We start from the raw sequence: 286191 nt of genomic DNA on the forward strand, positions 1-286191 counted from the left end.
TGAAATGTTGACCAAAGTTTTTAGCGATCCCAGGAAAAAATGTTTTCCTTTTTGGTTTTGATGATAACAAAATTCAGATCATCTCCCCAGTACTCACTCATTGCTGTCATCCTGCTTCACGTCTATTCTAACCAAGAACAGAATCAGAACTGCTGATTACCATTGGAAAGACTGTTTTCTAGGTTGACCGGCAGAAGGAAAAAACAGTTAACCCAGAAGAAAACGTGGTACAAGTTCAGAAGCCTGCGAAACCATCCCAAGGCACCCAGGCATTGCCCACACAACGTCCCCTGAGTCTTTCGGGCCAAATTGAGACATTTCAGCTGGTGCTGAATGGCATCTTTCTCAAGTGGCTGCACAAGAAGTGACTGCGAGCCCCTGAGTTAGACTCTGACCCTCACAGGCTTGTTCAAGTTCGCAATTATCCCAAAACGTATTCTTGTCAACAATACACAATTTTCAATACATCACTTGCTTTTCAAGTCAAATTAACACTTCACAGTCAGATTCTGCTTCCTAGACAACTCTATCCTAATTGAGACTTCCGTGATTTTATTTCAAGAGAGAGCAAGAGCTTTCATTTGTGATTTTAGCTGCAGGGACAGATAGATAATGAACTGCATAGGTTTCTCCAAACAAAATATCATGTCCCCTGAATGCAGCTACCTGACAAAAGACATTAGACTACAGGAGCTGGGACTGTGCTTAAGCTCAGACATGTATTGTTAAATGTGACATGCTCAATTTATCATTAGTTATGAAGTGAAAACGGATGAATACACATTCAATTTAGTTCAGCTGCTTTCTTCATTTATCACACTCTTTCATCATCCATCATTCTTCGCCGCCACCCTTTTGATTTGAACAAATAACACACTTTCATAAGTTTAATCTAATTAATCATAATTGTAAGGTAATGTTCCCTTAATGAAGCGTATATTGGGCTTTATAAAGTTTGTTGCAATTTTAATAAAATCTGTTCCAGATAAAATCTACAAATGTTTTCAATGGAGCCAAAACCAGCCCCATCTCTCTCCCACTCATTACTAAGTTTGATGATGATGTATCAGCACCAAGAGTTGCTCAAGCATATTGTTCTTTTATAGAACCACTGTTTCAATAAATTGGAAAGCGTTCATCATTTTATGAGACAAGACATGCAGTTTAAAAAGTTAATTGAAGTAGAAACAAATTAGAAAACCAAGCTAAAAGATTTTTCACACATTATTGCTATGAAATACACACTACTTGCTATCTTCTGTGGGCATCTCGCATGCCAAAGAGTATAAAGAAGTTGTCACTCCTTAGCAGCAGAAGCGGTGTACAGAGCTACTAAGTTTTGTTGCAGTTCTCCAACTGCAGTTAACCCAGAAGAGAGCCACTTTCTAGCAACGTCAGTGAACGTGTATCTTCATGCATCAGACCAAGCCAAGAAATCTCAGTTCTTCTCAGGACAACTCGGCTCTGTTCACTGAAAGTTTTTGAGTCATCACGACCCCAGATTTCATTTCCCCCCCACCACTTCCTATGCTGGACAAAATTGCTTACCTTGCCTTGCTGTGATTTTCAAAGGTTCATAAAACATTTTGGAGCATCTGGGTGGAAAGTGCTGTGGAGATCAATATTACTTACGATGATTATTAATGAGTAATTTTATTTGATCATTATTAACATACATGGACTCTTCATACCAAGATTAACATAATTTCCATTTGCTAACACCATAGCATACTCATTTGTATCTGTTTCCACTCTTATATTGGCAATTATTTCTAAGTCGCAACAGCAGAAACAGCACATTAGAAAATTGACTTATTTTCCCACCGACAGGATTTCACATCTCTGGGCCACTAATGACAGACATCTGTCCTTTTCAAAATCTGGTCGAAAGCTGTAATTCTTTCCTCCAGAGATTTTTGCCCAAGTCAGTACCCTGGTCATAAAGATTACTGCAGAAGTATTGGCAAGTTCATACTCCACCCATCCAACCATTTATACACAATGTAATGCCCATATTTTCATTTTCAAGTGCAGTTTTACTAGCTTTACTTCAGCCTTTGTCCAAACTAGTGAGAAATTTCAGCAAATTTCTACTACTGCCACCTCCGTTGAGATGAAAGTTCACCCGGCAAGATGACAGGTGAACAACCCAGAAAGCACCTATTCCAGCATCTTACTCTGACGCGAGTCATTATAGGATCCTTTCTCCTTTCATCAAGAAGGAGGAAAGACAATGTAGTTCTACAGCTTGTTCCCTGGTTTACGTTGAGGAGTTGCAAAGCTTTTTCCTTCCACTTTGCGAAATGAATGTGTGATGGTTTCTGGCAGACCGTTGGACAAAATGTGACTGTGGCTCTCCCTTGTTGCACACAAGATTAGAGCTGCACAGCTGCTAGTACTCCCTTTAGACCCGGCGAGTTATTTTACATACCATGCAAACAGTGGCAGAAAATAGGGATTTACTGGTTACAAAGGCAACACTAACAGGAACTAACTTCGTGTCTAACATGGACTTACTGTGGCCGATTGCCTCTTTTAACAGCCACTTATTTCTGTAGCTCACCCCTTGAAACACAGGAGTACGGGGCTTAACAATCCACAAAGGAGAGAGGCTGCCTAAGCAGTAACGCCAGGAAGAAGAAGTAACACAACAGCGGTAACAAGCCCTTGTAGCTGGAGCTTGCTGCAATAAATTCATTTGTAAAGGAGCAGATACCCAGGAGAGATACCTGGGTCAGCCTCTTTCTAGATAGAGGCTGGTACAGCGATGTTATGTGAGAGAGAGACTTCAGACATTTAACACAGTTCTGCATTCTTCTGAAAAGAGAAAAATTGAGGTCTTGGCTGGTAAGGGAGAAGGATGCAATGCAAGCTCTTCTCTCCAGACAGGGCGGGTTCCACATCTTCCCAGCTAGGAGCATCCCTGCTGTAGTCCTCTTTCCCAGCTCTTCCCCTTACTCCCATTTTACCCACAACAATCACACGGGCCAGTGAGGTGGCACATTCTGTTCCTTGTCCTAGGCCCTTTCACGTTTTTTATTTTTGACTCAGAATGAGAATATCCTCTAATGCTAAGTTGCAACAGCAGCCAGTGCGGCCAAAGCACTGCTACCAATTAAGTTAAGTACAAAGTATGAGATCAATTAATCATTCATTATCTTTACAGTGCAATAGCTGAGGCTCTGAGGTAGGCAGTCCAATAATCCTTACAACCCCCAAGGTGCTCATCTTCTCCCAAGCTGATCATTCATTATCCAGAGCATATTAGCATAGAAAATTCTTCATTTTTCAAGGCAAGCAGTCTAGTAGAAGTGACAAGTCTTTGAAGCTCCGGTCCACCTTAAGTGCATGAAGTTTAAGAGGCCTGTAAACACATGTTTAATCTTAAACAGGTTTAAGGCCTCATCCTGCTGTCAGTGAAAGCAAAGGGAAAACTCTTACCAAGCACTTGGAATTCAGGTTCATTTCACAATACTGACAAAACCAGGTAACCTTTACAAATGCATTGGTCTGCCCTAAGCGCTACCTCTGTCCCAAGGCAGAAATAGATAAGAACCCAATCCAAGAGATGCATATGCAGTGAAGAAAGCTGCCTTCAGTAAACCGAATGTAGGCAGGAATTGCCTTCAGATTTCTGGCGTATGAAACCTAGAAAGCATATCTGCAAAATATCCCAGCTCCTGCCTTCCTTGCGCCGAAATGACCCGCAACCTCTGACGCAGAACAAATAGCAAGATGGCAGCACAAATCACAGAAATCCCAGGAGGTACACATGTGAGTTAATTCCCTACTAGAAAACATTCGGACACAAAGTGATGTTAATTTTCTTGTGGTATGGTGCAACCATTCACTTTAAGGAAAAGGTACTTTACGATGAACCGTCTCAACTTTACAGAGGAAGATTCTGCAGGAAAAAAGGTAATGCAATGCATCTCTGCTCCTTAAAACAGGTCAGTAAGAAAGAGAAGAGGAAAAAAACTCTATGGAAGTGGCGAAGCCTGTGACCTTAAGTTCTCAAAACAGGACCATCCAGAGTAATACAGAGCATTATTTAGAGAAAAGCCACTGCCAAAAAGAGAATAACTTAAATGAAGTAACGGGAGTGTCCAATTCAAAGGAACATGCTCATCAGCACAGACTTTGATTTATCACCAGAAGATCACACAGCTGTCTCCTCCTACTTGCTTTTGCCCCCAAAACCTCCTTTATTTCAGGCTCAAACCTCCAAGGTCTCCCACATAACCTTGTATCCCAGTCAAAAGCACAGTTCCCAACGTGGAAGCTGCTGCACAGGCTACTAAAGAGCCAGAGGGTCTGGGATGCTTCGTGTCAGGGCAAGCCAGGCATTGGGGTGGGTGGGGGTGTGTGGTGGTGTGTACGTGCAGTCCATAAGCACCACCCGTGCTAAAAGATGATTTAACCAAAAAGTGAAGCAGCAAGCAAGGAAACAAGAGCATTTGCAGTGCTGGGGAGCATAGACAGCTCACAGATCTGCAGGGGCAGTAGGGCTTGGAGAAGGGGTCGTGCACACTGTCCAGAGATGTCTACACACCCCAGCAGTATACAGGAGAGCTTGCACAGCCAACTAAGTGCCCTGGATCCTATGCAGCTGTTACCTAGCTGTGACTTTGCCACAGTTTTGGAACTTTTCAGATATAGGATGGCATTCAAAGTCCACTCAGACATCAGTTTAAAGAACATTGCCTCCAGTCCTTTCCCTCTCTCTGTGGGAGCACCTTCCATACAGTAGGACTAAAGAAGTTTGCTCACATCTGGGAAATGTAAATGAGTAGGAATGATATTACCCAAACTGCTAAAGAAATCTGGTCCAACTTTTCTAAATAAGAGATCTCCCATGCAAAAACACCTTTCTTCTTCCAAAATGAAAAAATACAACAAAACCTCAGGATGTACTTTCTATCTTTTAATTTTTTTTTGAAGGAAACTGATGAGTGGGAAGATTTTTCTGTGTATCAAAGTTTCTCCTGCTTTTCTTTGGAAATGAAAGGGGAAGAAAGGAGAAACCTTAACACGGTTGAGTTCTAATACGGTATTTTTGCTAAGATCCTTCCAAATTCAATTCTTTCTTTCCTGCGAAGAAGAAAAGAAACTTTGCAGTTTTTCCATGGCAGTTTCCATAAGATTTCCACCAGCTCTCATGAAGAGGTAGCATTCCTGGGGCAAACTGCATCCCCCAGAACATATCCACGCTAAGGGTCTAGAGGGACCTTCTCCATCTGAACAACATCGACACTGCCCTTGTGTGCTCGAGACACAATTGTGGCAGCAGCATTGCTTCTCTTCCAGTACAGCAGGCAGGAGTTAGCCTACACGCGTCGACTTCACCTGCCCAGCAGGGACTAGAGCTGCTGGATGGTTCTCCTCAGAGCTAGACTTGGCCCTTTCCTTGGAGCCAGTGGCCAAGACAACCTCAGCCCCTATTATTTTTTTCAGTAATTTTCTCTTCTGGTTTTCCCACCCCTACAACTCACATACCGCAAAGGACTTGAGGCCACTCAGGGGTTGTGTCCTACTTATTATTGGCAATCGTGTCCACTTCAGCACACTCATTGAGTCAGGAGGCTTCACCCGGTGAAGCTGGTGGAAGACCCTTCTATTTAAGAACTAATTTGTTACAAAGAACGATCTCTTGCATTTGGTCGTTGTTTGTCCAGGGAGTTTCTTTGTCATTTACTTGCTTGGTGCAAGGTATTTACTGAGCTCTGCATTCCTGGCAGCAGCACAGAAACTGCTTGGACTCAATTCATTAGCGTTTAACATTATATTCGTAATAAGATCCACGACTTCAAAAGCACTAGCAAACGTTGCCACCATATTATGCTGCAAGCGCAAGATAAGAAGAGAAGAAAACGTACTAAACATCATCTTTGTTACATATCTGCCAATGCTAACTTTGCTGTACGTGGCCATTATAACCTTGCTTTCAACTCTACTGAAACAGCTCATAAAATCTGCCTCTGCCGTACAGCACTGCCTGCTCACACAGTGCTAACGTTTAATTAAATGGATACTTCATAAGAAAAGCACAAGGAAGGACAAGTACCCTTCCAGTTTCAGCAAGACCATAACTCACTCACTCGCACACAAACATATCCACTTTGTTTCAAGTTTATGAGTGTATAACAGCACATAATCAACACACCCCAGCTCCTGAGCTACGCAGGTGTATTTGTCCAACACCCATACTCAACACAAGAAAGCATTTCATTCGGGCAAGAGCTTAACTTTAGAAAAAAAAAAATAATAAAAATCTTAACAGCATGCTACCATTCAGATTTTCTTAAGTATGCAATTATTTTTTGTTTTCCAACTTTTGGTTAGAAAGGTGTTTTCCTGGAATTGTTTAAAAGAAAATTGCCAGGGAACGGAGCCGATCAATTAACACCAGGAAAGAAGAATGGCATGCATATGGATAAGTAGGGAGGAAGCGCAGGGAGAAAAACAAGTGGTCATGAAGGGATAGAGAAGGCAACGAGTTGAGTGTTTCCTGTGAACTGTCTTCCCTAGGCTGGCACTTTATCCCAGCTTTTAAAAGGAGAGAGACAGTCTAGAGAGAAAATTCAGCAGCGTCTACTTGAAAGGTAAGAGCAAACTTAGACCCTGACAATTACTAAATAAGAACATAATTAATTATTTCTTCAACTGAATAGTCCTGAATCCTACCACAAATCAATCAGCTCTTCTTGCCTAAGAAGCTCTGACTCTATTTTAGCTCAATGAAAACAAAATCAATGAAGGCCAATTATAGCCCATCTCGTTAGAGTATGCAAATAGTGCACCATATAGACGAGCTGCTATCGCCTCGGGCACTGCCGAGGAAGACGCTGGCCAGGCAAACGCAAACGTGAGCTGGTGCTGGCCCCTAGCTGCCTGTGCTGCGAAACGCCAGCTCCTTTCCAATTTATTTGAAGGGAATGCAAAAGCAGCCGAGACCAAATGTGCCCAACAGCAGTTCTTCATCGGCTTCCTACTCGGTAATTTCAGGTGCAGAAAGCCCACCAATGCATCTTAGAAAGCAGATTCAAGGTTAGTTACAAGAAATCGTGCATGTAAATCCACAGAAAATGGAGCGAGCCTACCTTCCTTTCATCATCTTACCTCAAGAAGAAAAGGCACTTCAAGAAGCACATAATTATATTGCAAGTCAAGGATTTCATCCAGCTGCCACCTCCATCAGTTAAACGTCTTGCCCTCTCAAGTGACAACCGAGAGCTCCGAGTCCCTAGAACAGATTTCTGGCTACCAGTATAGACGGCACTATACATTCACCCTGCCGCCACTCTAATCTGAGCCTGCTTTTCCCCTGCCAAACCAAAACCAAAATTGTAGCATTTCGGGAAGCTTTGTCCTCTTCCCTGTGAAAATTCAAAATGCGAAGGAAAAGTCTGCCAAGATTTTCATGCATGCAAGGTATGCTCCATAGCTGCCTGGAGACACAAGGCTACCGCGCCATGAACCGTTCCGAGTTGAACCTTTTGTTCCTGCCAACGCTCCACAGCTCTGCGTACCCCAGGCACACCGGAGCATTGACGTAGCGGACGGTGACTGTACGCCCATCCTTGCAGCACGCATGCAGTGGGCACGTGTCCCCCAGACCGCGAGATCCGATTTCATACGCCTGCAAAAATCTGGCCTTCCTGGGTCCTGTGCATCCTGGCCGATTTTCCCATAGTTTGCTCACAACAGACAGGATGATTCCTTTCAAGGAATCACCTGCGGGGACCGAGTTTCCCAGTTCTCTGGCTACTGTCCAAGTACATTTTTGGCCAAAAGCCTCCTGCACGGTGGCTTTCTGCCCATGTAGTGGGACTCTACCCTTGGCTTTATAGACAACTTAGCTTCATCTTTCCATTGGCTACCTAAAAGTTATGATGTAATACTTACTTTACTGCCACACGTGTCAGTGTTGCCAGGACTTGCAGTAAACTACATAACAGCAGCTACAGGAGGACTTAAAATGAAGTATGTGACTTCTGCAAGACCAGGGTGCCTCCAATTTTATTTGTGGTGTTGAAACTCTGATGTCATAGCATAGTCTAGGCTTTCGGGTTGTGGATGCTTGGGCGTTTGGAGTTTGTGTTTGAGGGGGTTTTTTCTCTTATTATTTTTATGTTAGTCATATTATAGTTAGGGTTGTTTTTTTTTTTAAGCACCTTGAAAAGGAACATAATCACACTGTATTTGAAGCATGGAAGACAAACCATTACTGCGTTTAACACTAAACACATACCTAAGATGCGAGAAGCCAAACCTGGGGGTTCAACGGCTCCAAACACAATTGGCCCTCACTCCCTTTGCATATTTGCAGGTAACTCTGATTTCTAAGCTAAATCTGGACATTAGCATCTTTGCCATTAAAAAAAAAAATCCTATTTAAATACTGTACATCTCTAACTTCAAGAACTGAAAGTGTTAGAACGGAAACCTTTAAAGCAAAAAAAGTGGAGAAAAAAATTGTTCATTACTTCATAAGCAGCTATATGCAATAAAAAGCATCTTCTTCAGACACCTTTGAAAATGAGCAAACCCTTGTGCAAAGTAACATGATGCTCAATAGCATAATAGCCTCCTTGAAACAGTATCCTTAAGAGTTTATTTTACCTTTCTGCTAAGAGAATAGTGCGAAATAACCACTCTCATTTCAGGACGCACACCCAAATGCACAGGATCAGAAGGCTGGCTGAGACGCTGCAGTAAGGGAATTCTGTAAGCTGCAACGAGGTCTGCTGGAATTGTCATCACATGCCCATGAAAAAAAAAATTTCAGGGCTATCAAGGGCATTCTCGAGACAGCACTTCTCCTGTCGCATCCTGGGATGTATTTCTTCTGCTTTCTCTCTGGGTCACAACCAATTCAAATAGCAATTTTCTTAATGGCTGAGAGTTCTACTCCCTACAGAGTCCATCTTCTTAAAGAACCACAGTGACATATACAAGCAACCTTATTCTTTATCTATTTACTGATCTCTCTCTCTCTTTTTTCAAGCCTACAGGAAAAGATGCTACACGAAAAGCCGGAACATAACAGCAGACAAGATGAGGAAGGCTGCCTTGCTGATGGAAAATCCCAAGGACAGCAACAAGCCTGCAACAAGCCCAGGGAACTGGCAGGGGTAACGTAACTTGCTGTGAGGAAGGCAGCCCTACAGAGAGAGGGCTAAAACACAACATCATGCAAGCCTCAACAGCGTGCCCATTCACACAGATTCCATCTTTGCCCCGTTTCATTTCAGTTGGTGATGTAGCAAAGCAAATAAAGCCATCATCTCAAGCAAAGATTAATCCAGTTTAAGGTTCCAAATTGTTAAGCCACTTCAAGTCTGCAAAGCTGGACACTACAGGTTTAAGTAAATAATTTTATCTTTTTGACAATAAGCCTGTACTTGGCTGGCTTCCTTAACTAGATTTCTATAATATGAGTTTACTATGATTTAGCCAGATCAATCTCAAACTCTATATGAGAAGCTGGTGTGTATTGCCGCCAGGAGGAACCAAATGGTCTTATTTACTCCTACAAAGGAAAGCCCAAAGTAGCAGTATCCCCAAAGCAGCACAGTTACCGGTTCCTGGTGCTGCCATCAGCAATGACTGTAAAATTCCCACACCCCATGCAGAGCCCATCAGAGAAGCAAGGTCTGATTTGCTACCCACAGATTTGAATAACCTTAGAGTATGAAAATCCCCATTTTCCTGTGTATCTGATCCTCTACAATACTACTTGCACCTTTGTCATCTTTAAATTATGGGTATTCAGTGGTAGGGTTGGGGTTTGGGGCTTTTTAGAGGGTTGTTTTTTGCTTTCTTTTTTTTTTTAATTACTCTAAAGCCTCAAGAGATTCCAGTGCAAGTTAGGAATCTGAATGTCATTGGCATAAACCTTGAGGCCACACGGGAAGCATGTGGATCTGTTTTTAGCAAATTACATGCAATTGTTTTATTCTTTTTCAAGAAAATTTACAATTAATCATGTCCCCAAAATTTGTTTATCTAAAGAGCTGGAAGAATTGCTAACGAACCCCAATGGTCCCAACGACTTGGGAATTTTCTTTATCTAGGAGTGCTATCAGAACATGAGGTAACACAGATTTCCAGGAGCTTTTTGCCAAGCAACGAGGCAAAATGTGAAAATGGAGCCTGGTCATTTTTACACCACGCACATGACTGTACTTATGTCAAAGGCATATTCATTTTTCATGAAACATGGAGAATTCAAAGCTGTAAAACTTATCTACACAGTTCATGGTCTGAGATTTTGCCAATGGATTCTGGCAGTATTTTGGGTTCATAACCACTCTAGGTTATGTGAAATACATAGAGATCAATAAGTGGAACTTGAAACATACATATATCTACATATATATATTAAAAAAATGCCGGACACTCACTGCCAATGTCCTGCTCGAAGATGCAGTACCTGAAAAAGGACTTAAAATGAGGAGTATATGCAGTTTAAAAGGATGTGAAATTCATTTGACAGAAATGTTGTTATGCCAGAGACTGATTATTCCATAAAAATGGTAACAGTAATTTAAAGAAAGTAACAGCATGCCTTAATCTTGGCAATTGGAGAGGGCACCTGTAGCAGTGATCAAATAAGACAGGGTGGTTAGTACTTGCTAGTGAGCACACACACACACATCTAACCTTAATCTTTTCTCTACACTACATAGTAACACGACAGTGATGCCACTCTGGGTAAAAGTTAACTCTCAGTCTTAGCCCTTAGGGCAAACCTTAGCCCTTTTGCCAAACCACTCCAACACTCAGTGTGCTTTGAAAACCTCTGCAAATACAGCAGTAAACACCCTGTTCAAATAACTTAAGGACCAGAAATCAACACATCTATGGAAACTGGAAATCCGAGCCCTGAGACAGCACTGATTATCAACTCCCCATGAGTTTCCTTAAAGAGATAAATGAGTGCATGTGATTTCAAGGGAGGAGCGGGGTGCAAGACAGACACCGCTGCCATCCTCAAGGTTTATTCTGAGCTCCGTTGAAACACAGTAAATCCTGTACTGACTGAAGTGGGAGCACAGGTGAATCCCAACTAAAACACATTCAAAACTGTGAGAACATCGTCTCAAGCTGGAACACGAGCAAAGGTTTTGCCCCTTTGGTGCATGAAGAGGTGGTCATTAGACTGCCCAGCACAGCTGCAAAAGGCACCGAGATGAGCACAAACTAAGGATGCAGTCTGGCTTGAGCACTACATTTTCTGAGCAGCAAGGTATTTTGAAAGCCATTCGTGCACTCCCTCCCCAGTCATGTTTTCTTTTTAATTCCTGTGTTCTCTGTAGTTTCACAGAACTAGTCCAAGCCCGTGCTACTTCTGAACTTAAGATCGAAGACTTACATTTGGGCATTACCTTTCTCAAGGTGTCAGGGACAATTTCCAAAGATCTTTTGGCACCTGAAGATTAAGATACAAGGCTTTTAGGCATCCCGAGACAGCATCTGATACCCACCAGGTACTTAACAATCCTAGAAGCTTAAGTACCCTCCCTCACTCCCCAACCCCTCCCCAAAACCCCAGACAAAATGTTTAACTTTTACCCTAAGCCAGCCCAGCTAAATAAACAGGTGGGTTTGGGACTTCAGTTGATTACTGGTTTCTTCACATGGCTGACTTGGGAACTGACTACCTCCTAAACAAGATTCTTCCTCCCCAACAGGTATTGTCAGTATTATTGTCGAGCAAGACAAGGAAGAAATTGCTGCTGCTGACAAGAGACCATGCTTCTGAATTCCCATCCCTTCTCCTAAGCACGAACCCAGCATTAGGAGTCGAGTGCACAAGTGGAAGTTTGATTGCAGTTGTTGGAAAGGATTAATCCCTGCCCGGGCGGCCGACTTCTGCAGTACAATAATTAAGTGGAACCGTTGCACGAGATGAAGCACGAGGAAGAAAATTAAGAGTATGCCGTGCAAGGGTTGTTTTGTGCTAGAGCTGTCCCCACATGGGTTTGCGCTGCATCACGCTCACTTCATGCAATGCTGACAAGCATCTGGACTAATCCATTATCCCAGGAGGAAGTAAGGAGAATACAGGGCCAATCTCACAGTTCTTCTGCGTAACTAATTGCAGGAAACAGTAACTTGCTGTTGTATGGGAATGGAAAGTGTTGGCATGTCTAGCCTAACACCAACACAGGGCCCCAAACTGTAGGTGGCAGTGCCCTGGTAAGAATCCCCTCTACTCGAAAACTCCTAGAGTGTCAAGGAAGACTTACTTGTAAAAGGCACAAGTCCCCCGCTCCCATCCTAGCTCAGCACCAGTTCATCCCCAAAGCCCTCTTCACTACCCAAAGCAAGAACGTTTCCACTGTTTTGTAGAAAGATAAGGTTATAAGTTACCCCCTCCAGCCAATTCATTGCACAAGGATGTAACTTGGGCAGGGGGTGGAACCAACCACAAAACCCAACACACCTTCATGCATTTCAGTCGTCAGCTGAAAGATGGGACTGCTTTGCAAGGAAGTCTCTTTCCTGCAGCGTAGTCAGTATGTGGCTGGATTAAGGTGACGGCCTCAAGGTTCCAAAGCAAATTTCCTTTAGGTTTCTGTGCAACTTGCTTTTACATAAGACAACTCTGGAATTATCAGGACTTAAAAGCTTAAGTACTAAGACAGGACGCGTATTCAAGGTATAGCTAAAAAACCTCACTCTTGAAATCCATTCTTGCTTTAAACTGACATGGCTCCAGCAAAATGAACCCAGTTACACTGGTGGAATAGTGTCAAGATATCACTTGGCAGAGCAATTCACAGAGTTAAGGGTTATTAATCTCTTACACTCTCTCTGAAATCAAAATCCCTACAAATTTAGGTCTCCAAGACATGCTGTGCACACAGAACGTCATCTGGTGCGCGAGCAGAAATTGGATACGGTCCAGCCTGTGAGCTGTACAGTACCATGGCGTAAGGACGCAGAGTCCCTGCCGCTGATGGGAGCGCTGGAAACGTCCTGGAACGCGGTGGGGCCGGGGCCGGCCAGGCAGCCCTTCCCACCACAGAGAGGCAGACACGGCAGCCTGGGTACCTCTAGCTGAGTGCCCACCCCGGTGCCACGCCTGGCCTAGGGAGGAGAGGTAGGCAGCTGGCAGGGAGAGGCCTCTGCGCCCCCTCACCGCGCCGCAGGGCAGCTCCGCTGAAGCTCAGATACAGGCAACTCCGTACCCTCCCGCCCCAAAGGTGGTCCCATCACCAGTCTGCAATTTGGAAAACTGAGCCAAGCTCTTGCCCATCCCATGCTATTTAACAGAAGTATTGGTCTTACCCATGGAACTATCCTATCTTGTGTTTGTCTTGTATTTAAAAACAATATCATTTTTCTTATTAGCCAAAGGGTAAGAAGAGGTCAAACAAACTATTATAGAGCCTAAAAGCTAGATATTAATTTTGAAAGACTGTAAGAGCTTTGTGATCTGTGCAAAAAAAAAATAACCATCATTCCAGATGATGTCTTACATGCACTGGCTTCTCTGTAAAATGAATTTACCTTTTCATTATTATTTACTGACTGTGCTTGTATTTCATTTGTATGGATTTTATCCAGCAAATCAGAGGGGAAAACAGCCTCAGAAAATCTAATAAAAAGCTGGAGACAGTGACCAATCATTTTAGTCTGTATCTCAACTCTTGAGGTCACATTTCTACCTTTTTTATTATGTTCATTTCAGGGAAACAAAAAAAAAAATTCTGGATGGGAAAAAAAAAATTAGAGCTGGTAATGGCATGGACACATTCTTCGGGAGCAGCAGTGCCAAAAAGCACAGCTGTGACAAAACCAGGAGTTTACCCTCACTGTTAGGCTTGAACAGCTAGTTTGTCATCCAAATCAATATTAAAAATCCCCAGGACTTTTTAGCAGCTTCATAGTCCAACTGCACATGCTCATGCATGGCTGAGTCAAGATCTGTGTCTTGCAGCACATACTGGCCTGCATCCATGCTCCAAGTGGTGGCCCTCAGGGGTCCGTACTGGGACCAGGACTGTTTATGTCTTCATCAATGACCTAGCAGGATAAAGAAGAATCAATGCTCTGTGTGCCCAGCACTGGGAACTAAGACTTCAAGTTCAACTGCTGCATGGATTTCTTGAGCTGTCTCTATGATCTGACCAATTCAGCTGCAACATTTCCCAGATCTGTCAGGGGAAAAGAAAAAAAATTGTACAAAAAGCTTTCCAAAGGCAGTAGAATGAAGAGAACGGCTTAACCGGCATTGAGCCAAGTGATATCTTCTGTTCACCGTCCTTCTGCTATTAGCCATTGTGGTATGCGTTGCTGCCCTATAAAAATACTTCTCCGAAGTTAATAGACTCATTTCCAAACCACTCAAAGAATGTGGATCTCATGTTTGCAACAAATTCGGGATATGGTCCAGAACCATCTATTAGTACTCACCACTGCTCACACAGCCTCCCTGAACACAACATTTTCAGAGATATATGAGAAGTCTAGGGATACAACACTAAAAACCCATGAAGTCTTGCCAAGAATGGGGTCAAAGAACAAGCAAGACAAGATTTTGCTTAATAAAGATGTATGAGCAACTGTAGGTTCAGGAAACCTCATCAGCTTATTCATTTGCCTACAGCTCCTCCACTCATGCAGCAATTAAGAACTGAGTGATGCCCCTTCGCGTGGCCATACAGATATACTTTACTCATGCAGTCCTTAGTGCCACTCATACAGCTAATCTACGTATTTTCTTGATAAATTCTCTCCAAAATAAGGCAGATTTTGTTTAACAATGAGTTCAGTAGAGACTATTTGTAAATCTGTTGAAGTCACAGATTCTAAAAAAAGTCACAAAACTCCATTTGGCTTGCCAGACAACATTTCATTACAATGTCGTTGTATTATCTTTTGTCATCATCCTTTGACTTAGCAGGGCTTTTTGCCTTAAAATCCAGTTTTGCCCTACACAAGCAGCAAACTGCAGCCTTTGGCCCTTTTCCCAATGCTCACAACCTGTTGCTGTAAACATGTGCACCTAACAGGGCATCCCAGTGAGCACAGGTAAGATTTCAAAAACGACTGCAGTTCAATTACTGACGATCATTTCCAAAAGCAAGAAGAAAGCAGAGGGACATCAGCTTATACACTCACTGTGAAGATTCTCTTAGGAATCATATTTAAGCCTTCACCAAAACAATTCTTGTTCCATCTACAGAGGAATACGTCACAATCTGTACCTTAGAAGAAATATTCTATATATATACACACACCAATATTTACACATAATAGATTTCTAAATGTGTTATCTAAATTGTGTTTTATGCGTGTATGCATGTGCACACATGCAGGCATGTTTTTAAAAAGGCAAGTTGTCCTTACAAAGCCTCCTACCACAAATGTAATCCAGGAAAGCTCAAGCTCACAGCTAATATCCATAAATTATGACAAACACATTCATTAGCCCAAAGCTTGCATGACCAGTTCATCTTAATAATAATATAACACCATTCAAAGTTGAACTAGGTTCACATTAAGCAAAAAAAAAAAACAAAAAAAAAACAAACACCTTTGCTGTGTCTCACTTGTCTTACCACTTTAACCCTTTTAATATAAACAATTTTGTTCTCAAAGGCCTGCCATGCTAAACCTGAAAGCATTTCTCCAAGAGCCCCTTCCCAATGTTTTCTTGCAAGGTCACATACCTCCAATGGGCTTCACAACCAGACTTCCAAGACAAAGTACAATATGCATGCCTATATAATATTCAATGAATGAATATATTTGTCCTTGTGTAAGTGCATGGACTGAGGGATAATGGAAAACAGATCAGGAACCCTTTTTTGGGAGACTGTTCTAACAGATTTTTAAATTTGATTATCAGCTGTGGAACAGTAATTTTTTTTCAGCATTAAATTGAAAAACCTCTTTGCTACAGGAAAAGACTACTTACAAATGAACTCAGTTGTTACAAATTTAGAAGCTTATAGTCATTTTCCAGTTAATTACAGATTCATTAGTTGAGTCTCCCTGATGTAACTTCATGTTGTAATTTCAAGTTCAGTCTGCATGATCAGTCACTCCTACTTTAGAAAGGATGAACTGAACACGAAGCCATGTATGTTCCTTAGAGTCTGGGGGGGTAGGGGTATAAGGAAAAAAAGTCAGGTTAGATATCAGGTAAGAGCTCAACTACAGTTGGTTCCTTATGTCACAGTGACTGAAGTTTCCATGAGCCTAGCTTTAAGTTTTCAGGAAGTATAACTTTTATTTACACACATTTAGAGAAGAATATAAAGGCCACACAAGACCCATTAGAAATATAAAATTTATTTCTCTTTACATTCAGACAGCAATATATTGCAGATTTGAACATGCCACATCTTGTATCACAGGTGACTTATGGATCCTATGTTTATAGTTGTGATAGCTATTGCTAGCCCAGACCAACACAAAACGTGTTTCTGGAGCGGCATTTTTGAGATCTTTAAGCCATTAGCAGCAATTTTTGCAGAAGGGTAGTCCTGAAAATCCACTTCATAAAAATGCATCTGTCCTAGCCTACGTTACCCAGCGGCTTACTGTATCTTACCTTTACAGCTCCAGATCTCAGGAAATCAATTTCAACAGTAGCAATGGACAGGGAGATTGAGGACTTGCCCCTTATCTTCCCTCAGGTAGCAGTTCTCGATAAAGGCAATACCATGTTACAAGGCCACCAAATTCCTCATGGTCAGTGAACTGTGCTTTTGGCAGGACAGCTCCTTTCCCATTCTTTAGGGTCTGCAGCCCTTGATTCCCTTCCCCCCTTGCACATCCAGGTGCAAACTAACCAAGAGAGTCAACCTTACAGTTCCAACAACATCCTAAAACATGTTATTTAAGTCATCCACAACTAAAAGTCTGTGAGTAACAGGAAAAAAGACAAAATTGTTATGATTAAAGCTTCAAAGTACCATGAACAAGAGGTATCTTCACAACCGGTGTCCTGACAGCATCTGTTCAGTGCACTTTCCTTCATCCTTACAAACTCAGGAAAAACTGTGATGCTTTTGTCCTTTGTCTCTTAACTCTCCACACATTCAGCTAGAGAATACCAGGAGCTGCAGTGCATCATCACATGAAGATGGGGAGGGGCAGAGGAGTGAGAAGAATGAAAAGGGAGAGAGAGAGACACTGCCCTTGGCAGGCTCTGCACCAGCCACACAGAGAATATGCATACGCATGATGAGGGATTTTGTTGCTCCAGTTTTTGTGGGTTTTTTTTAAATAAAAAACATTATTCCTGCTAAGGCTGGTTGTGCAAAATTGGTTTTCAAGAACCACCATTCAGTCTGACTCTGTTCCTGTAGACAGACTTCCTATTGATCCATTTTGCACTAGCATCTTGCTGTAGTTTTTCTGCTGTTCTTCTTTGAAAGTATCTTTGACTTTTGCTCGTTTCAGACCTCCATCCCTGCAACAGAGCAAGAGAGAAGAGTCACCCATCATGACTGTTACCACTATTATTATCAAACTGTGTATTAACTTAGTCAACTCTAGAGTCTTAACCTCAAAGATTATTAAGAAGGCTTTTCTTCAGAACTTCTAGAACATCCAAGTTTAAGCATATTTATTAAAACATTTACCTGAATGCTTATGCAGTCCAAATTTTGAGTTTAGCCCATTAAAGCAGCCTACTCCTGTTGGTAACAGGTTGCACCTACCATAGAAATCTTTACCAACCTGGGATGCTATTTCCCGAGACTGTGGAAGCAGTCAATCTTGTGCAACACCATAGCTGGCTCTTGCCTTACATCATTTAGAGGGCCAGTTAGGCCTCATAGTTGAATCTGTTTGCCCATTCTCTTCATCAGAATCTTGCTCTCAAGTTTGTTCTATGCAGTCCTATGAATCTAGGCATTATGCTGCTACTTAACTGAGGTAGGACAGGAGAAAGTCTGAGCAGAAAGTCTCAAGCCCTGTGTTTTATTTTCTGTTGTTCATCAGTTTTGCCAAGTAACTTCACTTCCGCTCCTTAATCTCAGCATGAGTCTCAACATGAGAAACAACTGTGAAGGGGCCCTCTTCAAAAGCATCAAGCCTTTAGGTGAAACTCACTGCATGAGAGCTACATGCTCCAAAGACTTCACGTGTCTTGGTTTTTACTTTCACATACGCATATATCCATGTGAAGTTACTCCCTTGTTTTCTCCGGAGTGGAATAAAGTTATGTTATCTGTCACAAAGCTAAGGGAGGAAGCACCTCTCAATCAACCTAACAACAGATAGTCCATGAAGTCTACCAAGGACGGCCTCACTCACCAGGGAAGTTCAGTCAGTCCTCCTTGGCGAGCAATGGCTGACTTCACTCTGTTGGCAAACTGAACAGCATCTTCGCCTTCCTTCAAGGGTCATAAATTCAACATAATCAAAGCAGAGAGAAGTGAATTGAAACAGACATCCATAACACTTTTCATCTGCTGCCTCATCAAATTAGCTCACTGCCAAACAATCCATCCCTTATCATGGCAACACAATCTGATGTTCCAACGTGATAATAATTTAGCTCATTTTTCCCCCTGAAGTGTTGAAACTAGGGGAAATTTTTGCTCCAATAGGGTGGAACATTAACAGCGTTGCTACTGTGAACAGCAGTATATTTACTGCTATCCTTTGCATATTTGATGCACTGCTGATGGTACCAAGCTGCACCAGGAAAAGCTAAGTCCAATCATACATCAAACACTAACAAAAGTCCAGTATAAAACCCTGAATTGGAGACATGGGGTGGGTAGGGGTGTTTTGGGGGGGGTGAGGGAAGGAGTAAAAAGAGGCACTTGCAGACAGTCAGGTTCTTAAATAGTGATCAGTCAACCAGATGCTAGATTACCTTTCTAACCATTGGTGGCATGTACCACACATTGCAAACAATGGCCCAGCTGGTCATTATTCGCAGCAGATAGCTCACGATGTTATATTTGCTGCTGTTCCAGAATGCGTCTCCAAACTGAGGATCATACTGTAAGGGATGACAAAAAACAAATGATAAAACCCTTTCCCCACAGACCATCATGGCCTGTCTCAGATCTGAGGTGGATGCTTTCAGTCAGATGCCAGAGTAAGACAGAATTCACCACTGACATGTTTGCTTAAAATGAGGCGTTAGAAAAATTAGCCTGTGCTTATTAGTGCTGCTTGTGATTACATGACAGAACCAGCAGCAGATGTAACCCATTTGCCCAAACAGCCAAAAGAGCCAAGTCTGCTGCAAGCTGCATGCTTCTCTTCCCTTCAGCACTGGGAAGGACTAGCTGGATCTCCCTTCCTTCCAGCTTTCTGGAGGAAGACGCTGACCCCACTACATCCTGCCAGCCAGGCTCCATAGGCTGAAGGACTTCACTTTCTCATTTCAGCCACTTACACACTAGGAGTCACCCACAGCATGTAGCTAATTACCAGAGCTACTGTGCTTTCATTAGCAGCTGTACTGAGACAGCTTCCTACCACCCTGCAAAAACAGATCCCAAACTTTGAAATTCAGCAGCCAGCTACTTCCACTTACTTTGATTGCAACAGGATAGATTGTCCCTCCTATTTCAAAGCTCCCCTTCTTGAACATCATCACAGATGTATTGTTTATGCAGGTGCCTGTCCAGAAGAGAAACTAAAGTCATCACTTCACACAGGTAGCGCATTTCAGTAGCAACACTACATCAACATACAGATCTTACACTCACTGAGGAGCAAATGCAGGCCCTTTATGGGTAAGTTAAGCATCTCCCCCCTGCTTGCCTTCATTCTTTGTCTTGTGACTGACTCCCTGAATGAAGCCAGAACACACGAGACAAAAAGCACAGGGCTGAGGTTAGATCTGTAGGACAGTGAATTGATATTCACAGGGCAAAAGAAACAATCTTCCCATTCTTCTGCCTATAGCTTCTGCCAGGAGACCCAACAGCCGTATTGTGTTGTCTTCATGTAATCTCATATTAAAGATGAAAAAATAGGAATGCCCTAATAAAATCTAAGCCAGAGGTAAAGACACATTTGAGCACCAGAAGCCATGAAAAGCAAACAGGGATGACATCTACACTGAACGGAGATAAGGAGCAGTTCAGCTTCTTACCTTCTGGAAAAATTAAGATTGGGAGCTTGCTCTTATCCATCACATGTTCCCTGAGTCTGTGGAAGCAGAAGGAAAGCTTAAAAAATAGCTCCTTTCCACTCTTCTTTCCCCTTTTTCTATAAACTTTTCAAGCCTTCCTTGGTGAACCTGACATTTTGGCCACAGTCTACTATACCAAAGCCCACACAAGCAAGCACATTCAGGTCATTCTGAATGAGCCAGTTTGCTGCATACCACCCCTCCAACTCCCTCCAAGAATTGCTGCTGAGCCACTACTATACTGATTGCTTCCACTCCTACCTACATCTACTGATTTGCCACACCCTGCATTATTCCAGCCTACAGCAATGTGGAATTACAGATAACCCATATCCCTGTGATTAGCATTTATAAGCAGCAGTCACCATTTGGAATAAGACAACTAGATACGGCTCCTGCTAAAAGAAGATGCTTTCGCAAGTCAGCCTTTTACCCTTTCAAGATCCCTAGGTTCCAAGTTCCCTGTTCCCCACTGCAACCTCATCAGCTTCTTAGGCTTCTGTCTTTCCAAAGCTTTAATTCCTCATCGGGGTCTTTGACTGGTCAAGGACTCGTCGGGGATTACACACCCCGGCGTGGCCTCTCAGGCACTAGTAGGTACCGGAGTCACACCAGCACTGCGATCCCCCGCTCCACCCCACGCCTCACCTTTTTGTCACTAGATGGCGGTCTTTGATTTCCGAGCGTTCAAACCAGACGTGAGGACAGGCCTTGACGGTGGCTCTCTGAATAACTCCCATTAGTCCACCGTGAACCTGGCCGACCTGCAAGTCCAATAAGGCACATCAGCATATGAGACACCTGAAAAGCAGAACTTCTGCATCCCTCTCAAAAAAACCCAAATACACTGGAGACTGCAAACCAGGATTGGGTAGTGTCCACAAACACTACTGAAATGCATTCACTTGAAAGGATCTAGACTCATGCATGGAAGCACATCTCAAGTATTTCACCAGATGAAGAACCTAGCATTGACACTGCCAGGACAACTTCAGCACGTAACTCGTAGACCAACTTCAACACAATGTATACTTTTCCCCCCAACTAATGCTCAAGTTAACATCTCTACTGTGAAAGTTAAGTATTGAACACCACAACCAATATCCCACAATCTTTCCCTTTCCTGCCCTCTCTCCCACTGCTATGGTCATCATGGATCTCCTCATACCATTGCGTAGCATCCATCGTTTGTCAAAATGATCGCATCTATCGGTGATGTGTGGTTGGCAACACAAATTCCTCCTTTCTGAGGTTTGTTTTCCCTGCAATTAGATAATTTTTTGTTAGACTACTAGCACGCTAAGCACCACATTACACACACACACCAGTTCCATAAAGCTGTCAGGTGAGTCAGCATCTAGTGTGACATTAACCTGCGGGTCAGGAAAGAGCTGCCCCATTTCAAATGGGATACTCGCGCACACATCGAAGTATACACAGGCTTTTGCTATCATAATATCAGTTCACTCACTTGTTATGGTAACGGATAGTACCAGACAGAGCTCTGACAAGGATGCGGGAGCACGTGAGGTGGACCACTTCACTCAGGTAGTTTTTCACACTGAAAGAAATCACAGGCATCTGGATGATCCTGGAAAGCAGCTAGACACGCACAATATTCTCCAGCCTACTCAACACAACTCTGGGCTGAAATTTTCCTGGTACTCTGGAGCAGAGAGGGATATTCCCAGCTCTACCACTCACTTGCTACAGCAGCTCAGCCAAGACATGTCATACCCTTGGTCTCACTTACCTAGGCAAGGCTGTCATCTCCTCACTGGGTATTTTTTATTCCAGCACATTCATCTTCCCTACAATACTCCCTTTGACTCTCTCATGACAGCAAGAGGAGCCCATCAGAAACCACCAACCTCAGTGCCAAGCCTAGCAAGAATCCAACCTCAGCCCAAGATCAAAATGCCACTAAAAGCAAGGCCATGAGTTTGTGGATGGGGTAGACTATCAGTAGTCTATCACTTGTAAAATCAGTCCAGTCCTAATCTTGAGCTGTTTGCACTGATGCAAATTGGCAAGTTCATCCCTCACACACCACACACAGTACCTACCTGCCGTTTGGCAGCTGTCCTACCATTGTTGTCCCCACAATCATTGAGGTAATCCCAATGGCAGCGAGGGTAAAGCTACAGACAAAATAGATATTAAATCAAAATAAGTAGTTTTCCTCATTTTAGTATCACTTTCCACTTTAAAATGGGAAGGGATTGCAGGAATTCAATTATTCCTCAGATACTTGACATATCCAGTTCTCTCACTAATTCTCTGACACATTGCTCAAAATCACAGTCTACCAAAGGCAGCAGATTCAGATACACCAATGCATATATTATCAGGGAGTTTTAGAGCTCACTCAACTTACACTTACGTTGCCAATACACATGACTTAGGGGAAGCATTCACAGAAAAAGCCACCACTAGCCCTAATCTACACTCCACAGTAAATGGCAAGATTTACTTAAATGTTCTGAATGGCTTCTGAATGTTAAAATGTTCTGAATGGCTTCTTAACCATTCAAAGGAAAGTTTAAGCCAGTTTGTCTTCTGTATCTGTTAATGCTGCTTTTGGGTTAAAAAAGCTGAGATGACATTTCACACCATCACACACATTTAATCCCTCAGCACCCATGAGCTTACCGTAGGGGCAACAGAAAGCAGTACCGCACTATAACCCCAATGACCCACACAACAGTCAGCCTCAGGCTGATGTAGTGGAAGTTGACATTAGTCCTTGTGAGGAGATTCCAGGAGACGAGCTCTTCAGAGGAAAACCTTTGCGTGACTTCATCCTCCACAATGGCCTCAAACCCTTTTCTGCAGAAGTAGAATATGTCAGAGAATTCGAAGTCCACTCGATGCAGACGCGCAATTTCTTTCTCCATAGGTGTTTCATCTCTTTCAATGATACCTTGGGAAGGAAAGGTAACCATATGAGGAAATAATTCTAGACAGTAACAGTCATCCTCCAAATCACTTGCCACTCGCATTACTCAAGGAGACAAACTTACTGTCAGAGTCCCTCCTATGATGGCAAGATCAGATGGGTAGTTGAACACAACATACTCTTCAGTAGGCCAGTTCTAGCTCCCCTTCCTCACAATCACCTTGAGCAGCAAATATATCAAGTTCTGTAGCCTACTGAAGGTAAAGCAAGAAGGCAAACCCTTTCCCACCATCTGACAAGCCCTCAACTCTATCCAAGACCATCCTATGCTTCCAGAAGAAATGAAGTAAGACCTTGGCCCTTCCATTCCCTTCTCCTGGTGCTCTGTGTATTTAAGGGCATTCGGTCTCCTGCTTCCTTGTTCCCTAGGCCCGTCTCTTGTCAGACATTCTGGCATCCCACAGCCACCTTCAGGTGAGCCATGATCTACTGCTACCTGCCAAAGCCCCAGGTCACAACAGCTACCTGACATCTGTGCATGGACCAGCTTTGAACCAAATGCACCTCCCTCCCTTCACAGCACAAGTCTTTTCTATAAGCACAGACAGGACCACACTATTTTTTATTTTAATTTAAATTAAACAAAGAAAAACCCTCCAAAACACAAAAGTCAAAGAAAGCTGTCTCTAGAGGTGCCTTGATATAATTTAGTTCAGCACTAACAGTTGAATTTCAGTTGAACTCTGCCCACATAATGCCTGGCAATAGAAAAGAAACCTGGAGAATTCAGAATTGCAGTACAAACAGCAAGTATTCCCTCTCCTCCCCCCTTTTCATTTTTTGTACTTACGGTCTGATAAACGCTAACTTCTCACTAGAGCTTCCAAAGGCAAGGACAAATTGTGTAAGCTAAATATAAAGATCAAGCAGCTGCTTTCTGGTAAGCAAGTCTGGCTCCAGAAATTGATGAGTGAAGAAATCTAGAACAACATTTAACCAGAACAACCATCCCCTGAGACACTCAACTTGGATTACAGAGGTCCAAGTTCAGGTTGCCACCCTGTCAGACACCCTCTGACAAATTGCATAATCTCTGTGCTTCCATGTTGAGATAAAAAAAATGGGAAAGTAGGAAGCACCCAACTGTTTCAAGCTACTAGGCACTTTCCCACAAATACACATGCCACAATGTGGAAATCTGCATCCCAAAGAAGTCTTGCCAGCAGAAAAACTGTGAATATATTTGCTGTGCAAGTCACACACAACATTTAAATTACAAGTGACATGGATAATCTTTGTATTGCACTGTAGCATACAAATGGAATAACACAAGAAGCTCCAAGATACAAGTCCCACAAATCATTGAGGTAAACACTAAAGAACAACATGCAAGAGATGTCACACTGCAACAAAACCTATTAGCACCTTCAGCTCTGAACTTGGCAGCCACAACTTGCAATTCCACCAGCGGACCATCTCAGTGCATTGTCCTTTCACTAGCTTATAAATATAAATATGGCACAGCCAAAACACCCACATACCCTTTGGGATCTAAATTATACAAACATGCATCACATCAAACATTTAGCAGGATGGACTACACTTGTGTCATATTTTAAACCCAAACCAGAGCTCTAGTTTGTGGTTCAATTTTTCTCTCAGTCAGTCCCTTAAACCTCTAAGCTGTGAAACATCTAGGACTGTAGGCGAGCCAGGCCAACCTGTCTGCTCCACGCTGCTGCTGGGGCGGGAGACAGGTCATAGCCAAGACACTGGCATAGGGAACTCTCCAGCACCCATCACACAAGCACCACCCTTCTCTCTAGGTCCCAGGAGATCCTTATCCAGCCAGTTCAACATCAGCCAAGCAGTTGGCTCCCCTGGCTCCTACTTCTTGGCCAAAACCAGCCAGGGTTCAAGTTTAACACACTGCTGGCACAGCTGAGGTAGCACCGCTGTAATGTCTTGCCTCACCAGCCTGCGCTGTCATTGTCACACGACACTGCCATGCGCAAGCTGCCTTGCAGCCTTGGGACAAGCTACTCTGAGCCAAGATCTCAGCAGGACCTGAAGGTGTTATAAACGGAATTAAACATATGCTGCTCAGGTGATGTACTTAGCCTTCTTGTAATCAGAAGTAACATTTAATGGCCTTTAATCCCTTGGCTGTAGGCAGAGCTGAGTTTACCAAAGACAGCACTATGCAGTAGTACATCACTCTCAACCAAAAAAAGCTGTAGTTGCTGCTTTAATCAGTGCCACAGCACAAGTCCCAAGCCTTCGCGCTCACGTACTCCAGTCAGCTAATTATACCAGGCTCAAATTTGACACTATCTACTTACAGTCACGTTATTTGTACAAGCTTTTCTTTTAGTGGATGCCACTTTCAAAACTCTGACTTAACAGCATTTTTGTGTTTTTTAACCCCACCAACTTGAAGAGGACTGCCTTTTGACAGAGCCAACACCCACACTGACAACTGAGAGGTGGTTATTCAGCTGCAATGAGATAGATATCTAGCCTCCAAGTATCTGCTCGGCCAAGAGCTACCATTGGGCCTGGCCCATAAAAACGCTGCCCTCTAACACAGAGGGACCTTGGGGTGACGGCACCAGGTAATTCCCCACACAGCAACTACACCAGCCAACATTTTTCTTGGGACTATTCCTTATCACACCACCAACGCAGGGGCACTGGCTGCCATTTCTACCAACAGATGTGAAATACACTGGATTTGGCACTGCAGAGAAAGGTGAAGTCTCCTCAGTCATGCTCTCTCATCTTCCATACTGAGGGACACTGATTTTAAGGTCTTTAAGATTCTGGGAACAGGAAAACTTGCCCTTGCACATGCACCTTGTACATGCTCCCTCCCATCCTGACCCACCTCGTAGTGAGGCCTGGATAGTCAGGAAAGATGGAAGAGCTGCTACACATTCCCCTTCAGCACTTAACACGCATATGTGTACACACATATAGACGCACACCTTTACCCTGTTTTAATCAGCTACTCTGTAATTCATTATCACCAGGAATTTCTTCTCCCTCAGTAAATATTGTATAATGCAATTGGGCCTCTCCATCTGCTCATGTTCTGCCACGTCAGGGGATGCCAACTTATACACTGCACTGTTAGACATACACCTGCCCTGGCCCTTGAGTACTTTCATCCGCATACAGGAACCCAGACTCCTAATCACAAGTCAGTTAGTCCTGTGCTTAAAAAGATCCAAAGAGCAATATACAGAGCACAGCCTGGCACTGCAGACTCCATGTCTCCCCTGCTCCCCATACTTTCTCAAGTGAGGAATAGTTAGACTCTAGCTTATTGCAGTAAGAGCCACCTACAGTGGGGAAAGGTTTTAATTTTAATTTCAAATATAAAAGAACATTAAAAAGTATGCTTCAGGCCACCATTGTGATTGTGTATCCCCATCCATAAGACAGCTTGAACACAGCCTGCATGCAATCATCTATATGAATTACCTCAGGCCATTTTTACTAACCATCACTAGTGCTCCAGACAGCGGAGTGCACCCAGATTAGTCCAGGTTCTGAACTATAGCACATATTAGCACTATACACCCCTCAGTCACACATACAGGGGGAATACGTACTTGTAGTTTTATGGAAAGATAGCTCATAGAACATAATCTACTAGCTGGGTCCTCCCTCCCTTTACCTTTCTTTTCTAGCCAAGAAAAATCTACGTGCCAGAATGATCAGATGTCTAGGAAGACAAGAGCTCCTACTGTGTGGCTAAAGGAGCACAGCTGGATCTCTTGCCCTCCCACTGACCCATGAAGTGATGGGACACCATCACACTTACAGGAAGAAAAAGGATATCTTGCTGCATCACTGACAACCTGTGAAACACAGATAGCAGGGCACTGACATTATTTGGAAGGATCACTCACCTTGCTTTCCCCCCACACCAAAAAAAACCCCACAACTTTCAGGACACTGGTGAGCAATATGGGACATACTTTTTCTCAGCCACTTTAAAGTCAGCAATTAAATAAGACAAATTTTAACCTGTTTTAAGAGCTGCTGTGCAGTACCTCCAGTTTATTATTACAGGTGCTGACAGTTGGATCCTGTTACCATCAGAGCCTGTTTCATGCCTGACCTGCAGATAGTACAATACTAGTGTTTACAGTATTGATAAGGATACTCCTTCAGAGATGAAACACACACAACCCGTTCAGTCCCCTTTACTGTCTCATGTTTGCATGAGCTAATTTGTAGAATCAGGTAACAATTGACTTGTTTGTGTACTAACTGGCAATCTGGTCCTGTTTCCAGCTGTGCTGCCTAATGAGGGAGCACACAAAAAAATGCTCACACTGCTGTCAAATGCTGTCAAAAACAAGCAAATCAATAGCAATATCGAGGCAGTCAGGAACCAGGAGAAAACCAAGCACTGGCTGCAATGCCTTGTTCAGCCTTCTCCTGTTTCCTGGGCAAACTCAGACTGCTCTCACTGCACTTACAGCTCCAAAGTCCTACAGCCAACTCTGACCTAGTAGAGCCTACCATCACACAAGCACAGTATGGGTTAAGATATAGTAAAAGAACTAATTTCAAAATTAGGCTAAAGGAAGAAATATGAAGCAACTCTTCAGCTGCCTTTCTACAGACAATGAGTGTTAAGAAGTTCATCTGGCAAACACTGAGGAACTCCAGGGGGCAAAAGGTGAATAGCAGACTGAAAAAAGGGAAGGATAACACACACACTTCCATCCACCAGTCCTACAACAGAAAAAGCACTGAGTTTGGGAAAGAAAAGTGCTGTCCACTAAACATTCAGGTCTCCTCAGAGATTATTAAGTGTACGCTGATGCTGTTAGGACTGAGATAGATGGCCAGCAGCCCTGCAAACAATGACCTAAAGACATATTTCAAGACAAAAATCAAGATCATACTGTAAATCAAAAGTTTCCCTCAGCTGAGGACAGTCTCCATCTTAAGCTCTGCTTTGTTTTCATGCCCTTCATTTCCTCATCCCCTGATTTTTCAACCATTCAGTACAAGCCAGTAAAAGAAGCATTTCATTCCGCAGGAACAGTTCTTGTGCCAGTAGCATTGCAAAACAATTAGATGTAACAGTTAGCTTGTAACCGCCCCACCTCTTCTCCGGTTCTCTCATGCACACATCTAACTTCTCCATTTGAAAAGGACTCAGTTTTACTACTTTAGAACATCAGTCTTATCCATTTGACTTTACCCCAAGCTCTCACCATTAGCAGTGGGAGTCTTTAGCATCTGTGGCTGCGGCTTTTTGACACCTTTTTGTATCCGTATAGTGGCCCACTGTTGAAGAGAAAGAAAACATTAATTTCACAAATGGAGTATTCACTTAAGAAAAAAGTCACCTAAAAAAGCAACAGTTAATCAAAAGGCAGGTTGTGATTTTCAAAGAATATCTTCATCAAGTAATCATCACCCACCTTCCTCAGATGTGTCTACAAACCCATACACAGTTCCTCTGAAGAAACACTGCCCCAGTGTATTTAATAATCAAAAAAAACACTCCGTGCTCGTCAGTACTTCCCATCTCTGCTTGCCAGCCTTCAGAGAGCCAACTCAGTGCTTCACAGATGTTTTCAGTTCCAGTTCAGATAGACAGTCACCAAGAGCCTGATAGGCTTCTGTCAGCCTTGCTCCTTGCACACCAGCCACTGAGTCATGGCCGCATGGGAAGCTCTGGGAGCTGAGCTAGACAACAGCCCCTGAGCACACAACACACGTTCACAGAGCCGACAGACACATCACAACTCAGCTTGTCTTCTTTCAGAGTAGTTGCACCATACTGAAGCAAAAAAAAAAAGTCCTAACTGGGTTAAGTCACACTGAGGCCTGCATACAGCTAACTCCACTAAAAACCAAAACGGCATTTGCAGTCATGGGAAATCTCATTTAAGTTTGGTCTCAGTCCAAAGAGGATCGCACACAAGATTTTTCCAAAGCTGAACAAAACTGGAATTTCCCTTGACCCTGCAACTGCTCATTTCTTGGCATTTTAAAGCTCTGAGCAGCAGAGAAACAGGCCAAATCACCAGCTCTAGTGTACAGCTGCAGAGAGCCCCTTCCTCTCCCCTTGGGAAGGGCTGCCAGCTCACTGGGGTTAACCTGCTCTTTTCTACTGGGTGGGCTGGGAGAATGAGATTGAAATAGGTGATAAGTTCTGCTCCCCAACGAGTGTCAAAGGTTCCAAGCAGCTCTGTTCCCTGCAAACCCCCATAGCAGAACCACAGGGGCGTCAGGAGACTTCCTCTCGTTTCCAGCCCTGATGGGGCTGGAGCCAGTTTAACCTGTTCTCAGGCCAAAAGGCTTTCTTGACCTTCAGCTGACTCAGTTCCACACAGTGCTTTTAAATAGCCCTTCTACGTCAGGCTCCATTTTTACTGGGTTAACAATTACAACCCCTTTACCACCCCAAAGCCTGCCCATGATGACAGAGTAGCCTTCCCTACATGGCAGCTTTGCTAAGGGATGGAAAGCTCAGCTGAACAGGACTGACTTTGTGGCTCCCTGTTATGTACGTTAATGCCTCCCCCCCCCCCCCCCCCCCGATAATCCTATTTCTAGGAATACTGTTATAATAGGCATTTCCAAGACAGACAGGTCACCTGGTAGAAATGAGCTCATATCAAAAGATCAGGATATTACCCTGTTCAAACCTTAACAACTTACTTTCCAATCCCCCTAAGCAGTATCAAAGGCATACTTTGTTTTAACAGCATACAGATGGTGTGCACAGAAAGGACCCAGACCAATGCTAAACAATGCAGTTTCCACCTCTCTCCTCTGACAGAGCTGTGGGGCATCTGGGGGATGCAGTTCCCTTTCAAAGGGTCAGTATCCTGACTCATGCCATTATCTCCACCATATAATTTCCCAGGCACAGCCAGGACTGCGTACTATATCAGATCTTGCTGAATCACAACCTACCCTGCCAACATATTCACTTGTTTTCTCAGTTCTGCTGCTGCTATGGCAATAGCTGTTGCAGGAACTAATTTTACCTGTAGGAGTAACTTGGTACTTTCCAGCTATACATCATCCTCAGCAGTGCTATGGTCATAAAAGTTCTGGGAAATACCAAAAAGAAACATTATCCAAGGAAGAAACTATTCACAATATCTCCATTTCGACATTTCTTCTACTAAATGGATTTGGGGGTACAGGCAGACCAGCAAATACACTGACACAATTATTCTCTGATCAGACTTGAACCACTGTATTCAACAAATTAAAACCTCCGTAAGCAGGTAAGTCACTTATTACATAGAAGAGTAAGAACATACTTGGCTAATTGTCTCAGCCATATACACTAGCTGAGAAAAGTTTTCATCTTCCAAATTCTCTCAAACAGGTAATCGAAACCTAGCACTGCCACCTTTTGCTTTGCAAAACCTGGGAGAAGAGTTTCTTTTTGGTGCTCAGAAAGAGCATGCAACACTCCCTTCACAATGCTCTTGCTACAGAAATCCTGCAGTTACAAGTTCACAATAGACAGTGTCAAAAAGTTTGAGCCTCAGCACAAGCCGTGAGGACACAGGCTATTGAGACATGCCTTTGTAATGCTCAAAAGCTTGTAACATCCTACTGTACTGCAGTATCTTTTGACACTTTGCTATGCAAAGGAGGCAGTGGACTCTTCCCAAAGCAGACAGAAATCGCAGGGTCATGTAACCCAAGTAAGTTTCTACTGCTTAGATGCATTTATCAGTGTAGCTTCTTGTACAAAGGTTGCACAGAGTGTTCCGGAGGACTGCTGACTCATGCTCTACAAGTCAATAGTTGAGGCGGTTTTACTTTTGGTGCCAGTTCTCCCAGGGGATTTAAGCATGCTTCAAAAAACCAGCAAGGAAGAGACCAGGAGCCTTTGGGCATTCATAAGGGCCCATGTCTACCAGGTGCTACAGCAAACCAGTTTTAAGTCCTCTATGTCAGCTCTCTGCTTCCCTCAATCCATATTTCCAAAAACTATGCATGTTCCAGCAACCAAGCAGCAAGATGTTTTTACTTAATTTTACTTAATCTAATCCTTCCGCCTATCCTCAGGCACCTGAAATAAAGGTGCTATCATCAAAGCCAAAATTTGAACTTTGATCAAGTGAAAAATTTGTTTATATCCAGTTTGGAAAACAAAAGAGACGTCACATGCAGCAATGTGAGTAACTTCCCTTCCTTCCTGCTAGCTAGGGATTTGCACCATCCATCGCCATTTCAGCTGGTTCCTATGCTAAAGAACAGCTTTATGCTACAAAAAGCTATCACAATGTAAGCTGATCCATCCCACAGATGGGAAAATGATGTGTTTGTGTATTAGAGATCAAAAAGCATGAAACAAAATTATAAGCCATAGCCTCCATTTTACTCAGGAGATGAGCAAAAAGCAGACTGGCAGGTCTTTTGGATTTATCACTTATGAGTAACAGTGACACAAATCTAAGTGGCTTCTCCCAGCTTGTGAGCTGGTGCTGAGCAGGCAGTCTTGGAATACCTTGGTGCAGACTTAAGTCTTTAGAAGGATTCCTGAAGCTGTTTTGGGGAATGAGTATGAAACGCTAGGCTCCTGAACAGATTAAAAATAGTTCTGCAGCTGGGGCTACCCACTGAACTAACATGTAAAGTTAGAAAGCAGCACGATCACAGAAACTACACAAACACCACCACAGGTCTGATTTTGAAATTTTGGTATTCCAACTGCTCAGGACAAAGTAGCTTTGATGCTTTAATCACACAAGACACAGTCTGAAGATACCACACTTCACTAAGCAAGGAAAACATATCAACTTTTCCCTGAGTAGGCTTCCCTCCTTGTCCTCATAGGAAAGGCTTCTAATTTATCAGCACCTTAAAACAAACTAAAACAATCACACAGCAAGTCAACAGCCTATACAAAGTGGCCAAAAGATCAATTTCACTTACGCACCACTAAGCAATTCCCACATATATAGGACCTATACAGTACTTGAGAAAGATTCAGTTAGACCTCAGAGGCAAAAATCACACATTATTTACAAGAGATGTCAAAAAAACTTATCTCCAGATAAGGTATTTGCCAAATAGGCAACTTGACATGGCAAACTTGACATGCTGTTTCATGAATGCACATCTAGAGATACTTTGTTAGGATCAATCGCAAGTCAAGTTATTAGGAACACTTCAGGGACTTCCCCTGTTTCCCTAACAGACACACCCTTGCCTTTCACACCATTCATCACCTTTACATCACCTCTGGCTTAATAGCGATGCTTGACAACTATTCAGAAGAGGAAAGAATTACTGACCATGACTGAAATGTGCAGTCATATGGAATCAGATCACTGGTGTTCCCCTCTTTAAAGGCACTGCCAGGTGATGTTCAGAGCAAAAGTTCATATGCTAGTTTAGGTGAGTGCTCCTCCTTGAAGGATCTCCAAACCTCAATAACAGAAAGATTTCATAGCACCTCCCACACAACACTACATTGTTTAATACAGCCAAGTCTGCATGCCAATTACTGGGTTATTTCGTGTGAGGAGGAGAGGAAAACACCACCTCTGTGGTCCCCCATGCCATCTTCTCCTCATTCTGATGGGACATCCTTGTCATTGCCTCCAAGCAGCTTTCCAAATTCTTCCGCACACAAGCTGTATAGCAAGTCCTTCCTGGTGGACAGGTATCCAAAGAACAATAAAGAGTCCAGCTTCACAGGAAAACACCAAGGGCATCAGCAACAGAAATGCCAAGCAGCTTCTTTTACACCAGCTTCACAAACTGTTACTTTAAGGTAAGCTCCAAATACAGCTGCTGTTATTCTTTTTTAAACAGCATTTGCTTATCAACAGAATCAGAAATCCCAGGGTTCACATGCTGTGGAATTGACAGCAGTTTCAGATCAGGGTTGCTGACCAGAAAGATGCTGCGTTAATTAGTGATGCAACCCCAGCAGAGGGTAACCCCCAGCTCTGCCAACCTTACTTATGTGCAAGGAGCCTTGATTATTAAATCTGTGGAAAACATACATAATGGCCTTCATAGGACTGGGGTCTAGGTTAATACAGCCCAGGGATTTACTTCCAAGACTATGCAGCAGGTTTGCTAAAATACTATTCCAAAAGCCAGTCCAAGCCATGTAAACAAGGGCACATCATTCGCATCAGGCACATCTCCAAGACATGCGTCTTGTTAACATCTGAGCTGGCAGCCTTCAGAGTTACTGTCTCACTTCAGAGCTCTCCATTTCTCCTCTGCCCAGCAGTCCTTGAAGGATACCAATTACACAGAGGCCTTCATTGACACTGCGCAATGACATTAGTCAGCAAAACTTGCTTCAGAGGCCAGGGAGTTAAAGAGGAAACAGTCAAAACCCCAGTGATTCACCTATTTATTAGCTTACACATTCTCCTTTTCCCTTCCCCACCCTTATACGCAGGACCACATGCAATCCTGATGGTGGTTCATGGGAGGAAACTGCAGCCTGGTATACTTGGGACAGAACATAACAGCCCATCCATCCCACCTACCCTGCACAGCCACGACCTACAGTTTGACCACAGGCACCGAAAGGTCCCTTTTTCCCCCACAGGTATATTATTCTCAAGGTTAGGTCCATTCACATTGCCAGGGTCATCTGCAACACAAGTACCTTTGGCTTCACCTCCTAGCTACTGAATCATGTTACACCCTTGTCTAGCAAAAGCATGTTCCCCACAGGGCAACATAATAAGCCATTAGAAATTGCTTCTATTACCAGGGGCTGCTATTAAACCCAGATGGATCAGTTACAGGACATGAAAAACACGTACAACTTCGAGCGTCTGTTGTGCATTACAGCACAACCGTCAAAACCAACCACCCAAGAAACGCTTTCTCTGCTAACTGCAAGCCCCACAATCAAAGAGCCTCGGGAGATCGGGGCAGGGGGGATGTGCATTCAAAGTACCATTAGCCCAAAATACACAATAAGGTGATGTTAGTCTATAGCCAGGCTGTTTCTTAACACAAGTGTGACCTAATAACTTCACTTCCCTCAGGCTAGCTCATTTCTTAATATTTCACAGAAGTAACATGCGCCACAGTTTAAAAATACAAGACATGTTTTCCCATTAGAAAGAGCAAGCAGGGCAATCTGTACAAGTGCTGCTGACAAGTCAACCCTCCTGTCTCAGGGAGCTAGGCATGCCCCAAAGAAAACAGCAGACCGGGGTGGGGGGGAAAGCAGAGTATTGGAATTAGATTTTAACAAGGTAAGCTGCAATCTGTCAAGCAGAGATCGTTACTCAGGGGGCTCATCGCTACTGCCAAATATATAGGCATGCAGTCTAAACTAGTCCTCCAGATTTTCTACAAACTGATGGAAACAGAGAAACAGATTGCTCTGTGGTACTGGCTGCTCTATGGGCCTTAATGAAAGATAAATCACTTTCTGAAAGGCTGGATTTCCCCCTTGCTTGGCAAGAGAGCTCAAACGGCATGCTTGCAGGTGCCTTATCAACCCCAACTCATAGCAGAGCTTATAAAAGAGGTAACGGACCAAGACAGATGAAAAATGAGACCAAGAGGTAGAGACACACTAAATTTAAAATTGGAAGCTATCTGACTATGTTTAAAAACAAACAGGGAGAAATGCAACATGCTGTGATGATCACAAGAGGCAGTCCTCAGCATTTCAGCAATCGGAAAGATTTCTGTGGCAAGTGATTTCACAAGCATCAGCACGGCAGGTGACTAGCCCAGACTAGCTCCTTGTAGGAGCAAACAGCTGCTGGAGATGCTTTTGTAGCAGTAATCCAACATTTCAAAAAACCATGCTAACATGGTGCCAGAGATCCTTCTATTAACACTGAAAGGGAAGCCACAGGCAGAAGAAAGTCAGCAGCTTCCTAAAAGTTTGCTTGGTTTGGTAAGGCAATTCAGAAGCAAGTTAATGTACTCTTAAGGAATACCTTTGTGATGGGAAAAGCAGGTTTTCTAATAGCAAGTAGTCTGCCTGCTGTAATGCATTCCTCTGGTATTAGCATAGCTGGTCATGCTTTTCTGCTCTTTTTCCCCTTATCACATAGGAAAAAAAAAATAATTACATAGGAAAAAATATACTTATATCGTCTACATAAAGCTGGTCATCCCTAGTGCAGTACTTAAGGGTCAAATGCAACCCACAACGCAACCCAACAGAAGCACATCCTCAGCGCTGCTGTTGTCCTCAACATGCTGCATTTTGCTTAGAAGCATGTGCCTTGCTGAGGCAGCCCAGCATAAAGAAAAAGCTATTGTGCACCAACTGATCTCCATTGTCAGTAATGTCAGATAGTCAAAGTACAAGAACAGTTTGTTCTTGAAAGGAGCTTTTCCCCTCCCTTTTCTTGGGCCATGCTTGCAGCACTGGGAACAAGCTTCCGCCCTCCTGAAACGAGCAGGAACAGATTTATTTTTATTGGCAGGAAAAAATTCAAGCACAAGTCCAGTATCATCCTCAACTTGCTGCATACCACAGCCTAGATGACAACTGAACACAACCGCAGACTCATTTTTATATGCCTTGTTTCATCTGACATGACAGTGGACCAGCAGACATGCCGCAGCAAACTGCAGACTTTCCACCTACTGAGTCCTGGAGTATGGTGCCCATGCGTTGACAGTTGGACCCTCAAAAGAGATTAGCTTTAATAAAGCACATGTTGTTACCTGACAATACATGCTGTGCAGGAAACAAACCACATAGTCACTGCGTCCTCCCACTATGCAAACATGTGGGATACGAACAGGCAAAGCCAGAGAGCAACTTGGTATTCAGGTGGGGTGCACAAACAGCCACCAGTTTGCAGACAGTTCCTGCGATCGGGCCTATCAAAGGGGCAAGAAAGGCATCAGCAGCAGTGCCACCCTGACTGAGCACTCTGCAGGCCCAAGAGCCCACCCTCCAGCAAAGTGACAGGGGAGACCGCCTGGGAGACCCAGGGCTGAAAGACAAAGAGGAAGCTTAAAGAAGCTATTAGGTTAACCACTGTGCTGGAAAAAGTCTCAGCCAGACTGCAGCATCCTATGACTCAACATAGCCACAAAACAGACTGCTGCTTCTCAGTAGAAAGCCTGCATACTCAATTCAACAGCCCAGGAAGTTTCAGACACCTGGGCAACTGCACAAGGCTAGCAGCTATGTATTTAACACTTTCCATCGTTCACAGGATTTTTGGCAGGGAAAAGTCAGGTACAACAACACATGTCTCCAGGGGCTCTTGCAGGCACTGCTTGGAACTGGCTGGCAGACTATCAGCCTGTCTCTGTCAGGCCCTGACCAACACAGACTTCTGAGCCAAGGAACAGGACATTTCACAATAAAACACTTTCTTTCAGGGATACTCCCCATGCAGGTTTCTGAGGGCATAAAGAATTCACAGGCAAAGCAAGGCCAAGTTGAGATAAGCGGATTACCTAGATAGATTGAGCTTCTTCATTCTCCTGCAGCAAGTCCAACTTACCAGACTCTTCTCGGAACACTTCCCAATTTGTCATCGGCTTTTTTTTTAAATATATATATAATATTTATACACAATGTAATTATGTATTAATATCCGATATTTTTACTATAATGAATGACATGTAATTCCAGAAAGTATTTCATGCAAAAGTAATGGCAACTCGCAAGATAAGTCATTATTTCCTCCCTGAGGCATCAGAAGAGCTCTTACCCTTAGCCTAACAAGTCACCATCATCGATAGAGAATCACAGAATCATAGAATCATTAAGGCTGGAAAAGACCCTTAAGATCATCAAGTCCAACCATTAACCCAGCACTGCCAAGTCCACCACTAAACCATGTCCTTAAGCACCACGTCTACCCGTCTTTTAAATACCTCCAGGGATGAGGACTCAACCACTTCCCTGGGCAGCCTGTTCCAGTAATGATATGCCATCAGCTGCTTCTCCATACTTCTGCCCAAGACATTTTGAGTCACCTCTTGTTGCAACATTTGATGACACTAAAAAATGATCTATGAACAAAGACCGTAAATTGTGGTTAATCAGAGGTGAAGGCAAGTCATCCAAACAAGACTATCTTACTGGGCCATCTGGGTTGCTCCCTCAGGCCAATGTGACCTTTACCTCCTCAGCTTCTGCTATCCAAAATTTTTTTTCCAGTAACAACTGCATCTTCTACCCTTAACAGTTATCCTCATACCATTCAGGGCCCCAGAAAGTACTTCAAGCAGCTTCATTCTCAGCAAAAGCCTTAAAACATTTTAACATAAGATACATGTAACAGATGCCATTTTTATTAGCCAAGCACCAAGGATCTTGAAGGCACTGAAGTACATGAGCAAGGTTTGACTGAAAATCTCACAGAACAAGATGAAATTAGACAAGACCTACTTTCCATAGTCATATGCTGATGTGACTATGCCTTGCATCATTTTACTTTTCCTCCTTACAACTGTTTTGTTGGTTTGGGTTCCACTCCTCCTTGGAAAAAGCATAATAAAGATTGAAACCACATCATTTCCACTAGCCATTTTAAAACATTCTTCCTCACTGCCACTATGAGCTTCAGAGCGAGCGTTTTCACACACACTTGAACTATGTCCCACCCAGGAAGCAGTTCCTTTGCGAGAAGCTTGCTTTTCCAGAGAATTTGGGGGAAGATGGCGACCGAGGTGCTGGACTCGCTCGACTCGGATAGGCATCCGCATCTCTGAGCGTCAGCACTCCTGGCACTTGCTGTCACAGGCGCCGGGCACGCTGCCAGACACTGACACCCTCCAAGAGCATGGCCCCGCACCGTCTGTCTCAGGTGGGGAACAGCTGACACCAAGCACAGACAACCGCACCCAGGACATGGTACAGCCTCAGGTAACAAAGTTTACTTCGCCCTCCTGCGGGTTCAAGGAGCACACGCCGGAGTCTGCGCAGCCACCGAATTCATACGGATTTAGGCTTCTGCCTAAGGGCTCCAACTCCGAAACGACAACTGGACACAGATGACGCCAGACAGGACGTAACCCGCCCCCTCTCCTCCACTGCCCTCGCTCCCCAGGGCGGGTCAGGGGGACAGACGCTTCTCCGGGCTCCCCAGCCCCGGGCAGGGCCTCAGGGGCGGGCACAGCCGTCCCCATCCCCTCACACCTGCCCGCGGGGCCTCCCCGCCCGCCCCGGGGCCCGCCGCCGCCCAGGGCGCGGCTGGAGGCGGCGGCGGCGGCGGAGCAGTTACGCTTCCTCCGGCCGGAGGGAGCCGTGCCCGGCCGGCGGGGCCCGCCAGGTCTCCTCGGGGCCAGGCACAAATGCTCCGGCGGCACTGGGCGAAGGGGCGCTGCCGGAGAGGAGCAGCCCGGGCCGGGGGAAGGGGGGACAGGCCCAGCCCCCCCGGGGTGCCCCCCGCGGGCCACACCTCACCGGGGGCGCCATTTTGGAGTCCCCTGGGGCGGCGGGCCGGGCCCCGCGGGCCGCCCCCACCCCCGCGCCGTGCGGTGCGGCCCGGCGTGTGAGGGACGGCGGCCCCCGCCTACCTCCAGCGTCTTCACCAGGACCCACATGTAGGCCTCGGAGATGCCCAGCGAGACGCCCAGCGCCGAAGGCACCACGATGAGGGCGAGCACCAGCGCTAGCCACACCGCGCCCACCCGCGCCACCGCCGACCCCAGGTCCTCCATCGCGGGCAGCGCCAGACACCGCCGCCGCCAGTGAGAGGCCGGGTGCGGGCACCCGCCGCCCTAAAGGCCCGCGGCCGCCCCCGGCCCGCCCCCGGCCCGCCCCGCTCCGCCCGCCCGGGGCGGGCAAGGGCAGCGGCGGGGGTGGTGGCACCGCCCCGCCGCGGCACGGGGTGGAGAGGGGCTGCGGGCGTTTTGTTTAAGTAGATGTTTCTACAGCGAGTGTCTGCTTGTAAAGGGGAAGAGAGGGTGCTCCTTCCCGAACACATCCTTCTGGAAGCACGGGGCTGGGGAGATGGGGCTTGGCCTTGGGGGACGGCAAGCAGCTAAAAACAGGCCACGTTCACACTAAGAACTCCTCGTGTAGGAAAAAACGGCCCCTACGGAGCCGGACGGGAGGGCGGCAGTGGTGCCGCGGCGTGCCGTGGTGCTTCGTGGCAGGCGCCTGGGCGGAAAGCCGTAGGAAGCCCGAAAACAGCAGCTTGGGAAGTAAAGAGAAAAGGAAAATTGGGAAAAGCTCCTGGATCTATGCAGAGTAAACTAGATAAAGACAGCTAAAAACCAAAAAGGGACAAGGTCTGCGCTTCAGCCAGCAGCAGGCCGGGGCCATCGGTGTTGTGTCATGCCTCGTGCCTCGTGCCTTCAGCCGGGAAGAGGGATTCCTGGGGGACCAGCCCCGCAGGTACCCGGCCGGGCACTGGGAACGTGCCGAGAGAAACAAAACTTTGTGGAAAACGGCTAGAGGAGGGTTTATCTGCCCGGGCCTGTGCACGGCAGTCATATAGCACTGGGCATGACACAATCTACACCAAGGAAACAGCGTTAGCAGAAAGAGGCTGGAGTAGAAGAGGGATGTCAGCCTTGCGAAGCATCCTGGGGGAAGGGGAGGACATTTTCGTCCAGGAAAAAGGCCTTCAACCTGATGTCCACATGCATCTTTCATAGGTGTTTCCTTGAAAAGGGACATTTGATTTCCCTCTCCATATTCAAGAGGTCAGAAATGTATCTAAGAGCCAAGTGCTTAGGATCCAAGGAAAAACCTGAATTAGACTCTAAGGCCTTAAGAACTATTTCCAGGAGAGTCATGTGGACAAGGGCGTTGGATTCTGGCTCCTATTTTTGGCTCTGGCACTGCATCATCTTGGACAGGTCTTCTCTGCTCTCAGCGTCTCACCTCTCCTCCCACTCTTTGCGTCATCTAGTTAGATAATTTCTCTGAAGCAGAGACGGGATGATCCCTGATGAAGCCTCTGGGCACAACAACCACAGAAACAATCGTCCAGCTAGATCTGAGATTTTCAACCAGCACTTCAGTGTTTTCATCCCTCAAAGTGTTTGGTTGAGATCATGCCCAAAAGGCCCAGTTAGGATTGAAGGCAGTAGCCTGTTGGTGCCATACACACATTAATGCAAGAGTCCCTACTCCAAAGAGCTGTACTACAAGTGGTTTTCAAACGTCACAGGGGTGTATGGATCCAAGTCAATTAAGAGTGCCCAAAGTCTGGAACAGAAACACTTCAAAAGAACATTACTTTCCAAACTAGGTGATATTCACAACACATACACCCGTAGGTAGCTTATTTTAAATTTGTATTTTGTCCGTTGCTTCCCAAGCAGAAAGCAATGTAGGGCATTTAGTACTTGCTCATGAATTTTCATCTGGGGTGCAAATGGCAGAGGCCAAAGCCTTGGTTTGTTTGGTTGGTTTTACCTGGCATTAAAGGAGCAGAATTCTCCATCCAAAGGACAGATGTAGCCCAGGTAGCAACCGGAGATGCTGTCGAGCTCCTGAGGAATACAATACGGTGTTCACAGTAACATGTCATACAGATTTCATCTCCATTACATTTCAATATCTTCATTTAGATAGTAACATCTAAAATTGCCATCTGAAGCAGGAATTGCAATACGGATAATCCTGTGCAAGGAAAAGCTTTTTGTGCTTGTTGACAAAACCTTGAAAACCAAAAATAAAGAATTTTTTTGACTTAGTCCACGTGCTTGATAACCTCTGTTTTAGTAAAATGCAAAGAAGTCTTGACTCAGCACAGCGTATGTCAAATTTGGTGGCATATGGCAAATTCCTGAGTCTCAGAGGGCTGAAATCCATCGGTGTCCCTGAAGCATCAAAAGAAAATTCTGGAGACTTCTACATGTAACATTCATCACGTGAAATTAAGGCATTGCTTTTCTGCTGCAATAGCCTGGCTATTGGACCTACTGCCACTGTCTGCAGGCTCAATAAACAAATAGTAGGAAAGGAGCAGTCTCTGCCAACGTTTGTGTTTTAGAGCAGGGGAAGGTGACTGGTTTGATCCCTGCTGTCCTTACACACTGGTGGGGAAAAAACGCTGGCAAAAAGGTATTTTGACAGGAGGCAGTTTTAGGCACGGACAGCCATTCTGTATAAGCTGAACAGAAGCAGGACAAAGGCAAGACTCACACGTAAACAGAAACTTTATTTTACTGCATGCAGGTTTCCCCTCCATGCTTGCATGAATAATTCACAAAGCCATTAATGTCAATTTGGAAAAAAAAATCAATTGTGTTCTTGAGTTGCTTGAAGAACCACCTTCTCTGCCTGGGCCAGCAGGGAGGAAACATGCCTGCTAACCTGGCAGCCTCCTCCTAGCGAGAGAGCTGCTGGCAAAGGCCTGTCATGAATGTGCTGAAGTTCATCCTTTGCACATATCTTGCGCTCCCATCAAAGAATAGCTGGCTGTTAACTGCAAAAACTGTTGACGTATTAAAAAAAACCAAACAGCTTGCTCTCTTTGCCAAGTGGCCTTTGTCTTTTAAAAAGATATAGCTGTTATAAACCACTGATCACCTATCCAGTGATAAATTAGTTTCAAATGAATTCCGTCATTACATTTTATTTGCTTTGTAGCCTGTGAGAACATACAATTTCTCTGCCTCACTTTTACCAGTGAGCCTGTTTTTCTAAGAGAGGAGGACTTTTTTCCTGCAAGCACTAGGACCATGCTTTCAGCATGGGTAAGACAGCAGGATTCAACTGAAGACACAGAGAGAGTGCTAGTTTTAACAGTTTTCCATGCTTTCATTTTTTGAAGGCTTATTTTCTGTACAAAGGCTACATGTAGTCTTGCTTTCCAGTGGAGTATTTTCCAGTAAAAAGCGCAAACCATGAGAAAGAAACATCCCATGAGAATACATCAGAGTTGGTAACTTGGAAGAAAATGTTCTTGAAATTGAAATTATATGCTTCAAGTTTATCTAAACCAGGTGCTCCAAATGGATCCAAAAAGTTTTGGTTTGTTTTTTAACTTTGTGAGAAATTATCAAGATTCTTAATTTTTGTTCTATAAACACTAGTAATAATGTATTTGTATGTCTGTAGTAAGAATACACTTACATTTATCGCCTTAATAAGCACGGCTATGTTACGTAATGCATGATTTTAACAGGGGGTTGGACTGTATCAAAGGCTGAGAAAAAGCATGCGTAAAATCCTCATCAATCTTACCACACTGAACGATCTGAACGATTTATTTTTACGTTCCTTTGGCTATACTGATTTTATCCCGCTTAATTATCAGAGCCTATCGAGTTTTGGCAGTGTGGAGCATGGCTGCAAACTTGGTTTCCAGGATGATGGAAATCTTGTTGACTCGGGAAGAGAGCCTGGACTGTGTCACCTCATGTGGCAGTCACGCTCTCCCTTTGCTCAGTTATTGCATGCATTATTGGCTTCTGGTAGGTTCAGATTTCAGATCTAATAAAAAGTAGGTTTTCATTTGTCTCCTGTCACTGGAGCCGGGCAGCTTCAGAATATCAAACAGTTTCATCTCATGTATATATCTGTATTTTATTGGAAATAAATAGGGTCAGGGTAGTTATCCTAGTGCTCCCTTTTATCTTCTGCTGTTGAAGAATGGCAGGTAGCCAGCAAACCACTTGGGGGAATTCTGCACTCTCTCGTCTGTCTTCCGGCTGCAGGCAGGTCATGCTTTCTCTCCACCACTGTATTTGCTATATATATATATCAATAAAAATTGATAGCCTTTATACAAGGAGTCAGATGTTTTCAGCTTCATTTTGTATCCGGGAACCTAAGTGGAATTTTACCTTCTGCTGTCATGGACCTCCAATTCTTATTACACTGAAAATAAATAGACGTAGCCTGGCTTCTACATACCCTTTAAGCCTAGCAGTGTGTATCGATGGGCTGCAGCCTTGTTGTCTCCAGCAAGGATGAGGGCTTATAAGCACTGTGCGCCTCATAAACACAGCGCCCAGGCATGCCCCACCTCCAAAAATTTAACTTCCATAATTTAGAAATTTAGGTTTCTAGGAGTTCAGCAATCCAGCTACAATTGAAACCCCGTTAAAAGCCCCAAGCTTGCTTTCTCCTTACAGCGAGTGGGAAAATGTGAACACGCAAGAAGGCCATTAACAGAAGAAAGCAGAAATGGAGGAGATTCTAGCTATAACAGCTAACGGGAAACACGGTGCAGTGGGGACAACTGCAGGCCACAGAAACTGCACGCATCGCACGCAACCTTGAGTGTCTCAAAGGTCTTAGGCTGAGGTGACGCAGTGAGAAACTGAGTCTTTAACGCTGGAGGGGGATGAGAGGGATCTCCTCTAACGCGATGGTCATCCGAATAAATCCCAGGGGCAAATGTTCCCAGGTGTTCAGCATCCAGCACTTCTCATTTGGATACCCTAAGCACAGGCTTTGTGGTCATTTGGCCTTCCATCTGCAGCAGGATTTTATTACGTGGAGCATAACAGCTGAGACTCCTCCTTAGTCTTGGAAACAGGACCTTGAGACCTTTCTAGCAAGCACATATTTCAGCGAGACGTCTCAGTGCTTGTTCCTGCAAGTTGCTAAATATGCTGGCCTTTATACAAGAAAACGTTTAAGTGCATACTTAAAGCTTGGTTCTGTAGCGGTAGAGGAGCATCAGAAGGCAATTCAGCAATGGTCTTCCCTTCATGACCTTAAAAGCATCTGCGCTCAGCTGACGAAGCCACCTAGAAACCTTCACCACTGTGTTAACGCAGAAGGGGTTTTGTGAGTATCTCAGCGGTTCTGTGCATCAAGCGCAGGAGGAGATGCAGGCACCATCTTCAGAGCCAAAGTGCTACAAACAGACAACCCAGCAGACACGCGAGAATTTGTGGCATCAACACCAGGAGCACGCCACAGGGATGGCACCTCCTTTTACTGTCCACCATGGCCTGAGGCCTGGCGGCCCGGCTTTCTACTGCACTTGGAGAGGAGAAACAGTGAAGAAAAAAATATATCTGTATTACTCCAGAACTTCATGATCTCTTTAATGACTTAAGCTTCCAATATAACAAAATTACCATTTAAAATGATACTGTACTTTTCTGTTCATGCCAATATTTTAAAGAAGGACAAAACATGCTGACGTCCAGTAAATTAACTTGCCGTTTCGTCTTTTTATTTTTCTTAAGTGATATTAAGGCTTGTACTTCCCAAAAGAGCATTACTAAGGTTCTAGTCCTCCTGGCAGCGTTGGGCAGGCGTACAGCGCTCCCATCTCCTGGTCCGGCAGCCAGAGCCACCCGTCCCCGCCTGGCCCACGGAGCGGGCCGGGCAGCGCAGTGCCTGCGCTTCAGGCGCCCGCCGATCCCCGTCTCACGCGGACAACGCAAAGGGCGAGGGTGCAACACGCAAAGAAAAGTTTACTTCAAAGCCCAAATGTCTAAGACAGCATCTGGATGGAAATCAGCCTCAGCTGAAATCTGAGATAAATGTATTTTTTGTATAGATATCTCTCCTTGTAATCCCTTGTAGGTGTATTTTATAAAATGATAGTAATAAACCACAAGACAAATGGAGTGGTTTTTGGAAGTATAACATACAGTTTATTTATTGGCCGTGTGTACCTACTTACATCTTATGTAAAGTTATAAATTATACGAGGAAAGGAGGCTGCCCATAGCCGTATATGATGAGCATTTAAAAAAAAACCCAACCTATTATATAATTGATAAACACAGTATCATAGAATCGTCAAGGTTGGAAAAGACCCTTAAGATCATCGAGTCCAACCGTTAACCTAGCACTGCCAAGTCCATCTATACCATGTCCTATGATGTATGAACAAATGAATGCTTAGGACATAGTTACAAAATAAGTTAATAGATGTGTGTATAAACTTAAAAGGCAGTATTTAATAGCTATCCCATATAAAAAGAAACATACCTTTCTAAATTATCTGATAACCTATTTCTTGAAAGTCCGATGTGCAAGGATATAGTATTTTCCCCAATATTGCTCTATTTAATATCCACCATGTAGATATTAAATGTCTTTCACCACATGCATCTTTTGTATAGTCAAATACAAATACCAAGGGATATCAACCGATGTCAATAATCTGCAATTGCACACAAATCATGACTACTGATTAGTAAAGCAATTATCATATTAAAAGAGTTCAAAAGGGCTCAACATACTGTAAAATTAGAAATCAGTCAATACCACGGCCATTATATGGAACATCATTGATTGGGTGTACTAAACGCTAGCCTTGATGACAATTGATCACGATGAACCCGGCTCACAAAGGACTCTGGTACACTAATTGAGGAGCCATCGTTAAAGAGAATAATAAATAGAGGAGGAGGAGGAGGGGAGAGGAGAAATGGCTACAAAACTAAGGTCCTGCCTGTCTGTACAACAGCAATAAAAAAGCAAAGAGCCAGGAAGGCCTCTGTCTCTACTGTATGACCACTAACTTTTCTACTTTTCCAAAACCAAACAACCCTATGAACCTCTCCCAGGTCATCTCCACAATCTGTGCCACAGCTGGGAAACATGCTCAAAAGAGCCCGAGTGATGGGTATTTCATCTCAGCCCAAACATTTCCAAAATCAAATCCCGCAGAGGGGCTAGAAAACCCAGAGGTCCCATCCATAACGCGTCTGTGACCTATCTCCATTGGCCTACTTGAAATCAGGCCTCGAACTGCACACATAGCCAAAATATGTTCCTTAGAGTGCCTTGAGGCTAAAAACAAGCACGAGGTGAAGAGCTGCCCAGGCTGCTTTCCTCGCTTTCGTTCAGGGCAGGCTGCACAAGGAAGAATTGGAGTAAAATGCTGGATTGTCAAATTCAGCACTACCTGCTCGCTGTTCTCACTACAGCTGAAGGAAACGCGTGCTGTTAGAAGGCCAGTTCAGAACATCTCCCTTATTGTCCTGAAAACATGTTTTCTTCTGAAAGTGTCCCCGGTCCCAGATCAGGAGCAAACAGCATCAAGGTACTGAGGAAACTCACCACAGCCAAGGCAAGTGTCATACTGCCTTCAGGAACAACCCAGGCTTGCCGCCTCTACTGAATTTTAAAACACAAATAAAAGCTCAGGGGTTAGACCCATACCTGATTTTGAAACAACTAAAGGACAGAAGTATTTCTGATTTTGGTTTGACACAGGGAAGAGACAGCCTGGGGAAACCCCACACAACGCAGGCTACTGAAACTTAGAACAAGCACAAGCTTTGCTGGTAGTACACCATGACCGATAATCAAAGATCTGGTGTTTGGGGTATGCAGAGTTATTTCTACAATTTCATGGTTTCCTGGAAATGTAGGAGAAATAAGAGGCTCATTATCGGAATGTGGGACAAGTCTGCGTTAAATGAAACGTTGAGGCGGCCATGCAAGGGAGAGCTTGCTACCAGTGACTAGACATCACTAGATGGCAACCTTTGCACATGTCTTTAAATGCATGGATGTACTGAAACATCTTTAAAAAACAGCGAGTCAGGAAAAAAAGGTGTCTCCCAATAACGTAGAGCATGTCAGCAGAAGTCGGAGAGAGAAGAGCATTTCAGACATTCCCAAAGATACGACATAGCTGTCAAAAATGACATTTGGAATCAAGAGCATAAAGGACTCTGGCGACATCAATCAGTCTTAACATGCAGGTGCGTTACAGTGAAAGATTATTAGATGTTTTAGCAAACTCCGATTCAGTTCTCACAGAGTACAAGAGGTCACTAAGTTGCTTATCACTATGTCTTCTAATAATCCGTAACATTTCTATCGTTATAATTAATTCGTGTTTCTCACGTGTGTGCTGCGCTCCTAATAGGTAGTAGGCATTGAGGCATCCCTTTATGTACGTACACGGTGTGTGTATATATACACACACACAGAAAGAAATATGTATATTTATATATATAAAAAGAGACCTTAAAACTTCTGGTCCCATCTGTATTTGAGTCACACACATTCTTGCAGGCCCAGGAAATTTAGAGAACCTGTCTAAAAAAAACCAGCTCAAGTGCATTAAGGCAATGATGGTCATTTACACAGAAACTCACCTTACACTGCTTTAACGCTGCATAGTTACAACCTGTTTCAGGTTACTTTACCCTTGTAGCAGAGCAGCACAATATACTTTAAACATGAATAGTGGTAATGTCCAAATAACCTTTTCTTAGTCCAGAGATGAAAACCCAGAAATATGAGCCAGATGCTGAAGCTATTTCAGTCGGCACATTAAGTTTAAAGGGGTCAAAGCATAAATTATCTTTACAAGTTCTACTCCCAACCAAGGAAAACCTAGGTAATAGTAACATCAACATCCAAAAAGATGCTTTCAGAGGACTCCCTTCTCAAGCTCCAGTTTTGGAAGCCTGCCTGAAGAAGGAGAGGCACGTTAGACACAGTGACCCAGCCTTTATGGGATTCTGAGAGTTGCCCTTACTTACTGAAGGCTTCAGGACTCTAAATATGGGGTACACAGCTCCAGCCTTCAGCCCAGTGCAGAAGCAGGATAGCACCTAAGAGACTTAAGGTCCCAGGCCACCCCAGGACCCACACTGTCTACAAAGATTTTGCACTGCACCTTGGGCGCGCTGCGTGAGTTTTCTTAAGGACCTAAAGGTGGAGTTTATTAAATATATCTGGTTTTCCATCCACACAGCTGATCAAATAGGGATGTCTTCAAAAGTTAGCATAAGCAGCTATTTTGACTCTCTGTCTCTGACTCACCCGCATAGCGACAGGGCCTGATTTTATTCACTCCTTCCAACAAACCTTTATTTTCAACTCAGCCCGCTGTCTTAGGCATCTCAGAAGTTCGGGATCAATGCACCTGGGACTGCTTTGGTTTGTTTCAGTTTCAGCAACGTGACACATTAGTGCCACAGCAACAGTTAACATCACTTAGATGCTTCATACATAGGTATTAGCCAGCAGCTCCAAATTCCAGAGCAAGGCTGTGTTTTACAATGTAGGTCTTCCCTACGCTGATTAGCTGTATCAGAAGGCCCTCACATTTTACCTGGGTAAGAGGCCACCCAGTCAATTAAAAATGCAAGGCTCATGGGGTAAGGAGCTGAAGGGCAAATACATTAAATGGTAAACAATAGAGAAAGTTTGTGCTCTTGAGGAAGACAGAGCCACAGGCTTCTCCAACATGATGATGCATCTTGTCGATGTAGCTTGTACAGCTAGCAAATAAATTAAAAAACAAAACAAAACATTACTTACACTCACAGATTTTTTTTTTTTTAAGTGCTTATTTGGTTTTGGGTTTGTTTTGGTTTTTTTTGAGTGCCTGATCCAGTGAAATATTCATTCTCTTCCATCTAAGCCTATCACTTGGCATAAATTAGCACAAGACGATGCTATATTGGATCCTGCAAAGGTACAGAGTAAAAAAGGAGCTCAAACAGTTTAGAAGCCTGGTTCCTGCGAGACCAGTGGAAGATAAGCAAAGAGGAAGAGTAATACAAGGGTGAATTCTTTGAGTGTGAAAAATAAGCTGCAGTTTACCAACTTCCCACTCCCATGTTATCATGAGAATGTGTTCTTTTCACTGTTACCAGGCTTCCTGCTGGAGGAGGAAGGCTCACTTATCTGTGGTGTCCTTTTGGAAAACAATCAATTCCTCCACAACCTCAGCACTCTAAGGGCAGTATACAATTTCAGTTAAAAGCAATTGCCAAGGCCACTGCTGATAAATGCAAATGAAATACAGAATATCAAGAGAAAGGAAAGGGGGAGATGGAAGGTAGGTAAAGAAAGCACAACCAAAAAACAGCAACATTTCTTTAAAGCAGGGCAAGACAAAGTAGTCTCTGTTTCAAGTCAGGTTGGCATTTTTACCGGCAGCTAACAAAGCACACCTCGCTCTTCTCATTGACAAGTTCTTGGGTTCATCGTTTGCTTTAAATTTCCCTCTTCTATACGTAAGTACCTACTTCACAAAGTTTTTAGCTTCTTTTGTCAAGACAGCCAAAAAACGGCAGAGAATATACAGACAACCGCACCATTCCTCCCACAGCTCAACCGGTGACACGTAACACTCGTACATTCAGAGGTCTGAGCTATACTTGTACAAGACTTGGAGTCATAACCGTAACAAGGATCACACATTCAAGGGCTCTTCTTTTGGTGAGCTGGGGAGGCATTGCAGGACAGGCACTTCATCTCCTAATGTCTTACAGAAGCAGGGCCCAAATGAGAAAATAGCTGTTCCAACAGTTCTTCTTTATCTCCCCATCTTTTCCTGTCTCTGGCCCCTCTTTCTGCCTGTTCTGTCTCCCCTTTTACCTCTGAACAGGAAGAAGGCACACAGGAGTGCGGGAAGGATGCTCCCAACACTGGTCTTAACCCCTGGCATACAACTGCAGTCTCTGTTAGCGACTCTCGGGCATCAGTCACACACAAGGAAAAACTCCCAATTTTAAACTCTGGCACACTGAAGAGATTTAACAGTTATCACGATAGTTTGTCACATTTCTTCAGATTTTTATACTTAGAAACTAAATCAACAGCTTCAACAGACACGGAAGCACAGCTTACTGCAGTTGGGAGCAAGCAGACCTCTTTCGCAAGAGGAGAGCCTGACACAGTTTTCCTCTGTAGACATACTGCTAGCACTCTCCCTACCCTGGGCGGCTAACAGCTTTTTAAAAGGGCAGTTTCTCCTACTGCTTACCTATGACACCAAAATTTGGACTGACTGACTGATCCACCAAGAGAATTCACACACCTGTAGCAGCTAAACCCAGGGACGATACGCCAGGCCTGGCCACAGAAGAGGAGAGCTCAGTTCTGTGCTGCTTCTGCACCATGCAGCCTCAGGGCTGTTATCACCTCTGTCAGCCCCCCCCTCAAATATTAGTTTTCTAGCCTCTCCAGGGCTGGGCAGCGTTACATCTGTGCAGCCGTCTTTCTGCAGGGTGTATTTGTGCTCACCGCGACAGGTCCTCCGTCTCTGCTGAGACCTCAGTCAACAGGCTGCTGTCATATAAACCTTGTTAACTGTCCTTACCAACTCATCTGCCTTAAAGCAACTTGGGCAAAGTAACACCTATTCGTGTGTGCTTCATTAGTGACGTTCAGATCATTAAAGAAGCCAGATTCCTCCATGCAGGAGCTACTTAACAGGAGAGCAAACATTTTACATAAAGAAATACTATAGGTAACAGAAATATTTCCATCTCAGATTCCTTAATTGCACTTGCTCTATGTATTTCTGGAGGGTGGGCTTGTCAGAGAGCAAATCAGTAGCCTTCGCATCAAGCAGTAACACAAGCTATCCAGAAATAATTACAACAGAGGATAACAGAGATCACGTCATAGGTTTTCTTCAATTTGTGTAATGCATAGAAACAGACCCAGAAAGGGATATAGCAAAATCAGAAGACATAATATAATTTAAAAATATATTTTTCTATGACATCATCGTTGGCTGTGACTAATTTAGCCCAGCATCACACACCCAGGCATCAGGGACACGCTGTCCTGGACACTGTTCTGCTGTTTGTCATTGGAACCCTGGAAAACTTCCTACGGTGCCATCCCCGGTCTCGTGACGTGGAGGGGAAAGTCGGCGCCTGCCTCTTTCCCTCTGACATCCAACACTACCTCTCCAACTTGCAATTCAGAAAATGTATTTTGGCAAACTGCTTAATGTCTTCTGACAGCAGGAGATCTATCTCTACAGCAACACGGCGACTATGGCTCAGAGGAAAACTGCTAGTCCAAGTCATTGATAGAGGCTAAGAGTTCAGAGGTGTTTTATTACAAGTTAAGAAGTTACCATTTAAGTCTTCAGGGTAACACAAAGATTTTAAAAAATGGTGTTTTAATGAACCTAAGTAATTTTATTGCAGATTCTTCTCGCTCAACATCAGAGAGAATTTTACCAGTATATTGTAAATCTTCCTATTTATAAAATGATATCCTTTTTTAATACAAAATATTATCTCTTTATGGTTTCCCTGCTGTGTCTTACAGCAGGGAAATAAATATCTTACAGGGACAGAAGGAAAATATGTCGGGTTTGATATAAAAAATAGCCCGTTTTCTGGTGGAGATAAGTCATGGAAAAATGAGATAAAATAAATGCCATTTAACAAACATTTCCGTTTCCCACAGATCCATTTTCTATTACTATCTGGCAATATTTTTTCTGTTGCTCTTCCTTGAAAGACTCTTTGACCTTTTTCCTTTTCAGTCCTCCATCCCTGAAAGATACAGAAAAGAAACAGCCTTGAGCTCACCTCAGGGTCAAGGCAAAAAACATTACAATATTTAGACTATGTAGTCAAAGCAGTTTTCACTCTAAATGTTGGCTTTTGCAATACAATGATAAATGATCTGTACTGCCAAGACTTACCACACAACACAAACAATGTGTTTCCTTTAATCCAGCATTTAACAGGGAAATAATTTATTTTCAGCTAATACTACCTGCTGGCTAGACCCACCCATCAGCTCCATTTCTCTTTTTGTACTATATTAGTCTATTTATTCTAGTGGAACTGTTCAAGGAATAAAGTAATATTTTCTGACTCAGAGTCAGTAAGGGTGATGGACTACAGCCCAAGCAAAGCAAATCTGGAAGAAGTTTTAAAAAGATTCCAGGCTAATGTTTCAGAACACCTAAATACGCTTTAAACCCAGCCTCAGAGGTGTTGCTTCTTACCAAGGAAGCACAGACATTCCTCCCCGAGCAGCAATGACAGCCTTGACTCTGTTAGCAAAGTGAACAGCATCTTCTTCTTCCTGGGAAGAAAAAAAAAAAAAAAAAAAAAAAAAAAAAAAATATATATATATATATATATATATATATATATGAACGATCTGCTTTGCAACTTAAACATTTTCTCCATGTCTCACTTAGAGATACTTTTTGTCAGGCAGCAGGCACTCGGGTTTATGCCAGGCCCACAAGCCAAATGTGACCTACAGGGCAGTTCCAGCTGGTCCTGGGGAACACTGCCTGGTTTGCCACCATTCGGTGCCAAAAAGAACTAAGTGGGAGGCTCTGTGGTTTCTGGAGCAATCTCAAACACCACCCAGCGTGAGGTCACAGGTCGGCCAGAGCAGGGGATGCATCTGCTCCTACTACTTCAGTGTCAGTCTGAAGCTGGGAGCACACCGACAGGATCACGCTTGGAGGGGATGGGGTGCCCTGAACAGCATTGGGGCCTGGTACATTCAGGATAAGCGAATTATTGCGAGTTCACAGGAGTCTGTCTGCCCAAACCGCAGAGGACTGAAGATACATGCATTACAGCAGCTTCCTTGCCAAGACTAGGGCTGAGCAAAGACCGGGGTAGGCAGTACCAACCCGGGGCACTGCTGGAGCAAAGGCCTTGGCCACTTTGTCAGCGTGAGGTCAGGGGCAGCAGGCTGAGAGGCTGTGCCAAGTTGTGGGGTAAAGCTGCTGGGCAAAGGATTAGCTGGATATTCTGCAGGGCTGAGAAACAAGGAGGTGGGAAGAAGCTGTGCAGATGGAGGTAGAGGGGGGACACAGAAGGCAGAAGCACCCCAGTATGGAGTAAAGATAAGGCCTTAATCTCTGTATCACTTCTGGAGTAAAAAAGGGAGGTCTGTGCCAGGCTGAGGGGCAGGACTCCTGCAGCATAAAACCACACTTTAATATCTCTTCTAGTCTCTGGGAGCAGAGGAATGCAAGGCAGCTGCACCCAAGTAAAGAAGCTGTTTGGGAGCAATAGGGAGCATGATGCGGAAATATCTGCAACAGTAGTTTCTGCTTGAAGAAAGCTAACCCACATAAATCTGTGCTCACTTGATTTTAAGACTACAGTGTTGCTTTCTGGCCTTTGTCCATTAAGTTGTCAATAAAGATTCGCAAACGTAATGCCAACACGCTGTGCGTAGTAACGCAGACTTCCTCCCAGACAACATTTTACAAGCATTTTCAAAACATATGAAAGGGTAAGTACCTCTTTGACCATTGGTGGCAGGTACCACACATTACAGACAATAGCCCAGCTGGTCATCACATTAAAAATATGGGTAATCATGGAATACTTTGTGCTGTTCCAGAACGCATCTCCAAAGCGGGGGTCGTACTGGAAGACAAGAAGAACAAGCGAAAGGGCATGATCTGCTACCTTAGTTTAAATCGCGTAAGCTGCTCTTTTTTGGCCATGAAGCCACAGTTCAACTTGTTAAATCAGGGGCAAATCTAATCACACCTCCTAAAAGCAGCAGTAAATTCAGAGTAAACCTCCACATTTCAACATTTGTTACAAGTTTGTAACAGTTAACCTTTACAAGCAATGCAGGACCCCAAACTGTGACAGACCCATTGAAACACATCTCAACTATAACAAGATAGATCTAGTCAAAACGTAAAGACTTGTCATCTACATATATGCCGACTACAAAGGTTTCCTTGAAAACACTCACACCAGTTTTAACAATTTCCATAAGACTAAGCAAGATTATAGTTCCAGAAAAAGTAACTAACGTATCTAGAGCTAGGGTGACTTGGCTAAAGCTACTCAGAAAGCCTTGGAAGTGCCAAGAAAAGTGCCTTTATCCCCAGAGCACACAAGAGCCAGGAGCTCTAGGGCAGAAAGAGCAGGCAGAACTGAACACGCAACATAGCAATTGCAACTGTGCTTTTCAGGTTGCTCCTAACCAGCTGTAAAGATACTCAGTGTAACTTTTCCCATACTGCACTGAACTGCAAGACATTGCACCCCATGAAAATATTCTGTTTTCTCAGGGCTTATTCAGTACCTTATTCACACAGAACAAACGCCTTTTTAAGGCTTACGCATGAACAGCTTCTCTGACTTGAGAAGCTTCTGCAAATAATCCTTCCACATCTGGAAAACTGCAGATACGTTACCTTGATTGCTACTGGATGGATGGTCCCTCCTACCTCAAAGCTTCCCTTCTTAAACATCATTACTGATGTGTTGTTTATGCAGGTACCTGGCCAGAATTAATACAGATGAAGAGTTTAATCCACTCTAAGAAAAGTATCAGCAAATGAATCCTAAACTGTCTTAAGGAGACTTAAGTTGCTAAAGGAGAAAGTAAGCTTTAGTTCTGAAACATAATCCCAGAGCCTGCTCTCTCTTCCATTATGCTATACACTAAGGCAAATAGACTGTCATAAAACTGTTGTAAAATACTAGAATCTGACTTTTAGTATCTCACAAGAGCTAATTAATTCTACAGACTAAAAACAAACACCTCACTTGTAAAGACTCAGTATAATAAACTGCACTCAGTGGCAAGAAGTGAGAAGAGCAATAAAATCAATATAGTTGTTTCCTACCTTCTGGGAAAATTAAAATGGGTAAGTTGGTCTTATCTGCAATGTGTTCTCTAATTCTGCAGAGAGAAAAATAAAATTTCAGTGTATACTTCATATTTGTATATGTATTTGGCCAAGAATCAAAACATCCATTTCCTCTCACATAGGACAAGAAGAGCCCTTGCCCAGTTCCCCTTGGCCAGTCAGTAGCCTCAGCTGGGATGTGTGCTAGTTTTAGGCTTTTATCTTGGAGGTTATCTCTTGCTAATTGCAAAAGTAGGTTTTCTACAAAACTGTATGCAGTTTTATTTCACCATTTTAACCCAACTAACATAAAGCTAGAGAACAGTGGTACTTGAAGCATGTAAAAATCACTTCCCATTTATCTTTGACAGGTTCCAGCTATGAACAGTCGAACTTTTCTTTTGACTGAAGTATATTCCATATTTCAAGTTTTCATGCCTTCTAGGTTCATAACATCATTTTCATATGTATCTAATGATTCTCCACATCTAGTTAAGAGATAGATAGGCCACTTTTTTACTACATCTGCTGCATCACTTAAAAACAAATGTATTACCGCTAAGCGGATTACTGACACACAAAATCCGTTGTTTTCTGAGACGCCTGTCTTTCTTATGACTCAAGAGCATGCAGTCCCTCTCCAGTCCGCATTAAAGAACAAAACCAAAACATCAGATATTAAAACAAAAAAAAGGAAAGAGAGAGAACGATCCAGCATGGAGGAACCTTCTCCATTTTTCTAAGGACAAATTGTCATAGACACTTATTTAATGTTAGCTGCATTGCACCCTCTTTCATGAAGTTTTATGATGACTAAGAACAGTCTCTGTAAACACCTGAGCATATAAGAACTGCCATACTGAGTCAATCCCGTTCATGTCCTTAAAGTCCAACATGCTATCTCTGCCAGGAATCAATACTGCAGGCCTGAAGAGCAGTATAGGCATTAAGTAAACATATTAAGACGCTTCTCCAGGATGCTCTTCCAGCTTCTAGCAGCTAGGTGGTACCTTGGTCTTCCCCCCCCCCCCCCCTACAATCAGCCTCCCTTTATCCTGTACTCATAGCAGATATAACCAGCTTCGATGCTCAGAGCTGATGAAAAATCTGCCAGGGCAAGGCATGATCGGGGAGGCAGATGTGCTGACAGAACTCCAATTTCTGTCCCGACATCCCAAATCATCAGCCTCTAAACTGAATGAACAGGCTCCTGCCTCTGGCAGGCAGGGCGATTGTGGCAATGTGGAAATGCCCAGAGGTTACAGGGCAAATGATCAAGAGTTCAGTAGATAATTGCTACACCCTGCACCTTCATTGATGGAGCAGTTCCAAACCTTACACGGATGACAATCCAGAGCTGCCCACCAAAGAGAGATGCAGGGTGAAAACAGTCTCAACTCACACTTGGACCTCACAACTACTAGACCTGATGGGAAAATTAAGCAAACACCTCACTACCTTACTTTTTCCTCACCAGATGACAGTCTTTCATTTCTGAGCGTTCAAACAAAACATGCTGAGTGGTTTGCATGCAAGATTTTTGAATAAGTCCCAGAAGCCCTCCGTGTGCCTGGCCAACCTGCAAGCCCAAAAGAAACTGGTTACCATGCAAACACACACACATATAAATGATAAAATTCTGAACACAGATGCATCAGTTTCTAAGCTTGTTCACAAATTATACCAATCCTCTTGGTCAAAAGTGCGCACACACCTGCCTGTGTCTATTATTCTGCAGTCCTAAACACGAGTTTGAATGCTATCAAATCCCACTCTTTCTACCAGTAAGTTTATCCTCTTACCCAACACTACATCTACAGGCATCTCAACATTACCAATATTTACCAACTCTTGTTCATACCAAGGAATAGCATCCATCACTGGCCAGGATTAGAACATCTAATGGAGATGTGTGGTTGGCTACACAGATGCCTCCTTCCTGTGGTCTATTTTCCCTGCAATGACAACCATAAAAGTAATTACTTAATGTTTATTCTCCAGACTACAGGCCCCATCAGGTGACCCATCCAGTGAGCATACACCCACAATCAAGACTCTCAGTGACAAAAGCATTTCAGGCACACAGCTTATGTGCAGGAAGCGGAAGAACACAAAACATATTTTAAAATACTAATATTACTATGATATATGTTAAAACTTCTGGCAGTACATTACCACAGATAAGTCATCTTTCCTATACTTTCAAGAGGCCCTTCACATTTCAGTAGTTTTGGCATTTCACCAAAACCAGTTTCCTTTTAGCTGAGAATACGAGACTTCATTGGAGTAGGCACTTTAGCTGCATGCATTACCATTCATAGAGGCATATATCAAAGAATATTTGGACACTAAAACTCTAAAAGCAAAGACACTAGGGCATGATTCTGCTTTTTTTCTAAAGCACACCAAAAAAAAATATTTCAGAAGCCTCCATTACATAAAGCTCCACAACTACGCAAGCAAGATATTACAAAAACTTACTGAAATACCACTCATAACTTACTTCAGGAGAGAGCATGAAGATATTAGTTACCAAACAAATCAGCTAATAGAATAGCTGAACATTTTATGGCAATGTTCTTGCATGTGATTATAAGGTGTTTATGGCAAACATTGAGAAAAACGTCTAAGTGTATATTTAACCAAGAACACAGTACTATTTCACCTTTGCATACCCTGCTAATACACAACAGAAAACACAGTAGGGCATGCAAGCATCATCACAGTGTCTAGATGGTCCAAACAGCTTCTTGGATCAAATTGCGCCATCATAGTATCTGCACAGTAACGGAATAAGAATCCCGCTCTGTAACCCGAGACATTGAGTACTGTAGGAAATCAGTACCAAACCAATGAGAGCAGGGTGGCACCACTCACCTGTTGTGGAAATGAACAAGACCACCCAGACCTCGGACACCCAATGTGGCACATATCATCTGAACCTGGTTGCTCAGCCAGCATTTAACTCTAAAAGAAATTAAGCCATACATACATTTCCAGTTCTAGGTAGTCACTCATAGAGCACTGTAATGTAAACTCTCCACATTATTCCCAATAGCTGTTATTACAAAGACCATACTAAGAGGATTCATTGCACTAACGATGCCACGCAGGAGGAGCTTATCAGGTATCAGATATTCGTGTTCCATTCTTCTACTGTAATCTGTTCTAAACCCACCAGATTCAAAGCAGAGAAGATAATAGTTAGGGGTTTGTTTTATAGATTTTCTCTGGAAGCAACTCATTCATTGACTCATTCATTAACATTAATTTAACATAAAAATATTTAGCTGGTGAGTCACATTTGAGGTTTTTTGCACTGACAGGACATAACAATCTCACAGTATTAATACGGAATGGCTCAGGACAGATGATTTACTTGCCCTATTCTGACTCAATTAGAGCATACTCCATTTTCCACTCTAAGACAGGACGCCAGCAGTGTCTATCTGGCTGACATTGCATGTCCACTTTCAGATGCCATTGCCATACTCTCTCTCTCTCTCTCTCATAGTGCTCTATGAGTCTACAGTGGAGAAAAAGTCACCCCACGATAGTCCACATTAATCCTCCAGACTCAAGCAGATTTATATTTCAACACACTGATTCAAATCCTTAAAGAAATAAAAAAAGAAATTGAAGGAGCCCTCTGTAAACACCTACCTGCCATTTGGAAACTGTCCTACTACTGTAGTGGCTGAGACCAGCAAGAGGATGCTGAAAACAGCCAAGCAGACGCTGCAAAGTAAAATAATCTTAATTAAATGCTAAGAAGCAAAACTGGAAAAGCAAGCAAGAAAATATTTTATTTAACCCTTTGATCCATTTCACAATGCTTCCCTCCACCATTAATAGCATCTAACTAGCAATACAAACCAGTTAAAGCCAACAGGATAATATAAGCACATGTTTTCACTCAATTTATCCTGCACTGAGTACAAAACCTTGTGCTGCCTGGAGCCTATCTTCCAAAAAGCACCATGCCCTGATCTGAAGCTATCACATGGTAAAGAAGCCATTGTGTCCAAAGACGATGGCGAGTAGTGGGTAGTGTTCTTTAACACAGGTGAGATTTCTCAGTGCCAAAAGGGACTCATCATTTCATATTTAAAAACCTAAGCAGAAATTTCAGTACCTATTTCCACCCCAAGCAGTAAGCTACTATATAATCATGAAAATTAAACATCATTGGCTACTAATGGCTGAGCAAAACCAATATTGAAGCCATTTCTACATAAATGTTGTCTTTTTAAGCTGCATATCTAAGTTTACACACAGGCCTATGTGCTCTGCTATGTGATTGACTGCTATGAAATGCCTCTGTGCACTGCAGCTGTTTTAAATGTACTGTCCTCCCATCAAAGGAATAAGAAATTTTAAAAGTTCCTGCTCTTTACAAGAATGCATAAATATTTGCAACTATTTGGTCAATATGATAAAGACTGGTTTTGCTTAAAAGAAAATTTTAAAAGTCTGAAAATTTAATACATTCCAAATGGATGTCTCTTTCTTCCATCTAGCCCTGTGCTCACTGAACATTGGCTTTGCTTCAAATCCCAAGTGTTCAGCATACAGTCTCCCTGCCTCTTAGACAGGTAGAGCCTGATCCTTTCAGTTGAAACAGCTGTTACTTTACATAACAAAGATCTCCAGATCATTTCTATAAAGTTTCACTTGATTTTAAAAACCAATTAATTACTAATAAAACATACGGAACATGAGAAATGTACATCTTCAACACCTCTTTTTTTTCTTTTTTTCCTGTTAGGGATATTTCAGTTGTGATGGCATCTTGGAAAATAAAGTCATGCCAGGTTCTCCTTTCCGCACTAGTCAACAGCGTATTATTTCACGTCTTTTGTAAAGAGTAACATGAAGAACAGATCCCAGCAAATTACATCTGGCTTACCGAAAAGGCATCAGGAGACAATACCGAAATAGGATCCCAATGACCCACACAACAGTCAGTTGCCAGCTGGCATGGTGCAAGTTGGCATTGGTTCTGCTGAGGAGATTCCAGGACACCAGCTCCTCAGAGGAGAACCGTTGGGTGACTTCGTCTTCTGCAACTACCTCACACCCTTTCTTGGAGAAGTACATAACATCAGCCAGGTGGAAGCGTCCTTGGCACTGGCCAGCGATCTCCTGTTCCATGGAGGTTTCCCCTCTCTGGATGATCCCTGCATGAGGAAATGAGTCTTCTTTCCACACAGGGCAATGGACAATATGGATTCCAAAAAGAGTAAAACACACATGCTTTTTAGAAATAGCTCTCCTACTACTACCAGCACCATAATGGCATTGTTATGCCTCATTTACATACTGGCATTTAGTTCCACAAGTTACTTCTCTAATCCTATGCCATATAGCACCACTAAATTGTTGAAGAAAGGAGAAAAGCATTCAGAGCAAGCTGCAAATAAAACCTTGAGCACAACACCTACTTCATTGTCATTTACCAAACAACGTAGGTACACATACCTACAAACATCAACAGTGCATTGCCAAGATTGCAGACCCCTCCTGGCGCCTTGACGCAAATTCAGGCAGTGTTTGTATAGTTGTTGTTCTTGCTCCTGTTGATTAGTTTTACTTTTTCCCAGCTGTAACACCTTCCTCTGGTATTTTTTTCTCAGAGCCTTCTCTCTTCCCCCATCCCTCCTCCTTTAAGAGTCACTTCACTACCAAGAAACTTCAAAGTGTCTAGATTTTTCCCCAGAGATATACATAGTGTAACACAGAAGCATTGTGCAGGAAGAATGACAAAACATTCATGCTCCATATCAGTAAAATTATGCCTCGTAGGATGGCCACACAGCAAGTCTCAGTGATGTTTGCTGAGGTCACTCTGAGACCAGATTCTTATCTGGCTGATTACAGTGACTAAAATTGTATTGATTCATACCAGCTAACACTTGACTTTTTTGTTTGCCTTTTTATTGGGGGAGGGGGGAAGAGGGTATTGGATGACATTAACTATGCATTATTCAAAATACATTTACTTTATCTTAATCAACATACTACCCCCGATCAGAACCGGAAAACTTTCCTCCAGCTGCACTTCAGTCAAACCTTCAACATCCAGGAAATCATCAGACCTGAAATTCATTAGCTGACTAATCAAGCAGTCTACGTGACTAATGACTAAAAATGGCACTACAAGTGAAAGGATTATTATGAGAACTTAATCCAGTCCCCTTTGGTCAAAGAAGAAAGGAAAGATAGTTGAGAAGAGAAAAAAAAAAAAAAAATTACTCTTTCAGGTTTTATCTCCATGCCTAGAGAAGACTGCAGACTGCAACTGTGATCTGTGGGATGGTGTAGCTCCTTTACTTGAGAGACCCTGGCTTTTTGCATGCTAGGAGTTACAAGAAGCAAGAGAATCCATACAGAGCAATATCAAGGGCAAAGAATACTCATTCATCCTAATCTTGTAAAGAGAGAGCTGATGGAGTCAGAAAGTACAAAATACTCATGAAAACAGGGACAGCTTCCCAAATGCTTATCAGCAATGTCTTTCTATACTCACACTAGTTTTAACACCTTTTGTTCAGAAGACTCAATCATTCACAGATTATCTTGCTTATAACACACTTAAGGTCTCTTTCGTAGGTTTGTAACTTCAGCAGTTATTCGCCCATCAAACTCCATTTTGGCCATTCTAGCTTTCTTACTTAGCATAAGATGTAATTTATGTTTCTGTTTACTCTTTTTCTAGGTAAGATATTAAAATAGTTTCCTTTTTACAAGACAAATAGTGCTGTGTCACCTTCATTCAGACATCTTACCAGTGGAGATTAAATTTTCAAGTGCCAGCAACTTCTGCTTTTTTACTCCCTCCTCAATCTGCAGGGTGGCCCACTGTCCCAAAACAAGAAAAGTAGATGTTGATGGTTTTCATTTCATCATTTCCAGGCATTCTGTAATTACCTTAGGTGAATTGTCTTTTTTATTGAAGCCAGGTCTTAGATTTTCATTTTTCAAATTCAGCCTGAAGGCTGTCCTGCATGCCTCCTGTTTCATTTGTTACATAGATTACCTTTTGCCATTTTCAGGAAAAATTGTTTGGCTCAAACGTCTTTTCAGGACACAGGCAGTTGATTTTTTCCTGGGGCCCCACAAACTACTGAGCTACCTAAGAGACTCTATGAGGTCCATGGGTCCAAAACTCTCTCTTCCCCAGTTAGCTTCAGGCAACAAAATGATGCAAAACACTATCACTGACATTAAAGACATGCTGGAAAAATAGATCTAAAAATGGATTTTAAAGAATAAAAGAGATGATTACCTCAGTTTTAGGGCATTCATGCAGTTTCTGTTAACAGAAAACAGAGGAGGGACCATTTCATATCCGTAGTATTTCTGAAGTAGTAGTTTTGGTAATGAGCTTTCACCCTTCCCCATCTTTACCTTTTTGAGTTAAAGCAAGTTTCTCCTCCCTGTGCAGTGCAGCATAAAACTCCTCCATTAGCAAAATCAAATATACCAATATACCTTATTTTTGAAGTTTTCATAGTTTTGAATGTTTTCATCATACACATATAGACATATAAATAGTAGCTCTTGTGAGTACTAGATCTTCCCGTATTTACATCAAGATACCTGCCCTAACAAAGGACACAGGATGCTTGCATGGAGGCTCTGCTCATTCATAAGTAATCAATGACCTGCTCAACTTACGTCCTCACCAGCTGTTACGACTTCCCACCTAAAACAGATAAGGATACATCCTTCTGCTTCAGGATGAACTCTTGCTGAACAGTTTATTTCCCTCTTACTAACACGCACAGCCATTTAAGTCACCCCAAAGCTTGATCTCAAATAGCATTCACCACGTTACAACGTGTTGCATGTGCCAACAACATTGACTAGCTTTTTGCCATCCTTAAGTTTTGCGTGCTCTCTACCAGCTGCTTCTGTAGCTATTGAAGCTTAAGTCAGTAACAAAAAAGGGACACTTTATCAGGGCATAATTAGGATATTTTAGTTACCCTTAGTTGACTTTTTTTTTTTTACCAGCCATCTTAAAAAAAAAAAAAAAAGAAAAAAGAGAAAGCAGAAGCAGTGATGTGATATTTTAAACTCCATGCAAACCATCTGTTATAACACCATAAAACCAAAACAAAACAAAAAACCACAAACAAACAAAAAAACCAGACCTTCACCTTGTCTATACTTTCCAGTTATTCCATAGGAAAGGTAAACTGATACATCACATGTCTCAATCTTTTGCAACACATAGAGAGTCACTCAGAATTGGGGAGCCAAGGGACGTCATGAAAACAGCAGCCCACAGACTGAGAAATAACAGAATATACGGCACAGGAACAAGAATGTTGCAAAAGAGTAAAAGCAGACATGTGGCAAACTTAACCTCTGTATCATGTACTGCTGGTCCTCACCCCTTCCCCAATATCCTTTAGGATAGTGGTACAGTATGAGGGAGGAAAAAAAATAAAAATCACCTAGCTTGTCAAATAAAGCCCTTTGCCTTACTCGCTACTTTCCTGTCTAACGCCCTTATCTTGCCCATCACGGTCCTCCTACGTGAACGGGCACCTGCCGGTTGGCAAGCACTGCCAGAAATGAGCTTGCTCATACTGTCCTGAAGGATGTGGAATACCTCAAGGAGGCTGGCTTTTGAATCCCTGGTAGAAAAAGGGTGATGATAATCACTGACCAAGCTGACAAAAATATGTTAACTAATTTCAGTGAGCAAGAAAATTCAAAACCAACAAAAATTTATGAAGTTTACTAGTAAAGTATAAAGTCCTGCCTCATAGCTCAGAGAAACAGTGGGACAAAAGTGACAGCCTGTAATTAAATAGTCAGTCAAGGCTACAAAGGCAGAGGACAAGGCAAATGAGGAAGAACTTTCAATAGGTGAACAGTTACACAGGGCTTGTTAGCTTGGAAAAGAGCTGGCGTGTGACAGAGGTTTACAAAGTCTGGACTGGCACAGAGCAGGTGCATAAGGAACAGTTACCTGTTTTCTAACACAAGAACTGGGGAGCATCAGAGGAAAATGTGGGGCAGAGTGTATGAGCAAGAAAAAGGTAATATATTTCCACAAAAACACAGTTGTGTAGTTCATTGTCCAGGACATATTGCCAAAGATCTTCTGAAATGGGAGCAGTTACATAAAAACACGGATGAAAAACATCATGGGACACAAAACTCTCCTAACTCATGAATCGGCGTGGGAGGCTGAAGCAACAAGCAGCTGGGAGGGTACTCCTGGATATATGGCCATACAATCACCCAGCTCTTTGGCTTTTCATCAAGCAATTGAGTTGACGCCTGTCAAAGCCAGGCTATCTCTCTGGGTCAAACTCTGGGCTGACCTAGCAGAGTAGTTTCTATGTTGTTTTGCATTCGGTGGCACCTGTACATTTAATTTGTTTTTAAAATAGGAAATAAGGCTTTGTGATTGCCTTTCTTTTGCACAGTATTGAGACAGAGCTGTCACGCTGGTCTTTGTTGCAACACAGTAATGAAAGGTCATTTTAAACACCTTACAAAAACACAGGTGTTGCAACTAACATAGAATTTAAGTGTTAAATGGAGCAACTTCATTCCTAAGTTTGCTGAGTGAATGAGAACTCCAGTGCTGTTCTTTCCTCCCTCCCATTTCTGAAGTGATGAGGACACAAGGAGTCCAAACATCCAGCGGGTGATCTCAGCTGGAATACTGAAGACTTGACAGCTTAACTCCAACAGCCCATTTGTTTGAGGCTTCCTATAATTACATTCTAAACAAAATAAGGGTGCCTAATACTTCATTACATTAATTACTTTCTTTATAGTACATGACATGAAAAGCTATACAATATGGAACATTCATTTTTTAAAATCTCCCTTCTTGTGGTTTTTCCTCCTTTTTTCCTTTTAGGTGCAGTTTGGTGTGTTGTTCGGTACTCCATTTATCCGTACTGTGCAATAATTCATTTTTGCCTCTCTTCGTCTACATTCCCATATTTTACTACCTCTTCTACCGTGTTCTCACAAAAGCTTTTTCTAATCACTCATTACACTGGCTTTTTTCAATTCTCTTCTTGGCTTTGTTCTAACGTGTGACAAAGGCCTTGGGGCAATTACTCCATGTAAAGTCTTCCAATATAATTACAAAGAGAAGGTCAGTAGGTTTTTAGTGCAAGCTAAAATCACCATCTAAGACCAAGCACGTATGACTTTTCATCCAACAGTCCTTTCTGTCTGGCCTCATTTCCCCTTTCATGTCCCAGACAAGAACACAGATCAAATGATCTGCACGTTATGTAGCAGGTCTGAGAGGACGTGTAAGCAGTGACTGTCCACAATCAGACAGTGAAAAGCACTCACAAATCTCCTGGCTGCTCTAGTGAGGGCAGATGAAATAGGTTGAGAAAGGTCCCAAACAAATGTTTGGGATAAAAGCACAAGTATCATTTCTTTGTTTTCTGATGCAGCGGCTAGCTCAGGATAACCATGTATTTCAAAGCACAGCAGTGAGCTTCCTCCACTAGCTTAAGTGTCTGCAACATCTGCCCATACTCCAGTAGGAGTTTACAACATATCAGCTACCTCAATGTACAAGTGAGCTATCAATTCAAAGAATATCCACAATTATTAGCTGGCTGATGTCTTTCCGACATGCGAGTATTTCTCAAGAAACAATACTCCAATGTCATACAGAAGCTCAGACCTCATAAAATTCCAGAAGATTCTTGGCAAATGGAGCTACAGCTGTTTAACATGTTTATTAGACTCTCCACAGGACTGCGAGAGCATGGTGTAGATTTCATTCTAGCAAACGCATTTTCTTTTGCGGCTGCAACACTAAAGAGCTGGAATAATGTCCCTAGCACAGCTTTGCTAGCACTGTCATTTCCACCAAACCCCATTACAGACAAGCAAATACAAAGCTTAGAGAAAACACGTCATTTCACAAATAAAAGCTTACAAGCATATGGAATAAATAACCCTACTGGAAACCAAACCAAATTAATCTTCATCGTTTCCAGAAATATTTTAAGGATAAATGAATAGTAATAATAGTAATTATGGACTAACAGTTACGCAATTGAGAAGTTGCTGTCTTGGAGATCTTTTACTATTATACTATCCATATGTCCTAAAAAAAGAAAAAAAAAAAAAAAAAAAAAAACAAACAAAAAACCCAAACAAAACAAAAAACACACCACAAACAAAAACAATCACTCCCCCAATTTTCAAATCTTCAATCTTGCTTTTGTAAAAAGGTTTGTTTTGTTTCTAAAAAACAAGTATCTATATTCCTTGATGGAGAAGCAGCAAAGGGTACAAAGTCTTTCCATACATAGATTACACCTTGCTCATTTGTTCCAGCCACTGTTCACGCTGCTAAAACACTTCAGTGAAGTCAGGAAATCAAAATTACTTACCTCATCATATGCCACCATTACTCATTGCTTAGTCTGATCTGCATAGATCTGATCTGCATAGAGCTGCAAACTTGGGCTTTATCCTAAAACACCTAGAGCTGCCAGAAAATTCAGTAAGGGCTACAGATATGCTTTCTTTGAAAACACAACTTCGAAAAAAATATCTTTTGACTTTGAAGTCCTTCATTTCAGTCTCTCCTCTTATTTCTCTCAAATTGACAAAACATGGAGGAAAATAAAACATGCTTTCCCTCTGCCTCCCAATTTGCATAGTCATTTACAGGTGTAAGAAGCAAATATAAAGTGTTCTCAGGTGAGGAGTTTTCTATTAATTTTGCTGGTCTACATAACGAACTAAATCAACTGCAACACAGTGGAGAATCCAGTCACAGTGCTCAAGGTTGGATTTTTGGTGAAACATCAACCAGTTGTTTGGTACTTCCTAGAGCGCTGATATTCCTGCAGTATGGTCAGTAGTGTGCTAATACATGACTAAGCACCTGCTCTTAGTGTTTTCAGCATAGCTATCTGGCAAGGCATCCTATTTCACCATTCAGGCTAACAACAGGAATCAAGGATGGTCTTTGTGCATTACTCCATTAGCAAGATCTCAGGTAGATAATGTCACAACTAGAAACAAGTAGACACTTCACTAGGCTATCAATGTCAAGTCATTCATTTCTTGAACAAAGGGCGCATATAAGCCTGCTTTAAAGTTAACTGTATCCCAACCAGCAATTTCAGCCATATTCTGGTGAATGAGCCCCAGAACTTGAAAAAATAGGTCCAGCAATTGTACGCACAAGCTTTAACCCTGCATTTCCCAGCCCTGCCCTTACTTCTGAAGGGCCAAGTGGGCCACAGCACAAGCAAAGGGGGCCTAACATTCCCTCCATCCTCTCTCCCTCCCATTTCCCACCAAGATATCTCTTAGTTGCTCTTTTGGCACGATGAGAAGCATTTGAACAATACTTCAAAGAAAACAGCTGAAATTACTCACAAGATGAAAACAGAGGAAACTCCTGGTTTTGCCCACAGGACAGTTAGGGGCCCACTTTCAACTAAAGAACAAAATAATCCAGCCTGAACTGCAGTACCTGGAGCTGTGCTCTTCCTGTTAGTAGCTGCTGTGGCAATGGGGAACTAGACATAAAAAGCTGTATCTGATCACATAACAATTAACTTAATTACTTCTTTTTTGATAAATTAATGCTCCAAATTCCGAACACAAAATTATCATGCTCATAACCTGTTATAAAAACTGTGGAAAGCAAAACATTTAACTCACTTTTCCAAAAAGAAGTGCCTTCCTATATAAAGCACCCACTGAGTGGGTCAAATGTCCTTCAAAGTTGGGAAATGCACAGCAGAAAAAGAATACAGAAATTATTTTAATGTCTGTCAACTGCAGCAGCAAAGCTGTCCAAAGACCGCCTCAGGTTTGCGCTTGATATGAGAAAGCCTGATGAAATCAATTTCAAGTGCCACAAGCCTCTTACTCAGGGTACCAGTAAGATTTTAATTAGCATACCACTGGCTGATAAAAAAAAAAAAAGTATCACATATAAAAGCCAATATTACATATAGCCACTGCAGGCAGTCATTTCCCATTGACACCAGTATCTGAAAAAAACAAGTAACACCTAAAATTTGCAGTCACGTGCACAACGCTAAATGACGTTCATACAGCTGAAGACAGTCCCTGCCCAAGAGCTCTTAATCAGTATTAAAAAAAAAAAAAAAAGAAGACAACAGAATTATAAGACAGAAATGAGACAGAATTGGCAAGGTAAGATGGTCATGATATTAACTGTATCACATTGTTACAGACATGTTCTACTGCACAAATAGATGGCTCTAACAGCTTAATAATAGTAACAATACTGGTAATAAGTTTTCTGCCACAAGCAGAAAGTATATTCATGAAAAGCAGGTTTATGCCGAAAAGACAAAGTTAATCTACTGGAAAACGGAAATGCTTCACTGTTCAATATGATAAATTCACAGCACCTACTTTTGGCTACTGATGGATATGAAAAGTCAGACTTGAAAAATTAAATGCAATTCTGGCTTATTAAAAGCCCCAGAAAACTTTTACTGATATCAGCAGAATCAGGATCTTAGCCATGACCTGTTCATCTCTAGAAAAATTACACTTTTAGAAGGTTGCATGAATTCCTCAAGTCTCGTATAGCAGAACTTGTGACTGCTGGATCCCCCAGATTTATAACTGGAAGAAGCAAACACACACAGTCAGTATTCTTACCTAGAACAGTACTCATTAATACCACGTAATTCAAGTAATCCAAATAAAACCATTGAAACTTACGTACATCTAAAACACATGCTCTTGTTACTTACCAACTCCCATAAACTAATATATATTTTTATTTATATTTGAATTGCCATGAATATAGCACGAAGTATTCTAACCAGCCTAAACTAGAAGCAATATATCATGGAATCTCTACTTTAGCCCAAGAAAACCTCAAACCATTACCAGATTATAACCCAGCACATAACTAGATATCATTAAAGACACCATTCAAAAGAACTATCACGTAAGTTAAAGCTGCAAACAACACATCTAAGTTAATGGAATTCTTTCTGCTGACTTTTATGGCATCTATATCAAATGTACAGATTTTAATTTTTTTAATTAAACCTGTCCTGTAGTAAACCCATACCTTTTTAAGCCAATTCTCAACTTACCTCTAACATTTTTATTACAATTTTCACATAGAAATGAGAAATCCCCAGTGACACTCTAAACATCGAAGGCAACAAAACTAACACCACAAACAAAATTGTCCAGATGATAAACAAAATCTTGCCCTCTGCAAGGCCATGGCCCTCCCTATCTTTTTCCATGCTTGCTCCTTCAAAATGCCAACCTGCTGCCTTTCTGAGAATATAAGCTCATCTGCAGCGGAGAACCCAGCAAGCTTCAAGAGACAGAGGCAAATAAAAATTACACGTTCTAAGAGCCAAAGCTATCTCTAGGAGAAGGCTGCTCTCAATGATAATGCAATTTCTACCCCTTGTCCCGCCCTAACTCCACCCATTTCCTTCTAATTGATAAGCATTTACTCACCAGATACAATACCAGAGAGAAGAAAGAAAAAACATGATAAGTAATAATATACGTAAGGTAATAAGATGCTGCCCAATAAGGAAACTTGTTGATGTGTCAACTAGTTTTCACAAGGCGTCCCACCAATAAATTACAATACAGAACCAAGTAGGTGTGGTTTCTAGACTGCCTAAAATCTCTTCTAAAACTCATTTAATACACATGAAGAACTTCTCCAACTGGCATTTGCTCAGTTAGTGACTTTTTTAGTCAGACTTTCTACTTCATGGTGAAATGACTGCCTCGTTTTGGTATTTGACCAAAGGAACCAAACTGAAGCTTGAGGTGCAACTCAGGATTTTTTATTTTATTTTATTTTTTAATAACACCAGTGAAATGGAGATGCAAATTTCAGCAGGCAGGAACAGACAATACAATAAAACCTGCTTCCTCCACTGCTCTACAAGAAATTAGCCAAGCTGTATTATAGGGTTACAAAATGCACTGTGGTGAAGTAACAAGTCACCTGCCTTTGCATCTATTCAACTATAGAATTTAAATACAACAGAAAAGCATGTTTCTCCTTTTATCCTATCAAATGCCAATAATTTAATTCAGTATTTTTTAGGAAAGACCCAGCTGAGCCCCTTACACCGACCCCTCTCCTGCCTTTTTGTATGCATCACAGAAGAAACAACCTAAGAGGAGCTCAGCAGCTGCTCATTTACAACCTTATCAGCAAATAAATTAACTAACCTTGGTGGAAAGAGCATTTAGGGCATAATTTCCAAGATAGTAATATGCTGGTCCACAAAAGATCTTTCATTTGCACGTGCTTACGTTAGCGTGTTTGTCTAAAGCTGGGGCTGTCCTAAAATCCCCGTCCCCATGTACCATTGTTTGGTCTGCATTGTGGAGCAGCCTCGGTAGACACAAACTGGATTCCTTAGAAATGAAAGCAGACCCAAAGATCCTCTGTAGAAAGTGCACCCAATACTCTCCAGTCAGTAACAGAAGCACAGATATCAGAGTAGGCTGCACCACCACTAAGTCCTCTAGTTTATACCATACGCCAAGGCACCAACAAGCAGGCTCTTGACATGTTACAAGCTCACGTGATACCATGACATGCTTCTTGTGCCATATGATGAGTCAAGTAGCTTTTGTACCTTCAGATTTGCTTTGTAACTACATCGCATCTTCTTCAGCCATCTAACTTTTCTTTTGTACCTTTTCATTATTTACCTGCTTTACCTTCTCTCCCCTTGCTGACCTCTCTCTCAGCCCTTCTGTATCTTCGACAAAACCTCGCTGGTTTGTTTTTTAATTCTTTCTGCCTTTGCATTGCTCTTTCTCTCAATGGCAACCTGAAGCGCCTCACTCTCCCAGTACACCGCTGCTGCCAGGCACACCACTGCCCACTATTTCTCACCTGCCTCACCAAAAGGCTCTAGTTCTAGGCTTCTCTAGGAACAATGTTTCATTGTTTGTAAAACAGCTTCGCTCACTCATTTCTGTTTAGCTACCATTCCTTACATTCTCATTTCTGGTCTCTTCCTCGAGTGGCTTACCCTGCTAGCACAGGTTCCCTAAGGTGGCATATGGCAGGGAGCTGGATGAGCGGGTGTTGATCCTCTGGCACAACGCAGCGCATCTCTGGATAGCTACCTTCAGCCTTGGCACAGGGGATCGGTATGCATGTCATCTGGGTGCTAAAAACTTTGTGGGTGGGAGGGTGGAGGTAGTTTCTGGGACCTGATTTGAGGCAGGAAAGGTGGGTGAAATGAAGTATTGATAGCACACCAGGAAGTAACAGGAAGGTGTGGTGACTCTCTTAATGGAATGCCTCAGCAATAAGTCTCGGCACACAAGAGAGGGATCATTTCTTAAAAGGAGAGAGGGAAAGACAGACTTCCCTACCCCGGTGGGGGGGAGAAGAGGTTTCCTCTTGAATGAGGGAGAATCGTTTTCCCTCCTCCGAGACCTTATCATTTGCACTGCCTGTCTGACCCTTACAAAGTTACATTCCCTGCCACAGGAGCACAGACACTGTAATTCTTCCCTGCCACCTTCTAAAAAAACAGAGAGTAAGCGAACCCCTCCCATGCTCTCCCCTCCATCATGCTGAATGATGGGACTGCAGCCCTTTGTCAGCTATAATTTTCCCTTGCAAACCACTCAGTCCAAGACATATGAGGTTTCCTGAGGGCTGCTGAGACAGCTGTCGCAGGCATATCCAAAAAAAAGCAGAACAGGTTTGGAGGGGGAACAAATAAAACAGAGAGGCTTTGGCAGTCTATTGCTTTTCACCCAACACGTCACATTTGCCACACAGCAAAAGACAACTGCTACACCCGTTCCACTCGGTTTGCTCCTGGATGTACAGCACTGCAACAACCCACTACAGCGAAAGCATCACCTTGAATTCATGGGCGAGCCTGGGAGCCCCAGCCCCTTGCAGGGTTGTGAAAGAGGAGGGCATAGGGATGGCATTCCCACATGAAGTGAAAGAAGATGAAGAGTTGCTAGTAGCCTCTCTACTGAGGCGGTCAAACTATCTAGCCCAAAGGCACTACAAGATCCATATGGCCGGGTGTCTTCTTATCTTTATTCTTTGCTTTATCCACTTTGTACCTCCTGAAATCAGGCAAAACATTGCAGTGTTCTTACTGTTCTATTGCAAGCCTTTAATGTCACATGGTTTGGAGGGTAAAAAAACAAACAAACAAACAAACAAACAAAAAAACCAAACACCAAAAACAACCAAACTGGGAATGACACCAAAATCAAGAAGAGCTTCTACATCTACCTATTAACAGTATGGAATAAAAATGCTAATGCAATGGAAAATTGTCCCAAAAAGCAGTAAAGAATGAGATTCAGTACTGGAATTGGTCCAATCATGACCAAGGAGTTCAGTCTTGGTTAATTTTCTGCCGGAAGTGGGTGGCAAAGCTTCCAAAGCATCTTTCTGTTCTTGGGATCATGAGCGTGGAAACAACTGAGATATGGTGGTCAAAGCATTCTATCTGAGGCAAATGACAGTAGGCTCCATCACTGTCAATCCTGGTCCATCTTCTATCAGTTGATCTTTTTACAGTAAATATACAGGGTATATTCTTTACCTGTTTTGAGCTGCAACATGATCAAAAGCTGCTTACATCTAGAAGTACACCCTAACATTGTCATTAGGCACATAAAGGTGTTACTATTGCTAAAATTGTTCCTCTGACTGTCGGTCTAGGGCTGCCTGGTATTTCTAGGCAAGTTTTGCCATGCTACAAAGACAGCAAAGCAGACTGATCAACTTAGAAGAGCCCTGTAAGTCAATGACACAAAGTCAAGAGAGCAAACCTGGGCTGATTTCCCAGCATCTCCTAACACCCAGGGGTACCGAGATTATGTTTTGCAGGATAAGAAAGTCTTTCAAACAGGACTGACCAGAGCATCCTGCACTCCAGTAATTTTGATGTGTGTACTCACACAGGAAAACTACTAAAAAAACCTGCTACATGAAAACTGCTCTTTTTCAATTAAACTTTTACCAGCTATAACAAAAAAAACCCACTCTTTTGGTTTTTGCTTATGTCTTCTTATGATTGCTACTCATGGGTGAAATAATCTCTGGTAGTTTTGTTTCGATTGTTATCAAGACTGAGGTTCATGCTTCACTTGTGAAAAACCCTCCAAAAGGCCAGAATAACCTTAAAGATCACCTATTGCATGGTAAGCAGTGTCAGATGCAGTATTTATTTATGGAAACCCCACTGTCTTCATGCACTAAAGTGCAAATATCCACTCCTCTGCATTCGCACTCTAACTGATCTATGTCTGCTGCTCTTTAGGAGGATGGGATAGATCCCATCTAGGCCACTAAACAGATCTGTGCTTATATCTGACTGCAGTAAGATTGTGCTATTTATGGTTTATATTTGGCCATCAACAGCTGAATTATGAAAACATTGAAGAAGTATGTTTAAGTATTGTATCACTCATTAGGATGACTGTAACACATTTAGCTGTGACCGCACAAGCATTATTGTTTCCACACAAGATAAATGCAACAATTACAGAACCTTATTTATCATATCCTGTAGCTTACAAGAGGCTTGCATCTTTGTATCACAAAAGTGGGAAGTCCACTACATGTGCTGACCACATTTGTTTGCCTCAGCAATGTACAGATACCCATCAGATGTGTAGGCATTACATGACTGTCAATACATTGCTCATATATTGTCAATATAGATCTTGTATATGGTTTGCATATCATCGATGCCAAATGCAATAGAATAATTCGTCAATGCCCAACATTTATTGCATTGATTAAACGCATAAAATTTTCTCACAGCTCTGGATTAGGAGTGACTGCAGTCACAGCACAGGGTCCTTTGGGGCGATTTCTGAAAGATGTCAGCATTCATGTCTGCTTTCATTGTTTTCTCCACAAATGGCTATGGGAGCTGGTCATATCCATCTGTTCTCGTTGCCTCCACTGTGGCAATATGGTCCATAATGGCACCATTTGTTGCAATGTATCACTTCAGTTGTGTTGTACTTATTACCCATTTGTTTAATACCATGTGGCCTGCATTGAAAGAAATGCATACTAGCTCTTTCGCATTAATCTTGTCAATCATTCTGTATTACCTGGAGACTCATCACCCAGAGATCTCATTCAGAGATCTAGATCATTTATGAGTGTGTTGAGAAATAAAAGTCTTAGCTAGTCCCTCTCTCCACTGTGACAACAGGTTAAGAATCACCACAATTTTCCTCTTCTAAATATTGGCACCATTCACATATATTTTAAATAATACTTAAGGAATTTTATTTAAATGTAAATATACCAGAACTAACCATCCTCCTTCTAAATCCTGCCAACAAGTTTTAAGGGAAAAGAAATTGCACTAAAAAGGTTAATTTTATATGCAACCTAAAAATAGGTGTGTGAGACCCCAAAATTGTGGAAACACTTCTTGAAAGACCACAGGAGCATACATCCAATTTCAAGAGTCAGGAAATGAAAGTCTAAGGCTAAGACTATGCTTACCTATAGTCCTGGTGAGGGATGAAATCAAACATTTGCTACCCTGAAGTGACGGAGAAAAACTCCTGCTGCCTTTAGACCAGCTCTCTGATCACATTTCAAAGAATGCTGCCACTTTTAACTCTCCCTTCCTGCAATTTTTTTCTAGAGCTTTCTTCTGGCTGATACCTGTTACAATGTGAAAAAAAACATGTTACTACAAATATTAAAGAGAAATAAAATGTGACTACTGAAAAAAGACAAAACATACATTCTGCAAATGGAGTCTGTATCTTAGGAAGAAGTGGTACAATTTATAGCTGTCAGATCATTGTTTAGCGTTATCATTTTGTTACTTCCTTATCACAATTTATTAGGTTATTAACTCAGAAGATTCTCACCACGATCCTGAACAGTACAGTGCACCTCCAGACATAATTAGAGAGCTGCATGTCCCATTTCAAAAGGTGCAGCCTTGTTACAGATAGGAGCTCAGCCAGCACCATGCCTTTTTGTATTGCAGGCTGGCATGACACAATCCTCCCACTCCGAGGACATGAATACAGCTCTCTCCACCCACACTCCCAGCTGGATGATGTGGGCCAGGCAGCTCTGTTTAAATGCTGTTTTGATGCTTTACTAAAGCTCTTAGCACAGGTCGATGAGGCGCAGATCCCGACTTTCGTCCTGGAGCTGCATCAGGGCCCGGAGCTTGCAGGCAGGAGGCCGGCAGGCATCGCTGCGGCCCGGACACCTCGCCTTGCCCCGGGTAAAGGCCCTGGCCGCTGCACCTGCAGTCCTTCGCTCCAGAAGCCGGCCCTGAGATGCGGGGGCCTGAACAGCCTTCCTAGATGGGAGCATTGTTTCACCTTAAGGGTAAAAACAAAGCAGGAATTTAGACTGAAGAACTACACCATTTAAGGCAAACCGAAAGGGCTGGTTTTGCAGTGAGCCCCGCCGGGCGGGAGGCGGCCGGGAGAGCGAGGGAGGACCGAAGCGGGCGCGGAGGAGGTGCGGGCGGAGGCAGCGCGGGGAGGGCGGGCGGCGGAGCGAAGCGGAGCGAGCGGCCCGGGACAGGCCGCTGCCGGGGCCCCGCACGCCGCCGCCTCCCCCCCCCGCCGCTCCCTCACGGGACGGGATGTGCCCCGCCGGGCCCGGCCCTGCCCTGCCCTGCCGCCGGCGGCCGCTGGGGGCTCCCGCCGCCGCGGCGCGGCCCGCCATTGTAGGGGGCATGGAGGGCGAGAGCACGTCGGCCCTGCTCTCGGGCTTCGTCTTTGGCGCCCTCGCCTTCCAGCACCTCAGCACGGACTCGGACACGGTGGGTGCCGCGGGCCCCGCCGCCGGGAGGGGACGGGGCGGGGCGGGAGATGGCGGGCGGGGGGGAGGGGGGAGGGAGGCGCGGCCGTTGGTCGCGCGGGCAGCCCGCTGCCGCCATGGCGGAGCCCGCCGCCGGGCCTCCCCTGGCCCTGGCCCCGGCCCCGGCCCCGGCCCCGGCCCCGGCCCCGTCCGGGGGGCGCGCTGCCTGCCGCCGCAGGCCCGCCGGGACCCCGCTCCGGGGAGGGCCCCGCTGCGTGCTGTGCTGCGAATGCCCTCCCCGCTGCAGTGGAGGTTGCTTTCCGTGCTGACAATGCCGGGAAATTATCTTTTTTTTTTTTTCTTTTTTCCCTTCTAAAACGAGGCGGCGGGGGCCACCGGCCGCCTGGCGTGGCGGCAGCGGCGCCGTGCCCGCCAAGGACCGGCCGACGTGCTGGTCAGGCTTTCCGGCCTACGGCTTGGAGGGGGGCATCACCTGTACAGCCACACACTGGTCACTTGTGACTGAAAACACGAGGAATGGAAAACAGCTCAATGCACGTCCCAACTTTTTTTTTTTTTTTTTCTTAAATGCAGGCAGGTATTGAAAAATGAGTCAGAACCTACTCTGTTTAAAAAACAAACAAACAAACAAAAAACCCAGTTGACTTTGAGAGCTTTTTTCCTCTCCTGAAGACAGTGTTTACACTGTTAATATTAGACAGAGAGAAAGTCCTGTTCAATGCTACTGTTAACATTAACTTTTTTTTTTTCTCTCCCCCAATAAAGGAAGGTTTTCTCCTTGGAGATGTGAAAGGTGAAGCCAAGAACAGCATTACTGACTCACAAATGGATGATGTCGAAGTTGTTTATACAATCGGTTAGTCTGTCCACATTTTTAATGCCACGCTTGGTTTCAGGCAATAAGGGCAGTCAACACTTTACAGCAAGATCAGAGCTGCTAGATCCTGGAGTCCACATTGACATAAAAAAAAAAAAAACACATGGAAGGGTTATTTTGTAACATTTTAATTGCTAAAAAATTTACAATTTTACTGTAGGAAATTTAATAATTTAACAGAAATACTAGTTCTTAGTTCCTTGAACAGCTCCTCTTTGCCAAATATCGTGTCACATTAAAGATAATTTGGGGCTTAGACTCCTCCTTTGTCTTGGCCACATCACGAATTCTCCTGGACTACAGTTGCCCTGGAAAAACTTGGCCTGTTTCAGTGATGTGAAGTGTAATGTGTTAGCATCCATTACCCGATTTGGAGCTTGTAAAATACTGTGTGTGAAGGCTGCAAACTATTTATGTATTTCATTGAGCAGATACCAGATGTATTTTTCTGTATTTGTCTTCATGGGATTGGAGTGGATGTGCATTTTATGCTAGTCCTTAAAAACATACATATGCATGCGCATGCACGCACATTTAACTCCATTCCTTTAAAATGCAGTTATATGAAGAGAAAGAGAACACGGTAATGTGCCTTCTTTCTAATCTTCCTGAAAATATGGTAAGGAGAAATTCCATCCCATTTTCTAGTTTTATTCTAGGATACAATTAAGGTGTAGCACTCTCCTCCACTGAGTCTCACAGCGGAACCAAAAACATGGGGAATTTTTTGTGGCAGCATTGATCAAGTTACCCAGAGTCTCATGATCACATTCTCATAGGCTCTAAAGTTTGGGTTTTTTTTTTTTGTTAACTTGTGAAAATGAAAGTAGTGGAGAATTTAAGAAAAGAAGAAGATTTAGAATGCCATTAGATCACCTACTGTTTTTTTTCCTGGTAGTCAGTCTTCCAGTTCTCATCATCTGCCCTATGGGTTTCTGTTCTCCAGCCTCATCTTTCTTACCAGCAGCATCCATGCCTTGCTGCAGAGTAACTCAAATCTTTCACATTACATACTACTGCTATACTCAGCAGAAGGAAGGGAAAAATAAAGTGCCGGATTTGATTTTTCACTTGACAAAACAGAAAAATGTATAAAAAATACAGTTTATGCAAGTGGTTCCCTTTACATTTGAAAAATGAATTAGAATCTTTTTAAAAAAATATTTCATTTCTTAACCTTATTTAATTAGATGTTAATGCATTTAATTTTAAGAAATTATATTATATACAATTATTTCTTGGTTCTTCTACCAATTTAATTCTGATCATAGCATACAGAAGAATATACATCTTGAACTGATGAACCCAGAATAATATTACCTTCTCTTTCCAGATATACAGAAGCATATTCCATGCTACCAGTTGTTCAGGTAAGAATCTTAAGTAAACAGATACGGAAAAGTTAAAGTTAATCCTGACTTGAATTCTCCAAGAGTTAAACATACATTACATTACTGAGAAAATCAGCCAGCTGTAACTACAGTAGCCATATCAACCCCTTGCCTGACTGATAGCCAGAACAGCATCTGGGCTGTACAAGACCACCTACATAGCTATTTGAGTAGTGAAATTAACTGCACTGCCCTAGCAAAGAAGCTGTATCAGCCTATCTTTATGCTTACTGGGGGGGGGGAAAGCTATTCAAGTGATATGACTGCCAGACTGCTAGGGAATAATTATTTCTACAGTAGCATTTTTTTTTTCCTCTAATTGTCCTAATTTTCTTCTAGCTTTTATAATTCTGCAGGAGAACTGAACGAACTCGCCCTGAAGAAAATACTATCAGGCTGTAAGAAGGTATTTTATTTTCAAACCTAAACCACACCAAGGGGCTCCCTCAGATTTTGGGGGCTGTTCTGGATACCTCTTGTACCAAGCTTTTTTTCCTCTCCTTTTTTTTAAATCTTGTATCTAGTCCCTCACGCTGCTGGTCAAGGCAGCTGCATCATCTTTTCTCCCTGAAAGAACAGTTTAGATTATTTTTGACTAGGGTTTGCCTACATATGTGTCACAACTTTATTTTTTCTTACTCATTTCTCAAGCAAACAGTTCAAATATCTCAGAGGAATTCTACTGATTTCTAGCTTAAGATCAGTTGAGGTCAGCTCACTCAAGTGGTTAAGCATCACTTGACCAAAACAATTTACAGTCTTCTCCACAGAAGAAAGTTTCACAAGGGAAAAGTAGAAGCTGGAAAGAGACAAACAGCAAAACAGCAGAACCAAGTTTGCAGAGTTTCAGCTTGAGCACAAGCTCAGAAAACAGGCTAGTTCAACACACGGTTTTGAAGGAAAGAGAGAAGTTGTCATACTGGAATTAGGCCTGGGTGCTTTAAGGGTTTCAGGTTAACTAACTGCTTGAATATGCACACATCGCCGAACAATTCAGATTCATGGCTTTGTACTGAATCCTCTAACTTGCTTCAGTATGGCACACAGGGACAGCGCGATTCAACGGTAATAATGAATTTTCTTCTGCCTGCAGAGTGTAATAGGATGGTACAAATTCAGACGTAACACAGACCAGACCATGACATTCCGGGAAAGACTTCTTCATAAGAATTTACAGTCACACCTATCGAATCAGGGCCTTGTATTCCTTTTGTTAACCTCTAGTGTGATGACAGAAAGTTGTTCTACTTACAGACTGGAACACGCCTTACATCGGCCGCAAGAAGGGTAATTGTTTTGTTCTCCAGTTTTAATAAAGCAGTAGCAGAGCACGTGCTGTAACTTGGAACAGTTTGGTTTTTTCTTCGTTGCAAGTGAATTATTGTTAACACTGTTTATTTTACCCTTGAAACTTACACATTAAATAAGATTATTCCTTATATTGCTGGAGCCCAGTTGAAATCTTACCCTGGAGTTCTGTTCAGGGATTTGCCTTTATAACTGTAGTGCCGGTGTCCACAGGCAGACACTGTCAGTTCATTTATGCACATGAGCTGTTCTTGATCAATTTGGTTTTGTGTATAGGACTTCAACTATGCATGGTGTTCACCTTCATTGAAATATTTAAATCGGTGATAATTTTCAGTTACCTTCAGAGACATGCTGCCCATGGGCTAGGCTTAACAAGCAAGTATTGCATTACTGTGTGACTCATACCCAGAAACGGGGAAAAAACTAGAGGCATTGCTCAGAGTCTTGTTGCTCTTGTTTGCCTTTAGCCATAAGTAGTCATCCGTGTGATGCGATACATTTAGCAAGAACTAACTATACTGCAAACCTCCATCTGTGATGCTTAATGATCAAGAACATTTAACTGTCAAAGAAAGGCCTTTGGATGTTAATAAATCATGTTCTCATACTTCTGCTTTTTAAGTCTTTTCCAGAAAGTTCCTTTGGTGGTTACCAACTTGGGTATGGCAGAACAGCAAGGTTACAGAACAGTGTCTGGTTCCTGCGTATCTTCTGGTTTTGTGAGAGCAGTAAGACAACACAGGTACAATATATGACATATTTACTGATAGCCATAGCTTTCAGTTAAAGTAAGTATAGTTATCTTTCTATAGAAGTATTATTTTAAGTGCTTTTGCAAATGCTACAGCCGTACCCTGCCTGCTTGTTGACCCATTTCCTGCAATTATTTACCTTTCCAAGGTACTTGGAAATTAGTTAACTCCCATGCTTTGCCATGAGAGCAGCTGTCCGTCTCAACATAGGCACCTAGTGTTGAAGCTCAAAATGCTTCTCTGTTCATTATAGCTCCTACTAAGTGAGCACTGGGATCATTAACTTGCAGTTATATTCTTGGTCCACAGGTCAGAATTCTTTTATGAAGATGGATCCTTACAAGAGGTTCATAAGATAAATGAGATGTATGCCACCTTGCAGGAGGAACTGAAGGTAAATCAGGCATACCTGCTGACAGGGTTACTTTCAGCAGTACTGCAAAACCAAGTCAAGCAAAGGGTACACCGTCTTGCGCTAAATGACAAACAAAGCTGTGTCTTGGAAGCGCATATTGAAAGATAAGGGATTTCCATTTACTGTTAGTAGCTGTACACTAAGTTCTCAAAGTTGAAGACTTAAGTTTCCGTTTGATCAAAAGTACACTGGTAAATCCTCAAGTCCACCGATAATCCTCTTGTGAGAACTTACTTTGAAGGAGCACTATCTGTAGTTTGTCAGAGCTCCTTTGCTTAGATGGGAACAAGTAAAACATCTTGCACCTCATTCAACACAAGGTTTAAGTGATCATCTCTCAAATCCACCTTAAGCTCATTACTTAAGCTTTTTAATACTTTGTGTCCAACTTTTTAAATCATGAGCACCTTTAAGGATTTTGCGACAAGGTTAAAGTCAGCTTCTGTGAATACTGCTAATTCCATCAAATGCTCTTTTCCTTGCAGGAAATATGCTCTACAGTAGAAGCCAGCGAACGATCTGTAGAGAAACTCTTAGCAGAGGTGAGGCAATTAAAAGAAGAAATAAAGAGGAAAAAGCAACGAAGTTGTTCAGGTAAGTAAAATGAATGCAACGCCAGACTTAGTAAGACTTCCAAAGTTGATTCAATTGGCAGGACACCAAAACACTTCTGAACCTGAGGCAGCCAAAACAGTAGTGGTAGAAGTGTGCAAGAGGGACTGTGGCTCTAGCTTTTTTTTTTTTCTTCCAGGAGAAGACAGAGACTACCCAGAAGAGCCAAAGGAGAATGTTCTCCTTTGTCAGGCACTGCAAACATTTTTCCCCAATTCTGGACTTCAGACATGTATTGTTTCCTTCAAAGGCCGACAGATGTCCAAGAACTGCTGTAACATTGACCATAATATTAATGTCGTGGACAAACTGACTCTCATGGTAGAGGAAAGAGACTTCACTGAAGCTGAAACAAGACACCTAACCAAGCGTAAAGTCAGAGGGACCACAGCAGGATCAAAGTCATTCAAGAAATCCAGATCACTGCAGCTTCACCAAAAATTACTTCGAGACCAAGAGGACAGTGACCAGGAAAGGAAGCTTACGCTGAGTAGCACTGAAACTGATGAGGACGTGTTGGAAAAAAACAGAGACACAAATGAATACCCACACTCTCCTACTTTCTGATCTGTTAATGATTTGTCCAGATGACTTTGAACCAAAAGCTACTGCCAGTTTATTCAAGTGACATATCAATTTCTAGCACTGCAGGAATAAAAAACAGTGCGTTTTTGCAAGATGTACAGGTTTGATTTTTTTCCCCCCAGTGGATGAATCCTGTCTGGCATAGAAACAAATGCAGAAGACATTCCCTCATTTTGCCTTCCAGAGTTACAATCTGTATTCGCTCTCTCAGGGTTTAAAGACTATGCTAGCAGGATGTTAGCAGCCATAGAACCATGTCACGTAATGCCTCAGAGTAATACAACTTCAAGCTGCTGTTGAAGAAGCAGTACTACCCTTCCCTCAGCAGAAGCTGAGGCAGGGAGCATCAAATGAACACAGGTAACATGCTTAACAGAATTAGCTGTGTACATAAATTGCCACAATTTAAATACCTTAATTTATCCTTAACTCTCCACTACTTGCTTATTTTTTCCCCCTTCCAATCCAGCAAGGGAAAAACAGCCACCTGAACTTTAGCAAGACCTGTGAGCAGAGGCAGTGGTCCATACAGTTGCCAATTTCCACTGTCACTTTCATCTTTTCGTGTTTCCTTCAGACAATTTTAGAGACTTGACACTTCATAAAAAAGCACCTGACATCCACCCTTCAGTCAGTGATGCATTATGGTAGCCAAGCACATTTCCAGTAAACAAGTATATAAACATGAAAAGTAGTTTTATTGTTTATTTCTGTATAGTATATTACTCTGGATACTTGACATTACATATCTTGGGGTCTGTGAGAAATGATGGGTTCTTAAACATAACTGGCATAAATCCTGTAAAAAGATAAGATGGAGGGGTTTTTTTAATAGGATAGTAGGCTTGACTGACAAAACTCAAAAGCATAATCATACTTACCAAGTACATGAGCTCTTTTAATGGCTTTTGTAACTTCCTTCTGCTTCTTGTTGCACAAGCCTAAAGAATCAACAATAACCAAACCATTACTTTAAAGGCTGAAAGTGATATTACTGACAATTCCCTCTAGCTTTGTCTAAGTCTTCCTAGAAAAATGCATGTCTGCTTATACTGTTAAATACAAAAAACATAATAAGGGATATTTTCATTCTTTGATGAAAGCTACCAAGTGAGAATACTGCTATTAAAAAATGTATAGAGTTGGCAGTAGTTACTTTTGGAAAGATAGCTGATATGCCATTACTTGGAGTCACAAGAACATTAATATTAACCAGTAAATTATTTAATTTAATACTTCACATACCTGTTATATGCCTGCCGTAAATGCAGCCAGTATGCGGAGAAACAAACTGGGAAAGAAGCTATTTAAAAAATCCAAAGTGAGTTTAAGAATTTTTTTTTAGAGATCTTTAGTTTATTTTACTACTTGCATTCTATTTATTTTTTTAGTCTGGTTTTACAAAACTCAGTTCTACCTGGAAACAAGAAAGAATATAATAGCTTGGAGTTAGACAGTTATTTTATATACCATAATGTTTAAGCTATATGACAGCAGAATTAGAATTGAGGACTCTATTTGCTAAATAGCAAAGGTGTAACACCTGCACATAGGACTAGCAGATTGAACAGCATATCACAACTACATTATTTGACCCTTATCTGCACACATTCTTACTCTTTACATTTTAAACGCCCACACATATGAATGAATTTTTCATTTTTTTATCCTTGCGGACTTCCTACGCACATTTAAAAATAGTAAACCAGTTACCTTCATCTAAGGACAGGAATTTTCAAACTCACCTGCACATTCTTGTAGTCCACATTTATTCCGCACAAGACGCATTTTTTAGGAGGCTCTTTATAGGGGTTCTCCATTTGTATGGGCTGCAAGTAGAGAATTATTAACATCTGTAAGCTTCACAAGAAAATATGGAACTTTTGTTATTGTTATCCTTTGGGCAAAACATGCCTTGAAACCAACAGAGGTTTTTAGCGCATGGTTGAAGTTTTTCAATAACTTTCTTATCTCTATTTCTCTAACACACTGATCAGTACCTAACCATTTAAAAGGCTTCTCACAGCTGCACAGCCTTTTATAACTTAGCAATAATGACAATGTAACAAGTCAATTAAAGCAATCAATAAGATAGTGCTTTTCACCCTTTACTTAGAAGGCAGTATCTACAGAAGCTGGTAGTAAGGTAGTTCTGTCTGGTAAGCCACAAGAGACTTTTTTTGAAAATAATTTCACAGCAAGTGGCCTGAGGGAGCTCCTGTCTGCTCACACACTTTAACAGAGCAATTCCCAAATACGTCCCAATCATAGAGTCCTAGAATCGTCAAGGTTGGAAAAGACCCTTAAGATCACCAAGTCCAACCGTTAACCTAACACTGCCAAGTCCATCTATACCATGTCCTCGAGCACCACATCTATCCGTTCTTTAAATAGGATGGAGACTCAACCACTTCCCTGGGCAGCCTGTTCCAATGCCTGCCACCCTCTCGGTGAAGAAGTTTTTCCTAACATCTAACCTAAACCTCCCCTGGCGCAGCTTGAGGCTGTTTCCTCTCGTCCTATCGCTTGTTACTTGGGAGAAGAGACTGACCCCCACCTCGCTGCCACCTCTTCTCAGGTAGCTGTAGAGAGCGATGAGGTCTCCCCTCAGCCTCCTCTTCTCCAGGCTAAACAACCCCAGCTCCCTCAGCCGCTCCCCATAAGACTTGTGCTCCAGACCCTTCACCAGCTTCGTTGCCCTCCTCTGGACACGCTCCAGCACCTCCATGTCCTTCTTGTAGGGAGGGGCCCAAAACTGAACACAGTACTCGAGGTGCGGCCTCACCAGTGCCGAGTACAGGGGCACGATCACCTCCCTGGTCCTGCTGGCCACACTATTCCTGATACAAGCCAGGATGCCATTGGCCCTCTTGGCCACCTGGGCACACTGCTGGCTCATGTTCAGCCAGCTGTCGACCAACACTCACAGGTCCTTTTCCGCCAGGCAGCTCTCCAGCCACTCCTCCCCCAGCCTGTAGCGTTGCATGGGGTTGTTGTGACCCAAGTGCAGGACCCGGCACTCAGCCTTGTTGAACCTCATACAGTTGGCCCTGGCCCATCGATCCAGCCTGTCCAGGTCCCTCTGTAGAGCATTCCTGCCCTCCAGCAGATCAACACTCCCACCCAACTTGGTGTCATCTGCAAACTTACTGAGGGTGCACTTTATCCCCTCATCCAGATCATTGATAAAGATATTACACAGAACTGGCCCCAGTACTGAGCCCTGGGGAACACCACTTGTGACTGGCCACCAACTGGATTTGACTCCATTTACCACAACTCTCTGGGCTCGGCCATCCAGCCAGCTTTTTACCCAGCACAGAGTACACTTATCCAAGCCGTGAGCAGCCAGCTTCTCCAGGAGAATGCTGTGGGAGACTGTGTCAAAGGCCTTACTAAAGTCTAGGCAGACAACATCCACAGCCTTCCCCTCATCCACTAAGCAGGTCACCTTGTCGTCGAAGGAGACCAGGTTAGTGAAGCAGGACCTCCCTTTCATAAACCTGTGCCGTCTGGGCCTGATCCCTTGGTTGTCCCGCACTTGCTGCATAATGGCACTCAAGATGACCTGCTCCATGACCTTCCCTGGCACCGAGGTCAGGCTGACAGGCCTGTAGTTCCCGGGATCCTCCTTCTGACCCTTCTTGTAGAGGGGCATCACGTTTGCTAGTTTCCAGTCATCCGGGACCTCCCCGAAAGGCTCCTTAAGCTTCAGAACACGCCCAGTACCAAATCCGTGCACAGTATCGGTGACACTGCCCAGAGAAGGGGTGCAATCGCAGTCCCCGAGGTATTCAGAAAACATGTAGATGTGGTGCTTAGGGACACGGTTTAGAGGTGCACCTGGCAGTTGGGTTAACAGGTTGGACTCGATGATCTCAGAGGTCCTTTCCAACCTTAGCGATTCTATGAAAGGAGAAATTTTGGTTTTGCAGACATAGGTAGAATTTGGGCAGAGAAAGAATATTTTTTAAAAATTTTGCTGGTACCTGACAACACATTTCTATGACGTAACAACCACACCTAGCGCGTTCTCTGAAGCCTTTTTCTCGGCTACCCGCAGACCAGCCAGCGCTGCCGAAGGCTTTGCTCCCCGCGCCAGTGACGGGCGCCGCCGGTTCCAGCGGCCGCAGTTAGGAGGCGGGCCCCCCGAGCGGCGGCGCCGGAGCGCCCGCGGCGGGTGCCCTCCCTCGGCCCTGCCGCCCGCCCCGCAACGCGCCGCACCGCCCAAGCAGCTTTTTTAGGAGCGCGAGCTACGCGGAGACCGCAGCGAGGAGCCGCTCCTGCCGAGGGCGGCAGCGGCCCGGGAGCGCGGGGCCTCACCTGGTCGGGCGGGCCGGGCTGCCGATCGTGCTGCAGGCGGCGCGGCTGCTCCCACGGCGCCGCTGCAAGGGGAAGAGCGAGAGGGTTAGCGGCGGCGCGGCGGGAGAGGCGGGCGCCCCACGGCCCGCGCGTCCCCACCGCGCCCGAAGGGGAGAAGCGAGGAAGCGGGAGGAGCGCACCGGGCACCAGCCGCCGCCAGGGGCTCCGCACCGCCGCCGCCCGCGCCGCCATGTTGCGCGCCGCCATGTTGCGCACCACCCGCAAGAAACGCCACTTCCGCCGGTACGTCACCCATCCCGCCGCCGCACGAAGGCGGCTCGCTGGCCAATGGGGTGGCGGCCTGCCCTGCTTGAGGCGGGCGATTGGCCGCTGCCCGCTCACGCGGCCTTCGCTTCAGCCGCTGGTTGACGGAAGTGATGTGGTGGGGGCCGCTGCTGCGTCTCCGCTCCCCTCATGGCGGCCCCGTCTCCCGCCGGCGGTTCGGCCGCTCCTCGCCGTGCCCTGCCGCGGCCCTGACGGTCCCCGCACCGCCTCCCCGCAGCCTCGGTCGCAGGGTGGAGGCCGATACCCCCCGCCCGGCTCCGCGGGCCGGCGGCGATGGCCGAGCCCGGTCCCGCGGTGCGGAGGAAGAGCCGCCTCGGCTCTGTCCGCAAGCGCAGCCGGGCCCCGGTGCAGCCGAGCCCCGTCAGCTCGCCGGTGGCTCCCAAGAGACCGAGCTCCGGTGGCGAGGAGCCCCCGGCGGAGACGCCGGTAGGGGGATGGCGGGGTGCAGGCAGGCCCCTGGGCTGGGCGCCGAGGCGGGGGGGCTCTGCCCGGGAGGGTGGCCCGGCCCGGCCCGAGCCTGCCTGGCGTTCATCGGGGAGGGCCTTGCTTTGTACGAGAGGGGGTGCGTTTGGCTGTAACCTTAAAAAAATTCATCGTTCTCAAGTAGCTATGCAGGCAGCATGTCTACTTGTAGGCTGAGTTTCACTGAGTTAAAGCATGCATTCCTTTAGAAGTCAAGCTAGTTTTTCCTCACAAACTTCATCAGAAAAATACTTAACTTTCTTGTTAAGTTGGTGAAGATTTAGATGACTTGCATCTGATGTGCATGCTGTACAAGTCAGGCTTAAATGACTTGCATGCTGTACAAGTCGGGCTGCTGCCTTTGGTGTTACTTTGGAATATTAATACTTGTTGTGTTTTTGCAGTGTAGCAATGATAGTGAAGAAGATATGTTTGGTGACTATGACAGCTTTTATGGAAGTGATTCTTTGCTAGCTCAAGTTGATGATATAGAGCACAAATACGTGCAGGATAAAAATATGGATATTAAAGCAGCTGGAGAAGACATACTTGGGAATCTTCAGTCAGGAATTCACCAGAAAAAAAATGATAATTTTTCTACTTCAGAAAATATGGTTGTCCTTAAAGCTGACAAAGAGGATGCTTTCCAAATGAATGAAAGTGACATGGTGGATCGCAATCAAGAACCAGCTGAATCTATTTTAGATGACTTGCCATCATCACAACTTTTGTATTTTGAGAAAACGGATGAACTTTCTTCTGGTTCTAGAACATCTCCGGTCTCAGAAAGGAGGAGTAAAGGTGTGACTTCTTCCTCAGACAAAATCAGCAGTCCATCATCTTTTTGTCCTGATGCTGAACACAGGAGCAGACCTACTGACTTTTCCTCAGACTCCAAGTGTGATTTATTTAAAACTGAGAGTCTTAAAGATCATCTGAAAAGTGCTATGACTGGAAATGCCAAAGCCCAGACTCTGCAGGTCTCGAAGACCAAGCAGCTTAAAGAAGCTGTTCTATCCGAAGAGATTTGTGTTGCTAGGAAAGCTATTGAATCTTCTTATGTTGATATAGGCCCTTTTTATGGATTACCTAGCAAAGTTAAAGATCTCTTCAGACAATTTCGAGGGATTGAAACGCTTTATGGTAATGTAGCTTGACAAAATGGTAATGTTTGTTGACAAAAAATTGCTAGTGAAGTGTTGCCCATCTTACCCATTGCACTGTAAAAATAATTAAGTTAGTATTTAATGGAAACCATGTTGGAAAGTGGTTGTTTTGTTTTATTAAGTGGTTATTTTGTTTTTTTAGATGGGTGGGAAAGGTTGATATGGCTTATAGAATACTTTGGAAGGCCTGATCACTCAAAGCTTTTAGCAGTTTATTGAAGAAAAACTCTCAAACACTAGGCTTAAAGTATTCTATATGAAACGTAAACATTTTGATATTGATTAACATGCCCCTGGGGGTTGCTAATAATTCTTTTTAAATTTTGCAGAATGGCAACATGATTGTTTAATGTTAGAATCTCTACAGCACAGAAAGAATTTAATATACTCATTGCCAACCAGTGGTGGAAAAACACTTGTAGCTGAAATAATAGTTCTCCAAGAACTACTCTGCAGGCAGAAAGATGTTCTGATGATCCTGCCATATGTGGCCATTGTCCAGGAAAAGGTCTGGATACAGTGTTTCTGATACTGCTTATCTTTTCTGATATGCCTTGTTACTTGGCTCGTTTTAACACTAATTTTGGCAAACTCCATGATTTTCATAAATATATAGTGGGAAGTGACTTCTCTTGTAAATGCTGCTCTGAGGGTGGGTAATTTTGTAATAAAACGGACTTAAATTATGAGGTGAAGATGCTGAGTTATAAAATGAATTGTGCTGAATTTTGGAATAATAGCTTTTTGCAATGTTATGTATAGTTCTGCAGTCTTAGAGCTGTACTGCCCAACTTGCTAAAGAAATGGTCTTTATCAAAAAATATTAGTTTTTATTTATAAAGGAGAAGTTAGTTTTAGAGAATAGATGTAACCTAGGCTTGATAGTATTTGTAAACACTTCAGCTTTGCAACTGGAAAAGGTGGTCATAACTAATAGTTTTCACTAATTCAAACAGTTGATTGTGGTGTGGGTTGGTTATATGCATGTTGAGTTCTTAAGACAGCTCTGAAACCCACAATGAGCATGAGCTTGTTCTCTAATTGATCTTTTTGTTTTTCTACAGGTTAGGGGTTTATCGAGTTTTGGGATAGAATTGGGTTTCCTGGTTGAAGAATACGCAGGAAGTAAAGGAAGATTTCCACCAATCAAGAGGAGAAAAAAAAAGTCTCTTTATATTGCTACTATAGAAAAAGGACACGCTCTAGTGAACTCCTTAATTGAAACAGAAAGAATTGATGACCTCGGTCTGGTTGTAGTAGATGAGGTATGCTACAAGTTTTACTCAGATTTATAATATGCTATTTTTTCGTATTTATAATAAGCAATTATTAGCAAAGAGCAGTTTTTTGATTACTTGGTTTTGCTTTGAGTGTTTATCGTGAAATTATTACTACTTAACTAAGTTTTTTCTGCGTTGGTACATAATTCTGTAATATTGAAAGTTATTTTTCTTTAACTGAAGCATTTGTTGCTATATCAGGACAACAGATTCTATATAGAGAGATCTACTGTGTTAGTGGTTGATGGTGAATTACTTAGCAACTACATGTCAATTAGACATCTTTAATGGATTAGAAAAAACATAAATCATTTTAATCATATGGAATGTATTTTATGAATCCCAGAACTGAACTCCTAAATATGAAACCATGAGACTTTGTGTCTGGTATTAATAATGACTAAATGAAACACTAAAAAAAAGAAAAGTATCAAGTAACATTTGACTGGGAAAATTGCCCCTTATTCTGTTTTTTAGTGGTGTGGCTGAGTTGAGCTACTAAGGGTTGATTGTGGGGTTGAATCACATGTATAACATCTAACAGAGATGTTTAACTTGTGGAGTGCTTCAGGCTGACTGACCTTACTTTAACACAGTAGCTTCTAAACAGAAGGTGGCTTAAGGATTAACTTCTACTTTTTGTGGAAGTAGCTGGCTGCTAGAAAATTTTTTATTAACTTCCAGTGTAAGTGTTGCTTCAAACACGGTTTGTTTAAAATTGCTTTAGGCTGGTGAATACAAAGATCTCCATGCTGACTGTTTACTGTCAGGAGTTAACTGTTTGTGTCAGTTATGGTCTAGTTAAATGGAAGGTAAATCTTGTTATCTATGTTTGCTCTTGGGTCTGTTTTTCCGTGATTCTTAAATGCTGTTTCAGTGAGGCTATACTTCTGGAAGGAGCTTAGCAGTCAAACTTTACCAAAGGGATATCATGAGGAAGTCCAACAAAGACATCCCTGTAATATTTGTTTAAGACTACATCATTTGGGGTTTTTTGTAGAAATACTCTTAACTCAGTAATAGTCTTGCATTTTCTTTTTCCCTTCTGTGTACAGTTGCATATGCTTGGTGAGGGAAGTCGTGGAGCAACGCTGGAAATTACCCTTGCGAAAATTCTTTACACTAGTAGTAAGTCATGGCTGCAGTTAATGTTATTAAAAAATTGTAGTGATGGCATCTCTAGAGAGAAATCGTACTTTTGCTTTCTGGATTTGTGGTGTTCTGGCTGCTTTTGAAAAACATGACATGACTCCATGCAGTAACAGTGCTTACTCATTTAAGTGTTCCAGTTGAGCCTGTCATGATGGGCTGGGTGTTTTTGAAACTTTTTTGATACTACTTCTCTGAGAAATCCTCAGTATTGTCATTCCATTTCTTCGTAGGGGCCCATTAGCCATTCCAATTAAATGCTTCTATAGAGAAGGTTTCCTTTTTTATGTTTTCGTCTCAGGTAACATTTCTTAGCTATATCCCCCTTCAAACCTGCTACTTTGGCATTTAAAAAGACTAACGATGAAGGAGCAGACTTACGAATTAAATACTGAGCAGAAGCGTTAAAAATTGTGAACACGGCAATAAATTAGTCTCAATTTCTGTTTTACAGAAAACACGCAAATCATTGGAATGAGTGCAACTTTAAATAATGTTGGAGACCTGCAGAAGTTCCTGCAAGCGGAGTACTATACTAATAATTTTAGACCGGTCTGTATACAAGATACCATAAACTAGTAAAGAAGATATTTGGCTTTAAATTTGTAGCAAATCTGTTTAGGATTGTATCACAGCTTTTGTGCTTAATTTCACGGTGCAATGTAATATAATGCCTGCTACTGCTTGCGATTGTACCAATACAATGAATAGCACTATGCGCTTGTAAGTGCACAAATGCAAGTACCTTTATATTGTTATGTTAAGCCATTTGTGTCATTTTAACTAAACCAATTTCTAAATTACAGCTACTATGATAAAGCATTGCAGTTCATTTGATATAACTAGGGTCTGTACTACTGGTGCTTGAATGCTGTCATGACAATGGCTTATGAATAGTTCACAGAATACAACATTTGTCATATTCTTTGTTATAATTAGACACTTTATTAAGGCAGATAATGAAAACAATTAACTTAAGAAAAAATTCTTGATGGGGTGGAGTGTGTGCTTGTGTGCATGCAAGCATGTATATGAAATGTGATGCTTAGTAAAAAACATTAGCTGTACATCAGTAATAGCTTAATCTTTAGAGAAGACTTGGTAATTTAACTAAAGTTTCTGTTTATGGCTGACATCTCCCTAGGTAGAATTAAAGGAATACGTAAAGATACGAGACACCATTTACGCAGTTGACAGCAAAACAGAAAATGGCTTTACTTTTTCACGTCTCCTTAATTTCAAGGTAAAACCGAAGTGCTTATGGTTTCTTTGGACTATAGTTATGAAATGTGTTATTTTACACTGATTTGTTTACAGACCTTTTACCAAAGAAATTGCTTAAACACGATAGTTCACTTGTAATACCTATGAGAAAGAAAATGGTAGGCTTTGGAGAGGAAAAAGGGCTTTAAAATACTGAACGCTTAACTTGATTTTCACTTCTTTACTGCTCTTTAAGATAGAGGTTTCATCAGTATTTCGATGTGTGAAGAACAATGGGTTTGAGTGTTTCAAATTCCCAATGCTTTATGTTTTTGGGTAGATTTTCTCAACAGTTGATCACTCTTAGACGATACTGAAATAAGACATCTTTTTTTTGTTTTTGTCAGCTTGTTACTGCCTTGTAGGCATTCATTTCAACCTTTAAAAAGAAAACTGTGTGTTATGGTAGACTGCCAGTAGCACAAGTAACATCACTATGGTGTTGCTAAATGAAATTGAAGTATTAAGGGGAGAAAGCAAAGCATTTGATTCTTACATCTATGCATCCCTCAGTTCAAGCTAGCTGTATTAAATTCTTTCAAGTGAGGATTGGAAGAAAAGCTTATCCTACAACTTCTTGCAATTATGTCATGTTAAAGCAAATGGGAGTATTCTAGTGAAGGCTGAGAACAAGTATTGAATACTTAGTTTATGACTTAATTTCTAAGTTTAAACATTTGTCAATCTGTGTTTATGATAGTATTCTAGTAATCTGGAGAAAGCAGATCCTGACCACATCATTGCATTGGTTACTGAAGTTATTCCTAAGTATTCCTGCCTAATCTTTTGTCCCACTAAAAAGAATTGTGAAAATGTGGCTTCAATGGTGTGCAAGTACCTCAAGAAGTGAGTTTCTGTCATGATTTTTTTTAATTATATATGGAATAATTGGTCAGAACTTAGGATTTATCTTCAGTAGTTTGCAAGTGACTTTCCCTGGTGATCAGAAATATATACTTTGAATATGGAATCATGTAAAGTTGCTGACTGCATAAATTATAGCAAACTGCTCAAGGCTCATTAAACAAATGTTTTGCAAAAAAATTTCTTACATTGTAAACAAACTAGTTGAAAAAATGGTTATTAGAGGACAAATAATAAATAAAAAAGGGAAAAGCATACTAAATTAATCTCATCTTGTGTCCCTTTGGCACTGGTCTCTGCAAGCTTAGGAAACAAACATTTTCTCTATAGCCCAGTATTGGTCATGTATGTTACTAGTTGATTGAGTATCTCTGTTCCATACCTACTTTGTGGATGTAAGTTGTAAAATCTAAACTAGGCTTTGTTAATAAAGAAAAGAAAGTGAGACTTACATTTGGTTTCATTTAAATGTGATTTGATCAGCTCATAATAGTCTAGCAAAGTTACATTTTATGTAGGAAGAAATTACATTAAAATAAACAAAACCCCTCCCTTGCTATCAAAATTGCAACCATTTTTGATGTACCTATAATCTTCGCTATGAGCTGATACTGGCCTTATTTCCTTTCTTCAGTGCGTTCGATACCCACACCCAGTCAGTATTTGGTCCCTTCTGTAGCTGTGCTTAAAAACAAGAAAAGAGTTCTATTGCAACTTAATCAGTCTCCTGTGTATTGCTATTTTAAAGTTACTGGAAATAACTGTTTCTCCAACCTAGATGTTAGAAGAATGGATAATGAAAGAAATAGACATAAGCATGTCTCTTGATTCTTTAAGTAGTTAATGATTGATCAAAGTCTAAAGAAATGCTTTTCCTGCTCTAAGAGAATTTAGAGCTCACAGGGAGAAAGAGAAACAAGATCTCATCAAGAACCTAAAGAGTATTGGAAATGGAAGCGTCTGTCCTGTTCTGAAGCAAACGATCCCTTTTGGTATTGCCTATCACCATAGTGGCCTCACAAATGATGAAAGAAAAAGCATAGAGGAGGCATATTCTACAGGTGTCCTGTGTCTGCTTGCTTGCACAGCTACTTTAGCTGCTGGAGTTAACCTGCCAGCTAGAAGGTTAGTGACTGAAACATATTTCATTGTTGCATTGATTTTTGCTTTGTCAAAAAACCTGTTTTAATAAGTTGGAAATATCGGTGCTATTTAAAGTATGTTTCTGCTTTTACTAGCAAATCGGAAGCGTAAGGAATTTTGTGTTCAACTCAGGACACAAGACTGCAGAGTTTTTACATAGGAAATGTGAATCAGTAGCAAGTCCCTCAGAATGCAAAGCTGAAGAGCACTTACCTAAGTGGAATAAGGAAATTTTAATAAATAGAGGAAATGCTTCAGTATTTCAGTAATGTTATCCAGAAGAATAAGGAATTCATGGTGGTTTCTTTAGATATTGTCCTAAGAACAGCATTTAAAATTGTTAAACAAACAAACAAACAAAAAAACCCCAAAAAACAAACCCAACTCTTCTAAGGAGATATAGTTTGAATATGTTTCAACACAAAAATATGTTTTCTTATGCAAGTGCTGATAAGTGATGATATGCTGGTAAGTGATGATATGATATGGCTGCTGCACTCTGTATGACCAAAGACTGTTTGCTAAGAATCCAATTTTGTGTGCGTGTATGTTGGAATAACACATCTGTGGGGAGAAAAAAAAATTCATACAGACAGGAGTTGTCTTTCTAGCATAACTAATGTATGGTCAGTGTTGCTTATGTTTTTTAGTGAGGTTTATTTTATGTCTGAGTGATTTTCACTCTTAAACTCAGGCCTTTGGAACTAGTCTTTACATCTACTCGAAGTTTCTGCAAAACATAATAAACATGGCTTATCATTCAATAACCTTAAATTGTTAAATGTTTTCCTGGTTGATTTACACATCTGTTCAAACAGGTGCATTTGATTGTTATTAGTTACTAAGCAACGGGCATGTATAAAGAATGCATTTGTAACATTTTATTGCTGCTTTAGTAATTTTAATATAAAGCATAACTTACTAAAGACTTCTTTACAGGGTTATTCTTAGAGCTCCTTATGTTGCTAATGACTTCCTGAAGAAGAACCAGTACAAACAAATGATTGGCAGAGCTGGTCGAGCTGGTATTGACAGTGCTGGAGAAAGTATTCTCATAGCGCAAGAAAAAGACAAACACTTGGTAATTTTTACTTAGCTGTTGGTAGTTTAAATTGTTGGATTAAGCTGGTGGGATAAACAGGAGGAGCTGAGCTGCCTAGCTTAATTTTTGTTCACTTCTTAATGTTGCAAATATTTGACTTATGTAATAATAGCTATAAACTTACCTTTATGTGGTTTGTTTTCAGACGTGAACTGTAAACTTTAGATGTCTATGCTTAGTCTCTTTATAAGATGAATCATGTGCATCAGTATTTTTAAAAGTGTAAAACTAATGCGTAAATATTTTCCCTGAACTAATATATTTCTTGCTCTTCGTAGGTTCAGGTTTTAGTTAACAGTCCTTTGGAGAATTGTTACAGCAATCTTCTGCTGGAGTTGACCAAGGGAATGCAGAGCCTGTTGTTATCTTTGGTTGGACTGAAGGTATCAATTAACTCTTCTCTGTGAGTAACTTCAGTGCTTGGGAATGCAAAGAAAATCTTTGTGTTGATTCTATAGAAAAAACAGCCTTTTTAAACAGGCTGGCTTACAAGTGCAGAACAGCTTCTAATCAGATAAGAAAGACAAAGTTTTGATTAGTCTTTTTAATTCAGTTATCAAGTAATCATGTAACGTGACAATTTCCTTATGTGTAAAAGTCAAAATTATATCTACCTTGTGATACATTACAGTATTAATAATATTTCTGGTGATTCAAAATACAAAAGGAAACAGTGGAAACAAATCAACGTGATGCAGTAGCTAGAATAATAGAACAGTCCCATCAGATCCATCATACTGTCTATCATTCGATTTGTTGTCACGTATTTCTGTGGAAACACATTAACAGGATATCAAACTGCTTCTCTATTCGGTAATTTTTTTCATATACCTTATGAAATGTGTTATGTGAAATGACACCTTTAAACATGCTAATCACTTGCAAAACTGATGCAGATAGCAGTTACCCATGAGGAAGTCGACAATTTTATGTGCAGTACATTGCTGGGTGTTCAGCAGCAGCTGCTGTCTAAAGAGAAGAGCCTCTCAGAAAGAATTAAAGATGGGCTAGAAAACCTAATAGAAAAAGGACTCCTAAAAGGAAGAATATCTGAGAAGGACCACAATTCCAAATGTACGCTCACAATCACACCGTTGGGTAAAGCTACATATAAAGGTAAGACTTTTTTTTTAGTCTTATTATAAACTTTGTGTCAGCAAACCCTTTCATCTCAGCCTTATCTCAATTCATTATGTTTTCCCATCTTCCGTCTGAAACTGCAATGAAAAATAAGTTGTAGAGAGACAGTTTTGATTAAGTTTCCCTTAAGAGGGAAGGGAAGCATATGAGATGTAGACCAATTCTAATAAAGAAGAGACTATGTCAGGAAGTTCTGATTTCCTGCCATCGTGTAAAGATATGGGGTATGGAACGCAATTGGAATATGATGAATCTCTGACAGATTCCTTCAATCTACAAGATTGTTCCAGGATTTCATTAAAGCCAAGGCAATTCACAAACACTCCAAAACCACACACAGAATGGACATACATGGAAATATACGACTGCCTTTCCTCAGTTCCGTTTCACTGCTCATTTTACGTTAGAGGAATTATTCAGGTTACAGTTATTTCTCTTCAATTCATACAGTGTAACAGGCCTTTGTGGAAGATAAAGGAAATACTGACTCTATGTTAACATCTATTACACTTAACTCTGTACGTCTGTTTAAAATTGCAATACATTGTGTGCTTATTATAGGGTCTATAGACTTGGCATACTGCAATCTTCTTTACAGAGAATTGAAGAAGGGTTTGGAAGGGCTGATTCTTGAGAGCAATCTTCATCTTCTATATCTGGCAACTCCATATGATATGACTTCTAACTGTAGCCCCGATTGGATGATATACTTGAGACAGGTGAGAATTTATTAGCAAAGATGCATTGGGGCGTGTAGTAATCCTGCTCAATAAATTTTAAGTAAGTTTATACACATGGGAAATGTAGATAGTGGGGTAATGATTTGATAAAAAGTTAAGATATGGTATTGTATTTTCAGTCACAGGGCAGGAGTGCTTTCCTGTATTGCATAAAAACCTAAGTTCTCTTTTGCATCTACAATATTTGACCCTGTTTGGGGGAAACAGTGGCATGAAACACATCTCTTGAGTTGCCAGTACTCCAGATCCTGACTCTAACCTTGGTGCTAGCCTTGCCATCACCAGAGCCTGGTTAATTTTAAACAAGACTTTCCTATAAACAGTTATATGTAACCACATCATTGTAGTCTTGCAAGAAAACCACTATTAAATTAATCAAGAGCCATGTTTACCTTCTGATGTTCGTTCATTTTAATCTATAGCTTAGGGAGCAAAATCCACTAGAGAATGTTAAGTCTTAATCTTTGTTTGATATCTGAGTCTAATCTGAGCTCAATCATGCTCCAGCCATGATTGCAACTATTACGTTGTGACCGATACCTTCCAACAGACTACTATGCTCATGTCAGCCTTAGCAGCACAGGCCTTGTCCCAGTCTTGCACACTCTGTAAGATCCACCCATAATTCAACTACTCCCTTTTCTGTAAAGTGTTGTATACTAGGGGTAGCACTAAAATCTATTTAATTTTGTTAAAATGTGGCATTCAGAGATGAACAGTTACAAACAAGTAGGCAAAGAAGCTGCAGATCTGACTGTGTCTAGTGACTATAGTACTAGTCTAGTGACTAAGTATTATACAGAAATACTGAAAAACATTGTTTCACTTTGATTGACTTGTGTTTTCTGTAATATTAAGAGAACTAAACATCTGAAAATTCTTTATAAAAATCTTATTTTAGTTCAACCAGCTAAGTGCAGCAGAGCAAAAAGTAGCGGATATTGTGGGAGTACCTGAAAGCTTTATTACAAAAAAGGCTTCTGGTCAAGCCATCAGAAAGGTAGGCTGGAGATTTCTCATACCTAAGATGACAGTTTAGTCATTTCATTTGATTATTTACACATTCTAGATTATTTTTCTGCTAGTGTTCTTTATTACTGTTCCACTTATTAAGGTTATTTTAACCTCATTGGTTGGTTTTCTTAATGTTATTTAGTGTCTTTGGGTATAATATAGACATGTTTTAGAGATGCGAAGGAATAGAGATGAAAAGAATTTCCTTGTAGCAGTAACCGAATATCTTGAATGTGATATTGGCTCTGAATTCTAACTTGCTTTATTCCTAGAATGTGGACAGCGCTGTGGTAAACAGGCTCTACCTCTCATTTGTCCTTTATACCCTACTGAAAGAGACAAATATATGGAGCGTTTCAGAGAAATTTAATATGTCCCGAGGATATGTGCAAAATCTCCTTAATTCTGCTGCCTCATTTGCCTCCTGTGTTCTACATTTCTGTGAGGTAGTGTGTTAAATGAATTCCAATAAATTCTTTGTGATTAGTTTTGCAAAATCTGGAGTTTTGTTCTCTTACATTAGACCTGAACGCAGGTGTTGTATTTCACCTTTCCTGTCCAAAACTGTTTTTTCACCTTTCCTGTTCAAAATTATTTTTCCTGTTCAGAATAGCATGCTAGTACAGTGATATATCTTGGATTAAAAGTAAGCTTTATGCACTGAGAATGAAAATATACAAACCGTACAGGGCATTGATCAGTGTCAGCGCTGTTGGTGAAATAATTGGCAATTTTACCTTTCTCTTGGAAATAAGGCCATGTGGTTGTGGAATGTCATCTCAGGAAAACCGCGGACTCGGCTTGTTCTCTTGGATTTTTTTCCTCTATTGAAATAACGCATTGCTTATCCTTCAGAACTGCCCCAACTTTGGGATGTTCAGCTGAAGCGTGCATACAGCTGAAGAGTGATTACAACTCTGCAACTAGCTGAAAGGATAACTAGAAATAATAGTGCTTCCCCTGTCTAAAAGCCAAATATATGCTTGTTGCCGTAGCAGAGCTCTTATCAGTCACACCCCCCAAATATAGAACTTAGGATCTGATTTTTAGTGATCTTTGTCTCTGCAGGAATTGGAAGAATTCTGGGTTTATAAAGCCTTGCTGACAGAACTTACCAAGCGGTTGACATACTGTGTTAAGACAGAACTCATCCCTCTGATGGAGGTAGCAGGGGTTCTAGAGGTTAGTAAACCTGGCTTTGTGAGATTTTTCAATGTAAACTTATATGCTAAACGTTACTGTGCCTTTCAAGTATATGTGGAAGACCAAGCTATTTTTTTATTGAGGATTTGGCTTAGTGCAGATATCCCACAACAGTCCTAGAGGTTGGGGAAAAAGTGGTCGGTTAAGGAAATGTGAGCTGGAGCCAATACTGTTTTTCTTCTGGCTGCTACCACAGCAACAGTGAAAATGCTGTATTTGGACAATAGTTTAGCTGTATACTCAGTTGGAAAACAAGAGTCCAGGTTTCTTTTGTGGTAAGGATTCTTCAGTTCATGGGAGTAAAGAGGAAGAAGAATTTACATATTCAGTTAAGTTAGAAGATCCTCACAGAAATATGTGAAGTCCTATTGGGAACTTAGGCTTTTACAATCACTTTCAGTGCTGCATGTATTTTAAATAATAAACTTAACTGGCCTCTGAATCGAAGATTCCTATTACAGTAGAAAATCTTTTGGGGCTTCAGCGCAAGGTTATAAGTAATCTGATAATAAATAAAAGTAAATAAGTAAAACTGGACCTCTTTGCAAAATGATCTAATTTGCTTGTCCAGCCTATTGTGGAATCAGTTTGTTAGCAAACCATTGAATTTAATGGTGGTAAGGTTTTATTTTGAAAAGCTAGACAATGATGAAGACTTAGAGCCTAATGGTTTTTTTGTATATATCAAATTTTCTGAACTGGATGCAAAAGTAAGTAGTCTTTTTTTCATGGCTCACTCCGTATGGCAGCATTTCTGTGTAAGGGCAAAAGCAGCCTGGATGACATGATTCTGCTGAAGGTGTATTTTAAAGGTGACTTCAAAATTATTGCTATAGCCAAGGTACTTCTGCACTGGAGTTAAAACTATACTGACAGCTGGTATTTGTAGCAGGTAGGCTGTCATCTTGAACAGATGTGATTTGCTTAGATTTCTGTGGAGGAAATTATAAAATCAATCTTAAGGTTACTGTAGTGAAAGAGAAAATTATTTTCTGCACATTTACTTGCACAGCTTTCAAAGGGCAATCTAAAAACCTTTTCATGAGATTTAAGTCATTAGTGGGGAAGGATTCTGCGTCATCCGTCATACTGTGCGTTTAACAGCCAAACAGAGCACAGAAAATATTTGCTGGCAATTAGTGGTTATTTTTGGTGAAATTAATGACACCTACTTCACATCAATGAACATGCATAGTCCTCAGTTGCCATGGAGGAAGATAATATTTTGTAAGCCATTACCTGTTGGATGCTAAAAAAACCCCCACATATGCCATCAAATAAATGTCTTTCTATTTCTTGTTGTCTTTAAAAGAGGTGAGGGGAAAAAAACCAAAAGGTAATTGACCAAATGTTTTGGAGGTGTAACACTTGTTGATCAAATGCGTATTAGTTCATAACTCAGGATACTAAAGCCTTGGCTATACTAAATTATTTCATTACTAGTGTAGAAATGCATTTTAATTTAAACTTTGTAAAGTTATAGCCGTATTTGTTTTGCAAAAGAAATGTTTGCCCAGAGACCCTCTGCTAAGCAAATACTGCTTGGCTACCTTACATAGCAACAGGATCAAACCAAGAGAAGCAGATAATGCACACCCCCATACACTAGTGATAATCAAATCCCGGAGAATCTCTCCAGTGATGCGTATCTCTCCATAGCTCACAGCCATGACTTTGGACAAAACTAGAGAAATAAAAAAGATACCATGATACTAAACTAAAAATTATTTATAAGCTTGAAGCAGGAAAGTATAGTCTTTTCTGGAATTTTGTGAAAGCTCTGTTCTGTGAAAATTCTGTGGAAAAAAAAAAAAAAACTGGGATAAAATCAGCCCTCCTTTCACTTGGACACCTGCAAAGAATGTGAGACAGTCATTCCTGTCTGTGACAGTGAATGCAGAAAACATGGTAACAAAAGAGGATGGCAGAGTCAGTTATCATCTAGGCTCAGAGAAAATAATGACGAATGGGTTCCCAAGAGCTGGGTAAGATTGTATGGGGAGGGAGATCTTAGCAGTAAAGCTGTATTTTTGGGTAGTAAAGATTCTCTGTGAGTATTCATGTTCTTAGAAAGATAAATCAAAGAGAATTGGATTGATACGCAAAGATGAAATCTTTGAGGCTGGTGCAGAGATTGGCACTTGATGCTAATTCTTGTTGCCTGTTGTAATAATCTAACACAGTTTTGGACTTGCAGGCACGAGCAAAACAGCTTTATAATGCAGGATACAAAACTTTAGCACACTTGGCTAATGCAAATCCAGAAACTCTGGTCAAGATGATTGAGCACTTGTCACGACGTCAAGCCAAACAAATTGTTTCATCTGCACAGGTAAGTTAGAAACAAAGTTATACCTGCTTCAGAACTACAATATGTCAAAAGTGGATGTTTGAATGACATTAAAAGTGAAGGATTCAGTTTACTAGTAAAGGCATTAGTGGATATTTGTGATCCAAGTACTGACCTGTATTAAGAATATATTGAAATATTTTCTTGACAATATGATTTATCTAAGGTGATTAAGAGTAATGAATTGAGCAATTGCTGACCTTTATGCTCCTGAATGATAGGCAAACTTAAACTTTCCTTAAAACAGTTTGTTATATACAGGATAGTGGAAAGTTGTGCTCTTTTTCAGAGGGGAAGCAAAGGGCAAAAATATTTGACAGCTTGTCTGATGAAATGCAGGAATTAAATGTCTCTGTGCTGAGTCGTCAGAACTGAAAATGCTCGATTCTGCCACGACCTCAGGACTTGCCTTACAGAAATTCTAGTGGTAGTTGTGATAAAAGGACGGGATTTTCAGGACTGTAGAAATGAGAACAAACAAGGTATAGGGTTAACCTCAGCTATTTAGGTTGCTTTTGTCATGCCCTGTTATTCTTTCCTTTCTAATTGTTTTCGATTTTGAATATGTATCATGAGGAGGGCCTTCACTTAATATCTGCCTCTAAGGCACACATAAATAATCCAAGGGAAAGGATCTGTAACAAACATTGAGTTGTGCCTAAACAAAAAATACAGAAAGTATTTTATTTATCAAGTGGTAGTGTTCAATCTCCGTTAATCATCTGCTGTTGCAATGGCATCGGCTTCATGTTTGATTCTGCAAAAATAGCAAGCTTTTGGTAACGTAAGGGAATGCCTAAAATAAATGAATGAGCGGTTGGTGTAAAAATGATGCAGTCAGTAACAAAGTCTTGGTTTGTATATTCTCATGGAGTAAAAGCACTAACTTTGGGGTTCGTGTGCTTAAAAAAAGGTCATGGCCATTTAATGTTGTAGGCTCCTTACTGCTTTTTTTGCTGCTGTGTGAGTCAAAAGAGAAGGATATATGCAGATTCCTGATCTACATCAGTGTCAAATCCAGCAATCTAGCTTACTCTCGTGCTCAGATATTAAACCAATGGAGTTTTCTTTAACTGGGAAGTTATAAGACTGCTTGCATGTGTTATGCTACACATGCTACTGGGGGACTGTTCTGCTCCCAGCTGCCAGGCTAATATCGGGGGTCCTATATGTCTGGTGTAAAATGCTGTAGTAAGAAATTTTGTATAAAGCAAGAAATTGGCAACTTGGCAGGCAGAACTTACAAATGTTTATTCCAACATAGACCATAAATGTTTAAGGTTAAAAATGCTCTTCTTAACAGTTCTAGACAAAACTGTTCTGTTAAATTTTGTGTATTATGTGATGACAGAACTGAGAAAAAACAACTGTGTACTGTATGAATTTTTGTGTTAGTGTTTTTCATATGGGCATACACTAAACAGTAAAAACTGTTGGAAGTAGTACTTGTGAAAATGTTAGTCCTTTGAGGCAAAGGTACTGCGGTCCTGTGAGCAGCAGCAGCAGCAGTTTTTTACAGACCAGATGTAAGTTTGGAAAGAACCATTGGTGTTTTAACCTGTCTAACGGTTATAGCTAATGCTTGTATTCATTTTCTAATTTTTTTTTTTTCCATTATAGATGCTGCTCAGTGAAAAAGCTGAGGCATTACAAGAAGAAGTTGAAGAACTCTTAAAAGTGCCTACAGATATCCCAGGGACCTACTGACCAACTGTCATGAAGAAAAAATCATGAATCGATAAATTGGGATATTTTTAAATTTTTAACTTTCCTGTGTAAAACTGCTGTAATTGTAATAAATATTTAATGTTTTTTGTATACCTCAGTTTTGTGTGAGTTCCGAGTTAAGAGTGTTTCTTGGAAAGTTGACTTCATTTGAAGGTTTTGATTATGAACCTCTTGAGCAATAGGCTAGAATCAAAAGATGTGATCTTAATTCATTCCTGTTGTTAGACATAGCCCTAGGAGTGCTTTGGGAACTGGACTAACTGCCTGGGGTGTACTTCCACCTAGAGTTTAGGTTCATAGCTGACTTAAATAATGCCTTTGCATTGGATATTCCTTTTAGGACACATGTGCTTGAGTGAGCTACTCCAAAATTCCTACTTGCAGGAATCTCTGTACTCTAGGTGTAGCTAATAGAAGGAGAGAAACAGAATTGCAATTCATAACAAAGAAGTTGTCCCAGAGTTGTGTAAGAAATTGTAAATGATGCCTAGTTTAAGCCTTGTTAAACGATGCAAATATCAAATTCGTATTCAGCCTCTGGCAGTTCCCCGAGAGAGAATTCTTTCAGGATGTTTCTGTAGCAGTTTTCCAAACAGAAAGTTTACATTTTTTGAATGTTTTTAAATTTCTTGCTTAAATGTGAAGACTAACGAAGGCTTTTGAAGAACTGATTTTCGAGAAGCCATATCAAGTTCTGGGACTCCGTGGGTGTGTGTCAGTCACACCAGTTAGGATTTTTAAAGGTATCTGAACCAGATTTGCTCCAGCAAAAAGTTAGGCTTCATGAAAGTAGTTTTGAATGCGCCTGAAACTTCTTCAGTTGTGATACAGTGAACTCCTTTTCGAAGCTGGTACGTAGCACATATTGTTAAAGCACTGCACGTTAAGCAGGAGTTGAAAGCTGTGACAGACTGCTGGGTTAAATCAGGGTAGCCAGTACACTGACGCACTTAAATATGGCATTTCTGTTGAAAATCAGGTGTCCCTTCTCAGTAAAGGAAAAGTAAGATACACCTTAGTTAACTGTCTTTTTTTATTCAACTTAGATTAATTACGTTGGGATTCTAGAGATACACAGGAATGTTTTTAAATCCAGTGGGGTGGTTAGAGGTTGAACACTTGACTGAAAGGGGTTATGGTGAAAAACTGATGAAAAGGCTAGTATTTTGCTGCTCATTTTGTTGTTGCGTTAGAGAAATCATAGGCAGCAATTAAATAAATTCTTTATAAGCCTTCATTTAGCAGAAACATGCCTCTAAGACCATAACTATGATACTTCATAGTGGCTTACAAAGTTTGGTTAAATGAAATATTTGAGTGCATTCAATATTAAACCAGGTCAAGAATTTAAAACCAGCACATTTCAGAGGCAGCATGGTAGGCAGGGAGGTGATGGTGCCCCTGTACTCGGCACTGGTGAGGCCGCACCTCGAGTGCTGTGTTCAGTTTTGGGCCCCTCCCTACAAGAAGGACATGGAGGTGCTGGAGCGTGTCCAGAGAAGGGCAACGAAGCTGGTGAAGGGTCTGGAGCACAAGTCTTATGGGGAGCAGCTGAGGGAGCTGGGGTTGTTTAGCCTGGGGAAGAGGAGGTTGAGGGGAGACCTTATTGCTCTCCACAACTACCTGCAAGGAGGCTGTAGCGAGGTGGGGGTCGGTCTCTTCTCCCAAGTAACAAGGGATAGGATGGGAGGAAATGGCCTCAAGCTGCGCCAGGGGAGGTTTAGGTTGGATGTTAGGAAAAAATTCTTCACCGAAAGGGTGGTCAGGCACTCGACCAGGCTGCCCAGGGAAGTGGTTGAGTCCCCATCCTTGGAGGTATTTAAAAGACAGGTAGATGTGGTGCTTAGGGACATGGTTTAGTGGTGGACTTGGCAGTGATAAGTTAATGGTTGGACTCAACGATCTTAAGGGTCTTTTCCAACTTTAACGATTCTATGATTCTGTGATTCTATGATTCATTTCCACTGCTAGATTCAGCGTCTGTAGGGGAATCCTGTTACTGATCCTTAAGTGCCTAAGGCACAAATGGTTTTGGAAACATGAGAACATGTTAAGTTGGCTCTAACAATAAGGTATAATTGTCCCTCAAGTGCAGAAGCAATATTTGCCATAACTTGAGGTTGTCTAAGTCTGTCTCTTAATGCCTTGCCCTTTAAATTGAGATACATTTTTGACCAAATGATAGATAATATTAAATTCTCTATTGGTTTATTTGTGTTATCTTCAAAAGACAGATGATGCTCACTGCAGCATAAATGTGAGTACATATCTAAGCGGTTGATGTAGCATGCATGAAGGAAAATTCGTGATGCCTGTAAGGCCTAACCAGTTGCTCTAAAGGTTTATCGGTGCTTGATGATGTTCCTCCAAAGTCTGAAACAGTCTTGCATGGATTTGGGGGAAAAAAAACAGAGCAAATTACTGTAAAATTATTCACTCCAAGTACTGAGTTGTTGGAATAACTGATGTTGTGGAAATAATCAATTAATTGCTATATTAGCTACAGGAGTAGTTAATGAATCATTAACCTCTGTCACAATACTTTCCATGATATTTGTACTTGTATGCTAATTTAAAAAAGTGTGCATTTTTATTTTTATATTGTGGAGGGGAACACCTGGAAAAAATCACGGCCCATCCTCGCCCTTGTACATCACCGTAACAACCAGCGCTGTTGCAAGATCAGGTTTTGATGCGATGCATGTTTAGGAATGAAGTCAAGTATGCCCTGCAAACGCTGGAGCCCCTTTGAAAATGGTAGCAAAAGCTGGTTTGAAAGAAGCGGGTGGTTTCAGGCCTGCACGAAGCTGGTCTGGAAAGAAAATGAGGTTGACATTTGTTGTCTCTGTGCTTTGCCAGATGGAGGAGCATAACTCCCCCAAGGCTTTCTCTGTGACCTTTGATAACGTCAGAAGTGAAATGAATGAATCTGCGTGATTTGCGCTAAAGCTTTGCTATATGTAGCTCGTCTTAGTTTTCTGAAATTGAACTTATCAAACAAGGCAGTACACATCTTTCACATTACTTTTTCTTTCTACAGTATGTGTTAATGTATGATGAAATGCTTTTCACAGAAAGCTTCTTACCTGGGCTTTTCCCCTGGTGGAGATGGGAGAGGGGAAAAAAAAAGTACACAACAGATGCTGGTCACAGTATTTTTGCGCTGCTGGATGATGCTGAGGTGCCTCCATGTCAAGTACAGTACTGGGCTCATAAAATGCAGTATAACGTGCGGGGGGTCAGAATGGGTACGCGTTGGTTTGGTGAACGTCTGCTCCGGGCGGTTGTGCTATGGGAAAGCTTGTGCTAAGGGTGGGTTCGGGATGTTTTGGAAGCAAAGATTTTTCACTTGCTTCAATGGGATGTTTAAATCCTAAAGCCTGTGTTAAAGGGAAAGAAGCAACAACGATTAGCTTATCTATGTAAAATAATGACAGAAGCTTCAAATCTGAGGTAGGTCATAAAAATACGCTCTATAGGAAGCTCCTGCCAATTTCTTCCTAACCTACAGTAAATTGGATCCGAGCTATGGTGTGTGTAAGTCTCTTCAGGCTGTAACTAGCGCAGAGCAAGTGTGCTGACCAAAAACCTTGGAGCATATTTCTTAGTCTTTATGCCTATTCACTTTCTAACTTGCCCGCATAGACCAGTTGATCTTGTGTTTGCGCGATTCCCTCCCCTTCCTTCCCCCGAGTCCATAATTCTGTACTTCCAGGAATCCCTGCACATAACTTGCTGAAAACTGTCTCTCTGGAAGGACCGGTAAGAGGGTCAGGCTTAGGTTAACCTTTAGCTGTTAATTTTCATTGTGTGGAAGAGACCTATTGTGTTCCCGTGTTCTGGAAAGCCGCTTCCATCTGAGCCAGTCCTGCCTAGGCAGCTCTTGCTTTGTCCTTCCTTTTAAAGCTTCATTTCATCTCTTTCAGCACGGTGGTCCAGCACTGAGTATCGGTTGCAATGAGAGCCAAATATTATCACTTAAAGGCTTTGTTTTGCTTAGAAGGGAGGCTGAGGGATTTCGTGGTGCTCTGTTTGGCGTGCTGGAGCTCAGCAGCTCCCGTGGTACCTGAAGTTGTCAGCTGCACACTCAGTGGAAACAAAGACTTTTAGCAATATCTATAAAGCTGTTTGCACTTCAAAGAGAACTGCTGAAAACTAGACCCGAAATGTCATTTCCATCTCTGAATAAACAGAGCGCGTGCCATCTGAAAGCCTCATAACCAGCTGGGCTCAGAAATAAAATGAGTTGGGAGCGCTGAGAGCTGTGTGCTGTGTCAGGACAAGGTCTGGCTGGGGGTTTGGGAGCAGGGAGTAAGGATAGCTTACAAAAACACCTTCTTGGCATCAGCTTAGTCTTAGTTTCATCTTCCTGAGGCTTCTTATATAGAAACGTAGATTAAGTGCTACTCTCACATGGGTCAGCTCTGTTCATCTGCCCAAACACTGCTATGTCACAAGAATTGTTTGCCTTTTGTACGGACAACTCTTCCCTTCTGAATTCCCTTAATATGCACAGGTAAAGTACTGTGATAGATAGAGACAGATATATATATATATATATATATATGTATGTATATATATCAGTTCTTGGTTCTTGCCCAGGAACAGCGCTGGGGGCACTGTTAGCAATAGCATGGTGCTGCTGCCGTTGGACCGCTGAAATTCCTGGAAAGTTTTATTTTTAGTTCTTCCTAGTTGTAAAAACCCAGTCAGCCCAGCGTGTCTGTTAATGGCATCGCTGGCGTGGGAGGAGCAGAACTGCCTCGTAGGAGCTGCATGACCAAAGCATTTGTATACCACAAGGCAGGGGCTAGGCCTTCTGTGGAGCGAGGAAGCGGGACGGGGTGCCGGTACGGAGCTGGCTTCAAACAACGTGCAGGTGGGTTTAGGCCTAGTCCTGGTTCTTACACCTTCCCCTTGTAGCTCGCAGGCCATCATTCAAATTCTGCCCTAATTTCCACGAAAGTCCAAATACCTCTGTATTGAACTCCCCTACCTTGCAATATTTAAAAATGGGTATAATGCAATGTGAAAAAAGCCCAGGCAAAAGCTACCAATTCCCATTTAATACCTGCAGCTCTTCCAGGTAGTAATGCTGGAAGGTGTTATTTTCCAGCTACAAGGTTTTGCAGGCTGCTAAAAGCATAGCACGGTCTAGACCTTTCATAGCCACCTCTGCACACAGCGATTTAATCCAAAACGTTACATTGACCATTTGAAATACACACCTTGTGCCTCTGCCATGAGAAATACAGCACAGTGGCAAGTGATTCAAAGCACCTCTCTCCAAAGAAGCGCATTGAGGAAATTAAGGGAGAAGTAGTGAATTCCAACAGGGGGAAAAAAAAAAATCATGTGCAGGCTGCATCTCACCTGATGGCTAATAACATTTTCTGTACCTGTAGTAATGACCTTAACCTGGTTTGCAGCAATGATTTGTCATGCACTGAGCTGCATTCTTAAATCCTTGGTTTGCCCATGGGGCTGAGTAGTTTGTGTGGTGCTCTAGTCATCCGCTGATAGACAAATTATTCCTCTGGCAGGTAGTCACCCCAGCCCTTCCTGCGGGCGTGGGCATATAATTGGTGGTGTACCCCCGAAATGGGAAGCGTTACACTGACTAAGATACGGAGACAGGCAGGAGTGTCACTGAGGTTTCCTTTCTGGCAGAGCCATGGATGTGTTTATCAAAAACAGAGTTAATTTGGCCTAGCTCTTCTCGTTGTGGTGGCGAGTTACTTAATAGTACAAAAATGTAGAGCAAGCAGGAACAGGAAGGGCCAGGCAGGCGAGCGCTTGAGCCGCACTGATTAATGCCCCGACTTCGGTGAGCGTGGGAAGCGCTGCACCCAAATAAAGTTACAGATAAGGACTGGGCAATTTGCAGCGGGTTCCAGCAGGCGACCGTTTTGAAAACAAACTTAGAGAGAAATGTGGATACTTCAGGATGAACTGATGCAGATGGGAAACGTAATGGTGATGTTAAGTATAATTGTTTAAAAACTCTGCAAATGTTTCAACAGTGTGCATATTAAGCAATACCCACCCGGTGGCTGCAGCTGGCTGTTTCCCGACAGGGCTCCCTGGCAAGGCTCGCTGTTGCCAAAGGAGAAGGAGTTTCAGCAGAGGCTGGACTCTGCAGGGAGCACCCGGGGGGCAAATCCCAGAGCCTGCTTGAGTCTTTTTTGCAACAGCAATTTCAAGTTGCATGTCGGCTGTAATTAAGACATACCCTTGTTGCAACAGTGTTGCAGCACGGGGAAGGTGGGTTTGAGCCCGAAGCGGTGGGCTCGCCAAGCCACACTTGTCACAGGCCTGCTGCGTGCTGCTGTGACTCAGTTTCCTGCAGTGGAGGCCCACGGCTGGGATGTCAGGCTGACATCTCGCCCCTCGAGCGGCAGCGGTAGCAGCGTTCAGCGCTTTTCCAGCCTGCTGATTTTGCACGCGGCTGCCCAGGGTCGCGCGGGCAAGGCGGAAAGCTGGAGAAGTTGGCTGGTGGGCTGCAGCGTGCTGCGACGCTGGAAAGGTCGGAGCAGGCAAGGAAACAGCTTGAAACCCGGGTTCATTTTGTAACGGTTGAGGCTGTTGGGAGAGTAACCCTGGGCTTCAGGTGCCTTAGCGTTGACTTGAGGCACCGGAGAGGGGCGAGGCTGGCAGAGCCCAGGGGTGCACTTCGAGGATGCTGTTGCAGCCCCGAGCCCCTTTCAGAGGGTAAGGAGGGTCTCGGCGCCGGCTGCTCACGACACCCCCGTCCTTCCCGGCGGGGAGCGGAGGGCTGCGCCCCCGGGCCGGGCCGGGCCCGCCCTCCGCCGGGGTGGAGCCGCCGGCGGCGCGGCGGGCCCGGAGCGAGGATGCTGCTGCTGCCGCTGCTGCCGCTGCTGCTGCCGCTGCTGCCGGCGGCGGGGCGGCCGGCGGCGGTGCTGCGGCTGGAGCTGCGGGGCAGCCCCCGCGGGGAGGTGAGCCCCGCTTTCCTCTCCCTCACCCTGGACGCCAGCCTGGCCCGGGACCCGCGCTATGTCGCCTTGCTCAGGTGAGCCCCCCTCCCTCCCCTTGGGGCAAAGGAACGAAGGGGAGGGAGGGGGTCCCCGGCAGGCAGAGAGAGGTCGGCAGCCGCGGGGAGGGGAGCCCGGGCATCCCGGCGGGGAGCCGGCACAGGCGCTGCTGCCCGGCGTGCCCCGGAGGGCAGGGCAGGGCAGGGCAGGGGGGCGAGCTGGGGGGGAGGCGGAGAACCCCTCCCTGGAGGCTGCCGCATCCCCGCTGCTCCGGGATTCGCCGGTTTCATCCTCCCGGGGCAGCGCGGCGGCACCTGCCCAGGGGCGAGCTGCGCCCTTCCGCTTGCGCCCGGGGGGCGAGCGGCGGGGCCGGGGCCGGGGCCGCGGCCGGGGCCGGGTGGTGCTCGCTGGGAGCAGCGCGGGGGCGAAGGTGGGAGGGGAGCTGCTTTGCGAGCAGAAAAAAAGGAGAAGGAAACTGCCGAGCAGAGGGGCTGCGTGTGGCGGGGCTGGGGGCTGCCAGCCCTGCCGCTCCGCGAGGTCGAAGTCATGCGAGTCCTCGGGCAGCTCTGCAGAAGTTTGCCCGGGCACTGCCAACATAAAGTCAAATAAATGCTGAGGAAGGTCTGTCACTGTCAAAGCTGAAACGAGAGATCCTAGAAATGAAGCCTTTTTTCCCCCTTGGGTAACGCTGAACAACTCTGGACTGCTGAGTGATGGTGTTCCCTGCCTCTTCTTTTGGCTCTGACACCTCTCTTGCCTTTTCTTCCCTGCTTTTGCTCTATTGTTTTGTACTTTATTCCTTTTGATTCTACCTTTTTTGGAAACACTCTTACTTCTGATCCTATTTTTCGGCCCCACAGTATTTCTCCAGTCCTGATTTTCCTCCTTCCCACCACTTTCATCTTTTCCTCCACACCAGGGTGGGGAGAAAGGTGACACCAGCTTTACTGGAAAGCGCTGAGGTCTCCAACCTCCCGCCCCAACTGCACACCTTGGGGTTCAGGCCGGGGCCGGCCCCGCTGCCACGAGGAGCGGGAAGTACTTGGTGGCCTCTAATCTGCTTGTGTGTCACCACCGAGCAGATAGTGCTTGCGCACCCGGCGTCCCCCGATGCCTCGTGGTTTCCCCCGGCGAAGGCCGGCTGTCGGCGCTGCACATCCTGTGCAGGGTGTACGTACGTTGCGGAGGCAGAGCTTACGTTCTTTTATAAACCTGCTTCATCAAAGCTAACGCTTGTCCCAGCGTGGACCCTTAATCTCTTGGACACAAAAGCGATTGCTTTGGCTGTCATTGATGGAAATTGGGACTTACGGTGTAAAGTCCGTTTTAGTTCCACCTTCTCATGGGACTTGTATGTTAGTTTTGTATGAACAAAGCCAAAAAATCTAGGGGAGAAGGATGCTTAGGACAAAAAAAATACCTGTTTTGAAGTATTGCCTTACTTTGCCTCCAGGATTTGACTCCCTGTCCATGAGCATGTTCCCTGGGGAGGGAGCATGTTCTCCCCCTCGCTGCCCCGCCGACGCTCTCCCGGCCCACTCGGCCAGCAGCGTCTCTGTTGCAGAGCGCAGAGGGCTGGGGCGCAGGCCCAGAGAAGGGTCAGGATTGCCCTGAGGCTACTGGGTAGCCCCAGGTCACCTCCTGCAGAGCATCCCTCTGAGCACGTGCTATGGTCAGCCTCTACGCAGAAGCCATAGTCCGCATGAATACAGTGTTTCTTCTGTTTCTTGATGCCCCTTCCTTCAGCAACCCCAAACTGCGTGCCCTGGCAACGGCCCTGTCCCCAGGCTTCCTGCGGTTCGGTGGCACCGAGACAGATTTTCTCATCTTTGATCCCAACAAGGATTCAACTTCGGAAGAAAAAATCCTCTGGGAACTTCAGGCCCAGCAAGGTAAAACGGGCATCAATGTGGTAGACTCGAAACCAGCCTGGGTTTGGGGAGTGGCTTTGATGCAGGCTGGGGATGCCACAAGGGCACGGCGGCAGCGCTGGGGGTCCTCCACAGGGTCAGCATTGCTCTCCTCCATGGAGAGGAGATCCGTGGACCTTCAGCACGGTCTGTGGGAGGAGCTGTGCCAGCCGTGGGAAAGAGCAAGGAAGAGCGCAGGGGACCTCATGTGCACCCCAGCGTCTGCTAGGACTCTCCCTTTGCCACCCTGGGCTCCCCGCAGCAGCCTTGGGAGCCCCCCCGCCCCTGGGAGGCAGTCAAGGTCCGCTCAAAAGTTGTGGTTTCATTATGAAAATTAAGTAACAGATGGAAGAAATAACCTGATGAGAACAGAGCGTCTGTTTTCTCTATCTTGGCCAAAGCCAGAGCTTTGGGGGCGCAGCCTTGCCCTCCTATCACTTCGATAGGGCAAGTGCAAACCCCCTGGACCACTGCCAGCTGCTTGAGCCTGGTCCTGGTGCGCGAGGTTTCTCACTGCATTAAAGTCCATTTCCTCTTTAAACTTAGCAAAAGCACATAAACCCTTCTAGAGGTGTTTCAGATGAAAATACTCCTGCCTGTTCCTGTGGTAGATAGCACAACAGCGCAATCGTATGTCGCTGTACAACCAGTGATGCTCCGTTTTGAAGTCAAGCAGTACTTTTCCCCCTGTACCGCTTTGCGGCCGCCTCCTCTCTGGGCAAGTGTGACTCCGGCTCGTGCCATCCTCTCTGGTTATGGCTTGTTCCTGGTTTGCATGCCAAGAAAGAACACGAGCTTTGAAGAAAAAGCGTCTTATGACTCCTGCCGGCGTTGCCGTTGGAGCCGCGCAGGGCAGTCGGCGCTTCCCCCTGCACAAGACGGGCAGCGCAGGAAGCGTTGCCCTGTATCTGCCCACAGCAAGGCCAGCCATGCACCCCGTCACACCGCTGCACGCTGGGGTGGCTTATCTGCTCCCCAGGCACCGCAGCCCACGCTTTGTCAGCGTGCTGGAATGAAGGTTTCCGGATGGTGCTCCAGCTAAAATAGTTTATTGGGGTGTGACTGCCATGATACCAGCCTCCAGAAATACAGCTCAGTCTTCCCCCACTCCCCCATCTCCATCACCTTAAACTGGGAAATGTATATTGTATATATAATACATATTTATGTGTCAAGCCAGCCCTCTTTCTTCTATGTGGCTAGCGTTGTGAAAGTAGGGGTGCATTTCATAGAGGTGCACGACTGGCTCTCAGCCCAGCACCAAGCAGTCGTGCTTCCTCCTGGGGGATGCAGCCCTTTGCGTACTGGACCCTGGCCGTGAGGATGAGGACTTAATTGCTATCATCCTTCTTCTGCCCTACAGAGGCTTGTGGCTCAAGGCCTGCATTTGCTGCTGTTGAGAACCTACTGCTGGCCCAGTGGCCCAGCCAGGAGAAGCTGATTCTTGCAGAGCATAACTGGAAAAAGCACAAAAACACCACCATTACAAGTAAGACTTCAATGGATTTTTCTGCTAGGGTTTATAACCAGGGGCCTGCAAATCTCTGCCCTGTGGTAAAAGGGTCGTAGTCTGTTAGGAGCTGAAACCACTGAAAAGGAATATTTTTCTAAGTGGGTGAAATGTTTCTAAGAAATCTTTTTCCACTGTCTGCCACCTCGTATTTAATAATATTCAGTTGCTGCAGGGGTGGGGAGGATCTCGGCGCCTTGCAGGATGGTATGTAGTAAGGTCTGGGCTCTTTTGTCCGGCTGGGAGAGCTTGGCACATCTGCAGCACCAGGCTAAATAAATACAGGCAGTAAAGATTGTTGCTTGGCTGGAGCTCAACTAGCACGCCGTAACCTTGAGATAAACATCCCCCCTTTCTCCGCCGCGCAGGAAATACGCTGGATATTCTCTACAGCTTTGCAAACTGCTCAGGGTTTCACCTGATCTTTGGGCTCAACGCCTTGCTGCGGAAAGATGGCTTGCAGTGGGACAGCTCGAACGCCCGGGCGCTGCTGGACTACTGCGCCTCGCAGAGGTACAACATCTCCTGGGAGCTTGGGAACGGTAAGTGCAAAGCCTGCTTGTGGGCCAGGCCAGCGGTCACCTGGAAAGGTACCGCCACAGGGTATGGGCTGGTAATTTTGGATGGTTTGGATGACGGCTGATGAAGGCAAGGTGATGTTTTCTTGGGAAACATTAAGGTCTTAATTTGCAAGGAGGGATTTCACAGAAGGCCCAACGAATGAGCAAATTGAGGTGATTTTGCTGCTCCTGCCAAGGCTCTGAGATGAGGTAAGCGGTGCCCCGTGAGGTGCAGGGTGTCACCTATGGCGACTGGCTGGGACAGAGTGCTGGAGAGCAGCACGCTGCGTCACCCGGGCTTTCGGCTTCATGCTCATCGCCTTCAAATATCTCAGCCATGCCGTGCCAGATCACGTGAAGCCATAGGGGATTGGAACTCCCCATGTGGAAAGAGCTGCCCTATTTTGTGCCCCGAAACTAGAGCGGGGTGCTGATGTGCACATGTCTTCCCCAGAGCCCAATAGCTTCCGGAAGAAATCTGGCATCTACATCGACGGCTTCCAGCTGGGGCAAGATTTTATTCACTTACGCCACCTTCTGAGTGACTATACCCTCTACCGGCACGCGATGCTCTGTGGTCCCGACGTCGGGCAGCCCCGAAAGCACACACAGAGACTGCTGAGGAGGTAAGGGGGGGCGGTGGGGCCCTGGCAGCACCCCGGGGCGGGCAGGTGTGGACAGCAGTGGCTCATCTGCACCCAGATGCTGGGGGCATGAGGAGGCATCTGGGCAGGGTTTTAAGGATTTTCTGCTCCAAATCAATAGTAAGGATGTGCAAATGGATACATCCAGTCTATTTGAGAATAAATTTCCTGCATTTTTCCTTAAATTAGAAACATGGAATTTTTTTTTCCTTGACTGGGGATGACTGAAATCTTACCTGCAATGCATGAGCTCAAGGCTTAAATACTCAGTCAGCTGAAACTAAGACGCTAGCAGTACTTTAGTGATCTGCACATCTTTCAATTGAGCACTGGCTCTAGTGCTGCATCAACAAGGGCTTTTCCCCCTAGAAATCTCTGCGTGTTACACAAGCATTAATTCATCCTCCCAGCAACCTGCTGAGGCAGCCGGGCTGCCCAAAGCCTGTTTAAAAGCCATTGCAAGTGTGGCCCCAAAGCAGTTCACCATCACTACCAGCAGCTGGGGGGAGAAGGGAGGGCTGTGCGTGGCAGCTTGCTCGTGGGGGGCCACGACCCATCACCGTTACCCGCTAACCCCCCCGCTCTCCCCTGCGTCCCCTCTGGTTGCAGCTTCCTGAAATCGGGAGGGAAGGTGATCGACTCTGTCACGTGGCACCAGTAAGTACCGCTCGGATACCATCATCCCTCTGCTTATCACCTGTTTTTTTTATAAAATGTCAATTTGAACATCTCAGCAGGAAGGAGGGGGTGAAATAGCCCTTTCAGCTGTTCCTTGGGTGCCTCTCTGCAAGCTCCCTTGCTCAGAATAAGAGATGAATTGAGGGAGCGCTTTACAGAAATGCAGCAATTCTCCAAAGAGGCTACTTGGTGCAGAGACCCAAAAGCAGTAGAGGGGGTTTGTAACGTAGCACAGGAGCAGGGAATGCAATGTGTGCAAGACGGTCATTTTGCTTGCTAAATATGTGCACTGAGAAAAACAGAAGTGGGATGTGGAGAAAAAGATGGCACAGCAGCTTTATTTCTTAGAACAGCATGAGGGGGTAGGTCACGGCTCTCCCCCACACGAGGAGCGTTTCTGCAGCAGCTGAGCCTTTTTGCGTATGCCGTGTTTCAACATGTACCAAAAGCTGGTGAGATCTGAGCAGCAGTCACAGTTGCCTCAAAGCTCCAACTTGCCAACCCTTGCAGATAAAATGCACTTTCCCATGGGAAGAAGGGGATGTCGTATAAAAGGAAAAGAAGGTAGCTCAGACTTACGCGTCAGAGGTGCCTCTGCTGAACTTCTGCAAGAGCAGAAGGTTTTTAACATAAGGTTTTGAACAACCTGTGGGTGGCTGGGCTTTGAAACGGAGTCAGTAGCCCTGACATCAGTGCTCTCCTTGGCATTAGAAAGGCTGAATCTGCTTGAGTGAATGCTTTGTTCCCTAAAAGCAAATTCATGGAGTCACTGATGACCCTGCTGGCAAATGCACCCAACTCCTTCTAAAAAATGCAGCAGAAGCCTTGTTAGCTGATGCGTTACATGCCGCCTTTTTAATCTGCTTATGTGTCTGATATAAACAAAAAGCCCTGCAGGTCTGGCTGGCCCTTACCCATAGCAAAGTGCTAGCAGCTTCTTCTGCTCCCTTAAGTTTGCTCTCCAAGTCAGCGTAGGCTGTGCGTGGGTGACGCCTTCGGATCCACCTGCAGTGCAAACAGCACCAACACAGTCGCAGCCCTTTGCTCTTGTGCCATGGCTTAGAGATGCAGTTTAGAAGTGCTCAGGCAGGCAGTGGGGTAAGCTGGCCCCAGGGCTCCTGCCATGAACTCCACATGTTTGAAAGCAATTTCCATGTGAAGGTGGTTTTCTTTCGAGAGTCGAACGCAGCACGGTGACACGCAGCAGTCAGGTAACAGTAGGGAAAGATGCACATGCTTATATTATATATATGTATACATATATGACTTATCTATGTATTTTGAGCTGCTAGCAACGCATAAACATGTCCTCTCCCCTTCCTGGGCTGGTCTTGCTCTGTGGCTGCCTTTGCTTTAAATGGGCATGCATTATTTTCTTTACTAATTTAGGATTATTGGGTTTTAGCTTCCTCTTGTGGCTGGAAGACTTCAGCTACTTCTGGTAGGACTGAGTGATAGCGTGATGAAATGCAAAAACCACAGGGATCCTAATTTCCCGTTCTTTATTCAGACAAACCAGATATAAAAGCTCTTCTGCTCATGGTGGAGGGCAACCTTCCCCCCGTAGGGATCCTGTTGCCCTCCAGATGGCCAAAATACTTCAACAGAGGGACAGAAGCTGGGATCTGATATTTTTAATATATAACTTGATACAGTAAAGCAAGTAATCACATAGGAGTGTCAGACTCCTCAGCAAGAGAAGATTTACAGAAGCTGGCTCTTACTCAGTGATGTTTTCCTTGTTCTAAATGAGTAGATGCAAAAAAACCCTACTACTTCTGTGGCTCAAAATTTCTGTGATATCCTGCCTCCATTGAGGTAATTATACCTGATAGTCCCTTAAATGCAAACAACATACCTATGTATTTGGAAAACAAAACAAAAAAAAGAACCGGACAGAAAAATAGTCCTGTTGATAAACGTATCAAGTAACTGAGTACTTCTGGTGGTGTTTCATACCAGTGGTGGTATTTTTCCTTAATTTTGGCTGTGTTTTTTTTTTTTTTTTTCCCATTTCCAGTTACTATGTGAACGGACGTAGTGCAACGAGGGAGGATTTCTTGAGCCCTGAAGTGCTGGATAGCTTTGCCACAGCTGTGCACAAAGTCCTGGAGGTGCTTTGTCCTGTTCAATCATTCCCATGTTCAGTTTCCAGAGGATTACCAGAAAATCTAGAATAAAGTACAATTTGTCACTAGCAATAAACAGGGATCCTCAGAGCTTGGGTGCTGCTGTCATCATAAATTAAAAAAAAAAAAAAAATAACAATACAAATAATAAATGAGCTCCAATAGTTTGCCACGCAGCAAGCATAGTGCCAGATACATCACAAACCTACAACATTCTCATTTGTCAATGTAGTCATTATTCGGGGGTGTAATTTATGGTCATACCCCCCTGCCCTGGCCCCGATTTCTTTGTATTTTGAGATCCTGAGAACAATATGACTTAGAGTATACCACTACTCAGCACGAGAAGACTTACAGGACCTGGCTTTTAGCGATGTTTGCCTCATTCTACATGCGTAGATGTGATTTTCTGGAGAAGGGGAAAGTAAATCTGCTCTCGTCCTTTTGATCAAAATTTCTGTGACATCCTGCCTCGGCTGGTGTTATCCCTTAAATGCAAACATCGTATGTAGGCGTTTGGCTAAAGCACAAAATTTTGATTGCCCGTTATTTCAGTAGCCAAAAAACTTAACTGTTGTCTCTTTCTCTTCTTCCCTATGCCACACCGGCCAGATTGTTGGTGGGACTGTGCCCAACAAGAAGGTCTGGCTAGGAGAGACGAGCTCTGCCTACGGAGGGGGAGCTCCCAGGCTGTCCAACACTTATGTTGCTGGCTTTATGTGAGTACCATGTCACGGGTGTGGGGAAATTACGCGTTTTACCATCTGAAGGGGGTTGCGTACGTGCCCGGCGGGAGGAATGTCTCCTCAGGCTTCCTGGGGAGCACAGGCAATGGGGGGCGTTGAGGATCGTAACCCTCCCACCGCTCCCTGTGTGCTTCCCCCGTGCCTGAAGTTCAATGTAGGCCCAGGTAATAGCAGATTCCTATGGGAAATGGAGGATGAGAAGTGTGAGAATGTTGTATTTCTGCTCTCGAACCTGCAATGCTAACTCTGTCCTTTTATGAGGACAGAAAGTCATTCACAAGATAGGTATTCTTTTCTAATGTCATCCTTCGACCCCTGTGAAATAACTAACCAAAGGGAAATTCAGTCATGAAAATAATTTTCTCCAAGGACTTCAGTTGTAGCATTTTGTTCAAACAAAAGAATTCAGACTTTTCTTAGCACTTTGATCAGTTTGTAGATTCAGGGAGATAAAATTGCATGGGAATGTGTGGTTCACACTTTGAAAATTAACCAAAACCATGGTTGCAATGTATTTTTTTCCCTCCTATAAGGCATGATAATCTTTTTGTCAGGGCCTGGTGGGTCAGCAAGTGAAAGCCTGGTAATGGCAGGCAACCTTGGCGTTGGCGTGATGATTTCTCTCAGCCTTCAGGCCCTTGGCCAGTTCAGGAGCATCCGCTACCACTCCTAGTTTCCACCACCTGCAAACAGGGGAGTGGAGCAACTGTACCCACCAACTTGGACCGCCAGAGGTGGTCTGAAATTATTTTTTAAGGTAATCAATGCAAGACTTGAATTGAAATTAGTTGTGTGATTTTAAGGAAGTCAGCATCATGCCCTAATTTTTGCTTTCCTACTTCCCAAGCTGGTTGGAGAGGGGCAACGGTGTACAGTTGAGGTCAGCAATCTCATCTGCATGTTGTTTGCCTAATTTTTTGGCAGGTGGTTGGACAAACTCGGGCTTTCAGCCAGGCAGGGCATTGATGTGGTGATGAGACAGGTTTTCTTCGGGGCAGGGACCTATCACTTGGTGGATGCCAACTTTGAGCCTTTGCCGGTATGTATGTGACCCTGCTAACGCCATCTGAATGCTGCGTGTATTTCCGCACAGGCAACACTGGATGGGGAGATACAAGTCAGCTATTTTAACAACGCAAGACAGCAACAGATTTTGTAGGATAGCCGCAGTTATCCTTGCACCTAAAGTTAGCTCATGTTTCATTATGGGTTCATGTGTTATATAGAGAGATACAAGATATTTACTGCAACTGCAGGGACGCAGCTAGTCTTCAGCACAGCAGAGACTGATTTCTGGGACATGATGCTCTGGTTTGTATGCAGACACTTCTGGAGTTCACAAGGCTTTCCTGGATGGACTGTTTTGGTTTGAGTACTCCTCAGCTGAGTGATGAGTAGCTTTTAAACAGAAGTGATACCAGGTATTATAATAAACTCTATCCCAAGTGAAAACCAAACCGACATGAAGTCAAGACTCAAGCACTTCTTAGGTCATGAGCGTATTTAGCCTTCAGTAGTGGCTGAAGGATAATTAAACGAAAAGGTGCATTTAGTATCATTGGATTTATGAGGAAATAACATTCTGCTGTGATGAAACATTATTTGAGCTATACGTTGTTCTTGCATGTACAGAATGTTTCTTTGTGCTAGTAGCACTTACCTGAGGGTGAGAGGATAGTGTCTTTCTTTTTAGCTTTCCTCTCATTTTTCTGCTTCCAAGTTGTGATTTTCACAGGCTCATAGAGACCATCTGAGAGGAAACCCAGCATACGGGGTTTTTCTGTCTTGCCTGTTCAGCTGGTCCCTATGCCAGGGACTGTGTTGTTAGGCTTGTTGCTTTGGGCTTTTTATTCCCTTGTTGAAAATAGATTTAATTTGGACTGAAAGGATATGATTGTTCCTCACCTACAGGCAGTACAGATGCTAATCAAGCAAATAATGCTTTAGAGCTGGGGAAATCCAAACCCAGGTCCGTCAGTTTTAGTTAGCATGGAAATGAAGAAGCACAGCAGTGTCAGAAGGCTGCACCTCCTTGCAGAGGGGCTGAGCATGCAGGCCAGTACGAAAAGTCACTTCCCCAGGCTCGAGGTGAGTCAGGAGAGAAACACGATAGTTTTCTTTCTAGGAAAACCTCAAAGACAGACAGACAAACAGACAGATGAGCTGGGAGGAGCTCTCTGAAACCTGCCAGCTGGAGTACGTCCTCCCTGGGGCTGTGCTCAAAGAAGCAATGCTGCAAAATGCAGCCTGCCTGTGGCCTCCTAGTCCCAAAACATATCTGCGCAGACCCTGCGCTCTCTTTGGTACGGTCACGGACTTCATCGAGGAAAAGTAGCAGTCAAGATGCAAGAAAAAGAAGACCTGGAAAAAATGACTCTGCACTAGGCATCACACTGCTCTTGGGCGTTGTCCTGGGGTGTCAGAGGATTTACTCTTGACTGGTGTTCAGAAATTAATCCTGAGACCTGTTCAAAAGCACAATGTTAGTGAAAGGCATCAAAGTTGTCGGGGGTCTTCTTCCCCAGCATTGGGCCTGTGGATTGGGCACGGGCTCTCCTGCAGGAAGGGCAGCTCAATCCCAGAGGGTTCAGTCCTGAGGTGCTCTGGACCCTGCAGAAGGGTGTTTCCAAAATGCAAAGTCTCTCCCCCACAGAAATAGCTCCGAGATTTGCATATGAAGGGGAAAAAGACTCTAAGATACCTTGTAAACACAGCTGTTCTGCAGCTTGAAGGCAGGGTTTTCTCTTTAGCTGTGCTGTTTGGGGGAATTTAAACAAATATGGTGAAAAACTTTTGGTAAAGCAAAAAGTTACGGAGGAAAAAACCCTGAAATTACCAGCAAAATAAATGTTACGTTAGGCACCGTGTGGAGTTCCTGGCATGTACACAAGTGCTTACGTGTGTTTTTGTTCCTCCCAGGACTACTGGCTCTCGCTGCTCTACAAGAAGCTGGTGGGTACCAAGGTGCTGCAGGTCGGCCTGGTGGGAGCCGACAAGAGGAAACTCCGTGTCTACCTCCACTGCACGAACGCCCTCCAGTAAGCTTCCAGAAAGGGCAAAATATCCCAGAAACTGAGCCCACAGCCACCCCCTGGCCAACAAAACCAATTTGGGACAGCGCAAGGATGCGCATTATTTCTGTGAAATCTCTTTCTCTCCTGATCCCCACCATCATCTTCTCTTGCCTTGCAGCCCAAAGTACAGAGAAGGGGATGTGACACTGTTTGCCTTAAACCTCTACAACGTTACCCAGCATTTGCAGCTACCGAGTTACTTGTCGAGCAAGCACGTGGATCAGTACCTCTTACTGCCTCATGGCAAAGAGAATATACTTTCCAGGTAAGCATGCAATTCCTCCTGTCTCTGTAGAAAGGATTTTGAGTAGAGTTAGATGGCCTCTAAAACCTCACCTTGTTCAATTTGCAAGGGGGGCAGGGGAAGAGGTTACCATTCAGTCATCTGGGTTTTTTTCAGTACGGTCTGACTTCTGTTAAATCAGGTCTCCTAAAATCAGGCTGCTGAAAGCTTGCTAAGGTACGAGGACACCTGTTTGACGTTAATCGGGAAGCTTTTTCCTAGCAGGCTTCAGGGCTCTGGACCAGCTGCTAAAGCCCTTTTTCTTTTGCACAAGCACAGGTATATCGCTTTCCCAAGTGCTGGCGCCTGTTTTACAGCAGTATGTTTAGGCTTTGTATGGTTTGTTTTGTTGTTACTGCCAATGCATTGGCACAGGAGGGATCTTCTCTGTGCGCATAGAAGATAGCTTAGTATTTGCAGGAGAGAAACAAATTAAAGTTTGCGCTTTTCAACGCCTACCCTGCTGTTAACCTCACTAGAAGCGTAAGAAACGTAGTTGCCAACTTGTTTGTGCTACGACTCTAAAGGAGTCCTTACAGAGGGAGTGCAGCAGATGCTCTGTGTGCGTGCACACATAAACCCTCAAGTTTAGTTTGGCTTTGGGCTGAGTTTATGTTTACACTCAGGTCCAGAGCTGTTTGTGCTTGATGGCAAACAGAGCACAGCTGCCCAAACAGTCTCTCTGTCCCTCTCCAGGTCTATTGAGCTGAATGGCCGTGTCCTACGGATGGTGGATGACAAAACGCTGCCAGAGCTTATCGAAAAACCCCTTGGTCCCGGCAGCGTACTCGGCCTTCCAGCCTTCTCTTACGGCTTTTATGTTATCAAAAATGCCAAAGCTATTGCTTGCATTTAAATGGTTAATACACGCGTGCAGGATAAGTGTAAGGCACTTGGCTAGTAGGGAAGTTTAATCCTAGAAATTCACGTTTCTACCATGAGATTTAATTCTGGCAAGGAATGCAAATGTGGTGGCACCGGTACAATCTGTGGGCTGGGGAAGGCATGAGGTCCCGCCGGGTAATTTGTACGTGAAAGATGCTCGTTAAGCCCCTGGGAGAATTATCCAGGTAGAGCAAGCCCAGGCAGGGGCTGGTTTTGCTCTCAGTCCAGCCTGGGTTGCACGGGGCCCTTCTCCACGCCACGCACGGAGCTGCATCAGCTTCTCACGCTGCGGCTGGGGCTCTGTCAGCTGGGAACTGCAACCTCCCCTCTCTTTTCTGCAAGCACAGCTCTTAAAGGTTCCTTCAAAAGCTTGCAGTTCCTTCAAAAGCTTGCCTTCAGAAAGGATGAGCAGGGTTTTTATTTTAGCTGTACAGCTGTGATTTTGCCTGCATCATGTGGGGAAGCCTGAGGTTGTGGTTGCTGAGTGCGTCTTGGGGTGGAAAGCATGGACGCACGAAGCAAACCGAGGTCGGGGTGCCTGCAGGGGAAAATGCCTTGCGGAGAAACGAGGTCCTTCACGGGATTTGGGGCAGCACCGCAGATTTTTCCCAAGCTAGGAGAGTTCAGTCACAAGATGGAGCTGTGGCCACGTGCTTTCCAAAGGCGAGTTATTTCTGCAGGGTGGTCTGCCTCTGCCCTCACACACTTCGTCCCCGGGAGGAAAGGAGAGGAGCCCACCAGCGCGCCGGCAAACCCTCCGTGGTCAGGGCGCTGCACGGCGAGGGCTCACGACTCCTCAGCCTTCACCACCCCGCAGGCGGTTCAGCTGGAAAGGATTTCCCTGAGCCTATCTGCAGGTGAAGCTCTGCTTTACGCTCCCTAACTCGCTCAGGTCTCTTCTGGTCTCGAGGAAATGGGAGAGTAAAGAGACTGAGCAAACCACCCACCCGTGGACCATCAGAGGGGCTTCAGTGGCCTTAGAGCACCCTGGGGACAAACCTGCCCGTCCAGGCTGACATCCCTCCCGCTGGGGAAACAGCCATTTTGGCCAGAAATCTGTGTCGGCGGTGGCTTTTCTCCCCAGCCCTGCCTCCCGATGCACACCCTGCCGCCGTTCGGTGTGCCTCTGGCAGGCCAGCTGCGGGGTAGCAAAATGCCTCTGAGAATACCTGTGATCTCCCACACAGGTTTATTTGCATCTGCTTTTTTTGAAGATATATAACCCATGCCACTGTCAACGCCTTACGATACTATGAGCACAGCAGAGGAAAACACCACCACACCACTCTATTTCCCTTTTTAAGCTTTAAAAGGACGCTACCAGCTACATGGGGTTTCACCACAGGGCAGGGGGGGAGGGGAGATTTTTTAATGAGAGGACTTTAAAAACAGATGTACTTTTGAAGCTGCGATGAAGAATTGCACAATAAAAAGGTTGTATTTAAGTTCAGTCTGTCAAAGGAGCATTTGCACCCACAGCGCAGATGCATTCTGTGAGGGGTTATGCATCGGGGCGTAATATAGATCAGAAATGAGAATAAGGAAGGCTGTTTATATTGTCCAAGTTCAATACAAGAAGTAAAGAGCATAAAATGGAGTGGAAAGTCTTATATATAGTCAGCATCATGTTAATATATTATTATAATAATGTAAGTTATAACTAAGACATCAAAGTTATCCTTTGCCTGGTAGCTTCTTTTTAGAACTTATTCTAACAGTTTTGTTTATTCCAATGCTTGTGACTTTTATACTTGAAGATTTTAATTAAAGTGATTTCTACCAGATTTTGGCAATCTTCCTGTTTTTTAAGACTCCTTTTTGGCATACTGATACTGCGAAACTCCCTATATTACTTTTGGTCATACATCATCGGCGCTTTGTATGATTCCCAGCGAGAGCACCCAAGTAAATAAAAATGCAAGAAATCATATCCAGGTTGGTGTGTTTCAGTTGTAGTTGACCACCAGTTCAGAAGCCCTCCACTCCCCCGTCTGACTCGGACACAATACATGGGCTGATGATCGACACGCAGGAACTACTAGGCGGGGTACAGGGGTGTCCAAGTGTGCAAATGACAGCTGCTGCTCTGGCTTCACCTCCCAGCCACGGCTCCTTCTCCGAGCACACGGCCTGGTTCTTCACATGGCGGGGTGGCGAGAGATTTTCAGCTCACGTAACCGCTTTCAACTTAAAAAGCTCTACACGCACCCAGGTGACTTCTCTTTACAAAGTGAGAGCTACTGTTAGCTTTGTACAAACAGGGCAGGAGGGAGAAGGAGCGTAGGAAACGAGATGCTGGATCCCAGCGCACCAAGAGAACCAGAGGCGAACATTGCCCTCGCAGGACCCATCTGCAGCAGCAACGCCTGCCCCACGGGCACCTTATCGCAAGGCTTTTTTCCTTTGTGAACGTTGTAAACCTCGGGGTCTTGACCTTGAACGTTTCTCTCTCTTCCCCTCCCTCTCTATACATGCGCTTATCTGAGACCAGGAACAATGATTCTCTCTCACATGCATTCCAATTTACTTTTACATTTTTGACTCTGGAGCTTGGATTACTCACCTTGGATTTACTGTAAATCAGTTTCTGGAAGGTGGAGTAAGTTGCATCATGAGACCTTTGTACAGGAGATCATTTAATGTATGTGAAAATAAGGAAACTGATAATCTTCTTAGAATCAGAGGCAATTTGACTGTCAACTCAGATTTGAGTCAAACAAGACAGTGGGGCCTTAATAGCTTTTGGTGATTTTTCAAAGTGTGAAATGTGTTATCCCCTAGATTTTTTTTTCAGTGAGGGGCCAGGCCACCTTAACAATGAATATAAATCTAGTAACGATAAGTTTGCTTTTCTGCTTTACTTTCATGAGCTCCTTAAAAATTGTCTGCAGACGGTCCAGGGTTTTCTCACCACATCACAGATTAAAAAAAAAAAATGCTCACAGTGCCTGGGCAGGAGCAGCCACCTGGTGAAAACTGGAGTATTGGAGTTTCTTCGGACTCAGCTGCGGGCAGGCGTTGCCGAGACTCGCTCGCTGCCCTCCCAGGGTGCACTGTTCACACCTCGGGCACTGGTCTGTACCTGAATAAAGCCCACAATGACTGACCCTGTCACCGTGAAACAGAGCCAAGGTCACAAAGAAAAAATATTAGTTATGTTTCATTAGAGCCAAGCAACTGTTTCTTTCACAGTCCTGTGCAAATAGTTTTACTGCTGTGGAGTACTGCTCATTACAAAAGCAAATGGAAAAATGTGAAAGTCACTTCTCCATCACACTGGTTTTTTACTTCCAAAAAGTAGTCGTTTTGGGAAACTGAAGTTCAAAATGGTTTCCCTTGGTTTTTGCCAGTGTGTCGGCCGTTCAAGCTGAAGGAAGTGTGGAATGAGACAAAGTTATACACTACAGGGACACCGAGTTCTCCAAGGAATCTTTCAGCAGCAAATCTGTGGACATTTTACCACTGAAACGATGCCATGCAAGGCTAAGTTTTTACGGCTCTGTCAAAAGCTCCCCCCTCTCCCCGGTTTATGCAGTAACTCACATATTGGTGATGGTGGGAGAACTGAGTGAACGAGGGCAGAGATCCAAAGGCCATCCATGAAATCAGAAATGTTTATTAATTATAGTCTGGAAGGGTTTGGGAGATGAGCCATATGCTGACGCGTGAACACGTATGTCTTGATGGTATGTTTGATGACATACAGTCACCTATGGGATTTCGACAAATAGCACGGAAGGCTTTGAAGAAATTTAGCAGTAAAAACAGCACCCGTGCTTTCAGTGAGGAGCTGAGGCACGGTAACCGGGGGCCGCAGCAGCCACCAGATCCGCGCCTCCCGCCGTTTTGCCGCCCGTCCCCTCGGCTGCTGTCAGCCTTCACGGCGCGGAGCCGACGGCGGGCCAAGCTCCGGCCCCCCTCACCTCCCCTGCCAGGAGACGTGGCTGCCCTGCCCCTGCCCCTGCCCGCGCCCGCGCCAGGACCCGGGCAGCCCGATTCCTGCCGATACCTGCCCGGCCCCGCCGCCTGCGGGGAAACAGCTGCTCCAGCGCCGCCGCAGTTTCGATTCCCGGGAGCGAGGCAGCAAACGGCGGACGGCAGCCGGGCGAGGAGGCGCGACGGCCGCCCCGGGGACCCGGAGGCGGGGACGCCCGGGCCCGGCCCGCCTCAGCCCCGGCCCCGCCTCAGCCTCGCTCGTTTCCTCCGCTCCCTCGGACGGAGCCGGGCGGGGGAAAGGGGGGCGCTGCGCATGCGCGGCGCCGCGTGCCACCGCCCCGCCGGAAGCGCGGCGGCAAGATGGCGGCCCTCCTGGCGCGGCTCTGTCGGGGGGCCCCCGGCCTCCGCCCCGCCCGCCTGCCCCTCGCCGCCGCCGCCGTCCCGCCGCTGCGCCGCCCCTCCGCGCCGCCGGCGCCCCCGCGGCCGCTCAGCTTTTCGGCGGCCGAGCTGGTGCGCGCCGCGCCGGGCCCGCTGCGGCCCTACCTGCGCCTCATGCGGCTGCACCAGCCCGCCGGTGAGCGGGGCGGGGCGGGGCGGGGGCGGCGCCGTAGCCATGGCGACGCGGCGGCCATCGTGACGCGGTCACCGTGGCGACACGGCGGCCATGGCGACGCGTGGGGCTGCGGCGGCCGCTGCGGGCCGGGGGTCGCCGCCGGTGCCGGCCCCGGGGGGGGGGCGGGGGCCCCGTGCCGGTGGCCGTAGCGCACACACCCACCCCGCCCCCGCCCGGGCAGAGTTGTGGCAAAGCACCGCGTGTCTGCCCGGCAACGCCGCCCCGCGGCAGCCCCGCCGCCCCCCGCTCCTCGTTTCCCCCCCTCACCCCACCCGCGGATTTTGTCTCCCCTCAGGGACGTGGCTGCTGTACCTGCCGTGCACCTGGAGCATCGGCTTGGCGGCCGAGCCGGGCTGCCTGCCCGACTGGCACACGCTGTCCCTCTTCGGCGTCGGAGCGGTGCTCATGCGGGGAGCCGGCTGCACCATCAATGACATGTGGGATCGCGACTATGACAAAAAGGTGGAGAAACCCCCGTGGGCTTGCAAAGACCTAGGGAAGTGAATTGCTGGTTAATTGACCGAGTACGCTCATCACCGGTGATTCCTTGCTGAGTGCAGGCACAGGGCTCCAGGTTCAGAAATTCCTCTGTGTTTCTACCTGAGATGCATGCAGTTAATTTGTCTGCGTTTCCTCCTAGAATAGTAGAAATCATTTTATTTTGTAAAGCACTTTCTGTGGAGGACTGTAATAAGTCTTCTAGAACACTTACCTCCGTGTAAGATAAAATATAAGTTGTCGTCAGCTGTAGGAGGTACCTGAACAAGTTTATTTTTCAACTTTGTTTTGCGTGACAGAACAAAATAAATAACACTTTTTTGTTACACTTGCCGGTTACGATTGTCCTGGTTTTGGCTGGGATAAAGTTCATTTTCTTCCTAGGAGCTGGTGTAGTGCTGTGTTTTGGATTTAGGATGAGAATTATGTTGATAACACACTGATGTTTTGGTTGTTGCTGAGCAGTGCTTACACTGGTCGAGGACTTTTCAGCTTCCCATGCTCTGCCCACAAGAAGCTGGGAGGGGGCACAGCCAGGACAGCTGACCCAGACTGGCCCAAGGGCTATTCCATACCGTATGACGTCATGCCCAGTATATAAACTGGGGGGAGATGGCCCTGAGGGGGGACCACTGCTCAGGGATGGGATGGGCATCAGTCAGTGGGTGGTGAGCAGTTGCATCTCTTGTTTTTCCTGGGCTTTGTTCCTCTCTCTCTCTCATTGTTTTCCTTTTCATTACAATTTATTATTATTATATTTTATTTTATTTCAATTATTAAACTGTTCTTATCTCAACCCATGAGTTTTCTCACTTTTGCTCTTCAGATTCTCTCTGCCATCCCACTGGGGGTGGGCAGGGTGAGTGAGCGGCTGTGTGGTGCTTGGTTGCCAACGGGGGTTAAACCACAACAACAATCTACCCAAGAACCACTTCTTTTTTTTTTTTTTTTTTTTTTTTTTTAGTTTTCAGGAGCAGAGTTTCCTTGAGTGTTGTTAATTTCTTCATAACATAATAACATAAGAATGGCTGTTAAGAGTATCGTGCCCAACCCTGAGCTAATCCTCTTGTATTATGTTGTATTTTTTGTCTCCCTTTTGTTCAGAAGAGGGAAATAAGCAAAAGGCAGTGCCCAGTGTCAGATGTTGCAATGTGCACAGGTGCAGGCTTGGAGGGGAGTATCCTGGTGATGCGTCACTGTTTGCTTGTCCTGTTTTCTGTTCCTATAGTGTTCCTCTGGTTTTGGGTTTCAATCAAAATCGGCAAGAGACCGGATAATGAGCCAATCTGATGTGTGAAGTTCTTTGTATAGCACTGTTGTGTAGGCAATGAATCAGTACAAGTTTTATGGCAGCTTTGGATGGTTTAGGGTTCAGAGGTTATTCTCAACAACATAACGCTAAAAATATTTTACAAGGTTGGGTGTGTGATTAGTAAGATGGCATTTTCAATATAATTCATTCATTTATGCATTAATGGGATGCGGTTAGATGTAAAGTTTTGAAAATTCCCATCGCAGCTCTTTCTTAAATATCTTAAAAGGATAGCTTCAAAACAAGTGCCATAGAGGCCAGGTCAAGAGCAGGATATTGACTTGTGTTGGTGATGGTTGTCTGGGGTTTTAGATTTTATGTTACTGATTATTTGGGAAATGTTTTCTTTTCTTTAAATGAAAGACCCCATGTTTGGTTACGACGTGCAGTGGAATTGGTCACAAAGATGTTAAGTGCATGTTTAAATTGCAAAAGCAGTATTTGACATTTAACATAACCTGTTTCAGGGGGGAGAACAAACTAAAAGTTTATTTAAATTCACATTATTAAAGCATATGCAGAACACTTTATACATACATAGTATTCTGTAAAAAGTTGGCTTTTGAATGTCTTTGAATAGACTTTATACCGTTTTCATCAACAACTTTTGTCCTTTTTTTTTTTTTTTTTTTTTGTCAATGGTCACCTTTGGCAAGTAACTCACCATACATTTCAGTTTAACTTTTTTCTGATATTTGTTTCTTCCTTCAGTTTGCCTTGTATGATTTCTTGTTCCAGACAGAGTTTCTAAACTCCATTGTATCCCGATGAGGATTAAATTACTTGTCCTTTCACTATTACTAACAAAGGTTATGTGTGCTGGAGGAGCCCTGCATCTTTACGGTATTTTACATGGTAATCACTTCAAAGCGTTTAAGCACAGAAGTGCTGCTCGAAATTGTGATAGTTAGCTCACAACTTTTTAAGTCTGATTTTTTTTTCCCCCCCTAAGGTAATAAAGTTCATATACAAGATGTCTACAGTGTTTCTAATCAGCCTCATTGCACACAAGAGGCGCTTTATTTCTGCTCTAGTTTTTAAAGCCTGCATGCTTCTATTATGAGCGCTGCTGCTTAGAAATACAGCTCACGTCCGTGATGATATGCTAGGTTTGTATTGTTGAAGGAACCCTGTCTGCTACATTCTGTGACCTGTTTCTGTTTATTTTTCCGCTTATATGCCAATGGTGTGACTTTTAGTTTTAAGATACATTGGAATGTGTTGTGTTGGATTTGATACATTGGAATGTGTTATGTTGCATTTGGTATTAACATTATTCTTTCCATTTTTAGGTTGCGAGGACAGCAAGTAGGCCCTTGGCAGCTGGAGATATCTCCACTTTTCAGTCCTTCATTTTTCTTGGGGGACAGCTTAGCTTGGCGCTTTGTGTGCTTCTGTGTCTGAATTACTATAGGTGACGTATAAATTTATCTTTTGTTTTTTTTAAATTTGATTCTGGGTCCACAGTTCAGCACAGAGATTTTCAGCAGAAAAGGTGTTGGGGGCAGAGGGAGGAGGTTATTAGTCGTGGAATTTTATTTGAAAGTAAAAGAATTAGTTCAGTACTATGTACAGCTCCTGTAATGCTGCACTATATCTTGTGATCTTTAGACTGGCAAACAATAAACCTCTTGCTACTTTTTACAGTATCATTCTGGGAGCGGCCTCTTTGTCTCTTGTGATCACCTACCCTCTGATGAAGAGAATAACGTATTGGCCACAGTTAGTTCTGGGTGAGCTGGAAATATTTTTACTATTTTTTTCTATAGATGTAGTTTTTGGGGTGTTTTACAAATTAGTAATTGAACCTCAGCAATCTGATTTTTTTATAACTTTATATTCAAATAAGAATACCTTATAGACAAAGTTCTGTTGTGCCAGAAGCTTCTTAAACAATTTATAACACATACAAGAGCTGATGTTTGAGTTTGGGTTTTTTTTGGTTAAAAATCAGTTCCTTATTTTGACAGAGTGAGGGGAGGGAGAAAATAAATATTTGTCATTTGAGAATCAGCTTTAGTTTCAGGGTTATCTCGAAACTTTTCTTAAGCATGCATTTGTCCTGCATTTCAGTCTTCAGCCTCTAAAATAACTCCTGTGCAGAAACTGATGGTGCTTGTATTTCAGGTTGAGCTACTAAAACATATCTTTGTATCTTGGCCTTCACATTCCAGCTGCCTTCAGCTTTTTCAACCGAAATTGACATTTTCAGCTTTGAAGTACCATGGTTGGCTGCTGTGCACTCTTTTGCAGTCAGTTATACTGGCGTCTTTTGTTATACTGACATCTAACTTTTTTACTTTAGACTTTACGTTTTAACTTTAGATCCCTTGTTTGAGTACACTGGAATAATACTGTGCAAATGTTTCCCTGTGCTAATTAAGTCAAATTTAATTTGGGGAAAAACGTGTGCCTATACATATTTCTCCTTGTACGTCCAGAGTATTTAACGTCAAATTACTTGTATTTATTACCTGACTGAAAAGAAGTGGTAGAAAAAAAGAGATGCCAGTATTGTACAAAAAGCTGCTGATACGATACACACTCGAACAAGTAATATTTAATTCTATACATGTAATTGAGATTGCTCCTGGCAATCTTGTAACTTTTTTTCTTTTTTTTAACTCTCTCTATGTTTTTAGGACTTACATTTAATTGGGGAGCCCTTCTTGGCTGGTCTGCCATCAGAGGGTCATGTGAGTGGTCTGTGTGTTTGCCCTTGTACTTAGCCGGAGTAATGTGGACGCTGGTATACGATACCATTTATGCACATCAGGTAGAGTAACAGTGGGAAATTTTAGATATCTGTGTATGTTTGCGTATTTAACTTACAACTTTGTTGTCAAACAGCAGTACTAACCTGTTGCAGTTCTTCACCCTCAGCTGAGCTAAAACAGCACCAAAGACACCCTGGCCCTTGGACCTTTTATTGCTGTTCGCAAATGTTTTACATATCGGGTAGAAAGCTGGAAGTATAATGCACTTTGTGTGCTTATGCATTTGAATTGTGTAAATAAACTGAGACGTTGGTATTAGCTCTTGACTGCTAAAGCAGCTCTAAGGACCAAGCTAATTTAAATTTTAATGTAGGGACCTACAAACGCACTTAAATTGGGTACTTAATAAGCAGCGTTGGAAACTTAAGCAAGGTCCCCCTTTTTATTTTTCTTATGAAGCGGCAGTTGGATTGTGGACGTTTTGCTAATTCACCCTTTCGTTCTAGGATAAGAGGGACGACATCATCATCGGCGTGAAGTCAACAGCATTACAGTTCAAGGAGGATACGAAGCAGTGGCTCAGTGGCTTCAGCCTTGCAATGCTCCTGAGTTTGTGCGTGGCCGGAATGAATTGTAACCAGACGTTCCCATATTACTCAGCTGTGGCTGCCATAGGGGCTCACCTAGCACACCAGGTTTGATGGATTTATTTATAGTTTTTCCATGTGGAAATTCTTGATAAGAAATCAGAGTGCTTTTCAACCCCCATCAATTTGCCAACTACCTAAAAAAACCAATTCCTGTAAAGGGAACTGAAGTCTTCTGACAATAAGCTTGCTTCTCTTAAGTACGGTTTGCAGACCTTTTGTTTGAAGAGACCTCCAGTGGTCCACAGACTATAGAGCACTGGTTTGCAATCTGTTCCTAACCAAAAGAACTGCCTCGGGTTAAGCTGTGATCTCAAGGGAATGATTTTCTTCTCGCTTCCAGTAGCGGCTGCAGCTAGATCCACCTCAATGTCCTGCAAGATTGTGCAGTTTTTACTGTTCTGATACAGCTCTTGCTATGTCTGGCGCATATGATCTGAGACTGCAATTGATGTATATTATGATCGCTCACTTTAAAATATCATATGGTGTATAGTATCAAGGACACATGCAGGCTTTTTTTAATAACATGCTGTACAGTAGCTGTATGAAAAATGAATGTTGCATGTTCTGTCTCTCAGAGATGGTTAATTTTACATCTAAGTAATTATTCTGTACTGTGGTCTGGAGCTTCAGTCCGGGATCTGACAGTATGACAAATTTTTCTGTGGCTTGTTCATCTGTAGCAGATGTTAATATTATAATTTTATGGTAATTGACAGTTCTAATTCACAGTTCTTTTTATAGCAGAGAACAGTCCAGTTCAGTCTTGCAGTTGTATTAGTTTATAAATTTTAATGAATAACAGAAAGAAATTAGCTTTGTCAGTAAATGAAGCAGATAGATAGGATCTTGTTACTCTACTTTCTGAATCCAAGCAACTGTGTTGCCCAGTCTTGTAGTGACAGGTCAGTCTATATGAAAATTAATTGCTGGTCTTGATAGGTGAGTGATAGCAAAGCAATTTGCAAGTAGTAAAACCATCAGTGAAGAAGTTAAGTCTGTGGTTAACATGAAACTCTATAAAGCACATGAGACTTACGTTACACTTTAATGGGGGGAGCTCATGCAGGTGATGGATGTTGAACATACCTCTGAGTAAGAAAATTCTTGTGATGATGTAGTCTGGTACTTGTCAGCCACTGCTTTTTGTAGCAATTGTGCTTGGAAATCTATGAGGGAAAGAATACTACGTTCCGCTGCATAATCATTTACAGTTTGTATTGTCAGAGGCTTTACATTGTAGTTCTGGCACAAATGGAAATTACTTTCCTGCAGGGAAGGTTTTGATAAGTGAGAATGCAGACCTATTGAATGCAAGTGGTGAAGAGCGCACGACATTTGTGTAGAGTGCCAAAGTCACAAGAGCAGCATTCTTCTGCGTGCCACAGAGTAGCTTCTCTTTGAGTGATGACTTTTAGTTCTGCCTAAACATTGTCATGCTTATCTTCTTGTGCAAGATTTCTGAACTTAATTGAGTTTAGAAAGCTGAGTAAGCTGCATGAGGGGTAGGTTTTCCTTAATTCGTTAAATTGGTGCCTGAGACACAGGAATTTGGGTCATGAAGATGTCAAATTTCTATCCCACGCGAGAAGTTCACTGACAGAAAAAGAACATCTTTTATTTGCTTTGCATTTCTGAAGGTCTGTCTTGTGGGTTAGCCGCTGTTGGGTTTTATTTGTCAGCTCAGTGTTTTCAGTTCCCTGTGCTTGAAGGGCTGACAGGTTTTCAAGGGCGTGGGTAACATCATGTCTTAGAAGCTTGTGGACAATGTTTCAGGTTATTTGATCAGAACCCAGCCCTGTAGCCTCTCTACAACTGCAGATGGCAGAGGATCAGGTTTCCCAGGGAAGGTTTCCCTTCTTTTAGTAGGATACGTTCGGTTTTGACTTCTTCAGAGGCTGAATTGCAAGGTTTGAGGTTTTGGGGGGTACTTTTCTATTAATCCTTTCACTTGTTTTGCTTAACATTTCCTCTTGTCATCCTTCTTAAGACTTTTGCACCAAGTTTTGTTTCCGGAAATATTTTTTAGTAACTTTGCTCTTGCTGCGCTGTGTGGTTTTTCTTACCTTCAGTTGTGACTCACAGCAGACAGCTGCCAAGCTGGGCAAGCCTTGCTTCTAGCTGTTGTTGCAGGTGTCTCGGTTCTTTTTTGCAAGAGAGTTGAACGGACATGGCTAAGAGCGACTGGGCTAAACCAGCGCTGTGTGACTAGGCAGGGCTGGGCACCATCCTGTGCATTCCAGTTAGCCTGATTCACTGCTGGCTCTACTGAAACACAGAGCAACACCTTGCAGCAGAGATTTAAAGGTGCAGGAAGGTTTGGGGGGGGTTATTTTTATTTAAAGTTCCCATTGAAGAATTAGGTGGCCACCTACGGAGGAAAATCTCAAAAAGACTTATTTACATGCCCAGATATTTTTACATTTTTAAATATCAAACCAGTAACACCAGTATCCAGGCTGTTTATACAGTCCTTTGTTGAGAGGGTCTGGGAATCATGTTCATATGTGATCCTTGACTTCACTGCTGTATGTTGAATAAATCTGTCAAGTCAAACATAGATGCCAGTTATGCAAAAAATTCTTTGTAAGCCCAGAGTATTCCTGTTTCTTGTGGAGGTAAAGGTGGACTTTAGAATTTGAGATTCAGTTTTTGAAGTTACAGATCTTTTTGTGTTTTTTTGTGATGTGTCAAATATTTATGAGTCTATAGAATAATAATGCTAGAATGTTATACTGTGCTTTTGCAGATTTACACTTTGGACATAGACAAACCTGAAGACTGTTGGAAGAAATTTGCTTCGAATCGTACTGTAGGAGTTCTGCTCTTCATAGGGATTGTGCTTGGAAATCTGTGGAAACAAAAAGACTCAAAAAATGTAGAAGAGCCTTTAGAAAACAGGTAGTTGAAATTACTATAAATACTGATATTTTAGTCCAGCTAAAATGTAAGTACTGTAAGAAGGAAAACACTTCTGACATAACTATAGCTGCTTTATACTGTTTGTTTATAAAAGCTGGTGAAAACATTCTGGTTTCTAAAAACATGCAAATGAGATTATCCTACAATATCAGTTTTGACTACCCTTAAATGACTTCAACCTTCATAGAAGCTTCGACAAGTGAAGCTGCTCTGCTGGTCCTGTGTAGTACAAGCAAACTTCTGTCAAGCTCTCAAGACTGTGAGCCCAAGATTTTATATGAAACAGATGTCTCTTAGTGACAGCACGTGGCAAATTGCAAAGTGAGTTCAGGATGTAAATAAAATCTGGCTGTACGTGTTTGGTGTTCTGATTTATTACATGAATAATTTTCAATTTGAGTTAGCACTTGTTGCGTGAAAGAATTGCAATAACAATTTTTATCCTGAGATGTCTAGAAGCAGTCAGGACTCTCTGAGTGTGTGAGGTCCAGAATAAGACACCAACAGAAAAGTACATAAAATTACCTTTTGCTCTTGCTGTGATTGCTGGCACTGGTTCCTTTTCATGTGAAAAGAACAGGCTTCTGTAAAGTTGCCTGCACAGAGTGAGCTGAGCTCATTTATCCAGAATGATTTGAACACAGACTACTGACTTAAAACAAAAATAGAGCATCCCAGAGCTATTGCAAAGTGTGCGTGACTGGTGGATGACCCTGAGCTACAAATTCATCATGCAAAGTGTTCCTCATTTTTTATTTTTATTTTTTAATTCTGTTCATTTTGATCTACGCCTACTGGTTTTATTCGTAGTCTTACAGGAAGAACTTGTTTATAGGAGGATGCCTATAAACCATAAAAATAGCAACTACAGGCTAACGATTACATTTTCAACTGGTTTAAGCTCTCTCAGTTACATGATTTGCATGGTAGTTAAACCTTTCTTTAACTCATGGTGTTAAAGAGCTTGTATGGCGTGTTCTGGAATTAGTTTCTGTGGAAGGATCAACAGACACGCCTGTTCTAGGAAAACGATACAGTGGAGTTTATCTCAGTTTACATACTGGTAGGCAACGCAGGTGCGCTTTTCTCCATAGGTGGCTTTGCCTGTGCCTGCATGTGGGACTGTGGTTCGGTGATGCAAAGCATTTGGTTGCCAAACTCATTATGGTATTCCAACAACCCTCTCTGCTGTCTGCTCTGCTCCTTGAGCGGTGGGGCACAACTGTGCGTGCAGTCGCACCAAAAATAAGGCTGCGTACTGCTCTAGCTCTTGTCCTGGTTTCGGCTGGGATAAAGTTAATTTTCTTCCTAGTAGCTGGTGTAGTGCTGTGTTTTGGATTTAGGATGAGAATGATGTTGATAACACACTGATGTTTTGGTTGTTGCTGAGCAGTGCTTACACTAGTAAGGACTTCTCAGCTTCCCATGCTCTGCCCGGTGCACAAGAAGCTGGGAGGGGGCACAGCCAGGACAGCTGGCCCAGACTGGCCAAAGGGCTATTCCGTACCATATGACGTCATGCTCAAAACTGGGGGGAGCTGGCCAGGAGGGGGGACTGCTGCTCGGGGACAGTCTGGGCATTGTTGGTGGGTGGTGAGCAATTGCATTGTGCATCACTTGCTTTGTATATTATTATTATTACTACTACTACTATTTTACTTGATTTTATCTCAATTATTAAACTGTTCTTATCTCAACCCATGAGTTTTCTCACTTTTCCTCTTCTGATTCTCTCTCCCATCCCTCCAGGGAGGTGGGAGTGAGCTGTGTGGTGCTTGCTTGCTGGCTGCGGTTAAACCACGACAGCTCTGAAGATGGGTGTCATATTTTAAGGGTATTTAAACCGGTATGTCTGAGAGACATTGCAGTCCAGAGCCATGCGTTCAGGGTTTCCTAACTGTAGTTTTGCATTACCCATGATGGTGAAGAGGCAAACAAGTTCCTGTTGCAGGGAAATGAGAAAGCATATAGTGAATCAATGGCTTTGGTCGCAGAAGATCCTTTTTGGGGCTGGAACTACTTCTTTTTAATGTACACCTTGTAAAGTTGTTTTTTCTTTTACTACTTAAACCAGCAGTGTCAAATATATTTTGAGCAAATTAGAAAGAGTAGATTTTTCATCCTGGCTCCATGTAAGATAGAAATATGTGAAAATGTTAGGAGGCATAACTGCTTTTAGGACCTCCTTGGTCCTTACACAGAAATGGTTATTAAATAGGGTTTCTAATTTTGGGGTGGAGGAAGTGTTAAGTTGAAGAAAAGCAGTTTAAAAATGAAGAATAGTAAGTTTCTGAACAATTATGTGACAAAGCTGCATTTTGTAGAGGGACAATTGGATGCATCCAACTTTGTGTTGAACTTTGGTTGTAAGGCATTTACTAGTAACATAAAAGTCTTGTGATGTAGTTAGTATGGAGCAGTTTCTTAATACTTGTAATATTGCCTTAGAGAGGTTGTGGCAAAAGTTACTCATCCATTTTTAACATATTAAAGTGTCTTTAAGTAGCTTAGATTTGGGTAGAGCTCACATTTTGTAGTGCCTTTGAACCTGCTGGTGTCCTTTGTCTGATGACAACTTGTCACAAGCGTTTGTCTTGTAATGAGAGAAAGAAGAAGGTGTAGCCAAATAGAGTAAAAATTCAAGTTTCAAAACAGTCCTCATGTCCTAAACTTGAAAATCATTGCATGTTTTTTGGGGGAGATGTCCAAATTAATCTCAAAATGCATTTTACAAAGATAAGCCATAGCTGTATTTTAGGTTCATTGCCTGAAAAATGAAGGAAGGTTTAGGTTCTAGGCTCTAATACTGAGAGTGTTATTTGCGTGAGCATTTTATGATTAATACACAGAAATAAGAAATCACTTTTCAAGTGCAGAAGAGATGAAGGCTGAACTACTTCTGGCTAAGCCCCTGTTTGTATCTGCTGGCAGATATATGTACATATCTTCTCCTTCCATTCCCAAGCTATTCTATTCCAAATCTTCACAAAGACACTCTGCTGTATTTAGATACAGTCTGTTGTTAAACTCTCAAATACACCTATCTCTAAGCAGCAGCTTCATTATTAGCTAGTGTGCTTTTGCACAAATAAACAGCGTCCTCAGGAACTTTCTCCTCCAGTGTCAAATGTTGCATTTTTCCTCCCCTTCCGTTTCCAAATGTTCCTCCACAGGACGTTGAGATAGCGAATGCTTTCGGAGGCAGCAGGAAGGTCAAATGTGCCTTGCAAAGGCCAACGTGAAACACTGGGAGTTGCTCGGCGAAACAGAAAACTCTGTAACCAACGCGAACGCTCGCCTTTGTGCGCTCCCATTGTGCTTTGTAGAAAGGTGTATCAAAGCAACACCAGCTCTTTGTCCAGGAGCAGCCGTACATAGGTAGGGTGCTAGTTCCTGCGGTGATACGGGGAGGGGTTGCCAAGGCATCGGCAGCCCTTCGTGGTGGGGCTGGGTCTTTGACTCAGACGCCTGCTTGGGACAGTGGCAGGCGGGAGCTTTCACACTCACCTTTGCCAGGGGGAGGGACTCGCCATAGGGTCATCCAAGGAAAATTGTGCCTGGATTTTGCTATTCATGTATTTCTTGGTAAATACGGTATCCTTAATGCAAGGGGGTCAGATTTTTCCCTCCCTCTAATTTCAGAAAAGTATGCACTGCAGGCATAGCTCAGGACATGCAGGCACTGCATGCACAGCTCAGGAACTGTGGTGTGCGAACAGCGTGGGCTGGAGGACATGGGACGGCCAGCGTGGCCGGATGGCAGCCTGGCCAACAGGGGCTTACCAGTTCAGTAGGTCAAGCACAGCACCAGACACTCGCAGCAGGACATGGGAACTAAAAGGAGGCTCGACTCAAAGTCAGAAAGGTGTGTCAGTGTGTGGAAAGATCAGAGCACCCTGTGGGCTGAAGTCGCTAAAAAGCTGGCTGAAAATTAAGGTAACCCATCACCTGTACCAGCACAGCATTGTGGATAGCTGGTATTCAAGGAAGACGCTGAAAGCACAACCCTTGCGATGAAAGACTGGTGTGGTAAACAGAAGTGAGAGATGTATTTTGTGGGCGCTGCTTTGTTTTTTCCTTTTGGCGAAAGCAGGGAAAGGGCCATTAATTTGTTTCTAAACACATCACAGTGCAAATACCAGGAGAGAAGATCCATTTAAGCTTCAAAACAAAGCTGATGAGAAAAAAATGTGGATGTTAACCGGCCATGGATAATGTGAAGTTTCAGTACTAGCTGAAGGCTCCTGGCATACGGGAGAGGTGAGTTCCCTGCAGTGCCTCCCTGTAGTTTGTGACGGAGACAAAAGGCCAGAGCAAATTTTAACGCGGTGTGTGCTAGGTACAGTGCCAGAATGACAAAGGAAATTGCAAAAAAACTCGTTGGTTTTACAGCACTTTTCTTTTCTTGGATGGTGGTGTTTAAAAAAAACCCACACCCCTGTCCCCAGCCAGGCAGCTGTACACATGTGGTTTTGTCTGAGCTGAGCAGGAGGAGGTCCAATACAGTTAAGAAACCAGAACAAAACCAACAACAAAAAACAGCGTTCAAATGTGAAGTTCAAAACTTTTGATACAGCTTTGATTTCTGGAAGACTGAGCGGAAATCCCTGCCCTAATGAAAACAAAACAAAACCAAACCGAAACAAAACAAAACCAAAACCCACCCCTGAATGTTTATACCAGGAGAACACAATTGCTGTGAGGGCTGGGGGGGAGAAAGCAACTGCATGTCCGTTCCACAGTACCTTGTTTTTTTTCCTGGACTGGTATCGAAGTATTGTTCGGCTCTAAATGAAAAGCATATTGAAGGGAAATAATTTTATCTCCTAGTTAACCCTTCAGGCAATAGCACACGCATAGCACAAGGGGACTGTTTTCAGGAGAAACTTCAGCAGTGTGAAGTGGCTGCTTAATAGAAAGACCTGTGTGCATTTTGTGTTGGCTGTCATGCTGTAGCATGGCCAAATATTTGTCAAACAGATTTTCCAGCTTCATCAGAGCTTATTTTCCCCCAAATGCTGTCATGCTCTTAACCACTTTTTCAGGAAATATAGAAATGGAAATAGAAGTATTTGAGAGAAAAACGAAGGAAAGCACAGACTTTATGTACACCATAATGTGTTTTTTGGCAATACCTGCATTACTGTTGTGCTTTATTTAAGCATTGGTTGGGAGAGACCTTGAATTTATTTGCTTAGTGTTGGCTTGATGCTTTCCCCCCCAACGCACTTCCACATGCGTGACACCACACAGCGGATGCAGTAACGCAACAAATGAAACATGTGACAGGTGACTGGAAAAGGTGTCGCGCTGACCGTATCTGTCAGACGGAGGAGCTGGGAGGTCTCCTGTCTCGTTCCTGCTTGGGGGGAAGACCCAGGGCAGAAAGCCAAGGCTGTGTAAGCACAGGTTGTGAAGCTGATGGGGCTGAGGTTGCTCCTGGTGGGGTAAAGGACAGGCTGAAGGTCTGGTGTTGCAGTGCACACCTCCTCTCCCAGGTGACAGGTGATAAAGACCCAGGTGCTCAACCCCAAGCGGGGCTCTGGCAACCGCAGGTTTATCCCTTATTGGGTCTTTATCTGGCGAGGGTGCTCTCCACAGCTGGCCCGCTGCCAGCGCAACCCCGGGACCAGTGGCCTGGTTGTTTTCGTACGCTGGCTAGGATGGGGAGTGTCCTCGCACTCCTTCCTATGTCTCTCAGCCCAGTCGTGAGCTGCTGTACTGTCAGGGGTCCTCTGAGATCTTGGGACATCTGTACAAGGAAGCCATCTGCTATGGAGTGGGTGAAAAGGCGGCGACTGTTGTGTCCGCTGTCTTCAGGCCTTGCTCAAGAAATCAGTGGCAATGCAGGGGGGGGACCAAAAAGTTGCTTTCAAGAGTTCAAGCTGCTCAGTGCTAATTGATTTATGCCAAGGTAAGTCAGAAGGTGCTTCAGAAAACTGGAGGTTAAACACATAGGGAGCTGCTATGAGAGCTCTTCTCTGAAGAGGACTTGTGCTCACACACATGCAGCAGGTGCGGAGCCACGTAAGTTCCCCCTCTTGCACATCATTTCTCCCAGTCCAACTCTCTCTCAGATTGCCTTCTCCTATCTGTCTTAAAAAGCATCTTTGTTATTAGGTAGTTGTGCTGGTTTTGGCCGGGATAGAGTTAATTTTCATCATAGGAGCTAGTACAGGGCTATGTTTTGGATTTGTGCTGAAAACAGTGTTGATTGATAATACAGGGATGTTTTAGTTACTGCTGAGCAGCGCTTACAGAGAGTCAGGGCCTTTTCTGCCTCTCACCCCACCCCACCAGCGAGCAGGCTGGGGGTGCACAAGAAGTCGGGAGGGGACACAGCTGGGACAGCTGACCCCAACTGACCAAAGGGATGTCCCACACCGTATGACGTCATGCTCAGCATATAAAGCTGGGGGAAGAAGAAGGAAGGGGAAGACATTTGGGGTGATGGGGTTTGTCTTCCCAAGTAACCGTTACACATGACAGAGCCCTGCTTTCCTGGAGCTGGCTGAACACCTGCCTGCCCATGGGAAGCAGTGAATGAATTCCTCGTTTTGCTTTGCTTGTGTGCACGGCTTTTGCTTTACCTATTAAACTGTGTTTATCTCAACCCACGAGTTTTCTCACTGTTACTCTTCTGATTCTCTTCCCCATCCCACCGGGGGGGGGGGAGGGAGGTGCTTGGTTGCCAGCTGGGATTAAACCACGACAGTAGTCAAGGCCCTTTTTAATCAACAGTACAACTTATTCTACTAAGTAACATCAATACCCTTAAAAAGTACTTGTTGCATGTCAAATTCTGTTGCAAAGTGTGTTTGATGTCATTCTGCCAATATGTTGGTTAATGTTGGATTAACTTCGTGATGCATCACGCGTGGCTGTTCACTCAGCTCTTGCTCAGGTGTCAGGCTAACGCGCCGCACCTCATGTATACTGGGAGCAGCACCATCAGGTTAAAGCAAAGGCATCATGTATGCCAGACACAAGGGACAGGAGAAGGTAAGGTCTATCATCCCCTGCAGCGTGGTGGCAGCAGCTGGTGGCTTGGGATAAAACTCTTGGGAGGCTGTAGAAATGGCACAGAGCACACGTCCAAGCTGGAAGGTAGACACAGGTCAGCTTACCCAAAAAAGCCTCTGGAGCCAGCCCAAGAGCAGCTGGACTGCTGCGGTTCTCCTGCTTCCCACCACCACGTGGGAACGGGGATGGGGACAGGAGGACTTCCACTCGCACCCTCTGGTAGCTCTTCTGCTTGTGCGCAGGTGTGAGTCAGTGAATTTGTGAATTAGGGAACTAATGAAGTAGCAGATTACAAAATTAATGAGTTGGACTAGTCTGTTACAAGGGGGTTGATTTAATTGTTGATTTTTACCTTGGTTGTTTTTTACCTCGTGAGCTCCTGAGATGAAGTTTGATTCCCAGAGGGTGTTGTCTGGTAAATCTGAGGGACCTGGAGGAAGAGTGGCACCGCTGAAAGGATGGTGAGAAAGATCAGACGACGAGTGCATGAAGCAGAAGCTCAGCGAGGCTTTGTGAAGTCTCTTGTAACAAACCTTTGCCCAAGCCAGCAGGCGACCGCAGATGGATGTGAAACCACTTCCACTACTACTTTCCTTTGGGTCTGATGTGCTGTGGCTGCGAGCTGCTGCAAAGCAGGTGATGCCCTTGGCCCCAGCCGTGAGCCCCCCGCTGTGCGCTGGACTTCGTGTTTGGGTGTCTGCGGCACAAGGGGTTCAGGCAGCTTGCCCTGGTGGTAATGCACCCCCCCAGCCATAACCCCAGCGCCGTTTTCTGTCTGATCAGCCAGCCGAGCAGACCCACTCCACCATGTGCGGTGTCCCTGGCGTGGGAGGGACGGGGGACATGCAGACGCGGGCAGGGAACAACTCTCTCCTTGTACCAACTGCAGTCGCTTCGGTTTTGGTGAGATGTGAACCTGACCCTTTTAGCCGTATTTCTAAAGGCTGTGAAAATTTCCCCTAGCACTTGCTCAGCTCCTTTCTCCTCCAGCTTTTATAGTTGCAGGGATTTTCCTTTCGCCTGGGTCATTCCAAGTTGTGGGAAGGAGGCAAGGTTTGGGGGAGAGGTGCTCTTCCATTGAACCAGCTGAGACATCGGGGAAAAAACAAAGTTTCAGACACAGAAGTCCTTCTCCATGTCTGGAACAAAACCCTGTTGAAACCCTGGGGTTATTACTCTGCCTCTTGAAAGGGCTGGTGAGACCAGAGCTTTGGAGAGAGGCCCCCAGGCACCTTCCTCTGCCAGGCAGCCCCCCCCGACCTGCACACCAGTGGGCTTACAGCGGACCCTCTGCAAACGAACCCAATTCTCGCCACTCGAGATGCCAGGGTTTGTGTAACTAGAAGCACGAGGCAGCATGCTGGGGAAGGTGGCTTTGCTCATTTGTGGTAGTGTATTAAGTTGCATGATGGAGTTGTTTCAAATAGTACAGAGATCAGGTGGGAACATTCGCATTTGTCTACGGGGCCTTTTTTAGTAAGGCCTTTGACACCGTTTCCCACAGCATTCTCCTGGAGAAACTGGCTGCTCATGGCCTGGATGGGCATACTCTTTGCTGGGTGAAAAACTGGCTGGATGGCCAGGCCCAAAGAGTTGTGGTGAATGGAGTTAAATCCAGCTGGTGGCCAGTCACAAGTGGTGTTCCCCAGGGCTCAGTACTGGGGCCAGTTCTGTGTAATATCTTTACCAAGGATCTGGATGAGGGGATCGAGTGCACCCTCAGTAAGTTTGCAGATGACACCAAGTTGGGTGGGAGTGTTGATCTGCTGTGGAGGGCAGGAAGGCCCTGCAGAGGGACCTGGACAGGCTGGATCAATGGGCCGGGGCCAACTGTACGGGGTTCAACAAGGCTGAGTGCCGGGTCCTGCACTTGGGTCACAACAACCCCATGCAACGCTACAGGCTGGGGGAGGAGTGGCTGGAGAGCTGCCTGGCGGAAAAGGACCTGGGGGTGTTGGTTGACAGCTGCCTGAACATGAGCCAGCAGTGTGCCCAGGTGGCCAAGAGGGCCAATGGCATCCTGGCTTGTATCAGGAATAGTGTGGCCAGCAGGACCAGGGAGGTGATGGTGCCCCTGTACTCGGCACTGGTGAGGCCACACCTCGAGTGCTGTGTTCAGTTTTGGGCCCCTCCCTACAAGAAGGACATGGAGGTGCTGGAGCGTGTCCAGAGGAGGGCAACGAAGCTGGTGAAGGGTCTGGAGCACAAGTCTTATCAGGAGCGGCTGAGGGAGCTGGGGTTGTTTAGCCTGGGGAAGAGGAGGCTGAGGGGAGACCTTATGGCTCTCTACAACTACCTGAAAGGAGGCTGTAGCAAGGTGGGGGTTGGTCTCTTCTCCCAAGTAACAAGGGATAGGATGAGAGGAGATTGCCCCAAGTTGTGCCAGGGGAGGTTTAGGTTGGATGTTAGGAAAAACTTCTTCACTGAAAGGGTAGTCAGGCACTGGACCAGGCTGCCCAGGGAAGTGGTTGAGTCTCCATCCCTGCAGGTATTTAAAAGCCGTGTAGATGTGGTGCTTAGGGACATGGTGTGGTGGTGGACTTGGCAGCACTGGGTTAACAGTTGGACTTGATGATCTTAAAGGTCTTTTCCAACCTAAATGATACTATGATTCTATATGGATGGCATCAGCATAAAATGGAATAAACTATTTTCTGGTTGCCACTTCTCTGTAAAATACAATGGTAGACCGCGTAATTTATACTTTGTTCTCTGCAGAGGAAGCAAAAAATGTGCTAAAGGAGTTTTTTTTTAATCTGTACTCCTGAATCTTTATCAAAATTGCATTTACTGTAATACACATTAAATTGGTGAATATTCATTTCAGCTGAATTTTTCCATTGTCTGCTTGGAAATAATCTTTTATCCTTACTGTGTGGAAAGAAGCATTACAGGTTTGGTTTTGTTAGCGTGTTGCCTTTCTTCCTAGCTATTGAGACGTTTTGCTCTTTGTTGTCTTGCTGTGGCTAAGAGAGGTGTGCTTTGCAGCAGACTGCCCATCTTCCTGCAGCGCTGCTTCACAGGCCCGGAGAAGCCGCAGACGGAGAGGACCGCAGCCGCCAGCCAGCGGCAGAGCCCCGGTCAGGCCCCATGGTGAGCTCTGGGCAGAAACCACGGTGGCTGCGATGGGAGGCAACGGGCGCTCCTGGCCGGCGCTGGGCGAGGGTGGTGCTCTTGCTGCGAGTTTCAGGAGTTCGTGTTCTGATTTCACTGGTGAGATTTTTGCAGGGTTTTTCGTCTGACAAATGCCGAGTGAAGGGAATGACCTGAGGTAGGTGTTTATGGTGCTATTTTCTCAGGGTGACGAAGGGCAGTTACACTTTGATGCACCGGGATTGCAGGTAGAAGTGGGCTGCTTTTCTGCAGAAGAAAAGCACTTGCAGGGCCTGGTTGCTCAGACAGTCAGTGTCACCCCAGGTCTGAATAGAGGACAGACTGTTAAAATCCTTAAAATGTTGCTGATGACCTTTTTTTAAATCTGTTATCTCCCATGCTGACCATGCATTTCAGTTTCCCATTTCTAGCTGGCATTTTGCATGAGCCTAGCCTAGCCAGCCGGTGGGATGTCAGGTATCTCCTCTTCTAGAAAGCATCTGCTGAACTACAACTTTTTGCAAACCTCAATTCCTGCAGCTTCTTGCAATGTTTTTTAAAAAAAACCAAGTACGATCCAGCCAGGGGTCAGCCAGGCAGCCCCATCATAAAGCAGGGACAGCTGCAGTTAAACTTTGGAGCTGTTGGAAGCCAAGGGAAGCATTTCAGGGCACGGCTCGCTGTTATCTCAGCAGCACTATTGCTAAAAGGCTCCACTTAATGCAGCATAAATCCCAGCCTGTTGACATAGCTGGTAAGTTGCAGTTTAACCCAAACTTCTCCTTCCCTTGTTCTTGTCGATGGTGAGAGAGAAGGGGAACGTGCCATCAGCACTTCACATGGGATGCTTTGAACTTGTGTTGCTCCTGGGCAAGCAGCCACTCAGACCCACTCTGTGCTCTCTGCACACTCCGTGCATCATGGTGGGAAACAAAAACCGCTGTCCTGGTGTCACAGCTTCTCTATGAAATGTGGAAGCGGATCCAAAATGGCCAGTGACTTGCACAGGGCATGAGCAGTTGAATATTTGGGGCATGTTAGTGAAGAAATAGTAAATATTAGTATCTCATAGAAGGAAATAGATGCGTGAATGATAAGGACTCAGTTAATTTTACAATAGCTGGGCTACGTGGCTTGTGATGAGCACTTAGGTGTCGTGGTTTAACCCCAGCCAGCAACTAAGCACCACGCAGCCGCTCGCTCACTCCCCCCTTGGTGGGATGGGGGAGAGAATCAGAAGGGTTAAAGGGAGAAAACTCGTGGGTTGAGATAAGAACAGTTTAATAATCGAAGCAAAATAAATTAGAACAGCTAAATAGGTAAAGCAAAAACCGTGCACGCAAAGAAAGCAAAACGAGGAATTCGTTCACTCCTTCCCATGGGCAGGCAGGTGTGCAGCCATCCCCAGGAAAGCAGGGCTCCATCACGCATAAGGGTTACTTGGGAAGACAAACGCCATCACGCCCAATGTCTCCCCCCCCGCCCCCCCCTTCTTCCCCCAGTTTATATACTGGGCATGACGCCATACGGTATGGCATAGCCCTTGGGCCAGTCTGGGCCAGCTGTCCTGGCTGTGCCCCCTCCCAGCTTCTTGTGCACCGGGCAGAGCAGGGGAAGCTGAAAAGTCCTTGACCAGCTTGAGCACTACTTAGCAGCTGTTTAGCAACAGCTTAGCACTACTTAGCAAGAACCAAAACATCAGTGTATCATCATCATCGACACTGTTCTCTTCCTACACCCAAAACACAGCCCCATACCGGCTACCAAGAAGAAAATTAACTCTATCCCAGCTGAAACCAGGACATCATTAGGGAATCAGCCTAATTTTTATAGAAAGCCTCCACATGGGGTGTAATTCAGAAATGAGAACCCAAATGCATCCTTAAGAAGGAGCAGGGAGCACACTTGCTGCAGATGGAGGAGAGGATTAAAAGCAAAAGGTACCATCGCATCCCGCTGCCTCCTTATCTGGGGCTGAATGGAGGTGGAGGAGGACAGGCGGGGGGCTTCCCCCCTCGCAGTGCCACGGCCCAGGGTGCCGGCCCGCAGGGAGCCACCCCCCGATGCAGGTGGGTTTAGCTGTCGCTGGCTTTGGCTGAGAGCATCCTATTTTGCCCTCTGCGGCAGCAGGCTGGGGCATTTCGGTCACCCAGGAGCCCCGGCCGTGGCCCCCTTTTTGCCACCACACAGCCCATCTGCTGTCACCCAAGCCTGGTTGTGAAAGCAAGCAGATCTGCACAACCCCTTCGTCTGAAGCCTTTGTCTTGAGGAAAGGGAAAAAGCTTAGCGTGAAGCACCCTGAGGTGCTCTTCATTTAGTCTGGTCTGGGATCTGAGAAGTATGCTTTTTCTTTGGGGAAAAATGTTGGAAAAATATCTATCCCAACGAATGCACATCATTCAGAGCTGTTCTCACCCAAGCAACAGCAACCACATGTACACAGAGTTATAGGAATAAGACAATATACATGCAACCATTTTTTTAAAAGATAAATAGCAGTCTATGATTTAGTTCTGGGAAAAGGAGGGGGGAAAAAAAAAAAAAAGCGCTCTGCGCCTGTGTTAAGCCTGCAGTTGCACAGCCCCTGACCTCCCCCTCCAGTTACCTCCCACCATTATACTTGTTCACTGCTGGCTGCCAATAAGAGCCTGAAGAGTGAGACAAAGTTTAGTTTCATCTTCCCCAGAGCCTCCCTGTGCAGGGGCCCGGCCAGCAAGGAAGCCTACACTGACAGAGGCTGCTCGCCAGAAGGTTGGTTCTCTTAAAGCATGGAAATAGTAAAAACTTGTTAGCCTGGGAGGAGTGGGATAATAGTGCAAAAGTAGAGATTTATTTTTTTCCTGCCAGGTACCTACTTTAAAGCAAAATATATGGCAAATCCTACTTGGGGAAGGGGGGAGGCTTTTAAGAGGCTCTTAGCAAGGCTGCTTAGCTGTATGTGTTTTCTGGTAGGCTCTGAGGATGTGCTGGATGTAGCTGCTGTCCTGCCAGAAGCTTGGATGTCGGTTGCTTTTCTATGTTGCTGCCTGGTCTCCCTGTGTATTTGCTGTCCTTTTCAATGGGGTGCTCTACTGGTGACAAGAGCATCTTAATGTTGCAATCTCTTCATTAACGTTTGCAGCTAAGAGAGAAGAAAGCATGTGAATAATACTCGTGTATGGAACACCGTGCGTTTGTAGGGGTGTAGAAAGCAGGGAGGTTTCTCATGTGCCGGTAGTATTGCTGTGGGTTGGCAGAGGGAGGCGGTCGGAGGCAGTGGGTGCTCGGTTTCCCCCCGGACACGCAGCCGGTGCTGCCTCTGGCTGCCCGGGGAGCCAGCGGCGGGACTTCTGCAGGAGCCTGTTTTCTTTTGCAGAGCAATTCTCTCTGTTCAAGTGACTGAATCCTTCTTCCTTCTAAACGGTGACTTCAGCCTTTTCCACATGCTGCTTTTAGGTTTTGATTTCTTTTCCATTGCTAGGGAGGGTGCCCCCCGCCAGCATCTCCTTCATTTCAGTTTCTGTTCTGCCTTCTGAGCTCAGGAACCGCGCAGGGAGGAGCCTGACCACCCAGCAGCAGGGCTCTGCCTTTGCCAAGCTGCTATTTCTAAGAAGAAAAAAAACCAACAAGCCCAATTTGTAGCAAAAAGTCTCAACAAATGTGAGCAGGCAGTTTTTCCTATTTTTTTTTTCTTCCCCTTTCTTCTATTTGTGCATAACTAGAAGAACTTGGCCTCAGGGCAAAACTTGCTTTCAATTGTTATCTTCGAATGTTTTGTGCTGTCTTTTACTTTGCTGGGAGAATAGGAGCACAGAGATTTTGGTTTTGTTTGTTGGTTTTTTTTTTTTAGACCTGAGGCTTACTGGTTTTCCAGATTTACTTTCTTGCTTAACTGCAGGAAGGCAAGGACTGGGGTTCAGACTTGGGACATAGCATTGAGTTTCTGCCTTTCTGGCTCTCTCCGACAAGAAACCGGAGATACTAGTTTTCTACAGTCTTTCTCTTGCATAGAACCCATCTTTTTTTACAAGGAAATGCTTCCAGCATGCTTTGTACCCATGCCAAAGAAATCTTGTGTAAAATATGCTAAGTTCAACAACTGAAATACCTGAGTCACTGGCTTGAACCTCGGTTCACTGCCCAGCCCGGCTTGGCATAAGGGAAATTGGTGAACTGTGCCTAAGCGCTAGCGAAGCCTTTTTGGGGTGGAGTGGGGAACGTCAATGGCCTGATGCTATTTTGAAGACTGGATAAAATGGCAAAAAATGCAAAAACCTTGGAAAGACACAAATGCAGGTAAGATATGGTTACGCTTCGTCACCTCTAGTGGCAGCAAGGGAGCTGGGCAAAAGGCCGCCTGCTGAAGAACGATGGCAACCAGCTTGGCTGGGGGATCAGACTGACTGCAGTTTTTTCACTAACTGTCCCATTACCCTCCCGTCTCTTTCAGAAAAGCAACTAGGAATGGCCACCCCATCCGTCGTGACGATGCAGCCGCAGTACGTCATGGCTGCGCCCGCTGCCTCGAGGAACATGTGGCAGACAGGGCTGATGGACTGCTGCACCGACTGCAGCGTCTGTGAGTGCCTCGGGCGGCCCCGTCTCCCAGCCGTTGGCAGTGACATGCTGCTGTCGGTCCCATGCCCTCTCGGGACACTTTTCTCGCCCCTGCCGCTCGGGTCGGTGGTGCGATAGCTACAGCCATGTAGCCTGGTCCTCCCCATTCCTCCCGTGATGCCAGCAGTGCCGGGTGGGCAGGCAGGCAGAGCCTCACCCGCCGCTTCGTTTCTCCCCCTGCCAGGCTGCTGTGGGATGTTCTGCTTTCCCTGCCTCGCCTGCCAAGTGGCTGGGGACATGAACGAGTGCTGCCTGTGTGGGACCAGCGTGGCCATGAGGACCCTCTACCGCACCAGATACAACATCCCGGTCAGTGATTAACCCGCCCCCTCACCATGCTGCGAGGCTGAACGATGAGGTGCCCCCGCGGCCCCTCTCTCTGCACATCGGGGATGAGCACAGGGCAGCAGCGCTCTCCGCTCACCCTTTTTTTCACTTTTGTATCCTGCGTGGTGCTGGGAGCACAGGACAGGGGTTGGGACGCCCTTGGCTGCGCTGATCCCTGGGCTGGTGTCCAGCAACGCACATTAATGGGACACAGCTCCTTACCAGCACCCTTTGCCGGGGGCACATGTCCTGCCTGCAGCTGCCGTCAGCCACAGCAGCTCACGGAGCCTCGGCTGCTGCTTGCCCACACCATCCCCAGTCTTCAAAAGATGGGAAAGATTTGAGATAATTGTGGGCAGACTAAAGAATGGATTAAGTCGGTTACACAGATGAAGATCTGTAATCAGATGTGGGAGAAAGGTGGACATCTGCATACACTACATATGTGGAATGTTTTTTTCCCATGGGGAAGGGGGGGTGTTGGTGCCATCACCAGTGCAAACCATGGTGGCCCAAGTCCAGTTGGCCCAAGCTGTCTCTTTCGGTGTGCGTTTTTCCCCCAAGTCTTAACCTTGGAAGCGGAAAGGTAAGTAGTTATCTGCACCCTGCAGAAAGGGCTCCTTCCTTCCTTTCCACTGCGTGGGAGCTCGCCAGCCATAGTTTTTAGTGCCTGCTACTTGGGATGCTGCAGCCAGCCGGGAAACAAAGGACGTGGAATGTGATTAACCTTTTCTTGGCCCGATTTCTTCCTAACAGGGGTCCATTTGCTCTGACTTCTGTGTCACCATGTGGTGCCCCGTGTGCTCTGTTTGCCAAATTAAGAGAGACATCAACCGGAGGAGGGAGATGGGCACATTCTGGTAAGCAGGGCATGCTGGCACTGGTTTATAAAGCCGCCGCTGTACACAGCCAAGCGGCTTCCTGGAGTTTCTCCTTCTGCCAATGACTGACGTAAGACACAGGGTTGCTACAGTGGGGAAAGGGCCATGGACAGGTGACAAGAATGACCTGTCCTGCAGCAAAATGTTGCTGGAAACCTCATGTAGGACGGGGGGGAAGGACTAGGGGGACAGACACGGTGTGGCGAGGCACAGCCCTGCTCCCTGACCCTCCTCTCCTGTCCCGTTGCAGATGCTGCTGTCCTCACTCTGCCCTGCGGAGCCACCGTGGACAGGAGTTGTTGCTGCCCTGGCTGGGTTTGCCTTGATTACGGTTGATTCCTCCTTCCCTGAGTTACATCATGAATAAACAGCAAAGTTTGCCTTCCTGCCTGTGTGTGTGTGTGACTCTTGCACCGCCTGAGAGCACTCATCCTTCTCCCTCTCCATCCGTCTCAGCAGCCCCTGGTCCTGAGATTTATCTGCGCCCACTGCAGAGAAAGATTTTCACTATTATTTTGTTATTCAGTCAGCTTTTAGAAAGGATGTTTAATACATAGGAGGAGTTGATGTTGCTCATCCAAGTTGTAAAATTTGGAAAAGTGACTTGTGCTCCTTGGCAGAGCTGGGGCTTCCCGCAGACAGGTGATGGCTGCAGGCCACCGAGTACTGAGCTGTCCCTGCTGTGGTGGCCTGGGTGGCCGTCCGGGGCTGCTGGCCAGTCCCACCTCTCTGAACATAAAGCCATGGGGATTTTTGGCTGCCTGGCACCAGCCCACCTCCTGCATTGCAGAGACATGCTCCCCCACTGACCCTGAGCAAGAACTCCCACCCACCTGCGATTAAAAAGCTGGTTGGGTCATGGGTTGGCCAAGTCCTCTCGGTGGGCAAACCCTGCCGCCTCCCGGCCACAGAGTACGCCTGCCTGCGCTGGGCTGTCAGCGATACGCTCTCTGTCCAGGCAGCGCAGGAGCCCGCGTGCAAACTGTCCTCCTCTGAAAACTGCTACCAAAAGCAGCGTGTCCCATCGGGGCTCTGGGCCTGCGGGATGCTGGGGGGGGGAAAGGTGGGGGGGGGCAGCAGGAGCCCGGCAGAAGCGGCAGCAAGCTTGCAGCTGGCTGCCTTCCGCAGGGAAGCTGCGATTGCGCAAAGCAGCGCCTAAGCCGGCATCTGGTCCGTCACTCAGACGGAGCAGAGGTTGTTTGCCGGGGCATATAAAGGATGAGAACCAGGAAAAAGACACGTCTCCCGGGACAGAGGCAGCTCTGCAGGTACGTATGGCTTGGCTTTGCTTCAGCAAGCGCTGCGGGACAAAACTGGGGAAACTGCTTGTGGCTGGAGCGGTGTTGCTGAGGAAGGGGAAAGGGTGGAAACAGAGGTGAGGTTTTCTACCTGGAAAACTACTTCAGAGCTAAACCAGAGCATGCAGGTGCTGCTGACAGGCATATGGACAGAAGTGGCAGCAGAGATAAAGGACATCAGCTTTTGCACTGTATTGTTCATTTGTGCACATATGCATGTGCCTATACATAACAAAATGCTGCTTTATGACCTTGGTTATTGGTGAAATGTGGCTGCGTGCGCCTCAGGATCCATTTTGTTCCCGTCAGCAGTTCCAACACCGCTGGTGGTGCCGTGGAGCTGTAGACTTGGGGGCACTTGGGGTGATGTGCTGGGTGTGCTGGGCCCGGGCCACCTCTCAGGAGATGAGCGTGCAGCAGAAGCTCCTCCAGGCTGCTGCCTGCTCCGCACTCCAGCCCCCATCCGTGCAGGGACGTGGTGTGCTCCTACTTGGGGAGAGGAAGGGAAAGTCTGTGGTCAGCCTTGCCTGCAGAGGTCACAGCGTGTGTGTGGCAGTGAGCACTGCTCGACTGCATTTTCACCAGGTGCTGCTATTACTCTCATTATCTGGCAGTGGGGGAGTCCCTCCTTTGGCACAGGAGGCTGGTAGGGTCCTGCCCCTAAACCTCCTGCTGCTGCTCCTGTGCACGCTTCTCCCTGTGGTCCCTGCAGTCCTGCCTGCTGCTGGGCATCCCTGTCCCTGCATGGGACCCCCATGCTGTCATTACCTGGCATCCCCACCACATGGCCCGTCTGTGGTCTATCCCCTACCCTGCCTCTCCGGGCTCCCGCTTCTTCTTAAATCGTCCTGTGCCCAGGATCCCCGGAGGGGCTGCCGTTTTGGCGTGCCATGAGGTGTTACATCAGCTGCAGAGGTGGTGGGAATTACCTGGGACCTCATGCATGAACAAGCAGGGAGAGCCGGCCAGGGCAGGGGCAGGAGGTGTCCAGCGAGGGACGATGGGCGCCATGGCTCCTGCTCCACCCATGGGTGGTGGGGTTGCCTGCGCTCGCTCCAAAGGTCCCTGCCAACAGCTGGGTGTCTCGTCCCAGAGAGGGCACAGCAGCATTTTTACTGCTCAACAGCCCTATTCGGTAGCAGCAGGAAAACACCCTTGTCTTTTAACCCTCAGCAGGGGCCGGTGACTGAGACAACCCCACCAGCTGTCAGTTTGCCCTTCAAGGCCACTTGTCACCTAATGGGAGCAGACGCCGGTGTCTCAGATAGGGTCAGCCCAGCCATGCTTCCGCCGCCTGCAGAAAGCTGCAAAAAAATCATGAGCAAGTAACGTGGAGACTTTTTATAAGCTTTCTTCCCTTTTATGGCGCAATTCAACATCCCTTTTCCTCTCCATGTACTACCAGGGGACAAGGGTTGGCCATAAGGCAACAGGCTATGTCTGACAGCAGAGATGTGTCCGGGCCAGTCTGTAAATGACAGGGAGCTGCAGGAGCTGCCGGCAGAGCCGCTGACCCCTTTGCTGCCTGTTGACAATAGTCAATACAAATGCAATGCCACAGCCTGTATCTCTCTGGTGTCGGATGCGGGTAATGCACTTGACGGCATCATCTGAGTGCTGGGCATAGTAATATATTTATTCCACCATATTCCTGGAGATTTGCGTTTAATACTTAAATTCTGTGTAGATGTGTAATTCTACCGTGAAAATAATCCCATTCTCTTTATAGTGTTTTAACAGAATTTACAGGGATTAATGTCATCACCCCTTGCTTCAAAACTTAAATGCTTCCCCTGTTTTTCTTTTTGCTCCTCCTGGCATCCCGAAACTGAGGTGCTCCCTTGTCACACAAGGGCAGGGAGCTCCACGGCAGGGAGAGAAGGGCTGCTTAGCGGGCACAATCCCCGGGCCCTCACCCAGACACGGGCAGGACAAACCTGCCAAAGCCGGGGAGGGGCGGGCGGGACACAAACTGTCCGAAGGCGCTCTGTTGAACACCTGCACAGCCCATCACAGAAATGCCCGTGGGCTGTGCGGGGACGTGGCGGCTGGAGAGGACCTCCCCGGGGAGCTGCCCTGAGACCCTTCCCAGGCAAAGGAGCAGCAGGCATGGTTATGGGGTCCAAAGCTCAGGCTGCTTTCCTGCTGATGATTTCGTTGCTGAGGATGTGTGACTGTGCACTGGGAGTGGGAGAGAGCCCTTCTGGCTGTAAGAGCACGGGAGCCTTTGCATCTCATCACCTTGCTGCTTAACAGAGTGGTGCCAAGCTTGAGAACGGGGCAGGGAGTGTGTCTGTATGGGACTTCCTATGGGAGCATCCTCTTTTTTTTTTTTTTTTTTTAATTAAAGCTCCAAAGCTGAAGTGAGAATGGCAGAGGGTGGTGCCTTGCAGGGGGCAGCGGGGAGGGAAGGTGCCACAGGTGGAGGTGGAGTCGTTGGTGGAGTCGTTACATGGGCCAGGTGGGTTTGGGGATGGTGCTGCAGAGGAGGAGCTCTGCTGCTCTCAGAGGCTGCAGCCCCTCACTGGGGGTGAGGCATGGGCAGAAGTGGGGCTTCAGGTGCCATGGTGGCCCTAGGGAACTGAGGAAGAGGAGGACAAGGATGAGGCACTGGCACAGACAGGCAAGTGGAGGAGGGATGGGAACTGGTGACTGGGCTTAGGGTGGTGGAAAGGGACAAAGAAAACCCAGTGTCTTGAAGCCTGCTAAGAAAGCAGGTGAAGAAGGAAGGGTGAGGGAGAGGGGGAGACAAACAGGCTGAGATGCTCAGGGAACAAAGCAAAGATTAAGGTGACTACTGAGAGCTTGGGAAAGCTGGGACCAAGCTGTAGTAGCTCTGGGACACTGCGAACATAAAAATACCATTTTAAGCAGAAAATGATGAAAGATGAACTGGGGATGAGAAGACAGAACTGAAGTGTTGAAGCACTGAGGTTCTGAAGCAGAAGGACGTCTGTTTTTACAGAGGCATTTTACTTGCGTAGGCAGGGGGATGAGGTGCTGCTGCCTTTGGTGGGGGGCTGGTTTTGGGGAGGGCTGGGCTGCAAAGCACAGTGACAGCTCCTGGCAGAACTGTGCTCCCCACTTTGCGGTGGGGGTGGTGGTGCCCTGGCAGTGGGGACTCCTCGGGGACCTGTGCTGCCCTCTCCATCTTTGAATGCAGCACCCTGAGCGAGACACCCACTTCAGAAACGCCTGCAGCATCTTTCTCTGATGGCTTTTCCTTCCAGATCACAAACTGCCCGGAGGGACCTGACCCCATGCTGTCAATGGCTTCTCACCACGTGGTCACGGTCCAGCCCCAGTTTTCGGTTGCCCCACGTGCAGGCGAGTGGCAGTCGGGGCTGCTGGACTGCTGCTCCGACTTTGGCGTGTGTGAGTACATATGTATCCCTCGTTCCTGGTGTTGGCTCACGATGTGTTTCTGGTGTTTTCTCCGCTCCTTCGGCAGCATTGCCCCTGCTGCTAACCCTACTTTTGTGGGTACCGGCAGCAGAGCAGCTCTTGTCTGAGGTCAAGAGCCACGGCTCCCACAGCCACATTCCTGACTGGCTTTCCCCCGTTTCCTCTTTCTTTGCACCCCTCAGCCAAGCCCATGTCTCACTGTCCCGCAGGTATCTGCGGCGCCTTCTGCTTCATCTGCCTGGGGTGCCAGGTGGCCAGGGACATGGACGAGTGCTGCCTGTGCGGCCCCAGCGTGGCCATGAGGACGCTCTACCGCAGCAGATACAACATCCCGGTCAGTGACCAACTGCGGGGTTGCCAGTGACCACCTGGCAGCAACAGCCACCAGCTGGGTGCTGGGGTGCAGGCTCAGGGAAGGAGAAAGGGGTACCCGAGGGGAAGAGCGGTCGCAGGGAGTTGGATGGGCAGCCCCACAGGCAGGGAGCCAGGGACACATCTGTATCCCGGCTGTGAGCCAGAGGTAATCCCATTGCACCCCGCCTCATCCCAGTCCTCGCTGGGCATGAGCAACAGTGTGCCGTGGGGCCAGGGGTGAGCTGCCCAGGGGTGTTGATGATGAAAAATAGGAAGACTTAAAAGCTGACGTGGGAAGGGGTCATTCATACAGTGGCCCTTGCACCGCAGGGCTCCATTCTGGGTGACTGTGCCTCAGTCCTCTGCTGCCCCATGTGCGCGCTCTGCCAGCTGAAGAGAGACATCAACCAGAGGAAGGCACAGGGCATATTCTGGTAAGCTGGGCGTGCTGGTGCTGGTTTATAATGTCACTGCTGCACAGAGCCGAGTCGGTTCCCAGAGTCTCCCTTTCCACCGATGCCTGCCATAAGACACAGGGTTACTGCAGTGCTGAAACAGCAATGGCTGGGTGAAAGGGTGACCTGTCCCACAGCAAAATGTTGCTGGGAACCTCTCGCAGGATGGGGGATCTGCTCAGGGCTCGTCACCTGAGTCCATTGAGGCGGGACTGGGGGACAGACAGACAGACAGACACACACGTGTGGCGGTGCGGCAAGGCATGGCCCTGCTCCCTGACCCTCCTCTCCCATCCCATTGCAGATGCCACCGCCCTCGCTGCACCCTGTGGAGCCGCTGCGGGCAGGAGTCGCCGCTGCCCTGGCCCTTGGGAAACGCACCGTGGGGGGTTTGCCTTGGTCGTGGTTACCCTTTCCTGGGTAACACCAGCAATAAACAGCAGAGTTTGTCTTTCTGCCTGTGTGTTGTTACTTATTTCTCTGTGTCCTCCTGCAGCACCAGAGGACAGCGTTGTACTTTGTATGCTGTGCGGTCAGAGGTTATCAAATGAAGGAGACTTTCTCTTGCAGACCCACACTGGGATGAGACCAGACCACAAAGTTCAGCAAGAAGATAAAATAAAACAAAAAAAAAAAAGCCAAGCCTGCTGCAGACAGCTCAGCTTCTCCGTGGACACCGGCAGTGTGCAGAGCTGGTGACAGCATCACCCTGTGCTCGGAGAGGCTTGAGAACACTGAATCCATCTCTGTTTGTGCTTGGACCGTCCCCAGCACGGAGACACTAAAGGCGGCAGCAGGGGAGTGATGGTGACGGTGCAGGGATCGCAGTCCCACTCGGCTTCCTCCGCACAAACCTTGTTTGGAGTCCACCATGTGGGAGCTGCTTCTCTGTGGGGTGAGACCCCTGCAGCTGCGTGTGTTGGCTGTAATACGCTGGGGTGGAAGAGCTGGGACAACCCATGCCTTGCTGGGGCTTGGGAGTGCAGAGGTTTACCCGTTACCTGCCATGGCGAAGAATGGGGAAGAGGTAACTCTGGGGCTGGCGCTGCTCTGCAGCCGCCGAGCACTGGCTCAGATTGGTTTAAGCTTGTTGCTTTTAACAGGAAAAGGTGCTTTTTGCCCAGAGTGGGCTGGGGCTGCACAGGGCCCTCCGGCTCTGGCACATCTGTGCTTCTGTCATGCCACCTTCAGAATAGGAGTGGGTTTTATTCAACAATACCTTTCCCCCCCTCTTCTTTCCCCCTCCTCCCCCCATTTTTCCCACTGCAACTCCTGTTGCATTTTCCACAGTGGCTGCAGCACTGTCATGTCCCTGGCATGAAGGGGAGAGGCTGTGCCCCTGCTGACAGCGCATATGCATGCATTTGCACACTCGAAACACGTGCGCAGAGAAGCGGGAGAAGGTAGTTGTGGCACAACGCCAGCCGGAGCTGGGAGCTGACGAGTGTGTGTGTCTGCTGCGGGGACAGATGTCGCTGTGCTGGTCTGTGTGTGGCCCACAGGCGTGCTGGGTCACCTCTGCTCGCTCCTGGCTGCTGGTCCAAATCCCCATCACCCGCAGCCCGCCAGGCACGGAGCAGGGCCGGGGGGCTGGGTCCGAGCCTCCCCCCGTACTGCAGGCAGCTCTGTCATTTGGGGTGGCCCATTCAGCAACAGCCCTGCTGTGCTGGGAGCTCACCGATGAGCTGAGAGCGCCTGGGGTCAAGGTCTTCAAAGGCACCCAACCATGAGTGCTGGGGTCCCCCCTTTCCAGTGACAGGTGAGCCCTGCGTCCCCAGCATGGGGCCCCTGCAGACCCCTGACCCATCTCCCCTCCCACCGTGACGGTTGTTATGGGGTCCCCAACAGTCATTCCCGCTTGGGGCCCTTCTACCCCTTGGCCCAGCCTCACAGGGGCTGCCAGAACCCTGTGGCTTTGCCCATCCCTGATCACGGGTGTTTCCTCTCCAGGGCTGTTCTTCCCCCAGCGCACGCGGGGGTTGGGCCATTAGGACCGGGGACCAGAGCTCTGACCCCTGCAGGGACCTGGGTCCTCATGGGGCTCTTGTCCTGGCAGGCAGTGCCGTGGCAGTGCAGTGAGGAGCCAGGAGCAGCCAGCCCCAAGCCTGGGTGAGGAGCACCAGCACCCACCTCGTCCGAGGAGTGTCAAGGGACGCAGGAGCTGCAGGTGACGCCTGGTGAGTGCCCAAAGCAGTGGCCAAGCAGCCCCGCACCCAACTGCACCACCAGAGCTGAGCTGGGAGCTGGGGAGCTCTTGCTGCAGGCGGGGGCACAGGGGTCTTGGGCTGGGGGCTGTGCGGGGTGGTGGGAGGTCTGCAGCACCAGACGGGGTGTCACCGTGGGGATCCACAGGTGTCTCCCCCTGGGCTGGCCAGTGCTGAGTGCCACAGGGAGCTGCCCTGGGCAGGTTTCTCCCTTCTCTGGGGGTGGTTTCTGGGCACAGGGCTGGCCCTGCGGGGGACCCCGTCCTCTGTGCAGGGGCTGTGGGGTGGGCACGGTTGCACCAGGCTGAGCTGGGAGATGCCAGTGTCCCCATGGGAGCCCCTGGCCAGGCTGATTTGGCTGCACAGGTGTCACTACCACAACCTGTGACAACCCTCAGGTGTGTGAAGGTTGCAACAGTGGGTTTGTAGGGTGCTGTAGTACACAAGGACATGCAGGCTTTGTTTCTGTGAATTTATTACCAGTTGCTGCAAATCACAACTAGTAAAGCAAGTATGTACTTATGACCACTTACCTATAGGCACACCTATATGTATTATGTGAGGTGTTACCAGCATGGCCCTCACCGAACCGCTGCCAGGAGTGGGGACGATGGAAAAACCTCATCACAGATGATCTGCATCAGAGGCAGGAGTCAGCCAGTGTCCCTGGCAAGGGTCTTTCTGTCTGGGAGATCTCTGCAGAGCAGCTCTTGCGGAGCAGCTCATCTTGGGTAGGTACTGTGTTACTTTTATATGTTTTTGGTGTAGACGTGTTAAGTGGGTGTAGGGCACCACTAGACAGAGCAGCTGTCACCTTGTTGTCGGTTTCTGTGCTCACTGTCACTGCAGGAGGTCTCAGCTCCCTGCTGAGCTCACCAGGGACGCCTGGGGCTCCTAGCTCAGCACTTGTCCCTCTTGGCCAGTCCATTACTGGGTCGCCTCTGTGGCTGCTCCCACAGCTGGGCTGAGGGACTGCTGGAGCAGGGCCGCCCAGGCCGGGGGGCTGCCCCCATCGCCTCTTGCTGCACTGTACAATCATGGGAGTGGGGCAGGCAATGCCCAAGGGGGTCGGTGCTGTGTAGGGAGCTCCCACAGCCCCCCCAGCCGAAGCCCCTCCGTGGTGGTTTGTGCCTGGCGTTTGGGGGGCTGGGAGCTGCAAAGGGAGTTCAGAGAAGGTGGAGTGAGAGCTGCCAGGGTCCGACCCAGCTGCACCCTGTTGGTAGCCCCAGTGCTGCTCCCTGTTGGTTTGGGCACCCTGCGCAGTGGAGGGGTTTGAGCAAGATGCTCTTTCTTGCCTGCCCTTCTGGGGAGAAATGTGACTCTTCTGGCTGGGGAGGGGGCAGGCATCTCCGGTGGGGTCTCTGGGGCTGGGCTGTGCACCTGGGAGCTCGGACTGTTTTTTCTCCCCTCACAGGGAGGGAGGAGACTCCGCTGCTCCATGCTGCTGCCTCACCCCGTGCCCCCTCGCAGCAGGACTGCCCCAGGAGAGCTGGGGGGACTCCCACCTCGCTTCTGGCCGTGGGAACGGGACTGGGGGAGACCCTCCACATACAGAGGGGCACATGGCGTGGATTTAATCCCTGAGGGAAGAGGCTTCGCTCCCCACTCGCAGAAGGATGACTTGCCTCCCTGCTGGGGACAGCCCTGGCTCCTGGCTGACAGACACCCAGGCTTGTTCCAGCTCCAGCTGATAGACACTACAGCTACGGGACGCTCTGGATAAGAGATGCTCCTGGTTCCTACAGCTCCAGGTATTTGAAGCCCCAAGTTATTTCAGCTCCTGCTCCAAATCCCAGCTCTGGCTACTGCACAGTTGCGATATGAGATGCTCCACCTCTGGCTAATAGACGCTTCAGCTATACCGCAGCTCCAATGGGTGGACGCTTGGGCTTCTCTGAGCATCAGGTAATTCCAGCTTCTGCTCCTGCTTGTTACAGCTCTGGCTGATGGACACTTGCACTTCAAGTAATTTCAGCTCCAGACAGTGGACGTTCCAGCTCAGGTTATTTGAAGCCCTGACTTATTTTAGGGCCAGTTACTGCCCGTGCTGGAGAAGAGATGCTCCTGCTGCTTCCAGCTCTGGATTGTAGAAGGTCCTTCTTGTTAAAAGCTAATTAGAGCTCCTCCCCTTCATCTGACAAGCTCCACCTAATTACAGCTCTGGTTTAACAACTGCTCCTTCTTGTTAAAAGCTAATTAAAGCAGCCTGGGCTTCAATCATTGTCATAACTTGAATATTAACTATCAATCACAATTGTATATTGTCTAAATATTGTTTATTTAATAACTATCATGGTGGTTGTAAAAACCTTGACTAAAGAGTTGGAGAAAAGCACCTTTCCCCCCAGAGAGTAGCTCAGATGTTGAGTTCAGCCTGGTGCGTGCCAGCCTCCCTAACTTTGAAGACCAACACAACCAGACCCCCACCTCTGGTGGGTGGCCACGTGCCCTTCCCACCCCCTTCCTCGCCCACCTCGCCCCCAATGCCCTCCCATTCCACACTGTCCCCTCACCTGCCCAAAGTGTCCTGTCCCGTGTCCCCCCCCCCCCCCCCCCCCCGAACCTCCATTTTGGGGGCTGAAAACTGCCAACTTGTAGCATGTAATTGAGAAAACCCTCCAAACGAAAGACTAAAAGTCTAGTTTAGAGAGCCGACATTGCTTTATTCTGCACGGGGTGCTCGGTGGTAACTCCACAAATCAAGCACACTGTCATACAAAACTACAATATATTTGTCAGGTTACATGATTAGGATAAACCCGCCCAAATTTACACTTGTTGGTTAGTGATTAACATTGCATACACTATTGGTTTACTGTATTTAAATTATCCATGCTTGCTATGTAAATTAGCACGCATGCTCCTTTCAGGTGTGTGGGGCAAGTCTTTTCGGTCCTGAATTGGGTTGGTGGTCGCGATCTCCCCTCACCGCATTTACCTTTTGCCCAGCTACTGCAGTTTTATCAGGGTTCACACTTCTCTGGCCACCATCCAGTCTTTGGCACCAAGATGTTCCCTTTTATGAGCTTGTTAGCTCTTCTTCAAGGTTAGAGCTGTTAATTTTCTGCGGTTCATTACTTAAACAAATACTCTCATATCTTTTAGTTCCCTCCCAAATTCCTTTCCCAAGGCACAGGTGGTTAGTAGTTTTGCTAATTGGAAAATTACTGTTTCTGCAGGACATCAATCTGAGCCTCTGTTTCCAAGTCCTCAAAATACACAACGTTTAGTCTTTTGCTGTGCCAGAAATGCAGCACTTGCCCTCTGTTTTTGAGCCCCCAAAACACAAGACTTTTAATTTTCCAGCCTGAAAAAAGAAGGACAATCTGTTTTCAAGCAATGAAAATGCACTTTTAATGAAATGAAAAAGGACTTTTAGTCTGCATTTTCAGTTCCTAAAACACAGCACCTAAGTTTTTTTTTTTCCGAGCCCCAAAAACCACAGGACTAAGTCTCTGTTTTCGTGCTCTTAGAACAGGACTTAAGGCATTTTTGAGCTTCAGAAATGCAGGACTCCAGCTCTTCTTTTGAGCCTGCAAAATGCAGCACTTTTAGTCTCCGTTATGGGGGCTGAAAACCCTGCACTGAACTTTTGTTTTCCAGCTGTAGGTGTGATGTGATGTGTTTTCAGTGGCTGGGAGGGGTGTAGCCCACCCAGGGCCCTGGGGCCCCACATGCAATTAAAGGGAGTGCGTGGGAACTGGGGTGGGGGGCACCCTCCCTGCAGGGAGGTAACACCGGCAGGGGCAAGGGGTCACTTTATTTCAGACTGACTTCCCTGGCACCACCGGTGTCATCTCCCAGGCAGCCCGAACCCAGCCTGGGGACGGGGACACCGACACTGCAATACTCATGTCCTGCAGAAACAGTACTTTTCCGGTTAGCAAAACTACTAACCACTTGTGCCTTGGGAAAGGAACTTGGGAGGGAGCTAAAAGATACGGAAGTGCTTGTATAAGTTACGAACATCTGTGCGATTGTCACACACCGAGTCTAAATAACAGGTACCTGAGGATATATCACTGGAGCACGGGTCTTGTATTACTAAAAGCTCAGAGCAGTACCATTCGTGGTTTCCCCGTTGTTCACATCCATGAGCATCAATTAGAGCGCCTCGGTCATCTACCCATTTGTGCCCGTATTCTGTCAACTACAATGATGGGAAGCGGGGTATACCGGTGAATGGGTTCTCCTTTCATTTTCTTATTCACTGTGCGGTAATTGATAGATCCACTTAACAGATTACTTTTACTTCCTACCCCCGAGTGCACAGTTTCGAGGCACCGGGATGTACAATCCTGGCACCGATCCAATAATAAGATCCCTAGCCAGCAGGATTTCCACTATGGACCCAACGGGCTTGTTGTTCATATTCATTTATAGCAAAGGTTTGCATAGTAACACATGCAATGGTGCTACTGGTGTTAGAAACAAAATTACGTACACATCTTTCAAAATCTGTTTGTGCTTTTTCCCTGGGTTAAGGCTAAGTGTAAAGGTTTTAATAGTTGTGTCTATCCCCTTTACCATATCCATGTTCTGACCGATTATAGCTTGTTTGCTTAATTGTCCTAGCCTGGGCGCTTTATTGTTAACAACCTCCAAGTCCATAGAATTTAATACTCTTGTGCCCAAGCCAGCAGCTCCCACTCCTGTTGAAAGAGCTCTAGCTGTGCAGATTTTCAAGTGAGACTTAAGCTATTGATTATATATATAGGTATTGTCCACTGTGAGCAATTTGGGTACACTTTACTAATATTAACATCCTCCCAGCAAATTTTAACGTAAAGTTCATGTACTTCAGAAGTAAAAAGTGCAAATATTTCAGGAAAGCCTTGGGCAACTGTTACTAGTGGTGTAGTAGTGGTAATGGGAATCAGGGAAACGTCAAATTGCATACTGCCCACTGTGGCAGTAACAAAGCCCAACAGCTGCATTTCCAGGGGGCATTGCCATCCCTGGTTGGGTTTATCTGATATTTTTATGTGTGCAATTGTGTAAAAGGACAAACTTAACAGGTCCTTCAGCTGTATCGTGATCATATTGTAGGGCAGCATCCCCATCTATAATGTATTACTCTCTCCAACCCAAGTATTCCTGGATACGGACTACTAACGCTTAAGCAAAAGGTAAGGCTGATGTGCGTGATCAGGTGGGTACCTTGGTTCTTGCTGCCCCACTGGGGGGTTTTGGATCTGTTGGGCCTTGCTGTCCATGTTGAGGCACAGGTTACCAGCTTCCGTGGGTTTGCTTGATTATTGCATTATGCATCTACATTTATGTGATAGAATGCCTGATTCCCCAAGGCAAGGATTAGAGTTGTCCAGTACATGAAGGTTCCTGTCTTTTTAGATGTTAACGTTCTTTCCAGTGATAACACTTTACCATAGAGAGTATTAACGAAGTCCCTGGGAATACTCAGATCACTTTCTAGATGGATACTTCCCATAGTATGCAGGTTGAACAGCTTTTCACTTATTCATCCAGGAGTTCAACAGTTCCTAGGGAGAGAGAAAGATGACTTAGGTCTTGGATGGTATCCAAGCCTCAGTAATGATCAATTTCACTCCAACAACATCCACGGTTTCCATATTCCTTTCACTCAAAAGTGCTGCAAAGTGCCCCAGCGCTTTCCAAGTGATGGGTGTTGAATTCTCACCCGATCTCCTGGATGCCACACGGAGGTATTCAAAGCATCCTGCTGGTGTTGGTTCAGCACAGGGGATTGTTCGTAACCTCCATGTAGTGGACTGCCAGGAGGAGCCTGCTGTGAGTTCAGTGCTCGTACGGCTTCCCATAAGTTCCTCCCCCAATTAGCATTACTGTTTTGACATTAGAGCTGTTGTTTAAGCAACCCATTCCACCTTTCTACTGTACCATTACTCTGAGGTCAATAGAGTAAGCGAATTGGATGCCCAGCAAGCCATCGGTTTAATCCTGCTACAGTTGCCAATCCAGGTGCAGTGCATGTAGGGTAAACATTACCCAAACCACCATAATACATTTCCATCCTTCAGAAGTATGTGTCATGGGTCTGACATAGTCAACCTGCCAAGTACCCCAAAGGACTTTCCCTTCCCTAAGGTTTGCTTGTTGTTGACTTTTGACAAGATAACCCCTCAGATCATTACAAAATCCACAAGTGGTCAGTAGTTGAACTGCTTGTTTAGAAATCGGCCAGCCATCTTGCTGCATGCCGATATAGGTCATACGCACCAGCGTGCCCCAACCATTCATGCAGCCATTTACCTAAGCATTCAATACTCACGGTAGAGGAAAAACCTGCCACACCTATACTGGCTAGGTGGTCGGCCGTATTGCTCCATTTGGCCACCCGAGTGGTATTTTTCTGGTGTGCAGCCACATTCTTCCCCATACATCTCAATTCCCTACCTGCCAATTGCGTTTTGCCCAGTTTCGTAGCCATTGTGTAGCACCAGCCCATACAGCATAGGAATCAGTGTGCCATTTCTAAGAGCTAAGACTATGGCGTAGAGCTCCGCTAATTGAGCAGAACCTCCTACTCGTTCGGTTACTGGAAGTTCATCAGTGACAGATACGGGAGCAGCCATTCCTTGCCATTTACCCTGTATTTTACCAGCACTCCCATCAGTAAACCAGACACCATCTGGTTAATTGGGATTGAATTCAGGAGCATCCTGGCATCACAAATCATGATTTAGGATCCTGCTGACTACACCAATTTGTTGTGAATGAGTGATTTAGATCGCTTAAAGAATCACCATCAAAGCTATTAGCAAAGGTGGTTTTAATATGATGTGTAAAAGTGTGACTTAACAAAGTTTGATGGCAAGGTTCACTCTATTAATTACTGCATGGAAGAAACATGCAAAGGCAAATTGAGTTACATGCAAGTTAGAATGATTCACAGAGAGACCGGGGATGCAAAAGGGTAAGGAGGATCCTCCCGTCAAGTCACAAGGTTCAGAGTAGACCCACTTGCTTTCTAAACTCCTTCCTCAGAGAGGAGTCTAGGTGCAGCTAGGTCCAAACCTAGTCTCGGACTTGGTCAATGATTTATGTCTAAGGGATCATATATGCACAATTTATGTAATTAGCATCAATTCAACATGTGATCAAAGTTACCATACTACAAGGTTATGTGCAATATCGGTCGCTTACCAAAGATCTGCCATTGGTAAAAGGCCTCTCTGCCTTGAGGAGCAACCTTGAGGGGTCCCAGCTCAAGGGGAGATCACCGCCGTACAGCCACGCTGCCTACCAGGGAGAGCTCCAAGAAGGCTCACTTAGGCTGTCATATTTATAGGATAAAGTGCTTGGCTTATAGTCAAAGTACATGCGATAGCAAAGGTATGCGTGAGACTCCTTGTACCCACAGCTTTCTTTGTTCCTTGATAAATGAGTCTTGGAAAAGCCACCCGCTATTCATGTGTCAATCGCATGATCGGTGTTCCAAGCTCACACGCACCAACGCTCACTGTGCCACTCTGCTCCTTTCTGGGTTTTCAGAGAACAGATTGAAACTAGAGGAGTTCACTGCTCAGCTATGGCTCAGGCCTTTACATCTTCCAGAGCCTGCACCAAACCACCGCCAGTCTGGTCAAGGAGTCGAGCACACCCTGTCACACCTGAATAGGAGAGCATGGAGGCTCTGTGTATTCTATAGGCATTCCTATACGTTCCACTACTTCAATAACTTTATTCTCCTTAGTCAGGCCAAAATCTAAGCAAGAGTTGAGCAAACAGCCAGACCCCTGCCCATTTACTGAAGGCAAACCTCTTGCTGAACTTACTGGAATGTGCTGGTGATCTTTCTCCCTTCCTCCAGAGACGACGTCTCTGAGTGTGGGAAAATAACAGAAGATTGGCAAGGAGGATTGTAAACATGCTCAAGTGACTTGCAGCTGGGGTGTCGAAAAAAACACATGTGTCATACTAATTTTTGTTTGGCCTTGTGTGTTGGACAAGTAGAACATCTGTGTTTAGATACAGATAGACTGTGATAGCCTTAGAGGCACTGTGTTGAACATGCTTGAGACTCCTGCCCTGCTGTGGGAAAGATCAAAACACAGTGGTAAACTACACCTGCGTGAATCCCTGATACACAGGCAAAACCAGGAGGTTTGGCGATCCTCTAGCATGGACCGAGCCCCACAGTGCCTACATCCCCGCTTGTGTGCCTCTGCCCGGGTGCTGCCTTGGGGATCCCCCCGGTTGGCGTGGTAATGAAAATAAATTTTCTCTTTGCATTTCATCCATGGTTTTGTGGTTGTTCTGCGTCCTGCCTGTGTTGGCTCACACAATGAGTTTCTCTTGGTCTGGGGCTTCAGAACTCTAACTAACTAAAGGAAAATGCCATAGCTCAGTTGTTAAATTGAATCAATCCCTATGCTGATGCTTCTTTTCCATGAAAATCCCGCTACATGACCCCCTCTTCATCCCTTCTGGACCAGAGTGCCCTCCTGGACTGAGAGCCAAAATAACTACACAAACCAAGAAGCTCATTCAGAATGGCTTAAAAGTCTTCATCCTTTCTGCTACTTTCAGCATTTTGCAACACCATACCTTCGCCCACAAAAATTCTGCCAATGTCTTCCCTAAGATGACACCCTCAAAAATGCTTACCGCATCCTAAGTAACCTCAACCTTACTCTCATCAATGATGGAGCTCTCCCCTGGGGCTTGCCCTGTCCCTTCAGTCATCTCCATCTTTCCCTTCCAAAATGCTGGTTCTGTCCCCTTTAAGAAACCTAACCCTTTCTCTCAAAAATGCTTACCTGTCCCCTCTGAGGTACCTCATCTTTTCCCTAAAAACTGTCACCTCTCTCCCCTCTAAGTTACTTCTTCTTTTTCCCCAAAAATGGCCCCTTTGTCCCCTCTAAGTTACTTCAGCTTTTCACACAATAGAAGCTCATTTTGTCCCAAGATACCTTCTTCCCACAAAACGTCACTGTGCCCCCTGAGTTGCCCCAGCTTTTCCCCCAAAAAAGTAACTTCTGCCCCATCTATGTTACCCCAGCTCTTCCCCCAAAAACATCCATTCTGTATCCTCAGAGTTACCCATTTTCACCCCAAAAATGCCACTTCTGTATCTGCTAAGTTACCCCAGCTTTTCCCCAAAAACGCCCTCTCTGAGTTACGTCAGCTTTTCACCCCCTCAGCTTCTCGCCTGATGTCTGCCCTGCGCACACCTGCCTGCCAGCTCCTGCCCCTCCATCCCGGCACAGCCCCTGCCCGTCCCGTCGCCCCGCTGCCCACACGCCCTCAGCGCCCAGCGGCGCCGGGCACCTTTGCCGCACCAGGCAGCCTGTGCCTCCCCTGAGCTCAGCTTAACGCCAGAGGCCCTCTCGCTTCCTTTAATTGTCATCATTTTTTTTTTTTTTTTAAATCAAGACAAGTATTTTGTGCTCTGATGTGATTTCCCCAGGGTTTCAACCACATGCACCCAATTAAGTTGATTTAATCTTTCCCACATTTGCCTTGCCAGGTCAGAGGCCAAGTGCTCCAGCAGCATCGCCCCTCTGCCCGCACTCTGCAGCATCGCCCTGTCCCACAAGGGAACAAGCGGATGGGAAGAGCTATGGAGGTGAAGGAAATAAGGCTCTTCCCCGCACATTTTTAAGCATTTATTTCACAGATCTTGCAGACCTTTCCAGCTGTACAAGGGCTGCCATCAGTAGTAGGACAATGCACATTTTCCCTTAGTCTGGGTCAGATTACGCCCCTGCGGGTCACCCCCAGGGGTCCTACCTGCTGCCCCTGCCCAGGGCTGGGGAAAGCTGCGGGCGCACAGCCCCAGCAGCCCCAGGCCAGCACAGGCTAAGCTGTCCCTGCCTCCAAAACACACGCAGGAGCCTTTAACTCCCCAGGGCGGGCTGCCGGCCATGCCCTTCAGCTCATGCAGCTGGCTACAGGAGGGAAAACTTCCTCCGAGCCTTCAGTCGGAGCAGAATTTCAACACCAGGGTGGCATTTGAGCATATGTGTGTGTCCCCATCATCCCCCATCATCCTCCTCTCAGCACAGCAGGTGGGAAACAGGGTTGCACAGAGGCTTGGAAGACCTGACTGACAGCAGCAGCCCGAGGGCAGAGCAGGATGGGACCTAGGCCTGATGGGCAAGGTGGGGAGTAACCCCAAGACCCCAGGCTTGGGCTGCCAACAGCCAGAAGCACAGCCCCTGGAGAGGGTCAGCAGGACCACACAGCTCCATCATGAAGTACCTTTCCTGGAGAGCCTCAGTGCTCCTCTTTTAAGAGCAAAAGGGCTGCCCCTTGGTGGGACTGGAAGCTCACGTGCAGGCCCTGGGAGGGGGTCTGCTGCCACGTAAAAACATAAAACGCTAAGTCCGTATAAGTTCACTCTGCTGACCCAGATGTGTCCAAGCATTTATTTTTGAAGGAGGAGGAAGTTTATGCCAGGCTGTGCTCCTGCAACACCACAGCACACACACACACCTGTGCACGTGCCAGCAAACAGGACTAAAACCCTTTGGTCCGAGTAACATCTTGGTTGCCAAGTGATCCAGTGGTGTATGGCTCCAGCAATAATCAATGCTAAATCCCCTACAGCTCTGCTCTAACAGAGCACCAGGAACTTCGCTGAAGGCAACAGTCTGGAGGCAGGGGACACCTCGATAGCAGTTGATATGCAGGCACCAGCAGTGCCATGCCACACCAGGTCTGGCTGAGCAGCCATCTCACTGTGGTTCATTTTCGAGGCTTTTAGTGGTATTATTTTGTGAGCAGGGAGCCCTATGACTATGTGCCCGCACCTGCAGCGGCTGAGGAGGACATCTGCTTCCCAGTGAGCTCTGGGTCCCCCAGCACCATTTACATTGCCCAGATGAGTCAGAGAACTGGCCACGGGCTTGCCATACAAACCCAAAGCAGCCACACCCTGGGCTTGCAAGGCAAGGAGAAGGCTTGTCGCTCTGGTTTGGGGTTACAGGACAGAGCAGCCCCCCTGCAGCCATCCCCCAGCCTGCATTACAGCCCCCCCCCCCCCCAAGGCCTCTCAAGGGGAGAGGGAGACTCTGCAAGGAGCTACCAAAGTCCATCTCCATCACTCCTCCCCTACTGCCTGTTGGAAGCTCCCACTTTCCTCAGGCACCAGGCCCTCCATTTTCCTACCACAGGTACCCCAGCCCCCTGACTCAGCCCTGCCTAGAGCCCCCCCCCTCCCCCAGGAGCTGGCCCACCTTTCCCCCTCAGGCACAGCTCCTGCCAGCACAGCAGTACTTCCAGGAGCTCCTAGCCTCACCACCCTCCCACAGCTTTATACTCTTTACCTCAGAGCTACAAAAACTTAATGTAACATCCTATCCTACCTAGCCAATTATTTAAGGAAAAAACTTGCCCATGAAGCCCACAACCCCAAAAATCACTGCAGGACTCATACTATTCCTGAACCTGCTGAGACCCCACCTCCCACCCCATACCTGCATCTGCCTGTGTCTCTCTGCAGCACCAGTCCCAAGCACACTGAGGACCCTTCCAGCAACTCCCCCACACCACACTGCAGCTCAACCATCTGGCTCCTGGGAAGCTACTTATAGGGATCCCAGCTGCCTTCCCTGTGTACAGGGCAGGAGCTCCCATTGGCAGCACGTGAGGGGCCATTAACAGCACACAGGTGCAGCCCAGCCTGATTTCTTGAGCGAATCCAGTGGCCCTTGCATGTGTGGCATCCTGGCCCTGAAGTTTAAACAAAGTGGTTTGGAACCTTTACATGCAAAAGAATCATCCCTGTACTGTGCATGACCTGGAAGTTATTGCTATTTGGCAGTGGTCTCCTAGGTCTTTTTAGAAACCCAAGTTCTGAAGAAGCCTCTCTTCTCTGCCAAAATATGGAGAAAAGATTGGTGCTCTCTCTTTCCAGCCCTGCCTCTGATGCCTGCATCCTGCCCCTCCCTGCAGCCCTCCGCCCTCAAATCTTTCTCCTTGCTCCTCTGCCCTGCGATGTCTTGGGCGCAGTGGGGTACAGTGGTTCCCGCCAGGCCTAGGGGGCTGCATGCTGACCGGGGGTGCACGTCCTGGGGGCTGGGGGTACACTGGCAGGGGGTATTGGCTGAAGGGATTCAGGAGATGGGGGTAGGAGGCTGGGGCAGATATCCAAGGGGTGACCGGCCCGGGTGTCCCCTGGGAAGGGAACTCGTGTGGGCAGGGGGGTGCTGGCCCCCACTGCTGCCCCTGCTCTGCTGTCACTGGTGCTGCTGCAGCCCCCAGCACTGTTCTGCTGCTGCGGGGCCACCAGAGGGGCCAGCCAGCGCTGCAGGCATGGAGCTGACAGTGACACTATCCAGGCTCCAGGTGACAAGACCGTCCTGGGAAGTGTCAGTGGTAAGTGGTGCTGGCGTATGTGTGGCTGCTGGCCGGGACGCTGCTGGCTCTGGCACGGGGTGAGCAGGCCTGGCCAGAGCCGCCCAGGGCACTGGGCTGCTGCCTCTGCGGGTGGGGGGACAAGGATGCACGTGGCCATCCCATGTGGGTCCCAATGCGGCCTGTTCCTGCCAGACACCCCCTGCACAGGCGGTCACTGGCGCATGGCTCAGGGAAATGCTCCAGGTGTTTCACTCTCTTCGCATCAACAAGAGATGCGGCAAGCTTGTTTTTTCACAGGGATCTCATTTCTCCCACGGGATCCCTGCAGTCTGGGGCAGGAGTCAACACCAGCCGCTGTACCCAGTGCTGTGTGCCAGGACTCAGCACCGCTGCAGCTGTCCTGCCCCGGGAGTACCACGGCCCTCAGCCTGAGCACCATCGGGACGGACTGACCGGAGCAGCAGCATGTCCCAGGGACATCAAGGGACACGGACGTGCCCCACGGCACCCCCAGGGGAGGCACCTCAGTGGCAGAAAGCCCCTGTCAGAGCCGGCCCTGCCCCAGATGCAGTCGCCCTGCCCCATGGCTGCGTGTGGCACAAGTGATGGCTGGGACGGGGTCCCTCTCCTGGGGCCTTTGGGGTGATGTTAACAGCCTGTCGCAACTGAGTTGTTTCCTTAAGTTGATGCAATCTTTTAGCTAAGATACCATGGACAACTCTTCCCCAATCCTCTGTCTGTGCTTGTTACCTACCAGGTCTATTTTTTCTTTTAAAACAAATGCAAGATTTCTATTTTAACTCAAATCAACAGTTCTTACATTTAGACATAGGTTTTTACTATTCTCCTCCTCCTTTTTTTTTTTTCCACAATCTTAAGGCATCAGTGACAGCCCTGCGTCATGGGTTAATTTTGGCTTTCCAAGTCACCTGTATCCCAGCAGGACCAGGGGGTTTTCTTACCTGTTAGCCCTCGCTCGAGACTCCACAGGACTGGGCTGGCCCAGCCTTCCCTGTGTCAGTTTTTATCAAGGACACACAGGAGGTGCCCTTTGGCAGTGGTCTGTGCCAGCTGCTCTCACTCACCCCCGTCCCGTGGCTGTTGTTTAGTCCTGGATGGGTTTGTGTGAGGCTGCTCTTGCGGGGTTCCCCATGGCTGTTGGTGGTGCCCAAGGAGCAGTGTCACACTGGGGAGCCGTGCCCCGGGTCACCCCATCCCCCTCCAGCAGGTGTCTCTGTCCCCCAAACCCCGTGGGCAGTCAGGAACACTGCAGGGAGCAGTGGGGCTCCACATGAGGCAGGGATGGACCTCGAGCTGAGGGTTTCTCCCCTGGGGAAACCTTGCTGGCACTGAGCTGGGTCCTTCTTGCTGTAGCTTTGCCCCCATGTCCTGATGAGGCTCTTCTCCGTGCAGGTGATGCTGCGGCAGTGCAGCCAGCCCTGAGCCTGAGTGAGGGGCACCAGCACCCACCTTGTCTGAGGAGCATCAGGGGACATGGACGTGCCCCACAGCACCCCCAGGTGAGGCACCTCGGTGGCAGGAAGCCCCTGTCAGAGCGAGCCCTGCCCTGGCAGCAGTCCCCATGCCCCACGTCTGCGTGCGGCATGAGTGATGGCCGGGACAGGGATATTTTTCTGCTACTGACGCGTTTATGGTAGTCACACGTTCTCTGTGTGACCAGATGAACGAACAACCAACTCGAGGGGTCCTGCATCATGCTTCCCTACTGTTCCTTGGGCTACCACCAGCCCACTGGGGCCAGGATCATTGTGGCTCCCATGTAGGGCCTCCGTTGAGCCCAAACTGGCAGTGGGTGACGCAGTGTGCTCCCAGCACACCAGGACGCAATGTGGCTGCTCCGTTACTGGGATAATGGCTAGAGCTGCACAGCCAGCAGAAACAGGTACAGCCACTTATTCTCACCATTGCAGTAAAGACCAGGGTGCGCGGCCATCCCCACTGAGGGAACAGGATTTCTCCTCTCTGGGGGGAAACTGATCTTGTTAACTTGTATCTGTCAGTCTTGATTATCTTAATTTGTCCATAGTTTTCTCCTATGTTCAGCCTGAGCCCTCAGCCAGAGCCACCCCTCTGTCCAAGAGAAAGCACAAGCATCCCACCTTTCCTGTCTCACCTAGGCAGATGTGGCAGTAAAACCCCAACAGCTGGAGCAGAGCAGGGCAGAGCTGTTCACATACCAGGGCAGGCATTACTCCTGTTCCTGGGCAGCCACGTTCCTCCCTGGGACCTTTTGGGTGATAGTTAAGGTGAGCTTACCTTGAGTTTTTGTTCACTTAGTTGATCCAGTCTTTTGTTTAAGACTGGGGCCTCAGTCCTTGGTCTGTGCTTGTTATCTACTGTTTCTGCTTCTTCTTTTAAAGCAAACATGAGAATTTGTAGCTGAAAGCCAGAGGAGGTGCCCCTTGCTGGTGGTCTGTGCCAGCTGTACTCAGGCTGCTGCTCTCAGACACCCTTGTCCCATGGCCAGGGATGCTGTGGTGAGCAGCAGGGCCATGTGTGGGGCAGGGACAGGGCTCAAGCTGGGGGTTTCTCCACCAGGAAAACCTTGCTGTCACTGAGCCGGGTCCTTCTTGCCACAGCTTTGCCCTCACGTGGCTCTTGTTTGCACCGGCAGTGGAGTGGCAGTGCATCAAGGAGCCAGGAGCAGCCAGCCCCAAGCCTGGGTGAGGGGCACCAGTGCCCACCTCATCTGCAGAGCATGGGGGGACACAGGAGCTGCAGGCAATGGCTGGCGAGTACCTGAAGCAGCAACCGAACACCCCCACACCCAACCTTGCTCTCAGGGCAGAACTGGGGTCCAACAGTCTCTCACTGTGGCACCGCATGGGGTGTAACTGGGGGGATCTGTGGGTGCCTCCCCCTGGGCTGGCTGGTGTTGATCACCGTGTGGAGCTGCCCTGGGCAGGTTTCCCTCTTCTCTGGGGGTGGCTTCTAGGCACAGGGCTGGCCCTGCTGGGGACCCTATCCTCCATGGTGTTGGCACAGTTGGTCCGGGCCAAGCCGGGTGACACCAGCCTGGGGTGTGCGTTCCTGTCGGAGCCCCGCGCTGGGCTGCTCAGGCTGTGCAGGTGTTGCTGCCATGACCTATGAGGATGTCGTGACCCACAGGTGTGTAAAGGTCTCAACAGCGGTTTGTGGGATGCTGTAGTACACAAGGACATGCAGGCTTTATTTCTGTGAATTTATTACCAGTTGCTGCAAATCACAACTAGTAAAGCAAGTTTGTACTTATGACCACTTACCTATAGGCACACCTATATGTATTATGTGAGGTGTTAATGGCACGAAACTCGCCAAACCGCTGCCAGGAGCAGGAATGATGGAAAAGCCTCTTGTCACAGGTGACCCAAGTCATGGAGTCGGGAGTCAGCCGGGCACCCCTGGCAAGGGTCTTTCTGTCTGGGAGATCACTGCAGAGCAGCGCTAGCCAGAGCTCATCTTGGGTAGGTACCATGTTACTTTTATACCTTTTTGGTGTAGACACATTAACTGGGCGTAGGACGCTGCTTCCCAGAGCAGCTGTTACTGGAAGGTCAGCTCGCTGTCATGGTTTCTGCGCTGGCTGTTGCGGTTTGTGCGTCCTGGCTCACAAGGAGGTCTCAGCTCCCTGCTGAGCTCACCAGGGATGCCTGGGGCTCCCAGCTCAGCACTTGTCCCTCTTGGCCAGTCCATTACTGGGTTGCCTCTGTGGCAGCTCCCACAGCTGGGCTGAGGGTCCCTCTCCCCTGCGGCCTGGGGCTTGAGGTGGAGTGAGAGTTGTTGGGCTCCAGCCCAACAGAGGCTGGGGACTCCCTGGGCAGAGGGTCAGGGTTGGGCCCTGGGTACCTGCAGCGAAGGATGGTGGTGGGTGAGTGCTCGATCCCCTCTGGGGGCTGGCTGGGCTGCCCCTACTGCCTCTCTTGGCACTGTATGAACACAGGTGTGGGGCAAACAACGCCAAAGGGGGGTCAGTGCCATGTGGGGAGCTGCCGCAGTGCTGCCACAGCCCACCAGACCAAAGCCCCTCCCAGGAGGTTCGTGCCTCACATTTGGGGGGCTGGGAGCTGGGACAGGAGTTCAGGGAAGGTAGAGCAAGTGCTGTTGGGGTCTGACCCAGCTGCACCCTGTTGGCAGCAGTGCTGAGCGAGGCTGGGAACAGCCCATTCTCAGTCCCTGTGCTGCTCTGTGCTGAAATGCACCCTGCTTAGCAGAGAGGTTTGAGCAAGATGCTCTTTCTTGCCTGCCCTTCTGGGGAGAAATGTGACTCTTCTGGCTGGGGAGAGGGACAGGCATCTCTGGTGGGGTCTGTGGGGCTGTGCACCCAGGAGCTCTGACCAACTGGTTTCTCTCTCTTTTTGCAGGTACAGAGGAGACTCTGCTGCCTTGTGCTGCTGCCTCACCTGCACCCCACAGCCTGCGTGCCCTTGCAGCAGGGCTGCCCCAGGAGAGCTGGGGGGACCCCCACCTCACTTCTGCCCTCGGGAATGGGACTGGGAGAGACCCTGCATGCAGAGAGGGGCACGTGGCGTGGATTTAATCCCCAAGGGAAGAGGCTGGGCTCGCTGCTGGGCAGAGCTCCTTGTAGGGGACAACCCTGCCTGTGCCTGCCCGGCTCCTGGCTGACAGATACCCCCGCTTGTTACAGCTCCAGCTGATAGACATTCCAGCTACTAGATGCTCTGGATTAGAGATGCTCCTGGTTCTCACAGCTCTGGCCGATAGACACTTCAGCTTCTTACAGTTCAAGGTATTTGAAGCTCTGAGTTACTTCAGCTCCTGCTTCTTACAGCTCCAGCTCCAAATTGCAGTTCTGGCTACTACACAGTTGGGATACAAGATGCTCCTGCTGACGGACACTCCTCCCCTTGTTACAGCTCAGGTTATGGACACTTGGACTTCTCTTGAGTTTCAGGTAGTTCCAGCTTCAGCTCCTGGACACAAGATGCTCGTTATGGGCAACAGATGTTTCACCGCAGGTTATCTGAAGCCCTGAGTTATTTCAGCTCCAGCACACGCCAGAGAAGAGATGCTCCTACCGCTTCCAGAAGCTTCTTCTTGTTACAAGCTAACTGAAGCTCCAGCTACTCGCAGCAGTCTGGGCTTTTGGCAAGGTTGTAAATCAATCACTGTCAAAACTTGAATGTGAACAGTCATAATTGTATGTTGTCTAAGTATTAACTAATTATTTAATAACTATTCCAGTCATGGTACAAACCTTGAATAAGAGTTGGGGAAAAGCACCTTTCCCCCCCAGTCTCAGTCGTTGAGTTCAGCCTGGTGCATACCAGCCTCCCTAACTTCAAGGAAACAACGTGAGCGGACCCCCACCTCTAGCAGGGGTCCACAGACCCTGCCCTCCCAAAGTCTTCCCCAAGCCTCTGTTTCCAAGTCCCAAAAATGCAGCTTTTTTTTTTTTTTTTCCCCCTGAGTCCCAGAAATGCAGAACTTATCTCTGAGTCTCAGAAACACAGGACTCTGCTGTTGAGACCTGAAAACACAGAACATAAGCCTTTTTCCAAGCCCCAAACCCAGCACTGAATTTCTGTTTTCTGCCCCTGTGTGTGATGTGATGTTGGCGGCAGGGGTAACACAGCCCAGGATCTCACATGCAGTTTTAGGGAATGCTTGGGAACTGGTGTGGGAGCAGCCCTCCCTCTTGGGAAGGCCAGCCCTGTAACCCTCTGCATTAGCTGTTGGTGAAGGCAAGCAGCCACCGGGCTCTACCCTTTCAGGCTTTATTTGCTCTCTGCCAACACCGACCACCCCATACAGCAAATCCAAGGGCAGCAGCAGCTTCTGCCCCCTCTGCAGGGAGCGGTGCCTGCCAGCACAGCCCCAGCTGGGCCACTCACACCACAGGGGTGCTTGAGGAGGAGAGGAGCGTCCTGGGGAGGGACCCCAGCTGCTCTGCTCCCTCAGGTGCAGCCAGGCAGGTGTCAGGGTGCAGGACAGGGTGTTCCCCCTGGTCCCCCTAGCCCAGACACAAACCCCAGCTGTACCACGATCGGGTCCTTGCTCGGGAACCCCGCCCAGATGCTGCAGGGCAGCTCGTAGCCAGCCTGGCAGACGGCTCCCCCCAGGCCAAGCCACATCAGGCTTCCTCCCCCCCGCCGGTTTCTCTACGCCCCCCCAGGCCAGGGCCGCAGCCAGAGCAAGCTGCTGCCCCCAGCCTGCGCATCCCCGGCTGTGCCGGGGCTGTCACCGGCACCCGCCGGACACGGGGAGGGGGGACACCCAGTTACAGCAGCAGCTCCCTGCCCTGAGCCGCCTGTACCCCCCCGACGCCTGCAATGACCCGCAGCCGCTTTTCGGGGACACACACACACCCCCCTCCAAAACCCCGCGGGCTCCTGCCCGACCTGGGAAAGGGGGAAAAAAAAAAAAGAGGTTTCACACACGGCGCCCGGCTCCCCCGTCCACCGCCGCCCCGGCTGGGCACAGCCCGGCTGTACCGGAGCCGCCCCGCGGGGCCCGGGGGGCCCGGGGACGCACCGGCCGCGGCAGGGGCACCCCGCTGGGGGCCGTGCGCCGCCCCCGCCCCCCGCCCGGCCCCGCTGCAGCCCGGGGGCACCCGCTGCCCCGACCCGCAGCCGCCGCTCGGGGGGGGCTCCCGTCCCGCCGCGCACAGCCCCAGTAGGAGCCGGCCACCGACGGCCGCTGCCCGCGGGAGGCAGCCGGGCCCCGGGCACACCGAGCCGCAGCCCCCGTCGGGGCGGGTAGGAAAAGAAGGGGCAGGGAAGGCCCGGCGGTCGGCACTCACCTGCCGGCCGGCGGAGGCAGCCGGGCCCGCCAGCGCCGCCGCTCCCCGCTGCCGCTCCCCGAGCGGCGCCCGCCGGAGCCGCGCCCCGGGGCCGCCGCAGGTGCCCGGCGAGGCGGAGCGGGCGGGCGGGGCCGGGCGGGGCCTGCGCGGGGGGGGCAGCAATTAGCCCCAAACTGACAAACACTTAGCCTGGCACCGCTCCCCCCGCGTCCCGCCCGGGGACCGGGAGCCGCTGCCACCCCGCCAGCAGCGGCGGGGCCCGGCCCGGGCGTGGGGCTCCGCGCCGCGCACCCCGCTTCGCCCCGCCGGCCGCCCGCCCGCCCTGCCCCGCCTCTGCCGCCGACCAAAGCCCGGGACAAATCCGTGCCTGCTCCCCCCAGCAGTGCCCCCTCCACGATGATCCCAGGCAGGTCGAAGCGCACACGGGTCTGACTGACAGCGACCCGTCCCCGACACCAGAAATTAAGTCTGGAGGGGTCTTTGCAAACAGTCCGGGGGTGTGTGCTCCGGCCGCTCACAAAGCACACGGTCGGGGGGGGCTAGCTGGTCCTGCAGGCTGCGGTGGCGTGAAGAGCCTGGCCATGCACTCGGGGCCTCCTGTGCAGCTGGGGGGGGAACCTGGAAACGTCTCCCCATACGTTGTGTACTTGCATGCACAGCCTGTACCATGCTGCTGGTGCTGCCCTGTGCCCTGAAGCTGGCGCAGCATCACTAAGAGCACGCAGAGATGCTGGAGAGGCTCCGTTTCAGACAGGGGAGTCACATACAGCCTCCACAAGCTCACCCAGGAGCCCTGGAGAGCAGCCGCACAAGCACAAACACCCAGAGCCGCTGCACAGGAGGGGATTTTCTGGGCAGTGCCAGAGGAAGAGCCTCACGGGGCACCTGCGGCAGGAGTGCTGCAGCTCACGACGCAGCAGCTTGGCCAGGGCGCAGGCAAGAGATGCCCCCACGCAGGCAGAGCGGCCGGCGGAAGGAGGGCAACCTGCTCGGGGCACAGCACCGTTCCCACGGGGTGCAGGAAGCTGCAAGGCACGACCCCGAGCAGCAGCTCAGGCTCAGTTCTGTTCGGGTGGTCTCTTAATTAAACGCTCATGCACCGTGACTGCTAATATGCTGGATGGTGGCAAAAGCGCGGCTAATGCAAGCCCCTCCTGAAACAGTCTTCCTACTCTTCCAGAGTGGTTCCCTAGACTTTGAAGAAGCACTTCTGCCTTGCCTTTGTTTTTGTTTCACCGGGGGCACAGCAGTGGTGGTGTGCCTGCTTGAAGTACAGGAAACTGAACCAGACTGCCCGGCTTCACATCCCACGCTGTTGCTAGTGGAGAAACTTGATACTACTTATTTTCTTCCTCTGGGCTTGGCCTCTAAGCAGTTCTGTATTTTAGAAATCCTCTATGCAGAATGAGCCGGGAGAGCAGAGTATCGGTCACTAGAGGGCATCAGGGAAGAAGGATTGCTTCTCTGCTTACTAGTCCAGCATACAGAGGAGAAAGCGTTCTCCAGAAATGCCCTGCTGCTGCTGCTGCTGCTGTTTGCCCACAGGCAATTCCCCCACAACAGGACGTTTCTGCACAGGCACAAGGTCACAGCAATTTAACAGTGGGAAGGAAACATGTCAATCCCTGGTACATATCAGAACAGCAATGAATGGATGTAAAAACTCTGAGTATCAACTTGTCTTTGCCCCTCTACTCATTTGTGTTTGTGCCATTTCACAGTCAGTGCAGTACTTGCCACCTATGGTGCTTCAACTCCCTCCCTGGGACTCGTCGTCTTAAAGAAATCAGACAGCTGGGAGGCAAAGTATGACAGCGGACATGGAGCAGGGTTGTTAGAAGGTACTGGTGGGAGAGACCGCTCTGATAAAGAAACAGCATTTTTACACAGAAGAACAGGTAGAGTAACTTGTCCTCATGCTCATATTGTCTGCTTCACCATTTCCAGCGTGGTTAGCAAAGAGGATTACAAGTGCATCGGGCCCTTCGGCATCTCTTTTCTCTCCTCAGCTGTGGACAATTCCTGGAGGATTGTTTCCTCCCCGGGGTGGTGGGAATGCACGCCACTGAGTGAGCATGAGGGAACCAGTCTGCTGGAGGCACAGTTCTGCGACACGCTCATCTCCCCCAAGTGCCACCCCAACCAGCACGCTGGGACTGGCACAACCGGCAGGGTGGTGAGGCACGATTTCACCGGCATGGGTGGTAGCAGTTCTAGGGACTGTTGTGCTCACTGATAGGAAACAGAGGACTTAAATATTTCCTAGGTATGTTAATCGTCAAGTATGTAAGGCTTTGATCTAAAAAGCAAAGTACAGGCAAGACACTTGTAAGACAAAGGATGGCAGGGTTGTGGAGGAGTATAACTCTGAGCCTAAATTTAGGAGGAGGGAACACATCAGTGAAACACAGCCCGCTCCGAGTAGCAGGGAACCTGCCGGGAAACCTGCCATTCCCGTGAAATGGGTGATGTTAACATCGTGGTGATTTAACTGGTACTTTTCTGGGGCACGGATGAAATAATTTGATGTGTGAGATAACAGTATTTTTTAATCTATTTGGTCATACATGCACCTTCTCAAATGCTACTGGGACCATGCAATGGTCTTCACTAGCTGCTAGGATGCTTATAAGTCTTGTATAAATACAGTACAGCGTTAATTATGATAAAACTAGTGATAAAGGAAAGAATAAGATCCCAGGAGCATGATTCCTGAATGATGAGATATTTACCCATCCCAGGTTACAGCCAGCTAAAAAAGCTGGCCTTGTGATGTTCTCACCCGGGCAGCTCTTACAGGCAGCCTTGGCGTTTACTAGTTAGTGATGAGTCTTGCTAGGAAAATGAGAGCATAAAGCTCATGCTTTTGACTGGAAACCATCTGTAACATGTGCTCTTCTGTGTCCCTCTGCCAAGGAGAACGATTGCGACCGCATGGGTTTGTGCTCTTGTCAAAGCGCGGGCAGAGCCCTCCCGCAGGATGGCGCCTGGGACGCTGGCCAAGCGCAAGCAGCCCCGCTGAACGGAAGGAGTTCCTTCAGCATCCCCCAGAGCCTGGCCGACCTCATCTTCGGGGTTACTGGACTCAGAAGCTACAGCTCTCCTGGCAAGCAAAACCGTGTCAGGGTGCAAACGGGAGAAGCGGCGTGCCCGTCATCGGTGCCGCTCCAGATGCTAGCGCAGCTCCTGGAAAGCTGTGGGCTGTGCTGCCCAGCGGGCCCAGCCGGGCAGACAGCATGTGCCAGGGACCAACGCTTCTACCTCAAACAACGAAGGCTGCCTCAGCTTTGGTTCCCTCCATAGCATTGGTTACATGCCTGCATACTAGCCTCTGAAAACCCCACTCTGATGGGCTCAGTACAGCCTTTGCATTATTGTAGGTAGTTTGAACTTAAGGAAAACATATCAAGGTAGTACCTGTCTGCAGGCCACTGGGGAGAAGACTTCACAACCAGCTGTGCCTCGTCAGACATGCCCTGCTGGCACGCAGCACACCCTGCCAGCTCTGCCAGACTCGGCCGTCGCTCCAAGCCTCTGGCAGGTGGAGGTGCTGTACTTCATTCAAATGTCACCGCTACCAATGTGGTTGGTTTGAGGTGGCTCCCAACGAGGTGCTGCACTGCAGCTCGCTTACGACTTGTTCAGCTAAAAGAAAAAAAGGTGAAAGTTGTGGCTCGTCCTGGCCCTGCCCTCCCCACGAAGCCCTCTGGCTTCCCCAGTGCTGTGCGGGAGAGGGTGGAGACTCCCCGGGGTGACGGAGTGCAGGGAACCCAGCGCCCGGCTTGTCACCGTTTTGCAGCAGATGGGATGACACGGGTGGGACTGCCCTGCCCTGCAAGCTGAGCGAGCCGCCAGGGCTGCGTTCCTACACACCACGCTCAGCTCTTCCCTGGCTCCTGCTTCCCTTCCACCGCCTCTGCCACCTCCTCAGCAGCCCCGCAGTGCTGACCCAGACCTGCTGCTGGTAAGTCAGTCGGTAGCAGCAGTTCAGCCCTTTTATTGAGATGATAAATTTAATTTGTTGTCGTGGCTTGCTTCCTTGTCCATGAATTGCTTACTCTGCCATCGCTAAGGAATTAGATTCAGCAGCTGTTTTCCTCCAACAGCCAAGGAAAACACAGCGAAATGCTTGCCTACCTTTTCCCAGCTTTTCAAGGGATTTTATTGAGAAATTTGGCAAGAAATTCATGAAAATACGTTTTATAAATGGGGGGCGAAAGCATCAAGGCTTAAATTAAAGCCAGTAAAAAGGTGAAAAGTTAGAATATTTTGCAGGAACGTGGAGTTTGCCCATGCATATTAATGCACTGCAGATAACACGTGTGCAAATGCCTGCACACACAGAGCGCTGCTTACTCAGTCCCTAATTAACACACAGGGCTCTTTTCACAGAAGGTAGGTTACAAATCCCTCATAAATCGGTTGGCAATTAACTTACAGATTGCCTGAATCGCATTATCCTTATTTACTCAAATGGTTTTAATTTCCTACGCGTGTTCCTGAGAAAGAGGACTGTATGGTCCTGAGCCGGCAGTACCAGGCTCTCCTGCCCTCTTTGCATGTCCGCATCCATGCTCTGGCCAGTCTACACCCCTGTGAATGCATGCAACTAAAGAAGAAAAAAAAGGTATACTTAAAACTTCCATGAATTTATATGTATCCGAAGTCTAAAATGCACATTTGTAGTACGTACTGTACTGCTTCAGCTGGCAGGTTGCAAGACTAAACTTTGTACCTGTTAAAAATAAGAGAAATAATAGCTCACTTAATTGTGGTTTCTCTGGCAGGTTCAAGTGTTCAGAAAAAAGAAACCAGGCTATTTTTTAAAGGGTTTGAGCCAGCTTCCTGCAGAAAACTCTGCTTGTGTCTCTAAAACTCTTCCTCCTTAAGTAATTTCAATGCTTATTCTCCACAGAGATAAAATACTTCGAGTAAATGCCTGGATTTAAAAAAAAAAATGAATCGAAATGCACTTCTGAGTTTTGCCATTCAAAATTTTACTGCCATTCCTATAGCATTCTTTTTTCTCTTTGAACCGCAAATCCCTTTCAGTGCCAAAAGCTTTGCAGGAAGACTGGCAGGAATGAACGTTACTTAGCTTTTTATATAGGCAATACATCTTAAGGCATACCAATAGGTGTACTGAAATTGCTTGAAAGACCCCAGGTATGGTATTGCTGGGGTTCAAGTAGGTTTAAGTCAATGGAACTTTGTAGTACATTTTGTTGTTGTTATTTTATGTTTTGGTTTAGTGCCCTTGTGTATGTAGGGAAAATGAGACTTTACAAGGCTCGAAGAATACACAGGAAAGTGACCGTACCGAGAGTTTCATTTTCTGCACATCGAAACAGTGGGCAAAGAGATTTCATGATAGTTTTTAAGCAAATAGTTTCATTTTGCCATTAATAAAAGGTTAAATCTCAAGATCCAGTACTTTGCCTACTGACATAATTTTCTGAGACTAAATATCTCTGAAGAAAAGGTTTTTCTACTAGGCTTGAACGGAAATTAATGCTGAAATCAGTGGCAATAAAAATATTTTAGAAAGATTCGGGACAACAAATGAAATTTGTAAAATTCCCAAAGAGTTCATAGCGTTTATATTTAGCCGATGCAAAAATAATGTATTATACCCAGAGCTGATACTATGAGGATATGAAACACTTCATCATATTAACGAATATTTCTGAATACAGCAGGCAGTACGTATTGTCATTGAATCTCCTGCTCATTTCTGATCTAAAGTAGATATTTGCAAGCCATTGGCAATGGATTCTAGGAATCTTCATTTAAAGAATTTTAGTTTGCATAGAAATTGATTTGATTAACAGTCATCATGGTTGTTTCTTTGTCCTGCACATGCTCTGACTTAAAATGTTTCATGGCTGTATGTCACATTAAATGCAATAAATAATTTTTTAAACAAGGCCTAAAGCGATATTTTAAAAAATCCATTCCTAAGGAGCAATTGCAAACAGCTGGCAATTATATTAGCTGTAAAGGAGCATGCCCCTGTATTCCTATGGTGAAGTTTATTGCTAGATCAGAAATGGGAAGGTTGGTTTGTAAAATACCAGACTGTTTATCTCACTGCAAGTAAGTACACAGCGAAAAAAAAGGTCTCCAAAAAAGAAAAGCACATCAAAAGCCTAACTCTAGCACACAGGCATTATTTCTGATGTTAGCACTTCATCTTCTCTCAGCACACTGTTAGCTGAGACCCAAACTGCCGCTCTCGGAGGTTTTCACGAGTCACCTAGGCAAAGCCACGGCTGCCCTGATCTCCTGCTGGTGACAGCCCTGCGCGGAAAGAGAAGCTGGGTTCTGGGGCTTCCCAAGGCCCCTTCCCACCCGCATGTCCAGAACTCTGTCATTTTGTCATCCCAAGTCGCTGCTGGGACGGAGCCCTTGCAACGGTTACGCTCCTTTGAGAAGAGAGACGGCTAACACAGCTTTCATAGAGCAACTGATAAATAACCGTTCAAGTTTCAAGCGAACGACTATTCTGCAATTTCTTTCTGCAATAAATTCCAGTAGCTCTCAAAGTGTAGAGTGCTATTTTCATTATTAACCTAACATCTGAAATAATAGAATTTTTTTACTGTGATAAATGGCATATGCCTACAAATACACCTTTCCCTGAAGGGGCAGCCATCAGGAGGAAGAGCACACAGACAACTCTGTGTCTTCACCTACAGCATCCCACCCTGTCACTGCAAGTAGCACAAGCGCACTGCAGCCATGAAGAGCCGTGCCGATTTACACCGGAGGTCCAGCTAGACCTGAATCCAGCCTCTGCTCATAGCTGCCAGTAACCAGTGCCTTCGCAAGGGACAGTATCAAAGAACACCATTTTCCTCTGGCAGATTTGGGCAATCAGTGGGCTCGGGCCTTCCTGAACTGGAGGTTTGCTGCCGACAGTTGTATTAAATAGCCATTGAGGGACTGTCTGCTATGGATACGTCTAATCCTTCTCGTAGCTGATTTATTTATCCATCTTCTGCAACGTTCTTTGCAAAGATGTGTACAATCTACTCATAACTTGACTGGGAAATTAAATTTAACTTCGACGTACTGTCTGTTCTTAAGAACGAGTCTGTGAAAGTAGCGTGATCCTGTATTTACAAAAATAGTTTCTGATCCTGTGCTTATTGTCTGCCAGTCAAGTTCAGTCTGGAAGACTGAATCTGTTTCATTCCTAAATTAAAAGTTTGTTTTCTAAAGAGCATTTCTGAAATTTCAGTACAAGTGCTGAGTTAGGCTTTTATGCTGGTCTTTGGAAAAAAACCCAACAAACCCAAATGAAACAAAGAAGAATTTAACTATTTTGTTGATAACGCCTGAGGTCCGACTCCACCTCACTCTCCCGCATTTGCTCATAACATTGCATCAGTAATACCGAAACATTAAGCTGAGAAAAAAAATCTGATCAAGTAAAATACTGATCCAGACACCTTATAGATGCAGTGATCTATCAAGGCCAGAGTCACAGTGTCTTCTGAAGAATTCTGCGCTCACATCACGTTGCTGGTTATCCAACAGTTCAAGGGATTTTGTAATGTCTGTCTGCGGGTGTTTGGTACCTGGCTCGGCATGCTAACAAACATCTGCTAAGCGTATGGTGAGACTTTAAGTGACAAGTTCCCGCTGCGGTTCTGAATGCACATCTCTACTTTACCAAAGCATCCTTTCCAATGGCAATGATTGATGTCCAGCCAGATTAGCCCAGAAACTACTATATAAATAGCCTTATAAAATTAGCTGCCCTCCTGCAGGTAGATAAGTCTTCTTGGGCACAAGCAGAGAAGAGTGTAGGCAGTTTATCAATAAAAGGCCTCCAGACTTTAAATGTTGCACATTTAATTGATGTTCAACTTACTCAGAATCCATTTTTGCTTAAATTAAAGCTACTGCCATTATAATTGTCTTTGGAACATAGTTTCTTTTCATTGTAGGAAAATTGGGCCAAGATTACTGATTACTAAAACATTAAGACCTTATATTTTTGCCAGCACAGAAGACTGCAGTTTTGTCAGAAGAGGTTGGGATAGCATCACTGGGAGACAGATGAACCAGCCTTTACATGCAGATAGGCCTGTTGCTGAAAGTAGGGCTTCCAGCGGTTTCACTGCGCTGATAGCCACAGAATTCAGCTGTCTGTCAAGCAGCCTTAGCAAACCAACAAGATAAGGGCTTGGTTTTTTTATGTGACCATATGACTGTGGTAGATTAAACGGCTCTTTTTGTGAGGCTCATTTTATTAACTGCTCTCAAATTCATTCAGCCTGTCTGAAACGGTCTCATAATTTGCTTTCTTCCTTGCTGCAAGCAGCATAACTATGCTGAGGTACGGGACTGATCATCCCGCAGCTCCTAGCTGCTCATCTCCCATGAACTACTGCATTACTAATATTTCCCTTAGTGACAATTAAGTAATTACACTTTGATGAGTTAACATGATATATAAAGGGAGGCCAGATCCTGCCTCCCACCTAAATGACTCTGTGCCACTCAGGAAGCACAAAGGGGACAAATGCCAGCATGCACAAGGGGTAGCTGGGGACGCCCCCACGGTGCAGGTGGATGGCTCACAGGCAGGAGCCTGGCTGAAAAGGGAGGTGAGATAACTTTAATTATTCCACAACTACCTTTTAGTTTTCACATGGAAAGCAAATCCAAGGAAGAGAATTACTTGGCAGTGGTGTCAGTTTCCACGTTCCTATACCCTTGGCAAAATCATTTTGATTAAAACAATAAACCAACGATTTTTAGATTTTGTTGCCATTGCACAGGAGTGCCAGAGGTAGAAGGAATATCTTTACTTTCAAACCACTCCTTTAAAAGATTATCTAATGGGCAAACTCTAAGCACATTCAAAACCAGAAAGAAGTCTGATGAAGCGGATGGGCAGAAAGCCAGGTCCTTTTGGACCTCAGTAATTTTGAGCCAATCTTTCGGTGAGTCACCTGTTGTACCTGTGGTTTCTAACAAGCGTGCAGTTTATGTACAGACCTCTCTGCCAGGGCCAGCCCTCCAGAGAGGGCATAGTCTCACGCTACTACCCGCTGTGCGAGGCACCTGCCTCCTCGTACCGGGAGGACGGATGCAGTTGGTGCCCGTGGCCAGGTGCTGCTGCAGGGGGGCCGCCGGGGGGGCCTCTGGGAGAAAGGACCCGGGGTTGCCCCATGCCAGACACAGCCGCCTCTAGCCGGCACCAGCGGACCCGCCGCTGGCCAAAGCCAAGCGTGTCAGCGATGCTGGTGGCACCTCTCTGAAAACCTGTTTAAGAGAGGGTAAAAGATGCTGTGCAGCAGCTGTGAGAGAATGTGGGAGAAACAGCCCTGCAGGCACCAAGGCCAGTGAAGAAGGCGGGGCAGGAGGTGCTCCAGGCACTGGAGCAGAGATTCACCTGAGAGGGCAGCTGGGTGGGCGTCTGGTGGCCAGCCAAGGTCAACCCAGCACAACAGACCATCAGGGTGGAGGGAGACTCTTCTACCTCCCTAACACTGCATGGGGTGTGAAGCACTATGGCAGACCCAGCGCCCCATCAGCTCTGTGTCATCTCAAGGTCTGAGCCCGCAGGACACAAACTTCCTATCTGAAAGAGACAGACCCAGACGGACATCTGCAAGGCCCACAGTAGGTCCGGTGCTGAACGCTGGACCCAACAGACACACCTTTCCTCTCCATACCTAATCAAATCTTCCCCCTTCCTGTTTTTTCATTTATAGAGGAAAAATGGCAGAAGGCCAGCCACACCTAAGTATTCAGATGTCAGACTCGAATACAAATGGCATCCCCAGCAGAAGGCAGTCCTCTCCACACTTAGCTGGCAGGGGAGGAAGCGTACTAACTTTCCACAACATCTGCTACCATGTGAAGATGAAGAGTGGGTTCCTGTGTTGGCAAAAAACAGCTGATAAAGAAGTTCTGAGAGATGTCAAGTACGTATTTAAACATCTCTTTAGAGTATGTGTATGTTTTATTTCTGTCCGGACATTTGAGTCCACTCATGTCACTGAGCCACTAAGCACAATATACAGAATTTGATCAAGATTTAGAAAAATTATATGTGTGCATGGTTGCTTCGTGTTTGCTATCAGCTGTGCTTAAGCTTCCTGCTAGCCCCAGTGGTCCTCGGTCATTAGAGCTGAGCCTGTACAACAGAGAGCTGGCGCTGCTGGCCCCAGGGAGGACAGCCTTCCTGGCCGCTATCAGCACGGGGGCACACGAGCCGGCTGTGGTCGTCTTACACTACCTGGCAAGTCTCCCGCTGTGCCGTGGTGTTTAACTGAGATACGAGTAGCCTGTCCTCCATGCTTGCGTCTCCTTCCCCAAGGTGGCCTTTGGGAAGGTTGATTTTGGGGGTTTTAACTTAAAATGTTTAAGACAATAATATAAACAAAGGTTAGGTTAACTTTGAAGAGAGGTAAAGTTTTATCTTTTGGGGGGTTTTTTTCAACATTGAGCACTACTGCAGTAAAGGAATCACGTCTTTATGGCCTTTGTTCAATAATCTATGCATAAAGTTTTCCCATTCACAGTTCAGCAGTTAAGCTAAGTGGCAAGTACTCATACAACATGCCATTCCAAGTCACCCATGACTTTCAGCTCCCTAACTCCAATTTCTACCATAAATATTCACCCTTTTGTGTAGCTGTCTGCCCTGCTCTTTGCCCATGCGATTTCCACACCTCCTAAACATGAGCTCTTAAAATCTTTCCTACTCTTCTCAAGAGCCGTACGTTATGGTAACTCAATTGACTGACATTGGTCATTTGCAACGATGTGGGCAGAAGGCCCCTCTTGTAGCTTGTTGTAAAAGACCAACGTTTAACACACATTACGCTTTTCCCTTTTAGAAAATGCAACATCTGCATTTGTTTTGTTGCATATTGGGGTTTTGTGTTAAAATCACATATAACGTAACATAACATATGTATAATGTGTATGCTGCTTAATCTGTGGAACCATAAATTTCCATGATAAGAAATTGAAGGAAACAAATATGTATCAGCAAGAGCAAAACCAAGCCTCCTAGGTTGCATGTCACGAGACCATAAGAACAGCTGTATTGGGCCAGAGCCACAGCCAAGTACAAAGATCACTGATACCTGGATTGCTGATAACAACCACTATCAGAGTGCAGTTCAAGACAAACCTGGTATCATAACATACAGACAGGCATTTGTATGTGCAACGTGATTCTTGTGTACACCAAAGCCTGTTGAGTGCAGATTTTAGGGGCTAGTCAGGAAAAATAAAAGTGATGCCTTCATGTGCTCCAGCAAAAAGATAAAAAAAAGGCAGCAGTATTTCCACATACTGTATCATTTCTATAGGGTCTTTTCTCCAAATACTTAAAAACCTTTTCTGTCTGGCTTTTGGTTTCCATGTGGCTTAAAATTAGATACAGAGAAACTATATCAACTGCAGTTTCTGGAAGTACAGACAAATCCCCAGTATGTTCTGTCTACAGGGACCACTATTCTCTCCGCGAAGAGAATAATACCTTTAGAGCTGAATGTGGTTAAAGCAAGCATGTGCTTCACTTCTAGAGATCCATGGGGAAAAAGCGTGCATACAGGTTTTGCTACAGTTTACTCAAGTGTCTGTGTTGTCTTCATTATATGAAGATTAGTTCTTCCTGAATTAGGAATAAAAATTAAGGTGGAGTTTGACTGATCATAAATATTGTTTGTGATCAGGCAGCTTGATTAATTCCAAAATTAATGGGATGCAGAAGGTAGTTCTACAGATAATTTACACTAGCGTACCGGATGAAACAGTTAGAGAGATAAAAACACCCTATCTATTTTGTAAAACCTACCTGTTTTGTCTTACAGTGGCATCATGAGACCAGGACTGAATGCAATTTTGGGACCCACTGGCAGTGGTAAATCTTCGTAAGTGCCCTCTTTGCCCTACACAGAAATTACACCAAGGAGAAAATGAACCTGCACATATTTAGGAGTAATGGACAATACTTGCAGGGAAAGATTTTGTTTTCATTTAGGTCTGTGCAAATGTCACTGGTTTCTGAGAAATACCTGAATTCAAAAAAGACAATCAGCTTGCATGATAAAGATGTAATTCAATTTTAGTCCACGCTTTCCTGACACACGATCTTTACGTATCATTCTAGGTTAAGCTCATATTATTGAATGAATGGATAAAAATGCACTATGAAATTGCACAGATCTCTTTTCCTTAGGAAACCAGAACAAAAGAAACTCAGCCCTTGAAAGTTCCTGGGGGGTTTCTAAGTAGTGAATGTTTAACACGGGATGCTTTTATGTAGCTGTTCGTTCCATGAACTGGGTTTGTGGTTTAGAGAGCTTACCTCCTGCATGCTCATCTGACAAAGTAACCAACTTTTCTCCTAGTCTGCTGGACATTTTGGCCGCAAGGAAGGATCCCCATGGGCTTTCCGGTGACATTTTGATCAATGGAGCTCCACAGCCTGCCAACTTCAAATGTACCTCTGGATATGTCGTACAGGTAAATAATGTTAATCACTCTATGGATTTTATTGTCCCCTTCTGACTGCAGTTGTAAGAAGGCTGCAGTCTTGCAAGTACCTTGCTTTGATCCAAGAATCGAGGCTGGTGCAGTAGCAACTCTCCACACATCCACCCTTGCTGGGAAAGAGACTCTGCTTTGGATTTGAGTCTCTTTCCTTTATGCTCTACAGTCAATGGGAGCGGACGCTTTGGATCCCTCCTTGTTCTCCATTTGGGGCAACAGCCGTAGGTTACTAATATGCATGGAGTATTTTCCAAGTATAACGCTTTCTGGTAATATACACCTTGTACCTCCGCTTGCCCAGGGACAATGCCACTAAGTCCCATTCCGGCAGTTGCTTCTGTCCCTCAGCATCCAAGGACAACATAAAACACAGGCAGATGCAGTTCTCAGGGGAAAAAAATAGAAATTGCTAAGCGACCTCCAAGTATCTATTTTTTTTTTTTTTAATTAAGGATGATGTGGTTGTGGGAACTCTGACTGTAAGAGAAAATTTGAAGTTCTCAGCAGCACTCCGTTTGCCAAAGTCAGTGAAGGAACAGGAAAAAAATGAACGAGTGAATCAGATCATCAAGGAACTGGGTTTGAGCAAAGTGGCAGATTCCAAGGTAAGGCATGTAAATATGGTGCTTAAATCATGAACAAATATTAAGTGATTTATTTAATTAACCAAATGGCTCAGCATGGCAGATTAAAAAAAAAAGTAAAATTAAACAGATGATTATTTCAGTAATACAATAATTAATGACATTTCTTTATGACGATCTGTATAGACTCTGCGCTGATACTGCTATATGTTGTTACATTGCGGGGAAGGGGAAAGGTAGTCTGTAGTTGGAGAAAAAAGAGAACACTTCAAGTAATACTAACATTAAGAAACAGCCTGTGTGTGTGAGGTAACATCTACATCTGTACCTGAAAGTAGGGTCAAAATTTCTCACAACTCTTCCCAAATGCTGCCGTGTCGGTAGGATGCTGTTCACTCAAGCATTTGTTATCAGGCCAAACGAGACAAGTTTCTTGTTTGTGGCAGGTTGGCACCCAGTTCATTCGTGGGGTGTCTGGAGGAGAGCGGAAAAGGACCAGTATTGGGATGGAGCTCATCACGGATCCTGCCATCTTGTTTTTGGATGAGCCAACTACGGGACTCGATGCCAGCACTGCTAACGCTGTCCTACTGCTCCTGAAAAGGTGACGGCCTTGGAAACAGCTTCCTGTTTTCACCTCTCAACTCTGCTACATTTCAGTTGTATTTGACTTAAATTATAGTTAGAATGTGCAAACAGGGAAATCAGACATGTAATTGTTTACCGGCGAGCCAAGGCTGCAAAGGGGGTAGGAAAAAGGCTGTATGAATTCTCACTCCAAAGCAGCTGCTCATAACAGTACACAAAGCGCCTTGCACAAAGCGTGTGCATGCCGGGACTGCAGCTTGGCCATGATAGCTGTCACAGCTTCATCCATATTCGTGTCTGCCTGGGCCAGAAAAGGCATAAAAAACACCTGTTGTACAGTCTGGTAAGGTGATCGGTTTTAATATGGATGGTAGTTAGAACACAGCTAGCTGTTTCCCCATCACAAAATCTCAGGCCAAAACATTTTGGGAAAACAAGCACAACACAATCTCTATTTGCAAATTTTGCATCATTTTGCATTTACTACAAGCAAAGAGGACTCAAACACGTCTCTCCAGAGCTTTCTGATTGCATCAAAATTTTCCCAGGAATTTCTCCTCCAACAACATTCCCAGTGAGAGGGAATTTCCTTTTCTCACACAGATGCTATAAATATAACCTATTTTCTTTTCCTTTTTTTTTTTTCCTTCTCCCTCCCCTCTCTGGCACGTCAAGTTAATCAAACTTAACCCAGGCTTAACTGAACTTGCAAATTCTCTTATCTAAATGCTGGATCGACTTGCAAAGCTAACATCTCTGTCGTTCTTCACATTCAGGATGGCAAAACAAGGAAAAACAATAATCTTCTCCATCCACCAGCCTCGGTACTCCATATTCCGACTGTTTGACAGCCTGACGCTGCTGGCTGCGGGGCGAGTGCTGTACCACGGGCCTGCTCAGCACACCATCGAGTACTTCCAGTCTATCGGTGAGCACAACGCATAGCAGGGCCAACTGCAGCAACACCTTTAGTTTGCACTAACTCGAATAAAATGCCAATAGTGCTTGATCAGAATTGGACATAGCGTGTATTAGCAAGCCTGGGATTTTAACAGGCTAAGCATTTCTCTCGGTATTTCACCTCTTGACCCATATGTGGGTTTGGATGATAGGGCTGGCCTCTAATCAGCTGTTCCTGGGTGCACCTTAATTAGACAAAGCCCAGGCTAGGGTTGAGAAGGGCACCTTGCCAGCTGTCCCCGTGCTTTCACTGATAGAGCTGTCCGGCAGCGCCGTTCATCTCTTGGGCAAGCACAGACCTTCTGAAGCCTGCAACGCTTACGGTGCAGGCTGCTCAACGGGCACAGTGGCATGGCTGGGTTCGTGATGGCCACGCAGAGCCTTCTGCCAGTCACACAACCAACGCTTAGGACCTGTAATGCTGTCACCACAGGCTACGAGTGTGAGCCGTACAACAACCCTGCCGACTTTTTCCTGGACGTCATTAATGGAGACTCCACTGCAGTGGCAATGAGCAAGACCGATGAAATTAACACAGGTATGAAACCCACAGCTGAGTGAAATTATCATAACATGTATTTTGCCAGAAGGTGTCCAGCACAACACAGAAAAAAAATCACTTAAAGGTGTCAAACAACCAATAACCATGTTGTACAAGCGTATGGTTATTGGTATGCATGAGTATTACCTACTGCTGATCCATGTTGCTTTAAAGGAAAAAAAAAAGCCCACACCATTCCTAAATCCTTTTTGTTTATATGTGGAAAATAATTAGCAAAACCTGAAATAAGTACCAAATTCACATACAGCCCTACTATATAAAATATTCCTGTCTATGCAAGAATAGTTTGCCTCTCATAGATAGGTATTTAGTAATTTATCATTGCTATCCATTTCTTCATAAACTGACCTGTATACTTTTGAGTCACACTCAAATTACAAGATGTTAAAGGTGAAAGAATATTTTCCTGTGTTGAAGTTACAATGTCTGTGAGTATAAGAAACTGTTTTGTTACCTCTCAACGCAGAGAAAGAGCTTCTTTCATCTTTGAGGCAAATCAACTGAAGTCCTGCAGAGACAATAAACCAGGACAATTGTTCCAGTTAGGGACATAAGTTGATGTAGTTATGCCTTCTATTTTTTACCTAATGGAATGGTTTATATGTTATGAAATTACTGTTTTCCTTCCTCTGAGTAGGATAGGAAAATGGGGTAGAGATAGGGGACCAGTGTTCTCCTGATGCTTCCCTGAAGTTTTGGTAAGGCAGAAATTATCCCCAAACTAACAAATCGAATCTCACCTATGTTCAGTAGCATGCTTTTTCATCCTGTCTGTTGCTACTCATAAATAGCACACTCTCTTTTCACATGAATGAAAAGGGAAATGAAATAATGAATATGCTATATGCCCAAATACACAGTTACACTATATCTTTACCAAAGAAGCAACCAGCATTTTACAAAAATGCTGACTGTGTTCAGGGTCTGACTAATATAGCTGGCAACACACGTTGTACTTGTCATTGGAAAAGCACACACTGGACTACGGTTGAGAAAAAAGGAGCTCCAGCTGAAATTTCTTTATGACAGACTCAGAAGTTTGACTGAAGTAGACACATGCAGGATTACTTGGATCTAAAAGTCTGGGAGGTCTAGGATTATCTCATCAGATCTGCGAAACAGATTACTTACAGAAACCGAGGGCCGAGGGGGGGGGAATCACTTTTTGACTAAAAGTCAGATTCCTGCCAGTTTGAAACTTCCTCGGCAGACAAGGGTTTACGTAGTCAGTCTGCTGTGAAGCTGCTGCCTGTGGGACAGGTTGCACACAGCAACACAGAGGTTTGGTCTTATTTATACCAACTCTTTTGAATTGTATGCTGTGAGACTGAGCGCAATGAATCACTGGAACTAAATGTGCATATTAAGTCTTCTGGTTCGTTAGTAACTCTCCCACCCCAACATAACTCTCCTGGCTTAACTCCTAAACATTCTTCCCATCCCTTACAGAAACAGTCATATTTCTTTTTAATCTTTTCAGCAGAGGGCACTGAAGAACACACTGAATATAATAAAACCTTGGCTGAGAAGTTAGCAGAAAAATACTCCAACTCTGCCTACTACCAAGAAACAAAAGCAGTATTAGAGAATAGTTCTTTGGGAAATAAGAAGAAAACAAAAGCAGTTTTCCGACAAATCACGTATGCCAATTCCTTCCTTCATCAGCTGAAATGGGTGTCCAAGCGCACATTTAAAAATCTGCTAGGAAACCCTCAAGCTTCCATAGCTCAGGTAACGCTATTTGTATCTATCTATCCTTTTGTGGTGTACATTGAATTTATTCCACTCCTGTATTAGATAAGTCGCTGGGATGGTTTTGCCTCTTGATATTTTGACTGCAGTAAGCATCTGAAAAAAGAGTGTTCAAGGTCTGGAGATCTGATTCAAGAAGGTGTCCTGAGTGCTCCCAAATGAGCAGCATGAGGGAGTGCTCAGTAATTAATTTTGGACTACTGAAAGACTTTGGGAGGCACGATCTTTTCCAGCAGGGTATTCTGCTGCTCCCAGCCAGGAGCAGATAATCTCCCAAGTAGTTTCACACATTTGCTCAAGAACATTCTTCAGACTCGACTATAATTGTCCAGGCTTGGCACTGTGGGGTTTGGCCTCAAGTCTTCTCCCCTACCAGGGAAAATTAACAGACTACACTTGCATACTTAATTAAACTTCAGCACACAATGAAGTGCTGGAAGTTGGCTCAAGTGTAAAAATATTTTCACTGTCTCGTAATGTGTGTGTTGTTTGGTCATTTAACTGTTCATAACGGCGATGATGTCTTGTGGAGAAGATGCGATGAAGACTACAATAGGGTCTAACACCTGCCACAGAAGATGAGCATGTTCTACATGACTGGCCCTGTTAGTACTGCTTTTTCAGATGAATCAACACTAGAAGTGTTGATTTCTTCAAAGGTGCACGTTGCCTTCAAAAATACGGAACGCCTGGCTGACCTCTGCAGAACAACTAATCCTGAGGAATCCCCTAATTCATGAGCCAAACTCTGCAGTGCCAGCACCAGCAAAACTCTCACTGCAAATCTCAGCAATTCCAGAGGAGCCAATAGAAAAATTAGTCCCAAGCCAGGGGTATAAATTATCTTCATCATGGTTTACATAGTGAGTGAACAAACAGCCAGTGTGGAGGGGAAATGAGTCCAGAATCCCCGAGGTTAAAAGGCGTTGAGTATGTGTGTGCGTCTGTATGTTGATACTATGGAGATCCTTAATAATTGCTTTGTAAAAGCTTGACCTTGTGACAAGAATTAGACTCTCAAGGATCTTGTAATACCCCAAGGTTAATGGTCCTGACTTGTTTCTCACAATGTTTTCTATCTCCCCACCCTCATTAGGGATGGATTTTAACAAGCATTCTTTGAGAGGTACACGGCCCATTAAGCCTTTTTTCATTAATCTGCTCCAAATTGGTCTTGATATGATCCCTGCTTTCCACTGCAATTGGCTTAGGAGTTGAATTATCCCGGACATTTGCTCCTTTCGGCAGGATCTTAGTGATAGGGTACCATGGATCAAGGGGTTTACGGTATTATGATTCCTGCATTGCTCACACTTAAAAATGACAGAACTACCTGATACCATCAGTTTTGTTGAGACTTTTGTCGTTTGCATTTAGCATTAAAAGAGGGTGATGTACACACTCCAGTCTTTTAAATTATATCCTTGAGGCAGCTGGTATCTTTGCTTTTTAAGTTGTTACAGACTGCAAATATCAGTACATCTATAGCCCAATCATAATATCTTGCTCATAGAATCATAGAATCATAGGATAGTTTTGGTTGGAAGGGACCTTTAAAGGTCACCTAGTCCAAACTCCCTGCAATTGGCAGGGACATCTACAACTGGATCAGGTTGCTCAGAGCCCCATCCAGTCTCTCCTTGAATGTTTCCAAGGACGGGGCATCTACCACCTCTCTGGGCAACCCATTCCAGTGTTTCACCACCTCATTGTGAAAAAATTTCTTCCTTATATCTAGTCTGAATCTACCCTCCTTTAGTTTAAAACCATCACCCCTTGTCTTGTCACTACTGGCCCTGCTAAAAAGTCTGTCCCCATCTTTCTTATAAGCCCTCTTTATATATTGAAAAGACAGAATGCGGTCTCCCCAGAGCCTTCTCTTCTCCAGGCTGAACAACCCCAACTCTCTCAGCCTTTCTTCAGAGTGGAGGTGTTCCACCCCTCTGATCATTTTTGTGGCCCCTCATATTAAATGCAATCCTGTGAATAAGATGTGTGATAGAGCCCAGCAATTACACACTGTGGAGCATGAAAATACTGTCATCCCCAACCTGGCAGTCAGGAAAGATTGCTTTTGGTTACTGGTTGCCAAGCTCAGAGTAGCATTGAGATGGCTCCAGAGAAACCCCCGCAGAAGTGCTGCACTGAAGAGCCGTGGTCAGCACTAGAGCTGAAGTTACCCTTGTTACTGAGAGCAGATGGGGAGTCACTGACTGTCCCAACGAGGAGGAATGGTGGAGAGTATCAGCAGGGAGAGAGAAGTGATGTTGTAATACATTACCAATTAACTTAATCATGACATCCAAGAATGGCTGAAACAGTGGTGGGGGAAAGGAGCGTGGCTGAGGTGCAGATGCTGCTGGTGTTCCTCTGGGGAAAGGCGTTATTCGCTCTTCCTAACCTGCCCCACCAAGCCCCTGCTATCGTCCTCCTCCCATCGCTGGTGCTAGCACCCTCCCGGCACTCCCAGAGCAGTTCCCTCAGGTCATAGATCTGGCCCGGCAGGAGGTCAGGCTGTGATACTGCTGTGATACTGCTGCAGGATTGTGCCTCCTGCCAGTGCCACCGCAGAAGAGTGAGCAGCAGCGAAGCTCCCGTGTTGTCCCTCCTTTCTATCCATCCCGGTGCCTTGCCCGCGTGAGGCAGCAGCGGCTGGCCGCCGCCGAGGGCAGGTGGCACCAGGGAGCTGCTGCGTCTCACAGACACCTCTCGAAGGCCACCGCGGCGCAAGACTCCAAGTGCTGCGGTGCTGCAGGTTGCTAACCGCCCCATCGACTCCCTTCCCAGCTTGGAGAGCTTTTCTTCTTTCTGAAAACGCTTCTTGTCAATCTACACTCATCCGCTACATATTTCAAAAAAACTACCGAAGCTTTGAAAGCAATGAGAATAATACTTTTTTTTTTCTCTTCTTTTCTTTTTTCCATTTAGCTGTGTGTTACGGCTTTCCTGGGACTGGTTGTAGGTGCCATTTTCTTTGGACTTAAAGAGGACTCTGCCGGACTACAGAACAGGTTAGTCAGTTTAGGTAATGGATATCCGAAAATTTGATAAAGCTCACTCGTTGTCGCGATAGGATAACGAACAACTTGGAGGCTGAGAAGGAACCCGCGAGCTCTTTATGAAACATATCTATCTACCTCTTTCAAGCAAATGCTTCCCTTCACATCAGTAGGTAAGGCCAAGTCTGCGTTAGTGACTCCAAGGTGAGGATGTTGTTCTGCCTCTGGGGAGGTCCCTGCAGAACTGAGAGGGGGATGCAGTTCTGCCCTGCCAGGCTGTAACCTGGACAAGCAGTCCGAATGAAGTGAGTAACGCTCCTTCTGTAGGACGACATTTTTCAGTGCCAGTGAGGTTGCTGAAAACGCTGAACAGCAGTCATCATATTTAAAAGGTTTAATTCAGCATGGCAGCTTTTTAACTTCTTTTCTGCAAAGATTTCCCCAAGATAAAAAAAAAAAAAAAGATTAAAATATACACACTTGGCTACATAAACCCGGGTAACTAAAGCTTTGATCTTGCAACTGCATCTACATACACACTTGAGTTTACCAGCAGTAAGTCAGAAGGTGCATCTAAAGCTAGATTTTAAAATTATTCCTGTCCATGCATCATTTTGACAGCTGTTATGTACATCGCCTGACAAATGGACTTGCAACTAAGAAGGCTCTGGGTTCTTAGTCTTGAAACACTTCATAGCATTTATGTAAAAATGGCCCGGTTTTGAATTGGATATGAAACTGTGAAAGCAAAGCCCTAAATTTTAGTGGAAAAGGTGAAAACAACTTTTCACATCATTGCTTATTCAGTTCCTCACAGTTTGCATCAGACAAATGCCTCACAGACTGAGAATTTTTAATGTGTCAGGAAATTACGTAAAAAAAAAAAATAAGGAAAATCAGTTCATTTTCTATCCTTTGACTGCATCAGAGAACATACTGTCCTTGCATGTGAGTAACAAATACTGCCTGTACCACGTCTACTTCAGGCTTGTTACGGACTCAGAGTTGTAGCCAAGCCTTTTCCCATGCAATTCAGGATGGGAGGTCACATACTGCCGAGCTCCAGGCACTATGGTTGGATTTATGTACACTGTAGTGGAAACACTAAATTTACATCTCATTTTTAATAACGGCTTGCTATTTCGCTTTTTGTAGACTGGGTGCAATGTTCTTTCTGACCACCAACCAGTGTTTCAGCAGCATCTCAGCTATTGAACTCTTTGTTGTGGAAAAAAAGATATTTATGTAAGTAAAGCATGCAAAAAAGTTATCAGGGCCTACTGTTAGAGAGTTTGTTTGTTTGCCCTGCTGTAGGTAATTGTCATTTAAGTATACCTAGTGCAGAGTTTTCAAATTATTTCACTGTTAGTGCTCATTGCAAATACACTCTTTTAGCCTGTTAGTGAGTTGTCTGCAAATCGCCAAAACGGTACCTATGATTGCAAACGGCTCAGAGTTTAAAATTATTAACATACATAGGAAAAAAACCCTGAGTACTCAATTTAGGTATTGATTAATAGGTTTGTGACTTGCTAGTGAGGACAGTAAATACTATCTAACTGGATTCTTTAAAGCTATGCAGATTACACTGTACGGAAAAGGAAAATTATTTAAGCTTTACCCTCTTTCTCTGTTTTGACGACACAACACATACATTTACTAGAAATCATGTGCACAAGTATCCATATCATTTGCGTATGAAAATACCACCATTACTACGGCTTACTGGACAAATGCATTACAGCCTAACCATGAAAAAACTTTTTTTCCAGTTTGAGCTAGAATTCATTTGTCTCCAGGTGAAAATAATCTTACTCTTTTTTTAGTGATTAAATTTGTAATACGCTGTATGTATCTCTGTGTTCCAGACATGAATATATCAGTGGGTACTACAGCACATCTCCATATTTCATCTCAAAGCTAATGGCTGATTTAATACCCATGAGGACTATGCCAAGCATCATCTTCACCTGTATAATTTACTTCATGTTAGGCAAGTATGGTTTCCTACAGTCCCATTACAACCCCCTCAATACATGAACAAGGCACTCGCATTTTATATATGTGCATGTGTACATGTATATTTATATAGGCTAAAGCACTACATCGGCATGGCAGCGGTTACGGCACTTGCTTTTAACATGCCATGCTGTTTACAGAAAAGATAGCTTTCAAAGATTTAAGCATTCATGTCAGAATCCATGACACGTCTAATCTCCACCATCCCTAGAAGGAAGCGTGCCATAACCTCTACTACATAGGTTTGATTTATTCCTTTTCATTTCATTTTTAGCTTCTGGTGACTTTTACAAGATACTTTTTCCGTCCTTGCAAGAACACCTATCAAAGAAAAAGTTTTAAGAATTTAATATTGTATGAATTAATATCAGCTTGCTCTTTTTGGTGAAATGCCTTCTGGTTAGTGAGCAGACTTTGAAAATTGCTGGCACCAACTTTTTCAACCCTAGAACACCTTCAGATATCATCCTCAAAACATGTCCCAAGCAGACCATTTTCCTAGGGTAAGGTTTCAGATCACGGCATCCTTTTGGGATGTCCCAAAAGCTTGAAAGTGCAAGCAAAATTTAAAAATAATTACAGTTTGCTTTGGGCTGAGTTTTTTTCCCTAAGGAACAGGAAACAAGGCCACATCAGCAAGAGGCTCTCAGACTGCTAAACTGGAGTGAGCTAGACCTTGCTACCAAATCCATAGCCACCCAAAGGCCACTAGGTCCACTAGGAGAGCTCTCTGCTGGAAACAAGTGAAATGCTGTACAACTGCTGCTCATGGAAGCGCACTAGGAATTTCTCCTTTGATAGACAACTTGAAGCCACTGTGAGGCCTTCACCTTGGACTGTGTGGAGTACAGTACTGTAACTTCTACCCGTTCTGCTATCTCCAGCGTTACTGCAGTTAGAGGCACACTACTTATTCACCCTGTCCTCTGTTGACAGGGCAGACACATCTGGGCTGTCACAAGCCCCGCTGCAGTCTTGGGTCTCAGCGAGGTAGCCTATGCTGTCAGACAAAATGTAATCTGTAGGCAGGATACACTACGTAAGTCAGGGTAGTGTTCAGGTAATGGTAGAGCTTTTGGCAGGATCATACTGAAACCCTTCTTGTTCTGATCTTTAAGGTTTGAAACCAACAGTAGAAGCCTTCTTTACAATGATGTTTACCCTTATGATGGTGTCCTACACAGCCACTTCTATGGCACTAGCCATTGCAGCAGGACAGAGCGTGGTCGCTGTAGCAAACCTGCTCATGACTATCACATTTGTTTTTATGATTGTGAGTAGCATTATTCAGTTTTCTAGACTGAATCCTGAAATCTGGAAATCCTACTGGCACAGAGTTCAGCTGAATTCTGCAAAAAGACTGTGGGGTCGAGCATGTCGAATATCCTGATATGTCTGATTTGAATACTCTGGTACCGTGGGGTTGAACATTCTGATTTGTCCTTTTAACTAACAAGAACCGGGGGGCCGGGTGTGAGGCGGAGGGAGAGTGGCTCCTCTGCCCTCTTCTCTGTGGCTCTGGCAGCCAGCGTGCTGCCTGGGAAGCAGAAAAGCAACCTAGAGCAACATTTCAGTCACTCTCCTTGAGCTTTTCCAAAGACAAATTTGGCTGGCTGAGGACACGACCCGCAGCCTCCTGCTCTCCGAGACCGCTACTGTAGTTGCCCTCTTCAGCTGCAGAGCCAACCATCGGGCGTGTTAGAACCGGACAACACACAAACAGCTACAGTTAGCAGACAGGCACCACAAACAATGAGGCAGTGCCGAACCAACAGCCAAAACCCACGTTGCCTCAGACGCAGGGCACACAAGCAAAACCGAGAGCGCGCCTCCAGCAGCTCCACACAGCCGAGTAGCGGCAGACAGTCCATGCGAACCCATGTGGGACCCACAGGCGGGACGCAGCCGGGTTTAATGTACGGGTGAAAGCATTCCCCGTTTCTCATTTCGGGAGAAGGACCACATGGGGTTATGGCCCAAAGCTGCGTAATAGAAACGATTTCTTCCCTCTCCCCTGTTCTTCCACTGGAAGAGTTTCTTCCTCTAGAAATGCCTTCCCACTTGTTTTTAATCTGAAGCAGCAGAGTCAGGAGCTAGGAGAAGAACACACGGTAATAGCATGTAATTTGTAATTTGTTTTTTTGTTGTTGTGGCTTTTTTGTAATCCTTGCCTCTAGATTTTCTCTGGGTTGCTGGTCAATCTCACGAGCATCATGTCCTGGCTCTCCTGGCTCAAATACTTTAGCATCCCTCGATACGGAATGACAGTAAGCGCTGTATTTTCCTGTGTACAGACTTGGAAAACATTTGCTAGAAAGGAATGTCTTTACTCATGATAAAGAAAACGCTAAACTTTATGGGCTAATGAGGAAAAGGTCAGCTAATTAAATAGAGCAACTTCAGAACATAGTGCAGTATCTTGAAATAAGAAAGGCTTCTCATCAACCAGCACCCGCTGCTGTTTAGAAGAGCTCATTTCTGTAACTTGGAAACACCTCGTATGAGAGAGACACGAAACAACCACATCCACTGGAATGCAGTTGGATGAAAACGACACAAAGAACACTGTTATCCCTAAAAAACAGTTCTTCTCTTTTTCATCAATCAAACAAAAACCTGTCAAGCTAAAGCTTTTCTCCTAATTTTTCATAATTTAAGCCAGGGTGATATTTTGCGGAGAAATTTGGGCTTTAATGTGCCCATGCAGAAATAGTCTAGCCTGGGGGAGGTGTGAAAGCCTGGTGACACACGTGCATTACAGGGTGGGGACTGCATACATTCCCCTCTTAAAAGAAACACGCTGCCCAGTTAAAAAAATGGGGATTTGGCCAACATAATAAATAGTAATACCATCATGCTTTTAGAATAAATTTGAATTGAATTATGTCTCATCTTGTTAATGTATCATTCCTTTACCTACTAATTTCTGTTGTCATTGTTTCTTTTATTTTAAAAGGCTTTACAAATCAATGAATTGGCTGGTCTGAACTTTTGTGGCAGCAGCAACAACACGAATTTAATCAGCAACAATAACTATCGACAGACAAGCCAGCCGTAAGTATCTTGGTACATTAAAATGAATCCCACCCCCAGTAACTTGCAAAGTCCTAGAGCACTAGTCTGTTTGTGAGACACTCACTGATGACCAGCAGAATCTGTGAGTTTTTATATGGAAAATGAAGTTTTGACTGGGTTTTTGCATTCTGTCTGCAGAGAACATTCTGCTTATTGTCATATTTAGCATTTAGAACACTAGAAATATCTGGCATTATGCTTCTCACTTTTCTTTGAACTGCGTTTACTGAAACACATACACACGCGCTACAATTACACAGCCTCACAAAATCCATTTCAGCCTCCTACAGGAAACTGGCTGTAGCTACAAGAAAAACAGAGACACAAACAGAAAATAAAATAGCAACATACCGCTGGTGTTTGCCTGGCCTACTATAGACGTGAAATCACACTACAGCTTCTAGGGATCTTCCTAGGTACTGCAAACTGACTAAGTTTATAAATGTGTGTGTATTTATCTGTAGGTGGTGTACCGGAGACGAATATCTGAAAAATCAAGGCATTGATGCGAGTAGCTGGGGCCTGTGGCAGAACCACCTGGCTCTCGCCTGCATGACAGTAATATTCCTTACCATTGCCTACCTGAAATTGCACTTCATGAAGAAGTTCTCTTAAAACCAGAATGAAAAATGCATTTCCCACTGTTCAGTAGTTTGAAAACTGACTTGATTCTTTCTTAAGAGACCCTCCTTTGTACTTTTGTTTATGATTACACAGGTCGACAATGTGAATGCCATCCTTGTATATAAAATACTTAGTATTAATGTACTTTGCTGAAATGTCTAGCATGCCTCAGTTCTCTTTGCCATAAAAAGTATACAACTCTTCATTTCTTCAAGAGACTATTCAGTCTTTCTCCATGTTCTAGCTATGAATTTGTTAAACAATGAAACTAACATTTAATCGCTTAACCTGGAAAAAAAAGAATGGTTCCATACTTTAATTAGCACCTATATTCACTGGCAAGTAATTCAGTCCAAAGTGATGCTTATCAGGACACCAATGCAGTCTCCCCTCCTAATGTGGTCACAGTCTACGTGAGACAGCGACAGAAACATCCTCTCCATCCCAGTGGACGCCTCATGCCCTTTTCTATTTGCAAATCATTACTGCTCTAGAGTGTACTTCGTTGATGCCAGCAAGTTTTTCTTACCAAGCTTGAGTGGTAGAAACACTATTTTTTAAATAAAGGCGACTATACTTTCTTACTCCGGCAGTTTGTGTAATCCTTGTACTGAAATTTGCATTTTCTCTGCGTAACTGCAAGTCATCTTCGCTGTCCTGTTATTGCTGCTATCCTGAGTTCTTAGTCTTTTTTATGGTGACCAATGTCAAGTGTACAGCTAATCAGGATGGTACCACATTTGTAAGAGTCCGTAGGTTGCAGTAACCCTTTCCTGGCAGGCCGGCTTTCCCTGGCCGTATGCAGCGATGGTAGTTCGTCTCCTTCCACTTGGTACAGACGCAGCTCCTCCAACAAGGAGCTCTGCCCTTATCACTCCCCATTATTATTTTATGCAATAGAATTTGCTCTGTTTTAAAGACCCGTTGCTTAATTTTGGGTGGGCGCCGGGGCGAGGGGCGGCCGGAGCGGGCGAGCCAGCGCCGAGCCCCGCCAAGGCGGCCGGCGGGTCCCCAGCTGCCGCCGGGGCCAGCGCTGGCCACGCTCGCTGAACGCAGGCGCTGGGCGTAGCGGTTCCCCGTCTGATGGGCTGCCCATTGTCAGCTGACATCAAATGAAACTATTTGAAAACAGAACGATGGCGATGCAAAGGATTTTACCTGCAGTTATGCATCAAGGAAATGCATAAAAATGCATAGAAGACAACTTTGCAGCTCTTTCTTGGGCTGTTACCATTAATCTTGTTGCTTCTGCAATGTTTGCCCTAGTTTGTATGGGTCATACACAGCCACATTTGGAAATTTCTTAGTGCAGTCTGGCTTTTGTTAGTTTTTAGATTAACTGATTTTAACTTGTGCTAATAGAAAGCATAAAGTTAATCGTAATACAAATTATTGTTACACTTTTCTGTCTCCAAATTTATTAGCATTGCATTTAAATTACAGTGTATTAAAATTAGTTACTCCCCAGTGGAGCGTGGTGTCCTTCTGCCAATTTTCCTGCAGGTTTTCTCCCTGTGCCCACACCAGTGAGCTCAGCTCCTGCGGAAGCCGGCAAGAGCTGTAGGTACGCTAGGACAAGCTGCTCTCACACACCTAGAATAGCTGCGTTCCTTCTGCCTTTTTCTCCCTGTACTTAAGTACTTGTAATCTTTTTCTTCAACCAGAGTTTCAAGAAACTTACTTACAAACCTTATGTCTCCAAGAGACCACTTCTTCCAGGCTGGTTGTAGTTTTATGTCTTTCAAAAATTATTCAAGGCAGAGCGCCAGAGCTGGAGCAGCAGTATGAGTGCATGCTCTCCTTTTCGGTCAGAAACACTTGGTTTGGAAGCAGTAGTGCAGACCTGGGGGAACAAGATGAGGCAGAAGAGTGAGGGTGAAGGAGCACAGGAAAAAAGCCTACATTGTTCTCCAGCCTCGCTTTGCAAACCTTCCGAGGGGTACCATGGAGTGAGGCTTTCTACAATAGCAACCTGTAGCTGTGCTCTGAAATATTTCACTGTGAGTTTTGACATAAGTGACACAGGTCCTGTGGAATAACGTTTTCATCAAACACTATCATTCACAGTGGAACCGCAGGAGCGGAAACAAACAGCTGTACAACAGCGTCCCAAATCTAACTGCGAGTTTTATCACCTTGACAAAGACATGTCCTTGCAGTGAGGTCCTTGCTCTTGTTAACTCATCCTCTCACGGGCCCTTGTTGCGGCCAGCAGCGGCTGCCCCCAGCTCTGACAGAGAAGCAGCTCCACCGCAGCGGCCAGCTGCTGGAACCCAGCGCTGACGCCTTTCCCACAAATCTGTTGTCTGTAGTCAGGCACGGATTTTGTGCAGAAGCCACTGTTACTTTCCACATCTGCTACAGAACTGTGGAGTGGCATTTGGTCTTGTCAAATAATAGTTGATATTTTAATAGATATCAAGTAGGTATTTTTAAAAACATTATGTTTCATCCCCTTTTTCATTCAGCTTTGTCACAACTCTGCGTAAGCATCCAGCAAATGAACTGAAAAGTAGAAGATGAAATAGGGTAATACAGATAAAATTACAGATTCACAGACACAACAGCACACACTAAGTTAAATTTTCAATTATTTCCAGCTTAGCTAGAAGGGGATCTTGTACAGAAAGGTGTTGTCATAGACCTGAATTTTAGGGAAAAACACATGTAATTTTAAGAACACATGCACAAATAAAATAACACACACGAGAGAGATCCTCAACATTACAAAGAGCCCTGAAAAACTGAGGAAAGTAAAGAACTTGCTCGATCATTAATATTTCTGCATTTAGTTATTTGAATGTACTCAGTTTTCAGAAAATAGAAAACCCTCTTAAGTTTTAAAATCCATCTACCTGACTCTTGCACTACAAAATAGTTTGCTGTTAATTTACACTTTGGTAAAAAACCCTTCAGTTTCTGAAAATAAAAATCTCTTCTTCGATTATCAGGAAACGGTCACCTTAAAACTATACTAACAGACAGATTCTCTACATTTACGCTGGTGTGGCTGAACTATAAGTCTGACCTCATGTATTTCTATGCAGGTAACTAACAAATAGAACCAAATATGAATGTAACCATAGTTTTGGAGTACTCAGGCCTTTTATTAGTTCTTGACAGATTTTCATTTGACAATATATCAAAATGGAGAGATATTCAAATTAACAAAATGAATATACAAATAGAATAATTTGGGGTTTGTTTTGCAGTGGGATCATGAAACCCAGCCTTAGTGCAATCCTGGGATGCACTGGCAAGGAAAACATTCCTAAGTGTTCAAGCAAAAGATTTGTTCCACATCAGCTGTATTTACCATCTGTGGACATGTCAGCAAGCAGCATACGACTACGCGATTTTGCTATGGGTGAATAGCTGTGATAACCCCAAGCATTCTACATTGCTCCTGTTCAAGCCCAGAATTTGGGACATGTCTTTGTGACGCTTCTTTGCTCGGATTAGGCACTTTGATGTTCAGTGACATGATTTGTAGAGCAGAAATATTATTTGTGGTATAAATTTAAGTTCAAGACTTTTGCAAGATGGTACAAAGTTAGAAGAGCTTGGCAAAATGAAAACCAGGTTTCTCAAAATGGCTGTTCCAGCTGTACTTAGTGACTGAATACATTTTTAATTTGGAGAGAATTCCACTTTTTGCTCAGCACAGAACCTGGAATATCTATGTTAATTAGATAGGCAAGTCAATTTTTACTTTGCTTTTACTTCGTTTCATTTACTTCTCCAGATTCCTTTCAGAATGGTTTTGTTTCTTCTTAGGCTCTTAGATATTTGGGCTGCAAGGGAGGATGCACATGGGCTCTCTGGAAACGGTTTGGTAAACGTACCTCTGGATATGCTGTAGAGGTAAATAACTGCCTTTGCTGTTTATGTCCCCTAAGGGACATATTCTGCATTAAAATGAAGGGAGTCATTCCATGCAGACTTGCACTGAGATGTCAGGTATCAAGCTTCCTGTGATAAAACCTCTGTATACTAGTTTCCATATATCGGTATCAATATATGAATATATATTGAATATATTTCCATATATTGATATATGGGTAATCTATGTATCTGGAGTTGTTCTGTCTCCCATCTCATAATTCCATGGAAAGGATTTGGTTTAGGCTTAAACAACAACAACAACATTTAGGATAGCCTCACTGGGTTAGATACATCTTGAAGTTGTTGCTTATTTGCTTTTTCTTCAAAGTGTCTTTTCTGTTTGAGATCTGGGAGAAAAGTCATAGTATTACCTTGTTCTGTGAGCTGTGACCCTACCCAGCTCTCTCTCTGCTTTGTTTTTAGGATTTAGCCAATCTCTCTTTTTACCTGCTTCGTTTACATCGTTATATTTTGTAAGTAACGTGTATGATTTTTTAATAAAGAGATCCCAATTATATCTGGAAAGGAAAAAAACCTGGGACGAAGCAGTATTTTCTTCAATTCTTTCTTGGGACAATATTTATAATGTTATTTTACCAATCCAACCATCAACAGGATCAAATTTGATTTAGTTACTTGCCAGGAGAAGAATTTATCCTCAAGAAATATCATGTGAGCAGCAAACCCTAACCTACTCTTTTGCTCAGATTTTACATAAGCATTTAAAGTCAATGGCAATATATTTCATAAAAGCAATTTAAACATGGAAAAGGTCATCAGGATTCATATTGACATGCTTCATACTACTCAGGCTTGCACACATGTGTGTGTTACTAGTTAATCACAGCACAATTTCTCACAGAAGGGCGGGGGGAAGGATAAATGCAGCCATTGAATGCCAGTTCTGTTTTCTTTTACATTCAGGATGTCGAGGCAAGGGAGGACAATTACCTTTTCCATTCATCTGCCTCAATATTCCGTATTCAGAGTGTTTGATAGCAGGCCAGGTGTACCATGGCCCTGCTCATAACGCTTTACAGTACTTCAGATAGGTTGGTGAGCTTTCAACAACTGGGGATTCTGGTCTCAATAACAGGCATTGACTAAACCAGACTTAAACCTTTCACCTTGCACTATCTTGATTGTGTTTGTAAAGAAAAAAAATATTAATTTTTCATTAGAGCCCATTTGGTTATACAAGAGAAGTATTACTTAAGTATGCTGTAGCTCCCTCTTATGGTAAGGTTTGAGATGTTACACTGCTGTGTAAAATGCCTGTCCCCAAGACAAGAGCTTCCCACACAGCTTACGAGGAGTCGCACCCTTCATTAAAATGCAACAGTACTCTGAATTTAAATGACAACATACTTTTTGGTCATTTAATTCAGATACTCCAGCTCTATTACGAAATGGTTTGCAAGAAACGATTTACCTAAATATTCTGGTACTCACCCACGGATTCCTGGGGCAGGAAAGGTCCGGTGAACAGTGCTTTGCAGTCAGAACGCCCTGCCTCCATCTTCAGGGTTTAGTAGGACCCTAGCTAGAATTAACAGCCAAAGCACCTAAGCGAGTTGCAGCTATTAGGAACAGATCTATACAGGTATGTTTGTTACTCTTTGTATTGATAGTTCAGTTTCTGAGTCCAGGGCCTATCTTAACGTTACTTCTTGAAATATATGGGGAGGATATTATCTCTGTTCATATCTGAACTTCATAATAACTGAACTGTCATCTTCCTAACTTTCCATCTTTCTAATGGAATGAACCAGCATGCTGAAACTATTCATGAACTCTAGATCCAATCCTGACCTGAAGACTTTGGCCCTTTGCTAGGTCTGGCAGTGCCGGGGCTTTTCTGGTTTGTTACCAACAGTACCTGTGTTACTGCTCTTTTAAGACTTTTCACAGCATTAGTCTTAGAGCATTCTGTACCCTTTTATTAAATCTTACCTTAAGTCTTTTCTGATGCTCAGTATTGTTTCAGTTTTTTGCAGGTTACAAACGTAACACAGCAATACAACAATCCCGATGTTTTTCTGAGTATTACTACTGAAGACTCAACTGCTGTGGCATTGAAAAATGCACGTGACAGTCCTTCCAGTAGGACAAGGTGGTTCCTTTATGACAAAAGAACATTTCACAGCTTGAGGATAACCAACAATAATACACCATTTGCAAGATGGCAATCTACTCCCAATAGAATTATAATAATCAATGTTTTGTTGAAAATTTCTCAGGCTAGATTAGTTTTAATGTGAATTTAGAGGATACTTCTAAAAATTTGTATGAGATTTATACAAGGAAAGCAGGGGGAAAAAAAGTGATTAGTAGGAGAAGGGAAATGAGTCCAGAATCCCCGAGGTTAAAAGGCGTTGAGTATGTGTGTGCGTCTGTATGTTGATACTATGGAGATCCTTAATAATTGCTTTGTAAAAGCTTGACCTTGTGACAAGAATTAGACTCTCAAGGATCTCGTAATACCCCAAGGTTAATGGTCCTGACTTGTTTCTCACAATCTTTTCTATCTATCTCCTCACTCTCATTAGTGGTGGATTTTACAAGCATTCTTTCAGGGGTACATGGTTCATTAAGCCTTTTTTCATTAATCTGCTCCAAATTGGTCTTGATATGATCCCTGCTTTCCACTGCAATTGGCTTAGGAGTTGAATTATCCTGGACATTTGCTCCTTTCGGCAGGATCTTAGTGATAGGGTACCATGGATCAAGGGGTTCATGGTGTTAAAGACTCATGCATTGCTCAGGCTTAAAAATGACAGAACTGCCTGATACCATTGTTTTCCTGAGATTTTTGTCATTTGAACTTAGTCTTAAACAATTGTGATGTACAGAATTTAATCATTCTGATTATATCACTAACTAACTTGATTGCAAATGTGGGTTTGTGTATGAAAATTCCTGTTTCAGTTTGCTTACATTTAACAGTAAGGGATTTAATCTGGACTCTAGGAAACTTTAAAAGACTTACTTATTTTTAGGTTTTATGTGAAATTATTCAATCTGGTTGAAGATTTTTCTTTTAAATCCTCCGTCTGAACTACTTTAAAATAATTACAAATAAATCACAAGCTGAAAGTGGTTACTTTCTAAAGAGGTACTATAATTTCTTTGAATTTATTAGTTTGAAGGAAGCTTTATGATAACAATAATCTTACAAGCTACCGCTTTTAAATTTTATTGCTCTCAGTACAGAGTAAGGTTTTTATATTTTCAGTGCCAGTAACTCAAAGTAATTCCGTGTTCCTTGTAGTGAATGCTCCATTTGCTGTAATCAATAGCATAGTGTTGCTGAATAGCAGGGGTTTTACGTTTTTACTAACCCTTGTTCCCCCTCAGCAAACCAGGGATCTTGTGGGAATTGTTTTTCCTCCAAATACCTGCGTATGTCATGTGAGATACTAATTTCTGACTTGCTCGGTATGGGCATTCTTTTTGTTCATTGCCTAAATTACAACTTTCCCATCTGTTTGATCAGCTGTTACAATCTCCCAGCCATAAATTCTGTTACTAGCAAGCACCTAATGTTATTGCTACATAGCAGGCAAGAACAGATATTAAACCGGCTATATACAACCAATACTTCCAAGCATGCTGCCCCAGAGCTGCTTGGGAAGCGGCATCCTCCTCTTTGACTTATTTTACAACAAGTAATTGACTGAAGTCCAGTTTTCAAAGTAATAAATAATTATAGGAAAGACATCCAATTTGGATATTTTTTTTAAAATTGAGAACTGCATCTTTTTGAGTGAATTCAAAGTACTATTTGACAAATGTATGTGTTTATCAGTAAAGATGTGTTCAATATACAAAGACTTCTATCAGAGTTCTCCCTTCTATCACAGGCCTTGCTGTGGTTAAAGAATAGGTGCAATTCCAGCACCTGCTAAACAGATTACACGTGACAGATTTGATGGACAGCTCTCAACAGAATTATCATTTGATTCTGTAGGGACCTAGTCTTGCCACTCACTCATGAGAAGGTGTAAATGGCCTTGATAATCCTTAAGACCATTTACAGAAGAAATTTTACATTTACAGTACCCCAAAAATGGAACAGTTAGTGTTAGCATATATCATCCAATTCAAGCGTTCCTGTTTTAGAAATAATATTTTAAACACTGTCCTTGTGTATATAATGTACTTACTTTGTGTTGCAAAAGGGTGATTTACAATGGTTAAGGAATCACCAAGAGAGGAATTAGCAAAAGTGGTTTTAATATGATGATGTAAAAGTGTGACCTAAGAAAGTTCAATGGCAAGGTTCACTCTATTGATTACTGCATGGAAGAATCATACAAAGGAAAATTGAGTTACACTGGAGTTAGAATGATTCACAGAGAGAAGGGAGATGCAAAGAGTAAGGAAGACCCTCCTGTTGAGGCATGAGGTTCACAGTAGACCTCATTGCTTTCTAAACTCCTGATGGAGCTTATGTGTGGCTAGGTCCAATCTTAGCCTCAGACCTGGACAACAGTTTATGTCTAAGGGAAGAAATACAAAGAGTAAGGAAGACCCTACCAACCCTCCTGTTGATTCATGAGGTTCAGAAAGGACACTCTTGCTTTCTAAACTCCTTCCTCAGAAAGGAGTCTAGGTACGGCTGGATCCAATGCTAGTCTCAGACTTGGACAATGGTTTGTGTCTGAAGGATTATAATGTTCCATTAGCATCAATTCAACATGCAATCAAAGTTACCAAGACAAAATCAAAGTTACCGTATGTGTGATATCAGTCGCTTACCAAAGATCTGCCGTTGGTGAAAGGTCTCTCTGCCTTGAGGAGCAACCTTGAGAAGGGTCCCAGCTCAAGGGGAGATCACCGCCGTACAGCCACGCTGCCTACCAGGGAGAGCTCCAAGAAGGCTCACTTAGGCTGTCATATTTATAGGATAAAGTGGTTGGCTCATAGTCAAATTACATGCGATAGCAAAGGTATGCGTGAGACTCCTTGTACCCACAACTTTCTTTGTTCCTCAATAGAGTCGCTCTGTTCCTGTGTGGGTTTTCAGGGAACAGATTGAAACTGAAGGAGTTCATGCCCATCTACAGCTCAGGCCTTTCTCTCTTTTGGATCCTGCACCAAACCACTGCCAGTCTGGTCAAGGGGTTGAGCGCATCCGTCACACTTTGCTAGTAAAATCTGATCCAAACATATGATTATTTTTGTGTTCTAGACATAAGTATATATGTGGATATCACAGAGTGGCTGCTTATTTCTTCTCTAAGATACTGGCTGATTTAATACCCAGCAGGACTTTGCCAAGCATGATATTCACATGGATAAATTATTTCACAATAGACAGGTATTCTGCAACAGTAAAATGCAAAAATATAATCCTTACCTATCCAGCAGACAGTTTTGGGCAACCACACGCTATTCTAATTACTATTCCTTACACAGAAGCAGTCCTCCTCCCATTTTTATCTTGTCTCTTTCTCAACAAGCTTCAATTAGAAAGAATTTTTTGAGTGTAAACGACAACAGAAACATGCAATGCTGCCAGCCAAACCAGAAAGCTCTGGCCTGGTGAAAGACCAACTAATGTTTTTATTTTAAAGGTTTCAAGCCAAAGTTGCATCCTTCTTCACCATGGTGATTACTCTCATCCTAACACCTACACAGCCAGTTTGATGGCTCTAGCAAAAGCAACTGGACAAAATGCAGTGAGTGTTGCTAATCTCCTGATAAACATTTACTTTGTTTTTATGATCGTGAGTGCTGAAAGATTTTTCAGTTTCTTCCCCTGTATCTTTGATATGACACGCAATTAGATTACTTGAAAAAAAAAATTTCCAGCGTACAGAGATGCTGTACGGGGAGGGGCCAGGGACACAAACAGCACAAACCTTCTCCTGAAGGAGCGCTTGTGGAACCGACTCTGGAGAAGGACTCCTCCACCCCCGATTGCTATCCTCTTCGCTTGCACTGCATGTTCTATGTAAGCCGGGAACCAAAAAAGCCCCGCTGGTGCCTAAATATACACGTAACAATTGCTTGCAGATGTTTTATCATAGCAGTAACTTTTTTCCCCTTTTCTCGTTTTTTTTTTTCTTGTTTAGATGTACTGGAGAAGAGTATTTGAATATGCCAGGCATCCAAGTGATGCCCGTGGGATATGGAAGAATTATGTGGCTCTTATTCCAAACATGCATCTCAAACTGCACTTCCCGAAGAAATTTTCAAAAGTCAGCAACACTATAGCATACACACAATATTAAATAAAATAAAATTCCCACTTCCCACACACTGTGACTTTTATAGTGCACCTCTAAAGGCTTAATATACTTAATAAACTCAGTATGTATGTATTTCATTAAAGACTGAGATGGATTTAGCTTAAGCATTCAATTTTCATTAATACAGTATACTTTTGACCTGGTGAGGCAGCTGCCCAGACAGAACTATGGGGCTTATATGCGAGTCTGGGATTTCCAAGGACCAGAGACTAAGGTATGAGATAGAAGTAACACACACAAATAAAATGTAGAATTCTTAACATTCCGTTATAAACAAACCAAGTGTATGCCACAATGTTTGTTTTATAGATTATATAAAATGTTTATTAGGAAGTAAAGTGCTCAGTTTTACAGATCAATACATTCTTGATCATTGTAGAAGACTTGCATAATTAACAGCTTCCTAATAAGACCAAACACTGTACATTACTATGCAAAAACCTTACCTTTGTAATAAGTGACAAACGATATTATAATCTAAAGTTGAAAAATGAAATAATAAAATGTTTGTAACATTTGTCAAGTGGCCACACAGTTACTGCAAGGCCACTGTCAACACACACGGGTACCCCATGAAAACTTACTGCACTTCAAGATGAAGTTTGTTATTAAGTAACGACACGTTACAGAAATATACCTCAACAAATACAGCTGTGAATGCAAACATTTTCATTTCCGTAATAAACATATACTACAAATAAAAGATGAGCTGTGTGATCGAATTTACACTTTGAAAGATACATTTTTACAGGAAACCTATTTAAACGCATACCGATAGGTTTAGTTTTGCTTTCTTTTCCCCCGGGAAGGCCCTGCCTCACCAACAGATGACCACTAGATCACTTCTGCACGCTCCCCAGTCCCTGCTGCCGTAAACCTGAGCAAGCCACACGCTTTACGGGCCGCAGGCACAAACCTTAACACAAGGTACTCTTAGTAAGGTTCCAGCTGATTGCTGGACACCTCAAGTTGGGTCATTTGACCAAAGTCATTGATTTTAAGTACGTGATTATTTAAATACTATCTTAGTATTAGAAACCCAACATCAATTACACGTTATACACATGTAATTAGTTAGCATGCCTCAAAGTTTAAGCTGTAAATCATGTTGCATACCAACACGCTGCAGATTTTGGATATGATTATAAAGACAAAGCTACGTATATTTAAATTTATTTGTATTGTATTTTCCGTTTTCCTTGCACGCCAGCTGGCCATGTGTACAGCTAGTGTTTTTTTGGTCAGTTTGTTTCAAGTCAGAAGTGCCAGTTCAACACAGAGAAGCTTTCCTCAGGAAGGTTTCTAAGGCCCAAAAACTTTCAGTCGAGGCAAGACAGAGCGTAGTCTGAGTGTCTCTCGTTTCACACAAATGCCCTAACCACTGTGCTGTGCACTGTTTTGGGAAGCTGACGGGGTCTCTTGTGAAAGAGTATGAATTTCTTCCTAGTACACGACAAAATAACCCACAGAAAGAAAACATACTTCACAAGAATCAGAACCTGTTTTCCCACGTCCTCCTCTTCTCAAACCAAAGCTGCTAAGAAATTCCAGTCTCCACATTGAACTTCTTCCTGCTCCACCTTGCATTAATTAAGTTTCTGTGCATATGGTTTCTTGTAAACTTAAAAATAGGGAAAGGCATGAACTCTATTTAGTTTTAGCAAATTCTCTGGTTAGAGGGAAGGCATTCTGAGTCATTGAACATCCAGGCAATGCAGTTGTAAGAACATATGCAAGATTTAAGCTTTGCCTAAGCAGTACTACCACAAGAATGAGGTGCTAACTGCTGGCAACAACTGGTACTTGAAATAAAAAGCACCAACATAAAACATATACATGCTACTTACACTTTGTTAAATAGGCTTTTTTTCCTCTATATACCCTATTAATAGCTAAGATGTGTTTGATTACATAGCTTTCCATTTTCCTTTACGCCAACTCTAAATCTTTAAATACAAGACAACTGCCATCTTCAGGAAAAAAGCACAATTGACAACCTCCCCCCAGCATTCCGCATATGGAAACACGTTGCTAGGCAAAACCACAAACACTATGCCTCAATGCTTTCTATAGGAAACCCACATAATTTCAGTGTTGCATCTCCTTTCAAAAACAAAGCTTCTACGACAGGGAAAGCAGAGGAAATGAAATACTAAACATCAGTGATTATACTACAAACACCTTTCCAAACGAATCACGTGTTGCACCTCAGCAGAAAAGCGTATGTAGAAATATACATAATAATTTTACAAGCAGTTCTGTTAAATGTAAATACAGACTACATAGTCGAGACGCGATTAGAACGTGATAGAGCACGAGATCGGACTTTCCCAACTGTCAGCAACTTCTCTGCCCCCTTCCCTCTCACACCCAAGGAAGAGTTATTGTTTTTCAATTTTGTGTGCTTTTAAATAAGATATTTTCTGCAAAGTAACCATATTTACCTAAGAATCTGTGGAATGTTTATCTCAGGAACACTTAGATCATGAAAACATAGCATTAAAGAATAGGCACTTTGCAACAAAGCTGAAAATTATTACGTTACTTGGGTGTGAAGAGGCAGTTCCCAAATATTACTTTTGAAATGCTAATGAAATGCAAAACCATGTAATGTATACAGTTTCTATCATGGAAAAATGTGATTTACAGTTGTACAAACTAAGTGCACTTTCTTCTGTTTAAAGAAACATAGTATTTCTCAAAAACAGTAAAAATTAACATTTAAAGTTAATTAAGAAGTCAGTACACCAAGAATAACTCAGAAAAACAGGTAGAAACTAAAAAAAAAGTGCTGTTTTATCTCTTTGAAAAGTGTCAGTTGTTGTAATGAATGAGACAAGAAACTGATGCCATCTTCTTTTAAAAGCATTATAAAAATCATATTTTCTAATAGAAAGCAGAAAACGCACAGCCTTTCATTTGAGTGTTTTAGCCACAGCACATTATTTTGTCTGAAGCTTGCTGCCCTCGTGAAAGTGTTCCCCATAATACATGTATGGAACCAAAATTCTGTCCAGGTAGATTTTGTCACACCTGGTTTCCATTCTGTCTCCTGCATTTTCATTTCCAAGGCTGACAGTCTCACTGCTGGCAACTTGAATGTGACGCATGGCTTACATAGGTCTGTAAATGCCTTACAAAAAGAATATTTACTTTGCCCACCAGTGAAAATTGTCCTTAGTGGTCTGATCAGGATGATCACCTCATGCTGGGAAACAGTGGAGTAGTGTATTTGCTGGCTTAATACTGACCTGAAACGTTTAGAATCACCTACAAAGTTAATCCTACACATGGATGTTATTCCCCCCATTTCCTCCTGCCCCATCAATACCATCCGACTGGGAGGAAGATGGCCGAGAGTTCCTTGAACGAGGCTGGCCATTCAGTCCAAGTGGCGTTCCCAACCGATGGCTCATTTGGGATGCCGTATCGTCTGATTCCCATCGCTCCAACTCCTCTCGCACAAGTCGCTCCATTTGTTCCCTGTGGATTTCATTGTCACGACCCAGTCTTTCATCCTAAGCAGATAAAAGACACAAGCTGGAAGCACAGCTTCCAAACTGCAGTCTAAGCAAAACCCTATACAAACATGGGAAATTCTTATACCACTTAAGTATTTCCATAGGCTAGTGGAGAACCACAGCTAGTGCAGTAAATTGTTTTCTTTCCAGTGATGTAATGCCCAGGTTGTCACCTTCGCTTATGAAAGCACAATTTGTATTACAGTTCCTAATATTTAAATCCACCTCCAGAAATGTAAAATATACTGAGGAGAGCACACCCACAAGGAAGCCCCATCTCAAGAATCAAGCAGAATTATTGGCTGGAACAACAGTAACAGCCAGGAACACTGTACCTGTGACAGGGCAGCTAAAAGCCTGACCTACACAACCCACCAAGACAGTCCATCTCACCCACCCCTTAACAGCCCTGTCCTGGCTGTTCTTGCCCCATCAGGAAGCTGACAGATTTTAGCATCCACAGAACTAACATGTTTGTCCTACTGGCCACTTCCAAGGTCAAGAAAGAGAAGGTGGGAGGGGAGGCAATGGAAGCTCGATAACCCTGGTGACAGAGGTGACCTGCTTCCACCTGCCATATACAATCCCAGAGGCAACATGGGAGAAGAGCAGGCTGCACAGGCCTGCTGGGCTGGATCCCCCAGACTCTAACAGGCTAGTCCATAAAAAGCTCTGTATTAATCCCAACAGACACCAAGGCATGAAAGAGCTGCTTCAGCAACTACCGGACACCACTGCTGTCCAGTTCAGGTATTTAAATGGTGCTCTGTTGCCTCAGCATGACACAGGCCTGCTGTAAGATGGGTTGTCATATCTGAAGCTTGCATCATGTCCCTAACAGTTCATGTTTTAAATTTCGTGTTTTCCTAACACAAAACTGAAACCACTTGGCCGCTGCCAAAGCACCCACCTCGTCTTTACCACCACTCCCTCAACCCTCCCAAGCCAATCAGTAGGAAGAAGTGCTAACGATAAGCAAGCCATGCAGGTTGTGACCAGACAGGAGAGAGCTGGTGTCTTACCTCTGTCACTCCATCTAACAGTCTTCCCAACACATCTCTCCTTTTTAGTTTGGCTCTCTCCATTGCTTCGAGCTTCACAATAACGGCATCGATCTTGGAGACGATACTGCCGATAGAATGCTCCATGCGATCGACCCGCCTCATGAGTCTGAGGGCAACAAGCGTGAGCTTCAGCGACTCTGACATTTCTGAGTCAGTATCATTCTAGCACATCAACACACACAGCAGATGAGGATAAGGCAGCATTTTAATTCAAGGACGCATCTGACTTTCCACAGATGAATCCTACTGTCCAGGAAGGGACAAGGTACACAAGAGCAAGACGGTAACACAGGGGTAAAGCAGATGGGAGAAAAAAGTACATATTCCACTCTGTTTTCCCAAAATTTGTTGGTTCTAGTTACTCAAATTCTTCATTCAGCTAGTGTTGCTACAATTAATTAATATGGAGATCTATCCTTTTAGGCAAAATACACACTTACAAGTAACTTAATCTTATTAAAAACAACAGCTGAAGTTCTCACTGAACCTAAAACAACCTCAAGGTTTTACTACTGAAAAAAACCAGAAAGGTCTTCTGGCATTATTGTAGCATGACCATTTTCTCTCTTTTTTTCAATGACTGGGTTTTAAGGACAGGGTTTTTTTTTGTTGGGATTTTTTTGTTTGTTTGTTTTGATTTGGTTTTGGTTTTCCAACCGATTCCCATGAGCCTCTCTAAAGTACTTCCAGTTCAGATATTACTTGAAATCCGCTAAAAGGAGTGACTTAAGCACCTTAAAAACATAACATTTACTTTTATGAATAATTTGCTTAATATTCAGAGTAATAGGAGAGACTACTATATAACCGAAAGAAGAAAACCCACAAGGAAAAAAAAAAAAAAATCCAACCCCAACAGCATGCAGATTCATCCCCCTCAGAAGGATAAACTTACACTTGGAACTCTTCATAGGAAACCCCACTAGAGCTGCTGCCCCTCCTCCTGGAGCTGTGTCCGCTGTCTTCATCCTCATCCTCCTCAGAGTCGTCCAAGCTCCGGGGGAAGCTACGGCTGCTCAGAGGACGTGGCAGAGAGCTCCTATCCAGGTCCAGATCCTCCTTTGTGAAAACACAAGCCACAGACAGAGAAGATGTAAAGACTTTCACCTGTGCATGGGGGATGGGGGTGTCAAGGTCAAAGACCTCCTGCCCTCCATCAGCTACCCCTTGCCTTTTTACAGTTCTGCTCAGACAGCAAGGGATGAGAGTAAATGTGAAGGGAAACAAGAGGATTCTTCTAGGGCAGCAAACCAGCATGGGGAGAAGACTGGCAGATGGCGCTGGTGGCATACCACTCCTAACACTGAGCTCACCCTCTCTTTCTCCAGGTCATCTCTCATCTGCTGATGCTCATGCTCTGTCAATTCCTGGTCCCCATCCTGGTCATATTTGGTAAATATTGCTTCAATCTCTGCATCCGTGTGCCCCTTCCTGAAAAGGATGTAAAACCAGTTCCCTTACTTTCAATTTTTCAGATGCTGAATGTGGGAAAATAACACAAGAATGGCGAGGAGGACTGTAAACACACTCAAGTGACTTGCAGTTGGGGGTGTCGAAAAACACGTGTATCGTATTAACCGTTGTTCAGTCTTGTGTGCTTGACAAGTAGAACATCTGTGTTTAGATAACACAGGCCTGTGACAGACTCAGAAGCACTCTATCGAACATGCTTGAGATTCCTGCCCTGCTGTGGGAAAGATCAAAGCACAGTTGTAAACTATGCCTGCGCGAATCCCTGATACATGGCGAAAACAGCAGGTTCAGCGATCATCTAGCGAGGACCAAGCTCTGTGGTGCCTGTGTTCCCGTTTGTGTGCCTCTGCCCGGGTGCTGCTTCAGGGATCCCCCAGTTGGCAAGATAACAAAAATAAATTTTCTCTTTGCATTTCATCCGTGGTTTTGTGGTTGTTTTTGCGTCCTGCCTGTGTCGGCTCACACAGTGAATGAACTTCAAGTATTAGAAAAACACTTCACTCCGAACAGACTTTCATCCCCAAGCCAAAGACATGACTGATCCCAGTGCTGCCTATAAATTCACAGCACTGATAACAAAAAGCTCAGCCCTTACCTCTCATTAATTAATAGCACAAATCTCCCCTAGACTGCACCCTGCTCCTTCACAGGCATCCCTTTTATACCACCTTGATTTGTTCCCTTTCCTTGAACTCCTGCCTGTTCACAAACGTGTGCAGCAGCTCTGATTGATAGAAACATTATTGTTTCCTCAAAGACCTTAGATCTCTGCTTCCTCAGACCCTTCCTCCTTCACAACACAGCAACTCAAGGAGCTTGGGCCCCAGAGAGCCAAATCCTTCCTCTGCTGTGGGATGCCGCCCCACTGCAGCAACACCAGCCATAGCGCAGACTCCAGGGGCCAGACCTCAGCAGATTTCCTTAGTTAAGGCTTCTCTTCCACCTCAAACTGACCATTTCTTTTCCCACTCCTCTTCTCTTTTCTTCCGCAGTTCCACGCCCCAATTTGAATTTTCCTTTGTGCAATGCCTGCAGACCCATACGCAAAGATTGTTTACCTGTACACATTTGTTTGTTTACATAAACCTCCCATCAGATACAGGAAGAGCACCGTACCCTGCTCTGTGGTCTTTATTCACGTTAGCTACTCTTAGGGAGAGAAAGACTCAAAGACTTAACATCACATGTCTCTGGGGATACTATTCAAGGTAAGAAGTAACAGCTTCCTTACCCTTTTAGATCTTGCCGGAGTTCATCAAAATTTAGTTTTCCCCCACCTTGTCTCAGACTTTCTGAAATGTCATCAACAGTAGTCTTCTTCAATTTAAGTTTGATCATGGCTTTGTTGTAGCCCTAAAAGAAACAGTGAAATTTCATGTTTTACTTGTCATGAAGTGGTAACACTTGATTTCTAATAACTTTTTTGATTACAAAAATCAGCTAGTGACACTATCATTCAGTGTGTTCCAAAAGCCCTGCAAGAATCTGTCTTTTCCTCCAGTTTATCCATCTTTTATTTCAGCGTTTAAATGGGCAACATACAAATACCTTTGCAGTTAGCGGTAAAGCTTTCATCATTCAATTTGCACTGCAAGTCAGGAGGAATGGAGTATTTTGTCCCAGTAAGATACCTTTGGCAGCTACTGACAGTTAAGTGACAGCTTTAAATAATGCTGACAAAACAGATACAACTTTCTCCGGTCATTTTGCTTCTCTCTCATTCTTCAGTTGTAGGAATGACTTTTAAAAAAAGTCCTCATCCCAGCAAAGTAACACTTCATTTTTCTCTGCTCTGTTTTAATAACCCGTTTCCCAGTTTTAAACTCTGAGTCACCAGTCATGCCGAGTATGTGTTTAGACATTTCTGACCACGGTACAGCACCGCATCCATGCCAGAGCACAGGCACATGCACATGTTTTTCCTAAACTGAGATTCAGGTCAAGCTCTTAACTTTGTATTCAACAACCTTACTGGCAGCTGCCCTGGGAGCTCCCAACACATTATCCAAGACTTGCCTCATCTTATTGCCTGAAACAAGGTAATTCTGAATTCTGTGACCAAACCAAATAGCAGTTTAGCTTCATCAGTTCAATATTTCTGTATGTAACTAGACAGACAAATCCTGTGTCGTATTCAGTAGGCTGATCCTTCAACACAAAGTCTCAGATGACTAAAATACATTGTGATGGGAAGCTTTCTTTTGTTTAATTTACACTCAGCTCAGATTAATTTATTTTAACTAAGAGATGTGTATTTTCATCAGCTGCTGCCAGCTTTACTTGGAACGGTTTATATAGCATTTTATGGAGTAAGTTCAGATGGGAGGAATGAGATGTCAAACAAACAAAACATTATTTTTACCTTTCTGATCAGGTCAGACAGTTCCATTTCTGCCTTCTGTTGTGCCATATCTGATTTGACTTCGGAGTATGTATCATTGATAATGGCCAAAAACATGTTCTGTTCATAGGAAGAATAAAAAAGCCCACTTAAAAATTTCAACAAGTCTGAGCCCTACTACTCCTATGACCTTCGTGTGCAGACCTGTACATGAATTTTTTAAAAAGGGCCAGGAAAAAATGGTGGGCTGCTTAAAAAGCACTAATATTGAGAGCTTGAGATATTGAAATATGATGCACTGCAGTATAACAACTTGTAATGAAGACTACTGGTTATTAACATAACTAGAGAATTACTTTCCAGAGAGGGTTCGTGCCTACACACAGCAGTGGCAATAAGCCATGCCTGTCTAATGTCATACGTATAAGTTTGGCCTTCTACCTGCAAGGCCAAACTTATACAGATAACAACTGTGAACTAACCTAGGGAACACAGCTGGCAACAAAAATGCCTGAGGAATCAAGTTAACTTTTCATCCTATAATAACCAGCACAAACTCAAGGTTCTTATCTAGTTACTGCTCTGCTTGCATTTCAGACTAAAGATAAAAACAAAAAAAACTTAAAATCAGACACTTGGCATGTATACCACCAACTCTGAAAAGAAGTTTGGTTGCTTTTTCAGACAAAAGACAAAAAAAATCGGTCTCACAAACTCAGTGCCAAGCATATAATTGAGCCATGCCGTCATTACTGAAAGGGTCCTGCTGAACATGGAGTAAACACGACTGAATTGCAAGCTGGACATTCAAGTCCAAAAAGAATTACTCAATTTACCGGCAGGTTCAATGTGCCACTCTCATGCAGAAAGGCAGTGTTGATCTCTGTTTCCTCATGGACTTAAAAAAATGCTTTAGGTGAACAATCTTCCAATGCTGTATCTTTATGCATTCTTGCCCAACACCAGAGAAGTGAGAGGTAACTTGACTGCTGTCTATTTTGGTTTCAGCTGCCCAACATTAAGAGTTGGTGCTTTCTGCCCATCTTCCCTAACTTAGTTTCCAGGTCGCAGACGGGTCTCAAGGAGCTTACAGCAACATTTCACTCCAGCCAAATGACAGGATGTGCAGATATTAGTAAGCACACAAATTATAGCAAGTATGTTGGATAATCTTCTGTGCCTTCACACTCCAGTGCTTTTCTGCTACCCCTTAGAAAAAAATATTTCTTTCCCTTGCTGGACACTAGCCTCTGCTCCTCTGGATTTTGTGAGGTGCTTCAAAGCAAATATGAAACCCACTTCATGTGCTTCTTTGGCCAGAGTGACCCATATGTTATTTTCCACTCAACTGCTGGTCCATCACACTGAACAAGACTCTCTGCTTCCTTACTAGTGAATAGCCAAGATGAAGTCTTCTCCCACAAATAATATCTGAATGCCATTTCTCCTCACCTCAAAGAATAATAAAAAGCTTCATTAAGTACAAATTCATTAAGTAACTCTAAAAGTTATGATGATACAGGACTGCTGTACTGTTTTAAGGTTAGTAAAATCCTGCTTTAATGCTTGCTACCTTATCAAATGACCAAAAAACACAGTTTGGGGAATAATCTGAGGATTTCTTGCTCACATAACAGCTTCCGTTTGCTGATATCATCAGAAACAAAATTACTATATATTAATGTTAGTACCAAACTAACTGAAAACTACATCCAGGTAGAAGATACTGGGGCTCCTCTCTTATATCAGCATAAAAAATTGAATTTACTTGGTCGCTAGGTTTCTAAGAGAGAGGTCTCCTTCCTCCACTTTTTGTTATATAAATTATTAGTAAGACTGTAATATGGATTCAATACTAGTATTAACAGAGAGTATACAAAAGGTGAGTACACACTCACAATATACTCATCGTTTGAATTTATTTGTCAAACAATCATGTCTACATACTGCCTCTCAGATAAGTTCAGCTTCTTATAATACTGTTTGTCAAAAAGCATACAGGTAACCTGCACTGGGAAGGTGAGAAAGGCAGGGCCCAACTCTGCCCCGGAGAAGGAAAAGAGGATGGAAAAGAGGCCTTTGCAGGCCAACCCGCATATCTGAAAGCTGCTGCACTGCTGATGAATTAGGCTCTTCTAGCAGACAAGCTGTGTGTTGCATGCATGAACTAGGCTGTTGTAAAACACAGCCAGCCACACATTAGAGCACCTTATAAACTAAGAGCCTGTATGGAACATTACAGCTACTTTTCACCAAAGACACAGGCTTGCTGTGTATGCCAGCCAGGCATTATTCAGATTTTAGAAATAAAAAATTCTTTATAATAATAAAAAATACAGATTAAAAAAACCACAATGTGGAGGACTATATGGGAATGACAACAAACATACAACGCAAATCTATTTTAAATGAAGAAAAAAATGAAAGATATTAGTGACTGGCCATGTAACAGTCAGGCTGCATGCTCACCATTATCAAAAAAGCCCCAAGTAGCAGTAGGAATCAAAGAATAAGAGATGCAAAAATGGCCACCTACCCACCCCGCATAAACAAAGGCGTACATACCAAAAGAATGAAGAACATAAAGAACACAAATGTAGTGAAATAAATTGGTCCCAAAATTCGATTAGCTTCTTCAACCTCTGTGAAGTTGAAGTCTCCCAAAATGATGCGGAACTGAGTAAATCTTAAAAAACAAAACATATCCAGGAGTTGAAAAAAAAAACAGTTTTGGAGCTATGCAAGAATTCTCAATCTATTTTACCCTAACAATCTGACTGATGGGCAGCAGAGAGGTCTGCACTACTATAATACTTCATCAGGCACTGCAATAGTCAATTCCTCAAGCCCATCTCTAGGCAAAACCAAACTTGCAGTCAGATGCCACGCACACAGAACAAAACTAGGGTGGTTTACTTCTGGCTTTTGGTCAGAACTGATAATGGGGGCAACAGGAGGCAGAGCAAACCAAGGATTACCATTGTGAAGCTTTAAGACCCAGTCGTGTCCCTCTCCTATCCTTCTGCCTCTCGCATACACACAACCCCAACCTCTTCCCTCTAAAGCTGTCTGTACAGTGCCAAGGCTGGAAGAGGCTTGGCGCTGTACAGCACCACCAACATATTTCAAGTTCCTCTGCTTCTCTACAAGAAACTTTTTGCAATGCTGCCCCAAGGTAAGGGGGCGGGGGAAATCGATAACTGAACAACCTGGTAATTACCTCAGTTAGAATCAGGTTCTGTTGTACCAAATCAACAAAGGAAAAACTGATTAACAACCCTACATTAAGCCCTATCTCTCTCCCGGATTCCAGTAGATACTTACAAATTTACTAGTTGGCTGTCTAAGATCGACTCCATTTCTGAGTCAACCAACTACACATACTATCAGGAACACAGCCTTATTATGCATGCAACATTCAGTACCCATTACAAACATAAGTAAGCAAATAATCATTCAACTGCTGAAGACAGAGTTATTGCTTTGTCTAGGAATGTGACCAACTGTTATAAAACCATGTCACTTCCACCAACCAAAACCTGCCATTTTTAGTTCATTGATCTAACTATAGCATGTTTTTAATCTCACAGCAAAGACAGTTTTTGAACTAAAAATGCTATAAAAAAATGCATTTGCTACTGAGCTATATCAACAGTGATATGTCTGCAGCTTATCTGTTTAGATGGATGTCATAGGATTTGTTTGGTCTACGATGAGGCAACCAAATCCATATACTGAGAAATTCTTTGCATTTTTTATTCTTGTACTTACATGCAGTCCTGGAAAGTGCTGAAGTCGTCAATTTGAGTGCCAAAGACAAGATAGGCCAACTGAGCATATGCTAAGAAAATAATAAAAAACATAATAGCAAAGCCAATGACATCTTTGACGCAGCGAGACATGGTAGTGGATAACTGACTCATTGTTCTGTTGAAGTTAACAAACTTGAAAAGCTATTAAAAGAAAAAAAAAAAAAAACAAACTGTAAAGACAAGGAGACAACAATTTCTTAACACAATCGCTCTCCAGCCTTTTACATGTGAGATGTCTTACTGAATGTGACTGGAGACAAAGTAAGTTTCAGTTAATTTACATTCAGAAATACATCACTTCCTAAAACCACTGAGGCTTGAAATGTGAAGAAAATTCTGTGAGAACACCAATTTCTTGTTTGGGTGTGGGGTTTTGTTTGTTTGTTTTTTCACTCCTCTATTTGGCACCCTGGCTTCGGAGCAGTGTTACCGAAATGCTTCCAAAAGCGTATTTATTTATCTTCATCTTCAATGAAGATGTTAGCTATGAAATAGTAACATGCAAGAAAAGAAGATCTCATAGCTGACTTTGCTCGGAGCAGGCAGTTGGAATAGGGACTTCCCGAAGTCCCCTCCAACCGTTACTCTGCAGTTTACCATTATTTCTTATAATAAGCCAATTTATTGCTTTAAACATGATGCAAAAATTAGATGCAACTTTGTCTTATAAAACAGTAAGAGATTAGCTAACTTGCTTGATAAACCTAAGTATCAGTTTGGAGTATCAGAGTGGAAATTCACTTATCATTGGTCTTACATTTTCCCCCATTAGACAGTTTATTAACTAAATGTTCCTCTGCAGCTTTATACATACAGAGGACAGGAAAATGAGTACGGGCATGAAAAGAAGTATCACTAGAAAGGAGGCAGTAAACCAGAGAAATTAAGTTTAGTTAAAGTAATATATCTAGTTTTCATATGAATTGGACTAGCTGTATCAACCCTTCTAACAATTCAAAAGTTCTGAATAGATAAAATGGACACAGTTAAACCAGGCTAGGAAAAAGCAATACCCAGTAAGAATTACTGACTTAACCAATTCAGAAATAATAAAAACATTTCTTTACATGTCTGCTGTGACAAAGCACTAGCACTGACTACATCTTCTAGAGGCAAGCAAGGGCTGACTAAACCTGTGGCAAATTACAACCTTGCTTTTCATCTGCAAGAAGTTACCCCTGTGCTCTGACTTTCTCGTGTGACCAATTTTAGGAGAAACATGACTAAACCTCAAATAATATATCACATGAAACTCAGAATACTGCTTACATTCTAATGTTAGAATAAGGATGTGTGTCTTGGAGTTACCTTAATCCAGACAAAAAACACAGTGACTGCAGCAATGTTGTTGAATTGCATTTGCCAATATGCCAAAGGTTCAAAATTGGGGAACGAGTTCTGATCTTCCAGCAGCTTCTTCAAGAGCATATCAACAGTTGATAGCCTATAGATGCTAATTCCTATAGCTACCACAGAGAGCTGAGTACAAAAGAAACATACAAACATATGAACGGTGATTACAGTTTTAAAACAACTTGTTTTAGCCACATACATCAGATAAAGTTAGGATATGAGGAACACCATGTTATTTATAGCACTACCATAATGTGAGCTTTAAGTAAAAGCAAATATATTGTTTTCAAGGTGTCCTGACTACAAAGCTAAAGTAACAGCTAGGGATTGCACAGAGCCTGGGGGAGGGGGGGGGGGGGGAGAATCACTGATGTAAGCTTCTCGCAGTCCTCAGGGTCAACCCCGCTGGTCACTGATCACATTAGTGCTTAGGGCCAGGTAGTTGTGGGGGCTGGAGGGAGCCAGGTTTCACCACCTTTCACTCAGGAGTACTTTAACAGCCCAGTGGCTGCTGTTTATTGAGATAGACCCCAAACTAGAGTTTCTGGACATATCAGGAAATGCATTCCACAACAAAACCATGATAGTCCTGGACTACAGACAAATAGCCTGGGAGTAAGAATATTTAGAAATCTTTTCCTTGCCACAGTTGAAGAACAAGATGATGGTGAAGCCTAAAAAATGAAGCTGTCACAGAGGAGGAAATATAAGGAAAGAAAGATGACAATTCAAAAAGACAAAGGTGAAAAAGAGTAAAGAGCAGAATGACAGCAGTAGCCAAAAAGGTACTAGAGTTTCTCCGGAGTACAGACTGACCAGTATTGCCCAGAACGAGCAGCAGCAGAGAAGCTGTAGTTTTACCATACAGGTAAGGGTCTTGTTTTGACCTCTGCAAATGTGCTTTTTATTAATGGAAGTGAATACTTCATCTTGTATACAGAGTCATGAAGTACATCATCTTATATTCAAACAATGTCCCTCAGACAAGGTACAAACAGAGAATTTGACCCTTTTTGTGAACTGAATTTTATACTCACGCTTGAATACACTTCACTGACTGTAACAGGAAAGCATCTCATTCCCCCCCTCCACCTTTAAGTATAACAAACGGCACACAGTTCATGTAAACATCCTTCTAAATGGTCCTTCATTTACAAAGCACTGCGATGCAAGTATGATTTCTCTAGGTTACAGATACTAACTTCAAGACTTAAACCTTTGATTCGTCCAAGCCTGAAGATACAAAACAAGCGTGGGACTGGAACTGTTTCAGCCCTGCTGGCTTTGTATACTTTCGGTAAGCACAGCTTGATCTAAGTCCCTAGAGAATTATATTGTGTAGCTTTAAATTCAAAGCTCAGATTTTCTGCTACACCAAGATTACTGATGTGCAACACTGTCCACTTAACCAAGAAAGCAGCCTTGACAGCTGCCAGCACCCTACAATTTTGAGACACTTCCTCAAACCTGGTATCAGCTGGTGAGTATTTTAATACAACTTTAAATCTCTTTGTGGTTCTTTGCGAACATATTCAAATCCCAGTCCCATTCCTCCAAATGCAAATCACTACTTTAAAGCAGATGATTTTCTTACTTGAAAGGCACTGCAATAGTCCGTATCAGATACGTAGAAGAGAAATGAGGGCAAGTTTGTTACCTCCCATAATGGCTGTGCCTTTGTAGACAAAAACTGTGAAAAAGTATACTGGACAAATACTCTAAACTTTTCACGAGGTTGTGAAGGTTGAAACCACTGAAGACAGAACAAGCAAGTTTGCAAAACACACCAACATTACCACACAGACTAAAATTGTCTTATTCAGACTGTATAGTCCCAATAGTCTGTAAGTATCCTTCCTCATGATGGCCCTATCCCTTAAACCCAAAATAGGTATACTGAGATTAACGTCTCCCACAAAGTGCATTTCAGAAAGCAATTTTAGCCTTATTATAAAGGTTACTTACCACAATGATAAGGATATCAAGGCAATTCCAGAGACTTCTGAAGTAGTGCAGTCTATGAATGTGAATTTCTAAGATCTCTTCCACCATATAATAAAGAACAAAAAGACAAAATGCCATTTCACAGGCTGCCAGGAAAAAATCGAAAGTGGAGATGTAGTGAATCAGCCTCACTGGCTGGAACTGCCAAGATGTAACAAGGCCTCCAGTTGCTGGAAACTCCACTAACAACCTGCATTTAAATAAAGGCAAAGAAAAAAAAAATTTGTTTACACAGTGTTGATGAAAAGCACTACTAAAAGACACATGGGTTTATTTACATAATTATTTAAATAATGGGAACAGGCAAAAGTCCACATATGATTCAGAGAAGACACTACATAGGACAGAAGGTGTAAACCTGACCGCACTCAATTTTGACTAAAACCCAAAACATTTCAGCAACAGTGAGAAAACAGAGACAGAAAGACCCGTCTTCATCTGCATGTGTTTCATGCTGTCTGAACTAAAGACTGATGTTGTATATCCATGTATTTACTTTAATAAACCAACTCACTAGAGAAGTTGCCTGCAAACTACACCCAAGCCGTTGTGGCATCAGGAAAGTCAGAACTGCCTCCAGATGGTGAGTGCAGCCGCCATGTGGAGTCCTACTTCTTTGACAGGGAGGCATGCCACTTCAGTTGTCCGTCTCCTTTATACAAAACATATGCTTACCCATGTCCTCAAAACAAAGCAATCACAAGAAAACCCCAAGTCTACAACCTACACTGTGCAGTCTGAACACTGTCATGGTTCTGCTCATACCTGACAACGCAGAATAGGTTGATGTTTGCATTGTATACAGAGAAATCAATGAAAGCTGCTCTGGTCCCTCTGTCCAGCCACAGATTCTTCTTAAGGCTAGCAATCTGCACAGCTGTCACTTCTCTGGTCCTTGAGAGGTCTTGGTAATAACCAGCCCCACTGTATGTGGCAATCAAGCCCCAGTGGCTGCTCCCATTCAAATCCTTCTCATTGGTGTACGTCCAACTAGTTCAGAAGTAAGTGAAACAGAGCACGTTAGTCTTTCCACTTTCAACTTACAAATAACAAAACAGACACCAACATAACCTGACTAAAAAAACATACCAGTTACTTAAAGATGCTTTCATTTAAGAGGTACTTGTAGAAAGTTTTGATGTTTCTACCCTGGAGAAAGAGCTTACAAAGTTCCTTTGACTAACACAACAAAATTAAGATAGAAAGATGGGTCACAAGTCTATCAATCCTCTCACACAGAATTTCTGTCCTCAGGGAAAGAAAGAAAACTGGCATTTACATAGTTACGTTCCACTTCCAAAACCTTTTACAGTTCAACTCACACATCATCCTCCAAGAGAGGCAGTGCTATTCCCATTTTTAGCCAGGGAAGACAACTCAGTGAAACCACGGCAGTAATACAATCTGGAATTACAGAACAGGTGCTCATGAGTTGCAGTGCTGCACTCAGACCACAGCGTGTCTCCCATGCACAACAGCTACCGATGGCACAATGACAGCACCTAAACTCAAGTGGCTCAAGAGCACAGTCCTCTCCAAGTTCAGTAAGGTTTCTCCACGAGCAGAACTGCCAGCTGCTCTGGATTTACCTGGCTTTACAGACAGAACGTACAGCAAATGCAGAGTTGCCTCTGCCAAGTGACTTACTGTGAAATTCAGCATAACCCAGGTCAGGGGGAAGAAAAAAAAAAAAAAAAAAAGAGTATCTACAGGAATACTACGTACGCCGTTCCATTTCGAAGTCCAAAAGGAGCAGTATCTTCGTTAGCTACAGAATAGACATCATAGCAGTCTTTGATTTCATCCTTTAAATCTTCAGGTATGGAGCACGAACCATTTCTCACTTTCAGCTGCCGAATGCGAGGCACCCCTAGGAGCAGGTTCTCATAATAAATGAAGCTTTTGTTTTCTGCCATGGTTTTGTTGTTGTACCACATCTCCCAGTAAAGACCATCCAGCAAAGGGCCTTCTGTGAACTGGGGAGGAAGACAGAATTTTAGTTTGCACGTTGCCAGCACTGCTTTTATAGATCTTCATTCCGTGGACGTGTTAGAATTGCAGCTAATAAGTTTTCTGACACGGCCTTACTGTTACCTGTCCTCCAAAGACATTTTGTAACCTTGCCCTGCCCTGCCCCACTAGCGTTACCTAGCTTCTAAACTTTCACATACTAAAGGCCTGCTTTGTTCCATAGCTTTGACATTGTGCGCAGAGATCTTCATGCATAACTCCCACTGCGTTAGAAAAAATATCCTGCAGGTTAAATTTACAGGCCATGACAGGACAAGCAAATCACAGCAACAGAGAGATAAAAAATTGGTTTTCGATTACCTTCCAGAAGTCATCCATTGTAGACAAAGTTTTGAAATCAGTTTTCTCCATTTTTGATACAGGTGTTTCCAGGAAGAGCTGCGACATAACCCTTGTGTAATAGTACATACTGGAACTCACTGTCCCGTAAGTTACTGCAAAAGATTTGGTAAGGAGTGAGAGGTAAAGGGGTTGGGGAAAAGAGAAGAGAGAAAAAGAAAGGAAAAAAAAAAAAAAAAGAAAAAAAAAAAAAAAAGAGTACTTTGCTTGGTTTGTTTTGGATACATCAGGTTGTATTTGTATAGGTTTTGCCCTGAAAAGTTTAAGCTTCAGAACAAAACAAAATCCACACCAAGCAGCATTTGTCTGTCAACTGTGATTAAAATACAAAAAGCAGTGAAGAACAGACTGATCAATCAGCTTAAAATGCTCAGTTCTCCTTCCCACACCTCATTCTATTATTAATGCTTCTACAAAAGGTAACTTCAAGAAAAACAAAGGCAGGATTCAGCAGCCTGAAGAGAGGCAGCTAGTGCCTTTTTAGCCGACTTCTGCTATCCAAGGCATCCATAGAGAGCTGGCACGGATGGCACAAGATCTCAGGAGAACTATGCCCTGCTTGAGCAGATAATGACAGTCAACCAGGATATCGCAGGGCACTGCGAATGACATTAGCTACCTATGGTTAGACAACGAAACTCCACCCAAGATGTGCAGTGCTTCTAAGAGAATCTCCCCACAGAAAATAAATGACACCGTATTACTTCTTTTCCTCACACTGGGCCAAGCATTTGGCTGAGGACCACAGAGCATAAATCATAAAATGACGTACAAAGCCTTGAGAGAACAGTCTCTGGCACTGATACTGTTACTGCCTATAAATACTTAAAACCATTTTATGGCTAAAACTCAGAGAAGCCTGAAAGATTAAGTCTACACTGAACAACCTCCATCAGTTTTGACAATTTTATAAAAATATTTTATCACAAGGAGGAAAATGTGTTTTCTTTAGCAACTGGAGAACAAGAACTATTTTTAATAGATTTCTGCTGTGGCACGTGGAATGCATCACATGACCGTGCAATACCTGGATTCTCTCTAAATATGTACTCTCAAAAACACAAGAGTACAAGAAATACCCATAGCATTTAGCCTGCACTGGAAAGCTCTCTCCTAGGGCATGCCAAGCCATAGACCAGTCTGTCCCATAGTTATTGCTTACGTGTAAAATTAAAAAGGACAGTACTTAAAAAAATACTAACGAGTTAGCAATATCTGTAGATATTTAACACACTATAGTTTTCTTTTTTTCTGTTACCAAAAATCTTTTTCTATAGCAAAACAAATTGTAAACAGCCTGCAGTCAAACTTTTCCCGCTGAAACCAGTTTCACTTTATTTCAATTTAGGTCCCTCACTGCTATTGCCTTACACTACTTTGTCCGTAAACCTGCACTAAGCATTCTTAAAGCACGTGGGAAGAAAAAATCCATGATAATTAGTATATAACCATACTTGCAGTACAACACCAAAACAGTTGGTCAACAGTATAAAGTTTGGGGTTTTGGGGTTTTTTAGTAATTCTACGCCACACAAGCAAGGCAGACTTGCTCTCAGAGCCAGTCTAACCAATGTAGTTTTGCATTTTCTTTTCCACTCCAAGATTCTCTCTCACAAAAACCAAAAACATCACCTTGTCCTATTACAACTGATCATAAACGACAACTTAAGTGTCACTGACATTTCAGGCATTTAGAACAGAACTGTCCACACTAAAAATTGGAGGCTTGAAACATATCAGCTTTCCAAAGATATGCTAACTTAACGCATACAGATTTTGTTGCTATTCTCCCTAGTAATGGAATAAAACATTTATTTCACAGCTCCATAGTAAGTTCTATTTTGCATTGTCTTGCTAATTTTTATGCAAATATATGAACACGCGTTGTTTTGACTATTAAGTTAAAAATCCCTAGAAGTCTTGAAATAGAATTGTATAAGGGCTTCAAGTTCCCAAGGCCAGAAAAGAAGACGGCTCCCAGAACCGTCACATTAAACAGGCCACAAGTGTTCACGGTGCTGTGCGAGGCCTGGGCTCCACATCCTGTACTATCCATGCTCCAGCATCATTAAGGTTCTTCATGCTCAAAAAAGAACAGCAAACTCAGTTCAGGCTGCTTTCTTAAAAACTCTGTTTGGGTCCAGGAATACTGTTGTGTACGAGGCTAGAGATCCATCAAGCTCCTCACTTCTGTACCAAGTCTGTATTTAGTAGAATCTCCTAATATTATCTTCAATGTTGATTCTAGAGCACCTACCTCAATGCAGTCACTACTTAAAAGCCAAATAAAATAAAATAAAATAATAATAATAATAATAATAATAATAATAATAATAAAAAGAGTAGGCTGAACGTTACTCTGTTCTGCGTTCCATACTGTTATGGTACTTCATATGATATCATAGACAACAAAACAGATGACACACTTAAATCATGGAAGTCTCCAGCTGTGATCCAAATATACTTGAGTATATATAGCTGCAGGTGCGTTTAAAACATCCAGCATCATGCAAACACAGATTATCAGACATTTCTAAGTAGCTAGCATTATCTCTGCCTTTCCAGCTACTATCAAGAACTTTTATTCTTAGAATGATCTGTACATAAGTTTGGTGATAAATTTGAAACTCGGTGATTTAATTTGATTTTTTTGTCCTAGATGACTAACTCCTACCCTTCACATTTAACCGTTCTGTTCAGTGATTTCAAAATGCGTAGCAGAAGCATCACACCGCAATGTGGTACTACATTAAAAAAAAATATTCCCTAAAACCAAAGAATAAGTATATTACCATTCTGCTTAAAGGTTCAAAACTTGTTAAGGCACAGAAAGTTGCAGTATTTTCAATCTCAAGCAACAATCCAAGCACAGAAACAAGAGAAAGATTTAATTCCAAATATTTGCCTAGACACCTGCCCATTAATTCTTCTCCCACATCACTGAAACAGCCTTCATTCTGGAATCACAGAGAGCAAGCAGATAGTACAGAACTGGATGCATTAATGCTGAATGCTACTTACAGACACACAAGACCACAAGGAAAATCATGTACGTAACCAGCTCCCGTAAAACACTTTTCAGATATCTCTCTCTGCTGGTGTTGCTTTCTTCCATGAGTCTTGTCCCCCACAGACCTTAAAAGGAAAACATATATAATGATATAAACAGATGTCTGATACTAGATACGTGAGTGACATAAGAAGTTAAGTGGTTTTGAAAGCTTAACCTATGTCATGTCTGCTGCAGGCTCTTCTATGAATTTTAAACTTATCTAAGTTCAAGCAAGAACAACTTCTTTGGGTTGCCCTTCCGTAGGCTGAACGGGGCCCGAGGCAGTATTAGCTATTCAAGAGATACCATGATAATTTAGTAATAGCTCAGCAGAACTCTAACAGAATCTGCTGAAGATTTGCCAGAAGTACTGTCACTTAAAACAACACGGTACGAAAACAGATACAAGTATATAAAGACACGCTCAAGATAGCCATCCTTCAAGAAATGCAGTGCAGTGGTTTTTTTGTTTTTTGTTTTTTAAATATGAAAAGCATTGTTAGATCAATGAAAATGCACGTTCAGTATTGAATCTTTATTAGTAGTCTTAACTAACTTTCTACCTGAAAGGAGGATACGTCAGTCAAACATATTTTTAAAGAAAACAAATTGTAACCTTCCTCTCCCAAACAGGCAAGGCATGTCCAACAGAGACACATGGTGAGTATTTCCACTATTTCTTTCCCTGCACAAGAGTTATCGAAACATTAGGAGTGGCCTAAATGAGCAACCACCATCTAGCTGTCAAAGTGGCCAAGTGCATCAGCTGAACTATCTCTGCCTCTTACTAGCTTCATACTATATTTGACATTTTCAAGAAGACAGTGTAAGAGGAGTTATTGAACGTTGGTGATCCTTTCCAAAAGGGTAACACGGAAAAGCAAAAGGATCTTTTAAACGGAGTCCCTAGAAGAAGTAACCACCTGAGAACAGAAAGCAGTTAGTAACCGCTATACTTTTTTCCTGTGCCTAACACAGAACAGAAAAAAAAGCTGGGAACAGGTGCTGATGCTCAGACCAGAACTGCGACCTCCAAGGATCTTCTCTTCATTTAAGCCTAAATAAAGCAAGGTGATCTGACTTTAGTTTATAGTGGGAGAGAAAGCATATAAAAATAAAAATTCACTCTTACAGAACTGCACCAAACTTCCACCCTTTTCCTTTTCAGGAATTCTAAAGGCCAACCTTTTAAAACATCCTTTACGTTCCCAGTAGATGGAAATGAAGTAAGCTCAAACTCCCTAAGAAAAACTCTCGGACCCTTCAAACATACCAGAGTAATTTGAAGTCAAATGGAACAGTAACAAGGGATAGCCAAAACACGTTATAAAGCTGACAACGAAGTGAGAGTGCAGTTGCTTTGCAAGCACTGCTGTAAGACTAAGACGGACGAAGGCTAATCTGCCTGCTGCAGAACTTCATTTGCTAACAAAGAGATGGGAATAAGGAAGCTCTTCCCTCTACCTGCAAATACAAGGTTTATTCAGAAAAAAACCAATGTGTTGGATGTTTTAGAAGCCTTTCAGCTACCACATTTTTAAGTTGTGACCTAACCACAAAGTCAACCAGGAAACTGCTCTTGCATAAGGCACAGCAAGCACTAGTAGTCTTAGCATTAACCTCTGTTCACACTCCTTAATGAGTAACTTAGAACCCTCACTAGTGTCAGCCCCCAAAACAAGAGAGCTTTTTCAAAGATGTTCTTTAAGGCTGAGTCTGAAAATTCACGAAGACCGCAGCTTTACTACACAGAATGCCAAATCCTCACCATTAGGTCATTCTTGAAGACAGAAACACAAAACTAAGAACATTTACAGAGTCACTAATAATAAAGAACTCAAGAAATTCAGCCTCTAACACAGCACTGCGTTGCACTAGCAACCTCATAATAAAGGCAGGAAAACATTACAGAAGAGAGGAAGAAAAGGCTGGAACAGCCAGTGAGCTAAGCTGGCAAGAGAGCCGAGTCCCGGCTGTCAGCACATTACTCACCAATAAGAAATGTGGTGAGCAGAAAGCTTGAGAGCTCAAATTCTGTCCTATTAGAATACTGTTAGGAGTCAGCAAGGAACAGTTACACGTGGAAAAAAAAAAAAAAAAAAAAAGAAAAAAAACCAAAACCAACAAAAAACCCACAACACCAAAAAACACACCGCACCAGAGATCATACAATGATCTTTGTGTTACATGAACTCTGGATTTGCCTGCCAGCTAGCTTGAAGCTTTCATTAGTAGCCACGTTTTTAGAAGACATGTACATTATTCCCCTTTTTGCCATCTTAGAATATTCGTTTAGATGCCTCAAGAATAGTGGCGGTAAGCAGTGCTGGATTTAAGTTGACATCTATTGCAAGCACCAAAACCATTTCATTTCTAGCCTCGATTAATCATTTTCTGTTCATTCCCTATATAAATTTGCTGTTCATCAACTTTTTGACAGAATCTACGTACTCTTTCATTTATCAAACAAATCTGCAACTAACAATTCTCTCATACTCATTCTGTAGCCCAAACGGCTTACCCAAAGAGTGTACGAACTCAGAAGAGTTATCAAAAAATAATGATCAAATGCAAATAATAAAAATAGATGAAATTTCATCTTACAATAAAAAGTCTAGCTTGTTAGGTAACACAGGAAATTAAAATCTTTCTGTTTACACATATATAAAATGTTATATAAATATATATACATGTAATATATATATAACGTATATGTAATTACATATACACATATACCTACATAATCATAAAGCCAAGTTTAAAAGGTAGAGAATGCATGTAAAGTAATTCAGACTTATGTAAAAGTCTTAAGTTTTGAAAGCACTCAAGCCCAGACACATATCACTAACTAATCTGCCTACACAGAAATTCAGATGCTGGGGAAAAATGGGGCTGGTGGAAGGAGAGGAAAGTGACCCTCAGGCAAAGATGCTTTGTCCCAAAACAACAACAAAACAGTCTCACAATCCTTAGTTCACAGTCCTTAGTAAGGTACAATCGGAGCCTGCACTAGTTCAACTCAGTAAAACTGTTACGATGCATTCTTCGTAAATGTAACAATTAACGAGTGACTGGAAATGATATTTGATACTTCATTTAACAATAACTAAGAAAACCTTTCAAGAAATACCTCACATGCACTCCTTAGTATTGATGCACATGAGGACACAGTAGCCCTGGGTGACCAAGTACAGCTCTGAAGGGCAGATTACCTTTCCAGCCCGGCTCTGGAAACGGACTTTGCTCTTACCCTTCAAAACTTTTGATGACTTTCTCCTTAACAGAGTTGAATCCCCTCCACTCCCCTCAGCATCTGGGATGTTTGCTGAAGAGATCTGCAAAACTAGAGGGAATAAAGCTACTTCACAGAGACTCATGTCAGAATCTGGAAAGAATCCACAAAGAGAAGAACCTAAAATACAGATAAGTCTGAAGCAGCTGACTTTCCATTCACTCAGTAACTCCTGTTACAGTCTCGCTGACAGTTGCAATTACCAAAATCCCATTACCTTAAATCCTCTCTACATTTTTATTTCACGACTGACAGCAAGAAAAGCTGTCATTCAATATCCCTCAGTTGATGAGCGGCAGCTTGTTTAGCCATGGTAACACTATCACTTATGACATCCAAAGGATTAATCCCTCTGGTCGAATTCTGTCTAGTGAAATGGAATTTCATTAAATAAATCTATGCTAACTTTCCTCTAGTCGTCTTGAAATAAAACCGAGTATGTAATTTTCCAGTCTTCAAAGATCCTCATGGTTATCCATGAAATGTCAAAAGAACTACTGAGTGCTCTTTCCAGCGTTAAAACCTCAGTTATCCTTCAAGTGCCCTATATTTATTTCAGGCTTGAAATCAGCCCTTTCGCTGGGTAGCCTGCAGCGATCACATTCTTCAGAGAAAGTTAGTTACCTATGCAGCAGGCAAGTACAGCACCTTGCACTACTTCCACGGCATGAAAGTCATAGCTAACCATTAATTGTGCCTATGAATTAATGGCAACATTCTCACAAAAGAGACAGAAAAGTATCTGTCTACTACACTAACTTTAGCTACACTTGCCTATAAACACAAAATGTATGCAGGCCAGAAATCAACAGAAACTGTGGACGGTAACCACAGGGATAAATCTGCTCCGAACATTCCTAGAACATGAAACCAAGTCTTTTCATTTTACAGCTAAAAATAGAATACTACCAGTGTACACTGACTGTCTCCAACAGCAAGAGGCAGCTTGGTCCATGGCCATTATTGAAAATATTTGTTTTCTTGCACTGCAAGGACGTGTAACTTTGCACCACTCTCCACACAGCGCACGCTTGATTAATAGGCTCACACTCTGTAGTGCAAAGAGAGCCACACCAGTCCAAAGGATGCATAATGTTATCACGTCAAAGGTTGTCCTCACCTTTCAGCCTGAAAGCAGAAATTAAAAGTTCAAGCTATGGTTGCACATCAGCTCCCAAACTGGTTATTCTAGCCCAAGACACATTGCTTTTAGGTAGCAGGACAGGCAAGGGATCCGTCTACGAGAGCAGGGCCAGAACATCTTCTCTGGCAACATCTGCCTGATGCTGACGCTGCTGAAGGCTCAGCTGCACTCATTCTGCCCAGCAAGCATGCAGCTTCACCAAAACCCAGCCCCTCTTGGTTCTGCTGCTTGCCCAGCTGAACAAGGTGCAAATGCATATATAGGCTTAAAAACAAAAACCTGCTAGAAAAAAAGCATACGAAAAGTAAGCAACCTTCTTCCACCCAAAACCAACGCTAAGCTGTAGATGCAGATGCAACTATAGATGATTCAACAAAGCATTTTACCAAGCCTCCGTTAGAATGGTACCTCAGGGCAGGGCAGGGGCGAGGTCTGTCCGACGGACTTTCTTTCCATCTGCGAATACGCTGACCTTACACAAATCACACGTTACTAAGCTCTGCCTTCAGGTTCAAGATGGCTGAGAAACCAGCATCAAAATCTGTCCTAGTGTGGATAATCTGAGTATTACTCCAGAAACCATGATGGAGATGAAACAGTAGCAACTTAAGCCAGGTCATCATGACATCACTCACCTCATGTTCAAACACCACTATTTTTCACCACAGTTAAAAGCATATACGGGAAGTTGCTTCTTGGCAACAACTACTACAAAGGGAGCATCTTAACAGTCTACTTAGATAAGCATTTTTATAAAAGAACTTCACTTTCTCCATGTGAGGCAGCTCTTTTCCTAGGCAATTTACATATCTCAGCGACAGACTGAACTAAACACACCACTGAAGACTCCAAACAGAGCACTGTCAGTTCATGCATAACACATAATTATCACTGATATTTTTTCCTGGCCATTCTGGTCTCTTGTTATGAGGTGACTTAGTTCATTGAACACTCTCCCAATAAAATCTGCTGAAAAGAAAACATGCTCTATTCCATAATCTCTGCAAGTCTGACTTGCATCCAAGTAAAACACTGCAATGATCAAGAGGGATTTATTTTGGTGCAAGACAGCTGAAGTCAGAGAAATCATTACGGCAAATGATTTTTGAATGCACATGAAAATCAAAGTGAAGACATACAGGACATAGAACAGCCTAATTTACAAGTCCCTGGTTAAAATTGAGTTAATTTTGATACCTCTGCTGCTGCTGTGCCAGCCAGCAACAGTACGACCTGTCACTTCAGAAAATCCACATTTTAGAATCATAGAATCATTTAGGTTGGAAAAGACCCTTAAGATCATCGAGTCCAACCGTAAAACTAACACTGCGAAGTCCACCACTAGGTTTCTTCTTCTAAAAGAAGAATATTTTCTCAATATGGTTTACTTTTCCTGCAGCTTTATAACTATAAAGATTTTGTTGGACACTTAAACAAATCCTTCGTTTAAAATCCTCACGATTTGATGCCGACATTTTAAGCTTTGCTGAAAAGGAAGGGGGGTTTCTCACGTGCGCTCCCACAAGCTTGAATCCAAAGAACTCCCCATCCACCATTTTCTCTGCTGCATCAAATCAGCCCCGTACACGGCCAGCTGAGCACAGAGTTCATGCAGCAAGCCGGGAACGACACTCCAAACGCTCATTTGATGTGCTCTCGCTTACGCTGCAAACTATGTCCCCGGTCACCAGCGGTGCATCAGCAGGCAGCTCTCAATAACCAAGGGCAGCTCCAAGGCACTGCACAATATTGCTGAAAAGCAGAAATGAATAAACACCCTCCCAACAATCCCACTCTAAGCACGAACGCCTTCCTAACCACCTCTTTTATAGGACAGAGGATGCTGAAAAAAAGAGAAAGACAAGTATTCTGCTCCAACTCTCCAAAGACCTGGTGCTGGGTCAGAAAAGCCACACGTATCCAAAAACTACTCAGGAGCATCTCTTACACAGAAAGCAGCCAGGACCAGGACCGGGGGGGCAGAGAGCTCTATGCTCCAGAGGGAAGGGAGAGGAGAGGTGTGCACGCATGTGTGCGTGCTGGGGGCATAACCAGGACAGAGATCAGAACATGGACGGGCACGAAGAGGCGGGGACGCAGACAGGGGCAAGCACGGCTGGACAGACGGGAGACGGGAAAAGAACATGGGCAGGGGAAAAAGAGGACCGGCAGCAAAGGGCTGGGCGGAAGAAAAGGCAAGAGGGACTACAAACAACGCATAAACGCTCCTCTCGGCGACAGCCTGCGGGAGAAGGCAGCCGCGCTGCAGGCCCCGGAGGGCCCGGGCGGGGGGCAGCGGCTCTCACCTCGCAGCCGCCGCGCCAGGCGCTTGGCCCAGGCAGCGCGGTGGGGCGCGGCGCCCTCGGGCGGCACCGGCGGGCGGCTCGGCGCCTCCGCCCCGCCGCGCCCCGCGGGGAGCCGCCGCTGCCGCCGCCCGCCGCCGCCCTGACCCGCCGCGCCGCTGCCCAACGACGACGAAGCGCCGGCCGCGGGGCTGCCCCACTCCACGTCCATCTCCAGCACCGGCCCTGCCGCCGCCGCCCCCTCCTCCTCCTCGGGCTCGAAGCCCGGGTTGTCCCGGCTCCAGGCCTGCCGCGAGCAGGCGGAGAGCGGCGGCGACGGCGGGCAGGAGCCGGCCCGCGCCGCCTCGCCCAGCCGCTCCAGCTCCAGCTGCTCCCGCCCGCGCCGGCAGCCGCCGCGGCCCGCCATCAGCCCGCCGCCGCCGCCCGGGGCGGGGCGCCGCCGCCTCCGCCCCTTCCCCGCCCTCCGGCGCCGGCCCGGAAAGCCCGGGGTACGGAGGGAGATGTAGTTGCGCTGCCCGCCAGCGGCAGCCGGGGCCTCCCTCCCTCCCCGCCGGTCTCCCCGGAGAGGGGCGCGGCCGTGAGGCCTCCTCCCCGCCGAGGCTCGAAGCCCCGAGCCGAGCCGTGAGGCGGGAAGCCCCGCGCCGCCTCTGTGGTAGCGGTGCAAGGGCCGGCGCCGGGTACTTCAGGCCAGCTCGCCGCTCACTCTCGCTAAAAGCAGAAGGGGGCCCCGCAGAGGGGTGTTAACCACTGAATAAATTGCGGGGGAACGGCTATTTCACATCATTTTAACAAGGAGAGGTATTAAGGCTCCTCACGCAGCCAGAAGGCTCTGCCCTGCCCCAACCCAGCAAACAGTAATGCAGCCCACGGGTACAGGGTTTTGTGTCTTTATTTAAATCCAGTTACAGCAAAATACAGGCTGGCAGCACGGAGAGCAGCATGCCAGAGAGGTAACGCTCGCTCTGGGCGTCCGACAGCGTTCGCCTCGCTTCCCCGCACCACCGCCGCCGCCGCCTGCGTCCCGCCAGGCCGGCACGACGTGCCTGGCACGACCTGCGGCGCGGAGGGCTGGCGCTGCTGGCAGCCGAGGGGAGGCCACAGGGTAAAGAAGCTGCCCCGAACCCGAGAAGTCACCACGCGCTCTACATTTACAAACAGTTACCCGAAATGAAGCTACTTCCCCCTCCCCTTAGGTAGGAATTGAAAAAAGGAGGGAAACGTTACATTTGTCTCCCTTTAAAGGGTGACTTCGTTATTTTCGATACTGTGATGGTCTTGAGCATCCTCAGTGCTCTCCAACGTTTGATTGCTGTTATCGTCGGGGATCTCAGCTGAAACATGGACCTGGCTCTCCCTGCTTTCCATGCTCTGGTGGCTATCCCCTCTGACACTAGCCTTGCTATCATCTCTTTCCACCTCATGGCTATCGAATTTCTGCCGACTGTCATTTTCCATGCTCTGGTCACGCTGCTTGCTGTCCAGCTCGCTGCTGTCCTGCCCGTGGCTCTTGTCAGCCCATTCCCTGCTGATGGCGTGCTTCCCCAGGGAGCGGTGGGCAGCGGGATCCTCCCGTGAGAGCCCCGCTTGCTGGCTGTCTGCATCCAGGGCGCTCTCATCCTCCTCGGTGGCATCATACACAACGAGCTGTGTTAGAGAGCAAAACAAGACAGAGCCATTGTCACTCCTGACAAACTGATCTGTCAGCAGGTGCTGCTGTACTGCACCAAAGCAAGCTGCGTAGGCCGCAGGGACTCTCAAAGCCTGCATGATACATCTCTGCCTGGGGACACTGTGGTCTTTCATGGAGTTACATGAACCTTTCGCATTACGAGAAACTCAAGTTTGATCCTGGCTTTGGATTTCAGGCATGCAAGTACATCATAATAATGCAAACTGCAGTATTACATAGCTTGCAGCAGCAGGCTACACTCCTGCACATCGACAGCGCTCTGGCCATCAATACCCCCTGATTTGGGGTATCCAGAGAAAGGAAATACATTCCTTCACTTATGCCTACTTTCCCCCCACCAATCCTTTTCAAAACTGACACACATAAAATACCACGTCCATTTTCAAGTTCACTACCCTTTTCCAAAAGCCTGGGTACCACTGCTCAGCGCTATTTACCTTTCTTGCAGCTTTGCGGAGTTTGCTAGACTTCACCATTGCGGCTTTTGCCCTCACCCTGTAGGCCACGCTGTCACCTCTGCCGGCGTTGTCTCCCCGTGTGAAAGGGAAAGGAGGGAAGGGTACAGTTACTGGAATGTCTGTGGGAAAACTCGTGACAACCTCATCGGATTCATCTGTGTCATTGGAATCATTATCATCGTCGTCATCATCCACATCTTCATGGCTCTTGCTTGACACATCAGGAAAGTGCTGGAAAACATTTATTATGCATCAGGCAAATGAACATACATGCGAGATGTGCAGACTGGTATCTGTCCTGCTCACCCAGGGCTTACGTACTGTTGAGGAGCTACATGCATGAATTGCTCTGAACTTGCCTTGCCCTGCCTGAAGCTTTGTTTTATTTAGGGAGAGATGTTACCACAAGAACCGCATTTGATTGAGGAAAATGAGTGCTGCTACACATTGGCTGCCCTGCAGCACTCAACTGACATTTTGCTCTTCAAAACACCTACCGGTTGTACTGGGACATCCACGCTTTCTTCTGAAGAGTAAAGAGTCTGAAAAAAACCCATAGAACTCACTCTTAGCACACAAAGGCACATAGAGTAGAGCTGATCAGCATGTTAACTATTCTTTAAGCACTTAATCCTAACTTGCAAATCCTGGCATTGAAAGATGCTCTGCTTTTTCTTCCAGTTAGTTGCCCGTACCTGCTGTGGTGATGCCAGGTCATTCTGTGGGTGCTGCAGACTCTCCCAAGACTGAGAATTCACATGGTGGTGGCGATATCTGTGTGAGTGATGGCCCCTGGGGTCCTTCAAGAGAAAAAAAAGGGGGGGTTAATCCCCAAAGGAGCATACAGAAGCAGGCAGATCTGCCTGCATCACAACCTCTGTTTTCAGGCAGATGTGGCACCTGCAATACATACTCCTTTTACACAGGATGTGTCTTCAGCAATTCATTGCAGTAGGAAGAGGACTCAGAACAAGCCGTGATCCCAGATGAACATTATACCCAAACAATATAATAGCGAAGATGTGCCTCTCCCACTGGCAGAGCCTGGGCAATTCCAGATCAGTTCCTCCAGCTCGTTTTTATTGAGTGAAATTTGGAATTATATCTAACAAATATAATTTCTGCTAATTCTCAGGTCCTTTTCCCAAGAGCGATTTATCTCCCACATCATGAAGACTCTAAACTAAAATGCAGTAGCTGATTCTCAGCAAAGAATCGATTTGACATGGGTAGTAGCTGGTGATGGAATATAAATCAAATAGCTATATACAAGACTAATACTGTTCACCCACACCACTCCAAAAAATCACGGGAATTGGATTAAAGTGCTCTTCCAACACCAAATATTGTCATCGGACCCACGCTAATGAATGTGGGTTATAGTAGTTGTGCCATGCTACAGTTCTTTTCTCTTTTTAACTGACAGCTTACACATTTTTCATTAAGAAAAAAGGTTTCCAGTGCTGGTCCAGAGATACAGCTAACAGAAGTCCACCACCAGGACGCCTAACATGGCAAAAGTCTACTGATGCCAGTGGCTGTCTGCTTTGGCTACCCGAGAAACTGGCTTATAACAGCCAGGCGAGGACACGTTCTCCAAGCAGCTACAATCATAAAATAAGTATCAGACAATGCGTATTAAAGAAAAAAATCAAAAAGGATTTACTGAAGACAATAAATAGAAAGGCAAAAGGAGCTTACGTATTTTTCTTCAGAGCTGGCAGAAATGGCATGCTGCTTGGATTTACTCACCTTGAAGGGAGAAAAGAGAAAAAGCATTTGTCAGTATTACTTTCTTGCTAATATGCAAAGAAAACATGCAAGTGATTGCTGATACGCATTTGTGATGTACTCACTGGCCATGCAGCGGTGATGCCGATAAGGCATAAACACAGAACTGCCACCTTCATTGTGATGTTTTACCTAGGAAATATTTTGGAACAGTGAGTCGACAAGGTAAAATACCACAAAAGTGCCATAGGCTTTTGCTTTCTCCTGGTGTACTTCACCGTGCCAAGACCAGCTCTCTGCTAAGGATTCAACCTGCCCATGCCAAACTTTTCCCTCTGTCCTCCATCACCAACCCACACCCAGCTGGTTTTGTAATGACTTAGCAACTCAAAAGCTACAAAAATTTTCAAACGAGGTACTGAGAAGTGCTGAGCAGTGGCGAGAGTAGCCACACTGAGAAGGCGAGCAGGCTCCTGTCATCTACTGACTTGCCCTGGCAAAGGAAAAGCTTTGTGAAAAACAGAGTGCTATAAAGATCAGCTTTGGTTTATCTTTGTTCACTTAACATCATTTTGTCAGAAGAGACAGGGCAAGACAAACTCAGCTTGGATTCTCTTTTCAGTTATTTTAAAACTAGTTTTCAGGGTTATTAACTGGAGTCGCTGTGTCTAAACTCAGTTTATATGAACATAAACTGCTTTTATTGATAGACCTTTATTTCCCCTCCAGAAATTTGAACAGAATAACCTGTATTTCCAAGCAAGAGGTGAAGCGAAATATCTGCTCACGTTGCAGTTATAGGAATTTAATACATGAGTGATTCCTGCTGAAATTAGGAGCAAATTTTGGTCCCGACAGACCAATTCCCAGGATGAGGAATATCCCTGAGAAATTAAACTGATTTACTGATGAACAAGAGGCATTTAAACTTCAGTAAATCGTAGCAGGAAAGAAAGGCTACTAAGGGCACATTTGAAGTACAGTAGTAAGGCTGGCCCTGAGACAGGACACTCTATTAGAGGTATTGCAATTTGGAGAGTTACATAGAGAAGGGTGTGTGTCCCATCCATTCAGTGGCTTGCAGTTTGTGCTTGGAGTTTGTGCTGCAAGCCTGCCAGGAGAAACAGGGACGCTGCCAGGCAGTGGTTACACAAGGGAGGAAGCTTTCTGTGTTCAAGTACCAGCTCTGAGTTTCCGGCACTCGATTCAGTGGCAGGGTTTTCAGTAACCTCCTCCTGACATCTATCAGCACACAGGTTTAAAATTGTGAATACGTGTAATACCTTGCATCGCTAAAGCAACCTCGCTCCTATAAAAGCACACCTTTTTCCGCAGAGAAACATCAAACGTCCCTGTCCAGTGAAGCAGTTTTCAGAGATCTCCTGCCCAACACTTCCTTGACTAAAGCTGCAGACAGAATGGCACATGTCAGGTAAAAAAGCAAAAAAGTTACCTTTTCTGGTGCTGGAGGAGTCAGCTGTGACAAGAGCGCTCTTAGTGATCCCAGCAGCAGCTCCAGCCAGTTGGTTCCCAGCAGCTCTGGCTTTCTCCCCTCGTCCCCTGACTGCCTGACATCTCCAACCTCGGGGAATTTAAACCCTGTCCCAGGCATGGCCACCAATCCCCGTGTGGCGGAAAAAGATGAGGTCATGAGGCTCCTGGCCACCGTCCTGCCCACGTTCTCCTACACTTCCCCTTTGGCTTTGTGGCTTTTGAAGCAAACAAAAGCTACTCTATGGTTAAAACATTACTTATGGGCAAGATCATTAACCAGCAGGTCTGTTGAATGCACAGCATTTGGTATCGTGTAGGAGGACTTCAGGGCACATCTGTCCTCCTTTTGTGAAAAGGCAGAGCCCAGTTTCCCAGAAACCTTTCATGCCCTGTTCTGTAGGGGGTAAGAATATGTAATGTGTGCAGGAAGAAAGAAATCTGAACATAAAGCTCCCCCAAAAGGTGTTAATGCTTCCACAAAGTTGTAGATTTGCTCTCCAGGGTATACATGTTGCAACAGGAATCGCAAAGGCAGCCTGCAGAATGTGGCCTTTTGCCTTTTTGGTCTGAATCGGTTTACCAAAAAAAAAAAAAAAAAAAAAGTGTGTTTCAAGAGGCATTCTGCATCCAGAAGCTTGTTTGTAAAGGTATACAAAAGCCACTGATCATCTAATTAAAAAGGATTTGTGCACCGTTATCAGGAATTCTCACTCCTTTTCTATTAATTTGTCTCTCTTCTGGGTCCTTTCCAGTTTCATTCACTCTCTCAGGTGGTTTGGTTGAATCACCTGCTACAGCTGTCTGCTGCACCAAACCTGCTCCAGAACCCTTTTCAGGGACCAGATACCAGATATTTTTCAAGCTAAAAAAAAGAACAAGGAAAAAAGAAAGCAGCTATAGCTCCAGTATGAGGAGTGCCATGACTCGCATTGGGAAGCAAGGGACATCATGGGATGAAATTCCACGTCTGCTACGCAGCAGTGTAATCAGCCCCGCTGATGGGCGACAGATCTATTCTGGCAGCGCCTCGCTTGGACGGCCATAGCTGTGGATAGGTTCTGCCTCATCTGCGATGCGCTGTACGACTCTCAGACCATCTTCCATTTGGCGTTTCTTTAAAATGACAACGAGGTGTCATTCAAACACAGGAAAACAGTCCAAACGGCCCTTGTAGAAGGCAAAACATTTAGAACTGTTTCAAAGCGGTTATCTTTCTCCTCATTTCTGATACCCAGCTAATGTTTGATGTCTCCTTAGTCAAGCAGCAATGAAATAGGCACCTTGTTGTCCCACTTCACCTTACCAATTAACCTGTGCTTAATAACGCTTCTGTGGCATGTTTAGAAACACTGTGAGAAACACACCCAAGTTAGCTCAGCAACTGCCCATCACATCATCGCACAGACCTATCTAATTATATTTTTGAGCTGAGAGCAGCAACAGCTAGAAGTTTAACTTAGTCTGCTTAGTAGAGTATTCTAATATCCTAGGAGGAGAATTGGATAAAAAAATAGTATATCATTAATAGTTCTGCATGTCCATAAACCCATGTATACATCCACCTGAATGAGGACTATCCTAGCTTTTATTTTTGGACTTATGTGACCATTATTATTTACTAACTCAGGAAAGACTTTTCAAGCAAAAAAAGCCTTCAGTAACTAGGATTTCAGCAGCGTGATCTTCTGCAGATTTAGATAGCTTATATCATCTCCCATCATACCTGCAGCCCACTGCTTCTGGAAACCAGATTGTTTACCGAAGCCCTTGAATGCAGATGCAGGACATGAGCTGTAAGTGGGTGCTATTTCGAAGTTTCAGCTTGAGCATTATGTAGTAGCTGATACACCCAGATTATAATACATCGCTATTACTTAGTAACTAGGACTGCTTCAAAAGGCCACTGTTGTTGACTCCGGGAACCCCAAACCAGGCCCGTAGGTAGCCGAGTACCTTTGATCCCAAACACCGATACAAATGAACAGTGCATCTTGCAGCTCCCCTGACCGGTAAGAAAAAAAACCTACTTCCATCTGACAGAGCGAGAAACTGAGACAGAGAGAAGCTCGGTGGCTCACACCACTGAATGTGGGACTGGGTAAGCTGGGTCCTGCTCTCCTGTCCACATACACTGATCAAATTTTAAGCCTGCAAAAACCTACTTTCTCTACCAACCATTCATCAAGAGACATGGAACTGAAAAACAACATTATAGTGAAAAAATTCCCTAGAGCTGTTGTCTGGCCAAAACAAGAACCTTCCAGCACCTGAAATCTGCGTAATGGCCTATTTCTGTCTATCAGACATTCAGGAAAATACATATTATGTCAGGAGTTGCAAATAACCTGTTTCACCAAATTCAGCAGCAATTATCAGTCATGCTGATGGAGAAGCCCAGAGGCATTAGAAACCCAGTCTTCCTGCAGTTTCTTAAAGGCCCTCCTGTACAGGTCAATTGTCACTGCGGCTTTTCGAGGCAAATGTTTTGCACGTACCTGGAACACTTGTGTCCCAGCAGAGATGTTATGTGACCCCCAGGGAATTGTTTCTGGCAAACAACTGTTATATCCCCTGTCCTGGGAGATGGCAGCGTTTCTGAGTACCGCTGCCAAAGCTATATGGTTGATTTTGTAAGAGCTAAGGAACAACAGTGATGTTTTGCAGGAATCCAGAAGCAGGACGTGTAGCAACAGTTATTACTAAATGGCTTCATTTTATGCAAGATCAGCCAGTACAGAGCTGTAGTAAATTTAGCGCTTGTCTCATGCCCGTCATTATGTGGTTATTCATCCTGTAAATCATTTTGTCTAGCTGAGAAATCCTTTGCCTTGGTAGGAGGCAGTGCTTCTCGTCCTCTCAGAGATAAGGAACAAGCAGGGCAGAAAGGGGGGGAACTTTCACCATTTTCACTTCCCACATTAAAATGCCTAATTCTGGAGAGAGCACTTGGCTGGCGGTGGCACAGCAGAAGCAACTTGCGTGAATTTGTACAAGTGGGAGGGTACACGATTTCAGCTTTCAAGAGCTGTCAGGGTCTGTGGGGAGCACGACTGTGACAGGCTGTAATTTGTTGCATGTAGGTGACATTTTCTACTTAGCTATCCTGTCAAACAAAGCTTTTGACCGCAATGTCTTCCATCTTGGGCTGCGTTAGGAACGTGTGGTTAGGCTGCCGTTTCGTGTCATTGCAAAGCGCTATCAGCGCCTGCTCCCTGTGCAATCTCCGACGCATACCTAAGATCCTGAGCTGAGACATCAGCACGATGCCTGGCAATAGCTCTGGCTGGCGTGGGGATTCCCAGCCTGCCTGCAGTGACCCCTAATGCCCAGTCTTTCAGGAGAGCTGGCTTTTGTTTAGATTTGTTCACTAAAAAAACAAGTCTTGGGGGAGACCAGAGCAGCAGCTTCTAGGTGGCAAAGACTAAGACTGGGAAAGAGAGATTAATTTCTTCAGCAGCATTAAGAATACTGTCAAGTAAAAGCCCCAAGGAACCCCAGCTTGGCAGTGTTCTTAGAAACAACTGTTTTGCAACTAGAATGTCCCAAAGAAAAGCAGACTTAGTAAACAGTGGTTTTTGTGAAAAACAGATGAAAACCAAAACTTTGTTGCATTACTACCATGAAATACTCCTGAAAAGTACCTTGGAAACTCAGCGTGTCAGCCAATATAATGTATCCCCCAAAGCCCTTAAATTTTCCCAATTAAAGCTTACATTCAGCAGTTGGTAGGCGTCAAAAAACCTTATGCCTCTTAAATAGACTACCCAGACCGCCATGGCGTTTGTGTCCAGGCCTAGGAGAGTACTTGGTATGCAGAAGGGCTATGGGTGTCAGATCGGTTTGATAAAGAAATTACACCAGAGATTTGCTCCTTGCACGTGCGAGCAGGGCACCCCGATAACGCGTGCTGTGCGGCACAACTCTGTATCTTTTGCTTTGCAGCACTTAGAGCATTTCCAAAGCAGAGCAGCGATCAAACACGCAGCAGCAAGTTTCTCCCAAGCAAAACCTCCTGTGAAGGGACAGGGCAGTTCAGAACAACGTGGGGTCCGTGGCCTTCCAGTCTCCCTGCCACTTCTGATGGGCAGCGAAGCTCAGACTGCTAGTTGGCAAGGCGAGCTCTATTTAACCCTCATTCAGGCAACAAAGGGCGTTATGGTATCTCACTTCCCCAGAGCCGGCCCTAGCCGTTCCTGGGGGGGGGTTACAGAACTAGGCACAACATCGACCTAGACCTGCAGTAGGTGATTAATTGGGACAGCACAGAGACTTTCTGGGAAACAATCCTGTCATAAGCTGCCAGCATATTAGAAAGTGCCAGTGTTTGACAGACAGCACAGTCTTTTGGTCTGTCCTTATCTCCCTCTGCATAAAGAGAGCCCACTTGCTTGTCTCCTCTGACTTCTGAGACTAGTTACTACCTGTTCACATTTTCAAATGCCTTTTTAGGAACAACTTTGGAAACTGGAGAAAAAAAATAAATATTTGAGAAACTGCCATACAGCTGTGGCCCACAAATCCTGGAGGCTGAACAGCCTCGGTCAGATCGCAGCTTTCACAGAGGAGAGTGGCTGCTCCTGCTACAGCATAAATACAGTCCAGCTGTCTGTAGCTTCCTAAAATGGAGCCCTACTGACATTTCCTCCCTTGACTTTTACAGCCAGCTAGAAAAAAACAGATTTTCTGGATCTTTTTTCCTGTTGAAATTCATGTATTTTAATACTGAAGTCCATGGAGCAGCAGCAGCAGGGATTAAACCAGCACAGAAACGTTACGTTATATTCCGGTCATCACAGTTACCAGTGCGAAGAGCAAAACGCCAGAGATTCCAGTGCTGGTTTTGTGGCTGTGTTTCAGCTCTGAATTGACAGAAAAAGAATTGCATTTGTTTCAGTTGGAAAATTTGATAAACACAATCATCTGAATTACTATTAGAAACAAAAGCAACCAGTGAAAGTATATATGGTGTACATCATGTTTTCATGACTGTGCCATTTTGTGATGTATGTAACCCTCAAAAAGCAATTGTTTGAGAACAGGAGGATGAGACTTTCAGCATCTCAATGGGAGCCGAGCTCAATCCACTCTCTTAAGATGCTGCCTCTGAAGCCTGAACACTGCTGCAGAGATCATGCTCCAGGATGAAGGAAAGCACACAAGCGCGTGTGCCTAAACCCCCTATATGCTCGTAAGCAATTAACTATCATTTTGCCACCTCAGGACTCACAGACTGAATACCGAGGGGAATTTGATGGTAGGAAATAGCTTCACAGACAATTGCTTTTTAGATGAGCATTGCAAAAACTTTATGACAAGTTGTTTCCCTCTCTCTCTCCCCCCCTGCTATCTCAGTTCCCTGTTTCCTATCCTACTGCAAAATTTTCTCCTCCCAGTGAGAAAGGACACTGATGGAAACATCTGAATATGCAGAACGGGTATGGAAAGAACAGCATCTTGCTCTGCATTGTGAAACTGTTGGAAAGTCACAAGATGCCTGTTCCACCTAGTGCAGGGACTTTTGGCAGGGCTCTACAGGAATGATTCTGCACACCCAGCACCCCTCTGCTTGCGTCTTCACTAAGCTCTGCTGGCAAAGCGCGAAGAGCCACCCCCTCGCTACAAGAAACAGAACAGGTTACAGCGCAGCATGACAGAGAAGAGGTGGACAGGGAAGATGATGGGCCAACTCCTCCTCCGCAGTCCACCCGCACGCTACTTCTGTGCATAACTGAGATGAGCACTGCAACCCGATGCTGCACGACAGAGGGAGAGTCCTAACTGTGCCCTGGTAATCCTTATCACACAGCAGCCTTCATTTTGCGTTCCACACATACCATGTTGAGCCCACATCATGTTTCCACACACAACCACACAAGGGTCATAGCATGAGGAGCAGAGAGTCCAAAAAAGGTTGCTACCAATCCCAGAGACAAACCTTTTACAAGGCACACTTTCTGAGTGCCTCCTGGAAGGGGCCAGTGCAAAACAGATTAATTTGGAGAGGTGCCGGGCATTACGCAACGCAGGATCGCAGCCTGCATATCTGTGGTTATCTGTACACAAGGCATCTTTTCTGCAGCCTGCCCTGACTTTTCTAGCTCCAGAAGGTCTGGGGAAGGTGAAGCACGTGTCATACAAGCAGTGCAGGACTGCTAGGATGGGTTGTGACCCTGTCAGTAAACCTGACCTCAGACCCAGGCTGGGCTACACACCAGAAACCCTTAGGATTTCACGTGGTTTCAGGTTTTGTTGTGAGCAGTTTTCTTAACTCTTGGTCTAGGGCTGCTGTGGTCTGAGGTGAGACGGATGCAGAACTGAGTCAGTGTGAAAGCAAACATCTCCCAGGCACTGTGTGCCGGGGTGTGGAGCCCCTGCCGGTGGAGTGGGAGGAAAAACCCATCTGTGGGCCTGGTGAAGGGAAATTAAAGAGTTGGGGACTGGATTTGGGGAGGAAGTTGTTTGGCCAAGAAGCTGATTTGATTTTGTGGGGGAACCAAAAACCAGCAGGCTAGGGTCAAGGCTTCTGCCATCCCGACTGAGTCACAGAGAGATTTCTCACAGCTTGCTCAAGCTTGGAGGTGACGAGCCTGTTTTCCCTCGAAGCCCATCCAGGCAGGAGCTCCGCAGCAACCAGGCTTCACTGCAGCAATGGATCATTTTGGTTCTGGCTTGGAAAGGTGGGACATCTGCATGTCATGATACTTCATCTTATTGGGGTAGCCACCTCTTGTACAACAAGCAATCAATGTGCCAGCAGAGAACATCACTCAGACCCAGCAATTTCTCCTTGTGTTTTGCATATTAAAATTGTATTAATCCTCTCAATTTTTAAAAATTGAGGGTTTTTTGGATGGAATGGGAAGTAGTAACTCACTTGATGGGTATTACCATCAGCAAGTCAAAGGAGATGTTAATTTTCCTAATTGTATAGTTTTTCAAGTAAATAGGATAAATTGATATATTGAATAGTTCAGATGATGGGCAATACAGTGTCTGGGAAAAAAAGTACAAAGGTTTCTTTTCTTTTCATTAGAAAGGTACCTTCACCTTCTCCTCCCCTTCCCCTGCCCCTCGCTCCTCTCTTGTTCAGTCAGTTTTCTTTTCCTTCCTGGCCTCCCTTTTAGCAGGACTGGAATGCAAAAATATTTTGGTTTGGAAAGTACCTGTGTACTAGCTGCTGAACTGGCAGCTCACGTACATGGGGCAGGTGCCCTTACTCCCCAGATCTGTCACCTCCTGGAGCAGCCAGTCCCTGACCCTGCCCAGCACTGAGGACCAGGAGCCCAGCAGCCTGCGATGCGAGGGAACCGCCCAGAGGCACACTGAGCTTGGCTAGCCAGGAGGACAGACAGCCTGCTAGACATGGGAGCACAGCAGCACAAACACTTTTGGAAAGCCCCTGCTCTCCTTCCTTGCTTACCAGCTCTCTTTGGAAGGGAGGTGCTTTTTTGGAAATACATAGTTGAGAGATAATCACATCCAGATTTAGGAAATAGCATTTTGCACATAATTCATACTGGCTACCTAGACAGATTATTGGTTGAGCATGTAGCTATAAATTTGGCAGAATAAATGGCAAACTGTGGTTGGTATATGGATGCAAAGCAGGAAGGAAACTGCAGCTATACATTAACTAGAAGAAAGGAAAGCCCAAGAAACCGGGTTAATCAGCAGACTCTGAAGCAAACAATAAGAAGGGGCAGCTGATGGGACAACTAACTCTTGGGGAGCGTATGCAGCATCAGAGCTCTTTGCATTAGGAAGGGCATTACCAGTCAATAAATAACAAGCCAGCACTGCTGTTTTGCTCACTGAGTCTTGTTTATCACAAAGTCAAATGACTTCTCCTCACCCATGGAAAATGTGAACACAGAGGATGACAAGCAATTTTGGGAAGCAACATCCGTTCTGTATGGAGAAACTTGATCTGCTATACCCAAAATAACTGATGTTGAAACACAGACTAAATCTCATCTAAGCAATTAATTAGACAAAATGAGGAAGCACAACTGCTTGTCGGAGCTGTGTTGGTCTCACCTCAGGCATCAGGGCAGTAGCAGGGTAGAGACAGATGGGCTGAGCCAGACTGGAAATTCCAGATCTAAGGAGATCTGTTGGCAAAGAAGCCAGGCTGATGCACTGCGCATTTTTAGGTATACCTTCCAGTCTTTCATATCAGTTGATTTATTCATCCTACCTCTTTGCTAGGTGGCTGCTATCATGAGAGGGAGCAGCGTAACACAGCAGCAGTCCCATTTGACACAGATTCCTACCAGAGGTAATGCAGGACTGAGTCTCAGAGCAAGGGCGAGAGAAGGTGGGCTGTCCAGGCAACACTCACCATGGCTTTTTTTGGCCAGTGCCATGAGTGTCATTGCTGGGATATAACACTGCTGCTTTTACAGGCAAGTTACAAGGCATGCTTGCTGGCTTGTCTGAGGTCTTAAGATGATAGGAATAATGTAGGTTTTCCAATGATAACTAAAAAAAACCCAGTAGCATCAAAATATTAAGAAATGCAAACTACCATGGCAAGATTTTTATGAAGTAGCCTTTCATTTAACTTCATGTCTACTGTACCTGCCCTTCCCACGCTGATGTTACAGCATGTGACTTAAATAATTTTCAGCAAAAATAATATTCATTATGGCTCTGATCTTGCAAAGCTACTGTATGTGCACAAGCTTTCTCTTATTGATCATACAGTTATCAGGTCCAGTTATTGGGTAAACACTTAAATATATTTTTAAAAAGGGGGCAACTATAAGACGATGCAATAATAATCTGCCCATTTTGTTTATCAGCTCCTTGCTTGGTACTGCCCACACATCAGACAAGGCACAGATGCCCGAGAGAGACTAAAAGTCTCACTCTGAACTCACAATTATGCTAGCATTTCTCTTAGTGATTAATGATTTCCCATCATTATCGTCATGGAAAGCAAGGAACAACACAGAGGGAAAATAGCAAAAAAAAAAAAAAAAAAAAAAATTTAACCTTGCCAAGTAATTGCATTCTCTGGCTGTAGGTTTTAAATATCTTTCTTTAACGGGAAGTTTTCCCCATAGACTTCAGCGGGAAACAGCTATGTTCGCACATACACAGATTGCTCATTGGAGGCAGGGAAAGAGGGTGGCTTTTGTATTACGTGGGCTACACAGACACTGCAAAGTGAAGCTGAAGACAGAGGGCTGCTCCTGCTTCACCACGGTGTGGCCTGCCGACAATTAGCCTGTCTGCTTGGGCTGCTCTTCTTCCCTATCCCATCCCTGCATAGCAATTCACGGAGGGGAAAGCAAGCCTGTGCGTTCCCTTGTTACATGCTGGACCGGCTGCTTGGGCTATCCAGGGGGCCAGGTCAATACCCAGAAGATCCTTCCTGGAAAGCCAACAACTTTTCCAGGCCTGAATTGGTAATACGGACAGACTAAAAGAGTCAATTACCACAGCGTACAGATGATACATACCAGAGGGTGAGGATTTGTGGATTTTTAAAGCTAAAACAGATCATCTTCTACTTTGACCCCCTGCACAAATCAGACGGAAGGACCAACTCCAGATACTACTGAGCCTAACAGCTTGCATTTGGCCAAATGCAGTTATTCCTCCTAAATTGGGGTTATTCTGTGTTAAAGCCATTTTCCATAAAGTCACATTGGTGAGCGCTAACTACGCCGCCCACCTGTAACTCTAAGAATTAAATTATGCACAGGCTTTCCTATTGTTTTTTGTGGGCAAGAGATAATTCATGCCATTTACACAGTTCAGCTGTGTATAAACACAGCAGCCTGGCTCACAAATATCAGTTGTATTCCAGCACCTCCAGTACTGATATTAACAAGCTATATTCTGGGTTTAACAGAGATAACCCTGATGGCAATGCTGGTGAAGTTTTTCCAGCACCCTTCTGCTCACAGTTGAGAAAGCCTCCGCAGAGCACTGGCTTCTCACCCTGCTCCAGTTTCAGACTTTGCTGCCCAAGAACTCTTTGTTTTATTGTACAGCGAACAGGTCTGTGCCCCCTAGGGAAACAGGAGCTCCACCAACTCCACTAGGCTGCATGTACATCTCCTGGCTTTCTGGAAATAAGATTTCTCCTCCCAGTGAACAACTCTGAAAGACAGCAAGATGGTCAAAGTAGCTGAGCCACTGATGGAAAAGAGATTAGAAACACACAGGTATTAAAAAAAACTAGAAATTAGTTCTGGAAGTGACCAGTGACATTATCTCTCCGTTTCTCTCTCAATGCAATACAAACTCCCTGTTGTCCATTGTCTTTTTATCCTACTTCAAGTTTTTGTCATAAAAATCCAGAGAAATAACTTTTCTGGATTCGATGGAATTAAAGCAGAAGTGTGGGAGAAATCCCCAAGTGGAGGACCCTTCCTGCCTGACACTTGTTCAGCATCTCTGCACACAGAATCATAGAAGCATTTAGGTTGGAAAAGACCTTTAAGACCGTCGAGTCCAACCGTTAACCTAGCACTGCCAAGTCCACCACCACACCATGTCCCTAAGCACCACCTCTACACGGCTTTTAAACACCTCCAGGGATGGGGACTCAACCACTTCCCTGGGCAGCCTGGTCCGGTGCCTGACTACCCTTTCAGTGAAGAAATTTTTCCTAATATCCAATCTAAACCTGCCCTGGCGCAACCTGAGGCCATTTCCTCTCATCCTATCGCTGTTTACTTGGGAGAAGAGACCAACCCCCACCTCGCTACAACCTCCTTTCAGGTAGCTGTAGAGAGCCATAAGGTCTCCCCTCAGCCTTCTTTTCTCTGGGCTAAACAACCCCAGTTCCCTCAGCTGTTCCTCCTAAGACTTGTTCTCTAGACCCTTCACCAACTTTATTGCCCTTCTTTGGATACACTCCAGCACCTCAATATCTTTCCTGTAGCGAGGGGCCCAAAACTGAACATGGTATTTGAGGTGTGGCCTCACCAGTGCCGAGTACAGGGGCACGATCACTTCCCTGGTCCTGCTGGCCACACTATTCCTGATACAAGCCAGGATGCCATTGGCCCTCTTGGCCACCTGGGCACACTGCTGGCTCATGTTCAGGCGGCTGTCGACCAACACCCCCAGGTCCTTTTCCGCCAGGCAGCTCTCCAGCCACTCCTCCCCCAGCCTGTAGCGTTGCCTGGGGTTGTTGTGACCCAAGTGCAGGACCCGGCACTCAGCCTTGTTGAACCTCATACAGTTGGCCTCGGCCCATCGATCCAGCCTGTCCAGATCCCTCTGTAGAGCCTTCCTACCCTCCAGCAGATCAACACTCCCACCCAGCTTGGTGTCATCTGCAAACTTACTGAGGGTGCACTCGATCCCCTCATCCAGATCCTTGGTAAAGATATTACACAGAACTGGCCCCAGTACTGAGCCCTGGGGAACACCACTTGTGACTGGCCCCCAACTGGATTTAACTCCGTTCATCACAACTCTTTGGGCCCGGCCATCCAGCCAGTTTTTCACCCAGCAAAGAGTATGCCCATCCAGGCCATGAGCAGCCCATTTCTCCAGGAGAATGCTGTGGGAAACGGTGTCAGAGGCTTTGCTAAAGGCCAGGTAGAGAACATCCACAGCCTTTCCAAGGAAAGCAACATTACAGCTTTTCAGGTTACTCGGCATGGTGTAACCCAACTGCTCTCTGCAAGGTGCCCACCTCAGTGGGGTCTCACCCATGTACACACTCCCTCTTGGTGAGGGCCTGGTAGGGTCAGCATCTGTCATGCTGGGTCTACCAACGCTTCTGTACATTGTCATCATGCAGGGCCTGTGCCCAGCAGGAGCAATTCTTTGTGCTGGTTATTCAGCTATTACTCTCCAGGAAATCTCTTCATCAGCGTAGGCCCTACTCTAATGAGCAGCAAGGCGGAAATTAGTCTCTCCGGTGAAAACAGCTATTGGTTTATTTGGTTTTTCATTTCAACATAGTAATCTCCCTACAGAATGTTCTAGGAAAGCACAAGAGAAATGTTTCTTCAGTGAAATGTAATTAACATAGTTTTCTTCCTGTTGCAAAGTATAATTGCAAATATAAACCAAAGCACAAGAATGGGGTTATTTTGGGCAATGGTTTGTGCATTTCAAAATACTGTGACGAGTTTGGTTTGTCAAACTGAAGACAGGGCAGACGTCTCTCTCCCTTCCTGTTTAAGCCAGTGGCCTGGGAAGGGCTGCCGTAACCTATAATGATGGTTAGCTTGCCAAAAGCAACTTGTTTCCCCCAATCTATAAATGCAGTTTTCCAAAGATTGAACATATGCCACAACATGCACACGCTTTGTGATCCCATTTGACATGGCAAACCTTGTTCTGATCTCAAGTAATAGTAAAACTTACATAGAAATACTCAGTTCTGACAAACCTGATACACATACTTTCTCATACACAGCTCACACGAAGATGTAGAACATTCCTTCAAAGTCAAAGAAATGAGTCAAACTTTCCTCTGCAAAAGCATTTCCTAGCCGTGGAAGAACTTGACCAAACATGGGACCATTTTCACGTTTCACTGTGTATTTTCAATTGCTCTTGAGGTGGCAAAGCATTTAAACACGTGTACAGCTGAGCCCCAGGAGTTGTTGAGAGAAGCAAAGTGGAGTGCAGCACGACGTGGCTGCATGGTCACAGCCTAGGAAAGCAGTGGTGAGGCACCTCCTGGCCGGAGGTCATTTTACCCAGATGGGTAATTCCCTGCAATGTGTCCCCACATGCAAAACGTATAATCCAAGACGGAAACAGAGGACTGAAATAACAAATGGTTTACTTTCCCCCAGTCTCTAAACAAGGTCAATCATTAAACAAAAATTAAAAATTACATTCCATCAGAGGAAAGCCTCACTAGTATAAGTAGGTATAACACACTTACTGAACTTGCTTGCATCTGGGCTCAATAGTCATTACTATAAATCTTTCTGAGCCAACGTACCTTAAAAAAATATCAGCTGCTTCCTATCTTAAGTCACTGCAGGAATTTACAAGTAAATTCTCTGGCCTCCACCCATAAGAAAAAGACACTGCAGCACAAGCAGCATGGCTGAATAAACCACTGGGCAAAAGCAGGCAACAACATTGCACAAGCAAACTCCTCGCATTGTACGTAGCTCAGGTAAAGTGAAACAAGGCTGCTCTGGCGGGGACCACATGGGAGCAATACCCCTTTGCCTGAGAGCTGCTCTGCCCGACACTTGAACACAGGAGCGCACTGCTGTGGCCCTCTCCTCTCTCCGCAGCACCTGCCTGGCCATCCCTCTGGGCTGTCAGGGCCTGGGGTCTCTGGGCAGGCTTGCACATCTCGGCGAGAAATGTGCTGAGCCTTCAACAGCAGCAGCATCACCTCTGCCCAGGGAGGTGGCAAAGCATCCTAGGGACACCAAGGAGCGCTTCTCCCAACAGTCAAGGCATCTGTTGGAAGGCTATAGGAGTGCACGTGACTAAGCAGAAGCAGTATATGCACATAGCATGTATTTTTAAATGAATTTTCTAGATATCGGAAGATACCTTCTGATAGATATCTAGATATCCCATGCTACCCAGAAGGTGTTTATTAAGATCTAAACCACATTTTCCAAAACAAGAGGAGAAACACAGGAAAAAGAAGGGAAGGTGGAAAGACGACTAAATATTTTTATTTACAGGTAGTTGTACAAAGGCAACCCCGAAGAGCTTCTTGAATCAAATTCCTGCTGAACTCCAGGATCCTGAAAGGTGCCCCCTCACAGGTGTTTTACAGTGTTTTGGCTCATTCAGTCTGGCGACTTACTCTGTCACAACGCAACATTGATGGCTATGGCTCAGCAAGAGTTTTCCCAGAGAACTGATGCTTCCAGTGAGCATTTAGTACCAGATTACTCTTCTAGCTCTGTTTGTGGAGCCTGTGACAAATCTAGCCTTGCGTGAGGAACAGAAGCCAAGGACAGAGATGCCGAGACGGTTTCTCTCCGCAGCCAATGCACACCCCTACCCTCCTGAAACACCATCAGGGTGCTGCTGCAAGCACCTGCCCTCCTGCCCACCCCAATTCCGGCCACCTACAGCTGGGCAAGTGCCAGCGAGCTGTGTGCAGCCTGATGCATTTCACTCTTGCCTGCCAGCACAAACCTGCAAGGAAAATCCAATCACAAGCACATAAGTCACTTCCTTCCTTAGCCACGCGCTTGAGGCACCAAATCCTAAACCAGCACCATTACTCAGCAAGGCTTCGAGGTCCTGCTGTGTTTTGCACTGACTCAAGCAGGGTGCTGATAGCAGAGGATGCATCTGTTAACACCCAGGGCTACGGTGGCCCGGGTGGTCCTTGCCTGGCTGAGGGCATAACACAGGTAAGCGGGTCCAGGGAGGGTGGGGGTGCCAGGCACAGCATGGATTTAGCATTCATCCGACACTGACAGCGATCACTGGCATTGCTGCAGGGTCACAGTCACAAGCACATCTCCCTGTGGCCTGTCAGGGTGTACAGAAAGGCTTAGGTGTTTCTTAAGGAAAAAACAAGCAGGGAAAGGCACAGAAAATTTGTCAGGCAAGTCATGGAGCCAGCCAACTTGTGGGGAGGTGGTTTAAGCCAACCATTGTGTGCATTTGCCAGTGTAAGGGTTCTGCCTCGTGCACAGCACGTGAGGAGCTCTGCTTGCTCGTGACCCCCATCCGCAGGCTCTGTTGGCTTGAAACCTATTGCAGGTACACATCTCAGACCAAACACCTAGCATGCCTGCAGGCTTTGAAGAAATAACCTGACCATCAAAAGGAGCCGAGGTCCAAGTTGCCCCTTTGTATGTCAAACAGAAACAGAAATCAATTCTGAGCAACTCCAGAGGTGTGACAGACTGCTTTGTTTCAGTAACATGTAAAGCTTTTAAACTGGGATTTTCCAGTAGCCTTCCAGTGCCAGGCTGGTGGCTTATGAATCATGTTTTGCCTGTCACATCAGCAAGGTAAGTGTGTCAATTCCTGCAAAGGGGATTAAAGCTCTCTGTTGCTTACCCTAATGAGAGCAGGCTCCAGGCTGAGCAGTGCTCTACTCTCTTTAAAGAAAGAGGAAGATGCTCACACCAGCCACAGAACATCTCTCCAGTACAAGCTTTGCCTTCCTGGAGGTCTTTAATGACAGCACACCATTACAAGACAAGAACAACCTCAAGTAAAAGTCTTTCTCAAGCACACAAACACTGAATATCCAGCAGTGTTAGGAAAACACGAGTAGCTATCAATAGGTACTTGTATATGAACTCAATTGAATTATACCAGCACTTTGCTACCTACACCACAAACTAATTCCTACATGGTTTCTGCAAGAAGGGGAGGTAAAAAGAGCATGCCATGCCACATGCCTTGAGCAAAACCTTCCCCTTGTGCCTAGCATGCTGACCGGTCACCGGCCCTTGCTAAGGGTCGGAGCCTGCAGCAGGCTCTGGAAATACAGATCGTACATGCAGAAAGGTTAAGAAACGTGCAACATCACCATTCCCCTTCTGATACAAGTCACACCAAGGGATTGGTTAGTGACAGTGAAGGATCAAAGAGAAAGAAAACAAGTAAAATACCTTTTTCCTCACTTGTTTCTCATCTCCTGGAAAAGCACATCACAGTAACTGCTCCAGGTACTTGGGTTGTCACCCGCACACAGATGCAGCTGTCCCACACTGAGCCATTTACAGCCTCGGAGCTTTATCTCCCCTTGAAGAGGTTAGCTTTTGACCCATGCCCTCGCATCTCCTACATCTCTGAGCACTTCAAAACCTTTTCCATGGTCCTCATGGCTATTGGAAATCTTCTGCAAACTCTGAGAAGCAGAACAACTGTTTTGAAAACAGCCTGACAGAGCAAGTCCGTGCCAGAGCCCTGCACAGCTCTGCCTCCTGAGCCCAGCATCCCTGGGAAGGGGCCCCCTTGCTTTCCTCTTTACCATGCCCTGGATAAGGCCCTGACGTGAAGTTGTGTACTAGTCACTTTGTCCCTGACAGTGTGCTCTTTGAACAGGAGAGAAACCGGGGCCAACATCGGCTACTGGTGAGGCTTTTGTACCCTGAGGGAGAAGTATTTTATTGCTGTTATTAAAAGTCCAGAGATTTATTCTCACTGATGTCCTAATGCATACCTTGTTAACTCAATCTCATTTTCTAGTTAACCATGAACTCTCAGACTGCATTCATGCTTTTAAATGAACAGGACTTTCAGGAATGAAGTGTGGTGCATAGCTTGCTGCTGCCAAACCCAGCTAGTACCTTCCCCTCCCTTTAGGTGTGCCAGAGCAGACTGCCCAGACAGCACAACCCAGGACAGTGCCTGGCCACAGAGCTCAGTCCCTGGGGCATCGGCGCCTCGGTTTCCCCACCCGAGAAGCAGATGCAGTGGCCGTGGGTTGCGGCAGAGAGGATGAAAGCTTCTCCCTCGCAGCAACACTCTGCTGGATGACACAGACGCCCCCCAGTTCCTCTCCACATCCCCAAGGGGAGAAACACAAGCCCCTACCCCAACAAACGCCTCCACCTACCAACTCGGGGGAGGTTTCTCTAGCTCTGAAACCCCAGGCCTGGGCAGCGTTTGAGCCGCATGGAGAAAGGGCTGGGTTTTGTTTTTCCAGTGACCATAGTGATGCTCTGCTCTTTTCTGGGGTCTGGCCTTTCGTTTTAAGTGGCCCAGAGCCAGGCGGCACTAGTTAAGCAACAGCAAAACAGCTCTGGTCTAGCACAGTCCCTGTTAAAATCTTACTCCTGGCTCAGTGAACAGGAAGCTAAAAATTAACTACCTTGAGCACACCTCCACCAAAGCCGCTTTTGTAGGGCACACTGCTAAGGGCAGGCAGGACAACACGGGGGTGGCGGGGGGAAGCATCCAGGCCTACAGAGAGTGGCTGTGTGGGGCGGGAACAGGGAACGGAGACATCCTTCTCAGCAGGGAGCGGGCAAGAACATGTTAGACCTCGTATATCACAGCATCTCACCTTAAACACATTCGGTACCCACCACAGCCATGACTGGTGACAAGGGAGAGGGCACCCAGGGAGGCAGAGATCACTTTTTCCCCAAGAGAAAGGCAGAGTTTCCTGCCACCGGTTTCCAGGATGACTTACTCATTGCTGGGAAGTGCTGAGAGCAGCAGCTGTGCCCCAGTTCTTGCACAGCAAATCCCATCTTGCCCCCAGGCATGTGTCAGAGCTGGTTTCCAGCAACCAAAGGAAGCCCACATAAGCCAGGAGGCAGCAGGGCAGTCACCAGGTCCAAACGAGGTAACAAAATCATCAGCTGCTTGTGACCCACCTCAAGCAACTTTGCTTCAGGCAGTTAGCTTGGAGACTAACTACCTGCCTGTTAGTCATTTACATTCATAATACCATAACCTCTGTGCATGGGAGCTGTCTGTGAAACCCAGGGAGCCTGTCCAGGGAAACCCAGCCTGAGAAGTCCCTCGTTACCTGCAGCACAAGCCTCCTCCTGCTAAGCAGAGACCGGACCCGTGCAAACTAACCTTCAAGTCTTCAACATCCAACTTCTCTCATCACCAGTGTAACAGTTATTTACTTTTTTACAAGTGACCGTTTCACAGCAAGAACCATTCCTCTGCACTAATGATCTTGATTCAGACACATTAATAATAAACAAGAATAAAGGCAAAGATTTTCCAGGCAGCAAATGAGACTCGGAGGAGGCCTGCCAGGCCAAAGCAGTGCTGGGTCTCGAGTGTCCCCCACAGCATCTTCCTTTCACTCCTGTTTTGGCTCATTTCAAAAAGCAGAAAATGAAGCTTGGAAGCACAGAAGAACCAGATACACTGAATAAGCAGGAGACTATTCCACAAAAATGATATATAAGGAATTCCATTAAGGAATCCTGTGACCTCCATTTGGCTGGGGATTTTGGGCAGTTGGAGCAAGAAGCCAGCACCAGTTTACTCAGGATGGAGCAGAGGAGGCAAGCACTGACAGAGGGCAGAGCAGGGAGAAATGAAACACCAGGGTGGAAATGCATAGCAGAAAAGGCAAGGCCGGAGAAACAGGAGTGGAAAAAAGGCCTAAGGGAAAAAATGCAAATAGAGGAGAAAAGTCAGAAGGGCTGGCAGGGGAGAAGGCTTGAAGCACAGGTAGCTGAGGAAACTGGTCTGGAGAGGGGGGAGGGAAAGCAAAATAAGAAAGAGGAATCCACTCCAAGAGGCAGAGCTGGTTAGTCAGAGGCAGAGCTGAAGCAGAGGGAAAGAGCACAGCCCCAAGCCACCCTGTCCCCACCAGCACTACACAGCCTTCTGCCCAAGTCTGCGGCAATGGTCCCTGCTGGGGCAGGTCTGCCAGTGTCTGCACTCCTGCATCAGCTTGGCTTTCACGAGCCTGATCATTTAATTATATATTATCCTCAGGGAATCAACTTGCAAGCCCTGCCTCAGAGCTTGATGTGATCTGCATAAAAAATTTAGAGTGTAAACTTAACTGCCATTTGTGGCACAAATCTTGGTGCTCACAGCGCTCTGAATTTCTATAGCTTACTTAAAGGTGTCCCCCACTATCGCTGGCACGTACCGTGTACACTGTCAGCAGGACTCCACTCGAATACGCTGCCCACGGCAACTATTTTATCCAATTTCTCCCAAGGCATTTTCCACACACACCAGTACCCTCCATCCCGCTCTTCTGCCGTGCGCCAGCAAACCCTGCGCTGGAGCATCACCTCATTTCTGCACAGGCTCTTGGGGACGTGCCACCTCCTGCCAGCCCTCCTGGGTGCCCCCAGCTGCCCTTGCCTGCCTGCAGGGAGGCAGCTCAGCCCCGCTTTGCTCAGGACACAGCAGTGATCAGCACTTTGCTGCCATTAATGTATGCATTCAGCTGCTCTAATAGAAAATAAACAGGAAAGAGTCAAAGGCCAGTGTGCTCCTCAGCTATGTGACTGATCCTGCCCGAGCATAAGCACCCCCTTTCTAGCCAAGTCTCTGTTTCCAGCCCTACAGATTCAACCTCCTCTTTACTTTCAGTTGAGCATGATGCTTTTTACAGTGCTGCTTTGCACTGCTGAATCTTTGGCCTTCGAGAGTTAACACTCCAACTAAAACCCATATATATATATATATATTTAAGATATATTCCCAAAGCATGCTCTACAGCTCAGACAGAAGTCAGGTGTTCCATGCAGGAATTAGTGGCTGCAGGCATGTCAATGCAGTATGTTGCAGCCAGCAATGCTAACTCCTCTGTCCATAACTTTTGGCTACGGGTGGGGTAAGGCATGCGACAGAAGTAGGAGGAGATGCTCCTCAGTGAGGATGTGAGATCATGACCTGACCAAAACAAACTGTGTTTAACATGGGATGGCTGATCCACATCATCACTTCCCACAGCAGCACCCCCTGGTCCCTGCCAGACAATCATTACATCCTTTTGTTAGATTTCTATATATGCTCTTTTCTGTAAATTTAAAGAGGACCTTCCCTTCCAGTAAATTACAGCTTTCTTCTGGCTTTCAAGGCCAGTCTGCAGCTCATGTTTTCATACAGTCTGAGTTGCTCGTGTTTGGCTTTTCTGAGGCACTGACTGCGGAGAAGGTTAAGCAGTTCAGTGGTTGAGTCGCTGGTACAAAAACAGACCTACAGATTTCTGATCCAGAACACACACCAAAACAACACGCTATAGAGAAACAGCCCAGCTGGAGCCAAGTATACGTGCTACCACATTACACACCCCCAATGTTTATTTACAAAGCAAACCAAGTAGGACTGCCATCCTTCCAGGTTTCCTTAAACATGTACTTTTCCTGCCCAGAAATTGTCCTTGGATCAGGTTTTTGGTGGGAGGGGGTGTAAAGGAGCTGTGCATGCAGGACCTACAGACAGCAGGCTTCTCCAGCACGTTACCAAGAGGTGAAATGCAGGTGTGCATGGGAGGGCTTGTCCACAGCTGCTGTGGGCTCTGAGGTACCCAATATGACATGATTTTCTGCACCTGTGCTGTGGCTTTCCTCCCAGAGAACACACCCATCGTCCCACCCGGGTGACCTCAATTGTCACCACAGAAGAAAACATCTTTCCAGGGACTCTGCAGCTTCACAGAGCTGCCCTGCACACCACAGTACTGCACTGAGCTGGGTCAGCACCCCCCCAAAAATCTATGGGAGCATTTCCAGGTTTTGAACTGGACTGGTCCAAGGATTGCAAACACTAGCAAGGGGAGGAAAGTGGTGGCAAAAATGGCCCAAAAAGGGAAATTTCCCCTAAGGGCTGGGGAACTTGATATCAGTACCTGGAGCTGCATACTGAAGCCTCTGCTAGCTTTTCACAGTTTCACAAAAGCCTGAATTTTTCTGCCCTGTACACCCACCTTATTAGGGAAAAAGCACTTTTTTCCCCAGGAGAAGAGATTGTTTAATTCTCACTTCAGTAGGGTTATACAAATCACAACACAAGGCGGGTGAAAGCCCTTCACTTTATAAAAACACCTCTGTATCCTCTAAGAGCTGAAACAGGCTGACTGTTAATAACCATTTTCCAAAACCCCACTGACTGCACTATTTGTCCAAGGGCTCAAAGTCCTCTAGACCTATGGCTCCAGGGCAACAGGTTCCTAATTACTTAGGTTACAGCATCATCACCACCAGATTAACAAAGCATTGGAAGGTGACTGAGGCCACCTTACAGACCAGGATGGCAAAGAGAGGTGATAATTCACCCAGTGTGCCCAGGGAGCTGACGATGCCTGGGAGACACCTGCAAGACCACGGCCGCACAAGGTCCAGCTGCAGCATACTAAACACACACAGCAGAGCAGATCGCTTCATCATATAAGCCCTGATGCAGCAGGGCATAAAGCCACAAAGAGTAATTACAAAGAAAGAGAACTATTTTTAAGACACGCAGCAAAGGTTTAGTGTTTCTTTTGTCATCTCCCCCTCCCCTCTTTGCAGCAAAGATGCTGGAGAGTCAGCCAGGTTCCCAGTCCCTGACCTGCCCAGGTAAAAGCCTGCCCTAGGCAGGAGAGCTCAGGGAAGGCAGGGCAGGCTGGCCCTTGCCTCCTCACTGCCCAGCAAACCCCGGGAGACACAGCCCCACTCAGCCCCCGCTGCTGGTGTTGGCACCTGCAGTGCTGCAGCCCCACAGCCAGCAGCACCAGATGCTGCTCCCATCCTGCTCCAATGGCCTTGGCACCCACAGCCCCCCGGGCATGGCTGGGTTTGCAAAAGGGCTGGTACCAGTGCCTAGGGCAAGAAGCAGCTCACAACCAGCTGCTGCTATCCTGGAAGGAATAAGGAGGCTTCCCCAAGGGGCTAAATACACAAAGGCTGGGTTCAGCAGGTTTCCTTAATGAGGATGCTGCTGTACGATACATCACTGGAAAACCTTTGCAGCTGTGTGTGCTTTGGGGAAAGGGCCTGACCTGAGCCTTGCCCAGCTGACCTGCTGTGGCAACCCCCAATTAGAGGTCATGGCTCATCCTCCCCTCATCTGGTTCACCTGACTCATGGGAAAGCTGACCCCCTTTTCACCCAGCGCCTGCTTTTTCCAGTACTGCTGCACACACTGGCCCACGTGCAAAAGCAACGTTAAGAGAAATTCAGTTCTGCAAAATCTGAGGGCTTTCCACTGCCACAGCTGCTGCAGAAAGCCCTCTGCACCTCATGTGTGAGGGCTTTTAGGCACTAGAAATCAATGATAGCCCAAAATAGCAGATGTTTCTCCTCTAAGCACAACATTTACCAGAATGACCAACCACCCATATTCACCCAGCCGTATCCCCACAATTAGTAAGGGAAACTGGGATTCTTAAGGACAATTTCTTTCTGCTTCTGTACCCCCAGAAAGTACTCTAGTGTGCATATCACTCTTCACTTGGGTTCACTCACTTACAGGGTGGGATGAGAGATGCTAAAGCGCTTCAGCAACAGCCTGTACTGTCCCTACATGAAGAAATGCCTGTTGATAAATCACTCTGCCCTTCAGTAGAAAAACAAAAACAACAGATGGGAACAGGAAGAAAATGCACATATATTAAAGGCCTAAATTAAAGTTTTCCCCCAAAATACACAACTCAGCAGAGCCCAAGACCAAAGAGCCACAGAGGAACACCTCCCAGACCTGGTGGCCCCCTCTAGCCTGGCTGTAAGCTTGCTGCAGGTGTCAGGGTGCGTGACAGCGAGCTGCCCTGCCAGCTCCCACCCTGCCAGTGCTCATCAGCCCAGCCTTCACTGCAAGGAAAAACCACCTCCCCGCTTTGCTCCAATACTCCAGGAAAACCCTTTTCTTGGGAAACTTGCAGATTGTCTGTTCAGTGGCTGCTTGTGCTATTTGGCAAGCGAGTTTTGGAAGAGCAAAGCCAGGCACCTCGGTGGGGGCTCAGGGTGAGCATCCCAAAATGCCGCCTGCCCCAGGATGTAGAGCCAGAGTCACCGCACAAAAATTGCAGATGCTTTAACAGCAGCTGTGCAAGGAAGTAGTGCTGTTTTATAAATGTATGCCATTTATATCTGAACTAGCCAGTTTTAAACCTGACCTTGGCATTCAGGCAGGGTTCCCCAGGAGTTCGGGGAAGCAGAGGGGAGAGAGGGCAGCAGTGCCTGTCCCAGCACCAGGCAGAGCTGGGCATCATTCAACAGGCACAAAACGTTCTCAGCAAATGGCTTTTTTTTCCACTAGATGGTGCACAGGCCTTGCTTATGGATGTTGGTTAATGGTGTGGACAAGGATGCAGTCAGGACTGGGGATGGAGGTGGCTGGGCACTGCGCCAGGGTCCCCATGGGGCTGCAAAACCGCCCATCCCAGCCCTGCCAGCAGCGAGACTCCACAGCCAACCCCTTCATTTGCCAGGCAATGGCATATGCCGAGCCCGAGCTCCCTGGAGCACTGCTGTGGTCCATCAGACTTGGGGTGTGATGTGCCATGGCAATTCTGGGGGTGAGTTGCCCAGCCCAGGCTGCCAGCAGCCCTGCGGCCCCTTTTGCTCTGAGCTGGGTGGGCTGGCACAGGAGGTCCATGAGCCTGCGGGGGTCTTGTGGATGCTGCCTCACGCCTGGGAAGCTGCAGGCAAACCCCTGCCCCAGGCTGCTTAAACCTCCCTGTCCCCACAGCACTGGCACCAGGCAGCCTGGCACGGCTCCCCTGGGGGCAGCGGGGCCTGATGCCCTGGTGTGGGGCATAGTGGGCACATGCAATTTTTGATAATTTCCGCTGGAGAGCATGAGCTCTAGCAAGGCAGAGCCCTGACAGCTGGTGCTACTGATAGCACTAGTGAGATACGCAGTGTTATCCTTGTCCTGGTGGTCCCAGCATCAGCCACGCACAATCCCTAAGAGCCAAGTCTATGGCCTGAAATGGGACCTGCCCCTTCCCTGCATGCGGCCGCGCAGAGGGCAGGGGAGCAGGCGCTCTGCGGGTACATCGCTGCCATCGTAGCTGCTCCCACCTCCTCTCCCCGCACAGGCGCAGTGCCAGCGGGGAGTCCCGTCCCGCATGTGCTGAGGGCAGCACCTCTCCCTGCGAGGCTCGACGCCGCTCCCACCGTGCCGTTTGCTCCAGCGCGCTGCCAAGCGCACCCGTTTTAGCAGCTTCTCGGACAGAAAAAGCAACCTGCAATTGCATAAACAGTGATTAACTTTGGGCACCACCGGCGGCACGGCTCCAGCGTGTCGAAGCCCAGCCTGGCTCACGTGTGGGGGCCAGCAGTAGGAATGGCGGCGGCACAGCCGAGGCGTTATGGTGCTGCTGGAAGGGCGGTGGGGTTGGCAAGCACCCTGGCATCATGCTGGAGGGCACAATGGGGATTTCTCGCTGCAGGAGATGGACGAGCCGCGGGGGGAGATGCTCTGTGAGGCTCCCCAGCAAGAACAAACTGCCTGGGGAGGTGGGTGGCCCTGGGCGGGAGCTGGGGGGGTTTGATACCCCAAGGGAGGAATGTGCGGGGCCAGTTGGCCAAATTGCAGCCCCGGAGGTGATGGCTGGGCCAGGGATGTGCTGGGGCCAGAACCTCCTCGATGCCAGGGGACCAGCCACCCCGCAGCATGCTGCTCATGGCAAGGCAGCTGCTTGAAGTCCCGCTGCAAACACCAAAGTCATCAGAGCCTTAGGTACAGAAATGCCTTTATTTCTGCATTAGGCTGGAAGTGAAACCGCGAGGACAGAGGCTTTTTCTCACCATTTATTTACTCACTTTGCGTCAGTGCACAAACAAGGCTACCCTATGCTGTGTAGCACGATTGCTGTTACATGGCTGTCGAGAACAGCAAACCCATGCATCTTTGTCACAGCGCTGAACACAGCCCCCCTCAAATTAACAGCAGGATTGCATGAACCAGTGATTTTTGGATCCTGGGCTGCGAAGCACCGTCCAACCCCCAGCAATGTGCAGGGTGCCCCTCACCCAGGCAAGAGCAGTGCCCACAGCGGGGATGCTGGGGGGGGATGACACGTGGGACCCCCCAGCTCCACCGCTGAAGCCCGCTGGGGTGGACACCAGCAGCCCCTCAGAGGGTCCCCCGGCTCCAACGGCCATGGGGGTGCCCTGGGGCTCCCCATCCCGAGGGCCGCAGTCCTGTCTGTCGGCTGTCGCTGCGGCTGCCCTGCTCCCCCTCGGATGACTGGCTGCTGTCTGCACTCCCAAGGCTGGTGTAACGGCCATGGGGGCTGCCCCCCGCCCCACCGAGGGCATAAAAGGCCCGCTCACGGACGTGGAGCTCGTCGGCACGCTTCACCTGGTCCACCTGCCTGCTGCGGTCCAGCGTTGCGAATGCCCCTGGTGCCCCGGCCCCCAGCCTCCTGCCGTGGCGCCCGGGGAGGCGGCCGACCCCGGCCCCCGCCCCCCTGGCCTCGCCACCTCGCCCCCGCTCCTGGCCTTCGCCCACCGCCACGCTGCCCCCAGCTCGCCCTGCCTGCACAGGGAGCCTGCCCCCTGCTTCAGTGGCATGTGGCCTGCCCCCGGCATTGCTGCCATGGCCACCAGCCCTTGCCTGGGCCCCACTCGATGGCCGACTGCTGGCTTTCCTGTGTGGGGATGGCGCTTTGTCCATCCTGGGTGGCTTTTCCAGCCCCACTCCCCCTGGCCGGACCCTCGCACCAGCCCCGGGCCATCCCTCCCCACGGGGCTGGGGGGTGGCTAGCCCCGCTTCCCCGCTCCCTCCTCTCCCCACCACGGCACTCTTGCCTGCCTTGTGGCCACTGGCCATCCCCGGGGCGGTGGTGCAGTCCCCCTCACTTACCCCGGGGGAGGCCACGGCAGCGCCCAGGCAGATGCTGGCCTCCTTGGCCGGGACAGCGGCAGTGGCCTCCTTGGCACCCTCCTGGCGGGGGGTGGTTACAGCCAGGTGGCCCGGCCTCCCCTCGAACCTCTGCCCCTCACCTCTCACCTCATCATCACCGTTCCCACGGATGCCAGCCCCCGCAGGGACTGTAATGTCACCACCAGCGACCCTCCAGGGGCCGGGGGCCACCGGTCCTTCTCCATCACCAACAGGAGTGGCATCGTCCTCATTGTCTCCTGTGGGACGGCCCTCCCCGGGGCTGCTGGTGATGCTGTCCACATGGCTCGGGGTGGCTGTGGTGGCCAGTCCTTCAGGCTGCCCATGAGCAGGGATACCATCATCATCATCGCCATCGTGTGCCGCAGTGACACCCAGCCCAGGCAGGGAGCTGCTGGTTCCTGGAGTGGGGATGCCGTCATCCTCACTGCCAACAGTGGCACCAGCCTGGGTGGTTTCTTGCTCCCCCACATGGATGTTAGCCCTCCCAATGAAGATGTTGACCTCATCGTCCTTGTCCGGAGAGATCTGGGTGAAGCTGGTGCCCCTCACTGTGCTGCCCACCTTCCCGCGGGTGACAGTGATGCTCCCTGAGTCAGGGATGTAAGCGTATTCATCCACACCTTCGGCATCAACCTGGACATCTTCCATCTTCTCGGTGACAGAGGCAAGAGCAGCACCTCCTGTCCCTGTGCCCCGCATGACAGCCTCCTGCCCTTGGCCAGGGACAGTGGCCTCACCGCTGCCCTCATCCCCAGCCCCTCCGGTGGCAGGGGCCCCCTCCCTCCTGGCTGTCGTGGCCCCCTCCACTGGAACCCCCCCAGGAGCACCATCATCCCTGTCCTCACTCCTGACACCGGACCTGTTCCCCGCCACGGCCTCGCTGGGGCGTCCTCCCTGGGGGAGAACAGAAACACCACTGTCGACTTCAACCACAAAATCCAGGTCACCGCTGCCCTCTGAGCTGGCCAGGGTGGGACCCGCAACACTGACACCGCCGCGTGCTTGCGTGCTGGTGCCCAGGCGAGGACTGTGAGCATCCCCGCCGATGCCTGGGGCGCTGCGGTTTTTGGGCTTGAAGCTGGTCCCGTTCTCCATCACACTGGTACTGCCATTGTCACCTCGCTCCGGGGCTGCCCCGTCCTCCGTCGGCCCCTGCCTGGCATTGTCCTCGCCCAGCTGCTGACCGGGAACGGTGCTCTGGCTGTCAGCCTCTTCCTTCTGTGCAGTACACACAAGGGAGAGGTCAGGGCCAGCCCCCGTGCTTGCCGGCTGCACGGGGCGCTGCAGCCAAGCCGGGGTCCTGCCGTGCCGCCTGGCCGCCTCCTCACCTTTATCTGTGTCTGGTTCCTCCGTGTTGAAAACGAGTAGACATATTTGAAAACGTAGAAGCCATGCTTGGCATTGCAGCCTTTCAGCAGTATCTGGTGGGGAAGAAAATAACCAAAACATACAATTTTCTTATTAAATGCGACGGCAGTAGCTTCCCTTGCTGTGCCTGGCACTGCAGCAGGGTCCCACCAGCACCCACTGGGGCCCCAGGGTGGGTGGTAGCTCCCATCAGCTCGTGGCCACCAGCGAGGGCAGGGACATGGGCAGGATGCATGTGTTTGCCTCCTGGGCTCCGGGGTTTGGTTTCCCCTTGGGCTTGTTTTCTGCCTTTGCTTGCTTTCAGGAGCTGTGGGTTTTTTTTTTTTTTGCAAGGTAGCTTATGGCTTGAATAAACAACCTGGTTGATGGTCCCATCAGACATGAGTGATGGGACCAATGGCGACCGAAGTGCTGGAAGGAGAGCAGCTGTCTTCCAATAGGCAAAACCAGGCATTTTCTTCCATGCTACTCATCTGAATTTTGCTACTGATGCATTTTACAGTGATACGTCTTGAAAATAACCCATAGCAGCTGGGCCTGGGACTTTTACAATCTCACCTGTGAGTGCACCAAGCATTTGTGCTCTGGGGCTGGGCAGGGGCAGAAGAGCAGCTGGGGTGGGAGGGGGAGCCCTTCCCTCGCCTGATCACATCACACCTTTCCCCTCCCCTGCTCTTTGGAAGGGCTGCTTGGATGCAAGGGGACTGCCGGTCTCCTTTTCCATGGCTCACCGGGGTTCCCTCCAAAAGCATCTTTTTCTCCCTGCACCCCTGGTGCAGGGCACCCCACGGGGTCCGGATGGGGTGGGGGACACGTACCCGGTGCTGTCCCACGCAGTTCCCGGCAGCTCTCCCGGACAGCGGTGGCGGAACCTACAGGCAGCAAAACAGAAGTGAGAGCCGAGGTGTGAAACGCTGCCCCGGCATCCAGGCGGCTGCCGATGCCCGCTGCTGGCTGCCCACCCTGCCCAGCGCCATGGGCATGACACAGCATCCAGGGAAGGGTGGGAAAACTGTGTTGATGAGCCAGTAAATTCCCAAGCACTACCTGGGGTGCCAGCTTAAAGCCAGCAATAGGAAAGGTTAATGACGCATTTCCAGGGCCTGAAAAGCATTGCAAATTCTGCTACAGCATGCTTGCATTGCATGCTACTTTTAATAGGACATTGTTGGTCTGCAAATACCCTTTTACTGGATTCTGCTGCAGAGTATTTTTATTGCAGGGCAGTTTTAATACATGGCACCACTGCTCACACCACAAAGCTCCAACTTACGGCTGGGATCTGACTGCAATGGGAGCCTGAGGCTGGTTAACTGGTGGTGATTCCCAGTATTTACTGAGCAACTGAGCAGTGATGCCTATGCCCTCACAGCCAGGTTTCTGTACATGCTTGCAAGCTTCTGGCTTCCCTTGATTATCCTGGCATCGTTTGGGATTTATTGGCCAGTGCATCCCTCAGGAATGGGGGACCTGAATGTGGGAGCATCCTGTGAGCCCCACCAAGCCATTTCGGGGCATTCCCTGCATGCCAGTGGGGGAGACAGCCCCATGGAGGGGAGCCCCCTCTGGTCACAGCAAAATCAGCCACTGAAACGCCCAAGCCCAGCTGAAAGGGGCAGAAACGCACCCCAGAGTATTAAATATTCCTGGCTTATTCCATTGTTTGTGAACAACGCCAACGGCTGGATTACGGCCCTGGTTACGCAGCAGGGTATTAGCCAGCTCTCTTCTGTGCTCCTATCTGAAAAGCAAATCTGCGCTGATTTATTGCCTTCCCCCGTGCTGCCCTGCGACAGACTCTGTTGTGCAAGCCTGCCCTGGGGGCTAAAGGACACCTGACTGGGGCCCAGCCCTCAGGGAAGACATGGTTTCCTTCCTCCTTACCCTGCCGGAACAGCAAGCCTTCGCTAGGAGCAGATTTTCACACTAGCTGTGTATTTAGTATGTTGGGCCACAGTTATGCAGAAATGGCTGCCATTATATTTATCTTAGTTTGCAGTTTGTTTCAGTTATATCTGCCCAAATTCCACATTAGGAGAGCTGGAATATAATTGCAGGTGCCCCTCCAACCCGTTACCCACGTGGGTAAGGCGAGCATCCTCCCCGCGCCTCCCTTCCTGTGGCTCTGCTCGGGTTGTTCCCAGACCAAAAGCTCTGGGCAGATCCCAAATCCACAGAAATCAAGGGGAAGAGTTACAGCGACCCAGACCAGCCCTTGCACAATGCCCTAACTGCTAAATTAAAGGGACATGCTCAGGCACCTCAGTGTTAATACATATTTTTCCTGCTGGGTTCCCTTCTGCGCCAGCACCTCAACCCCCGCCCAAGCCCCAGAGGTGCTATAGGTGAGTACAACTCATGTTTTCCTGCTGCTGAAATCGTGCTGGGGCACACTGTGTGGTACACCCCATGCTTTCGGCGGCATGCTGGGAAGCCCGGGAGAGCCATACTCACGGGTGTCGAGATGGCCATGCTGAGCAGGCACAGGCACAGGCACACGAGGGTTGTTTGCATCTTGGGCAGCTCCTGCAGGCACAAAGCAAAGCGTCACTAGAGTTTGTCTTCCCAGGACTTGTGGTCCCCAACAGTCCCAGTCAGCAGCATCCCAAAAGCTCCTGCTGTCCTAAAGCCCCCATGGCAGGAGAGTTATCCAGTGACCGCAGCTTTCCCCAGCCTTTGCAGCAGCCCTCAGCATCGCCCTGCCTCTCTGCACACCTCGCAGCAAAGGCGATGCTCTCGCCATGTGCATACAGCAGCAAGGCAAGGACCTGTGCACAGCCAGCAGCACCGAGTGGGCGCTCTGACACCAGGTGTTAAAGCTTCTTAACTCACTCTGTCAAAGCAGCTTGGGTGGATATTTGCAATAAATGACCACCAAAACCACTGCAGGCTAAGCCATACAGTTGTAAGTCTGAATGAAGAAACTCACATGCTGTTTTCGATAGCACTGATAAATGGCAGGAGACAATAACTCTGTTGGCTAATAATTCTCATTTCACCCATCCACCCTGGCTTGGGCTCACAGGTCCAGCCCGGAGACTATTTTCAGCCATGCAAGCGTTGCTACAGAAACCATTGGAAGGAAAATCATGCACAAGCATCAGCAGTACAAAGCAACCTAGGCTCAAAGGAGCGCGATGCAGAGATGCGTGCACAGCCAAAGCTCGGGCTGCCTCCCCGACCCCACCGCGGCTTGCCCCAAGTGAAAGCAGGAGATGCCCTGCTCAGGGAGGGCAGAGCTGAAGGGCTGGGGAGAGACAGGGCAGGCAAACTAGGTAAGATTACCTTTCGCCGTCAAGAAGCAGGTCCCAGCAGCAGACCGTGGAGGCTGTGCCCACTTTGCTGAAATTTAAAGTTGGCCCCGAGCGCGCAGAGCCAATCAGCTCCTGCCCAGGGACATTTGTCAGGGCTGGCAGCGCCCGCAGATAACCAGGGGGAGTAATTTCCAGCTAAAAATGTGTTTGTGGTGGAAGACAGCTATCAAATGTTCCACCTGGCTGGATAAACAGAAAGCATGGTTTATAAATATCTGTTCTGAAGGCGAAATTGCTCGATGATTAGCGCAGATCTTAGTGTGGAACACATCCAGCCTAGTTATTGATAAGGGGGGGGGGGGTGCAGTGGGTCATAGCATGCTCACCGTGACCGACATGGGAAAGCCAGCAGGGCTGCAGAAAGGGAAGGGCGATACACCGAGCCCGGCCCGGTTGCAGCCACGACCGGCACCACTGAGCAGTGCTGGCCAAGTTGAGAGCCACCACCATGCTGTAGCCTTCGACACTTGCTTTTTGGGTTTCAACCTCACCCCCCCCGGTGCAAATGCAAAATAGAAGAGTGGTAAAAAAGAAAAAAAAAAAAAAGGATTTTTTTCATGCGCTGCTTGCACAGATCCCTTCAAGCCCACCTTTGCTGTGGGAAGGTGCTACGAGGCTGTGCACGATGTACATACTCTCCTCCTGCCCCCCTCTAGCTTTGGCGGTATTGCTGGTCGCCTACGCATGTGCCAAGGGGGGTTCCCCTGCTGCGGCCAGCCTGGCTCAGCCACTCGCTGTGGCGATGGTGACAACAGCTCCCGTCCCACCCGCCACCCTGCCCCGACCCAAACCCTGGGAGCAGGCACAACCGCTGCATTATCACCAGAACTGCTGAAATCATCAGCATCCTCAGGAAAGGAAACTTGCCCTTTCCCCCCAGCCAGGGAGCCACAGTTGGATGCTGCCCCGCAGGTACCAGACCAGCCAGCCGATGCGCCTTGGCTTCGGGAGGCAGAGCTTTGGCCGGGTGCCCGGGGGGGCTGACGCACACGGGGCTGGGCTGAGCACCCCGTGGGAAGCGGGACCCGGCCCCCAGCAGTGCCAGGGCCCTTTGTCTGGGCTGGTTCCCTGACGTCTTTGGGCACCCCCTGGGGATGTGGACGATGGGGCTCTTATGTCCCCCCCCACCAGCCACAAGCACGTGCAGGGCTCCCCAGTGGCACTGTAAGGATTTGGTACTGGGGGTGCCGACCCTGCAGGCAGCACCCCCTGCCACTCCGGCAGCTGCAGCCCAGCTCTGGCACATGGAGGCGGTTTTGTACAGCGGCCAGAGCTTGCTGCTGCGAAAATAGAAACTCATTTTGCAGTTGGACCTATATCGGCAGCTGAACACAGGTTTCCTTTCCGGGAGTGCGAGGGCAGCGTGGTATCTGCCGTAACCCATATGTGAGGGCCATCGCGTTTCCCAAATGGGGGCACCTGCCTGGAACCCAGTGGGATTTGGTCCTTCCCCATCACTGACACTGATGCCCAGTTGGCCAGGGCCACAGTCCTGTGGGAAGGTGCCTCTGGGCAGGGATCCTGGGGACCGCAAGCTGAGCATCCCCATCGCTGATGCAGGAGGCAAGTGGACGCACCGCTGTCACTGTGACAGCCCTACCTTGCCCTGGGGACAAGGCTGTGTGGCAGGGAGAGACGTGGACCATTTTGGGCTGCAGTGCCGGTGTCCGAAATGCATGTCCGAGGTGCCCAGCCTCAGTGGGACCCACATGCCTGGTGCAGGAATGCAGAAGCAAAGCTCTCATTACAGGGGTGTGCATCTACAGCTAGTGATGCACAGAAAGAGAAATTAATGTCTTTAGCTTTATTAATATTGCCTGGTGTGTGGTCAGGCCATGGGAGGCATGCTACCAAGGAGTGGAAGACGTGGTAAAGTTACCGTTGCCTGCATATTGCAAATTCACATCAACTCTGCATAAGACATGGCAGTAATCCCACAGCAGTGACCTTAAAAATGCCCTTCCACTTTTTGGAGGGGACTCTACAGAGACTTTCCTAGTTAGCCTTTCTGTTCCTCCCTCCTTTTTTGCGCATCTGAGCTGGAATAGAGAGATTTAACCCTGAGCAGCATGAGCACATGTAGACCCTCAGCCCACCAAGCACCGTGCCACCCTGCTGACTCCAGCAAATGTGGCAGCAAACCCTTTGTCACCAACGAGCTCAGTTCGGTTGCTTTATTTCATTTCGCTTTGTGAGATACAAAAAAAGCCTGGGACGGAGCTGGTGCACACCGCAAGCCGCCCGGTGTCCCCTCTGGCGCGTGGCAGCTGCAGTGAGCCTTCGGATGCACGTTCCTGAGCGGGATGGGGCAGGCGAGGGGCAGCACTGGGGCCGCCCCCCCGCCCGCTCACTGGCTGTAGTAGTAATCCTGGCCGTACACGTCGTAGCCATGCCCCTTGTAGTAGCCATACTCGTCCTCGTAGGCCCGGTAGCTGTCTCCACGGGCATACTCGTCCTGCTCCCCATAGCTGCCATCGGTGGTGCCCTCGTCCCCCCGGCCGTGGCCCCCAGCTGTCACCTCGTACTCCCACTGCTCCCCAGCTGTGGTGGTGTCCGTGGGTCCCCCATCTCCCATGGTGGTTGCCTGGGACAGCCCCTCTTCGGCAGTGGTGCTGATGACGGTGGTGGCTTCGGTTTCCTCCTCCTCCTCCTCCTCCTCCTCCTCCTCTTCCTCCTCCTCCTCCTCTGCTGCGCCAGTGCCCTCCTCAGCCGCTGCAGTGCCATTGCCATGAGGTCCATCTGCCCCCTCGGTGGTGTTGGTGCTTGTGCCATTGATGCCATTCTCGTTCTCGGCTACTTCTTCTTCCTCCTCCTCCTCCTCCTCCTCCTCATTCTCGTCACTGTCTTCATTTTCAGAGTCACCCCCCTTGCCAGCAGCACTGTTCCTGCCCCCCTTCAGGGGCCCTTGGCAGCCCTTGCCCTGGCGGGAGGAAAATAACACTGCATTAGTCGGGTGTCGGGAGGTTGCAGCTTTTCAGTGCCGCACGGCATGGGGCAGGTGTGGGCACAGCTGAGCATCCCCCCCAGTGCCTTGCATGGCAAGGCTGTCTTTTTGGTGTGCCCCTTCCAACCCTCCCACCAGGTTAATACCCAGAGCTCGGCCCAGATGTGGGCATCTTGTGCAGCAGACCCCCAGGCAGAAAAAGAGTGCAAGACATCCTGTGGGTGCAAGCGAGCATGCAGTGAACATACCCCTCACGCGGGTGCTCCCCTCCAGCCCCCCAAACCACACCTGCTGGGGGGATGCGACATCTCTTCCCAGCCCACCCTGGCCGTCCCCAGGGGCTGCTCCGGCGGGGTGGCCAGCTGCCTCGGTGCCAGCATGGGATGGCTCCTGCAGGGACAGGGAGAGGACGGGGCAGGTGGTCAGCAGTGGGAGCAGAGCACAGCCCTCCCTGCAGCGAGCGGGGCACGCAGCATCCCCCCACAGCTTTTGGGCACTGCTCCGAGTTTCCTGCTTTCCCACGGGTCTCGCCCCAGGCTGAAATCGAGAAGCTGCAGCAGGGCAGCCCGAGCCATGCAATTAAGTGGTGGTGGCTGGAGTCGGGTGTTCCCATTCTAGCTACACATTTTGCTTTACAAAGCATCTAAAGGTTTGCTTTTGAAGTTCCCTCTCCCAGTTTCCAATAAACAAAGCAAGCCACAGGCGCACTACATGCGGACACACTACACACCAGGTGTAGATAGCTGGTGAGAGAGAGACGGCTCAAAGCCAGGCATGAGCCTGAACCCCACCAGCAAAAAGCCATCAGCCCTGCTTGGTCCCAGAGACCACACAGCGGAGTGGGTCTCTCAGCGGGGTGCGCGGCAGTCTGCACCACTAAAAAAGGCAACGAATAACCAAAATGCAAGCAGAGCCCGGAGCAACCACTGAGGACCTGGTGGGGCAGCTCACCCTGTCCCCAGCCTGGGGGGAGGAGGAGCACCTTGCCACCGGCAAATGAACCCAAACATGGTGGGGAAGACACAGGGTCGCTACCATCCCTGCCCCGGGCAATGCCCGCTGCTCGCATGCCAAGACCACGGTGTTCTGGGCCAACTCGGACACTTAAAATATGGGTGCATCCGATGCCAGATAAAACCCAGGCTGTTTTCCTCTCCACTGGAAGAGCTACCAAATTGCATGGTGCAGCCAGCTGTGCAGATGGGAGCGATGCTCCCCCATCTAGCAGCTGGTATAAGGGTGCTCTTACATACCTATAACTGACCTCGGGGCCTTTCATCACAATTTATCTTGCTGACCACCCCCTGCCAGTGAAGGTACGCAGCATCCCTGCCTGGGAACGGCCACTGCTCTGGTGCCCTTGAAACGAAAGGGGCGGCCCCGAACAGCAGCTGCATTCCTGCACATCACTTAATTTCTTCCTCGGGAATGAAATTCCCCCTTTGGCTGTCTCATCCCACTACTCAAAGTTATCCCTAGTGATCACAGTGGCAGGGGAGAGAACAGGCAGAAAGGGGCAAATTGCAGGGAGGGGCTGGCAGAGGCGCTGGGCTGGGGGACGGGGGCCACCCCATGCTGCACCCCAGCCCCAGGTGGACTTCCAAAGGGATTTTTAAAACCAGATGCCCAGGCTTACACTCCTGTTAAAAAAGACCCCTGAAATTATCATTAAAATAATTAAAAAAAAAAAAAAAAAAAGAGATGTGATTGGACCTGACACATAGGTTTCCCAGCATGCCGGATCCCTGTCTCAAAGCACCTGTGTGCCTGAGACGACTGGATTATTTTTGAGCATTTGCAGCCCAGTGAGCCACAAGAGACCTTTGTAATCCCTGGCATTTAATTTTGGACCTGGGCGACTCTCACAAATGCAGCGGCGCCTAAGCTCATATTGACCCAGCAGCCAGGAGCAGCGTTACTGGCTGGGCTGGTACCAACGTGCATTTCCCAGTACAGCATCCCTCCACGTGCACACGTGCAGAGCATAACTGTATTTTCCAAAGCAATTTTATCAGCACTATGGGGGCAACGCACCCTGAAAGGGGAAGAGGAGTCCCTAACCACCTTTTGCCTTGCGGGTGAGCCTCCATTTTTCTGCCCTTTGGCCCATCCTGCTCCTTTCTGAGCCACTGAAAATGGAAACCTGGAAAGTTTGTCTCTGGATTGTTTGGTGCATCCCCCACCCATCCTCTTTAAAAAAAGAAGAAAAAGGAAAAAACACACAAAAAATAATAAAATAAAGCCCAGAGTAGAAAATCCAGTCGCATCCAGAGTGCAAGGCTGTAGGCGGTCAGTGGCCACAAATGCTGATGAGCAGAGACTACAAAACCAAAGAAAGTTCCCAAATTCCCGTATTTGTTTTGCGGACTGCTGGTTTGCCGTACTCACCCCCCCTTCCTCCTCCTCCTCCGAGCCATCCCCCTCTTCCTCCGATGAGTCACTGCCCTAAGGAGAGGGAAAACCAAGCTGTAGCCGGGCTGGCGGGTCTCCATTGGTGTCACGAGCGCGATGGTCTCAGCCCAGCCCTGCAGGCCAGTGGCAGACAGGGCACAGACTGTGCCCCCATCTCATTTGGGCCGATATCTCCACATCTGGTGGGCTGCGAAGCATCAGCAAACCCTCTGAAGCACCCACCTGGTACCATCGCTGCGGGGGATGCACGTAGGCGTATCTGTACAGGTAATACCGGTGCCTGTTCTTGAACACCTACCGGGAGAAAAAGGCATTAAATCCCATCAGCCTGGGAGCTTGGGTACAGGAGTGACTGAAATGTCCTTGTCCTCAAGGCCAGCGCCGCGTGGGGCTGGGCACGCAGGGTGGGGGGAGACCCTACCGCGTTTTCTTCCGAGTCATCTGACTTGGCTCGCTGCAGCCAGCTCTTGACCTGGGGGAAAGGCTGGGTTGGCACACACCCCACACCAGCCCCAGTGAGGCCGGGGGGTCCCCCCACTGCCCGGCACTCACCGAGAAGGAGCACGCCATCCCCACCAGGCAGGCGAAGACCAGGGCAGTCCTCATGGCTGCTTTCTCTAGGAACAGCGAAACACGGCGAGGGCTTGCTTTTCAGCTAGAAAGCACCGTCACTACCCCAAACCATACAGGTGTTTGTGTCCACATGCGTGAGTGGGGAGAAGAAAGGCTGATCTCCAGCCCCCTCTCGATGGGGTCAGCTTTCCTCTCCTGCTTCCCCATCGCCTGTGAGCAAGCAGGACAAACCAGCCCCCACCGGAGATGCGACAGGAGCAGCTGGCGGGAGCGCTGCCCACTGCGGCCGCCCTCCCACAGCCCTGCAACCTGCTCCCGCTCTGCCCAGGGAGCAATGTCCCCGGGAATTACACCACAGAGAGTTCAACCTCATTGAGGAAAAATAAATAAGCAAACAAATAAATGAATATAATCAGCTTCTACAGTCTGCCATTGACAAAAATAGCAGTGGCAAGGCACCGATGCAAGGAGCCTCCCATAGGCATATCTGGGGGGGAGACTTGGCTCTGGGCAGGTCCAAGCTGCACCTTCTAAGCACCAAAACCCAGCCTGCCCTCCTCCATCCCAGCCCCAGCAAGGAGCATGCCCGACCCTTCCCACAGCGCCCCAGCCTCCCCCCAGGGAGGGATGCTCCCGGCATCCCCCTAGGCTCAGTCAGGCCCACTAACCTTCCTTTTTCCTACCCTTCCTCTGGCTAAACCCACCATCAGCCAGATGCTGTTATTATATTCACCTGCACTTGAAGTTTCCCCATCTTCATTTAACTCAGGCTAGAGAACAACTGGCCACAAGCTAGCTTCCCTGGCCATGCAGCAAGGCTCTGGATGCTCATGCCCTCCACCTGAGTGCTTCATGAAGCCACAGATCCAGGAAAGGGCTAAAAGCAGCATCCAGCCCCTCCAGCAAGCTGAGGCCCCCCATCCCCCTGCAAAAAGCAGACAGCAATGCACAACCCAGCTGGGAAAAACAGCAGCAAGCTTACCCTGCCGCAGCACCGACAGCTACTCGTGGAGTCAGCCGGCACAGATTTCCTCCTGCCGCTGCCCCGCCGGGATATAAGGTCTATTTTTGCCCCCCCCCAAGTCAGTCGCCGCCCTGCCCGGAGTGACGCCAGCCCGCCAGCGTGCACCAGAAAACCCCCAAACTTCAACGCCGGCAGATTTGGTGCACAAACATAGCGCCCCGCACCGCTGCCAAACCCGGGGAGGTTTGCACCGCGCCGCTTAATTGAGGGTCTGCCCTCAGAGGAATGGCCAGGAGACCAGAGGGTATAATAACACTCTGGATTTAAATTAAAATAAATATTGGGAAATCTGTTCTCAGGGGGTGTCTACCTCCCTTTTTGGGAAATTCTGTCACTGTTTTTTCAAGAAGACAAAAAAGACCAACCTCAAAGGCCCGGCTCCAAGTCACTTGGGCATAGCCATTAGACAAAAAAAGGCTAAATCCAAACAAGTCCCTCTCCAGGCTGCCTGCAGAGGTGAAACGGGCCTTGGGAAGGGCAAGGAAAGAAAAGGGGACTCAGATACAGGTGTCACCAGTCCCCCTTTGAGAGCCATTTCTGCCACAGTGATGCTACAAAATGCACATCTGCTTTGTTTCTCGTCCCCCCCAAACCACATAGACCCACACAAGGGCCAGCCTGGACCCCCGGTCTCCAAAATCAGGTATTCCCCAGCTGAAATCTGGCAGCTCTGTACACATCTCCAGCAAAGCAGAATAACTGCCTGGGGAAAAAAAGTTGCAAAAAACCCACCCGTATGGCCACCCAAAGCTCAGCGGGGACCTTGGTGGCAGGATACGGCCAGTGGTGGGAGCCTACTCCTCCTGCCCTGCGCCTGATGGCAGGGGATGGGGGCATGCAGGTGCTGCGGCTGCCCCCCTGCACCCACCTCTGCAGGGACATCCTTCCTCCTTTCCCTATATTTATCATTTCCTGCTGGGATTTCAGCCGCCCAGCTCTCCAGTGCACCTCTGCTCGCTCTTTCCCAGATTTTTCTCGCACTCATCAGCAAAGGCCCCTTGCCACTCCTGCACGGGCCCGGGGTGCAGCAGTTCAGGGGAATGACTCCTCACCAAATGCAGCTTTGCTTTCCACAGCAGCAAGGAGAATTGCCAATCCCACCTGATGCCTTTAGCCCTACAACCCTCAAGGAGAGAACGGTGGGGCTGGAAAATGCATGCCTTCAAGCAGATCAATGACGTGCAGGTTAGCCAGTGATAGAACTATGGTTATTTAGGGCAGAAAAATCTGCTTTGCAGTGGAAGACCTGAAAGCTCATGTTTCTGCTCAAAACTGGGGGCTGTGCTTGCTGAAAGCCTCACCCACATCCAGGGGAGCCCAGTTTGAGCCTGAATTTGATTGGGAAGCAAAGGATTTCCAGTTAACCAAATTCCCAGGTTAGGACCAGAAAGACAAAGCTTTTTTTGTTGTTGTTATTTTGTCTTCTTGCTCATCACCACATCAACAGGTACATTGCGGGGAGTTGCTAACTGCTGATGAAACACCATGCACGTCGCATGCTTTTGGGGAGGGAGAGGTCCCTTGCAGCCCCCCGGGGGTCCAGCAGCCCTGGCAGCAAGCTGCGCCGTGTGCCTGCTGTGCAAACCCCAGGGCCGCAGGGCGCAGCTGTGCCTGCCCCATGGGCTTCAAAGCCCCTTGTGTCACTGTGAGGAGCCGTAATTACAAGGGAGGCCTGGAGCTGGCCGTGGCTTTCGGCTGGCGCCTCGGGCCAGGAAAACCCACACACGCACACAAAAAAAAAAAAAGAAAAGAAAAAAAAAAAAGAAGCCATGCAGTTTTCTGATGCCAACGCAGCAGTCTCCGGTGAAGAGAGACACCAGCATCATGAGGGACCTGCCGTCCCCCAGCCCCGCGGGGCTGGGGCAGGTGGAGGGGCTGCCCTGCTGGGGGGTGATGTGGGGGGCACAGGACAGAGACAGCCCTGCTTCCCGCTGCCCCACGCCGTCATGGGCTGCCCTGCGCAGGAGAGCAGCGAGCACGCGCCCAGCTTTGAGCTTAAATTTCATCAGGGCTGGGGAACAGAGAGTGCTGGTGGGAGGCGATTTTTAATGTAATTAAAGGGCTGCTGCTCCAAGCTGCTTAAAAAAAGAAAACTGACTATAAAAATGTGTATTTCACCCAAGATCCCTAAAAAGCACCAGGATAATTAACGTGTGCAGAAGTGCCCTGTGCGGCCAGCACCTATGTTTAGCTCCTGGGCCAGGGAGCGGGTGCTGCCTGGGCAGGCCACCAGCAGCAGCAACCTCACGGCACCATGCAGGGAGACCAGCAGGGAAGCTGGTCAAATGCATCCAGAACATTTCCATTTAAAATAATAATACTAAAAAATAAATTTTAAAAAGCATCACATCTCAGGGTTGGAGCACTTAATATTTTTGCAAGAACTCCGGCTGTCCAAGGCAGAATGGCTTGAAGAGGTCACCCATTTGCCCAAAAGCAGCATTTGGTATCTCTTATTAAAAGTGATCACAGCATCTGACAGCTTCATGAAAACAATCTCACCTTTGTAGATAAACAGCTGGAAAAAAAACACAGAACAGCTCGCCTCCCCTCTGGGGGATGTGCCAACAGCTGACAGCAGCAAAAACCCATTTTTTGGGAGCACGTTGAGACGAGGCGGCAGGCGTGCAGCCCGCGTGTGCAAATGCAATGGTTTCCCTTCTGCACTCCCATCAGGTTTTTTTTTTTTTTTACCGTGTACAAGTGCGCTTCTGTGTTGCTCATTCCATGCTTTGGCAAGCGAGCTGGGGGTTAGGCAGGCAGCCTGCTGCCCAAGCCCTGCATGGGCACATCGCTGTCCTCGCACAGCAGATGATGACAAACCCCCCAGGCAGCTGCTGCTGCACCCAAGCTCCGCCATCAGTCCCGTCGGGTTTGCACCAGCTGCTGGCACCAGCTTTGCACTGCAGCTGGGTGGGCTTGCACCCAGCATGGCCCGGCAAGGGCACTGCGTACCGTTTTGATGTAATTGCCCAAGCCTGTGGAGACCTCATGGTCAGAGTGTCCCTGTCTGGCACAGGCTGACATGGCTCCTATGTCCAAATTTAATTATTATTTTTGCAGGGCAGTAAATGAGCAGAGCAGCGTGCTCCCATCCTGCCCGGGTCCACTGCAGGGCCGAGGCTGTGGTCGGGGCTGCACCGTCCTATTTCCACGCCCTGGAGCTATTCTGGAAGGAAACCTCAGGGCCAAAAATAAGTAAAGAAAACAAAACCAGAAGGACACTTTCAGCGTGGTGGGGAGAGGCCGAAGTGCTGCTGCAGCCAGGGAAAGGGGTACCCCTGCCATGGAGCACACCTCCGAAATGTGCATGGGGGGCACTGGAGGCAGAGCTTGCCCCGGCTCCCACCTGTCCCCATGTGCTGTCAGGGACAGGAGCGTGTATGCCACGGCCACGAACTGGG

General features: G+C 45.9%; 12 protein-coding genes across 23 annotated transcripts; 7 read left to right on the forward strand and 5 right to left on the reverse strand.

Moving 5' to 3' along the window:
- Window positions 1-16349: 16349 nt before the first annotated feature.
- Window positions 16350-38689, reverse strand: LOC309592000 (glycerol-3-phosphate acyltransferase 3). The gene is made up of 12 exons (XM_082315024.1): window positions 38526-38689; window positions 28268-28340; window positions 22781-23051; window positions 22195-22269; window positions 21600-21689; window positions 21297-21390; window positions 20777-20892; window positions 20090-20145; window positions 19526-19611; window positions 18854-18982; window positions 18286-18365; window positions 16350-17437 (listed from the first exon to the last, which is right to left on the reverse strand). Exons 1-12 carry the CDS (start codon window positions 38667-38669, stop codon window positions 17311-17313), a joined length of 1341 nt encoding a protein of 446 aa, XP_082171150.1. The 5' UTR covers window positions 38670-38689; the 3' UTR covers window positions 16350-17310.
- Window positions 38690-50592: 11903 nt separating this feature from the next.
- Window positions 50593-85597, reverse strand: LOC309592370 (glycerol-3-phosphate acyltransferase 3-like). 6 transcript variants are annotated; one of them, XM_082315667.1, is made up of 15 exons: window positions 85326-85412; window positions 84846-84908; window positions 82748-82831; window positions 82248-82305; window positions 81884-81943; window positions 59148-59418; window positions 57902-57976; window positions 57116-57205; window positions 56100-56193; window positions 55702-55817; window positions 54236-54291; window positions 53801-53886; window positions 52884-53012; window positions 51617-51696; window positions 50594-51155 (listed from the first exon to the last, which is right to left on the reverse strand). In XM_082315667.1, exons 3-15 carry the CDS (start codon window positions 82820-82822, stop codon window positions 51041-51043), a joined length of 1305 nt encoding a protein of 434 aa, XP_082171793.1. In that variant the 5' UTR covers window positions 82823-82831; window positions 84846-84908; window positions 85326-85412; the 3' UTR covers window positions 50594-51040. The 6 variants fall into 6 exon arrangements, with proteins under 6 accessions (XP_082171790.1, XP_082171793.1, XP_082171792.1 ...); XM_082315666.1 differs by lacking the exon at window positions 85326-85412 and adding an exon at window positions 84992-85170; XM_082315662.1 differs by lacking the exon at window positions 85326-85412 and adding an exon at window positions 84992-85170 and having other exon boundaries at window positions 50596-51155; window positions 84454-84908.
- On the forward strand, window positions 74964-81727 carry ABRAXAS1 (abraxas 1, BRCA1 A complex subunit). The gene is made up of 9 exons (XM_082315669.1): window positions 74964-75060; window positions 75825-75915; window positions 77270-77306; window positions 77667-77733; window positions 78421-78614; window positions 79261-79380; window positions 79700-79784; window positions 80291-80399; window positions 80557-81727. The coding sequence occupies exons 1-9, from the start codon at window positions 74974-74976 to the stop codon at window positions 80982-80984; spliced, it is 1218 nt and encodes a 405-aa protein (XP_082171795.1). The 5' UTR covers window positions 74964-74973; the 3' UTR covers window positions 80985-81727.
- Window positions 85598-85809: 212 nt separating the features above from the next.
- Window positions 85810-102304, forward strand: HELQ (helicase, POLQ like). 4 transcript variants are annotated; one of them, XM_082315724.1, is made up of 18 exons: window positions 85810-86075; window positions 86516-87254; window positions 87607-87785; window positions 88342-88542; window positions 89613-89685; window positions 90161-90258; window positions 90851-90949; window positions 91670-91815; window positions 92719-92958; window positions 93916-94057; window positions 94357-94461; window positions 94975-95194; window positions 95780-95937; window positions 96860-96958; window positions 97245-97418; window positions 98041-98154; window positions 100373-100507; window positions 102146-102304. In XM_082315724.1, exons 1-18 carry the CDS (start codon window positions 85923-85925, stop codon window positions 102230-102232), a joined length of 3162 nt encoding a protein of 1053 aa, XP_082171850.1. In that variant the 5' UTR covers window positions 85810-85922; the 3' UTR covers window positions 102233-102304. The 4 variants fall into 4 exon arrangements, with proteins under 4 accessions (XP_082171850.1, XP_082171851.1, XP_082171852.1 ...); XM_082315726.1 differs by having other exon boundaries at window positions 85988-86211; XM_082315727.1 differs by having other exon boundaries at window positions 85992-86075; window positions 86521-87254.
- Window positions 102305-109104: 6800 nt separating this feature from the next.
- On the forward strand, window positions 109105-123394 carry HPSE (heparanase; the record flags this gene model as incomplete). The annotated part of the gene is made up of 12 exons (XM_082315688.1): window positions 109105-109283; window positions 110992-111137; window positions 112519-112644; window positions 113034-113207; window positions 113680-113851; window positions 114479-114526; window positions 116568-116661; window positions 117289-117395; window positions 118347-118461; window positions 120342-120460; window positions 120615-120761; window positions 121476-123394. The coding sequence occupies 12 exons, from the start codon at window positions 109105-109107 to the stop codon at window positions 121633-121635; spliced, it is 1587 nt and encodes a 528-aa protein (XP_082171814.1). The 3' UTR covers window positions 121636-123394.
- A 2566-nt stretch (window positions 123395-125960) lies between these two features.
- On the forward strand, window positions 125961-134608 carry COQ2 (coenzyme Q2, polyprenyltransferase; the record flags this gene model as incomplete). Its single annotated transcript, XM_082316400.1, has 7 exons — window positions 125961-126174; window positions 126509-126675; window positions 129316-129437; window positions 129671-129756; window positions 130666-130799; window positions 131247-131435; window positions 134140-134608. The coding sequence occupies 7 exons, from the start codon at window positions 125961-125963 to the stop codon at window positions 134293-134295; spliced, it is 1068 nt and encodes a 355-aa protein (XP_082172526.1). The 3' UTR covers window positions 134296-134608.
- Window positions 134609-147072: 12464 nt separating this feature from the next.
- Window positions 147073-150618, forward strand: LOC309591902 (placenta-specific gene 8 protein-like; the record flags this gene model as incomplete). Of its 2 annotated transcripts, XM_082314801.1 has the most annotated exons (5): window positions 147073-147179; window positions 148858-148986; window positions 149209-149333; window positions 150108-150211; window positions 150483-150618. In XM_082314801.1, coding segments are annotated over exons 2-5 (345 nt in total). In that variant the 5' UTR covers window positions 147073-147179; window positions 148858-148871. The 2 variants fall into 2 exon arrangements, with proteins under 2 accessions (XP_082170927.1, XP_082170926.1); XM_082314800.1 differs by lacking the exon at window positions 150483-150618 and having other exon boundaries at window positions 150108-150215.
- Window positions 150619-154799: 4181 nt separating this feature from the next.
- Window positions 154800-156133, forward strand: LOC309592261 (placenta-specific gene 8 protein-like; the record flags this gene model as incomplete). The annotated part of the gene is made up of 4 exons (XM_082315474.1): window positions 154800-154905; window positions 155145-155269; window positions 155620-155723; window positions 156049-156133. Coding segments are annotated over 4 exons (336 nt in total). The 3' UTR covers window positions 156050-156133.
- A 24651-nt stretch (window positions 156134-180784) lies between these two features.
- Window positions 180785-203211, forward strand: ABCG2 (ATP binding cassette subfamily G member 2 (JR blood group)). 3 transcript variants are annotated; one of them, XM_082315647.1, is made up of 16 exons: window positions 180785-180975; window positions 186743-186955; window positions 188858-188917; window positions 189398-189512; window positions 189992-190144; window positions 190570-190727; window positions 191488-191639; window positions 192105-192209; window positions 193714-193964; window positions 196914-196996; window positions 198140-198229; window positions 198853-198977; window positions 200122-200276; window positions 201181-201270; window positions 201960-202057; window positions 202543-203211. In XM_082315647.1, exons 2-16 carry the CDS (start codon window positions 186750-186752, stop codon window positions 202691-202693), a joined length of 1992 nt encoding a protein of 663 aa, XP_082171773.1. In that variant the 5' UTR covers window positions 180785-180975; window positions 186743-186749; the 3' UTR covers window positions 202694-203211. The 3 variants fall into 3 exon arrangements, with proteins under 3 accessions (XP_082171773.1, XP_082171775.1, XP_082171774.1); XM_082315649.1 differs by having other exon boundaries at window positions 193717-193964; XM_082315648.1 differs by lacking the exon at window positions 180785-180975 and adding an exon at window positions 181557-181638.
- A 10187-nt stretch (window positions 203212-213398) lies between these two features.
- Window positions 213399-240979, reverse strand: PKD2 (polycystin 2, transient receptor potential cation channel; the record flags this gene model as incomplete). Its single annotated transcript, XM_082315306.1, has 15 exons — window positions 213399-216362; window positions 217388-217535; window positions 218325-218488; window positions 218743-218860; window positions 220134-220255; window positions 221265-221363; window positions 223809-223929; window positions 225015-225196; window positions 226364-226534; window positions 228374-228602; window positions 229178-229402; window positions 230138-230388; window positions 230744-230877; window positions 233804-233917; window positions 240577-240979. The coding sequence occupies 15 exons, from the start codon at window positions 240977-240979 to the stop codon at window positions 216129-216131; spliced, it is 2715 nt and encodes a 904-aa protein (XP_082171432.1). The 3' UTR covers window positions 213399-216128.
- An 830-nt stretch (window positions 240980-241809) lies between these two features.
- Window positions 241810-244631, reverse strand: SPP1 (secreted phosphoprotein 1; the record flags this gene model as incomplete). The annotated part of the gene is made up of 6 exons (XM_082314807.1): window positions 241810-242217; window positions 242701-242952; window positions 243219-243263; window positions 243417-243521; window positions 244423-244473; window positions 244578-244631. The coding sequence occupies 6 exons, from the start codon at window positions 244629-244631 to the stop codon at window positions 241810-241812; spliced, it is 915 nt and encodes a 304-aa protein (XP_082170933.1).
- Window positions 244632-278181: 33550 nt separating this feature from the next.
- IBSP (integrin binding sialoprotein) lies at window positions 278182-281796 on the reverse strand (the record flags this gene model as incomplete). Its single annotated transcript, XM_082315328.1, has 6 exons — window positions 278182-278754; window positions 279067-279168; window positions 281167-281223; window positions 281413-281484; window positions 281612-281662; window positions 281743-281796. 6 exons carry the CDS (start codon window positions 281794-281796, stop codon window positions 278182-278184), a joined length of 909 nt encoding a protein of 302 aa, XP_082171454.1.
- Window positions 281797-286191: the final 4395 nt, after the last annotated feature.

The sequence above is a fragment of the Platalea leucorodia genome (assembly GCF_965183815.1).
Source record: "Platalea leucorodia genome assembly, chromosome: 6".
Classification (NCBI taxonomy): Eukaryota; Metazoa; Chordata; class Aves; order Pelecaniformes; family Threskiornithidae; genus Platalea; species Platalea leucorodia.

Bases quoted from the DNA above. Each gene is read 5' to 3' on its own strand.
- LOC309592000 (XM_082315024.1), bottom strand. From the start codon at position 38,669: ATGGAGGACCTGGGGTCGGCGGTGGCGCGGGTGGGCGCGGTGTGGCTA. The intron at 19,612-20,089 runs GTAAGAAGCTGA...TCTTCTGGACAG, and splicing joins AATCTTAATTTTTCCAGAAG to GCACCTGCATAAACAATACA. The intron at 18,983-19,525 runs GTAAGTGGAAGT...CATCCCTTACAG, and splicing joins TCTATCCTGTTGCAATCAAA to TATGATCCTCAGTTTGGAGA.
- ABRAXAS1 (XM_082315669.1), top strand. From the start codon at position 74,974: ATGGAGGGCGAGAGCACGTCGGCCCTGCTCTCGGGCTTCGTCTTTGGC. The intron at 75,061-75,824 runs GTGGGTGCCGCG...CCCCCAATAAAG, and splicing joins TCAGCACGGACTCGGACACG to GAAGGTTTTCTCCTTGGAGA. The intron at 77,307-77,666 runs GTAAGAATCTTA...ATTTTCTTCTAG, and splicing joins CCATGCTACCAGTTGTTCAG to CTTTTATAATTCTGCAGGAG.
- LOC309592370 (XM_082315662.1), bottom strand. From the start codon at position 84,807: ATGTTTTCTGAATACCTCGGGGACTGCGATTGCACCCCTTCTCTGGGC. The intron at 56,194-57,115 runs GTGAGTGGTGCC...TTGTCATTGCAG, and splicing joins CTTGTTCATTTCCACAACAG to GGAAAATAGACCACAGGAAG. The intron at 51,156-51,616 runs GTAAGAAGCAAC...TGTATCTTTCAG, and splicing joins GGAATGTCTGTGCTTCCTTG to GGATGGAGGACTGAAAAGGA.
- HELQ (XM_082315724.1), top strand. From the start codon at position 85,923: ATGGCCGAGCCCGGTCCCGCGGTGCGGAGGAAGAGCCGCCTCGGCTCT. The intron at 90,259-90,850 runs GTCTGTATACAA...ACATCTCCCTAG, and splicing joins ATACTAATAATTTTAGACCG to GTAGAATTAAAGGAATACGT. The intron at 91,816-92,718 runs GTGAGTTTCTGT...TCCTGCTCTAAG, and splicing joins GTGTGCAAGTACCTCAAGAA to AGAATTTAGAGCTCACAGGG.
- ABCG2 (XM_082315647.1), top strand. From the start codon at position 186,750: ATGGCAGAAGGCCAGCCACACCTAAGTATTCAGATGTCAGACTCGAAT. The intron at 188,918-189,397 runs GTAAGTGCCCTC...CTTTTCTCCTAG, and splicing joins ACTGGCAGTGGTAAATCTTC to TCTGCTGGACATTTTGGCCG. The intron at 200,277-201,180 runs GTGAGTAGCATT...CCTTGCCTCTAG, and splicing joins TCACATTTGTTTTTATGATT to ATTTTCTCTGGGTTGCTGGT.